The sequence below is a fragment of the Lepidochelys olivacea genome (genome assembly GCF_965140295.1).
Source record: "Lepidochelys olivacea isolate rLepOli2 genome assembly, chromosome: 1".
In the NCBI taxonomy this organism is placed as follows: domain Eukaryota; kingdom Metazoa; phylum Chordata; order Testudines; family Cheloniidae; genus Lepidochelys; species Lepidochelys olivacea.
The window spans coordinates 15,001-288,123 of record NC_140411.1 but is presented as its reverse complement, the minus strand read 5'-3'; the positions used below and the strand labels follow the sequence as shown (position 1 = coordinate 288,123).

The window sequence follows — 273,123 nt, the reverse complement described above, 5'->3', positions numbered from 1 at the left end:
GTGCCCCCTCCAACAACTCTGCTCCCACCCCCATCTCTGCACACCCTCCCCTATTACTGTTCTCTCTCCTCCCTGCCCACATTCCCCTCATCTCTCCCATCTCCTCCTGGCTGCTGGATCTGTTCTGTTGGAGGTAGGATGCAAAGTCCTGCTCAGTGGTGGGTGGTGGAGCAGGGGTCGGGAGAGGGGAGTAGGGTGTGGAGCAGGGTGCGGGAGCAGTGAGGGGGTGGGGGTGACAGGCAGGGGCAGGGAGAAAGTTTGAGGTAAGCCTGCCCTTGCACTCCCCCCTTTCCTGCATATCTCCAGGGAACTGTAGCTGCCCTCACTGAAGGTCAAGTGGTCGGAACATGTGGGAGGGCTGGGAGGCAGGACTCCTGGGTTCCATCCCTGGGCGGGGTGGGGGGAGGGATGTTCAGGGCTTAGAGCAGGGGGGCTGGGAGGCAGGACTCCTGGGTTCCATCCCTGGGCGGGGTGGGGGGAGGGATGTTCAGGGCTTAGAGCAGGGGGGCTGGGAGGCAGGACTCCTGGGTTCCATCCCTGGGCGGGGTGGGGGAAGGGATGTTCAGGGCTTAGAGCAGGGGGGCTGGGAGGCAGGACTCCTGGGTTCCATCCCTGGGTGGGGTGGGGGGAGGGATGTTCAGGGCTTAGAGCAGGAGGGCTGGGAGGCAGGACTCCTGGGTTCCATCCCTGGGTGGGGTGGGGGAAGGGATGTTCAGGGCTTAGAGCAGGGGGGCTGGAAGGCAGGACTCCTGGGTTCCATCTCGGGGTGGGGGTGTGTAGTGGTTAGAGCAGGGCCAGGAGGAGGGTGGGGGACGCTGGAGGGGAGGACTAGACTGTGTGGGAAAGTGCTGGGCCTGGCAGTGGTGGATCAATGCATTGTATGGGCTCAGGGCTGCAGGGGCTTCATGTCAAGCCTGAGCTCTCCTTTTGCTCCAGCTGGGAGAGCCCTGAATCACAAAGGGGTCTGGCCAGGAGGGGCGGGGCCAAGCTGCTAGCGTGCAGAGCCCCGGCCCCACTGGAGCATGGTGCCCGGCTGGACCCCCCTGCAGATGCCTGCGGGATGAGGTGGGCGGGGGGAGCTGCCCTCCACTGGTTCCCGGGATAAATATTTACGAAGCTGTTCTAGCAGTAACCCAAACAGCCCTGGTCCCTGGCTGTGAGAGGCTGCAGCTGCTGCTGCACTCCTGTGGGTGGGGCGGCACCAGCCAGGGCTTTGGGGGAAAGACAGTCTGGGGAGTGCAGAGCCTGGGGGGTTGCTGGGGGCGGAGGGCTGTGCCCATCAGGGCCTGGCAAGGAGACACTCGGCGGGGATTGCATCGAGAAGGGGCCTAGCTGGGAGATGTTAGGTGGGGTCTGCACCCTGCTGCATGGGGAGTGGTGTCCATGGGGCAGGCCTGCCTGTGAAGAGCCGTGTGCTCAGCAGCCCACGCACTGACCAGACCATGATGGTGCAGAGATAGGGATTGGGGCCTTGCCAGCACTGCATGGGGGTCCGTGGGCTGAGACCCAGACCCCGTTAAGCCCAGCTGTGGGATGTGGAGGGCAGGCAGGCTCTGAGCACGAGTGAAACGTTCCCATGGGCAGCACTCGGGGCCAGGACAGTGGCTGATGTGTCCAAGAGGAGCCAGGCTGATAGGCAAATAGCCAGTTGGGATTCCAGTGACAAAGGCTGCTTCTGCCAGGGCCGGTGTGTGTCTGTCTGCTGCTGCCCCCACTCACACCCATGCGCGGCCAGGCACGCCCGCAGGGACAGCTGCAGAGGCCGCTGCATGGCCCAGGGAGCCCATTAAGGGACAGCGGCTTCCCAGGCTTTAGCCAGGCAGGGTCAGGACACAGGAGGGCACAGGGCTAGGACCCCTCTAACCTGCAGAGGCACCGTTTTCTGCAGGATGCAGTCCCTGCATGCAAAGAGCACAAGCCCTGCAGCTCCCCCCACAGCCCAGGGCGTTGCGGCGGATGAGACTGTTGATGGGCTGGGGTCAGAGTTAAGGGTGGCTGGGAGACTTGGACTGAATATTTAAAGCGTGTTCCCAGGCGAAGACACTGTGTCTGCTTCACCCTGACCCCAAACCTGCAAGCGCAGCCCAGCAGGGGGTGTTGAATGCCCTTGATAGTGCGGGCTAGCGGTGACAGCAGGAGCCTGCTGGACTCTGTTCCTGGCTCTGGGTGGGGAGTGGGGTCTAGTGAAAGCAGCAGGGAGTGGGGACCAGGACTCCTGGGTTCTCTCCCTGGCTCTGGCAGGAGAGTGGGGTTTAGTGGGGGGGGGAGGCTGGGAACCAGGACTCCTGGGTTCTATCCCTGGCTCTGGGTGGGGAGCGGTGTCTAGTGAAACAGCAGGGAGTGGGGGCCAGGACTCCTGGGTTCTATCTCTGGCTCTGGGAGGGGAGCGTAAGAACTAGGTAGCATCTTGCCTTAGCAATGTTACAGCTCTGCTAGCGAGTGGATCAGAGGCTGCAAACTGGGGTGGGAAAGGAGTGAGGGGAATGGCTAGTGGTCCTGCTCTGCTCCTCCACAGCTCGTCCCCTCCCAAAGCGTGGCACTGAGCTGTGACCCTAGCTGCTCCGGTCACTTCCCTGTGTCGGCCAGAGCAGAATCCAACGTCTGGAACAGCCTAGTGTTGGGAAACCCCCCGATCACCACACCCAGCCAGCCCCCTCTGCACTCCTGGGCCAGAGCCATGGCACCAGCGACACCCTGGGCCAGAGCAGGAAGCAGCTGATGCTGTCCCATCCCGGTGATGGTGGTGCAGGCCACTGGGATCGCAGACAGGGCTTTGGCAGCTGGATTGAGGGGCATTGCCAAACCGGGGAGCTGAAAGCCCACCCCGCAGTCTGCACATCTGCCCAGCTCCCTGCAGCGCCCCCGGCTGAGTGTGAGGGGCATGGCACAGATGTGAGCAGCCTGTTCCAAAGCCTTGTGCAGGGAGGGGTATGACAGGCCCCTGCCAGGAAGCCACAGAGCAGGGCAGGTTCCTGTGGCCCGGCACTGGGGAGGGGGGTTGATCTGGCAAACAGCGCTGCTGTGGCTGAGGAGATGATTTCTGGGAAGCAGTGTGTGGCCTTGGAACCAGCCCTCACCAAGTGTAGGGGGAAACTCATATCAGGGGCCATAGGGAATTAGCTTGTTGGCTAATCAGGGAGCTCTTCCTGGCAGCGTTGGAGCCAGTTGTCACCAAGAGCTCAGAGGTTCTCACCTGCACCGGAGGGGCCACCTACATCCCCTGCGGCTCCAGCCCCCTGTGGTGCCGGCCAGCATCCCATGCCCAGCACCATGCCAGCTTGTGTCCCACATCCCCTGCCGTGCCAGCCTGGGTCCTGTCTCCCTTGTGATGCCAGCCTGGGACCCACACCCCCTGCCGTGCCAGCCTGGGTCCTGGGTCCCTTGTGATGCCAGCTTGTGTCCCCCACCCCTTCCATGCCAGCCTGGGTCCTGTGCCCCTTGTGATACCAGCCTGGGTCCTGTCTCCCTTGTTATGCCAGCCTGGGACCCACACCCCCTGCCGTGCCAGCCTGGGTCCTGTCTCCCTTGTTATGCCAGCCTGGGACCCACACCCCCTGCCGTGCCAGCCTGGGTCCTGGGTCCCTTGTGATGCCAGTTTGTGTCCCCCACCCCTTCCATGCCAGCCTGGGTCCTGGGTCCCTTGTGATGCCAGTTTGTGTCCCCCACCCCTTCCATGCCAGCCTGGGTCCTGTGCCCCTTGTGATACCAGCCTGGGTCCCACACCCCCTGCCATGCCAGCCTGGGTCCTGTGCCCCTTATGATGCCAGCCTGGGCCCCACACCCCCTGCTGTGCCAGCCTGGGTCCTGTGCCCCTTGTGATGCCAGCCTAGGCTCCACACCCCCTGTTGTGCCAGCCTGGGTCCTGTGCCCCTTGTGATGCCAGCCTGGGCCCCACATCCCCTGCTGTGCCAGCCTGGGTCCTGTGCCCCTTGTGATGCCAGCCTGGTCCCACACCCCCTGCCGTGCCAGCCTAGCTCCCACACACCCTGAAATGCGCTCTGTAGCTGGAATCCAGATGCCAGTCTATAATTTGCCCAGGTTTATGTGGCTACCTTCAATCCAAAGCCCCCAGAGGTACCTGTGGGGGTCCCAGTTAATTTTGTCTAATTGGACCTATTGGAGGTGGGCAAAGGATTTCTTAAAGGTGTCAGGGTAAATGGCAAAATGTGCACAGGGTGAAGGGACTCAGGGGCCCAGATCCTGGTGGCCAGGAATGATATGATTAAGGAATCTGATCTGCTCCCAGGAGAGAAAGTAAAGCTCCTTTCCTTAGGGGAATTCAAGCCCACCTTGCCTTTAGCTTGCATGGAACTAGAGCGGGACAGTTTAAAAGGTATTTTGAAGAGGGGGTATTTCATGACGTAAGCAGGGTCTGCATGAGCTCTCCCCTGACATCTAGTGATGAGCTGGGGGAGACGACTTCAGGAAGTGACCTTGTTTCCATGGGCACGCCCACCTTGCCTAGGTGCGCAGTGTGGTGGGGCTGCTTTGCCCAAGTATCACTTGTGGTGGGTGTTGGATTGCAAGTCACTTTGTTATTGGGGGCAGGGGTAATAAAGGGTGTTATCCTGAGCAGAGCTGTGCTTGGCATGCCCCAATTGAGGGGTGTCCTGGAGTCCCCGGGCGATGCTCTGGTACTGCTCCCCATGAAGCCAGTCAGGACTCTGGGGAAGTCTCCTTTTGGGGAGCAGCCTGTCTTCAGGACACACAGCTCACACAGCTTCCGCCTTCCTGGGTCTGACCTGGGAGCATTCAGCCTCCTCTGCCCCTCCGTGCGCTTCCCCCAGTGAGTCCACCCAGGTGGGGTCTTGGGGAAGCCAAAGGGTCCTGCCCCCCAACTCCGCAGTCAGACGTGACTCTCAGCCAGCCAGGAAAACAGAGGGTTTATTAGACGACAGGAACATGGTCTAAACCAGAGCTTGCAGGTGCAGAGAACAGGACCCCTCAGCTGGGTCCATTTTGGGGGGCAGTGAGCCAGACAACCAGGTCTGCCCTTCACTTCTCGTCCCCAGCCAGCCCCAAACTCACTTACCCTCCAGCCCCTCCTCCTCTGGGCTTTCCCCTTTCCCGGGCCAGGAGGTCACCTGATTCCTTTATTCTCCAGCCCTTTAGCTCTCACCTTGCGGGGGGAAGGGCCAGGCCATCAGTGGCCAGGAAACAGGGTGTCGGCCATTCTCTGTGTCCAGACCCTTGCACACACCTGCCCTCCAGGTGCAATGATCATACACCCTTACCCCACCACCTAGATACTTAAGAACTGCCTAGGGGAAACTGAGGCAGCCCCACACTATTCAGAGGAAACATTAAGAACAGTCCCACTTCGTCACAAGGGGTTTACCCTCAACTGAACTGCACTTGAGCCAGGTCTGTGTTGTATTGTTAAGAGAAACCCCTAAATATTGAACCCAACCTTTGTCACTGCTGACTCCACCTGGCAGAAGGGTTACAATAAAATACCTGCAGCTGTATTGGTGGGGAATTCTATTGTTTTGCTGTCCAGGACTGTTAATTTTGTGACCCACAGCAAGAGGGAGAGTGTCCCGGGGCCCCAGACACACACCCTGCCGAGGGGGAGGCAGCTGAACGCAGAGGTGAAACCCCCATACACTTAGCAGCAGAATTGCAATATGGCCACAGGGCAGTGGGGTGAGGAGCTGGCCCCCTTACCTGAGGCAGCCCTTCAGTGCAAGCAAAAGCCAAGCAGAGTTTGCTGTGGACAAAGTGAAGACAGTTCTCTGGGTTGCATAAGGGAGGATATCGTTAGTAATGCCTCAGACAGACAAAACGGGGAGGCTCTTTATGGTGGAGGGCAGAATACACAGGGAAGCCCCAGCTGGGAAAAACAGGTGCCCCAGGGAACCCTACAGTTAGTAAATATTGCCCACTAAACACTGTGGGGAGCTACTGCTACTAGCCCATGACTGCCTGCTTGCTGGCCACCTGGGAAGGAGAGAACTTCTGGGAGTCTGCAGAAAAGCTTTCCAGCTGTCCAGAATGATGTAAAGGAGTACTGCAAAACTAGTGGCACCTTAGAGACTAACCAATTTATTTGAGCATGAGCTTTCGTGAGCTACAGCTCACTTCATCGGATGCATTCAGAGGTAGAAAGAGTTTCTTTAATAAAAGTAACCTAGCATCAGTCTGAGAAACCAGCACACATGGTATTCATAAACATAAAAGCATGAGCAAGAACACCCCCCCCGCCCCCGAGTACATCCTTTGCTTCAGGTTCTTAAGTCCAACACCCAAGTCCCTGTAGTGTGCCCCCTCCAACACGCCACTCACAGTTGTTGTGCCTGGTCAGTGCAGACCCAGGGGTCATAAGTACAGCTGCGTGAGTTCTCCTCCCACCGCAAGTGTGTGTGTGTGTAGGGTAAACACCACCATGCTTGCTCCTGCCAACCGCTCCCACCAGCTGCCCCATCTCTTCGTGATTTTAGCTCTGTGCAGGAAACACAGTCATGCCACAAGTGATTTCAGCTCTCAGGGATTTCCAGCTCTGTGCAGGTAGGGCAGAAACACAGTCCTACCACAAGTGGTTTTAGCTCTGATTAAGCAATTAAAATAACAAAAGAGACTCCTAATAAAGCCCATTTAGCTCTAGTCTTTGAACAGTGGGGAAATAGGTTAAACTAGCCTACAGAATAGGCCTTGAGCCAGAGCAGCCTCCTGGCTACTAACCCTGCCCCTATATCTCTTACTTTGACAGGGCACTGACATTCAAGCCCCTGCTTAATGAGGTTCTTTCAACTGAGAGTGGCCCCCCTCATTTGGGACAGGTTAAGCACAGTCCTGTTTTCCTGTATTCCTAAAATAATTACAACATTAGTAACCATATTTCACTACCCCTGCATTCAGTACTAAGGTCATTTGTGCCCAGCACCAGCCAAAGTTGATCCTTTGACATAGACATATCTGATGAATATGTAAACAGAGCAGGAGCAAACTGTATTTACATAAACATGCCCATAGTCTCTTCCGCTCCCAGCTAGCTGTCAGGGAAGCATTCATTCAGACCCTGCTTACACCTGGGCAGATCATAAGACTCACATGGGAAATGTGCTGAAGTGACTCAGAGATGCAAGTCTGACAGTCAAATTGTCAAATGTAAGATTTCTAGATTCCAAGGCCAGAAGGGATGGACCGTTGTGATCATCTAGTCTGACCTCCTGTACAACATCGGCCAGAGAACATCCCCAAATAATTATTAGAGCAGAGCTGTTAGGAAAACATCTAATTGTGATTTTAAAATAGTCAATGATGGAGAATCCACCACGACCCCTGCGTAAATTGTTCCCATGGTTAATTACCTCACCGTTAAAAAATTAGGCTTTCTTTCCAGTCTGAATTTCTCTAGCTTCAACTTCCAGACACTAGGTCATGTCAGACTTTTCTCTGCTAGATTGAAGAGCCAATTACTAAATATTTGTTCCCCCTGTAGTTACTGATAGACTGCGATCAAGTCATCCCTTAGCCTCTCTTTGTTAAGCTAACTACATTGAGCTCCTTGAATCTGTCACTATCAGGCAGGTTTTCTAATCCTTAATTATTCTCATGGCTCTTCTCTGAACCCTCTCCAGTTTGTCACCATCCTTTTTGAACTGTGGGCACCAGAACCGAACACAGAATTCCAGCAGTGCTTACACCAGTACCATATATAGAAGTAAAATAACCTCTCTCCTCCCACTTGAGATGTCTCTGTTTATGTGTCCCAGAATTACATTAGCTTTTTTGGCCACAGCGTCGCACTGGGAGCTCATGTTCAGCTGATTATCCACCATGATGCCGAATCTTTTTCACAGTCACTGCTTCCCAAGATAGAGTCCCCCAGCCTGTAAGAAAGGCCTGCATTCCTTATTTCCAGATGCATACATTTACATTTATCTGTATTAAAATGCATATCATTTGCTTGCGCCCTGTTTACCAAGTGATCCACATTGATCAGTATCAGTGCTCCAAGACATATTGAAAATCAACATTAATGGTCCAGTGAGTTCATCAGCCAGCTCTTTTCAAACTCTTGAATACAAGTTATCTGGACCTGCTGATTTAAAAATGCCTAACAAGATTAGTTTCAGTTTAACATCATCCAGAGATACTAGTGAAATGGAAAAAATGATATGAGACTATATCATTTATTTTTCTCCAAATACAAACATGAATATTTATTGAACACATCTGCCTTTTCTGTATTATTATTGATAATCCTACCATTCCCATCTAGTAGTGGACCAGTACCATTGTCAGGATTCATTTTGTCCCTAATATAGTTAAAAATCTCCTTCTTATTGTCCTTCCTGCAGGTTTGTGGAGGATTTCAGCACCATTTGGCCGCTGTAACGGACCTTTACAAACAGTCGGACCTGATAAAGTGGCAGGGACTGAGGCATCTCAGGAAGGCTTTGATGATGTCAAGAGAATTCTGTCAGGAAAGCTGGTTCTGTGTAGTCCAAACTGGTACAAAATGTTTGGAGTGGGCGTGGACGCATCCAACACAGGATTGGGAGTGGTGCTGATGCAAGCAGGGGAAGGTAATGAGAAGCATCCCACTGACTTTCTGAGCTAAAAATGAACCCCCAGGGAATGGAATTATTCCATTTTAGAACATGAATGGACTGTCGGACAACTGAGGCCCTGCTGTGCAGCGGGATGGTCAGGGTTCTGGCTGACCACTCCCCAGAACAAAGGACACCAACTCTCAGTACACTGATGTACAGTCTGACCTGTTTGTACAGGACGTTGACCTTTGTCCCATCACCTGAGCTCGGGTGACCTGGTAAATAATCATTTATGTATTAGAAAGAGTTATGAGCGTTGCTAAATTAGTGCAAAGGCAAGAAAGAGCCAGTGCAAGTAGGAGTAAGCAAAGACACTTAACGATTGCTTCAGCATAGGCTTTCAGTGAGCCTGAGGCCTAGCAGTTACCTTGAAGCCTAGTAGTAGTAGTATAGCTAGCATAAAAGGCCACATTCCCTGGCTGGGCCGGGAAGAGGCTTCAGGAGCCAACCGTATTTCCGTGAACACACCTACTCTGCGTAGGTATCTAGCAGACAGAGCAGCGTTGCTTTAGCTGGTGTTGGGTCACAGATCACTTTAGTACCAAATGCAGGAGTATGAAATGCTGTTATCAATGTTGTTGATTTATTGTATGAGTAAAGGGGGGCAGAACTGTGCTTAACCTGTCCCAAATGAGGGGGTCACCCTCAGCTGAAAGGACCTTGTTAAGCCAGGGACTTGAAAGCCAGAGCCCGGTGACAGTAAGAGGGATGGGGACAAGGGTTCCAGCTACGAGATGCGCCCAGTCCATGGTCTGGTTTAACCTGTTTCTCCCCACGGTTCAAAGACACAGCTAAATAAGCTTTATTAGGAGCCTTTTTGTTATTGTAAAGGTTCAAAGGGAACTGAGGCCGGTTGTGGTGGGGCATGTTTCTGCCCAGTCTGCTCAGCGCTAAAAATCATAGAATCATAGAATATCAGGGTTGGAAGGGACCTCAGGAGGTCATCTAGTCCAACCCCCTGCTCAAAGCAGGACCCATCCCCAATTAAATCATCCCAGCCAGGGCTTTGTCAAGCCTGATCTTAAAAACTCCTAAGGAAGGAGATTCCACCACCTCCCTAGGCAACACATTCCAGTGTTTCACCACCCTCCTAGTGAAAAAGTTTTTCCTAATATCCAACCTAAACCTCCCCCACTGCAACTTGAGACCATTACTCTTTGTCCTGTCCTCTTCCACCACGGAGAATAGTCTAGAACCATCCTCTCTGGAACCACCTCTCAGGTAGTTGAAAGCAGCTATCAAATCCCCCCTCATTCTTCTCTTCCGCAGTCTAAACAATCCCAGTTTCCTCAGCCTCTCCTCATAAGTCATGTGTTCCAGACCCCTAATCATTTTTGTTGCCCTTCGCTGGACTCTTTCCAATTTATCCACATCCTTCTTGTAGTGTGGGGCCCAAAACTGGACACAGTACTCCAGATGAGGCCTCACCAATGTCGAATAGAGGGGAACGATCACGTCCCTCGATCTGCTGGCAATGCCCCTACTTATACATCCCAAAATGCCATTGGCCTTCTTGGCAACAAGGGCACACTGCTGACTCATATCCAGCTTCTCGTCCACTGTCACCCCTAGGTCCTTTTCCGCAGAACTGCTGCCTAGCCATTCGGTCCCTAGTCTGTAGCTGCGCATTGGGTTCTTCTGTCCTAAGTGCAGGACCCTGCACTTATCCTTATTGAACCTCATCAGATTTCTTTTGGCACAATCCTCCAATTTGTCTAGGTCCCTCTGTATCCTATCCCTCCCCTCCAGCGTATCTACCACTCCTCCCAGTTTAGTATCATCCGCAAATTTGCTGAGAGTGCAATCCATACCATCCTCCAGATCATTTATGAAGATATTGAACAAAACTGGCCCCAGGACCAACCCCTGGGGCTCTCCACTTGACACCGGCTGCCAACTAGACATGGAGCCATTGATCACTACCCGTTGAGCCCGACAATCTAGCCAGCTTTCTACCCACCTTATAGTGCATTCATCCAGCCCATACTTCCTTAACTTGCTGACAGGAATACTGTGGGAGACCATGTCAAAAGCTTTGCTAAAGTCAAGATACAATACATCCACTGCTTTCCCTTCATCTACAGAACCAGTAATCTCATCATAGAAGGCGATTAGATTAGTCAGGCATGACCTTCCCTTGGTGAATCCATGCTGACTGTTCCTGATCACTTTCCTCTCATGTAAGTGCTTCAGGATTGATTCTTTGAGGACCTGCTCCATGATTTTTCCGGGGACTGAGGTGAGGCTGACTGGCCTGTAGTTCCCAGGATCCTCCTTCTTCCCTTTTTTAAAGATTGGCTCTACATTAGCCTTTTTCCAGTCATCCGGGACTTCCCCCGTTCGCCACGAGTTTTCAAAGATAATGGCCAATGGCTCTGCAATCACAGCTGCCAGTTCCTTTAGCTCTCTCGGATGCAACTTGTCCGGCCCCATGGACTTGTGCACGTCCAGCTTTTCTAAATAGTCCCTAACCACCTCTTTCTCCACAGAGGGCTGGCCATCTATTCCCCATGTTGTGATGCCCAGCGCAGCAGTCTGGGAGCTGACCTTGTTCGTGAAGACAGAGGCAAAAAAAGCATTGAGTACATTAGCTTTTTCCACATCCTCTGTCACTTGGTTGCCTCCCTCATTCAGTAAGGGGCCCACACTTTCCTTGACTTTCTTCTTGTTGCTAACATACCTGAAGAAACCCTTCTTGTTACTCTTAACATCTCTTGCTAGCTGCAGCTCCAGGTGTGATTTGGCCCTCCTGATATCATTCCTACATGCCCGAGCAATATTTTTATACTCTTCCCTGGTCATAAGTCCAACCTTCCACTTCTTGTAAGCTTCTTTTTTATGCTTAAGGTCCGCTAGGATTTCACCGTTAAGCCAAGCTGGTCGCCTGCCATATTTACTATTCTTTCTACACATCGGGATGGTTTGTCCCTGTAACCTCAACAGGGATTCCTTGAAATACAGCCAGCTCTCCTGGACTCCTTTCCCCTTAATGTTAATCCCCCAGGGGATCCTACCCATCCGTCCCCTGAGGGAGTCAAAGTCTGCTTTAAGAGACTGACCGGCAGACCGGCAGAGGTCACAGCAGAGAGGCGACTGGCAGGTAACCAGTGGAACAAGTGGCTGGTGAGGGAGCCAGCCAGAGCAAGTGCTCAAATGGCAGAGCAAGCCAGGTGCCATCTTCCCCGGGTGGGAGGGGAACTCACATGGATGCACCACTGAATCCTGGGTCCTCACTGACCCAGGACAACCACTGTGAGTGGGGTGCAGTGGAGGGAGAAGGGAGGGGCACAGTAAAGGAACGGTTGGTTGTAGAACTTGGGAACACGAGGCGGAAGGCTGTGCCCCATGCACTCTGGGTGTGGGTGTCCTGCTCACAGTGTTGTGTGTCTGAATCCTGCTTGTGGCATTTTCCCTAATTAACGCTGGGTGACTTCCCTCCTTTCATTAAAATTTTCTTTGCTACATTCAGACTCTGTGCTTGTGAGAGGGGAAGTATTTCCTCTCAGAGGCACCCAGGGGGTGGGAAGTAATTGTCCCAGGTTACTGGGTGGGTTCTGTGTTGAATTGTTCAAGAGGAACCCCTAGGTAGTGACCCTGTCCCTAGTTGCTGCCGGCTCCACCTGGCAGAAGGGTTACATTTTGGGGGCTCATCCAGGATCTCTGGGTCAGTACCTTTTGCAAGCACATCTTGAGAGATCCACTATGTTGGAAAAACAATTGTGTTTATATTTTGGCAAAATCATAGTTTGTATAATGGCAAATATGTCAGGTTTGTTGGGTCCTGACTTAGAAGCCCCTAGCCTGGGGACTGCAGCCTTGGCCAATGAGTGGGCAAAAGCACTGGGACAAGCACTGGAAAAGGTTGTGTTGTCCCATGCTACGTCAAGCTCCTATCATAAGTTAAGGTTATTTGCTGGGGCTCCAATCCTAATACCTGGGGAGGAGGAGTTTGAACCCTGGTTGGAACATACCACTGAACTGCTGCAGGAGTGGGCCATACCAGATGCTGAGAAGTGAAGATGTCTAGTAGAGAGCCTCAGGGACCCCCACATTAGATGTGATTTGCACCCTGAAGCTCACTAACCCTGGGGACAGTGTGAAGGACTGCCTGGAGGCCCTCAATCACACCTTTGGGAGCATAGAGGGCTCTGAGGACATTTATTGTAAGTTCCTTAATTCCTGACACCAAAGGGATGAGAAGGTTTCAGCCTTTCATACAGAAGCTAGAGAGGCTACTTCAGAGAGCTGTCCAGAGGGGAGCAGTGACTGCTGAGCAGATGGATCAGACCAGACCAGATCAGATTGTAAGAGGAACTCAATATCAGAGCCTGATTCTACTTCATCTCCAGTTAAGAGAATGACAGGAATGTCCCCCTAGTTCCTCCCCACTGATAAAAGAGGTCAGAGAGGAGGAAGAAAGGCAGGCTGCCAGTGAGTTTTGGGAAGCCCAATCATCTGGGCCAGCCAGCACAGCACCCCTGCCGACAGCCAGTATACTGATGCTGAGAGCCAGAGAGGCACTTGCTGTGATGAAGTGGGACTGTTTTTAATGTTTTCTCTGAATATTGTGGGGTGCCTCAGTTTCCCCTAGGCAGTTCTTAAGTATCTAGGTGGTGGGAGCAGGGTGTATGATTGTTGCACAGCCCTAGAGGGCAGGTGTGTCTAGGGGTCTGGACACAGAGAATGGCCAACACCCTGTTTCCTGGCAACTGATGGCCTGGGTCCTTCCCCACTCCGAAGTGAGAGCTAAAGGTTTGGAGAACAAAGGAATCAGGTGACCTCCTGGCCCAGGGAAAGGGACAAAGCCGAGAGGAGGAGGGGCTGGAGAGGGTTTTCAGTTTCGGGCTGGGTGGTCGAATGCAGGGAACCCCAAGGCTGGGGTCTAAGCTCCCTGCCCCCCAGAAGGACTTGACTGATGGGTCCTGGTTGTACCCATAAGCTCTGTTTTAGACTGTGTTCCTATTGTCCAATAAACCTTCCGTTTTACTGGCTGGCTGAGAGTCACGGTGAATCCCAGGAAGAGGGGTGCAGGGCCCGGACTCCCCCACACTTTGTGATACTTGCCCAACAAGGGCAGGCCCTGACAGAAAAGACAGATGAGCTGCAAAGCACCATTGATCGGAGTAAGACTGCCAGGCCTCTGGCTGTGGCAATGGAGAATTCAGCATTTAGAGCCACAGTCCCACCCAGGCAAAGGGGGAAAGGACAATTCTTCTGCTACCAATGTGGTCAGGATGGGCACGGTGCTGCCAAGTGCCGTAATGAAGAAAATCCCTCCTTAGTGTAGGGAAAACTGAGGACCAGCTGGGAGGGCTGGGGGAACTGCCGGAGGGTCTGGGGATGGGGGCCACCCAGACCCACAGGACTTGCGGGCTCCCCGAGAAGAGACTGTCCAGCTGGGATCCCCCCCAGGACTGATAGGGCCTCGAGCAGAGGTCACGGTGAGGATTAAAGGGGCCGAGTGTAAAGCAGGGCTCGACACTGGATCTCAGGTGACTATTATATTTCAGTCATTCCACCAGCACACGCTTAGACACCTGCCTATACAGCCACTGACTGGCCTTGGTCTGTGTGGCCTCAGCATGGAGGAAGATCCCTACCAAGAGCATGTCAAAAATGCCCGTGTCTCCCACCCCCTGCCGTGGCAGTCCATGTCCCCCACCCCTGCCATTCCAACCCGTGTTTCCCGCCCCCTGCCATTCCAACCTGTGTTCCCCACCCCTGCCGTGTCAGCCCGTGTCCCCCGCCCCCTGCTGTGCCAGCCCGTGTCCTCTGCTCTCTGCCATTCCAACCCGTCTCCCATGCCCCCTGCCATGCCAGCCCATGTCCGCCGCCCGCTGCCATTCCAACCCATGTTTGTGACGAAGCGGGACTGTTCTTAATGTTTCCTCTGAATACTGTGTGAGTGCCTCAGTTTCCCCTCAGCAGTTCTTAAGTATCTAGGGGGTGGGGTAAGGGCGTATGATCGTTGCAGAGCCCTAGAGGGCAGGTGTGTGCAGGGGTCTGGACACAGAGAATGGCCAACACCCTGTTTCCTGGCAACTGATGGCCTGGGCCCTTCCCCCCTGCAAGGTGAGAGCTAAAGGGTTGGAGAACAAAGGAATCAGGTGACATCCTGGCCCGGGAAAGGGACAAAGCCCAGAGGAGGAGGGGCTGGAGGGAGTCAGTTTGGGGCTGGCTGGGACATGGAGTGAAGTGCAGACATGGTTGTCTGGCTCACTGCCCCCCAAAATGGACCCAGCTGAGGGGTCCTGTTCTCTGCACCTACAAGCTCTGGGTTAGACCATGTTCCTGTCATCTAATAAACCTTCTGTTTTACTGGCTGGCTGAGAGTCACGTCTGACTGCGGAGTTGGGGGGCAGGACCCTCTGGCTTCCCCAGGAGCCCGCCTGGGTGGACTCGCTGGGGGAAGCGCATGGAGGGGTAGAGGAGGCTAAATGCTCCGAGGTCAGACCAAGGAAGGTGGAAGCTGTGTGAGCTGTGTGTCCTGGAGACAGGCTGCTCACAGGAAGGAGACTTCCCAGAGTCCTGACTGGCTTCATGGGGAGCAGTTCCAGATTATCGCCCAGAGACTCTGTGACAGTGTTCCCCACCCCCTGCAGTGCCAGCCCGTGTCCCCCACCCTCTGCCGTGCAGGCCCGTGTGTCAGCCCGTGTCCCCCGCCCCGTGCCATTCCAAACCATGTTCCCCGCCCCCTGTGGTACCAACCTGTTTCCCCCATCCCCTGCTGTGCCAGTCCGTGTCCCCCGCCTCCTGGGGTACCAGCCCGTGTTCCCCGCCCCCTGCCATCCCAACCCGTGTCCCCTGCTGTGCCAGCTGGTGTCTCCCATCCCCTGCTATGCCAGCCCATGTCCCCTGCCCTATGCTGTGCCAGCCCGTGTCCCTTGCCCTTTGTCATGCCAGCCCGTGTCCCCCCCTGCCATTCCAACCCATGTTCCCCACCCCTGTGGTACCAGCCTGTGTCCCCCATTTCCTGCTATTCCAGCCCATATGCCCCACCCCCTGCAGTGCCAGCATCTGTCCCCTGCCCCCTGCCGTGCCAACCCGTGTCCCCCTCCCCCTGCCATTCCAGCCCATGTTGCCCACCCCCTGCGGTGCCAGCCCATGTCATAGAATCATAGAATAACAGAGTTGGAAGGGACCTCTGGAGGCCATCTAGTCCACCCCCTGCCCAGAGAAGGACCAATCCCAACTAAATCATCCCAGCCAGGGCTTTGTCAAGTCTGACCTTAAAAACTTCTAAGGAAGGAGATTCCACCACCTCCCTAGGTAACGCCTTCCAAGTGACCACCCTCCTAGTGAAAAAGTTTTTCCTAATATCCAACCTAAACCTCCCCCACTGCAACTTGAGACCATTACTCCTTGTCCTGTCATCTGCTATCACTGAGAATAGTCTAGATCCATCCTCTTTGGATCCACCTTTCAGGTAGTTGAAAGCAGCTATCAAATCCCCCCTCATTCTTCTCTTCCGTAGACTAAACAATCCCAGTTCCTTCAGCCTCTCCTCATAACTCATGTGTTCCAGTCCCCTAATCATTTTTGTTGCCCTTCGCTGGACTCTCTCCAATTTCTCCACATCCTTCTTGTAGTGTGGGGCCCAAAACTGGACACTGTACTCCAGATGAGGCCTCACCAATGTCGAATAGAGGGGAACGATCACGTCCCTCGATCTGCTGGCAATGCCCCTACTTATACATCCCAAAAATGCCATTGGCCTTCTTGGCAACAAGGGCACACTGCTGACTCATATCCAGCTTCTCGTCCACTGTCACCCCTAGGTCCTTTTCCGCAGAACTGCTGCCTAGCCATTCGGTCCCGAGTCTGTAGCTGTGCATTGGGTTCTTCCGTCCTAAGTGTAGGACCCTGCACTTATCCTTATTGAACCTCATCAGATTTCTTTTGGCCCAATCCTCCAATTTGTCTAGGTCCCTCTGAATCCTATCCCTACCCCCCCAGCATATCTACCACTCCTCCCAGTTTAGTGTCATCCGCAAACTTGCTGAGGGTGCAATCTACACCATCCTCCAGATCATTAATGAAGATATTGAACAAAACCGGCCCAGGACCGACCCTTGGGGCACTCCGCCAAATACCGGCTGCCAACTAGACATGGAGTCATTGATCACTACCCGTTGAGCCCAACAATCTAGCCAACTTTCTACCCACCTTGTAGTGCATCCATCCAGCCCATACTTCTTTAACTTGCTGACAAGAATAGTGTGGGAGACCGTGTCAAAACCTTTGCTAAAGCCGAGGAATAACATGTCCACTGCTTTCCCTTCATCCACAGAACCAGTTATCTCATCACAGAAGGCAATTAGATTAGTCAGGCATGACTTTCCCTTGGTGAATCCATGCTGACTGTTCCTGATCACTTTCCTCTCGTCTAAGTGCTTCAGAGTTGATTCCTTGAGGACATGCTCCATGATTTTTCCGGGGACTTGAGGTGAGGCTGACCGGCCTGTAGTTCCCAGGATCCTCCTTCTTCCCTTTTTTAAAGATGGGCACTACATTAGCCTTTTTCCAATCTTCCGGGACTTCCCCCGATCGCCATGAGTTTTCAAAGATAATGGCCAATGGCTCTGCAATCACATCCGCCAATTCCTTTAGCACTCTCGGATGCAACTCGTCTGGCCCCATGGACTTGTGCACGTCCAGTTTTTCTAAATAGTCTTGAACCACTTCTTCCTTCACAGAGGGCTGACCACCTCCTTCCCATGCTGTGCTGCCCAGTGCAGTAGTCTGGGAGCTGACCTTGTTCGTGAAGACAGAGGCAAAAAAAGCATTGAGTACATTAGCTTTTTCCACATCCTCTGTCACTGGGTTGCCTCCCTCATTTAGTAAGGGGACCACACTTTCCTTGGCTTTCTTCTTATTGCCAACATACCTGAAGAAACCCTTCTTGTTACTCTTAACATCCCTCGCTAGCTGCAACTCCAGGTGTGATTTAGCCTTCCTGATTCCATTCCTACATGCCCGAGCAATATTTATATACTCATCCCTGGTCATTTGTCCAATCTTCTACTTCTTGTAAGCCTCTTTTTTTGTGTTTAAGATCAGCAAGGATTTCACTGTTAAGCCAAGCTGGTCGCCTGCCATATTTACTATTCTTTCTACACATCGGGATGGTTTGTCCCTGTAACCTCATAGAATCATAGAATCATAGAATATCAGGGTTGGAAGGGACCCCAGAAGGTCATCTAGTCCAACCCCCTGCTCAAAGCAGGACCAATTCCCAGTTAAATCATCCCAGCCAGGGCTTTGTCAAGCCTGACCTTAAAAACCTCTAAAGAAGGAGATTCTACCACCTCCCTAGGTAACGCATTCCAGTGTTTCACCACCCTCTTAGTGAAAAAGTTTTTCCTAATATCCAATCTAAACCTCCCCCACTGCAACTTGAGACCATTACTCCTCGTTCTGTCATCTGCTACCATTGAGAACAGTCTAGAGCCATCCTCTTTGGAACCCCCTTTCAGGTAGTTGAAAGCAGCTATCAAATCCCCCCTCATTCTTCTCTTCTGCAGGCTAAACAATCCCAGCTCCCTCAGCCTCTCCTCATAACTCATGTGTTCCAGTCCCCTAATCATTTTTGTTGCCCTTCGCTGGACTCTCTCCAATTTATCCACATCCTTCTTGAAGTGTGGGGCCCAAAACTGGACACAGTACTCCAGATGAGGCCTCACCAATGTCGAATAGAGGGGAACGATCACGTCCCTCGATCTGCTCGCTATGCCCCTACTTATACATCCCAAAATGCCATTGGCCTTCTTGGCAACAAGGGCACACTGCTGACTCATATCCAGCTTCTCGTCCACTGTCACCCCTAGGTCCTTTTCTGCAGAACTGCTGCCTAGCCATTCGGTCCCTAGTCTGTAGCTGTGCATTGGGTTCTTCCGTCCTAAGTGCAGGACCCTGCACTTATCCTTATTGAACCTCATCAGATTCCTTTTGGCCCAATCCTCCAATTTGTCTAGGTCCTTCTGTATCCTATCCCTCCCCTCCAGCGTATCTACCACTCCTCCCAGTTTAGTATCATCCGCATATTTGCTGAGAGTGCAATCCACACCATCCTCCAGATCATTTATGAAGATATTGAATAAAACCGGCCCCAGGACCGACCCCTGGGGCACTCCACTTGATACCGGCTGCCAACTAGACATGGAGCCATTGATCACTACCCGTTGAGCCCGACAATTTAGCCAGCTTTCTACCCACCTTATAGTGCATTCATCCAGCCCATACTTCCTTAACTTGCTGACAAGAATACTATGGGAGACCGTGTCAAAAGCTTTGCTAAAGTCAAGAAACAATACATCCACTGCTTTCCCTTCATCCACAGAACCAGTAATCTCATCATAAAAGGCGATTAGATTAGTCAGGCATGACCTTCCCTTGGTGAATCCATGCTGGCTGTTCCTGATCACTTTCCTCTCATGCAAGTGCTTCAGGATTGATTCTTTGAGGACCTGCTCCATGATTTTTCCAGGGACTGAGGTGAGGCTGACTGGCCTGTAGTTCCCAGGATCTTCCTTCTTCCCTTTTTTAAAGATTGGCACTACATTAGCCTTTTTCCAGTCATCCGGGACTTCCCCGGTTCGCCACGAGTTTTCAAAGATAATGGCCAGTGGCTCTGCAATCACAGCCGCCAATTCCTTCAGCACTCTCGGATGCAACTCGTCCGGCCCCATGGACTTGTGCACGTCCAGCTTTTCTAAATAGTCCCTAACCGCCTCTATCTCCACAGAGGGCTGGCCATCTCTTCCGCATTTTGTGATGCCCAGCGCAGCAGTCTGGGAGCTGACCTTGTTAGTGAAAACAGAGGCAAAAAAAGCATTGAGTACATTAGCTTTTTCCACATCCTCTGTCACTAGGTTGCCTCCCTCATTCAGTAAGGGGCCCACACATTCCTTGGCTTTCTTCTTGTTGCCAACATACCTGAAGAAACCCTTCTTGTTACTCTTGACATCTCTGGCTAGCTGCAGCTCCAGGTGCGATTTGGCCCTCCTGATAACATTCCTACATGCCCGAGCAATATTTTTATACTCTTCCCTGGTCATATGTCCAACCTTCCACTTCTTGTAAGCTTCTTTTTTATGTTTAAGATCCGCTAGGATTTCACCATTAAGCCAAGTTGGTCGCCTGCCATATTTACTATTCTTTCGACTCATCGGGATGGTTTGTCCCTGTAACCTCAACAGGGATTCCTTGAAATACAGCCAGCTCTCCTGGACTCCTTTCCCCTTCAAGTTAGTCCCCCAGGGGATCCTGGCCATCCGTTCCCTGAGGGAGTCGAAGTCTGCTTTCCTGAAGTCCAGGGTCCGTATCCTGCTGCTTACCTTTGTTCCCTGCGTCAGGATCCTGAACTCAACCAACTCATGGTCACTGCCTCCCAGATTCCCATCCACTTTTGCTTCCCCCACTAATTCTACCCGGTTTGTGAGCAGCAGGTCAAGAAAAGCACCCCCCCTAGTTGGCTCCTCTAGCACTTGCGCCAGGAAATTGTCCCCTACGCTTTCCAAAAACTTCCTGGATTGTCTATGCACCGCTGTATTGCTCCCCCAGCAGATATCAGGAAAATTAAAGTCACCCATGAGAATCAGGGCATGCGATCTAGTAGCTTCCGTGAGCTGCCGGAAGAAAGCCTCATCCACCTCATCCCCCTGGTCCGGTGGTCTATAGCAGACTCCCACCACTACATCACTCTTGTTGCACACACTTCTAAACTTAATCCAGAGACACTCAGGTTTTTCTGCAGTTTCGTACCGGAGCTCTGAGCAGTCATACTGCTCCCTTACGTACAGTGCTACTCCCCCACCTTTTCTGCCCTGCCTGTCCTTCCTGAACAGTTTATAACCATCCATGACAGTACTCCAGTCATGTGAGTTATCCCACCAAGTCTCTGTTATTCCGATCACGTCATAGTTCCTTGACATCACCAGGACCTCCAGTTCTCCCTGCTTGTTTCCAAGGCTTTGTGCATTTGTATATAAGCACTTGAGATAACCTGTTGATCGCCCCTCATTGCCAGTATGAGGCAGGAGCCCTCCCCTCACAGACATTCCTGCCTGTGCTTCCTCCCGGTATCCCGCTTTCCCACTTACCTCAGGGCTTTGGTCTCCTTCCCCCGGTGAACCTAGTTTAAAGCCCTCCTCACTAGGTTAGCCAGCCTGCTGGCAAAGATGCTCTTCCCTCTCTTCGTAAGATGGAGCCCGTCTCTGCCCAGCACTCCTCCTTCATGGAACACCATCCCATGGTCAAAGAAACCAAAGCCTTCTCTCCGACACCATCTGCGTAGCCATTCGTTGACTTCCACGATTTGACGCTCCCTACCTAGGCCTTTTCCTTCCACGGGGAGGATGGACGAGAACACCACTTGCGCCTCCAGCTCCTTTATTCTTCTTCCTAGAGCCACATAGTCCGCAGTGATCCGCTCAAGGTCATTCTTGGCAGTATCATTGGTGCCCACGTGGAGAAGCAGGAAGGGGTAGCGATCCGAGGGCTTGATGAGTCTCGGCAGTCTCTCCGTCACATCACGAATCTTAGCCCCTGGCAAGCAGCAGACTTCTCGGTTTTCCCGGTCAGGGCGGCAGATAGATGACTCAGTCCCCCGGAGGAGAGAGTCCCCGACCACCACCACCCGCCTTCTCCTCTTGGGGGTGGTGGTCGTGGAACCCCCAACCTCAGGACAGCGCATCTCATGCCTTCCAACCAGCGGAGTCTCCTTCTGCTTTCTCGCCCCAGACATATCATCTGGTCCACTCTCCGCAACGATACCTGTGGAGAGAACATGAAAGCGGTTAGTTACCTGTGTCTGTGTTACTGGAACCCGGACATTCCGCTTACCTCTTCTGAAGGTCACATGTTGCCAAGCTTCTTCACTGGTCTCTTGGCTCCTCTGTGCAATAAGGATTCTTTAAAATGCAGCCAGCTCTCCTGGATTCCTTTCCCCCTCATAAAGAAAAGGAGGACTTGTGGCACCTTAGAGACTAACCAATTTATTAGAGCATAAGCTTTCGTGAGCTACACCTCACTTCCTCCCCTCTCACATGCTCCTGCTCGTGCTTCCTCCTGGTATCCCGCTTTCCCACTTACCTCAGGGCTTTGGTCTCCTTCCCCCGGTGAACCTAGTTTAAAGCCCTCCTCACTAGGTTAGCCAGCCTGCTTGCGAAGATGCTGTTCCCTCTCTTCGTTAGGTAGAGCCCGTCTCTGCCTAGCACTCCTCCTTCTTGGAACACCATCCCATGGTCAAAGAGTCCAAAGCCTTCTCTCCGACACCACCTGCGTAGCCATTCGTTGACTTCCATGATTCGACGGTCTCTACCCAGGCCTTTTCCTTCCACGGGGAGGATGGACGAGAACACCACTTGCACCTCAAACTCCTTTATCCTTCTTCCCAGAGCCACGTAGTCCGCAGTGATCTGCTCAAGGTCATTCTTGGCAGTATCATTGGTGCCCACGTGGAAAAGCAGGAAGGGGTAGCGGTCCGAGGGCTTGATGAGTCTCGGCAGACTCCAATCAGCGGAGTCTCCTTCTGTTCCCTTCCCCCAGACGTATCATCTGGGCCACTCCCCGCAATGGTACCTGTGGAGAGAACATGAAAACGGTTACTTACCTGTGTCCGCGTTGCTGGTACATGGACGTTCCCCCTTCTTCTTCTGGAGGTCACATGTTGCCAGATTTCTTCACCGTCATCCTGTCCATGCTGCGCAGCCTGCTCTGAATCTTCAGAACCTTGTGCCTGTAGAAGCATATCCTGACATCTGTCCAGGAAATCTTCAGGTTCTCTTATGGCTTATGCAATGCAGGGTCGATACCTGTTGCTCCAGACCTTGAACCTTCTCTTCCAATATGGAGACCAGCTTGCACTTTGTACAGACAAAGTCACTTCTGTCCTGTGGAAGAAAGACAAACATGGCACATCCAGTGCAGGTCACAACAGTTGAACACTCCCCATCCATATTACCTTCCTCAGGAGATACAATAATTACTCAGAGAAGTCGTTAGGGTGTAAGCCACAGTGGGCTCACTCCAGGCAAACTCCCAGGCAAACTCCTGCTGTTTGCTGCTCTGCTGTCCCCCTCTCTGTGCCCCAGCCCCTGCGGTGCCAGCCCGTGTTCCCCCACCCCCTGCTGTGCCAGCCCGTGTTTGCCCCTCTGCCGTGCCATCCTGTGTCCCCCGTCCCCTGCCATTCCAACCCATATCCCCTACTCCCTGCCATGCCAGTGAGTATCCCCTGCCCCTTGCCATGCCAGCCCGTGTTACCCGCCCCCTGCTATTACAGCCCATGTTCCCTTCCCCCTGTGGTACCAGCTGTGACGATGTGACTCAGCAGGGAGGGGGGAGTGTTGACCTAGGAATGTGCCCTGGGGATGGGAGACCTGAGAGCCTGTCACCTGAGCCAGGAGGGGGAGGGGGGGGTGACACCTCTGCCCAGGAATGTGAAGACAGGCTGCAGGAGGGGGCCTGCTGGGTGGGTTTAGTTTCAGTTTGGGGCTGGGTGGAGGAACACAGGGAACCCCAGGGCTGGGGTCTAAGCTCCCTGCTCCCCCAGAAGGACGTGATTGAGGGGTCCTGGGTGTACCCACAAGCTCTGTTGTGGACTGTGTTCCTGTTGTCCCATAAACCTTCTGTTTTACTGGCTGGCTGAGAGTCTCAGTGAATCCCAGGAAGAGGGGTGTAGGGCCTGGACTCCCGCACACTCTGTGACAACTGGTGGTAGGAGTGGGATGTACTGCACCCCGTGAACGGCGCTTCCTGCAGTAAGTGACTGGGGAACAGTAAAACGAAGGGGGATTGACGGGGACCAGGCGTGCTGAAGATTCAGAGAGAGAGACGGTTTCAGGGGGTGGTTAACCCCTGGAAGCGTGTGACCAGAGAGAAAGACTTTTGCAGTAACAGGGTCCCCCGGGGGATTGCAGTGAGCGGTCCCGGGGCGGAGGAGTCTGCAGCTCGACCCTGGCAAAGAGGTGGTGACCTCAAGAAGGACTGGCACACTAGGGGCTTTTCCTGGAAACCGTAGAAAGCTGCCCGGCCTGCGAGTGGCCAGCAGGGAGATGTACGCTAAACGCCTTAAGAGCGACCTGGTGGAGCTGTGCAGGCAGAGGGGGCTGCGCATCGGGAGGTCCACCAAGGAACAGCTGATTGCCCAGTTGGAGGAGAGGGATCGCTTGGATGACCCGATCCCTGTCCCTGAGGGAAGCCCCCCGGCGGACGCAGCGTGGGCCCTGGGGCCTGACCGGGCTGGGAGGGGTCAGACTGCTGCCGAGGACATCCCGAGACCCTTCCTATCTAGGCCTGGGGGAGGGGTTGGGGAAGCCCAGCGAATACCGAGGGCACCCTGATCCCGGCAGCCAGCAGGGGATCCTCCCGACGGAGCTCCCCATCCCTGGAGCGGATGCGGCTGGAATGGGAGCGGGAGATGAAAATGAGGGAGCTGGAGGATCATGAAAAACAACGTCAACATGAGGAGAAACAACGTCAACATGAGCAGGAGGAGAAGGAGAAACAACGTCAACATGAGCAGGAGGAGAAGGAGAGGGAGCGTCAGGAGAAGGAGAAACAAAGACAGCATGAACTGGAGCTGGCCAGGCTGAGGAGCAGTGGGGCCCCGGCTGTGGTGAGTGCGGGGGGACCCAAGACTGCAAGGAACTTGGATAAGTGCTTCCTGGCCCAGCGGAAGGAGGGGGAGGACATAGATAGCTTCCTGACGGCCTTTGAGAATGCCTGTGAGCTGCACAGGGTTGACCCTGCGGACAGGCTCCAGTTCCTCACCCCCTTACTGGACCCCAAAGCCGTGGAGGTGTACAGCCGAATGACAGGGGCGGAGGCAGGGGACTATGAACTATTCAAACAGGCCCTGCTCCGTGAGTTTGGGCTGACCCCCGAGATGTGCCAGAGAAGGTTCCGGAGTCAGCGTAAAACGCGTGAGGTCACCTACCTACAACTGGCCAACCGGATGCAGGTGTATGCCCGCAAGTGGACAGCTGGGGTCCGAGCTAAAGAGGACCTGCTTGACCTAATCGTACTGGAGCAACTGTATGATCAGTGCCCTTCCGACCTGAGGCTGTGGTTGGTGGACAAAAAGCTCGAGAACCCCCAGCACGCAGGGCAGCTGGCCGACGAGTTTGTGAACAGTCGGTCAGGGGGTAGCAGGGAGGAATCCCAAAAGAACAGGCCCCCCGCGATGCAGAGAGAGAGTGACCATGGGGCCTCCCACCGGGGAAATAGGGAGAATGCCCTCCAAAGGGGAACGCCTGGCGTCGGGCCCCTCCGACCCGCTCGAGGGGACCAACGTGACCTGAGCTGCTATCACTGTGGCCAGAGAGGCCACGTACGGACCCAGTGCCCCGGGCTCAGGGACAGACTGAGCAGACCCAACCTACCCAGGGTTAACTGGGTAGGGACTCAGCTGGACGAGGGGCAGACGACCCAGGCAAGGGGGGCTACCAGTTTACCACCTGCCCCGGAGGGAAGAGTACCCCAGGCCAGCTCCGCCAGAGGGCTGGAGGCTCTGGACTCAGGGTGCTCAGTTTACAGGGTGGGCGCGGGGCTGTCCCTCCGGAGAGAGTGCCTTGTTCCCCTGGAGGTGGATGGGAGGAAGGTCAACGGGCGCGGAGGTGATGCTGGCCCGGCCCGAGGTGGTGGCCCCAGATCGCGTGGTGCCCAACACCTACCTGACCCTGACAGGGGTGGGCGGGACCCCATTTAAGGTGCCCGTGGCAAGGGTACACCTGAAATGGGGGGCCAAGGAGGGCCCCAAGAATGTGGGGGTGCACCACCATTTGCCCACTGAAGTTTTGATGGGGGGAGACCTAGAGGACTGGCCAAGCAAGCCCCAGACCGCCCTGGTTGTGACCCGTAGCCAGAGCCGGCGAGGGGCACTGCGCCCTGACCTCGGGGAGGGTACCACACCGGAGGTGCAGGACCCTACCCTGGTGGGGAGGGAGCGCTGAGGGGCACGGCTCAGAGAGGCGGAGGCCTCAGACCTGGCCACTGAGGGGGAACCGGGCCCCATCCCTTCTCCAGCCGCTGAGTTCCAGGCCGAGTTGAGGAAAGACCCCTCCTTGTGGAAGCTCAGGGACCTGGCCGACCTCAGGGTGGTACGGACCATGAGGAGAGGCTGCCAGGAGAGGTTCCTGTGGGAGAAGGGGTTCCTGTACCGAGAATGGGCTCCCACAAGGGAAGTAGAGTCCTGTGGGATCAGGAGGCAGCTGGTGGTCCCCCAGAAGTATCGCCGCAAGCTACTGTACCTGGCCCATGACATCCCCCTCGCAGGGCACCAGGGAATCCGGCGCACCCGGCAGAGGTTGCTACAGAACTTTTACTGGCCCGGGGTCTTTACCACGGTCCGGCAGTATTGCCGATCCTGTGACCCCTGTCAGAGGGTGGGGAAGGCCTTTCCAAAAGGTGGCCATGGACATCGTGGGGCCTCTCAGCAAGACGACCCAGTCGGGGAAGAAATACATTCTGGGGGTGGTAGATTTTGCCACCCGCTACCCCGAGGCAGTGCCCTTAGCTTCCATTGAAGCAGACACCGTGGCAAACGTGCTCCTGACCATTTTCAGCCGAGTGGGGTTCCCCAAGGAAGTCTTGACAGACCAAGGCTCCAACTTCATGTCGGCCCTGCTCCGGTGCTTGTGGGAGAAATGTGGGGTCCGGCACGACTGGGCCTCAGCTTATCACCCCCAGTCCAATGGGCTGGTGGAGAGGTTTAACGGGACACTAAAGATGATGCTGAAAACCTTTATGAACCAGCACCCGCAGGACTGGGACAAGTACTTACCTCACCTGCTGTTCGCGTACAGGGAGGTGCCCCAGGAATCTACCGGATTTTCGCCTTTCAAACTGTTATATGGCAGGAGGGTGAGGGGCCCCCTGGACCTGATGAGAGACGAATGGGAGGGGAAGGCCACTCCCGATGGAGAGTCAGTGGTGGAGTATGTCCTGATCTTCCGAGAGAGACTGGCTGAACTCATGGGCCTGGCCAGGGAGAATCTGGCCAGAGCCCAGAGGAAGCAGAAGGTCTGGTATGACCGCACGGCGCGGGCCCGTGCCTACGCCACCGGGGATCAGGTGATGGTTCTCATCCCCGTGAGAAAGAACAAACTACAGGCCACCTGGGAGGGCCCTTCCAAGGTCATCAAGCAGCTCAATGAGGTAAACTATGTGGTGGAGCTGTCGAACCGGGCTCACCACCGCTGGGTGTACCATGTGAATATGATGAAGCCATATTATGCCAGGGGGAATGTGGTGTTGGCCGTGTGTGGACAGTGGGAGGAGCAGGGAGATGACCCTTTAGTAGATCTATTCCCTGGGACCGGAGCTGATTCCCCCCTGGAAACAATTCCCCTCTCGGATCAGCTAACCCCTGCCCAGCAAGCTGAGGTCAGGGGGGTGCTGCATCCGTACCGACAGCTGTTTTCCAACCAGCCTGGACGCCCTAATCTGACTGTCCACTGGATGCAGACAGGGTCGCACCCGCCGATAAGATGCTCCCCCTTCCGAGTCACAGGGAAAACTGCTCAGGACCTGGAAAGAGAGGTCCGGGACATGCTGGCTTTGGGGGTGATCCAGCCATTGGCCAGCGCTTCGGCCTCGCCGGTGGTGCTGGTCCCCAAAAAGGATGGGTCGGTCCGGATCTGTGTGGACTATCGGAAGCTCAATGCCATCACTGTATCTGATGCCTACCCCATGCCCAGGCCGGACGAGCTCCTAGACAAGCTGGGAGGAGCTCAATACCTTACCACCATGGACCTTACATAGGGCTACTGGAAAGTGCCGCTGGATGCAGCTGCTCAGCTGAAATCAGCCTTTATCACCCCTCTGGGGCCCTATGAGTTCCTGACCCTGCCTTTTGGCCTCAAGGGAGCGCCGGCCACCTTCCAGCGCCTAGTGGACCAGCTCTTGAGGGGGATGGAGAGTTTTGCCGTGGCGTATATTGATGACATCTATGTCTTTAGCCAGACCTGGGAGGACCACGTGTCCCAGGTTAGACAAGTGCTGGACCGACTCCAGGGGGCTGGGCTGACTGTAAAAGCGGAGAAGTGCAAGGTGGGGATGGTGGAAGTATCTTACCTGGGCCATCAGGTGGGGAGCGGCCACCTAAAGCTGGAACCAGCCAAGGTGGAGGTGATCAGAGACTGGCCCGCTCCCCACACCAAAAAGCAGGTCCAAGCCTTTATTGGGATGGCCGGATACTACCGAAGATTTGTGCCCCACTTTAGCGCCATAGCCACCCCCATCACTGAGCTATGCAAGAATGGGAAGCCAGACAAGGTGGTCTGGACCGAGCAGTGCCAGGAGGCTTTCCGGGCGCTGAAGGAGGCTCTGGTCAGTGGCCCAGTTCTGGCAAACCCAGACTTTGACAAGCCCTTTCTGGTGTTCACCGACGCCTCCGACACGGGACTGAGGGCGGTGTTAATGCAGGAGGATGAAAAGGGGGAGAGACACCCCATCGTGTACCTGAGCAAGAAGTTGCTACCCCGGGAGCAACACTACGTGGCCATCGAGAAGGAGTGCCTGGCCATGGTGTGGGCCCTCAAGAAACTAGAGCCCTATCTCTTCGGGCGACACTTCACCGTGTACACCGACCACTCTCCCCTGACCTGGCTGCACCAGATGAAAGGAGCCAACGCCAAACTCCTGAGATGGAGCCTGCTCCTGCAGGATTATGACATGGATGTGGTCCACGTGAAGGGAAGGGCCAACATGATAGCGGATGCGCTGTCCCGGAGAGGGGGCCCCGAACTTCCCCAGGTCACTGGTCACAGTGACCCCGCTCAGTTCAGTCTCGAAGGGGGGAGAGATGTGACGATGTGAGGCAGCAGGGAGTGGGGAGTGTTGACCTGGGAATGTGCCCTGGGGAGGGGAGACCTGAGAGCCTGTCACCTGAGACAGGAGGGGGAGGGGGAGGTAACACCTCTGCCCAGGAATGTGAACAGAGGCTGCAGGAGGGGGCCTGCTGGGGGGGTTTAGTTCCAGTTTGGGGCTGGGTGGAGGAACGCAGGGAACCCCAGGGCTGGGGTCTAAGCTCCCTGCTCCCCCAGAAGGACGTGATTGAGGGGTCCTGGTTGTACCCACAAGCTCTGTTGTGGACTGTGTTCCTGTTGTCCAATAAACCTTCTGTTTTACTGGCTGGCTGAGAGTCTCCGTGAATCCCTGGAAGAGGGGGGCAGGGCCTGGGCTCCCCCACACTCCGTGACACCAGCCCGTGTCCCCCATCCCCTGCTGTGACAGCCCACGTCCCCTGCCCCTGCCATTCCAACCCGTGTCCTCTGCTCCCTGCCATTCCAACCCATGCTCCCCGTCCGCTGCTGTGCCAGCCGGTGTCCCCCGCCCCCCGCGGTGCCAGCCCATGTCCCCTGCCCCCTGCGGTGCCAGCCCGTGTCCCCCGCCTGCTGCCGTGCCAGCCCTTGTCCCCCACCCCTGCGGTGCCAGCCCGTGTCCCCCGCCCCCCGTGGTGCCAGCCCATGTCCCCCGCCCCCCGCGGTGCCAGCCCGTGTCCCCCACCCCCCGCGGTGCCAGCCCGTGTCCCCCGCCCCCCGCGGTGCCAGCCCGTGTCCCCCGCCCCCCGCGGTGCCAGCCCGTGTCTCCCGCCCCCCGCGGTGCCAGCCCGTGTCCCCCGCCCGCTGCCGTGCCAGCCCGTGTCCCCCGCCCCCCGCGGTGCCAGCCCGTGTCCCCCACCCCCCGCGGTGCCAGTCCGTGTCCCCCACCCCCCGCGGTGCCAGCCTGTGTCCCCCATCCCCCGCGGTGCCAGCCCGTGTCCCCCGCCCCCCGTGGTGCCAGCCCGTGTCCCCCGCCCCCCACGGTGCCAGCCCGTGTCCCCCGCCCCCCGCGGTGCCAGCCCGTGTCCCCCGCCCCCCGCGGTGCCAGCCCGTGTCCCCCGCCCCCCGCGGTGCCAGCCCGTTTCCCCCACCCCCTGCGGTGCCAGCCCGTGTCCCCCGCCCGCTGCCGTGCCAGCCCGTGTCCCCCACCCCCCGCGGTGCCAGCCCGTGTCCCCCACCCCCCGCGGTGCCAGCCCGTGTCCCCCATCCCCCGCGGTGCCAGTCCGTGTCCCCCACCCCCCGCGGTGCCAGCCTGTGTCCCCCATCCCCCGCGGTGCCAGCCCGTGTCCCCCATCCCCCGCGGTGCCAGCCCATGTCACCCGCCCCCCGCAGTGCCAGCCCGTGTCCCACGCCCCCTGCGGTGCCAGCCCATGTCCCACGCTCCCTGCGGTGCCAGCAAGCATCCCTGCTGTAGGAGCCACTGCAGGTTGGGGAGGGAAGAATTGGGCCCCTTCAGCCCGGAGCCCGAGGAGCTGCTGCTTCCCCGTGATTTCCTGCAGGGGCCAGAGGTGTTTGGGGAAATGGTCTTTGAGTCCCCCAGCTGGTCACACAGCTCCCTGCTCCCTGGTGGCTGCCCCATGGCTTGGCTCACCACCGCCCCCGTCCCCAGCTCAGCCAAGCTCCCTCTGGTTTGGCCTGCTCTGGGGTTCCTGCTCTAGCCAATGGCCCGTGGGGAAGTTACTGGCCAGGGAGACCCCTGCTCTGTTCCTGGCTCTGTGCAGACTTTGCCTGGCCTGGCGAATTCCTTCCCCTCTGTGAGTGCAGCCCCTTGCAATGCGGCAGCTGCTTGGGCTCCTGCCAGCCGGGGTGGGGCGGCTGCAGGGGGGGACAGGCGGGGATGGGACATGCGTCCCATTCAGCCCTTGGAGCCTCTGCAGGCTGTGCTCCCCGGGGAGCCGTGACAGAGCTGGGCAGGGGCGGGAGGGACCCTGGTGGCAGGAGGTGGGGAGGACGAAGGGGCTGGAGCGTGACGAAGGGCTGTGGGGCTGGACTGAGGCATAGGCACCGACTTCCACTGTTCCTGGTGAGTGCTCGACCCCACCCCTGCCCCTGCACTGCCCTCGCCCTGCCCCCATTCCACCCCTTCCCCAAAGCCCCCGCCCCTGCCCCGCCTCTTTCCCTGAGCATGACATGTCCCTGGAAAGTCCTAAGCACCACCAAATAGCTGTCTGGCGACAGGAGGTGCTGGGAGGTAGGAGGAGGAGTGGGGAGGTGGCGTGCTCGAGGAGTGGGGGGGGGGTGAGGGGAGCTTGGCTGCCCCACTAATTTTTCCCCGTGGGTGCTCCAGCCCTGGAGTCGACACCTATGGCCTGAGGTGCATATTGTGGGGATAGTTAGGGGCCATGACTCTGGGAGCCCAAGGCAGCAGCTGGTGTCCCTGGGCAGGGGTTGTGCAGCTGGCGTGGGTGGCTGTGACGTTCCCCTGGTGTTATCTGGACCGGTGATCTGCTAGGTCACTCCAAACCTCAACTCTGCGAGCCAGCCTTACCTTGCTCTGCTGTGAGAACCCCCACTCCCGGGTTGGTCATGCTCAGCCTCTGGCGTGTAAGCTGCTCCCAGCTATGTGAGTGAGCACTTTTAGCCAGCCACTGCTTGGATTGTGCAACTGAATGACACTAGCCAGTATCTCTGGTCCCAGACACAACCCTAGGAACCTCCCTCTTGCAGTGTCCAGTTATGCTCGCTGGGTGCTGGGGGCCCAGCCCATAACAGGTCACTCCCGAGGCACTGGTTCCAGAACTGGAGCATAAACTAACCCTGCCCATCTGTGATAGCTGGCTCAGGCAGGGTGAGCAGCTCCTGCGTGAGGGACGACCCAGAGCTCAGGGCCTGGGCGAGACGTGGGGAACAGACTGTCAGGAAGAAGCTGGCCATAGGCATACAGGGGCAAGGTCAGGGCCTGGGGAACAGGCCGTGGGGAGGGAGGCAGACCTGGGCAAGAGACATGATTGAACCAACTGGGCAAGTCATCCCCAGGCCCATTCTACCAGTCACAGGGTCAGGAGCCCAGCCCGAACCATCTCTAGGCCCAGAGTTGGGGGGACAATGCTGAGCTGGCCCATCCCACCATTCACCTGGCCAGGGCATTGGGGTGCTGCAGAACTCACCCTCCTGTACACACTGCATGGAGCCAGGACAGCCACAGGGCCTGCCGCAGTTGTCATAACCATACAGCTAAGGGTAGCCTGGAATTCCTCCTTACCTGTAAGGGTTAAGAAGCTCAGATAACCTGGTTGGCACCTAACCAAAAGGACCAATGTGGAAAGAAGATACTTTCAAATCTTGGAGTGGGGGAAGGCTTTGTTTTGTGTGTTCTCTTGGGAAACAGAGAAGCATCAGGTCAGAAAACTCCTCCTATAAACCATCCTAAAAGTTTCTCATATTACAAAAATTGTAAGTAAAAGCCAGGCAAGGAGTGTTAGGTTATCTTTTCTTCTGCTTGTGAATTTTTCCTTTGCTGGAGGGAGGTTTAGTCCTGTTTTTTGTAACTTTGAAACTAAGCCTAGAGGAAGTTCTGTTGTGTTTTTGAATCTTTTGTTACCCTGTACAGTTATTTTCCATTCTGATTTTACAGAGGTGATTTTTACCTTTTTTTTAAAATAAAATCCTTCTTTTAAGAACCAGATTTCTCTATTTCTCTATCCCCAGGTGTTTGGGTCTGTGATCACTTTGTAACCAATTGGTTAGGATATTATTATCAAGCCTCCGCTTTGGGGGATATTTTGGGGGAATAGGAACGCCAAGTGGTCCTTTCCCTGATTCTTTGTTAAATCACTTGGTGGTGGCAGCGTACCCTCCAAGGGCAAAGAATTTGTGTGTTGGGGAAGTTTTAACCTAAGCTGGTAGAAATAAGCTTGGGGGGGTCTTTCATGTGGGTCCCCACATCTGTACCCTAGAGTTCAGAGTGGAGAGGGAACCCTGACAGCAGTCATGGACACACGAAGCCCCAGCTACTGCCTAAAGACCCTGCCCTTCCCTGCTCCCAGTGGGACCCACACAGCTCAGCCTAGCAGAGAGAGAAAGCAGCCGGTTTCCCCCTCCCACACTGGGCTGCAGGAGTGACACCTCCACGGACCTCTGCCCTTCCCGCCATGAGGCTTCCCAGGGACGGCAGGAGGCTGCCCCACTGCCTATGGCAGTGACTTGCCCTCAGTGGGCGGCTCCATGCATTACAGTATGCCCAGCAGGGAGAGGGGCCAATGTGCCAGCCACAGGGAACCCCCCGGCCCTGTCTCCATCAAGCCACATCAATGAACATGGGGCAGGGCTGGGATCTCCCCTACCTTCTTGGCCTTGTTTCCCTGCAGCTGCAGAGGGCTGAGGGCCTCATGGGCAGCAGCTTGGGGCACAGCAGATCAGTGCCCTGCACAGTCCAAGGGCCCCTGTTCTAGGCAGGCCAGGCTCAATATGGCACCAGCTGCTCGGGACAGAAGAGGGGCCGGACCAGGAAGAAGGTGCTGACCCAAGAGGGGTGGCCAGCAGCAAGCCAGAGGCCACCTCTGCAGCCTAGGCCTGTGGAGTCAGCTTGCTGGGCTCAGTGGAGCCCACCCCTGTCGTACAAGCTTAGTAAAGGTGCTGAGACTCCTGCAGGCCAAAGACTTGCCAATCAACAGCATGGAGACAGCCACTTTTGATTTAAAGGTGGAGAAAACCTGCTACAAATTCCACTCCCAGCCCCTTCCCAGCAGGGGGGCGGTGCAAGGCGCTGGCTGTGGGATGAGCTCCTGGTTACTCCAGTCCCAGCCATGCTGGGGACTGCAAACAGGGGAGTCTGAGTGAGGGCGAAGGAGATCCCCCTGCTGAACAAACAAGGTGTGAATACTAACCTTGGGGTGAGTGAGTTTATTTGGCTCTTTCTGTTTTTCTTTTTCTTTCAGATTATTTTAGTCACAAGGTCAATTGGGATTGTGTGTTTGGGGCCATTTTGAGCAGCTGTTCCTTTGATCATCGTTGATCAGCCTCAATCAGCCTTGTGATCACCTTCCCCCTCTGTGATTAACGACAGGGGTAGGGCTGACCTAGGAGGGAAGGACTTAAAAGCCAGTGTCTAAGCGACCAAGGGGAGCTAGCAAAACAGGGGACTGTGAAGGAGGGAGTTTGAGAGGGAGTTGTAATATAGTCGCTATGGTTAGGAAGGGCCCCATCACCAGTGCCAACGCTGCTCCTGTCTCCTCCACCTGCGCCTGTATCCAGACAGACAACCTAACCATGGACGCCTCTACCCAGATCCTGGTGTGGACTTGCAGAGATTGTGGCCTGCAATTCCCACTCTCGGAAAGCCAGGCTGGGGGGACCATCCAGTGCAAAAGGGGCCTGCTGGTGGAATCTCTCAGGAAGCAGATGGGAGAGCTACAGGAGGAGGTGGCTAGGCTGAGGAGCATCTGTGCACAGGAGGAATTTCTCAAGAGTATTCACATGGAGACATCCAAGGCTGAGGAAGCTATTCAGTTACCGAGGATTGCTGTCACACCACTGGGGGAAGAGGATATGGCTCTGTCACAGGGAGGACACTGGCTGCTGGTTACTTCAGGCAGCTGACAGTGCTCCACCCCTACTCCCAACCCACCCACCATGGTGATGGAGAACTGTTATGCTGCCCTGGCAATGAGTGATGAGGAATCGCCCCTGGAGGAGGAGGAGGAGAAGCCGTGTACCCTCAAGGCTGGGAGGATCACAGCCACCACTCCCAGGAGGAAACTTAGGGTAGTGGTGGTTGGTGACTCTCTTCTGAGGGGGACAGAAGCACCCATCTGTCACCTTGACATGGCATCCCGGGAGGTATGCTGCCCGCCAGGAGCCTGTATCCGAGACATTATGGAGGGATTGTCAAGGATCATCCAGCCCTCTGACTACTACCCCATGCTGCGGAAAAGGACCTAGGGGTGACAGTGGACGAGAAGCTGGATATGAGTCAGCAGTGTGCCCTTGTTGCCAAGAAGGCCAATGGCATTTTGGGATGTATAAGTAGGGGCATAGCGAGCAGATCGAGGGACGTGATCGTTCCCCTCTATTCGACATTGGTGAGGCCTCATCTGGAGTACTGTGTCCAGTTTTGGGCCCCACACTTCAAGAAGGATGTGGATAAATTGGAGAGAGTCCAGCGAAGGGCAACAAAAATGATTAGGGGACTGGAACACATGAGTTATGAGGAGAGGCTGAGGGAGCTGGGATTGTTTAGTCTGCAGAAGAGAAGAATGAGGGGGGATTTGATAGCTGCTTTCAACTACCTGAAAGGGGGTTCCAAAGAGGATGGCTCTAGACTGTTCTCAATGGTAGCAGATGACAGAACGAGGAGTAATGGTCTCAAGTTGCAGTGGGGGAGGTTTAGATTGGATATTAGGAAAAACCTTTTCACTAAGAGGGTGGTGAAACACTGGAATGCGTTACCTAGGGAGGTGGTAGAATCTCCTTCCTTAGAGGTTTTTAAGGTCAGGCTTGACAAAGCCCTGGCTGGGATGATTTAACTGGGAATTGGTCCTGCTTTGAGCAGGGGGTTGGACTAGATGACCTTCTGGGGTCCCTTCCAACCCTGATATTCTATGATTCTATGATTCTATGCTGCTCATCCATGTGGGCAGTAATGATACTGCGAGGTCTGACCCATAGCAGATCAGAAATGACTACAGGGCTCTGGGAGTAAGGCTGAGGGAGTTTGGAGCACAGGTGGTGGTCTCTTCAGTCCTTCCAGTCAAGATTAGGGGCCTTGGCAAGGTTAGAGCCATCTTGGAGGTGAATACCTCTCTGCAAGGATGGTGTCGCCAGGAGGGCTTCAGCTTCCTTGACCACTGGATGCTGTTCCAGGAAGAAGGACTGTTAAGCAGAGATAGGGTTCACCTATCGAGGAAGGGGACGTCTCTAGGTAAGGATAAAAGGGGTAAAACCAAGGGCGATGTCATGGTAGGGTCCACTACAGACCAGCTAACTGGGAAGAAGAGGTGGATGAGGCTTTTTTTTAAACAACTAACAAAATCATCCGAAGCCCAGGACTTGGTAACGATGGGGGACGTCAACTCCCCAGCCATCTGTTGGGAAAATAACACAGCAGGGCACCGATTATCCAACAAGTTCTTGCAATTGTATTGGAGACCATTTTTTTATTTCAGAAGGGGGAGAAAGCTACTAGGGGGGAGGCTGTTCTAGATTTGATTTTGACAGATAGGGAGGAACTGGTTGAGAATTTGAAAGTGGAAGGCAACTTGGGGGAAAGCGATCATGAAATGGTAGAGTTCATGATTCTAAGGAATGGTAGGAGGGAGAACAGCACAATAAAGACAATGGATTTCAAGAAGGCAGACTTTAGCAAACTCAGGGAGTTGGTAGGTAAAATCCCATGGGAAGCAAGTCTAAGGGTATGTCTACACTAAGAAATTAGGTTGAATTTATAGAAGTCAAATTTTTAGAAAGTGATTTTATACAGTCGATTGTGTGTGTCCCCACTTAAAACCATTAAGACCATTAAGTCGGCAGAGTGCAACCACAGTACCGAGGCTAGCATCAACTTCCTGAGAGTTGCACTGTGGGTAGCTATCCCACAGTTCCTGCAGTCTCCACTGCCCATTGGAATTCTGGGTTGAGATCCCAATGCCTGATGGGGCAAAAATCATTGTTGCGGGTGGTTCTGGGTATGTCGTCAGGCCCTCATTCCCTCCCTCCCTCCATGAAAGCAATGGCAGACAATCGTTTCGTGCCTTTTTTCATGGGTTACCCATGCAGACACCATAAAACAACTGAAGACAGTTGGGGAAAAACAGGGGAAAAACAACTGAAGGCAGTAGGCAGTTTTTCAAAGAGACATTATTAAGGGCACAAGACAAAACTATCCCACTGCATAGGAAAGATAGGAAGTATGGCAGGAGACCACACTGGCTTAACCAGGAGATCTTCAATGATCTAAAACTCAAAAAAGAGTCCAACAAAAAGTAGAAACGTGGTCAAATTACAAAGGATGAATATAAACAAATAACACAAGTATGTAAGGACAAAATTAGAAAAGCCAAGGCACAAAACAAGATCAAACTAGCTAGGGACATAAAAGGAAACAAGAAAACATTCTACAAATACATTAGAAGCAAGAGGAAGACCAAGGACAGAGGAGGTCCATTACTCAATGAGGGGGGAAAGACAATAACAGAAAAAGTGGAAATGGCAGAGGTGCTAAATGACTTTTTTGTTTTGGCTTTCACCAAGAAGGTTGGTGGTGATTGGACGTCTAACATAGTGAATGCCAGTGAAAATGAGATAGGATCAGAGTCTAAAATAGGGAAAAAAGAAATAAAAAATTACTTAGACAAGTTAGATGTCCTCAAATCACCAAGGCCTGATGAAATACATCCTAGAATACTCAAGGAGCTGATTGAGGAGATATCTGAGCCATTAACAATTATCTTTGAAATATCATGGAAGACGGGAGACATTCAAGAAGACTGGAAAAGGGCAAATCTAATGCCCATCTCTAAAAAGGGAAATAAGGACAACCCAGGGAATTACAGACCAGTCAGCTTAACTTCCGTACCTGGAAAGATAATGGAGCAAATAATTAAGCAATCAGTTTGCAAACTCTGAGAAGATAATAAGCTGATAAATAACAATCAGCATGGATTTGCCAAGAACAAATCATGTAAAACCAACGTGATAGCTTTCTTTGACAAAATAACAAGCCTTGTTGGTAGGGGGGAAGCGGTAGACATGGTATATCTCGACTTTAGTAAGGCTTTTGATACTGTCTCGCATGACCTTCTCATAAACAAACTCGGGAAATACTTAGGAAGGAACAATCAGTTGCACACACACAAAATGGGAAATGACTGCCTAGGAAGGAGTACTGTGGAAAGGGATCTGGGGGTCATAGTGGATCACAAGCTAAATATTCCAGTTCTGGGTACCACATTTCAGGAATGATTCGCGAAAGTCATGAGAAGAGCAACAAAAATGATTAAAGGTCTAGAAAATATGACCTATGAGGGAAGACTGAAAAAATTGGGTTTGTTTAGTCTGGGGAAGAGAAGACTGAGAGGGGACATGATAACAGTTTTCAAGTACATAAAAGGTTGTTACTAGGAGGAGGGAGAAAAATTGTTCTACTTGACCTCTGAGAATAGGACAAGAAGCAATGGGCTTAAATTGCAGCAAAGGAGGTTTAGTTTGGACATTAGGAAAAACTTCCTAACTGTCAGGGTGGTTAAGCACTGGAATAAACTGCCCAGGGAGGTTGTGGAATCTCCATCATTGGGGATTTTAAAGAGCAGGTTAGACAAACACCTGTCAGGGATGGTCTCAATAATACTTACTTCTGCCTTGAGTGCAGGGGACTGGAATAGATGACCTCTCAAGGTCCCTTCCAGTTCTATGATTCTATGCTCAGAAGGGGGTGCTGCAAGGAGTGGTGCAGGGTGATGGCTGTGGGATGAGCTCCTGGCTACTCCAGCCCCAGTTATGCCTAGCAGGGAGTTGTCTGGTGAAAGGAGTATTCCTGGGGGGATTCTGTGCCCATGCAGGGGTGCAGAATTCATGTGGTCTGCATTTTCCTGTGCCCCTCACACAGAAAAATGCAAAAGAAATCTGCTGGGGGACATGCACCACTTCCCCAGCAGCCTGGGCAGCGGGTCTGTTCCAGCGGGCATCAGGCAGCCTCAGAGACAAGGGATGGGGGCTGCTGGGCATGCGTTACTGTGTGATTATTGCCGGGGGAGGGGGGGCACAGGGCGGTGCTGGGCCTATGTAGGCATGAGGCAGGCAAGAGGCACAAATGAAGCAGCCTGCTTGAGTTAATTGATCTCATTCTCTGAGGCACAAATGTAGCACCCTGACTGTGTAGTAAAGTTGTTAAAGTTGCTGTTGATAGTGAATTGATCTCATTCTCTGAGGCAGAAATGTAGCAGCCTGCCTACTACTGTTAGTTAAGGGTTTCCATTCTCAGTCAATTCCCCCAGGAGCATAAAACCTGTGAAAATTTTAAGGCCCCTACATTGCCAGAGTGATGTAAAAGAGCCTTATTATAAATGACAGTAAGGGAATCCGCAGCTGGGAAGATCTAGGTGCTTTCTCACTTATTTCCTGTGTCAAAGTGGCACAATGGGGTTAGATTACAGCTCAGGATTTATTAAATTTACCCATTTAAAAAAAAAGACTTTGAGAGCAAATAAAACATTGACTAAGCAGTCAATAAAATGTCAGGACAATCAGAACCAAGCACTTCCCAAAGTACCCCGCCGGGTCCATGACAATTATTAGCAAACCTGTATGACTTTCATGTGTGAAAGTCTTAGCAATCTAAAATGCCATTTTACTTTTGTGTGTGTGTGTGTGTGCTGTTTGGTGTTCTGTAATGTAATTTAAATGAAAATCCAGGATTATAACTGGAAGGCAGGGTATTAGTTACCAAGCGTTTGTAATTTCACTTTCATGTGTTTAGGAAATGCTGAATACTTATTGTGACTTTTTTCTGTATTGTAGTTTAAATAAATTACCAAAACAATTGAAACTGGTGTGATTATATTGCATCATTTTGACAAATAAAATATGCAGAATTTTGAATTTTTTGGCGCAGAATCCCCCCAGGAGTAAAGGCGGAAACGTGTAATTTCTGATTTACCCTGGTAATTTAGCCTCCGGTATCTTAATCAGGAGATGGTCTGAGGCATAAATTCCAGCAGTACAGGGACCCCTAGCACCCTGATTGGGCACTGGGGGTCGGCATTGACTGGGAAGGGCGAATGCCCCCTACTGTCCCCTGCAACACAGTGTTCCCTAGTGGCATGCTAGGGCATTGGGGTCAGCACTCATGGGGCAGGGCCTCCTACTGAGCCCCCCACCCCATGCCCTGAAACACTGGGGTCCCCTGGGACTTTGTTTCAGGTACTGCCTGGGGAGGAGCGGTTATAGCAGTTTCCAACCACCGGCACAGCCTCAGCCATGAAACCTCCTGGAGAGTCTCAGTCTGAGCCTTCCTACACCACGCGGGTGCGCCTCGTATTCAGCTGGCCTGCTGGTGCGGGGGAGGAAGATTGGAGCCAGAGGTGAGCACAGCTTGACACTGTTGCACACGCACACAGACACATGGATAAGGGGCACGCGCACATGCAAACACAGACACATAGAGGCATATGAGCTGCTGTGTGCGTAGACACACCTGCAGGTGAGTGTACACTCATATACATGCACATACACACTCACAATATACACTCCCCCATAAGCGTATGCACGTCTGCACACCCTGCACCTGCATGCAGAGATGTGTGCATACACAGATGAGGGCACACCCACCTACTCAAGCCTGTGCACACTCACACTGATTTGCCCCCCCCCCAATAAGCAGATGAACACACAGAGGTGAGTGCGCGTGCACCACCTGCAATGTGTCAAGCCTGCTGCTCTCAGTCTGTGCTGCGGGAGAAGGTAACGCGGGGTCCAGGGGAGGGGGCCTGTCCTCTCCCAGTGTGACAGGACCCTGCCCAGCCCCATCCCTTGTGAGGGAGAAAGGCCAGAGCGAGGCTTCAGCTTCAGGGCCTAGTGGGCAGCCAGCTGGGTGCCTTGCTCAGATTGACCCTGGCAGCGTCCAGGCCCCCCTTCACAATTGAAACCAGAGATGCCCCTTCCCCACCTGCCTGTGGATGGCAAAAGTGTGGGGGCCTGGGCCCCCTCCTCCCCCCAGTGGCCAGCCACATTTGCTGTCTTTCAGCCCAGGGTCTGTCTCAGCTGCCAGGCAGGCAATGCCTTCTAGACCTCCCCATGGGCATCGGGTGCCAGGGGTCTCGCTCCCGTAACTAGTAGTGGTCCCTGTTTCTCACTGGGCCTTTGGCTCGTTGCTGTGCCCTTGGCTTGGCCACTGAGACTGGCTTTCTTTTGTGCTGCGGCAGGAAGCCGGGCTCACCCCATCGGTTCTGCCTACAGCATTGAGGGTGGCACATCTCTGTACAAACACATGTGGTTTATTAAGGCATTTCTTTGAGAAATTGGCACTTGGGTCCGGGCCATGCTGGAGCAGCCCGGGGTCATGGGCAGGCGAGCAGGGCCCAATACATGCAGTTCAGCGCGGACACGATACAAAAGGCTACAAACAAAGTAGAAAACAGAACCGCTTAGTACAAAGTGTAAAAATAAATAACTGGAGCCACAGCTCCTGATGTGGTCAGCTGCACAGCCCCCATACTGTGTTCAGCGGTGCCCTTTCATGTCCACCCCCCCCATACTGCGCTCAGCGGTGCCTGTTTGTGTCCATCCCCCCCCATACTGAGCTCAGTGGTGCCCGTTCGTGTCCATCCCCCCCATACTGCGCCCAGCAGTGCCTGTTTGTGTCCATCCCCCCCATACTGCGCTCAGCGGTGCCCGTTCGTGTCCATCCCCCCCATACTGCGCCCAGCAGTGCCTGTTTGTGTCCATCCCCCCCCATACTGCGCTCAGCGGTGCCCGTTTATGTCCACCCCCCCCCCATACTGCGCTCAGCGGTGCCCGTTCGTGTCCATCCCCCCCATACTGCGCCCAGGGGTGCCCTTTCATGTCCACCCCCCCATATACTGCGCCCAGCAGTGCCCTTTCATGTCCACCCCCCCATATACTGCGCCCAGCAGTGCCCGTTCATGTCCATCCCCCCATACTGCGCCCAGCAGTGCCCGTTCGTGTCCATCCTCCCTATACTGCGCCCAGCAGTGCATATTCGTGTCCATCCCCCCCATACTGCACCCAGGGGTGCCCTTTCATGTCCACCCCCCCATATACTGCGCCCAGCAGTGCCCGTTCGTGTCCATCCCCCCATACTGCGCCCAGCAGTGCCTGTTCGTGTCCATCCTCCCCATACTGCACCCAGCAGTGCCCGTTCGTGTCCATCCTCCCCATACCGCGCTCAGCAGTGTCCGTTCGTGTCCATCCCCCCCATACTGCGCCCAGCAGTGCCCGTTCGTGTCCATCCCCCCCATACTGCGCCCAGCGGTGCCCGTTCGTGTCCATCCCCCCCACCATATGGCGCTCAGCAGCAGTGCAAGTACATGCCTATCCCCCCCTGCATACTACGCTCAGTGGTGCATGTATGTGTCCTCCCCCCCCGACCCCCAGCAATGCTGCAATCAGCAGCAGTGCACATACCTGTCCATTCCTGCCCCATACTGCACTCAGGGGTGCATATATGCGTCTGTTCCCCACCCCCATATTGCCATCAGCGATGCAGGTGTGTCGTCCCCCCCATATTGGGAGTCGTGCTACAACTATCCATGTCCTCGCCTTGACACACATTGGGGCTAGTGTGAGGGACCCAGCGGTCACTGGGGAGACGGATCTCTTGGGCAGGAGCCCCTTGGAGCCTGTTACCTGCTTTAGGGAGGACAAGACCTTCAGATCCCAGCGGGAGGGGCACAGGGATACCCTAGTCCTGGGCTGGGCAGAGAATTCTCTGGGCCACTGCCCCTGTCCACTCCTGCTGCCCCAGGAACACAGCCCAGCCCTGCCTGCGACAGGGGATCACGTGGCAGGGCCCCAGCTCTGGGGCTGTAGCCCCTTAGTTCTGCTGCGGCCAGGGGAGCATTGCACCTTAGCAAGTGCCCTGCACTGCGGCTTCTGTTCCGTCTTCCCAGGGGACCTCAACCCCTGCCACAGGCTCTCCCCATGTCACCGCACCCCCTCTGGGCCACCCCCCATGTCACCGCAGCCCCCCCAGGTCACTACCCTGCCCCTTGGTTCCTACCCCCCATGTCACCAGCCCCTCTGGGCTTTCCCCCCCATGTCACCACCAACCCCAGGCTCTCCCCACCCCCGGGTACTCCTGCATGTCCCTGTCCCAGGATAAGTGAGGGTGCTAGAGAACCACACTTGGGCTGAAATGCCCAACGAGCACTGGGAAAAGCAGCTCAAGGTGACTGAGCTGAGCTGATGGAGGGGGCTGGGCACAGATGGGCGGGGCCAAAGTGGGGGCAGCTGAGCGCAGAGAGGTGGGGGGCAGGACTGATGGAGGGAGGGGGCAGGGCTGAGCCACAAAATTCCAGCATGAAACTTTCACAATCAAACCACAGCTGGGGGAAGGGGCACTCTATCCCCTGCTGTTATATACCCACCTGTCCCCAGCCACACCCAGTCCCCTGCTGCACCCTCCCCCAACCACACCCACCAAGTCACACCTTAGGTGGCTGCACCCTCCCCCCGCAACAGCCTGTTCACATCTGCTGCACCCTGCGCTGCTCTGTCCCCGCCTCACCCTGTCAGCCCAGCATCTGATTGCTTTGTGCGCCCAGGTGCTAGCCCTCCTGCCGGGTTATTGCTGCAGCCTGGTGGATGGAAGCGAACAGACAGATGTAGCCCCCCAAACGTAGCTGGGCAGGATGGAGAGCCTCTGTCATCCCCTCAGGGGTCCTGGACCCGGCCTTGGTACTGTGCATGGTGCTGGATGGCAGGGGAGCATGCTGCCTGTCTGTCGCAGCGTGTGTCCAATTCCAGTTGGTGCAGCCCCATAGCCCAGGCTTGTGCAAGACACAGGGTTGTGCAAGACATTCTGGTGCCAGGGCTGAGCATGTGAGAGTGACACTGGGGCACCAAGATGGGCTGCAGTGAGACACGGGTGGCAGCAGGAGGGTGGGGACTATGGGAGCATGTACCCGTGCCATGCTCACAGCACCACATGGAGGGGAGATGAGCAGCCACAACCAATTGTCCACCCCTCCCACAGGGGAATATGGGGCTCCTACAGTGGAGGCCCTGGATCCAGGGACCCCAGCCCAAGGCAGATGGGCAGGGGGTGTCTTTCAACTGCACAGACCCCCCCTCCGGTGCGGGAGGGGGCATCGTGGCTGCACAGACCCCCTCTGCCCCCACCCCTCCACCAGCAGGGCATTGCAGCAGCACAGGCCCTTACCTGGATAAGGCATCATGGCTGCACAGACCCACCCTGGCTGGGGAAGGGGTCCTCATGGCTGCACAGACCTGCCCCTGCTTGGAGAAGGGGTCCTCATGGCTGCACAGACCTGCCCCTGCCTGGGGAAGGGGTCCTCATGGCTGCACAGACCCACCCTGGCTGGGGAAGGGGTCCTCATGGCTGCACAGACCTGCCCCTGCCTGGGAAAGGGGGCACTGTGGCTGCACAGACTGGGGGGCGGCGGGCTCTTTTGGATGCTGTCTTGCGGCCGAAAGAGAAAGTGCAGCAACACACCCAGGTGGGGCTTACAGCTGCTGAAAGCCCCAGGTGCGGTCCATGCTGTCTCCATCTGCCCTGTCCCTCCAGGGGCCACAGGACCGGCTCAGTCATGGGAGGGGCCCAAGCGTGTCTCTGGCCCTGGTACAGGTGATGCCCAAGGGGTGAAGTGGCTGGGAATCAGGGCATGCCCATGGAACAGGCGTGGTTCTGTGGCAGCCCTCAGGGTCTCTGGCCCTCCTAAAGCTGCTTCCTCTATGCAGCTTGTCTCAGCAGCAAAAAACAGAATCAATGAGCTGGAAAGCTCCTGGTGTGGATGATCTGTGGGGAACCAGATCTGCCCCCCGGAGCCAGACGAGCCTGCAGGGAATGGAATTCCTTCCCTGAGTCTGGATGGGGTGGCAGGGAACAGGATCCCCCCTGGGGTCTCGATGGGTCTACAGGGAACAGGATCCCCTGCCCTGGGGACTGGATGGGGCAGCAGGGAACAGGATTCCCTCCCTCCTTCCCCCTGGCAAGACTGCAGGGAACAGGATCTGTTCCCCACTGTGTCTGGAGGGGTTTGTGGGAATAGGACCCTCCACCCTGTGTTAGGCCAGACCTGCGGTGTAGGGTATCTCATCCCCCAGATCCCCCTGTGTCCTGTTTCCCTGCCCTGTATCCAGATTTCCCCCCATTCTGGGGCTGGACAGGCCTGCAGGGAATGGGATTTCTCCTGGGTCTTGGTAGGTCTACAGGGAACAGGATCAGCCCTCACCGATGGGCCTACAAGTTGGAGGTGATGGGGAGTGGGAGACAGCCAGCTCAGTGTGGCGGAGTGAGCTCTGTCCATGTGCATGGCATGATGTCTGGTATGCTGGCCCATGCTCCCCCCACCCCTTTGGAATGTGTCCCCACCCCAGAAACCTTCACCCAGCGCTTTCCCGGCCTCTAGCTCACAGTCCGGCCCCCCAAACTAAATCCCAGGCAGGTACAGCTGCTGCCACTCCCGGCTGGGCAGCTTGGCCCACAGGACTGGAGGAATGAGGTCACGAGCGGCCATGGCCATCACAGGGGTGGCGAGGACACCACTTCGCCCCCCGCCCCCACCACTCAGGGCAAACAGTACCATGAGAGAGCAGGTCTAACACCAGCACCAGAACCGGCAGCCATTTGAGGCAGTGGGACCAGCACCACCGCAAGCAACCTATCGGGGCGCTGAAATTAGTAGTGGAACTGGCAGCCCATGTGGAGCGACTGGAACCAGAAGCAGCAACCTGCTGGGGTCTGAGAATGAAGCAGCCTGTGGGGGTGGCAGATCCAGCTCTTCCGCCCCCGCCGCACCTGGAGGCTGCAGAGAATAGCAGGAGGGGCTGAGAGTCCATGGGAGCCTGGCTAAATCCTGAGCTCAGCTTCCTCAGGGAGCTCCAGCGAGTGCTCGGCGCTGATGACAGAGGCTGAGGGCCCCTGGGAGACACCAAAAGGCGACACCACGGGGGAGCGGGCAGCCAGCGGGGACAGCGAGGGCGAGAAGCTGGGCGACATGGCCGAGGAGGAGATGGACCCCTCGTGGCTGATGGGTGAGCGGCGCAGGGAAGACAGGTGCGGGAAGGTCCTGCCCACTGCTGGCTTGGGGGGCACTGACTTGGCCCCGGGATGGGCCACCGAGGTGATAAGGGGCGGCGGATCAATGCGGGGCTTGGGCTCTGCCTTGGGCTTGGCTTGGAAGGGCTTGCGCAGGGAGCTCTCATCCTTGAGCCGGGCGATCTCGGTGAAGACACTGGCCAGGGGCTGGAACTGGGGGCACCAGTTCAGCAGGTAATCCCAGTTGTAGCTGCCACGGAGCTCCTCCTCACTAGCCACAACAGCGGTGAGGGAGCCCTCCACAGAGGGCTTGCCATCCTCGGGGAAGGTGTAGTCCTTGGGGTGGGAGGAGACGCTCAGGCCGCAGCCCACGCCCAGGAAGGTGCTACTGCCCCCTTCGTCGCGGTACAGCTGGGGCGGCTGCCCAGGCAGCAGCAGGCTGGAGCCCTTCTTGGTCTTGAACCACTGGGCGCTCTCCAGAGTGGTGGGCTCACAGGAGATGTCAGAGAGCTGGTCGGCGTCCTGCTGGATGCCCGAGTCGGGACCGCGGGCTGAGATGTGCTCCTGCATGGAGGAGGTGACGCTGGCCACACGTGGGTATTCGTTAATCATCCGGATCTCATCGTCCTCGGCTGCCTCGGCTGAGCCACGCCCGCTGGAGTGGGAGGGGTCCAGGGAGCCACCCCGCGGGTAGGGTCCGGCTGACTCACTGCCATAGCCTGGCAGGGCCTGGTGGTAGATGCGGTCACTGCCGGGAAGCACTGGCTCCTCATGGCCTAGCTTCTGCAAGGAGCCACTCTGCATGCGGTTGAGCTGCGAGTCCTGCTCTGGCTTCTTGTGTCCCTGTTGGTGCCGGGAGCGGACCAGCACCAGGACGATGGCCACGGCGGCCAGCACCACCACCACGCCCAGGGAGGCAGCTACAGCTACTACCAGCAGCAAGTTGAGGTCCGGAGCCAGGCCGAAGGAGGTGTGGGTGATGTCGATGGAGACCTGAGCAGAGGCCGAGCGGGAGGAAGGCAGGGGGCTGCGGGCCTGCACCTCCAGGCTCATCTCTCGTGGCTCCCGCTTGGGGCGCCCTGCTGGCTCTGGCTGGCTGTCCACGCGCAGGTAGATGGTGCCGGTGGTCTGGTTGACCCCGAAGTATGGTGAGGGCTTAGCTAAAGAGTAGAGCACCACGCCGTCCACACCCTCGTCCTCGTCAGTGGCCAACACCCGGCCAATGCTCTGGCCCTTGTGGGCACCCTCAGGCACCTCGAAGCTGAAGTCAGGGCTCAGGAAGACAGGACTGTACTCATCCTCGCCGGTCACCAGCACCCGCACGGTGACGGTGGCTGAGGCGTTGCCAGCGTCTGTGGCCTGCACCAGCAGCTGGAAGGTCTTGGCGCGCTCGTAGTCAAAGGCGAGACGGGAGCGTAGCTCCCCGGAAGAGCGGTTAATGAAGAAGACATCCCTGCCCTCAGGGGCTCCCAGCTCCCCCACTGCCTGCTCCAGCACAGCGTAGTGCAGCTCTCCGAAAGCCCCGGTGTCGGCGTCGATAGCATGCAGAGTGGTGACCAGGGTGCCTGGCGGCAGATTCTCCTGCACGCTCGTGCTCAGCATCTCCACCGGGAAGTAGGGTGTGTTGTCATTGACGTCCTTCACTTCAATGGTGATGGGCACCAGCGTGAAATGCCCGCCGGGGCCGTCAGACGCCTGCACCACCAGGCTGTGCAGGGCCTGGGTCTCTCGGTCTAGGGGCTGTGCCAGGCGCAGGGCGCCTGTGGCCTCATGCAGCTGGAAGAGCCCGCACTGATCCCCGGAGCTGATGCTGTAGTGCACCTGGCCATAGGGGCCCGAGTCGGCGTCGTGGGCTGCCAGCCGCAGCAGCTCGGTGCCCGGGGGGGTGCTCTCGCTCACGGCCGTGCGGTACTCGGCCCGGGCAAAGACGGGCGGGTTGTCGTTGACATCCAGCACAGTGACTAGCACTGGCAAGGTGGTGCTGCGCTGCGGCACACCCCGGTCCGAGGCTGCCACTGTCAAATTGTAAACGGGGGTGGCTTCGAAGTCTAGCGCCTCCACCAGCACCACGGCTCCCTGCGTGCGCAGGTGCCCCCGAGACCAGCCCACGTGGCTCTCCACCTGGAAGGCATTGCCACTGTTGCCACTGACGATGGTGTAGTCAAAGCCGGCGTTCTCCCGGGACAGGTCAGCGTCACCTGCCTCTAGCGTCAGCACGGTGGTGCCCGGGTGCAGGTCCTCAGGGACACAGGCATTGTAATGCGCCTGCTGAAAGGTGGGGCTGTGGTCATTCACGTCCAGCACCTGGATCTGCACTGTGGTCCAGGCCGAGAGGCTGGGAGAGCCATGGTCACACACCTCCACCACCAGGTCCAGCGTGGGCTGGTTTGCATCCAGCTCCACCTGGCGGGAGGTGAACAGCGTTCCTGTGTGAGGACAGAGTAGTCAGTCAGTGCAGCCCTGGGCAGGGGCGCAGAGCCTGCCAGGCACCAATGGGTGAGCATAGGGGTGGGGAGAGTGTTGGGAGTGGGGGAAGGTGGGGCCAGAAGCAACCCCCACCCCCTGGGGTGAGAAGAGTCAGGGGACTTATTAACCTCAAGGCAAAATAGGGAGGCCAGACCCACTCCCACTGGTGATGGGGGTCACCGCTGGGGGGAAGTCAGACAGCTCCAGGCTGTGGGGCCCTGAAAGAGATATCGCTGTCCCCAGGAAGCCAGTTAACAGCTCCCTGTTGCTGGCATGGGATGGAGCTGCTTCTCCCAGGCACAGCAGCACCTTCCCACCTACCGTTGCTGGGGTTGATGGAGACATCAGAGCTGGGCACAGCCAGGCGATAGGTGAGCTCCCCATTGCTGCCAGAGTCCCTGTCCGTGGCACTGACGGTGAGGATGGTGCTGCCTGCCGGCGTGTGCTCCAGCAATGCCACCTGAGAGGAAAGCAAAGCCCAGAACCGTCAGACTCCTAGGAATCATAGGACTGGAAGGGACCTCGAGAGGTCATCTAGTCCAGTCCCTGCACTCATGGCTGGACTACGTATTGTCTAGAAGACCATCCCTGACAGGTGTTTGTCTAACCTGCTCTTAAAAATCTCCAATGCTGGAGATTCCACAACCTCCCTAGGCCATTTATTCCAGTCCTTAACCACCCTGACAGTTAGGAAGTTTTTCCTACTGTCCAAACTAAACCGCCCTTGCTGCAATTTAAGCCCTCTTGTCCTATCCTCAGAGGTTAAAAAGAACTATTTTTCTCCCTCCTCCTTGTAATAATCTTTTACATACTTGAAAACTGTTATTATGTCCCCTCTCAGGCTTCTCCTGGGGCTCACCCCGGAGCTCTGGCAATGGCTCCCAGTTTGGCGGGGGAGTCACAGGCAGGGTGTGCCTGCCCTAGAAGTATCAGGCTCTGGAGAGAGGCGGGCACACCAGGCTGTGCAGCCCCACTTCTCTGATCCAGGAGTGGGGAACAGCAGGCTAGACGGGCACATTGGCTTGATCTGGCTAGAGTGCAGGGTGTTAGCATGTAAGACCAGAAGGGTCCAACAGATCATTGTGTCTGACCAGGCCATTTACTGCTGTCATGAGCCCAGTAACCTGTGAGTGACTGAACCCCCGAAGGCACATGCAGCGTGGAGCCACAGCCATTAATGAGGTTGATCAACGTAGCATTCCTGGGACCCAGCCCACAGTACGTTCGCTGCAACTGGGCTGGCCACGTGGTGAATTTACCAGACCAGCTGCCCATCCTGCTGCTGCTCACCATGACAAGGATCACAATGCCACTCCCTACATTTGGTCTCCCTGTACCGCCATCATGACGGGGTGGCCAGGCCCAATTTGAGGGATTAGCATTGCAGCACTGCCATAGTCAGCAGGCCCTGAGTAGCAGCAGGATGAGCAACCAATCCTGGTAGATCCACAGCATGGCCAGCCGAGCCATGGCAAGAGTATTGTACGGCTGGGTGTTGTTATTCATAAGAAGGTAAGGGCCCATAAGAGAATAGTGCCTATGGTCCACTGATGGGTTAATCCAGCCTTGGGCATCAAGGGATGGAGAATCTATCACTTCCCCTGGTACTTGGTTCCCATGGTTAATGCCTCTCACGGTTAACGATATGCACCTTATTAACACATACTCTGGTAGAGAAAGGGGATGAAAAATACAAGAAATGCTGAACAAACTGGACTGTCTAAACAGAAGGCGTGGTATGATAATCATACTTGGAAGCACTTCCCTGACATGAAATTTGCTTCTGCAGTTATGTCTCTTAATACACAATCTATGGCAGGGGTCTCAAACTCAATTTACCTTAGGGCCAGTGCCAGTCCTCAAATCCTCCCAGTGAGCCAAAAATGTCACTGAAGATGGTGTTCACACCACGTCCCAGCCCGTTCCCACCCTTTTCCCTTGCTTCCTTGGCCTCATGCGGCGCCAGCTGACCCTGCCTCCATGGCTGACTCTGCCTGACAACTTATGATGCTGCCTCCACCGGCTGACTCCGCCCAGCAACTAGTGATGGTATCTCTGTCCCTCTCTCCCCAGCCAATGGGGCTGTGGGGGGCAGCGCTTGTAGCAGACAGCAGGCAGGGTGGCTGCATAGGTCTCTCCTCTGTGGCTTCCCCAGCAACAGCAGGGATAGGGAACTGCCCATTGCCAAGTGCAACCCCTGGGAGGGTCCCAGGAGCAGCAGGATGGAGCAACGTTAGGGGGAGGGACATGTGAATCTCTCCTGCCTGCTCCCCTCCCTCCCCCCCACAGTCGATAGACATGAGGGCCAGATGAAAGAACTTTTTAAAAAGTTTCCGTGGGCCGCAGATGGCCCGCAGACCGGGACTTTGAGACCCCTGATCTATGGGTTGAGACCAAGAATTTGGTACTCATAGTAAATCCTTTAAAAATGTGTAACATGCATGATTTTTGGAAGAAACTTTGGTCCAGGCTAGGAGTGGTAACACGGACGTCCTGTAAGAATGCTGCTTCTCAGCTAGTACCTGTAAACAGGCTTAGAGCTTGGCACAGCAGAGAAAGCATAACCAATCTAGACTGCTGTGTGGAAGGGGAAACTGAGTCACACCTCCTCATGGTGTTGGTGGCTAAATGCCAAAACACCTACACTCTAGAAGATATTAATATCTACATTATGTTAACCATGCTGCACAATAAAAGGCTTTCAGGCAACTTGGAAAAAGGAACCTAGAACTTTGTGAAAACATCTGTGGGTAACAATACAATTTTTGGTAACACTAAGAAATTAAATAATTAAGCCCTAAAGCGGCAAAGAGTCCTGTGGCACCTTATAGACTAACAGACGTCTGTTAGTCTATAAGGTGCCACAGGACTCTTTGCCTCTTTTACAGATCCAGACTAACACGCGTACCCCTCTGATACTTAAGCCCTAAAGAGAATTTTAGGCACACTGCCTTCACATTAGTCAGTAACTAAACCTCTGGCAGTAATCTAAGGGGGGAGGTGTAACACTACACCCCATATTATTCACAGAAATATTGTTATGATATGAATATGGCATAACTAAGATACGTTTTATGCAATGTACATCATGTGAGATATCATTGGAAAGATTTACTGAATATGATTATCCAATTTGTATGCATGTATCATGTCTGTATCTGAAGTTAGAAATATTGACTGTGTAATAATTACAGCTGTGTTTTCACCTGGGGAACATCCCACCAGACAGTATGCAAACAGCCTGGATGGACCATTAAGAAGGACAATAGGACTTTGAAGATACTAATCTCCCTCCTTCCTGAGAAGTTTCCTGGGATGCTGATTTGACACTGCAGGGTCAGGTGATCGTCTCACCTGGTACTAGACCCCATCTTGGACATCTAGTGTTTTTCCATTAAGAGGGAGTGGAAGTCAAACTGGGAAACAAAGGGTTCCCGTCATATGCAACTCCTATTTAAGGCTGGGAAGTGAGTTAATCTTGGCTCTTCTCCACTGCCTCCCTGCCCAAAAAGGAAAACTGCTGAAAACACCTGAAGAAACAAAGGAACTAAATGGGCAGGGGCTGAGCCCAGGCGAGAGTAAATGTCATGATCTTACACTGTATAGATCTCTATACAGTGCAAGACAATAAAATTTTGGGTTACACTCCAGAGGGTGTTTGCACCTGAGTGCTAGGCAATTCCCTGAGCTGAGTCTTCCTACACAGAGCTGATTGCAGATTCTGTGATTCTACAGCTAGGTGTGTCCCTACCTGTGTGTGTGTATGAATGTAGGACAGGGTGAGGGAGCCCAGGCTGGTGGAACGGGCGGGCTCAGTGGGACCCCTATACATCAGGTCCAACCCATCATGGAAGGCTGTTAGGATGAACCGGGGAACAGAGGGCCTTGTGAGAGAGACTGGAAGAGCTTTGCTTGTTAGCCTGGCAACACCAAGGCTGAGCGGGGATTCTGACTGCTTTCTCTAAATACACTGTAGGGGTAAATCCCAGGGAGAGAAGAGCTGTGGGTGCTAAAGGACAATGCTGACACAAGAACCAATGGGGACAAACTGGCCAGGAGCAAACTCAGGCTGGGAATCAGAAGGTTTCTAACCACCAGAGTGGGGATGGCTTGGAGCAGCCTCCCAATAAGAGTAGGGGATGCAAACAACTCAACTCGCTTTAAAACGGACCTGGATAAGTTTGTGAACAGGAATATAGAAAGAGCCTGCCTGAGCCTGCCTGGGCTAGCCGAGGAATGGACAAGATGACTCAGGAGGTCCCGTCCAGTCCTCGGTTCTTATAAGGCAGGTTTTCCAGTCCTTTAGTCGTTCTTGTCGCTCTTTTGTGAATCCTCCCACATTGTTCAACATTCTTGTTGAATTGTGGGCACCAGAACTGGACTCGGGATTCCAACAGTGGCCACACCAGTGCCAATGGAGGTAAAATAACCTCTCTGCTCCAGAGTTTCCTGTGTACACATCCAGGGATTGCATTAGCCCTTTGTCCCAGCATCACACTGGGAGATCACGCTGAGCTGCTTCTCCACTGTGACCCCGAGATGCCAGTTTTCAGGATACATGCCCCATACTGTCAATATGCCCTGCAGGTCTGGGCCTTTGGTGCAGCGCACCAGTCTGTCACAGATGGGCCCATTGGCTGGATCCAAGGAGGCAGAGAAATACCAGTGGGTTTACCGGGAGAGATGGGCCATAGACAGAGGTTAATGCCATTGACCCAGGCAAATCTCTCTACCCTGACCCAGAGGGCACCTGGGAGTGGCCCAGGCACATGCAGGTGAAGGTCCCAATGTTCCATGGGGGCCAGTGTAGTAGAACTGGGCAATACCTAGTAGAGGGCTCTACGGTGTTTGTTTGTGTCTGTCTGTCTGTGGGGGGTGCTGGGGAGTGATGCTGGGCGGTACCTGGTGAGGCTCTGGGGTGTGTGTCCCTGTGGCAGGGGGACTAGGACAGTGCCCTGGGCGGTACCTGGTGCAGGCTCTGGGGTGTGTATCCCTGTGGCGGGGTGCGAGGACAGTGCTCGGGGCGGTACCTGGTGCAGGCTCTGGGGTGTGTGTCCCTGTGGCGGGGTGCGAGGACAGTGCTCGGGGCGGTACCTGGTGCAGGCTCTGGGGTGTGTGTCCCTGTGGCAGGGGGACTAGGACAGTGCTCGGGGCGGTACCTGGTGCAGGCTCTGGGGTGTGTGTCCCTGTGGCGGGGGGGCTAGGACAGTGCTCGGGGCGGTACCTGGTGCAGGCTCTGGGGTGTGTGTCCCTGTGGCAGGGGGACTAGGACAGTGCCCTGGGCGGTACCTGGTGCAGGCTCTGGGGTGTGTGTCCCTGTGGCGGGGGTGCTAGGACAGTGCTCGGGGCGGTACCTGGTGCAGGCTCTGGGGTGTGTGTCCCTGTGGCAGGGGGACTAGGACAGTGCCCTGGGTGGTACCTGGTGCAGGCTCTGGGGTGTGTGTCCCTGTGGCAGGTGCACGAGGACAGAGCTCGGGGCGGTACCTGGTGCAGGCTCTGGGGTGTGTGTCCCTGTGACAGGGGGACTAGGACAGTGCTCGGGGCGGTACCTGGTGCAGACTCTGGGGTGTGTGTCCCTGTGGCGGGGGGGCTAGGACAGTGCCCTGGGCGGTACCTGGTGCAGGCTCTGGGGTGTGTGTCCCTGTGGCAGGGGGACTAGGACAGTGCTCGGGGTGGTATCTGGTGCAGGCTCTGGGGTGTGTGTCCCTGTGGCGGGGGTGCGAGGACAGTGCCCTGGGCGGTACCTGGTGCAGGCTCTGGGGTGTGTGTCCCTGTGGCAGGGGGACTAGGACAGTGCTCGGGGTGGTATCTGGTGCAGGCTCTGGGGTGTGTGTCCCTGTGGCGGGGGGACTAGGACAGTGCTCGGGGCGGTACCTGGTGCAGGCTCTGGGGGGTGTGTCCCTGTGGCAGGGGGACTAGGACAGTGCCCTGGGCGGTACCTGGTGCAGGCTCTGGGGTGTGTGTCCCTGTGGCGGGGGTGCTAGGACAGTGCTCGGGGCGGTACCTGGTGCAGGCTCTGGGGTGTGTGTCCCTGTGGCAGGGGGGCTAGGACAGTGCCCTGGGCGGTACCTGGTGCAGGCTCTGGGGTGTGTGTCCCTGTGGCGGGGGGGCTAGGACAGTGCCCTGGGTGGTACCTGGTGCAGGCTCTGGGGTGTGTGTCCCTGTGGCGGGGGCACGAGGACAGTGCTCAGGGCGGTACCTGGTGCAGGCTCTGGGGTGTGTGTCCCTGTGGCGGGGGGGCTAGGACAGTGCCCTGGGCGGTACCTGGTGCACGCTCTGGGGTGTGTGTCCCTGTGGCGGGGGTGCTAGGACAGTGCTCGGGGCGGAACCTGGTGCAGGCTCTGGGGTGTGTGTCCCTATGGCAGGGGGACTAGGACAGTGCTCGGGGCGGTACCTGGTGCAGGCTCTGGGGTGTGTGTCCCTGTGGCAGGGGTGCGAGGACAGTGCTCGGGGCGGTACCTGGTGCAGGCTCTGGGGTGTGTGTCCCTGTGGCAGGGGGACTAGGACAGTGCTCGGGGCGGTACCTGGTGCAGGCTCTGGGGTGTGTGTCCCTGTGGCAGGGGTGCGAGGACAGTGCTCGGGGCGGTACCTGGTGCAGGCTCTGGGGTGTGTGTCCCTGTGGCAGGGGGACTAGGACAGTGCTCGGGGTGGTACCTGGTGCAGGCTCTGGGGTGTGTGTCCCTGTGGCGGGGGGGCTAGGACAGTGTCCTGGGTGGTACCTGGTGCAGGCTCTGGGGTGTGTGTCCCTGTGGCAGGGGGACTAGGACAGTGCTCGGAGCGGTACCTGATGCAGGCTCTGGGGTGTGTGTCTCTGTGGCAGGGGGACTAGGACAGTGCCCTGGGCGGTACCTGGTGCAGGCTCTGGGGTGTGTGTCCCTGTGGCAGGGGTGCGAGGACAGTGCTCGGGGCGGTACCTGATGCAGGCTCTGGGGTGTGTGTCACTGTGGCAGGGGGACTAGGACAGTGCTCGGGGCGGTACCTGGTGCAGGCTCTGGGGTGTGTGTCCCTGTGGCAGGGGGACTAGGACAGTGCCCTGGGTGGTACCTGGTGCAGGCTCTGGGGTGTGTGTCCCTGTGGCAGGGGGACTAGGACAGTGCTCGGGGTGGTACCTGGTGCAGGCTCTGGGGTGTGTGTCCCTGTGGCGGGGGGGCTAGGACAGTGTCCTGGGTGGTACCTGGTGCAGGCTCTGGGGTGTGTGTCCCTGTGGCAGGGGGACTAGGACAGTGCCCTGGGCGGTACCTGGTGCAGGCTCTGGGGTGTGTGTCCCTGTGGCGGGGTGCGAGGACAGTGCCCTGGGCGGTACCTGGTGCAGGCTCTGGGGTGTGTGTCCTTGTGGCAGGGGGACTAGGACAGTGCTTGGGGCGGTACCTGGTGCAGGCTCTGGGGTGTGTGTCCCTGTGGCGGGGGGGCTAGGACAGTGCTCGGGGTGGTACCTGGTGCAGGCTCTGGGGTGTGTGTCCCTGTGGCAGGGGGACTAGGACAGTGCTCGGGGTGGTACCTGGTGCAGGCTCTGGGGTGTGTGTCCCTGTGGCGGGGGGGCTAGGACAGTGTCCTGGGTGGTACCTGGTGCAGGCTCTGGGGTGTGTGTCCCTGTGGCAGGGGGACTAGGACAGTGCCCTGGGTGGTACCTGGTGCAGGCTCTGGGGTGTGTGTCCCTGTGGCAGGTGCACGAGGACAGAGCTCGGGGCGGTACCTGGTGCAGGCTCTGGGGTGTGTGTCCCTGTGACAGGGGGACTAGGACAGTGCTCGGGGCGGTACCTGGTGCAGACTCTGGGGTGTGTGTCCCTGTGGCGGGGGGGCTAGGACAGTGCCCTGGGCGGTACCTGGTGCAGGCTCTGGGGTGTGTGTCCCTGTGGCAGGGGGACTAGGACAGTGCTCGGGGTGGTATCTGGTGCAGGCTCTGGGGTGTGTGTCCCTGTGGCGGGGGTGCGAGGACAGTGCCCTGGGCGGTACCTGGTGCAGGCTCTGGGGTGTGTGTCCCTGTGGCAGGGGGACTAGGACAGTGCTCGGGGTGGTATCTGGTGCAGGCTCTGGGGTGTGTGTCCCTGTGGCGGGGGGACTAGGACAGTGCTCGGGGCGGTACCTGGTGCAGGCTCTGGGGGGTGTGTCCCTGTGGCAGGGGGACTAGGACAGTGCCCTGGGCGGTACCTGGTGCAGGCTCTGGGGTGTGTGTCCCTGTGGCGGGGGTGCTAGGACAGTGCTCGGGGCGGTACCTGGTGCAGGCTCTGGGGTGTGTGTCCCTGTGGCAGGGGGGCTAGGACAGTGCCCTGGGCGGTACCTGGTGCAGGCTCTGGGGTGTGTGTCCCTGTGGCGGGGGGGCTAGGACAGTGCCCTGGGTGGTACCTGGTGCAGGCTCTGGGGTGTGTGTCCCTGTGGCGGGGGCGCGAGGACAGTGCTCAGGGCGGTACCTGGTGCAGGCTCTGGGGTGTGTGTCCCTGTGGCGGGGGGGCTAGGACAGTGCCCTGGGCGGTACCTGGTGCACGCTCTGGGGTGTGTGTCCCTGTGGCGGGGGTGCTAGGACAGTGCTCGGGGCGGAACCTGGTGCAGGCTCTGGGGTGTGTGTCCCTATGGCAGGGGGACTAGGACAGTGCTCGGGGCGGTACCTGGTGCAGGCTCTGGGGTGTGTGTCCCTGTGGCAGGGGTGCGAGGACAGTGCTCGGGGCGGTACCTGGTGCAGGCTCTGGGGTGTGTGTCCCTGTGGCAGGGGGACTAGGACAGTGCTCGGGGCGGTACCTGGTGCAGGCTCTGGGGTGTGTGTCCCTGTGGCAGGGGTGCGAGGACAGTGCTCGGGGCGGTACCTGGTGCAGGCTCTGGGGTGTGTGTCCCTGTGGCGGGGGGGCTAGGACAGTGCTCGGGGCGGTACCTGGTGCAGGCTCTGGGGTGTGTGTCCCTGTGGCAGGAGGACTAGGACAGTGCTCGGGGTGGTACCTGGTGCAGGCTCTGGGGTGTGTGTCCCTGTGGCAGGGGGACTAGGACAGTGCCCTGGGTGGTACCTGGTGCAGGCTCTGGGGTGTGTGTCCCTGTGGCAGGGGGACTAGGACAGTGCCCTGGGCGGTACCTGGTGCAGGCTCTGGGGTGTGTGTCCTTGTGGCAGGGGGACTAGGACAGTGCTCGGGGCGGTACCTGGTGCAGGCTCTGGGATGTGTGTCCCTGTGGCAGGGGTGCGAGGACAGTGCTCGCGGTGGTACCTGGTGCAGGCTCTGGGATGTGTGTCCCTGTGGCGGGGGTGCAAGTACAGTGCTCGGGGTGGTACCTGGTGCAGGCTCTGGGGTGTGTGTCCCTGTGGCAGGGGTGCGAGGACAGTGCTCGCGGTGGTACCTGGTGCAGGCTCTGGGGTGTGTGTCCCTGTGGCGGGGTGCGAGGACAGTGCTCGGGGTGGTACCTGGTGCAGGCTCTGGCGTGTGTGTCCCTGTGGCAGGGGGACTAGGACAGTGCCCTGGGTGGTACCTGGTGCAGGCTCTGGGGCGCATGTCCTAGAAGCAGGTGCAATAGTGCAGTGTTCGGCACAGTACCTGGTAGAGGCCCTGGCTGAAGATGGGTGCGTTGTCGTTGATGTCTTCCACAATGACTGTGAGGTTGGCCTCGGTCTCGTGCCGGGAGTCAGAGGAGCGGATGGTCAGGACGTAGTGGCTGCACTGCTCGTAGTCCAGTGGTGCTGTCAGGGCGATGCGGCCTCCATAGCGCAGGATGCTGAAGGTTCCTGCTGTGCCTCCATCCGGCACCAGCGTGTAGGAGAGTGCTGGGCCTGAGTCCACGTCGTTCCCTGTCACCTGGGTGATCTCAGTGCCCAGCAGGGTGTCTGCAGGAGGGGTGCCATGTCAGCAGCCCACAGGCTCAGTGCTGGGAGTCCTGCCCCTAGCCAAAAGTGCTGGGAGGGAACCACTGAGGCATGGCTTTTTGTGCGGGGGACAGGAACCGAGCTCAGCACTGAGCCAGAAGGGGATGCTATGTTACCTGTAGTCTATAGGGAAAGGGTCAGAGGGAGCTCCAGCAGGGAGAAGCCAGGGCTGACATGGGGTTAAGTGGCAGCGGATGGGGGCTGGAGTGGGAGGGCAGGGGGCTCCTGTGAGGGGAGCTGGGGCTGGTGAGGGGGCAGGCATTGATGGAAGGGTAGCCAGGGCTGGTGTGGGGAGCAGGGGGTTCCAGAAGGGGTGAGTTGGGCGGGCGGGAAAAGAGGTGTGGGGCTTTAGCTGTGGGGCACCAGGACTGGCAGGGGAAGCAGGGTGAGGGAAACCTGGGGCTGGCTGACAGGAGGGCACCACTTTGGGATGCGGCCTTCAGCCACCCATGACCAGCCCCTCTCCAGCGAGAGGGCTACAGCCACAGCCCAGGCCAGAGGCTCTGCAGGAAAGTGTCTCTGGTGCCCCCAGGGCTGTGCGAGGTGCTGCCCTGTCTTGTCCAACAGCACCCAGCCAGTACCCTGCAGAAGGGGCACTCTGGGCTGCGACTCTGTGGTTAAGCTCCACGTCTATGGTTAGAGTCCTCCAGCAGTCTCTCTAGAGACCTTGACTGGAACAGCACCCTGAGGCAATGGGACAAGGAGTTGAGGATTCATGTAAATTAGTCTTTACATATTAATTGATATGCAAATCTCAGGATTGCACAGGTAGCAGGGTTTGAGCCCCTACCGTGCTTGCCTCCATGTTACCCTACCCCCACCCTGTGCCCCACTTACTCTCGGGCACCCGCACCTCCCAGGGCAGGGGGATGGTGGGGCTGTTATCATTGATGTCCATCACCACCACGGTCAGCGTGGCTGAGCCAATGAGAGGCGGGTTCCCTCTGTCCATCGCTGTCACCACTAGCCTGCGGGGCAGAGACAAAGCCGCAGGATCAGCATCGTCCAGGACCCTGTGCACCTGCATGCACACTGGAAGAGGATGCATGGAACCCCAGGTGTTTGGGTCCTCAGAGTGTGGGGAGTGCTAGGGGATGGGGGGAGGGATAGCTCAGTGGTTTGAGCATTAGCCTGCTAAACCCAGGGTAGTGAGTTCAATCCTTGAGGGGGCCATTTAGAAATCTGGGGCAAAAACTGGGGATTGGTCCTGCTTTGAGCGGTTGGACTAGATGACCTCCTGAGGTCCCTTCCAACCCTAATATTTTATGATTCCATGATGCACAGAGCCCCAGGTGTGTGGGCTGGGTGCTCAGAGTGAGGGGAGTGTTAGTGGAGGCATGGAGCTGTGGGTGGGGGGGTGCCCAGTACACTTGGGCTGTGAGACAGGAGGATGAGTGTCCAGAGTGAATAGGCTAGAGGGGTGCATCATGCCCTGAGTGTGTGGGCTGTGGGAGTGTGATGTTATTGACATAATCTGGGAATGTATAGATCATTGTGGCAACCAAGGTCCTGTAGTGGCACCAAATCTTGCATAAAGGGGGTCAAATGAGGTGTCTAACACAAGGTGATGGTTTTCTGATTAGGATTATGCTGTCTATATGTGTGTATCATTTTTGTAGTTAAAAGTTATGAATATTGGCCTATTCTGTCTGTATTTCAAATTTAGGCTATGCTTCTGGGTGACACCCCAGACAAGTTGGTGTCAACTCTGCTCAGCCTGCTGGATGGCCCATTAAGGACCATCAGCGACACAACTGACCCATTGAGAGAAGGCAGACACACCTTGTGACTCAGCAAGGCATGCAGGGACCTGCCTATGGACAGAACTCTGAGGTGTTTCCAGGCCATGGGATGGGCAGCTTGTCCTTGGGACAAAGAAAGCAGAGACCACATGGCGAGAAAATATAAAAAGCTGCTGCAGCTCCTCCATCTGGTCTTCAGTTCTGCTTCTGACCTCTGGAGAAACTTTGCTACACTGAAGCTGTGAACCAAGGACTGAAAGATCCATCCCAGCTTGGAATATACTCCAGAGACTTGATTTGAACCTGCAGTTTATTCTATCATTGCTACAAGCCTGAACCAAGAACTTTGCCATAACTGTATGTAATTGATTCCATTTAACCAATTCTAGCTCTCATCTCTATCTTCTTCCTTTTATGAATAAACCTTTAAGATTTTAGATTAGAAAGGATTGGCAACAGCGTGATTTGTGGGTAAGATCTGATTTGTATATTGACCTGGGTCTGGGGCTTGGTCCTTTGGGATCAAGAGAACCTTTTTTCTTTTACTGGGGTTGTCATAAATATAAAGGGAAGGGTAAACCCCTTTGAAATCCCTCCTGGCCAGGGGAAAGCTCCTCTCACCTGTAAAGGGTTAAGAAGCTAAAGGTAACCTCGCTGGCACCTGACCAAAATGACCAATGAGGAGACAAGATACTTTCAAAAGCTGGGAGGAGGGAGAGAAACAAAGGGTCTGTGTCTGTCTGTATGCTGGTTTCTGCCAGGGATAGACCAGGAATGGAGCCTTAGAACTTTTAGTAAGTAATCTAGCTAGGTATGTGTTAGATTATGATTTCTTTAAATGGCTGAGAAAAGAATTGTGCTGAATAGAATAACTATTTCTGTCTGTGTATCTTTTTTGTAACTTAAGGTTTTGCCTAGAGGGGTTCTCTATGTTTTTGAATCTAATTACCCTGTAAGATATCTACCATCCTGATTTTACAGGGGGGATTTCTTTATTTCTATTTACTTCTATTTTTTATTAAAAGTCTTCTTGTAAAACACTGAATGCTTTTTCATTGTTCTCAGATCCAAGGGTTTGGGTCTGTGGTCACCTATGCAAATTGGTGAGGCTTTTTATCCAACATTTCCCAGGAAAGGGGGGGTGCAGGTGTTGGGAGGATTGTTCATTGTTCTTAAGATCCAAGGGTCTGGGTCTGTAGTCACCTAGGCAAATTGGTGAGGCTTTTTACCAAACCTTGTCCAGGAAGTGGGGTGCAAGGTTTTGGGAAGTATTTTGGGGGGAAGGATGCGTCCAAACAGCTCTTCCCCAGTAACTAGTATTAGTTTGGTGGTGGTAGCGGCCAGTCCAAGGATAACGGGTGTAATATTTTGTACCTTGGGGAAGTTTTGACCTAAGCTGGTAAAGATAAGCTTAGGAGGTTTTTCATGCAGGTCCCCACATCTGTACCCTAGAGTTCAGAGTGGGGGAGGAACCTTGACAGGGGTATTGGTTTTCATAACCATTCATCCTCATAACGAGTGGCACTGGTGGGGATACTGGGAAACTAGAGTGTCTAAGGGAATGGCTTGTGTGACTTGTGGTTAGCCAGTGGGGTAAAACCAAAGTCCTATCTGTCTGGCTGGTTGGGTTTGCTTTGATGTGCACAGAAACCCCAGCCTTGGGCTGTAACTGCCCTGCTTTAAGCAGTTTGTCCTGAATTGGCACTCTCAGTTGGGTCCCACCAGAACCAGTATCGTTACAGGGGGAAATGGGGGCATGGTGCCCAGAGGGCGTGGGCTGTGGGGAGGTGCGTGGTGCCCAGAGGGCATGGGCTGTGGGGAGGTGTATGGTGCCCAGTTTGTGTGGGCTGTAGGGGGTCGTAGCATGGTGCCCAGAGGTTGTGGGCTGTGGGGGGTCGTAGCATGGTGCCCAGAGGTTGTGGGCTGTGGGGGGTCGTAGCATGGTGCCCAGAGGGCGAGGGCTGTGGGGAATTGCATGGTGCCCAGTTTATGTGGTCTGTAGGAGGGCGTTGCATGGGGCCCAGAGGACATGGGTTGTGTGGGGTCGTTCCATTGTGTCTGGTTTGTGTGGGCTGTGGGGGGGGTCTTTGCATTGTGCCCATAGGACGTGGGTTGTGGGGAGGCTCTGTGTGTGGTGCCCAGAGTATATGAGCTGTGAGGGGGCCACGATGCCCAGAGTTTGTGGGCTGTAGGGCAGGCATGATGACCAGTTCGTGGTCTGTGGAAGGGGAGGTTACATACTGCCCAGCGGGTGTGGGAGAGGTAGATATATATGGGGATTGGGCACGTGGTGCACAGAGAGCTTGGGATGGGGCAGCATGGTGCCCAGTGGGAACGGTGCTCAGAGTGTGTAGCTTGGCAAGAGGGTTGGGGGATGCCCAGAGTGTTCAGGCTAGGCAGATGTGTGGTGCCTGGACATTCGTTCTTTCTGCCAGCCCCAAATACAAGTGAGAGTCACAGAGTTTATGGCCAGAAGGGTCTGTCAGAACTTGTCTGAACGGCTGCATAACACACGCTAGCGATGCCCACCCAGGTCTCTGTGTATGGAGCCCAGTGACTTGAGTCAGCTAAATTTTGCTAATGCAGCCAATGTGGATCTGAAGTCACTAAGAGATGGAGAATTTCCCACTTCTCCCTAATCGCATCCCTGGGATACACGGCGCCTTATTCCATTTGGCTGGCTTTCACGCACCGGGTCTGTGGCCAGATCTCCCTGTCCAGAATGGCTGCAGTGGTGATGGTCCCCATCTGGGCATCAATGTGGTACAGGCCATTCATGGGCAGCGACTGGTTGATGGCGTAGGTCACCTGACCATTTGCACCCTGATCTGGGTCGTCAGCCAGAACCTGCAAAACAACACATGGGATTCAGTGTGCTGGCTCAGACCCACGAGCCACCCCAGCCCCGACCTTATGCTTCTGGCTCAGACCCACAGGCTGTTCCAGCCCTGGTCTCATGCATCCGGCTCAGACCCACGGGCTGCTCCAGCCCCAATCTCATGCTTCCAGCTCAAAGCCACAGGCCACTCCGGCCCCAATCTCATGCTTCCGGCTCAGACGCACGGGCCACTCTGACCCCGCTCTCATGCTTTGAGCTCTGACCCACAGGCTGTTTCAGCCCCGATCTCACACTTCCGGCTCAGACCCTCGGGCCATTCCGGACCCGATCAGATGCTTCCGGCTCAGACCCTTGGGCCATTCCGGCCCCAATCTGATGCTTCCGGCTCAGACTCTCGGGCTACCCACAGGCCACCCACTCCGGCCCCGATATCATGCTTCCGGCTCAGACCCACAGGCCGTTTCTGCTCGGACCTCACGCTTCCGGCTCAGACCCACGGGCCATTCCAGCCCTGATCTCACGCTTGCGGCTCAGACCCATGGACTGTTCCAGCCCCAATTTACACCCCCCAGATCAGAGCAATGGGCCAGTCTGGCCCCAATTTACTCTCCCCACCTCAGATCAATGAGACCATCTAACCCCTGTTTACACCCCTCTGGTCAGACCAATAAGCCCATCCAACCCTGACCTATGCCCCCTTCATCAGACCAATGGGCCCATCCAGATTCAATACCCCCCAATCAGCCCAATGGGCCCATCCAGCCCTGATTTTCCCCTCCTCGATCAGCCCAATGGGCCCATCCAGCCCTAATTCCCTCCCACCGATCTAACCAATGGGTCCATCCAGCCCAATTCATACCCCCCAGGCAGACCAATGGGCTCATACAGCCCCAATTCCCCCCCCCAATCAGACCAATGGGCCCATCCATCTCTGATACCCCTCCAAGCAGAGCAATGAACCCATCCAGCCCCAATTCCTGCCCCTGATCACACCAATGGGCTCATCCAGCCCCAATTTCCCCCCACCCCCAATCAGCCCACTGGGCCCACCTGGCTCTGTTCCACCCCCCTGGCCAGACCAATGGGCCCATCCAACCCTGACCCAACCCTGACCCTCCCCTCAATCAGACCAGTGGGCCCATCCAATCCTGATTCCACACCACCACCCGGATCAGACCAATGGGCCCATCCAGCCCCGATTCCCCCCCACCATTAGACCAATGGGCCTATCCAGCCCAGTGCCCTCCCCTTCCCGTCCACAGGCCCCTTGGACTCATCATGTGTGAGGCTCCCATCGCCCCATCCTGGGGCTCCCCCGCCCCCGGTGGTACCTGTATGACGGGGGAGTCGTAGCTCTGTGACTCCCAGATAAAGGCCACATAGTTCTGCAGCTGGAAGCGTGGCAAGTTGTCGTTCACATCCTGCAGGTTGAGGTTCACTGCCATGAAGCCAAAGGAGGCGGCAGTCTCTGCTTGAACCACAAGGCGCAGCCGAGGGCTTGACTCGAAGTCCAGGCTGCTGGAGTCCTGCACTGAGATGGCACCTAGGAGAGGACGGGGTAAGCCAGTGCATGGAGTCCCAGGGTCACCAAGCTGACTAAGATGGTGCGCAGGCCCATGCATGAGCACATACACCCTTACATATACATCTCCACGCACCCACATATCTATCCAGCTATCTGTGGCACATCTGTGACCCTAGAACTGCAGTGCTGGTCACTTCACAATTGTTACTGCATTTCTCCTCACACTCCTGTGCAGCAGGGCAGAGCTGCTAACCCCCTATACAGTCGCACAGGGAGTTTGGGGGAAGCCTAGGAATTGCTGCCATCTTCAGCCTAGATGTCAAGATCAAAGACATCACAACCCAACCAACGTCCTGCACAGACTGTCACCTCATTAAGGTAGTGGTCACTGCTTTGCCAGGAAACAAAACAGACCTATGATCCTGATTCAGCTGCAAAGACTCAGGGACTCTACTAAATTTCAAAGACAACTAAAGGACAGCAGCACTCCACCCACAGGATGAGGACCTGGTGAATTGTTACCATTCCACACTAGCCTCAACCAGCAACATATTGACCCCAAAGAGCCTCTTCCTCTCCACACCGCTTTCCTTGGTTTGCTGACACCTTGAGCCAGATGAAGAGAGTGGGGCAGAAATTTAATTGCCAAAGCAGAAAACAAAGACTGATGCAGACAGGATGAAACATAACATGTCTCCAAGCCTATGGCAAGAGACCCTTCCTATGAGCTCCATTAAAGCTGACAAATCCCACCCCGAGGAGCTATTCAGGGTGGTAAACTGCTTCAGCAATTCTGGGTGGCTACAACCTGCATCTGAACCCAGCACCAAGTGCTGCAAAGGACTATATTCTACTGCGCTGAAAGATCATGCATAGTCAAGAAGGCTTCTCAGACAGCCTGGATCCACCCTGCCTGCACTCACCATCCAACAGCCTGCCTGAAATCCTGGAGTCCAGTATATTTACTCTCTTTCACCAGCCATAAATGGCAGGGGTCTGGTGCACAAGTCTTGAGTCAAGACTCCTTTGGAGTGTCCAGAACTTCTTGAGGAGTAATGAGCAACTGATGCCACTGATGACTGTAATGGCCAATGACTCATTCAGAGAATTTTTTCCTTCCTCCTCTGAACACGCAACAGTGTGACCAACACTGACATTACCTGGATATGTTGGTTATAACCATCTATCACTTGGTGTCGAATCTCCCATTCCTTAGCAAGCTCACAGAGAAAAGTTAGCCAAAGGACAACTACAAGCTCATCTAACTCCTCCCCATAGAAGGAAAAGGCCTGGGTAGAGACTGTCGAATTGTGGAAGTCAATGAATGGCTACGCAGGTGGTGTCAGAGAGAAGGCTTTGGAGTCTTTGACCATGGGATGGTGTTTCAAGAAGGAAGAGTGCTAGGCAGAGATGGGCTCCACCTAACAAAGAGAGGGAAGAGAATCTTCGCAAGCAGGCTGGCTAACCTAGTGGGGAGGGCTTTAAACTAGGCTCACCCGGGGAAGGAGACCAAAGCCCTGAGGTAAGTGGGGACGTGGGATACCGGGAGGAAGCACGAGCAGGAAAATGCGAAAGGGGAGGGTTTCTGCCTCATACTAAGAAAGCAGGACAAACAGCAAGTTATCTCAAGTGCCTATACACAAATGCAAGAAGCCTGGGAAACAAGCAGGGAGAACTGGAAGTCCTGGCACAGTCAAGGAATTATGATGTGATTGGAATAACAGAGACTTGGTGGGATAATTCACATGACTGGAGTACTGTCATGGATGGATATAAGCTGTTCAGGAAGGACAGGAAGGGCAGAAAAGGTGGGGGAGTTTGACTGCTCAGAGCTCAAGAATGAAACTGCAGAAAAACCGGAGAGTCTCCGGATTAAGTTTAGAAGTGTGATCAACAAGGGTGATGTCGTGGTGGGAGTCTGCTATAGACCACTGGACCAGGAAGATGAGGTGGACGAGGCTTTCTTCCGGCAACTCACGGAAGTTACTAGATCGCAAGCCCTGGTTCTCATGGGGGACTTCAAACACCCTGATATCTGCTGGGAGAGCAATACAGCGATGCACAGAAAATCCAGGAAGTTTTTGGAAAGTGTAGAGGACAATTTCCTGGTGCAAGTGCTGGAGGAACCAACTAGGGGCAGAGCTCTTCTTGACCTGCTGCTCACAAACCGGGAAACAATTAGTAGGGGAAGCAAACGTGGATGGGAACCTGGGAGGCAGTGACCATGAGATCATCAAGTTCAGGGTCCTGACACAGGGAAGAAAGGAGAGCAGCAGAATGCGGACCCTGGACTTCAGAAAAGCAGACTTTGACTCCCTCAGTGAGCTGATGGGCAGGATCCCCTGGGAGAATAACATGAGGGGGAAAGGAGTCCAGGAGAGCTGGCTGTATTTTAAAGAATCCTTATTGAGGTTACAGGGACAAACCATCCCGATGTGTAAAAAGAATAGTAAATATGGCAGGCGACCAGCTTGGCTTAACAGTGAAATCCTTGCTATTCTTAAACACAGAAAAGAAGCTTACAAGAAGTGGAAGATTGGACAAATGACCAGGGAAGAGTATAAAAATATTACTCGGGGATGCAGGAGTGAAATCAGGAAGGCCAAATCACACCTGGAGTTGCAGCTAGCAAGAGATGTTAAGACTAACAAGAAGAGTTTCTTCAGGTATGTTAGCAACAAGAAGAAAGCCAAGGAAAGTGTGGGCCCCTTACTGAATGAGGGAGGCAACCTAGTGACAGAGGATGTGGAAAAAGCTAATGTACTCAATGCTTTTTTTGCCTCTGCCTTCACGAACAAGGTCAGCTCCCAGACTGCTGCACTGGGCAGCACAGCATGGGGAGGAGGTGACCAGCCCTCTGTGAAGAAGTGGTTTGGGACTATTTAGAAAACCTGGATGAGCACAAGTCCATTGGGCTGGATGCGCTGCATCCGAGAGTGCTAAAGGAGTTGGTGGATGTGATTGCAGAGCCATTTGCCATTATCTTTGAAAACTCATGGCGATTGGGGGAGGTCCCGGACAACTGGAAAAAGGCTAATGTAGTGCCCATTTTTAAAAAAGGGAAGAAGGAGGATCCTGGGAACTACAGGCCAGTCAGCCTCACCTCAGTCCCCGGAAAAATCATGGACCAGGTCCTCAAGGAATCAATTCTGAAGCACTTACAGGAGAGGAAAGTGATCAGGAACAGTCAGCATGGATTCACCAAAGGCAAGTCATGCCTGACTAATCTAATTGCCTTCTATGATGAGATTACTGGCTCTGTGGATGAGGGGAAAGCAGTGGATGTGTTGTTCCTTGACTTTAGCAAAGCTTTTGACATGGTGTCCCACAGTATTCTTGTCAGCAAGTTAAAGACGTATGGGCTGGATGAATGGACGATAAGGTGGGTAGAAAGTTGGCTAGATTGTCAGGCTCAACGGGTAGTGATCAATGGCTCCATGTCTAGTTGGCAGCCGGTATCAAGTGGAGTGCCCCAAGGGTCGGTCCTGGGGCCGGTTTTGTTCAATATCTTCATTAATGATCTGGAGGATGGTGTGGATTGCAAACTTGCTCAGGGTGCAGAGGACACTAAACTGGGAGGAGAGGTAGATACGCTGGAGGGGAGGGATAGGATACAGAGGGACCTACACAAATTAGAGGATTGGGCCAAAAGAAATCTGAGATTCAACAAGGACAAGTGCACAATCCTGCACTTAGGACAGAAGAATCCCATGCACCGCAACAGACTAGGGACGAAATGGCTAGGCAGCAGTTCTGCAGAAAAGGACCTAGGGGTTACAGTGGACGAGAAGCTGGATATGAGTCACCAGTGTGCCCTTGTTGCCAAGAAGGCTAATGGCATTTTGGGATGTATAAGTAGGGGCATTGCCAACAAATTGAGGGACGTGATCGTTCCCCTCTCTTCGACATTGGTGAGGCCTCATAGAATCACAGAATATCAGGTTTGGAAGGGACCTCAGGAGATCATCTAGTCCAACCCCCTGCTCAAAGCAGGACCAATTCCCAGTTAAATCATCCCAGCCAGGGCTTTGTCAAGCCTGACCTTAAAAATATCTAAGGAAGGAGATTCCACCACCTCCCTAGGTAACGCATTCCAGTGCTTCACCACCCTCCTAGTGAAAAAGTTTTTCCTAATATCCAACCTAAACCTCTCCCACTGCAACTTGAGACCATTACTCCTTGTTCTGTCATCAGCTACCACTGAGAACAGTTTAGATCCATCCTCTTTGGAACCCCCTTTCAGGTAGTTGAAAGCAGCTATCAAATCCCCCCTCATTCTTCTCTTCCGCAGACTAAACAATCCCAGTTTGGATTGGGGTGCAGTCCTGGAGGTAGTGCGGTTCTTCAGTGTCCAGTGATGGTCTCACTGATCTCGTATAGGGGTAATATCACCTCCTTGCTACTTCTGGATACTACCCTGCTTATCCAGACCCCCAGGGTGGTGTCTGCCCTCTCAGCTAGAGCACCTGTCTGGGAGCTCATGTTCGGCTGGATTCCATCAGGACTTTTCACTGGCTTGTCTAAATAAACACTAAATCAGGAACACAATCCCCGATAATGTCACGGCTAACCTGGTGGCTGAACTTTGTGACTTTGTCCTCACCCATAACTATTTCACATTTGGGGACAATGTATACCTTCAAATCAGCGGCACTGCTATGCGTACCTGTATGGCCCCACAGTATGCCAACATTTTTATGGCTGACTTAGAACAACGCTTCCTCAGCTCCTGTCCCCTAACGCCCCTACTCTACTTGTGCTACATTGATGGCATCTTCATCATCTGGACCCATGGAAAAGAAGCCCTTGAGGAATTCCACCAGGATTTCAACAATTTCCATCCCACCATCAACCTCAGCCTGGACCAGTCCTCACAAGAGATCCACTTCCTGGACACTACAGTGCTAATAAGTGATTGTCACATAAACACCACCCTGTACCAGAAACCTACTGACCGCTATTCCTACCTACATGCCTCCAGCTTTCATCCAGACCACACCACAAGATCCATTGTCTACAGCCAAGCTCTACGATACAACCGCATTTGCTCCAACCCATCAGACAAAGACAAACGCCTACTAGATCTCTATCAAGCATTCTTACAACTACAACACCCACCTGGTGAAGTGAAGAAACAGATTGACAGAGCCAGAAAAGTACCCAGAAGTCACCTACTACAGGACAGGCCCAACGAAGAAAGTAACAGAACGCCACTAACCGTCACCTTCAGCCCCCAACTAGAACCTCTCCAACGCATCATCAAGGATCTACAACCTATCCTGAAGGACGACCCATCACTCTCACAGATCTTGGGAGACAAGCCAGTTCTTGCTTACAGACAGGCCCCCAGCCTGAAGCAAATACTCACCAGCAACTACACACTACACAACAAAAACACAACAAAGCCCGTTGCCAACTGTGTCCACATATCTATTCAGGGGACACCATCATAGGGCCTAATCACATCAGCCACACTTTCAAAGGCTCATTCATCTCCACATCTACCAATGTGATATATGCCATCATGTGCCAGCAATGCCCCTCTGCCCTATACATTGGCGAAACCGGACAGTCTCTACATAAAAGAATAAATGGACAGAAATCAGACGTCAAGAATTATAACATTCAAAAACCAGTCGGAGAACACTTCAATCTCTCTGGTCACTCAGTTACAGACCTAAAAGTTGCAATATTACAACAAAAAAACTTCAAAAACAGACTCTAACAAGAGACTGCTGAATTGGAATTAATTTGCAAACTGACACTATTAAATTCGGCTTGAATAAAAACTGGGAGCGGATGGGTCATTACACAAAGTAAAACTATTTCCCCATGTTTATTTCCCCCCCCTGCTGTTCCTCACATGTTCTTGTCAACTGCTGGAAATGGCCCACCTTGATTATCATTACAAAAGGTTTTTTTTCTCTCCTGCTGGTAATAGCTCACCTTACCTGATCACTCTCATTACAGTGTGTATGGTAACACCCATTGTTTCATGTTCTCTGTGTACATAAAATCTCCCTACTGTATTTTCCACAGCATGCATCCGATGAAGTGAGCTGTAGCTCACAAAAGCTTATGCTCAAATAAATTTGTTAGTCTCTAAGATGCCACAAGTACTCCTTTTCTGAATCTACCCCGCACTAGCCTGCTACACACTACCCATTCCCTAATGCACTTTGTTCTACTCCCGTTTTACAGCAGGGTTAATCAAAGAGCACAAGAGAACGTTTAGTGCGCAGCAGCAGAGTCCACATGGACACTTAGTGCGCAGCAGGCTAGTGCAGGATAGGTGTACACTCCAGCTTGCCACGATTCACATCAGATATGCTCACCATCACTGCTTTGCATCCTTTATGCCTAGAAGGATGACCGAGTATTGGCTGCATTAAATAACGTTGTGCAAATAAGCTCACCTTACTAGTGATCCAAGTCGCTCTGTAGCACTGACCTGTCCCCACCATTATTTACCACTCCACCAATTTTTGTGTTGCCTGCCTATTCTCTCAGCAGTTACTTTGTATTTTCTTCCAGAAATGGAGGAATGATGAAGATATTGAATAGCACTGGGCTGTGAACAGATACTTGCAGAACCCCACTACAAACATCTCTCTGGATGAGGAGTCCCTGCTTACCATTACTTTTAAGATTTCTCCGCTAGCCTGTTTGAATCTATTTCATATGGGCTACGTTGGGATTGTGTCTGATAAAGAATTAGCACGAATGCTGTGTGGGATGAAGTCAGCTGCTGCACAGAAGGCCTTGTCTCCTGGCCTAGGGGTTTCCAGCTGGAGTGGGCCAGGCAGATGTGCAGGCAAGCAGGCAGGCCTACACAAAGACAGGGCCTTGGGGAGCCCTGCAGATCACTCCATTTACGCTTCTCCATAAGGGTGCAGTACCACTCCTGTGTTCCCTCCTTCTCCCCGTACCTGAGCTGGGCTGGATGCGGAAAGCATTCTTTTCATTGCCACTCACGATGCTGTAGGTGATGTGTCCCGAGGAGCCCCCTGCGTGCATGGCCTGGATGCTCACCACCACGGTGCCTTGGAGGAGAGTGAATACAGCATAAGTGTCACAGTGACACCCCCAGAAAGAGGGGAAGTGATGAAGAGAGTCGGGAGAGAACGTAGGTGTGTGCGTGTATGAACAAAACCACATGGCTCCTGGGGGACGCTGGCAAATCCTTGAGACAACCCCGGGGACTGCCACTGTCATCTGGAGAGAGATTGAGTGGGTTAGAGTGTATGTGTGGGGGTGCCTGGGAGCCAGGACGACTGGGTTCTATCCCTGCCTCTGGGGGCAGGGGAGCAGAGGATAGTGGGTAAGGTGAGAGGCGGAAGCCTGGGTTACGTCCTTGGCTCACTGTGATCAGTCTGTATGTCTGAGCCACCCCTGGAGCCCCAATGACCCCCCCGCCATGCTCCCAACTGATGCCCTCGGCACTGCCTCCTTGGAACCCACTTTAACCCTACTAACCCTGTGACACTACGCCCCATATTCTTCATAGAGATACTGTTATGATATGAATATGGGATAACTAAGATGTGTTTCATGCAAGATGGGTCATGTGAGATATCATTAGAAAGGTTATGATTTACTGAATGTGATTATCCTATTTGTATGCATGTGTCATGTCTGTATCTGAAGTTAGGAATATTGACTATGAATCAATTGCAAAAGTGTTTGCACCTTGGGAACACCCACCAGACAAAATGCAATCAGTCTGGCGGGTTAGTCTATAAACCATTAGGGAGAACAGGTCTTTGAAGATGCTAATCTCCCACCTTCCTGGGATGCTGCTTTGACACTGCAGGATCATGTGATCATGTCACCTGGTACTGGACATCATCTTGGACTGCTGGTATTTTTCCACTAGTAGGGGGTGGGGATCAAACTGGGAAACAAAGGATTCCGGCCACATGTATATCCTATTTAAGGCTGGGGAGTGAGTTAATCAGGGTCTATTCTTCACTGAATCCCCACCCAAGATGATTGCTAAAACACCTGAAACTGAACTGGGGAAGAACGGACCCAGGCTAGAAGGTGTCTGGCCTGTGAAAGGAATATCTGGAATTCTAAGCTGCAAGCAAAAGAAGTTTGTTTGCAAGAACCTCTGCAACCTGCTTAAAACAACATTTAGAGTGAGAAATTACTACTTGTAGCCAGTTTCTTCAGTGTATTAAGCTTAGTTTGTGTGTTTGCTTTATTTGCTCAGTAATCTACTTTGATCTGTTTGCTATCCCTTACTCTGAAACTTGCTATCCCTTATAATCACTTAAAATCTATCCTTTCTAGTTAATAAACTTGTTTTGTTTTCTAAAACCCAGTCTGTACAATTCATAACTGGGGGAGGGAGGGGAGCTGTGCATATCTTCCTCCACATTGAGGGAGGGAGCGAATTTCCAGGAGCAGCGCAAGACAATACAATTTTGGGTTTACACTCCAGAGGGGGTGTGCACTTGACTGCTGGGCAATCCCCGAGCTGAGTCTTCCCATGCAGAGCTGATCGCAGTGTCTGTGTCTTTTTGCAGCTGGGTGTGGTCCTACCTGTGTGTGTGCTAGAGAAGGCTTGAGGGCCTGGCACCAGTGGCGCAGCTAGGGGGGAGCGGGGCAGCGGCCGCTCTGCCACTGAGCACAAAGCGGCGCCTTGTCAATGTCGTGGGGCCTTTTAAATTTTCTCCCGTTGAGGGAACAGGGGGAGCGATCCAAAAAAAAGGCGCCATCCACTGCAGCACTTTTACTCACTTGGCGGCGCTCCGGGTCTTTGGCAGCACCTTGGTGGCGGGACCTTCAGTGCCGCCGAAGACACCCGGAGTGAGTGAGGGTCCGCCCCTGGAGCGGGTGACGCCTTTTTTTTGGATCGCTCCCCCTGTTCCCTCCACCCAGCTACGCGGCTGCCTGGCACTGCAGGACAGGGTGAGGGAATCCAGGCTGGTGGAACAGGCACGTTCAGTGGGACCCCAGCACATCAAGTGGCACCCCAAAGTGGGGGTAACCCGTCACAAACCCCCCTCTGACCCTACTGTTGCCCCAGTTATGTCCCTAGAGCTCCACTGAGCTGCCTGGGACATCTGTGCTCCAACAACCCAAATCTGCCCCTAGCATCCTATTACCCTCCCTGCACAGATTGGAATGGAGGCCTAGAGACTGTGCTGCAGAATGTCGCTGTGGCCTGGTTCATGGGACTTGCCTAAGATCACATGGGAATCCTATAACCAAGCAGGGAACTGAAACCAGGTCTCCCAAGTCCAAGGCTAGTGTGCTAACCTATGTCCCTGTCCCCAGTCCCCCACTGTTCCCAGTTATCCTGGTGTCCTGTGTCCCTTCCCCAAGTACCCCAGTGCCCCATGCCCTGTCCCCAGAATCTCACTCTTTCCAGCTACCCCAGAGCCCTGTGACCCTGCACCCAGTCCTCCTTGTTCCCAATTACCCTATGTCCCCCTCCCAGAAGCCTGTGCCCCACTTCTAGAACTCTGCTGTTTCCTCTTGCCCCATGTGCCCCTAGCACCCTGCAGTTCCTCAATACTGATGCCTGTTAGTGTGCCAGACCACCCTCCCCAGGGGTCTCACTCTTCCTTCAGGGTTAGCCATGCGGCCTCACAACCTCCTTAGACTGGACCTCTGGGGCTGCAGCACTCCTACTTCACACCGTAAGCTCTGTTCAGCAAGTCTCACTGAGACAGACTCCTGGTAGAGACTTGTCCACTCTGCAGAGATTAATGCACCTCACCAAGCGCTTGCACTCACACCCAAACAGCATTGTCACAGCAATTGGATTTATTAGTCAGTGGCACACAGCACAGGAAGCCCTTAGATAAGCCCAGAGAAATGAAGGTTAAAGCACATACTATCCTGGTCAGCCCAGCGCCCAGCCAAGCTGTAGTGAACCCCTTTGTTCAAGTTGTGTGTGTCTCTCCATCTGACCTCCTTCGTCAGACTCCAGGTGAGAGACGCTTAAGTTCAGTTGACACCTGAGGCTCACAGGAAAAGGTTTTGGGTGTAAAAGACTCAGGGTACGACATATATGGTTGCCACCGCCCTGCTGGGAGAATCTCTCCACTAATGGGATAAGGTCAGTGGTGAGCTGGAGCCGGTTTGCTCCGGTTCAGTAGAACCACTTGTTCGCACCGGTTTGTACTGGTTCGCTAGAACCACTTGTTAAATTTAGAAGACCTTTTAGAGCCGGCTGTCCCGTGAGGGACAACCAACTCTAAAAAGGGCTTCTAAATTTAACAACCAGCCAAAAGCGGCGCCTTAGGTGCCAACTCCGTGGGTATTCTGGGGCTGGAGCACCCACGGGGAAAATTTGGTGGGTGCAGAGCACCCACTGGCAGCTCCCCGCCCTGCGCCCAGCCCCAGCTCACCTCTGCTCCGCCTCCACCTCCTCCCCTGAACGCGCCACCCCGCTCTGCTTCTCTGCCCCCCCCCCCGGCTTCCTGCAAATCAGCAGTTCGCACGGGAAGCCTGGGAGGGCTCAGAAGCAGGCGGCGGCTTTGCGCTCAGGCCGAGGGTGGCGGAGGTGAGCTGGGGTGGGGAGTGGTTCCCCTGTGCGCCCCCCCCACCCCGGGGTTACCTGCTGCGGTGTGGGCGGCCCTCCCCGCGCCCCCCCACCCCAGCTCACCTCTGCTCCGCCTCCATTTCCCTATGCCTGAGCGCGAAGCCGCCGCTTGCTTCTCAACTCCCCCCCTCACCGGCTTCCAGTGCAAACAGCTGATTGGCAGGAAGCGGGGGTTGGGGCGGAGAAGCAGAGCGGGGCGGCACGTTCAGGGGAGGAGGTGGAGTGGAGGTGTGGTGAGCTGGGGCAGGGAGCTGCTGGTGGGTGCTCTGCACCCACCAAATATTCCCCATGGGTGCTCCAGCCCCGGAGCACCCATGGAGTCGGCACTTAAAGCGCCACTTTTGATGTGATCAGTGGCGGGAGCGGCCGCTCCCTCTGCTCCCCCCCAGCTATGCTCCCCCGCCCCTAGGAGCCAGAGGGACCTGCCAGATGCTTCCTTGGAGCTGCCCCAGGTAAGCACTGCCGGGACTCCCCACCTTGCAGGCTGGTTGGCAGATGAATTTGTCGACAGAAGGCCCGGGTATGAAAAGAAATCCAAAGGGATTGGCCCAGATCTGGGACCTGGTGGTTACACAGGGGTGCTCCAGAAGTGGGACATGAGCAAATCCAAACCAGGGTGACAGCTGATGTGGTAGCCCTCTCCATGTGAGCTCAGGCCCTGAAATGTAATGTTTGTTGGAAAACAGGGCATAGGTGGGCAAAACTGCCAAGGGTTAATGAAACAGTAGCCAAACGAAGGGTTAACTTGGGGCAAGCCCAGCTGGAAGGAAGGCCAGATCCTCAGGTTGCCAGGGCTGACAGTGTACCTGTGGCTCGGGGGGAGGAGGCCTCCAGGTCAGCCCATCTATAGGGTGTGATGTTCAGGCCTCTGCTGTCAACCCACACGACCCAGTGAATCCAACTCACAGGGTGTGCACCGGGCAGCCATCACCATATCATCCCCAGAGAGGTGGATGGGAGGAGGGCCCAGGGGTACCAGGACACAGGTGCTGAGGTGACTCTGGCATGGCCCGATGTGGCAGAGAGGTGGATGGGAGGAGGGCCCAGGGGTACCAGGACACAGGTGCTGAGGTGACTCTGGCATGGCCCAATGTGGTGGCCCTGGATCAGTTTGTGCCCATTGACTAGCTGGCGATGAGGAGGGGTGTTCAGATACAGTGAGGTGCTGTAGTGAAGATATCCCTGAAATAGGGGTGCCAAGGAAGGGCACAAAGAGGCTGGGGCTCAGGATCATCTACCAGTGAAGGTGCTGATGGCAAATGATCTGGATGATGGCCGGATGGTGCAGAGAGCATCCTGGTTCTTTCCAGAGCCAAAGAGCACTACCCTGACCCAGGGTCCTGGACTACCAAGCATGGGGCTAATCAGCCTCCACTTTGGGGGAATATGCTACCTGGGATGGGGCTGAGCCTGAGACTTTGTCCTGAGGTGGGGAACTAAACTGGGGGGAGAGGTAGATACGCTTGAGGGTAGGGATAGGATACAGAGGGACCTACACAAATTAGAGGATTGGGCCAAAAGAAATCTGATGAGGTTCAACAAGGACAAGTGCAGAGTCCTGCACTTAGGATGGAAGAATCCGATACAGCCCTACAGACTAGGGACCAAATGGCTAAGCAGCAGTTCTGCCAAAAAGGATCTAGGGGTTACAGTGGACGAGAAGCTGGATATGAGTCAACAGTGTGCCATTGTTGCCAAGAAGGCCAATGGCATTTTGGGATGTATAAGTAGGGGCACTGCCAGCAGATCGAGGGATGTGATCGTTCCCCTCTCTTCGACATTGGTGAGGCCTCATCTGGAGTACTGTGTCCAGTTTTGGGCCCCACACTACAAGAGGGATGTGGAAAAATTGGAAAACGTCCAGCGGAGGGCAACAAAAATGATTAGGGGACTGGAATACATGACTTATGAGGAGAGGCTGAGGGAACTGGGATTGTTTAGTCTGCGGAAGAGAAGAATGAAGGGGGATTTGATAGCTGCTTTCATTTACCTGAAAGGGGGTTCCAAAGAGGATGGCTCTAGACTGTTCTCAGTGGTACCAGATGACAGAACAAGGAGTAATGGTCTCAAGTTGCAGTGGGGGAGATTTAGGTTGATTATTAGGAAAAACTTTTTCACTAGGATAGTGGTGAAGCACTGGAACGGGTTACCTAGGGAGGTGGTGGAATCTCCTTCCTTAGAGGTTTTTAAGGTCAGGCTTGAAAAAGACCTGGCTGGGATGATTTAGTTGGGGATTGGTCCTGCTTTGAGCAGGGGGTTGGACTAGATGACCTCCTGAGGTCCCTTCCAACCCTGATAGTCTATGATTCTATTAACATAGAACCATGGGATTAGAAGGGACTACAAGGGTCATCTAGGGTCATCACTGTCTAGGAGGTTAGACTAGAAACCGAGGCACAGCTGTGACTCCAAAGGTTGCTGTGACTCCAGCCCCTAACAGCAAAGAGGGACAGGTCACACTCACTACCCAGGAGTTGAATTTCAGACTGAACTGCAGAAGGATTCCCTCCTTGGAGAAGCTGAGGGCCACAGCTGACCACAGCACTGTAAAATCCCTTAAGGAGTACGGCAGGGACACATTCCAGTGGGAGAAAAGATTCCTGTACCAGGAATCAGTTCCCACTGGGAAAATTGAACCTTGCGGGGATCAGGAGGCAGCTGTTGATTCCCCAGAGGTACCACTGCAAACTATTGTACCTGGTCCACGATATCCTCTCAGGACATCAGGGGACATAGCACACCCAGCAAAGGCTACTGGCCTGGAGTCTTTGACACAGTCAAATAGTACTGCAGGTCCTGTGACCCCTGCCAGAGGATGGGGTTAAGTATAAAGCAGTGCTGAGATCATTGCCCATCATAAGGGAACCTTTTCAGAAGGTGGCGATAGTGGGGACCCTTAGCAAGGCAACCCGGGCAGAGAAGAAATACATTCTGATTGTGGTTGATTGCGCTACCCGCCACCCAGGGGCAGTGGCTCTGTCCTCCATTGAGGCAGACACGCTGCTGACTATCTTCAGCAGAGTGGGGTTCACCCGGGAGGTCTTTACAGACCAGGGGTCCAATGTCATGTCAGCTTGTGGGAGAAACTGGGGGTCCAGCACACCTGGGCCTCTTCTCATCACCCTCAGTCCAACAGGCTGGTGGCGATGTTTAATAGGATCCTGAAGATAGTGTTGAGGACTTTTATGGACCAGCATCAGCAGGACTCGGATAAGTGTTTGCTGTTTGCTTATAGGGAAGTGCCCCAGAAATCTACAGGGATCTCCCTTTTTGAATTGCTGTGTGGGAGGAGAGTGAGGGGACCACTGGACATGATAAGGGATGAGTGGGAGTAGAAGGCCTCCCTCGAAGGGCAACTGGTGGAGGACTATGTGCTGTCCTTTTGGGAAAGGCTCACTGACCACTCCGCTCTGACGTGCTGCATGAAATGAAAGGGTTTAATGCCAAACTTCTAAGCTGGAGTTTGACCCTCCAAGATTATGATATTGAAGTGATTCATGTTAATCGGAGTGAAAATGGTATAGCTGATACCTTGCCATGAAACCGGGAACCTGAACTTCCCCAGTGCAGGCAGAAGGCAAAGCGCAGGGCAGGCTCGAATGGGGAAGGGACGTGCAGTGGCAATTTTTGGTAATATTTTTATGAATTCTATGTGTGCCTCAGTTTATCCTGTATGCTGCATTGTTACCCAGTGGGGTGGAAAAGGAATGCTTCCAGGGCAGGCTAACAGACATAGGTGTGGGCATCAGCTGATGGTCTGGGCCTTGACCCCCATACCAGTGGAAGAGTTAAGACAATGGAAAACCCAGTCACCAAGACATGGACAACTAGAAAACAATGACCCAGAGGGAGATGGATTTCCCCACCTCCCAACAGGGAAGCTGAGTAACATTCCTGGACTCAAGAACAAAGGACAGGAAGGTGTGAGCTGGCGGGGAGAAGAATTGGCTTCTGGAAGGAGTTGCGGCTCTCACCTGGAGTCTAAACGTGAAGTCAGATGGAAAGACACACAAAACTTGAACAATGGGACTCACTCCAGCATGGCTGGGCTCTGGGATGACCAGGATGGCCTGTGCTTTCCCCTTCAGTTCTATGGGCTAACGTCAGGGCTTCTGGTGCTGTGCGCCACTGACTAATGAACCTGACTGTTTTGACAACGCTGTGTGTGTGTCATGGCAATGCTGGGTGAGGTGCACTGATCCCTGCAGAGTGCACATACTCTATCCGGAGTCTGTCTCACTTGGACTCACTGCACAGAGCTCACAGTGTGAAGAGGAGTGCTGAAGTCTCAGAGCTCCAGTGTGAAGCAGTGGTGAGGCCATGTGGCACATCCTGCAGGAAGAGTGAGACCCCTTGGCGGTCTGGCACATTCCTCCTAGAGATGGTTCCAAAGCTAGGGGTGTAGCACTGATCCTGGGAATCCATGGCACCCCATGCAATACCCCTAGTGCCCCACTTTCCTCTGTTTCCCCCAGTCTCCCTGTCCGAGCACCCTGCTGTACCCAGTTACTTCCACTGCCCCACTCCAGATTTTGCTGCTCCCCAGTGTCCCTGGTGCCCCACTGTTCCCCAGTTCCCTTGGCACCCAGTTCCCATCCCCAGCTCCCAGCCGTTCCCTGTTATCCCTGGCACGCAGTTCCCATCCCCAGCTCCCGGCCGTTCCCTGCTACCCTTGGCACCCAGCTCCCATCCCCGGCTCCCGGTTGTTCTCTGTTACCCCTGGCGCCCAGTTCCCATACCCAGAGCCCGGCCCTTCCCTGTTACCCCTGGCACCCAGTTCCCTCCCCGGCTCCCGGCCGTTCCCTGATACCCCTGGCACCCAGCTCCCATCCCTGGCTCCCGGTCGTTCTCTGTTACCCCTGCAACCCAGTTCCCATCCCCAGCTCCCAGCTGTTCCCTGTTACCCTGGCACACAGCTCCCATCCCCAGAGCCCAGCCCTTCCCTGTTACCCCTGGCACCCAGTTCCCTCCCCGGCTCCCGGCTGTTCCCTGCTACCCTTGGCACCCAGCTCCCATCCCCGGCTCCCGGCCGTTCCCTGTTATCCCTGGCACCCAGTTCCCATCCCCAGCTCCCAGCCGTTCCCTGTTATCCCTGGCACCCAGTGCCTATCCCTAGATCCTGGCCGTTTCCTGCCCAGCCCCGCACTGTTCACCCTGTGCCCTGTCTGGCTGGTGGCACTACCTGTGGCGGCATTCTCAGGTATGGCTACGTCTCTGGTGCTGCGGGGGAAGCGCACGCCCTGGTAGCTCTCTTCCTGCAGGTAGATCACCACCACGCCAGTGGAGGAGAGGGCTGGTTGGCCCAAGTCGGTGGCCAGGATGAAAAGGGTGCGCTGGCGCTGGCTGAGAGAGCCTAGGGGCTGCAGCAACTGGATGGCGCCAGTGTAGGAATTGATGGCGAAGCTGGGGTTGTGTGTGGCAAACCGGTACAGAATGGAGGCGTTGGCACCCGCGTCTTTGTCCTCAGCCCGCATAGTGGCCACCACCTGCTTAGGTGGCGTGTGGCGGGAGAGATTGACGGAGAGTGGGCTGTACAGGAAGGCAGGTGCATGGTCGTTGATGTCCCGCACGACGACTGTGACACGCACGACCGCGCTCTTGGGCTCCCAGGGTGCCGAGTCCACGGCTTTGGCCAGGAAGCTGTAAATCGGGCGGCGCTCACGATCCAAGGCCTGGGCACTGGTGATGAGCCCGCTCTGTGGTTCCACCTGGAACATGCCCAGCGACTCATTGCCCAGGTAGTAGGAGACCTGCCCATTGGTGCCCTCATCTGGGTCCAGTGCCACCAGCTGCAGGACCAGTGCCCCAACAGCCAGGTCCTCAGGCACCTCCACAGTGTAGGCTGCCTGCGCAAAGTGCGGTGCATTGTCATTGAGGTCCAGCACCCGCACATTCAGAGACATGGTGGCACTGCGCTGGGGTGTGCCGTGGTCTCGTGCCACCACAGTCAGACGGTAAGAGGCCACCAGCTCTCGGTCCAGGCTGCGCGAGGTGGAGAACACACCAGAAGCAGGGTCCAGGCTGAAATCCTGGGCAGGGTCTCCATCTGGGAGAGAAGAGATGGGAATGAGAGAACCTCCCTGATATGGCCTGGGAGCTGGGGTGGGGGGGGTAATGGGAGCAAGGAACCCTCCCGATATGGCTCAGAGGGGGAGTGGGAGCAAGTGACATTTCCTGATACTGCCCAGTGGGAGGGGGATGGGAATGATGGACCTTCCCTGATATGGCCCCTGTAGTTCTGCAGACAGACCCCTGCAGGCAGGGAGCCATGGTGCAAACAGGATGGGGTCTCTCCCCTCTGAATTGCACAGAAAATGGCCCACAACTGGCACCACCTCAGTGGCAAACACTACCCCAGTGCAGAGTAGAAGTGGCAAACCCAAACAGCATGTACAGTGTAGCCCCATCCCAGCATGCCCCACAACCACTCTTCCTGCCATCGAACAGCACTCAACTAGCCCCCAAGAGCCCCAAGAACGAGGCACCAGAACCAGCCATAGCTTGAGGGCTTTGACCTGGCCCAGATGACTGGTGCTGCAGAGACCTCACCACAGAGCTGTGTGCAAACCTCAGCCCGACCCCCCCGATACAGATTCAGCAGGAACAGATAGGAGAGGACCGGGAAGGCCCCAGGAGGAGCAACTGCAGCCAGTGTTCACAACCCTGGAGGCACACTCTACTGAGGTCCTCGGAGGGGCAGCAGTCAAGAGCCATGCCTTGCCTGGCACAGAACCAAGCCAGTGTGGATTGTACCCCATGCCGCAGGGGCTGCAGCACACATGGCAGATGGGGGATTGCTGCTCATGCCAATGGTCTCAGCGAAGGACCCCCATGTGGGAGCTGGGGTCAGAAGGGGGAGCACCAGCACAGCGTGAGCCATGTGCCCGGTGGCCCTCACCCATCACATGGTATTCCAGACGCCCATTCTCGCCCGCATCCAAGTCTGTGGCCCGCAGAGTGTAGAGCACCACGCGGCTCTGGTTCTCGGGCACCTCCAAGGAGCAGGACTCGCTCTCGAAGCGCGGGGCATGGTCGTTTTCATCTCCCACCAAGATCCGCACTGTCACTTTGGCCAGGTTGGGGGGCAGGCCACCATCCTGGGCATAGACTGTGGGAAGAGAGGGAGGGGGTCCTGGAGACCCTAGGTGCCACCCATAGGACCACACCCACCGCCTGCAAGGAGCAGCTCCACCATGGCCCATCTCCCCCAGCCCGCACCCTGTGCCCAATCTGGGTCCCTCCACTCTCCTGTCCCCTTCCCTTCCTGCCTCACCCACCCAACACTCTTACATCAAAACCTGAACATTCCCCACTCCCTTTCTTTGCCCCACACAATACACCTCCTTCCTCCAGCAAACATGCTGATGTCCATGCCAGCTGGGAGCACAGCTGGACCCCCTCCCATCTCCTCCCCTTAGTCCCTGCTACCCTCACTGCCACTCTCCACTTCCCATACAGCACCTTCCCCACCCAAGCCCAACCCCCAGGTCTGGCCATACCTGTTAGCATGTGCTGCTCCCGCCTCTCCCGGTCCAGGGAGCGCATGGTGGTGACAAGCCCAGTCTGTGGGTGGATGGAGAAGGGACTCCCAGAGAGGCCCCCATATGACACATGCCCATTGGCCCCTGCAAAAGAGAAACCTCTGGTCTGAAGGGGTAAGTGCAGACAGCTCCTGCAATGGTCCCAGGACCAGGCCCTCTTTCCACTTGCCTGTCCCAGGCCTCTGCACCCACTGTGCCTCCTCCCACCCGCCCCAGGCCATGCTCCCTTCCCTTTCCCCACAAGGGAGCAGTGTGGGGGCTGGGTGGGGAAAGACCCCTAGAGGCAGGAGGGAAGGGGCAGAAGTGGAGATGTCAGGAAGGCTGAGGAAAGGAGACAGCTGTGGCCAGGCTAAGGGGACCTGGGCAGGCTGGGGGTCAGTTGGAGGAGAGGGTGGGGAGGGACTGCTGCTTGGTGACAGTCCCTCAGGGCCAGGCCACACTGTGGGGACGACGGCAATTGTGACATGGATCTGTGTGGGTCTAGTGTGACAGGGCTCCAATCTCCGATGCCCCTCAATGCTCAGGGACTGGCTCTCTCATCTCCTGCAGGTAAGGCGCCCAACCCTGGGGCTCCCTGGATACTGCCTTGGCAGATGAGGAGCAGGGGAAGGCCTGTGGTGATCACGTATTCTTCAGCCCCTGGGCCAATGCCTTTGGCGCAGCTTTGACCCAGCCAACCTCCCTCCCCGAGGGCCACCTGTTCCAGCCCCAAGGCTCTCACCCAGGTCGCAGTCTGTGGCCAGCAGCTGCAGCACGGGGCTGCCTGCTGGCAGATTCTCCATGACACTGGCCTCATACTCAGCCTTCTCGAAGGCAGGTGCCTCATCATTAACGTCCAGCACCAGCACTGTCAGCAGCTGCGTGGACGAGCGGCGCGGGAAGCCGTGGTCCATGGCCACCACTGTCAGGTTGTGCTGGGATATCTCCTCCCGGTTCAGAGTCCGCACAATGGAGAGGGCACCTGGGGAGACACCAGGACAGACTGAGCCTGGGACAGAGGAGTCACAGGGAGCTGGGCTGAGCCAGGGTCACTGAGGTCAGGCTCCATGCTTGGTGCCCCGCAGCACTACAAACCCCACACCTTGGGCTGCGGAGCTGCGCCCAGCTCTCCCTGCACACGCTGGCACCTGCCTGCTTCTGTCCCTCATGCTGTGGCCAGGCACCTCCTCCCGCCTGGGCCCAGTGGGAATCTCTTACCCACTCCAGGCTGGGTCAGGAATCTACTGTCACCACTGCCCCCATCCTCCCACTGGGTCCCCATGCCTCCCCGATGCTCCTTATCCATTGTGTCTACCTGTCTTCCCATCCCCCACATCTGTCACCTCTTCCCCTTCGCCCCCTGTGTCCCCTCCCCCACATCCATCACCTCTTCCCCTTCGCCCCCTGTGTCTCCCGTGTCCCCTCCCCCACATCCATCACCTCTTCGCCTTCACCCCCTGTGTCTCCTGTGTCCCCTCCCCCACATCCATCACCCCTTTTCCTTCCCCCCTTGTATTTCCCATATCCCCTCCCACCCCCCACATCAGCCACCTCTTCCCCTTCACTTCTTGTGTCTCCCATGTCCCTTGCCCTCCTCTCCCCCACAGCCCCAGCATCTCCCTGCAGCCCCACAGGCCCCTTACCTGTGCTGGGGTTGAGGTGGAATCGGCCCTCGGCGTTGCCTGCCTGCAGGGTGTAGCTCACCCGTCCATTTTCGCCCAGGTCCCCATCCCACGCCACCACATGCAGCACCATGAAGCCAGTGGGCTGGTCCTCCATGACGCTAACGGTGGCTGGTGAGAGAAAGACGGGCGTGTTGTCGTTCTCGTCTGTCACAAAGACGCGGGCAGTGACGGCAGCGGAGCGGCGCTGGCTGACGTTGAGGGCCTGGTCTGTGGCCTCCACCACCAGCAGAAAGGAGGGGGCAGCCTCGCGGTCCAGCCCCTGCTGGAGGCTCAGCAGCCCAGAGTGGGCATCCAGCTGGAAGTGGGAGCCGGGGGGCTCCTGGTGCAGCAGCCTGTAGCACACCTGGCTGTTGGGGCCAGCACCGTCTCCATCTGGGGCCTGGAAGGTGAAGATGGAGGCACCGATCTGGGTGTTCTCGGGCACCACAATAGTGATGGGGTCCTCGGGGAAGGCAGGCGCCTGGTCATTACAGTCCTGCACATGGATCTGCACCAGCACCAGCCGGCTGGCAGGGTAGCCGCGCTGTGTGTCCTCGGCGCTGACATGCAGCATGTGCTGTGCCCCCAACTCATAGTCCAGCTCCCGTGCCGTGTAGATCTCCCCCGTCACGCTGTCCACCACAAAGGTGCCGTCTCCACCTCCCCCCAGCAGGGTGTAAGTCAGATGCCCCTGTGCAGAGGCCTCAGGCGGCGCCACCGAGCCAATCACTGAGCCAGGTCTGACCCCTTCCACCGGGTGCAGTGTAAGCACAGTGGCATCTGGCTGTGGCAGCACCCGGGAGGATGGCAGTACCTGCAGGTGAAGAGAGAGGGGAAGGGGGAGTGAAAGTCTGAAGTGGGACCTGTGGGGTTGGAAGAGGTGAGGTGAGAGGGGGAAGTATGGGGCAGCAGTGGGGATGTGAGGCAGGAGGGGGAGCTGTGGGGCAGTAGTGGGGGTGTAAGGCGGGAGGAGAGAGCTGTAGTGTAGCAGTGGGGAAGTGGGGTGGCAGGGGGGACCTGTGGGGCAGTAGTGGGGATGTGTTGCCTCACTCCTTTACTGGGTCCCAAAGCCATTGACACCTATAGCCAACTGAACAGAACTGACACTGGGAGCTACAAACAGTTCAAAAGAGCCTTATTGCTTAGGTTTGAGCTAACAATGAAGGCAGAAATAATCAATTATTTTTGTCCAGGTGAAAGATTTTGTGGTCTGTTCAAAAGCGTCTGGCAGGCTGGATTTGGCCAGCAATCTGCCTATTGCCTACCGTGGCCTAAGACCTATAGGAAAAGGTTTTGGCATGTGCAGTAGAACAAAAGGCTGGCACCCTGACAGGTGAGTACTCCCACAGGTGGAGTAACGGAGCTGGTGTCACTACCCTGGAATCTTTGTAAGACCTGATCAGGTTAGAACTTTATATGAAATATGTCCCTCTGATCCTAAAATGTGATTAGTATATTGAGCACCTAAGAAAATCCACATAATGTGGGCTGAGTGGTGGATCAGTCTGTGGGCAGTACGTCCAGATATGGAAGTTAGTTAAACAGAAATTAAAAGGTGCAGTGCCAAAAGTGAAATCCCTGCAAGCTGCATGGAGACTTTTTAAAGACATCATAAGAGAGATTCAACTTAAATGTATGCACCAAATTAAAAAATACAGTAAGAGAACCAAAAAAGTGCCATGGTGGCTAAACAACAAGGTAAAAGAAGCAGATACAGGCAAAAAGGAATCCTTTAAAAAGTGGAAGTTAAATCCTAGCGAGGAAAATAGAAAGGAGCATAAACTCCGGCAAATGAAGTGTAAAAATATAATTAGTTAGTTAGTTAGTACCTGTGACAGGATACCTGGAGTGCAGCGTGGGACTGTGGGACCTCTGTGCCCCCTTAACTCTCCAGCCTGGGCTGTCTCTCACAATGCTTTGCTAGTGACAAGCAGCAAACCCCTCCAGGCGCTGTGATCACTCAGCAACAGCAGGTGGAGCCCCTCAGCCAGCTAGATCGCATGAATGCTCCCAGAGCCGGTCATGAATCACTCAGAGAAAGGCACCAGCCAAATTCCCCCAGCTCCCAGCCTTATACCTCAGGAATATACTGTCTTGTACTGCTCAAGATGAGCAGTACAAATTTATTAATTGGTTCACCACTTCATCAATGGAAAGTGGATATACACTCGCCTTTGTAAAACCTGAGCAAATTTACCAAACACTTCAGGCAAACTCACTGGCAAAGATAAATAGTAAAACAAATGTATTGACTACAAATCATAGAATCATAGAATCATAGAATATCAGGGTTGGAAGGGACCCCAGAAGGTCATCTAGTCCAACCCCCTGCTCAAAGCAGGACCAATTCCCAGTTAAATCATCCCAGCCAGGGCTTTGTCAAGCCTGACCTTAAAAACCTCTAAGGAAGGAGATTCTACCACCTCCCTAGGTAACGCATTCCAGTGTTTCACCACCCTCTTAGTGAAAAAGTTTTTCCTAATATCCAACCTAGACCTCCCCCACTGCAACTTGAGACCATTACTCCTCGTTCTGTCATCTGCTACCATTGAGAACAGTTTAGAGCCATCCTCTTTGGAACCCCCTTTCAGGTAGTTGAAAGCAGCTATCAAATCCCCCCTCATTCTTCTCTTCTGCAGGCTAAACAATCCCAGCTCCCTCAGCCTCTCCTCATAAGTCATGTGTTCCAGACCCCTAATCATTTTTGTTGCCCTTCGCTGGACTCTCCAATTTATCCACATCCTTCTTATAGTGTGGGGCCCAAAACTGGACACAGTACTCCAGATGAGGCCTCACCAATGTCGAATAGAGGGGAACGATCACGTCCCTCGATCTGCTGGCAATGCCCCTACTTATACATCCCAAAATGCCATTGGCCTTCTTGGCAACAAGGGCACACTGCTGACTCATATCCAGCTTCTCGTCCACTGTCACCCCTAGGTCCTTTTCCGCAGAACTGCTGCCTAGCCATTCGGTCCCTAGTCTGTAGCTGTGCATTGGGTTCTTCCGTCCTAAGTGCAGAACCCTGCACTTATCCTTATTGAACCTCATCAGATTTCTTTTGGCCCAATCCTCCAATTTGTCTAGGTCCCTCTGTATCCTATCCCTCCCCTCCAGCGTATCTACCACTCCTCCCAGTTTAGTATCATCCGCAAATTTGCTGAGAGTGCAATCCACACCATCCTCCAGATCATTTATGAAGACATTGAACAAAACCGGCCCCAGGACCGACCCTTGGGGCACTCCACTTGATACCGGCTGCCAACTAGACATGGAGCCATTGATCACTACCCGTTGAGCCCGACAATCTAGCCAGCTTTCTACCCACCTTATAGTGCATTCATCCAGCCCATACTTCCTTAACTTGCTGACAAGAATACTGTGGGAGACCGTGTCAAAAGCTTTGCTAAAGTCAAGAAACAATACATCCACTGCTTTCCCTTCATCCACAGAACCAGTAATCTCATCAAAATGATAGATTTTAAGTGGTTATAAGTGATAGACAAAATGTCAGAGTTAGTTACCAAAAGAAAATAAATTAAAAGCATGCAGTCTAAACTCTCAACCCTATTAGACTGGGCAACATCTAGATTAAGCAGTTTTTCTCACCCTACTGGATATTGCAGTCCTTAATATACAGGTTTGTCCCTTAAATCTGGGCCAGTCTCCTCTGTTGGAATCTTCAATCTTTTGAGTGTCTTTGTTGCTTGCAGCATAGGTGGGGGCAGGAGAAAGGTGAAGTATTGGCCCCCTGTGTTCTGGTTTACACCTTTAGTCCATGTGCTTGGAGAACACAAGTCCAGGCATGTCTGGAGGGCATTGCTGAGTCCCCAGGCAAGGTTGAGCACTTCCCCTTGTATGGCCTTATGCAGGTGAGTCACTGAATTGTAGCTCCCTTGATGGACAATGGCTGTTGATGGTGGTTTGACACCTACCTGGGCGTTGGTTACTTTTTGTTGGCATTGTCTCTGGAGAGCTAGCATTTGGTCACTTCCCAAACCCACAGCATATTTTAGTTACAACCATACAACACAATTCTCATAACTTCATATGCATTAATTATATACATATTTACACAGAACAAAAACAACAAGGAGTCCTTGTGGCACCTTAGAGACTAACAAATTTATTTGGGCATAAGCTTTCGTGGGCTAGAACCCACTTCATCAGATGCATGGAGTGGAAAGTACAGGAGCAGGTATATATACATAGTACATGAAAAGATGGGAGTTGCCTTACCAAGTGGCGGGGGGCAGTCTAATGAGACAACTCAATTAACAGTTGAATACCAAGGGAGGAAAAATCACTTTTGTAGTGGTAATGAGGGTGGCCCATTTCAAACAGTTGATAAGAAGGTGTGAGTAACAGTAGGGGGAAATTAGTAAGGGGAAATTAATTTTTGTAATGACCCATCCACTCCCAGTCTTTATTCAGGCCTAATTTGATGATGTCCAGTTTGCAAATTAATTCCAGGTCTGCAGTTTCACTTTGGAGTCTGTTTTTGAAGTTTTTTTGTTGAAGAATTGTGACTTTTAAGTCTGTTATTGAGTGACCAGGGAGACTGAAGTGTTCTCCTACTGGTTTTTGAATGTTATAATTCCTGATGTCAGATTTGTGTCCATTTATTCTTTTGCGTAGAGCCTGTCTGGTTTGGCCAATGTACATGGCATAGGGGCATTGCTGACACATGATGGCATATATCACATTGGTAGATATGCAGGTGAACGAGCTCCTGATGGCGTGGCTGATGTGATTAGGTCCTATGATGGTGTCCCTTGAATAGATATGCAAACAGAGTTGGCACTGGGGTTTGTTGCAGGGTTAGGTTCCTGGGTTAGTGTTTTTGTTGTGTGGTGTGTAGCTGCTGGTGAGTATTTGCTTCAGGTTGGGGGGCTGTCTGTAAGTGAGGACTGGCCTGTCTCCCAAGGTCTGTGAGAGTGATGGGTCGTCCTTCAGGATAGGTTGTAGATCCTTGATGATGCATTGGAGAGGTTTTAGTTGGGGGCTGAAGGTGATGGCTAGTGGCGTTCTGTTATTTTCTTTGTTGGGCCTGTCTTGTAGTAGGTGACTTCTGGGTACCTTTCTGGCTCTGTCAATCTGTTTCTTCACTTCACCAGGTGGATATTATAGTTTTAAGAATGCTTGATAGAGATTCTGTAGGTGTTTGTCTCTGTCTGAGGGAGTGTCTCTTTGAAAAACCACCAACTGTCTTTGGTTGTTTTTCCCCTTAGACTTGCTTCCCTAGGGGATTTAGTTGTTTAAAAAAAGCCTCATCTGCCCCTTCTTCCCGGTTAGGTGGTCTGTAGTGGACCCCAACCATGACACCATCCTTGTTTTTTTACCCCTTTTATCCTTACCCAGAGCCTCTCAACAAGTCTGTCTCCTATTTCTGTCTCAACCTCAGTCCAAGTGCGTCCATTTTTAATGTATAAGGCAACACCTCCTCCCTTTTTTCCCTGCCTGTTCTTCCTGAGTAAGCTATACCGTTGTCGATCTAATGCCTCTTGGCATGTCTTTTGTTGTACGCCGTATTACCCAGTAAGCATTGTTCTATTATATTTCGTAGAGTGAAGAGCTGGTCTGTGCATCCACACTCTTTCCGAAAACTGGATTGCTCTTTTCTGAGAATGCTCAGTTTGATTTTGAAAGGGAAAGAGATGTGATAAAATGGGATTTTTTTGTAATATTTTTATGATACCTATGTGTGCCTCAGTTTCTCTCTGGACTTTGTGTTACCACTTGGGGTGGGGTGCAGAAGTGTTAACACTGCTCCTGGGACACTGTAGGAGACACAAGTCTGGGTGACACCTTGTGGTCTGGTTGGAATAAAAGGTCATTAATTAACTAGTTGAAACCGACCCAGAATAATAGCAGGTCCAGAGAGACAACAGGACGTCCCAGTGACTGAACCCTGGCAAGCGAAGGACGTGAACTAAATTGGAGAACAAAGAGGAAAAGGGACCTGGGATAAGAGCTACTCTTTGGAGGCACTAAGAAGCTCTCCCCTGGGTGGACAGAAAGGAGAGCATGGATGCATAGGCACTGACTCCACGTGGGTGCTCCGGGGCTGGAGGTGTGGTGGGGGTGGAGCCTCAGGGAGGGGGCAGAGTGGGGGTGAGAAGAGGTGGAGAGAGGGTGGGGCCTTGGGAGATGGGGTGGAGTGGGGGTGGGGCCTTGGGGTGGAGCACCCCCAGGGAAAGCTGAAAGTTGGCACCTGTGCTGGGATGGAATCCATTACAGCTTGGCTGACACATGGCTCTGGCTTGGCCAGGATGGACTATGACTTAACTTTTGCCTCTCTGTGCTATTCCAAGGACGGTCACATTCTGTAGGCCAGGTGACTTATAACTTGTTTCCTTGTTTGCAAAGGCTGTGTTTGCAGAGGCTGTGTCGCTGTAAATACTCACTGAAAGCATTGCATTCTCAAAGGGAGCAGTACCAGCCTCCCACAGGGGCCTGGCTTGGCTGGATTCGCTGCAGGCAGCCACATGTGACCAGATGTGTACTAGAATGTGGATGATGGCCACATGGCAGCAAGCCAGGAAGCTGTGGGGCGGGGGGAGGTGAACTGGAACAAGGATGATGGCCACAGAGCAGGGGCGCAGAGGGTTTGGGAGCTGCAAACTGAAATGCGGGGGGGGGGGGGGGAGTGGCACTATATGTGAAAGAAAATGTAGAATGAAATGAAGTAAAAATCTTAAACGAATCCACGTGTTCCAAAGAATTTCTATGGATAGTAATTCCAGGCTCTAATAAGAATATAACAGTAGGGATCTATTATTGATCACCTGACCAGGACAGTGATAGTGACAATGAAATGCTAAGGGAGATTAGAGAGGCTATCAACATAAAGAACTCAATAATAGTGGGGGATTTCAATTATCCCCATATGGACTGGGTACATGTCACCTCAGGACGAAATACAGAGACAAAATGTCTCGATACTTTAAATGACGGCTTCTTGGAGCAGCTGGTACAGGAACCCACCAGGGGAGAGGCAACTCTTGATCTAGTCCTGAGTGGAGCGCAGGATCTGGTCCAAGAGGGAACTATAACAGGACCACTTGGAAATAGTGACCATAATATAATAACATTTAACATTCCTGTGGTGGGAAGAACACCTCAACAGCCCAGCATTGTGGCATTTAATTTCAGAAAGGGGAACTGTGCAAAAATGAGGAGGTTAGTTAAACAGAAATTAAAAGGTACAGTGACTAGAGTGAAACCCCTGCAAGCTGCATGGACACTTTTCAAAGACACCATAATAGAGTCTCAACTTAAATGTATACCCCAAATTAAAAAACACAGTAAAAACTAAAAAAGAGCCACCGTGGCTTAAGAACCTGTAAAAGAGGCAGTGAGAGATAAAAAGGCATCTTTTAAAAAGTGGAAGTCAATTTCTAGTGAGGTAAATAGAAAGGAGCATAAACACTGCCAAATTAAATGTAAAAATGTAGTAAGAAAAGCCAAAAAGGAGTTTGAAGAACAGCTAGCCAAAAACTCAAAAGATAATAACAAAACGTTTAAGTACATTAGAAGCCCGAAGCCTGCTAAACAACCAGTGGAGCCCCTGGACAATCGAAAAGACGATAAAGTCATCACAGAGAAACTAAATGAATTCTTTGCTTCAGTCTTCACGGGCTGTGGATGTTATGGAGATTCCCAAACCTGAGCCATCTTTTGTAGGCTACAAATCTGAGGAATTGTCACAGATTGAAGTGTCACTAGAGGAGGTTTTGGAATTAATTGAGAAACTTAACAGTAACAAGTCACCAGGACCAGATGGCATTCACCCAAGAGTTCTGAAAGAACTCAAATGTGAAATTGCGGAACTACTAACTATGGTTTGTAACCTGTCCTTTAAATTAGCTACTGTACCCAATGACTGGAAGATAGCTAATGTAATGCCAATATTTAAGAAGGGCTCTAGAGGTGATCCTGGCAATTACAGGCCGTTAAGTCTAACATCAGTACCGGGCAAACTAGTTGAAACCATAGTAAAGAATAAAATTGTCAGACACATAGAAGAACATAAATTGTTGCGCAAAAGTCAACATGGCTTCTGTAAAGGGAGATCATGTCTTACTAATCTATTAGAGTTCTTTGAGGGGGGTCAACAAACACATGGACAAGGGGGATCCAGTGGACATAGTGTACTTAGATTTCCAGAAAGCCTTTGACAAGGTCCCTCACCAAAGGTTCTTATGTAAATTAAGTTGTCATGGGATAAGATGGAAGATCATTTCATGGATTGAGAACTGGATAAAAGACAGGGAACAAAGAGTTGGAATAAATGGTAAATTTTCAGACTGGAGAGGGGTAACTAGTGGTGTTCCCCAAGGGTCAGTCCGAGGACCAATCCTATTCAACTTATTCATAAATGATCTGGAGAAAGGGGTAAACAGTGAGGTGGCAAAGTTTGCAGAAGATACTAAACTGCTCAAGATAGTTAAGTCCAAAGCAGACTGTGAAGAACTTCAAAAAAATCTCACAAAACTAAGTGATTGGGCAACAAAATGGCAAATGAAATTTAATGTGGATAAATGTAAAGTAATGCACATTGGAAAAAATAACCTCAACTATACATACAATATGATGGGGGCTAATTTAGCTACAAATAATCAGGAGAAAGATCTTGGAGTCATCGTGGATAGTTTTCTGAAGACATTTACGCAGAGTGCAGTGGCAGTCAAAAAAGCAAACAGGATGTTAGGAATCATTAAAAAAGGGATAGAGAATAAGACAGAGAATATCTTATTACCCTTATATAAATCCATGGTATGCCCACATCTTGAATACTGCGTACAGATGTGGTCTCCTCAACTCAAAAAAGATATACTGGCATTAGAAAAGGTTCAGAAAAGGGCAACTAAAATGATTAGGGATTTGGAACAGGTCCCATATGAGGAGAGATTAAAGAGGCTAGGACTTTTCAGTTTGGAAAAGAGGAGACTAAGGGGGGATATGATGGAGGTATATAAAATCATGAGTGGTGTGGAGAAAGTGAATAAGGAAAAGTTATGTACTTGTTCCCATAATATAAGAACGAGGGGCCACCAAATGAAATTAATGGGCAGCAGGTTTAAAAAAAATAAAAGGAAGCTCTTCTTCACATAGTGCACAGTCAACCTGTGGAACTCCTTGCCTGAGGAAGTTGTGAAGGCTTGGACTGTAACAGAGTTTAAAAGAGAACTGGATAAATTCATGGAGGTTAAATCCATTAATGGCTATTAGCCAGGATGGGTAAGGAATGGTGTCCCTAAGGAATGGTGTCCCTAGCCCCTGTTTGTCAGAGGGTGGAGATGGACGGCAGGAGAGAGATCACTTGATCATTACCTGTTAGGGTCACTTCCTCTGGGGCACCTGGCATTGGCCACTGTCAGCAGACAGGATACTGGGCTGGATGGACCTTTGGTCTGACCCAGTATGGCCATTCTTATGTTCTTATGTTAATGTGGATGATGGCCATGGGGCAGGGTGGGATAGGGCTGCAAAACAGAATGTGGATGATAGCTATGTGGCAGGGGAGCAGAGGGTTGAGGGACTGTGAACTGGAATGCAGATGATGGCCACATGGCAGTGGAGCAGGGAGCTGGGGTGCTGCACACCAGAACACAGATGATAGCTATGGGGCAAGAGGGTGAGAAGTTGGGGGACTGCAAGATGGACCACAGATGATGACTATAGAGCAGGGAGACTAAAATCCAGAATGGGATGATGGCCTGTGGCAGGGGGGCTATGAACTGAATGCACCCCATAGTTCACATCATACACACCATAGTCATAATCTTTGTAAAAAATATGCCTAGTGAGGTATCATTTGAAAACTAATAACTTGCTGGTCAATAACAGCACAGTGAAATGGGTGTAGCAACATCATATGTAAAGGTATAAACATAAGCTTAAATTATAATTGAGATACGTTTACTAGACAAGTCTGGGGAGGGGGTAAGCCTGTTCCTCAAAGACAAAGGACAAGTCAATGTCTCTAGCTAGGTGTCATCGAAGTTGGCAAGTGGGTGTTCTTTGGCAGTGAAGCGGGGCATGAACAGATTATGATGAAGCGGGACTGTTCTTAATGTTTAATGGAGCAGTCCAAGGGACGGAGGAGTCTGCAGCTCGACCCTGGCAAAGAGGGGGTGACCTCGAGAAGGGCTGGCACACTAGGGGTTCTCCCTGGAAATGGTGGGGAGCTAAGAGCGCACAGGCCTGTGAGTCCACAACAACTTGGGAAGAGCGGAGTGATGGTCTGTCACTCTCTGCTTAAGAAGGACATTGTAACCCTGTGCAGAAAGAGAGGGTTGAGCATTGGGAAGTTCACCAAAGCACAGTTAATCGTGCAGCTGGAGGACGATGACCGCTCTAAGGAACAGATTCCTGACCCAAACAGGATCTGGGAGCAGCTGGAGTGGTAGCCAGGCATCCCCAAGACTCCTATCCCCGACCAGAAGAGGGTCTTCACGATCGGGTTTGCCATCAGGGGATTGGAGACGGACGGGATTGGAGCTGAGTCCGAAAGAGCAAGAGGACTGTGAGAGACAGCGAGAGCCCAAGAAAGAGCTGCAGAAGCAGCAGCAGCAGAAACTGGCGGTGGTAGAGCGGAGAAGCATAGGGGACCTCCCAGGGGTGAGTGGGGATAGATCCCAGGGTGCCAGTTCGCAGGGAACCTCGAGACTAAATTGCTGCCCCTGGTTAAGGAGGGGGGGATGTGGATGCCACCTCACTGCCTTTGAGCAGGCTGGCGATTTGAACCAGGGGGACCCTGCGGAAAAGCCCCGGTGTCTAGCTCCCTTGCTGGGTCCCAAGGCCATAGACTCCGCCAGCCAGATGGGTGGGGAGGTGGACAGGCTCCCACTCCTGACCCCAACCTATATGTCTGGGTGGTGTATCCTGGGGTCAGGCCCCTCAGACCTCCAGTGGGAGCGAAAGGTGATGGTCAATGGGGAGACATTCCTGGGGTGGCGAGATCCTGGGACAGAGGGAACTGTTGTCAGGCCCCCGGTGGTGCAGCCTCAGAGGCTGAGGGGCTGTGTGAGGGTCCCAGGGATGAAGCCCATCACCCTGCCTATGGCCCAGATTCCTGTGCAGACCCAGGAGAGGTGGGGCTGGCTGGTCGTTGGGGTTCTCCAGGATATCGGCTGTGAGACCCTGTTGGGGAGTGACTGTGTCTCTTTGGGACAGGATCCAGGCTCTACTCCTGTAACGGCCAAGGGTTTGAATTTGAATCCAGGGGACCAATCAGCGGAGAGGGAAATGGTCAGTGAAAATGCAGATGACCTGGCTGGCAGCAGGGAGGAGCTGCTAGACTTAGGCTGCCTGCCTGCCTGTAAGCAGACCCCTGGGGCTGGGTGGGACAGAGAGATGCTCCCCGCCCCCTTGCACACTGGAGAGGGGACTCACACTGGCTCTGATGCAGTGAGGAAAGCAGTGAACTTGCTGCCTACCCCCACTGAGACAGCAAGGGCAGCGCTGAGCACAGTGGGAGCGGAGACCCCAGCTGAGTGCGGGGAGACACAGGCAGGACAGGGGATCTGTGGGGAGTGGTAAGATGCTTGGTAAGGGAAGTTTGGATGAGCCTAGGCAGCCTTGTGAGCTGATGGCTTTGTCTAGTCAGCAGCGTGGGAAGGCGAGGAGAGTGGAAGATGAGTGTCCCTGTACCTTACCTGTTACCTGGGTGGAGAATTGTGACAGGGAAGGAAACGTGCCTGTGTCTGTCAGGGGTATTGACTTGCCTATGGAGGGAGCTACCCCGGTCTCCAAGCAGTTGTCTGTGAACAGCCCTGTGTGCTGGGACCAGGGGAATGAGATCCCAAGCTGGGTGTCTGGGAAAGGAGAAGGTGTGTCTGGCTCTTCTTTGTCTGTGGAGCAGACAGAAGGGGCCTTTCAGCCTGTGACGGTTGAGAATAGTGCAGTTGTCTCAGAGTTGGTCTGGATTCAGCTAAAGCCCAGGAAGGGAAGGGCCTTAAGTTTGTGTCTGCTCGGGAGAATGGCCCTGTAACTAGGTCGCAGCCAGTTAGTGTCTATGCAAAATCCCAGAGCCCAGACAATTCTGGTGCTTGTATTTTGCCTGTTGCTAGTGTGTTGTTGGGAAAGGATGTAGCAACTCTGTCTAATCAGAGTGAGATCCTAGCCAGGGCACAAGGAGAGCAGAAAGGTGATTTGATTGTGTTACCTACTGAGGGTGTGGAAACCTGTAGCAAGAAGGAAAAGATTCCTGAACTTGTGTGTGGCAAAGGGAAGGAGAATGCTTCTAACCTTTTATCTAGGAAGTCTGTAAGTTTGCCTGAAAGGGGATTGTGTAGGAATCTGCCTGATGGGCCAGAGGTAATTCTGGATGTAAGTGAGACCCAGAAAGAGTCTGTTGTTGCTCAGGAAAGTGTTCCTCTAGAGCAAGCCCTAGGTAAAGAGGGTAAGAGCAGAATTTCTGTGAAGGGTGAATTGTTGCATAGAAAAGCCCCTAGGGAAAGGAATCCTCATGGTAGTCTTTGCAAGCAATTTACTGCAACTGAAGGGTGTGAAAGTGATTTAATCAAGAAAAAAGAAAAGGAGGACTTGTGGCACCTTAGAGACTAACCAATTTATTAGAGCATAAGCTTTCGTGAGCTACAGCTCACTTCCTCAGATGCATATCGTGGAAACTGCAGCAGGCTTTATATATACACAGAGAATATGAAACAATACCTATTCCCACCCCACTGTCCTGCTGGTAATAGCTTATCTAAAGTGATTTCCAGCACAAATCCAGGTTTTCTCACCCTCCACCCCCCCACACAAATTCACTCTCCTGCTGGTGATAGCCCATCCAAAGTGACAACTCTTTACACAATGTGCATGACAATCAAGCTGGGCTATTTCCTGCATAAATCCAGGTTCTCACATCCCCCCACCCCCATACACACACAAACTCACTCTCCTGCTGGTAATAGCTCATCCAAACTGACCACTCTTCAAGTTAAAATCCAAGTTAAACCAGAACATCTGGGGGGGGGGGTAGGAAAAAACAAGAGGAAACAGGCTACCTTGCATAATGACTTAGCCACTCCAAGTCTCTATTTAAGCCTAAATTAATAGTATCCAATTTGCAAATGAATTCCAATTCAGCAGTTTCTCGCTGGAGTCTGGATTTGAAGTTTTTTTGTTTTAAGATAGCGACCTTCATGTCTGTGATCGCGTGACCAGAGAGATTGAAGTGTTCTCCGACTGGTTTATGAATGTTACAATTCTTGACATCTGATTTGTGTCCATTTATTCTTTTACGTAGAGACTGTCCAGTTTGACCAATGTACATGGCAGAGGGGCATTGCTGGCACATGATGGCATATATCACATTGGTGGATGTGCAGGTGAACGAGCCTCTGATAGTGTGGCTGATGTTATTAGGCCCTGTGATGGTGTCCCCTGAATAGATATGTGGGCACAGTTGGCAACGGGCTTTGTTGCAAGGATAAGTTCCTGGGTTAGTGGTTCTGTTGTGTGGTATGTGGTTGTTGGTGAGTATTTGCTTCAGGTTGCGGGGCTGTCTGTAGGCAAGGACTGGCCTGTCTCCCAAGATTTGTGAGAGTGTTGGGTCATCCTTTAGGATAGGTTGTAGATCCTTAATAATGCGTTGGAGGGGTTTTAGTTGGGGGCTGAAGGTGACGGCTAGTGGCGTTCTGTTATTTTCTTTGTTAGGCCTGTCCTGTAGTAGGTAACTTCTGGGAACTCTTCTGGCTCTATCAATCTGTTTCTTTACTTCTGCAGGTGGGTATTGTAGTTGTAAGAAAGCTTGACAGAGATCTTGTAGGTGTTTGTCTCTGTCTGAGGGGTTGGAGCAAATGCGGTTGTATCGCAGAGCTTGGCTGTAGACGATGGATCGTGTGGTGTGGTCAGGGTGAAAGCTGGAGGCATGCAGGTAGGAATAGCGGTCAGTAGGTTTCCGGTATAGGGTGGTGTTTATGTGACCATTGTTTATTAGCACTGTAGTGTCCAGGAAGTGGATCTCTTGTGTGGACTGGACCAGGCTGAGGTTGGTGGTGGGATGGAAATTGTTGAAATCATGGTGGAATTCCTCAAGGGCTTCTTTTCCATGGGTCCAGATGATGAAGATGTCATCAATATAGCGCAAGTAGAGTAGGGGCTTTAGGGGACGAGAGCTGAGGAAGCGTTGTTCTAAATCAGCCATAAAAATGTTGGCATACTGTGGGGCCATGCGGGTACCCATAGCAGTGCCGCTGATCTGAAGGTATACTTTGTCCTTACCCATAACTACTTCACATTTGGGGACAATGTATACCTTCAGATCAGCGGCACTGCTATGGGTACCCGCATGGCCCCACAGTATGCCAACATTTTTATGGCTGATTTAGAACAACGCTTCCTCAGCTCTTGTCCCCTAAAGCCCCTACTCTACTTGCGCTATATTGATGACATCTTCATCATCTGGACCCATGGAAAAGAAGCCCTTGAGGAATTCCACCATGATTTCAACAATTTCCATCCCACCACCAACCTCAGCCTGGTCCAGTCCACACAAGAGATCCACTTCCTGGACACTACAGTGCTAATAAACAATGGTCACATAAACACCACCCTATACCGGAAACCTACTGACCGCTATTCCTACCTGCATGCCTCCAGCTTTCACCCTGACCACACCACACGATCCATCGTCTACAGCCAAGCTCTGCGATACAACCGCATTTGCTCCAACCCCTCAGACAGAGACAAACACCTACAAGATCTCTGTCAAGCTTTCTTACAACTACAATACCCACCTGCAGAAGTAAAGAAACAGATTGATAGAGCCAGAAGAGTTCCCAGAAGTTACCTACTACAGGACAGGCCTAACAAAGAAAATAACAGAACGCCACTAGCCGTCACCTTCAGCCCCCAACTAAAACCCCTCCAACGCATTATTAAGGATCTACAACCTATCCTAAAGGATGACCCAACACTCTCACAAATCTTGGGAGACAGGCCAGTCCTTGCCTACAGACAGCCCCGCAACCTGAAGCAAATACTCACCAACAACCACATACCACACAACAGAACCACTAACCCAGGAACTTATCCTTGCAACAAAGCCCGTTGCCAACTGTGCCCACATATCTATTCAGGGGACACCGTCACAGGGCCTAATAACATCAGCCACACTATCAGAGGCTCGTTCACCTGCACATCCACCAATGTGATATATGCCATCATGTGCCAGCAATGCCCCTCTGCCATGTACATTGGTCAAACTGGACAGTCTCTACGTAAAAGAATAAATGGACACAAATCAGATGTCAAGAATTGTAACATTCATAAACCAGTCGGAGAACACTTCAATCTCTCTGGTCACGCGATCACAGACATGAAGGTCGCTATCTTAAAACAAAAAAACTTCAAATCCAGACTCCAGCGAGAAACTGCTGAATTGGAATTCATTTGCAAATTGGATACTATTAATTTAGGCTTAAATAGAGACTTGGAGTGGCTAAGTCATTATGCAAGGTAGCCTGTTTCCTCTTGTTTTTTCCTACCCCCCCCCCCAGATGTTCTGGTTTAACTTGGATTTTAACTTGAAGAGTGGTCAGTTTGGATGAGCTATTACCAGCAGGAGAGTGAGTTTGTGTGTGTATGGGGGTGGGGGGATGTGAGAACCTGGATTTATGCAGGAAATAGCCCAGCTTGATTGTCATGCACATTGTGTAAAGAGTTGTCACTTTGGATGGGCTATCACCAGCAGGAGAGTGAATTTGTGTGGGGGGGTGGAGGGTGAGAAAACCTGGATTTGTGCTGGAAATCACTTTAGATAAGCTATTACCAGCAGGACAGTGGGGTGGGAATAGGTATTGTTTCATATTCTCTGTGTATATATAAAGCCTGCTGCAGTTTCCACGATATGCATCTGAGGAAGTGAGCTGTAGCTCACGAAAGCTTATGCTCTAATAAATTGGTTAGTCTCTAAGGTGCCACAAGTCCTCCTTTTCTTTTTGCGAATACAGACTAACACGGCTGCTACTCTGAAACTTAATCAAGAAAGTTTCAGTTCCTAACAGCCAGAAATTTTCCGTTGTGAATGAAGCCACTGACTTTCCTGTTGAAAGATCCAGTGTGGATAGCTTTGAGAAGGTCTCAGATGGAGTGAGAGCTGTTAAGAAAGGTATACCGTCCTATAACCAAGTGGCTGTGTTTGGCCAGCTTGTTGGGGAGACAAGGTTGTTGAGAAAGGAATGTCTCCATATTAGTTCTGTAAGTGAACAGTATGTGGCCCAGGTCAAGATGGGGGCCCTTAACCAAGAGAGCCCGAATTGCAGCCCTCCAGACTGGAGCGCTGGGAGAAGACCCGATCCCAGTTTGACCCCAGGGGTTTTGGGGTGGCAAAAGTGCACCGGCCGCATAAACCTTCCCATATGCAGCATGCGAGTGCTATCAACCACCCCCGACCTAAGGGAGGGCGTGAAACTGCAAGGGACTGGTGTAACTCCCACCAAGGAATGGGAGAGATGCTGGGGCATCCATGGGAACGTTGGTGGGTTCGAACTTCCCCAGGTCACTGGCTAAAGTGACCTGCTCAGTTCGGTCTCAAATGGGGGAGAGATGTGATGAAGCGGGACTGTTCTTAATGTTTCCTCTGAATAGTGTGGGGGTGCCTCAGTTTTCCCTAGGCAGTTCTTAAGTACCTAGGGGGTGGGATAAGGGTGTATGATCGTTGCAGAGCCCTAGAGGGCAGGGGTGTGCAGGGGTCTGGACACAGAGAATGGCCAACACCCTGTTTCCTGGCCACTGATGGCCTGGGCCCTTCCCCCCTGCAAGGTGAGAGCTAAAGGGTTGGAGAACAAATGAATCAGGTGACCTCCTGGCCCAGAAAGGGACAAAGCCCAAAGGAGGAGGGGCTGGAGGGGGAGGCAGTTTGGGGGTGGCTGGGGACATGGATTGAAGTGCAGACGTGGTTGTCTGGCTCACTGTGCCCTAAAATGGACCCAGTTGAGGGGTCCTGTTCTCTGCACCTACAAGCTCTGTTTTAGACCATGTTCCTGTCATCTAATAAACCTCTGTTTTACTGGCTGGCTGAGAGTCACGTCTGACTGTGAAGTTGGGGTGCAAGACCCTCTGGCTTCCCCAGGACCCTCCTTGGGCGGACTCGCTGGGAGAAGTGCACAGAGGGGCAGAGCGGATGCTGAATGCTCCGAGGCCAGACCCAGGAAGGTGGAAGCTGTGTGAGCTGTGTGTCCTGAAAACAGTCTGCTCACAGAAAGGAGACTTCCCCAGAGTCCTGACTAGCTTCGTAGGGAGCAGTTCCAGAGCATCGCCCGGGGACTCCATGACACAGACCAATCTGCGTCTTAGCAAAAAACAACATGAAACGTTTTTCACCATGGAGTCATGTCTCCATCCTCACAGCTGGAAGAAACTTTATCCAGGTGTAACCCTCAGGAAAATGCATTTCAAAGGGTGACAGGACTATAAAAACGAGGGGCAAAACCACCCTGAGGTTTGTTCTTTCTTTCTCACCCTATCTCTCTCTCACACATGAAGACAAAGGAACCAGCCTTTGGATTTTGTGAGGAGTTCTGACCTCAGAATTTGATCGTCCCTGTTGCTGGGAAGGTAAGGATTTTACCTTGAACCAAGTCTAGTTTGTTACATTTTAGTTACTAGAAACCTTTTTATCTTTATTTCTCTTGTAACCATTTCTGACTTTAATGTCTTATACTAGTACTCACTTAAAATCTCTCTTTGTAGTTAAAAATGCTTATTTTATTCTTTAAATCAAACCATTTGGGAACTCCAGTTAAAAAACAAACTGTTGCATATTGACCTCTTATAAGGGCAGCAAACCAGGAGGAGGCTGGACAGTGCAGAACACATGCTTTTGGGAAAATGCATGATTGGGAGTGTGTTGGGGTCACACTGCAAATGGTAACCAAGGCTGGTGGAAACCAGAGTGTGACTGGAGTGTGCTGACAGGTTGCAGCTACACACAAATACTCAGGGTGTCATGCAGGCTGTTTGTGAGGGGTCCAGCTTGGGAGCTCCCACAGCAAAGCATTGTGAGGCACCCAAGGTAGCAGGGCTGGTAGTGACAAAACCCCTTACTGGTCTGGACTGCACCCTAGAATGTGATAGAAGGGCTGCAAAACAGACCGTGGATGATGGCCCCATTGGGTTGGGAGGCTCTGAACTGGAATGCAGATGATGGCCATGGAGGATGGTACAAAGGGCCCTGTGAACCAGAACATGGATGATAGCCATGTGGCAGGGAGGTGGGAAGCTGGGAGACTGTGAAGTGGAAGATGGATGATGGCTGTGTGGCAGGGAGGTGGGAGGTTAGGGGGCTGTAAACTGGAACATGGACAATGGTTACATAGCAGAGGGGGTAGGGGGTTGGGGGACTGTGAACCGGAACACAGTTGATGGCTGCGGGATTAGGGGCTGTGTACTGGAACAAAGATGATGGCAGTGGTGTGGAGGGTTGGGGGTGTGTGTACCAGAACTTGGATGGTGGCTGTGGGTGGCAGGGTTTGGGGGGGCTGTGCAATATCCCACCTAGATTGTCTTTGTTCTGAGTGGGCTACAAACTCCACCGAGAACTGCACTTTTGTAGTCTTCTTACACTATATTTTATTGAAAAGTGTTCTGTGTTTTGAAAATGACATTGCAGTAATACACTGTGACAAAGTTCCTGCTCTACCTTGGTGGGTCTTGAGCTTACTGGCAGATTTGCTCGCCTTGGAGCTTCACGGCAGCCCTCAGCTTGGCCGTTTTTCTGAACCCACAGTCCAGGTTGACTCCTCCTGTGTCTGACCAGGAGTTGGGAGGATTGGGGGGAACCCGGGCCCGCCCTCTATTCCGGGTTCCAGCCCACGGCCCTGTGGAATGCAGCTGTCTAGAATGCCTTCTGGAACAGCTCTGTGACAGCTACAACTCCCTGGGCTACTTCCCCATGGCCTCCTCCCAACACCTTCTTTATCCTCACCATAGGACCTTCCTCCTGGTGTCTGATAATGCTTGTACACCTCAGTCCTCCAACAGTCCGCGTTCTCTCTCTCAGCTCCTAGTGCCTCTTGCTCCCAGCTCCTCACACGCACACCACAAACTGAAGTGAGCTCCTTTTTAAAACCCAGCTGCCCTGATTAGCCTGCCTTAATTGATTCCAGCAGCTTCTTGATTGGCTGCAGGTGTTCTAATCAGCCTGTCTTAATTGTCTCCCGAAGGTTCCTGATTGTTCTGGAACCTTCCCTGTTACTTTACTCAGGGAAAAGGGACCTACTTAGCCTGTGGCTAATATATCTGCCTTCTATTACTCTCCTATAGCCATCTGGCCCGACCCTGTCACATATCCCCGCCCTCTGCTCAACACTACGGGGTTGGGCCACTTGGGACGTCAGGCAGTGTACTCGTGACAAGCCATCTGTATTGCCATGGTGGCTTCCAGCCTGGTGTTGTATGGTGAATTGGAAAGGTTGTAGGGACAGGAACCATCTGGTCACCCTTGCGTTCTTCTCTTTATTTCACTGCATCCACTGAAGGGGTGCATGGTCGGTCACAAGGGTAAACTGTCATCCCCAGAAGGTAATAACGTAGTGTGTCCATGGCCCATTTCACAGCAAGGCACTCTCTTTCAACCATGGCATACTTCTGTTCTCTTGGGAGGAGTTTCTTGCTGAGGTAGAGGATTGGGTGTTCTTCGTCTCCGACCATCTGCGATAGGACAGCTCCCAATCCTACTTCAGATGCATCTCTTTGTAAAATGAATTTTTTGTTGAAGTCTGGGGCTATAAGCACGGGGTTACTGCAGAGGGCTGTCTGTAGATCCATGAATGCTTTCTCTGCGGCATCTGTCCACTTCATCATGTCTGGACCCCGGGGTTTTATCAGGTCTGTCAGGGGACTCGCTCTGGTAGCAAAATGGGGAATAAATCGTCGGTAGTACCCAACCACACCCAGGAATGCCCGGACTTGCTTTTTCCAATTCGGCCAGGGCCAATTTTGGATAGCCTCTAGTTTGTTTAGTTGGGGCTTGACCATGCCCCTTCTGACAATGTAGCCAAGGTATTTAGCCTCGGCTAGCCCTATAGCACACTTGGCTGGGTTGGCTGTGAGGCCAGCCTGTCTTAGCATGTCCAGAACTGTTTCCACCTTTCCTAAGTGGGTTTCCCAGTCGGGGGTGTGAATAATCACATCATCCAGGTATGCTGCTGCATAACTGGTATGGGGCCGTAGGAGCTTGTCCATAAGACGCTGGAAGGTGGCAGGTGCCCCACAGAATCATAGAATCATAGAATATCAGGGTTGGAAGGGACCTCAGGAGGTCATCTAGTCCAACCCCCTGCTCAAAGCAGGACCAATCCCCAATTAAATCATCCCAGCCAGGGCTTTGTCAAGCCTGACCTTAAAAACTTCTAAGGAAGGAGATTCCACCACCTCCCTAGGTAATGCATTCCAGTGTTTCACCACCCTCCTAGTGAAAAAGTTTTTCCTAATATCCAACCTAAACCTCCCCCACTGCAACTTGAGACCATTACTCCTTGTTCTGTCATCTGCTACCACTGAGAACAGTCTAGATCCATCCTCTTTGGAACCCCCTTTCAGGTAGTTGAAAGCAGCTATCAAATCCCCCCTCATTCTTCTCTTCCGTAGACTAAACATCCCCAGTTCCCTCAGCCTCTCCTCATAAGTCATATGTTCCAGTCCCCTAATCATTTTTGTTGCCCTCCGCTGGACGTTTTCCAATTTTTACACATCCTTCTTGTAGTGTGGGGCCCAAAACTGGACACAGTACTCCAGATGAGGCCTCACCAGTGTTGAATAGAGGGGAACGATCACATCCCTCGATCTGCTGGCAATGCCCCTACTTATACATTTCAAAATGCCATTGGCCTTCTTGGCAACAAGGGCACACTGTTGACTCATATCCAGCTTCTCGTCCACTGTAACCCCTAGGTCCTTTTCTGCAGAACTGCTGCCTAGCCATTCGGTCCCTAGTCTGTAGCGCTGTATGAGATTCTTCCGTCCTAAGTGCAGGACTCTGCACTTGTCCTTGTTGAACCTCATCAGATTTCTTTTGGCCATTCCTCCAATTTGTCTAGGTCCCTCTGTATCCTATCCCTACCCTCCAGCGTATCTACCTCTCCTCCTAGTTTAGTGTCATCTGCAAACTTGTTGAGGGTGCAATCCACACCATCCTCCAGATCATTTATGAAGATATTGAACAAAACCAGCCCAAGGACCGACCCTTGGGGCACTCCACTTGATACCGGCTGCCAACTAGACATGGAGCCATTGATCACAACCCGTTGAGCCCGACAATCTAGCCAGCTTTCTATCCACCTTATAGTCCATTCATCCAGCCCATACTTCTTTAACTTGCTGGCAAGAATACTGTGGGACACCATGTCAAAAGCTTTGCTAAAGTCAAGGAACAACATGTCCACTGCTTTCCCTTCATCCACAGAGCCAGTTATCTCATCATAGAAGGCAATTAGATTAGTGACTTGCCCTTGGTGAATCCATGCTGACTGTTCCTGATCACTTTCCTCTCATGCAAGTGCTTCAGGATTGATTCTTTGAGGACCTGCTCCATGATTTTTCCAGGGACTGAGGTGAGGCTGACTGGCCTGTAGGTCCCAGGATCCTCCTTCTTCCATTTTTTAAAGATGGGCATTACATTAGCCTTTTTCCAGTCGTCCGGGACCTCCCCCGATTGCCATGAGTTTTCAAAGATAATGGCCAATAGCTCTGTAATCACATCCGCCAACTCCTTTAGCACTCTCGGATGCAACGCTTCCGGCCCCATGGACTTGTGCACATCCAGCTTTTCTAAATAGTCCTGAACCACTTCTTTCTCCACAGAGGGCTGGTCACCTCCTCCGCATGCTGTGCTGCCCAATGCAGTAGTCTGGGAGCTGACCTTGTTCGTGAAGACAGAGGCAAAAAAAGCATTGAGTACATTAGCTTTTTCCACATCCTCTGTCTCTAGGTTGCCTCTCTCATTCAGTAAGGGGCCCACACTTCCCTTGACTTTCTTCTTGTTGCTAACATACCTGAAGAAACTCTTCTTGTTACTCTTAACATCTCTTGCTAGCTGCACCTCCAGGTGTCATTTGGCCTTCTTGATTTCACTCCTGCATGCCCGAGCAATATTTTTATACTCATTCCCGGTCATTCGTCCAATCTTCCACTTCTTGTAAGCTTCTTTTTTGTATTTAAGATCAGCAAGGATTTCACTGTTAAGCCATGCTTGTCGTCTGCCATATTTACTATTCTTTCTACACAAAAGATGCAGTCCAAAAGGAAGAATAGTATATTGAAACAGACCCTCTGGGGTAGAGAATGCCATCTTTTCTTTCGCATCTTTGGCAAGGGGAATCTGCCAGTATCCCTTTGTTAAATCAAGGGTGGTCAAAAATCGGGCATTGCCCAGGCGGTCAACTAACTCATCGATACTGGGTATGGGATATGCATCGAATTTGGATATCTCATTCAGCCGGCGAAAGTCATTACAAAACCTAGTGGTGCCATCAGGTTTGGGCACCAACACAATCAGGCTTGACCACTGACGGTGGGACTCTTCGATGACTCCCAGCTCCAACATCCTTTTTACCTCTGCCTTGATCTCCTCCCTTTTTGCTGCTGGGACCTGATAGGGCCTTAAAGTTACCTTTGCCCCAGGGTCTGTGAAAATGTGGTGATATGCTTCGGTGGTCCGGCCTGGTTTGGTTGAAAACACGTCCTGGTATCGGTTCTTCATCTCAGTTACCTCCTTCTTCTGGTTTGGTGTCAGATCAGTGGATATCCTGATCTGCTCATGCATATTATTTCCCTGGATCGGGGTCTCTTGGGCCACTACACACACCTCTCGTTGGTGCCAAGGCTTTAAGAGGTTAATGTGATAAATTTGTTCTTGTTTCCAGTGTCCTGGCTGCCGCACCTTGTAGGTTACTTCTCCCATGGGTTCAACAAACTCATAGGGCCCCTGCCATTGGGCCAAAAGCTGGCTTTCTGCCTTGGGTACCAATACCATCACCCGATCCCTGGTTGGAACTGTTGGACTTTTGCCTGGTGATTGTAATGGGTTCGCTGGGCCTCCTGCGCCTTTTCCAAATGTTCCCGTACAATAGGGGTGACCCGGGCTATCCATTCTCGCATCTGCAACACATGGTCAATTATATTTCTCCCCTCATTGGGTTCCTCTTCCCAGATTTCTTTTGCAATATCTAGTATGCCATGGGGGTGGCGTCCGTATAATATTCAAAGGGGGAAAACCCAGCTGAGGCCTGACGTACCTCCCGGATTGCAAACATAAGATAAGGTAGTAGGGTGTCCCAATCCTTCCCGTCTCGACTTACCACTTTCCTTATCATTGCCTTGAGGGTTCGGTTAAACCTTTCTACCAGCCCATCGGTCTGCGGATGATAGACTGAAGTTGTCAGGATAGGTATATGTAGCATTGAATAGAGGTCCTTCATTAGCTTTGACATAAATGGGATACCTTGGTCTGTTAATATCTCCTTTGGTAGCCTCACTAGGGCAAAGATCCCCACCAACTCTTTAGCTATCGTTTTAGAGGCCGTGTTCCGCAGGAGGACGGCTTCTGGATAGCGAGTAGCATAATCCAGAACAACAAGTATATATTGGTAACCCTGGGCTGTCTTCTCCCAGGGTCCCACTAGATCCATGGCTATTCGCTCGAAGGGGACCTCTATGATGAGAAGGGGTACTAAAGGTGCCCTCAAGTGGGAACGGGGACTGTGCAGCTGACACTCCGGGCAGGATGCACAGTACCTCTGCACTTCTTCATGTACTCCGGGCCAGAAGAATCGTTGCAGGACCCATGCCAGGGTCTTCTCTACCCCCAAATGCCCCCCAAAAAGATGACTGTAGGCCAGACTTAATACAGTATTCTGGTGTTTTTGAGGTACTAGGATCTGCTGTACCTTCTGCCCCTGTACTGGTGCAACCTGGTATAAGAGATTCTTCTTCATTATGAAGTAAGGTCCTGGTGCCTGGGTTTTCCCTTCCATGGGGACCCCATCTATTTCGGTCACCTCCTTCCTAATGTTGCTGTACCTTAGGTCTTCAGCCTGGTCCTGTCCAAAATTTCCTCTCCCAAAGCTAATCTGCCCGAGATCTAGGGGGCCAGTCTCTGTTGCCTCTACTGGTTCAGAGGCGTTAGGGTGTGGGTCAGACTCGGGTGCTTCTCCCTCCTGGGTGGCCTCCTTTTCAGCTGCTCGGGTCTGCCTACCTACGAAAGCGACCCTCTGGCTTTGGGACAGTATTCGGGTTCCCAAGGCCTTAGCTGCCCTTCTTTCCGTTTTCATCTTTCTACACTGTCTGGGAGTGGAAAACAAATCCGGGGATATTTCAGAGAAGGTTGGGGGTTGACAGTCTACTGTGGATGTCTCACTACTTTCAGGGCTTCTCCCTTTCTCCAATTCCCCTACCAGGAGTAAGTCTCCAAACGCTGGGAAGTCCCTCCCAATGAGCACTGGGTATGGGAGTTTAGGGACTACACCTGCTGCTACCTCAGTAGTGTTCCCCTGAATCTCGATTTTTACTGGGATGGTGGGGTAATAACCAACTGTCCCATGGACGCATGTTATCCCCGTACTCTTAGCCCACGGCTGCTGACTACGCTTCATGAGCTTCGAGCTTCTCCAAGACAAGCGTGATAGCACTCCCCGAATCAACCAGTGCTGTGGTCTCTACCCCATTTAGCTTCACTGGTCTAGTGTACATATGTGGGGTTAATGAGACCCCCACAAGGTGTATTAGGGAGCATGGGTCTACCCAGTTCCCCAGGTTACACTGAATAGACTCCTCGGCATTGGGACACTGTGCAGCTATGTGTCCCCACTCCCTGCAGGTGTAACATCTGTATGGAGCCCTAGGCATTCCCCAGTTTCTTGGTATGGGTAATCTAACATCACAATCCTCTTCACCCTCAGTGCTCCGACTCTTTGTGGCTTCTGGTGGGCCTTCAGCCCCTCTCTTTTTCCACCTGGGCTCTCCTGGTGACCCAGTCACCCAAGCTCTAGGGCTTGGTGCTGCTAGTTTAACCCGGGGTGCTTCTTCCTTAACTGGTCGGGTCAGCTCCCTCGCCGTCCTTTGCCTTTCTACCAGCGCGAGAACCTCGTCGTAGGTGCAGGGTTTGTTCTGGCTTATCCAGGCACGAAGGTCTGGCGGTAGTCCTCTCAAGTACCGGTCGATGACCAGAACCTCTAGTATCTCCTCCGGACTCTGGGACTCAGTTTGTAACCACTTTTGTGCGAGATGGATGAGGTCATACAATTGGGACCACGGGGTTTTGTTTTCCTGGTACCTCCACTCATGATATCACTGGGCCCGCACTGCGGTCGTTACCCCAGATCTGGCCAGGATCTCTGCTTTCAGCTGGGGGTAGTCTGCCGCAGCCTCTTCAGGCAAATCATAGTAGGCCTTCTGGGCCTCCACACACAGGAATGGAGCGAGGATGCCAGACCACTGTTCTCGGGACCAAGCCTCCCACAGGGCTGTCCTCTCAAAGGCCAGGAGGTATGCCTCTACATCATCCTCCTGCGTCATTTTCTGCAGCCAATTGCTGGCCTGCATGATCTGCGTACCATCATGGCCGCGGTTCAGCTCTGTAAGGGCCTTTATGTGGTTTACCAATTCCCGCAACATAGCTCACTCTTGAGCAGCCTGGTCCATCAGCAGGCAATTAGTCTCTTGCTGCAGCTGCAGTGCCTCCTGCTGTGCGGCTGCCTGGACACGAGTAGTCTCCTGCTGGGCAGCCGTGGCTTGTATCAGTGCCCGCACTACCTCCTCCATCGTGGTGAGAAAAATAAAAATAGACCCTCTTCCCCCTTTTTTTTTTTTCTTCCTTCCAAACACCCTCCTTCTTCCGCTGCGCTGTGGACACCAGATCCCACTTCCGACACAAGTTGTGACAAAGTTCCTGCTCTACTTTGGTGGGTCTTGTGCTTATTGGTGGATTTGCTCGCCTTGGAGCTTCACAGCAGCCCTCAGCTTGGCCGTTTTTCTGAACCCACAGTCCAGGTTGACTCCTCCTGTGTCTGACCAGAAGTTGGGAGGATTTGGGAGGGTTTGGGAGGATTGGGGGTTTGGGAGGATTTTCTCACTCTCAGCTCCTAGTGCCTCTTGCTCCCAGCTCCTCACACGCACACCACAAACTGAAGTGGGCTCCTTTTTAAAACCCAGGTGCCCTGATTAGCCTGCCTTAATTGATTCTAGCAGCTTCTTGATTGGCTGCAGGTGTTCTAATCAGCCTGTCTTAATTGTCTCCCGAAGGTTCCTGATTGTTCTGGAACCTTCCCTGTTACTTTACTCAGGGAAAAGGGACCTACTTAGCCTGTGGCTAATATATCTGCCTTCTATTACTCTCCTATAGCCATCTGGCCCGACCCTGTCACAACACACACACCCACACACACACACAGGGACACACCAGCCCACATAGCTGTGGGTTGGGAACCTATTAACTGTGCCACTGCAGCATTTCAAGTGTAGATAAGCCCTTGGACTATGCTTTAACCTTCATTTCTCCGTGCAAAGAGCAGGTTTCTTACCTGTAACTGGAGGTTCTTCGAGATGTGTGGTTCCTAGCTGTAGTCCACTGTGAGTTACGCATGCACACAATGAGCCCAGAGTTGGACAATTTGAAAGTAATGTCCGTTCGTCTGCCCATGTGTCCTGGCTTGCCCTTGCCTCTGACTGAGGGGATAAAGGGAGGGGCGAATCAACTGCCTTTTCAGTTCCTTCTCCACCATGCATCAAGAAGATCTGAAGCACAGGGGAAGGAGGGCAGGACTCGAATACAGCTAGGGACCACACATCTCAAAGAACCTCTCGTTACAGGTAAGTAGCCTCCTTTTCTTCTTTGAGTGATGGTCCCTAGTGTACTCCACTGTGTGTGACTCACAAGCAGTACCTAAGTAGAGGGAGGGTGCGAGGATGAAGATGATAGGGTTGAGCAGAGAACCACAGTACCAAAGGAGGCATCAGCAGCAGAGTCCTGCACCAGGGCATAATGCCTTGGAAACTTGTCAGTGGAACTCCATGTGGCTGCTTTACAGATGACCAGGAGGGATATGTCCTGAGGAGATGCTATGGTCACTGCTTGAGCTCTGGTGGAATGAGCTCTTACTCTGTGTGGGGTGGGAGGTTTGAGAGCTGATAGCAGAAGAGAATGCAGCCCCGATATCCATTTGGAAATTCTCTGGGTGGAGATGGCAAGTCCTCTGCCTGTTTCTGCTATAGTAACAAACAAACTTCAGGACTTCCTGATTGCCTTTGTTCTCTGCAGGTAAAAGGCCAAGGCTCATCAAACACCGGAGGAGTGGAGCCTATGTTCTCTGCAGACATGTGCAGTTTCAAAAAGAACACAGGTAAGTGAATGGATTGATTAAAGTGAAATCCAAAACTACTTTAGGGATAACTTTGGGGTGTAGGTGCAACAAAACTTTATCTTTATGGAATACAGTGTATGGAGGGTCTGCTCCTAGTTTGACAGCCCTTCTCACTGACATGATAGCTTCAAGAAAGGCAACCTTCACTGGACAGAGGGACATGGAGCAAGTAGCTAAATGGCTCAAAGGGGGACCCTCATTCATACTGAAAGAATGAGATTCAGGTCCCATTGGGGCGCAATCCTCTGAGGGGGTGGGAAAGTTCTTATCAAGTCTTTTCAGAATCTATGGTTCGAAGGTGTGTGAAAATGGAGTAGCCTTCAGCAGGTAGATGGTATGTACCAGTTGCCTCTTAGTGGACTTGTAGGGAGCTGAGGGATAGACGTGAGGTCTTCAAAGATAGGATATAGTCCAAGATGAGGGGAAGAGCTGCAGTTTGTGGTTTCTTTGCTGGGTCCAGGATGAGAAGCACGTCCATTTAGCTAGGTAACATTTTCTAAGAGAGTCCTTTGATTTAATTGGGGATTGGTCCTGCTTTTGAGCAGGGGGTGGGACTAGATGACCTCCTGAGGTCCCTTCCAACCCTGATCTTCTATCATTCTATGATTCTTTCTGCTATTGGAGAGATGTCTCGAAGTGCTGAGGAGCAGGCACATTCTAGGGATTATGCCCATCCAACTACCACACCCTGAGGTGGAGCAGTCATTGACGGGGGGATTTGATCTTGCCATTGCACTGTGCCAGGAGATCAGGGAATGTCGGGAGGGAAATCAGTGGGCGAGATAACATGCATAGGAGGTGGGGGACCAGAAAGGGGCAATCAGGATGACCTTCACCCTGTCCTGTCAGATCTTATGTAGCACTCGTAGCAGGAGCAGCAGTGGAGCGAAGACATAGCGGAACTGGTCTGACCAAGTAAGCTGGAGTGCATCGCTCTTGGGAGCAGTAGTCTTGGGCGCCTCTGGAGCAATATGTGGTGGGAGGTAAATAGATCTCTGGCTGGGGTTCCCCATAGAGTGAAAATGTCAAGCAGCACCATGACATGAAGTTCCCACTCGTGATCATCGTGATCATTGTGATCATTGGGGGGAGGGATAGCTCAGTGGTTTGAGCATTGGCCTGCTAAACCCAGGGTTGTGAGTTCAATCCTTGAGGGGGCCATTTAGGGATCAGGGGCTAAAATCGGGGATTGGTCTGGCTTTGAGCAGGGGGTTGGACTAGATGACCTCCTGAGGTCCCTTCCAACCCTGATATTCTATGATTCTATGTAGTGTCTGCTGAGGCTGTGGATAGGGTGATCTGACTGCTGATAGCCCAGTTCCAGAGACTGACTGTTTCTGCACACAGGCAGGTGGATCTCACTCCCCCTACTCGTTGATGTAGAAAACAGTCCTAGTGTTGTCTGACAGTATCAGGACATGGTGAGAGCAAATGAGTGGAAGAAATAATTTGCACACCTGCCTTACTGCCTGTACTTCCAGGTTACTGATGTACATTCTGGACTCTAGACAAGTGCATACTCCTGTGTGGTTGTCCATGTGGGAGCCCCATAGGGATGCTTCCATAATTATGGTTTTGTCTGGAGAAGAGGGGACAAAGGGGACCCCATGGATACATGATGAGGATGGGTCCACCAAAGGAGGGAGGGCAGTACCTTGGTTGGAATTGTTAGTGTAAGGTTCATGGAGTGATGGCTTGAGGTGTATACCGACTGTAGCCATGCTTGAAGGCAACGAAGGTAGAATCTTGCAAATGCAGTGATGTAAGTGCACAAGGCCATGTGGCTGACCGGGACAGACATGTTTTGACTGTTATCCAAAGTGAGTTTTGATTTCGTTCATGAGTGTACCTGCCCATAGACAGGTTCCACAGCTAGTGGTGATAGAATTCAAGGTTGCTCCAACAAAGTCCAAAGATATCATGGGAGTAAGAAAGGATTTTGAAACGTTGATTCTGACTCCCAGTTGAGAGAGGAGGTGAAGCACCATAGAGGTTGACACGGCGAGATTTGGTGGCAAGAAGACAGTCATTGAGGTACGGAAAGACAAGGAAGCCATGATGTCTGACGTGAGCTGTCACCACTGAAAATACCTTGGTAAAGACTCTGGGAACAGTTGCTATCCTGAAGGGGAGTACTCTGTATTGAAAACAGTTGGACCCCACAGTAAATCTGAGAAATCATCTGTGGGCAGGGTGAATATCAATGTGAAAGTAAGTATCCTTCATATCGAGAGATATGAATCACATGCCCTTTTCTAAAAATGGAATTATTGCTGCCAACGTGACATTGTAAAATTTGAGTTTGCGAATGAAGAAGTTGAGGTGGTGGAGGTCAAGGATTGGAGGGCTGGGACAAGCTCAGTACACAGATCCAGGAATGTGGCCTTGAGCATCCGGAAGTTCTGCAGCCACTGCTTATCATCCCAAACCTGCATTACGATGTGATCCCATCCGTCATGCTTGTTTCTCAGGCCCAGAAATGGTATTCCACCATCTGCAGCTGCGCCGTGAGCACCAACAACGATCTGGAATTTGTTCTTGCTATGTCCCACAGCAATCTGTCCTCCAAGGCATCGTCATGTTCCCTCCCCACTCATTCAGTTCTTCTTGCAGCTCTGCAAATACTCTAGAATCATGCGCACTGTCTTGCAATGCTCATGACAATAGTGCAGAGCTGTGCAGGCTCCATGCTTCTGTCAGAGATGACAGACAGTGAGCGAGGAGGGCTATACAGGTTTGTGGGATTTTGAAAAAAGGTGCAAAAATTGTGGTATACAGATAACGTTACTGGATGAAGTCAGTTGCTGTGATGGAGTAGGGAGTGGGGAGGATTGACCTGGGAATGTTGGGTGGGAGTTTTACTGGGACTGTCTGCATTGGGGATGGGATATCAGGGTGTGACTTCACTTGAAGGATGATACCTGAGCATGTAACCTGAGCCCAGGATGGGGGTTGGGGCCAGGTGACACCTTTGCCTGGGAAACTGGACAAAGGCTGGAGGAAGAGCCGGGGGGAGGCTGGGCGAGACAGCTGGAGGGGGTTTCAGTTTGGAGCTGACTGGGGAAATGGAGGGAGGCCCAGATGGGGCTCTGGGCTCCCTGCCCCCCAAGACGGACCTGACTGAAGGGTCCTATTCTCTGTGCCTACAAGCTCTGTTTTAGACTATGTTCCTGTCATCTAATTCAGTGGCTCTCAAAGCCAGTCCGCCGCTTGTTCAGGGAAAGCCCCTGCCGAGCAGGACTGGTTTGTTTACCTGCTGCGCGGGCCAAGGGACGTGCTGTCCGCCCTTCCCGCAGCCCCCATTGGCCTAGAACGGCGAACTGCGGCCAGTGGGACCCGCGATCGGCCGAACCTGCGAATGCAGCAGGTAAACAAACCAGTCCGACCCACCAAGGGTTTTCCCTGAACAAGCAGCGGACCGGCTTTGAGAACCACTGGTCTAATAAACCTTCTGTGTTACTGGCTGAGAGTCACAGTGAATCACAGGAAGTGGGGGGTGCAGGGCCCTGACTCCCCCACACTCTGTGACAGTTGCAAAATGGGAAGTTGAACCCATGCTCCCGCTCACCCCGCACAACTCATTTTGACCCATCATGCATTGCCAAACTTCCCAAAAGACAATGTGTTGGACGGTGGCAAGTTGCACAGTGGGATACCTACCAATGGTGCATCACACTCTGCAATAATACGCGCTCTGCCAACACAAGAAGCCAAGCACACACGCGGAAAGCGATGTACTAATCGCAGCGGCTATATGCCAATGTAACTTGAGTCAGCATAACTTTGTAGTATAGACATGGCCTAACCATGGTAGAATCAAAACAAGGAAAGCTATGTTCACTGACAGGGGAAAGGAAGCCCACCAGAAGGGAGGAACAGCATGAGGTCAGCTTGCTCGTGGACGCAGCAAGCTGAACACACAGAAGGACTTCCTGCCTCCTGAAGAAAGGTCATTAAACTTTGGGAGATATAAACAAGGACAGAAAGCCATTTTAGGCACCCATCACAAGACAGACACAAGGAAGAAGAGTTCTCACGAGCTGAGAAAGATCGGTCCTTCATCCAAGGTGGGCCTGAAATCTCTGGGAACTGAATACAGAGGACAAATCTGCTTCGGCAAAGATTGTACCTTTCTAGATTAAATTTGAGATTTTTAGAAGCGTATTTTGTTTTGGTTTTACTTGTAATTCTTTCTATCTTCATTCCTTATACTTGAACTCATTTAGTCCTATGTGTATTTTGTTAATACATTTATTTCATTTTTACCATAACCCAACTCAGTGCTGAGTTTAAAGGGCAGGGTGTATTTACACTCAGTCAAGTTAATAAGTTGCAATGTGTTCTGTGTTTGTAGAGGAACAAACCAACCATATATGTCTCTCAACTGTCCAGGAGCGGGCTGGACATTGCAGAGCACGCATCTTTGGGGAAATTCAGGGCTGGGAGTGTGTTGGGGTCACCTTGTTGGTTGTAACCCAGGCTGGTGGAAGTTAGCATGAGGCTGCAGGACTGTAGACAGGCTCCTGGGCTCAGAGCTGCTGAACCAGGGCTGTCTAGCACACAGACACTCATCAGGGTGTGACCTGCATGCTGCTAGGCTACTTATGTGGGAGCTACAACACCAAAGCTTTGTGAGGTACCCAGGGTTACAGGGCAGGTGGTGACATAGTTCCCATTGGTCTGGATTTGTACCCCAGGGTGTGACAGGTCCCTGTACCAGGATTCAGATGATGGCTGTGGGGTCGGGGGGTGGGACTTGGAGGGCTCAGGAACCTGGATGCAGATGGTGGGCATGGGGAAGGAGGCAGGGGTTAGGGCCCTCCCCCCCATGTACCTGGATGTGGATGACGGCCCTGGGGGGCAGGGTTGGGGGTCCCATGTACCTGGATGTGGATGACGGTCGTGGGGGTGGTGGGTCTGTGGGCCTCAAGTACCAGGATGTGGATGACAGCCCAGGAGGGGCAGGTTTGGGGGGGCCCATGTACGTGGAGGTGGATGACAGCCCTGGGGGGGGGCAGGTTTGGGGGGCCCAGGTACCTGGATGCGGACAGTGGCTGCTGTGCTGCAGGGCACTGTGCCTCGGTCACTGGCCGTCACAGTGAAGATGTACTCGGCCCGGTCGGTTCGGCGCAGCACGGTGGCTGTACGCAGCTCCCCCGTGGCCGTATGCAGCGTGAAGCGCTCGGCCCAAGCCCCTGTGGAGAGAAGGGGAGATGCTGCTGCATGGGTCAGAGCAGGTTAGACATGGTGTGGAGCAGGCTTGGGGAATGCTGGGAGTGTGCGTGTGTGTTTGTGGGGAGGTCAGGACCATAGTCCTAGGCAAATGACTGGAGGTGATGGTGCCATACCGCTTTCCCCCTTTCCCCCATTACCTGTTAGTGAGTAGAAGATGGTCCCATTCTCAGCCTCGTCTGGGTCCTTGGCCTGAAGGGAGGTGACCAGCAGCCCTGAGGGCTTCTCCTCCAGCACCTGTCACACAGAGAGGGGAGCTGGAGATAGTATAACAGCCAGCACCCAGGTCCCGCATCACAGAACCCATAATCCTCCCAGCACAGCCACCTCCACAGCAGACCCCATGCCCCCCATTCCACCACACAGCCCCACTAATGCTGGAACTAGGGATGTGGCAGCACCCCCTGGCTTTAAGGGGCTTCCATCATATGCAGGGTTTACAGTTTGCGTACAGTTTGGCTCCATATCTAGTTGGCAGCCGGTATCAAGTGGAGTACCCCAAGGGTCGGTCCTGGGGCCGGTTTTGTTCAATATCTTCATAAATGATCTGGAGGATGGTGTGGATTGCACTCTCAGCAAATTTGCGGATGATACTAAACTGGGAGGAGTGGTAGATACGCTGGAGGGGAGGGATAGGATACAGAAAGACCTAGACAAATTGGAGGATTGGGCCAAAAGAAATCTGATGAGGTTCAATAAGGATAAGTGCAGGGTCCTGCACTTAGGACGGAAGAACCCAATGCACAGCTACAGACTAGGGACCGAATGGCTCGGCAGCAGTTCTGCGGAAAAGGACCTAGGGGTGACAGTGGACGAGAAGCTGGATATGAGTCAGCAGTGTGCCCTTGTTGCCAAGAAGGCCAATGGCATTTTGGGATGTATAAGTAGGGGCATAGCGAGCAGATCGAGGGAAGTGATCGTTCCCCTCTATTCGACATTGGTGAGGCCTCATCTGGAGTACTGTGTCCAGTTTTGGGCCCCACACTTCAAGAAGGATGTGGATAAATTGGAGAGAGTCCAGCGAAGGGCAACAAAAATGATTAGGGGACTGGAACACATGAGTTATGAGGAGAGGCTGAGGGAGCTGGGATTGTTTAGCCTGCAGAAGAGAAGAATGAGGGGGGATTTGATAGCTGCTTTCAACTACCTGAAAGGGGGTTCCAAAGAGGATGGCTCTAGACTGTTCTCAATGGTAGCAGATGACAGAACGAGGAGTAATGGTCTCAAGTTGCAGTGGGGGAGGTTTAGGTTGGATATTAGGAAAAACTTTTTCACTAAGAGGGTGGTGAAACACTGGAATGCGTTACTTAGGGAGGTGGTAGAATCTCCTTCCTTAGAGGTTTTTAAGGTCAGGCTTGACAAAGCCCTGGCTGGGATGATTTAACTGGGAATTGGTCCTGCTTTGAGCAGGGGGTTGGACTAGATGACCTTCTGGGGTCCCTTCCAACCCTGATATTCTATGATTCTATGATTCTATGGTTCAATGGCTCTCAGCACCTGCACTATACAAATTGTTTCAGCATCGCTGCTCAAGACCCTCCAAGCACAAATATCCCCCTCACCAGCATAGATCCTATATTCCTCATTCCACTACACACCCCCACAGATCCTCCAGCACACAGATCCCATAATCCTCCCGGCACAGACCCCCACATCCCTCCAGCACAGACCTCACAACACTCCACACTCCTCCCAGCACAGGCCCCCGTAATCCCCACCCTACAGCACAAACCTCAGAACCAACTGTCTTCCTAAGCAAGGCCCGGTAGTGATAACCAGGCCTACAAATGTACCTTAATTGTGAGTTCAACTTAGTAAAGACTGAGTGAAACTTTATAAAGTGCCACAATAACCTATAACAACAAATGTTGATGGGAAAAGAGACAGAAAGCCTGAATATGTCCGTACAGAAAGGGTGTCACTGATACCACTCAAGGTTTGTGTCAAGATTATGACTGATATATAGGAGGAGCAGAGGACTGGAAATCAATGAATCAAAACTTGTTGTGTCAGAAATTAGGGCTATTGGTGGACAAAATGATGAGAGGATGGACTATTACACCCAATACCGCTTTCTGGGGTTCTTAAAAATAAAAGACTTCAGGGAAAAGACAGCAGAAGAAGCCACAGTCTGCCAACAACTGCTGCAGTGAACTTCATCATCATGATAGATTTCATGATTCTAAAGAAAGGAAGGAGTGAGAGCAGCAGATTTTAACAAACTCAGAGAATTGGTAGGAGCTCTTTAATTATCTGAAAATCAAAAAGAAATCCTACAAAAAGTAGAAACATGGACTAATTGCTAAGGAGGAGTACAAAAGAGTAGCACAAGCAGGTAGGGACAAAATCAGAAAATCTAAGGCACAAAATGAGTAACACCTAACAAAGGATATCAAAAGGCAGCAAGAAGAGTGTCTTTAAACGCATCAGGAGCAAGAAAAAGACAAAGGTAAGTATAGGTCTTCTGTTCAGTGGGGAAGGAGAGCTAATAACTGATGACATCAAGAAAGCTGAGGTGTTTAGTGAAGACTGAAGTGAAATAGGCATTAAAGACATTAATTGTGACCAGATACTCAACACAATCAATATTAACAAGGGGGAAGGAACACAAGTCAAAATATGGAAAGAACAGGTGACAGTATATGTAGATAAGTTAGAATTATTCAAAGTAATCAAGGCCTGATCAAATTTATCTTAGGCCTTGTCTACACTGCCTCTTTACAATGCTGCAACTGTCTCGCTCAGGGGTGTGAAAAAACACCCCCCTGAGCGCTGCAAGATTCAGCGCTGTAAAGTGGCAGTGTAGACAGTGGCAGGTAGCTACTCCCCTTCTGGGGGTGGTTTTTTTATAGCTCCCGGTCCAGGCTGCTCCCAGTCCAGTGCTGTGACTAAACAGCCTCGTTAAAGTGCCTTTGCTGGTGAAGACATGCCTTTAGAGTACTTAAGGAATTAGCTCCCTCCTCCTCCTCCCCACACTGTCTCCTCCCCCCACCCCAACCTGCACAGGGGCTCTCTCCTCCTCCCCACACCCAACCTGCACAGGGGCTCTCTACTCCCCCATCAAGAGCTCTTGGCCCCCACAACCTGCACTGGGAGCTCTGCCCCCCAATCTGTACTGAGGGCTCTGGACCCCACAACTTGCACATGAAGCTCCCACCCTCACAACTTGCAGTGGAAGTGCCTGCCTGCCCCCCTCACCTGCACCAGGAGCTCCCGCCCGCCCAGCACATGAAGGAAAGCTGGCACATTGTCATTCTCATCCAACACGGTGACATAGACGGTGCCCGTGACGCTGCGTGGTGGCGTCCCCCCATCCTGCACGATCACCAGCAGCTGATAGCTTGACTGCTGCTCCCGGTCCAGGCTGCGCTTGGCAGTGAGCTCTCCTACCAGGGAGAAGCAAGGACACAGCTCAGCTCCCAGAGAGCCAGCTCCCAAGGGAGACTCCCAGCAGGGAGACAACTCCAGATGGGGAACTGTCTACCATGGGAAGAGAGGAGCCCCAGCGTGCGAGGCAGGACAGAGCCCAGGGGAATGGACTGTGGGCAGAGAGATAGCCCTGGACTAGGGGGATGGAGTCACAGTCCTTGGGAATGGGCTGGGAGGAAGGAGGGGGGGAAGAGAGCCTGCCCGAAGGAGCAGGCCATGGAGAGGGAGGTGGCCGTGGGATGGTGGGGACAGGACAAGGGCCCATGGGGAAAGGGCAGTGGGAAGGGAGCCAGCTGGGGTTGGTGGAACACAGTTAGAGCTGCTCTCTGAAATTGCATAAGGGTCCCCTATTGCACCCCACTTAGCCATGGCCCCTTGTGCCAGCCATCAAGGACCACGATGCGAGGCAGATGCCAGGTCAGGGCAGGAGAGCTAACGCTGATGACAAGAGAGCCACGCCAGCTGCATCAGGCCCTCCTCTGGGGTGTGACCTCTAACCTCCCATGAGACGGGGTGACACCGACCCACCTCCTGTGAGACGGTGACACCGACCCACCTATGGGGTGTGACCCCTAATGCCCTGACCCTCGTCTGGGGTGTGAGCTCTAACTTCCTGTGAGACAGGGTGACACCGACACACCTCCTGAGGTGTGACCCCCCCCCCCGACAACGCATCCTTGTGCATACGCCCTTTCACGACCCCTGGGCCCATTATATATCCCTCTTGACAAGCTTCCTTAAATCTCAGCACCTGTGTTCCGGCTGGGCCCTGCTGACCTGAGCACCGGGCTCTGGGCTGGGCGGGTGGAAAGCGGGACCACCCCACCAGTCATATCTGCAGCTGCAGTAGCTCAGTGATGGGCCTGGCTTTGCCTGAAGGGCTGCTGGCACCACCCGTGCCATGAGAGCTCTGTGGGAGGGATGGCAATCCCAGACAAAGCACTCCGCTGTGGGATGGCTCTGGTATCTCTCAGACCCAGGAGTTAGACGAGGTAGCATGATGCTACCCTCACCTCCCTCCTTGAAGCACAGCACCCCCTAGTGCCATGTTGGGGCCAGCACTGCTCTACCCTCACAGTCACCCCCTGCTGAGCTTCACAGGCCCCTCCATGCCCACTCGGATCTCGGTGGGCTCTCTCTCGCCCATGCGGTCTCTCACCAGACTGCATGTGAATGAGGAAGTTGGGGTCATGCTGGAGGAGGCGGTAGGTGAGGCGGCTGTTCTGCCCTGTGTCCCGGTCACTGGCTGTCACCCTGCCCACCCTGCTGCCTGGTGGCTGGTTCTCGGGAATGGTGAAGAAGTAGCGCTCCTCGCTGAGCCGGGGGCTGTTGTCATTCTCGTCAGTGATGCTGACCCGCACTGTGCTGGTGCCCGTCTTCCTGGCCTCGCTGCTGGTGCTGCCTGCCCCTGCAGATGCTAGCACTGTCAGCATGTACAGGTCCCGCGTCTCCCGGTCCAATGCACTCTTGACGTAGAGCCAGCCGCTCTCGGGCACGATGGCAAAGCTAGCGGCGTCGCCATCGGCACGCAGGTGGTAAGTGAGGGGCGTGGCACCAGCATCCCGGCCCAGGGCCCGCACCTGCAGGAAGCGAGTGGAGACAGGCGTGCCCTCCCGCACCTCCACACGGTAGGTGAGTGTGTCAAAGATGGGCCCGTGGTCGTGCTCTGCCTGTACGTGCACCAGCAGGGTGAAAGTGGCACTGAGCTGGGGCACACCGCTGTCCCGGGCCACTATGGCTAGGCCATAGGCGGCACTGGCTTCGTACTGCAATGCCCCCACCAGACGCACTGTCCCAGAGGAGCGCTCCACGCTGAAGATGCCGTCCCCACCTGACACCAGCTCAAAATGCACCTGCCCGTTGGAACCACTGTCACGATCCTCTGCCTGCAACGTGTAGACAGTGGCCCCCACCTCTGTGGCCTCTGGCAGCAGGATAGAGTCAGAAGGGGCCAGGAAGGCTGGTGCATTGTCATTCACGTCTGACACAGAAATCTTCACCTGTGTGTTGCTGTAGGCAGGCGGCGAGCCGCTCCGGGCCTGCACGTCCAGAACCAGAACCGCCTGGACCTCATGGTCGATAGGGAGGTTGGTGCGGAGCTGTCCCAAGCTGGAGTCAATGAAGAAATAACCATGGGGATCTCCCGAGGAGATGGAATAAAAGATGTCATCAGAGTGACCTGGGGACAAGGGAATACAGAGCAAGGACAGTGAGAGAAGCACTCTGCTCACTCCCCCAGCCTGCCCCAGCAAGGGGAGCCATGGGGGAGGGCAGGCCACTAGTTGTGGGGGGTGATTCCACCAGGAGGCACCATGGGGGAGGGCAGGGCACTGGCTATGGGAGCGAGCTCCCAGCAGGGGGTTCCATGGGGAAGGGCAGGTCACAGCTATGAGGGGAGCTCCCAGCAGGAGGCACCATGGGGGAGGGCAGGCCGCTAGCTATGGGGGAGATACCAGCAGGAGGCACCATGGGAAGTGGGGCAGGAGCGTGGGACCCCTGAAATGGAAACATGGGCCCAACGTGGTTTTGGGGCTGCGATGGGCCCATACCTGGGGGGTTATGGGCCCGGACGGCCCCAACACTCGCCCCCTGCTGCGTATTCTCAGGCACTGTGAAGAAGTACTGTGCCTGCTCAAAGACAGGGGGCGAGACTGTGCCAGCCACGATGCTGATGTTCACTTGGGCGTTGGGTTGGGCTGACAGGCCCCCCCCATCCCGTGCTGAGATCACCAGCTGCACCAGCGTGTTGGCTTTGCCACTCAGGGACCATGAGAGGGACACAACACCTGGAAGAGAAAGAAACTGATAGGGGAAGCGCTACAGGATTGAACACTGTGTCCCCCTCCCCCAGCAAGAAATGCACCTCCCCTCCCTGCTCTAGGGATGTAGAAACAAGCCACGTGCCTGGGAATAACCAAGGGAGAGAGATGCCAACCCCAGAGATTGGCTCCAGAGGTCAGAGGGGGAAGGAAGGGAGATGGGGGCTACATCTGGGAGCAAGGAGGGGCAGCCCCTCTCTACAGGGGTCTGAGGAGACCCTACTCCCTTCCCCTTCCCTCCCCTCCCCCTGTATTCGGCCTCGACCCATCTGTCCTAGAAAGGCCAAAAGAGGCTGGAGGGGGAGAGTGAACCTGGCCCCGTTTACATCAGCACTAGCTGTGGGGAGATCAGTCCGCTGATCCTGAGGGGATGGAGGGGTGTGACATTATTAACATAATCTGAAACTGTATAGATCACTGTTGCAACCACTGTTATATATTTGCAGCAAATATTGTGCAAAGGTTGTCGTGTGAGGTGTCTACGGGAAGGTTAGGATCGGCTGGTTATAATTATGCTATGTGTATATGTGTATCAGTTTTGTAGTTGAAGTTATGAATATTGGCTCTACACTGTCTGTATTTCAAACTTATGCTATGCTTCTGGGTGACACCCCAGACAAGTTGGTGTCAACTCTGCCTAGCCTGTTTGATGGCCCATTAAGGACCATCAGTTATACAATTGACCTGTTGAGAGAAGGCAGACACACCTTGTGACTCAGCAAGGTATGCAGGGACCTGCCTATTGGACAGAACTCTAAGGTTTTTCTATGCCATGTGCTGGATAGAAACAAAGAAAGCGAAGACCACATGGCAAGAGACTATAAAAGGGTGATGTCTCATCTTCATCTTGTCTTCAGTCCTGCTTCTTGCCTCTGGAGGAACCTTGCTACAAACTGAAGCTCTGAACAAAGGACTGAATGACCCATCCCAGCTTTGGATGTACTCCAGAGACTTGATTTGAACCTGCAATTTAATCCATCACTGCTACAAGCCTGAACCAAGAACTTTGACATTACTGTATGTAATTGATTCCATTAACCAATTCATATGCTCATCTATATCTTTTTCCTTTTATGAATAAAACTTGTGGTAATACAGGGAAACTGGAGCGTCTAAGGGAATTGCTTGTGTGACCTTTTCGGTTTTGCCCACTGGCTAACGATGTCTTCTCTGTTTGGCTGGTTTGATTTGCCTTGGTGTGCAAAGGAACCCCAGCTTTGGGCTGTAACTGCCCTGCTTTAAGCAATTTGTCCTGAATTGGCACTGAGTTGTGTCCCACCAAAGCCAGCATCTGCCCTTGGTGGTACACTTCTGAGAGGACCAATTCAGGACAAATTGCTTAAAGCAGGGCAGTTACAGCCCAAAGCTGGGGTTCCTTTGCACACCAAGGCAAACCAAATCAGCCAAACAGAGAAGACATTGTTAGCCACTGGGCAAAACCGAAAAGTCACAAAAGCAATTCCCTTAGACACTCCAGTTTCCCAGTATCACCACCAGTGCCACTAGTTATGGGGATGAATGGTTATGAAAACCAAGACTCCAGTAAAAGAAAAAGGTTCTCCTAATACCAAAGGACCAAGCACAAGACCCAGGTCAATATACAAATCAGATCTTACCCACAAATCACGCTGTTGCCAATCCTTTCGAATCTAAAATCTAAAGGTTTATTCATAAAAGGAAAAAGATATAGATGAGCGCTAGAATTGGTTAAATGGAATCAATTACATACAGTATGTGACGAAGCGGGACTGTTCTTAATGTTTCCTCTGAATATTGTGGGGGTGCCTCAGTTTTCCCTATGCAGTTCTTAAGTATCTAGGTGGGGGATAAGGGGGTATGATCATTGCAGAGCCCTAGAGGGCAGGGGTGTGCAGGGGTCTGGACACAGAGAATGGCCAACACCCTGTTTCATGGAGCAGGTCCTCAAGGAATCAATCCTGAAGCACTTACATGAGAGGAAAGTGATCAGGAACAGTCAGCATGGATTCACCAAGGGAAGGTCATGCCTGACTAATCTAATCGCCTTCTATGATGAGATTACTGGTTCTGTGGATGAAGGGAAAGCAGTGGATGTATTGTTTCTTGACTTTAGCAAAGCTTTTGACACGGTCTCCCACAGTATTCTTGTCAGCAAGTTAAAGAAGTATGGGCTGGATGAATGCACTATAAGGTGGGTAGAAAGTTGGCTAGATTGTCAGGCTCAACAGGTAGTGATCAATGGCTCCATGTCTAGTTGGCAGCCGGTGTCAAGTGGAGTGCCCCAGGGGCCGGTCCTGGGGCCGGTTTTGTTCAATATCTTCATAAATGATCTGGAGGATGGTGTGGATTGCACTCTCAGCAAATTTGCGGATGATACTAAACTGGGAGGAGTGGTAGATACGCTGGAGGGGAGGGATAGGATACAGAGGGACCTAGACAAATTGGAGGATTGGGCCAAAAGAAATCTGATGAGGTTCAATAAGGATAAGTGCAGGGTCCTGCACTTAGGACGGAAGAACCCAATGCACAGCTACAGACTAGGGACCGAATGGCTAGGCAGCAGTTCTGCGGAAAAGGACCTAGGGGTGACAGTGGACGAGAAGCTGGATATGAGTCAGCAGTGTGCCCTTGTTGCCAAGAAGGCCAATGGCATTTTGGGATGTATAAGTAGGGGCATAGCGAGCAGATCGAGGGACGTGATCGTCCCCCTCTATTTGACATTGGTGAGGCCTCATCTGGAGTACTGTGTCCAGTTTTGGGCCCCACACTACAAGAAGGATGTGGATAAATTGGAAAGAGTCCAGCGAAGGGCAACAAAAATGATTAGGGGTCTGGAACACATGACTTATGAGGAGAGGCTGAGGGACCTGGGATTGTTTAGTCTGCGGAAGAGAAGAATGAGGGGGATTTGATAGCTGCTTTGAACTACCTGAGGGGCGGTTTCAGAGAGGATGGTTCTAGACTATTCTCAGTGGTGGAAGAGGACAGGACAAGGAGTAATGGTCTCAAGTTGCAGTGGGGGAGGTTTAGGTTGGATATTAGGAAAAACTTTTTCACTAAGAGGGTGGTGAAACACTGGAATGCGTTGCCTAGGGAGGTGGTGGAATCTCCTTCCTTAGAGTAACAGCCATGTTAGTCTGTATTCGCAAAAAGAAAAGGAGGACTTGTGGCACCTTAGAGACTAACCAATTTATTTGAGCATGAGCTTTCGTGAGCTACAGCTCACTTCATCGGATGCATCTCAAAGCTCATGCTCAAATAAATTGGTTAGTCTCTAAGGTGCCACAAGTACTCCTTTTCTTTTTCCTTCCTTAGAAGTTTTTAAGGTCAGGCTTGACAAAGCCCTGGCTGGGATGATTTAATTGGGGATGGGTCCTGCTTTTGAGCAGGGGGTTGGACTAGATGACCTCCTGAGGTCCCTTCCAACCCTGATATTCTATGATTCTATGATTCCTGGCAACTGATGGCCTCGCCCTTCCCCCCTGCAAGGTGAGAGCTAAAGGTTTGGAGAACAAAGGAATCAGGTGACATCCTGGCCCGGGAAAGGGACAAAGCCCAGAGGAGGAGGGGCTGGAGGGGAAGGCAGTTTGGGGCTGGCTGGGCACATGAAGTGAAGTGCAGACATGGTTGTCTGGCTCACTGCCCCACAAAATGGACTCAGCTGAGGGGTCCTGTTCTCTGCACCTACAAGCTCTGGATTAGACCATGTTCCTGTTGTCTAATAAACCTTCTGTTTTACTGGCTGGCTGAAAGTCACGTCTGACTGTGAAGTTGGGGTGCAGGGACCTCTGGCTTCCCCAGGAGCCCGCCTGGGTGGACTCGCTGGGGGTGTCACGGAGTGTGGGGGAGTCCAGGCCCTGCACCCCTCTTCCTGGGATTCACTGAGACTCTCAGCCAGCCAGTAAAACAGAAGGTTTATTGAACAACAGGAACACAGTCCAAAACAGAGCTTGTGGGGTACAACCAGGACCCCTCAGTCAAGTCCTTCTGGGGGGCAGGGAGCTTAGACCCCAGCCCTGGGGTTCTCTGTGTTCCTCCACCCAGCCCCAAACTGAAACTAAACCCACCCAGCAGGTTCCCTTCTGCGGCCTCTCTTCACATTCCTGGGCAGAGGTGTCACCTCCCTCTCCCCCTCCTGGCTCAGGGGACAGGCTCTCAGGTCTCCCATCCCCAGGGCACATTCCCAGGTCAACACTCCCCCCTCCCTGCTGTGTCACATCGTCACAGGGGGAAGTGCACGGAGGGGCAGAGGATGCTGAATGCTTCGAGGTCAGACCCAGGAAGGTGGAAGTTGTGTGAGCTGTGTGTCCTGAAGACAGTCTGCTCACAGAAAGGAGACTTCCCCAGAGTCCTGCCTGGCTTCGCAGGGAGCAGTTCCAGAGCATCGCCCAGGGACTCCGTGACACCGTAATGTCAAAGTTCTTGGTTCAGGCTTGTAGCAGTGATGGATTAAATTGCAGGTTCAAATCAAGTCTCTGGAGTACATCCACAGCTGGGAGGGATCATTCAGTCCTTTGTTCAGAGCTTCAGTTTGTAGCAAAGTTCCTCCAGAGGCAAGAAGCAGAATTGAAGACAAGATGGAGATGAGACATCACCCTTTTATAGTCTCTTGCCACGTGGTCTTCGCTTTCTTTGTCCCAAGGACACGCTATCCAGCACATGGCATAGAAAAACCTTAGAGTTCTGTCCAATAGGCAGGTCTCCGCATACCTTGCTGAGTCACAAGGTGTGTCTGCCTTCTCTCAACAGGTCAATTGTATAACTGATGGTCCTTAATGGGCCATCAAACAGGCTAGGCAAAGTTGACACCAACTTGTCTGGGGTGTCACCCAGAAGCATAGCATAAGTTTGAAATACAGACAGTATAGAGCCAATATTCATAACTTCAACTACAAAACTGATACACATATACACAACATAATTATAACCAGCCGATCCTAACCTTCCCGTAGACACCTCACACGACAACCTTTGCACAATATTTGCTGCAAATATATAACAGTGGGTGCAACAGTGATCTACATGGTTACAGATTATGTTAATAATGTCACAAGGGGAGAGGGGTGGAGTTCAGGCTAGAAAGGGCCCGGGACCTGGCCATGGGTGGAGGGGGGGGTGCTGAGGGCCCTGGGGAATGGGCCATGGGTATCGAGCCTTTCTGGGCCCAATCAATGTGGTCAGGAATGCAGGGAATAGGGTTGCCAGGCATCCGGTTTTCAACTGGAATGCCTGGTCGAAAATGGACTCTGGCAGCTCAGGTCGGCGCCGCTGACTGGGCCATTAAAAGTCCTGTTGGTTGTGCAGCAGGGGCCTAGGGCTAAGGCAGGCTCACTGCCTGCCCTAGCTCCATGCGGCTCCTGGAAGCAGCCGCCAGGTCCTTGCAGCCCCATGGCGAATGGGCAGCCAAGGAGGCTCTGTGTGCTACCCCTGCCCCAGTGCTGGCTCTGCAGCTCTCATTGGTCAGGAACTGTGACCAATAGGAGCTGCGGGAGCAGTGCCTGTAGGCACAAGGGGAGCCTAGGGGCCACAGGGGCCTGGCGGCCACTTCCTGAGAGCTGCAGTAATCACTGCTGCGACCCTGCATCCCGAACTCCCTCCTGCACCCAAACTGTCTCCCAGAGTCTGCACCCTCCCAACATCCCAACACCCTGCTCCAGCCCTGAGCCCCCTCCTGTACCCCAAACCCCTCATCCCTGGCCCCACCCCAGAGCCCACACCCCCAGCCCTCACCCCCGCCCTGCACCCTTGGCCAAGCAGGGAGGGGAGGGATAGTGGAAACAGGGGAGGGGGAAGACTGAGGAGAGAGGTGGGTGGTGGGGCTGCCCTTCTGTGGAGCTGATGAGCATGCTGTACAGTAACACTGACAGGTGTCACATCCCCCCATACCCTCTGTCTGCGGCTGACTGAGCATCACCCTGGGGAAGCTCCCTTCCCCCCACCCATCCCCAAACCTGGCCAGGACGCCAAGGGCTCTTACCTGTGTCCTTGTGCAGAGAGAAGAGAGGGGGCGAGTTCCCTGAGACAATGTGGTACGTCACCTTCCCGTGGGGGCCCTCGTCCTTGTCGTGGGCCATGACACGCAGCACGGCAGTGCCCGGCATGCTCTGTGTACTGATGCTGGCTGCGTACTCCAGTGGGTAGAATGCCGGACGGTTATCGTTCACATCCTCCAGGAAAACCTTCACGTACACCATGGAGTTCAGACCGCCCTGGAGGAGGACAGGACCAGGCATAACTCTGCCCAGGGCTGGGCTGCTGGGAGGCCCTCATTGCCCTGGGAGGATGGGATGACAGGGATAACCTTCTGAATAGTACTAGGCTGGGGGCATAACTCCCTCCTCCACCCAATTGCTCACTCCCCGTTTGCCCATCCCCCGTTTTCCCCATCACTCAGCACCCCCCAGGGCCCAGCAGCCCCTGCCCCATTGCTCACATCCCCCAGGGCCTAGCTGCCCCTGCACCATTGCTTAGTTCCATCCCACCTTTCCCCATCGTCCCATGACCTCCTTCCTTCATTACTCAGCCTCCTTCCCCATTGGCCCATCCCCCATCACACAGCCCTTTCCCCCAGGGCCCATCCTGCTTTCATCAGTGCTCACCCCATCGACAGCAGTGACAGTGAAGTCATAGGCAGTGGCCCCCTCGTCGCGGTCCAGGCCCTGCACCGTGCACAGCTGCCCAGTGTGCTCATCAATGCTGAACTGTGTGGGGACAACGCTGCCGATGCCAGAGCCGATGGAGTAGGAGAGGGAGCCGAAGGGACCACTGTCTGCATCCGTGGCTGTGATCTGGTGGAAAGGCTCTATGTCAGTGGGAGCAGCAGTGGGGCTGGAGCCCAGCAGCCAGCCCCAGCTCCTCCGGCCATCCCCAGGGCAGCTCAAGACCTTCTGCCCTAGGAGGCAGGATGGCAGCAGTTAGTGGGCTAAGCTAGGACTCAGGAAGCCCGGGTCCAATTCCATGCACCACCAAAGTCTGTCTGTGTGACCACAGGCGAATGACAGCTTCTCTGGGCTGCTGTTCCTGTCTATACAGTGGGGATGCTGCACAGGGGGTCGGGAGGGTAAACACTTTACAGATACTGAGGCACTCAGATATTCCACCTAGGATAGGTAAATTGATACCCCCCCCCAGTAGGTGATCAGAGCAGCTACTCTGCTCAGTGCAGTGTTCTTCAAGGGATGGTGGGAGCACTTCCCGCCTTGCAAACTGGAGGCAGGGGGCTCAGACAGAGGTGCTCTCCCCTTGCAGTCAGTGCTCGCACTTGGGGTGCTGCAGGAAGTGGGGTGGGGACTCAGTAACGGGAATTTCTGCCCTCAGTCGGAGCTGGCCCCACTGCAGCAATAAGGGTTGCTGTGCTGCTGGAGGTGCCATGGGTCAGGCCGTTACTACTCATGTTCTCAGATTAGACGCTGTTTCTGTGCCCATCATTGTGCTGTCCAGGGCCCAGATGGTCTTGGGACTTGCCCCAGGAAAGGCCACTGGGCAGAGAGGCTGAGCTCCACAGATTTACCCCAGTGCCCTTTCCCAAGCCCAGCCTGAGGGATGCGAGCCTGTCCCACAGTGCTGAACAGGCTGGCACTCACCTGCTGCTCTCCCCACCATTCTCAGCCTTTTCATGGAGCCTGTGTTTCCCAGGACCCTCCTTCCCCCTCAGCCAGCCTCATCAGCATGCACCCTCTCCTGGGAATGGGAAAGGAAACCAGAGATGCTGCAGGGCTAGCAGCTAGCCCGGCCTTGCTCCTCACCTTCCACTGAGCAGCCAGCACCTCCCACTGCCCTCTCCCGCTGGACATTCCCCTGCAGCACTGCTGGGGGGCCTGGTGCTGCAGCCGGGGCCCAGAGGTCCTCTTCTTGGTCTCTTTGCAAGTGACCCAACTTCAAGAGGGACAGAAGAGTCAGCCTTATTCTGAGCACCCCACTGTGCTCTCTGGGACATAGGGGCTGGAAACATCCCTCCAGCACCTCAGGATCCCATCCTGCTGTCAGGGCCCCAAGTGCCAGCACTCCCAAACCTCTGGCCAGGGCTGCAGTGAGGAGCCGGCTGTTACAGGCTTAAGGGACAGGCTGAGCTGCAGGCCAGCACACCCTGCCCACCTGCTCCCAGCTGGGCTACAGCACAACTTCCAGAAAGACTCCTTGGCGCTGAGCTTCTCTGTGGCAGGGACAGGAGAGGAGGCCTGGCCCTGCCAACTGCTGGGCCCGGAAAGAAAGCGAAGGGGCAGGGGGAGCCAGCATTGCCAGAGCATCAGGGGCACCTGGGGGTTCAGACCCTGCTCCTTGAACCCAAGGCTCCTGCCCATTATCCTGGGCTCTCCTTTGTGTGGGAAGGCTTCTCCAAGATCCCTCCAGTTCCCTGCAGTTCCAGGTCAGCCACTAATAGCTCCTTTCCCCAGAACATCCCCTCCGGGGGACGCTGCCCAGGGCTCATCCCCTGCTGAGAGCTCAGAGGGGAGAACACACCCCGGAAAAGGAGGCAGCTGGGACAGGCCCGGGTGAAGTGAAGTTCACGCTCCATTGCTGCAGCTCCTGCCCACACTGGGGCTGCGGCCTCAGCTCCCGTGAGCAAGCAGCACAGGAACATAGACGAGCGCCAGGGAAAGGGCCCAGCTGGGAGCTGCAAACAGCTCTTAGGAGCCTCCTAACCTGGGTCACACGTCAGCCCCTCAGGCAGCACAGGCCCCAGCAGCAATTTCACCACTTGCCTATCCTGCTGGGAGGTTAAGACTAGAGTAAGAGGGAGCCCCCGCCCAGCACTCTTGCCCCACTCCCTACAGAGCTGCATGCTGACCCCTCCCACCAGCCACAGCTCCCACCCCACTCCCTACAGTGCCCCCTGCTGCACCCTCCCTCCAGAACCTGAGTTCCTGCCCTACTCCCACCACCTCTCCTGCCATTCACCCTAGAACACATCTTGGTGGGAGAGGAGGGGATTGGAGTATCCAGGAGCTCCCACAACGGCCAGCACTCCTGCCTGACTCCCTACAGGCCCCCCTACTGAGAGAGGCTTGCACTGGAGTAGTCAAGCACTTCCCCACATTGTGAGCCTGGTTCCTTGGCGCCATGTGTGCATTTCATAGGGAACTCATTCCCTCCCATCTTACTCCCCTTGCCCCTCCAGCTGCTGGAAGTAGTCCCATGTAACAGGATCCCCTTCTCCTGCCACCAGCTACAGAATCCATGCAGCTGCGGGCAACATGAGCTCTGGAGCAGCCACCCATCTTCTTCCCACTTTCCACTCCTTTTTTTCCTGTTTCTCCACTCCCTTGCTCTTTTGTTTTCTCCATCCTGGAGACTGGAGGGACTGGACATAAAGCAAGGAGCTCCTGGAGCAAAGCAGCTCCCAGCAGCAGGCATGCACAGAGTATGGCAGGTTGGGTGAGGGACATGGGGGACGAGTGGACAGAGCACAGCAGGCTGTGAGAAGGGGTGACATGGCCAGTTGGATTTGGGGAGATTACACAGCACGCTGATGTGTTGGACAGAGGGTGTGAGGTCCAGCTGCTTCAGTGGGGGCAAAAGTGAGGCACAGTATGAGCCAGTCTGAGCACTTGTGTCACCTGGAGAATCCCACCCTGTGACTCCTGCATCCAGCCCAGAATGCCTGGCTGAGCCAGAACAAGTCTTTTAGCAAAACTATCCACTAGCCATTTACTGATTTTAAGTGAGGGAGAATCCATCATGCCCCAGGACGAGCTGTCTAAGGTTAATTACCCTCACTGATGAAAACCTTCAGCTGATTTCCAGTCTGAATTTGTCTGGCTTCAGCTCTCAGCCACTGCACCTTGTTCAGCCTTTGTATGGGAGCTTAAAGAGCTGCCTGCTCTCAGAAATCTCTTCCCCATGCATGTATTTGTAGACTGTGATCAAGTCACCTCTAAATAGACTGAGCTCCTTTAGGGCTTGGCTACACTTACATTTTATAGCGCTCTAACTTGCTGACGCAGGGATGTGAAAAATCACCCCCCTGAGCATGTGAAAAATCACCCCCCTGAGCGCAGCAAGTCAGAGCACTTTAAAGCACTAGTGTAAACAAGCTCCAAGGCTGGGAGCTAATCCCCTCTTGGAGGTGGATTACCGTTGGGAGAGCTCTCTCCCAGCACACTCGCACTTCAAAGTGCTGCCTCGGGACCGCTCCTGCGACAGCGCTTTGAAGTTTCCAGTGTAGCCATGCCCTTTAAGGGTCTTTCACTATAAGGCAGGTTTTCCAGACTTCAGCTGCTCATTCTTGTATTTCTTTTCTGGAGCCCAGAACAGCTTATGCTCTAATAAATTGGTTAGTCTCTAAGGTGCCACAAGTCCTCCTTTTCTTTTTGTCTCACTCATGACACCTGTAGAGGTCATACCATCTACCTACCCCTACTCAATATTCACCCGCTTGTTAAAGTGAGGGAGTAGCACCATAATAGCACATGTTGAGAGTTGCTTACTGTTAACAGCCAAGTTTTCTAAGTGCTATAAAATCCACATGCTGACTCAGACTGCTTGTAAAGTGCTCTGCCTCAGTGGGGTTCCGGGGTGTGCCAGTGAGCCGAATTTGGGGCTGTTTACCAAGGGGTTCCCGACATAGAACAGCCCTTAGAAAATCACGTGATATCAACATGTTAGGGTTTTAATTGTTAATATTCAAAATGCTTTAAAACCCACATGCACAGGGAGGTTGTCTTGACAACTGGTACGTTGCAGCATGAAAGCAGATTTTGTGGTGCAAACTGGTCATTTCATCAACAGTTTCAGATATACAGCCCCTCCCCCAAAATGAGCTGCTTATAATTTTCAAAATGCATATGTAAATTGCCTTAAACTGTGGTGCCATATCAGGAGCTGGAGTAGAGCTTGCGGTGCAAATGTGGAGTCATTTGAGCAGGGGTTCCCAAGAAACAGCCACTAACAAAATGAGCTTCTTTTAAGTTTCAAAGTGCTCTAAAAGCCACATGCATAGGGAGAAGAGGAGGACTTGTGGCCCCTTAGAGACTAACCCATTTATTTGAGCATGAACTTTCGTGAGCTACAACTCACTACTGTGGAAAAACATCCGATGAAGTGAGCTGTAGCTCACGAAAGCTCATGCTCAAATAAATGGGTGAGTCTCTAAGGGGCCACAAGTCCTCCTCTTCTTTTTGCAAATACAGACGAACACGGCTGTTACTCTGAAACCATGCATAGGGAGCTGTTGGTATTCCACAACAGAAACTGGGGTAGACTGTGAGGGGGTTAGGAAGAAAATGGGTCAGTTCACACCTCTCAGAGCTCAGGTGTCATTTCCATGGGATGGTCTCAGGTTTGTGCAGAATCCCTTCCCCGTTAGCCCCCAAAGGGGAGTAGAGCATCTGCAGTGTGCCTCCCCTCCCTCTTGGGCCTCCAGCTGATAAATGTACCCCTCACAGCCCCTTGGTTACCACTTTCCCTCTGCACAGCCACTCCAGCCCTACTGGGGCCAGGGATGACCAGGTGGAGGGCAGAGCTGCTAGCCAAGAGGTGGTGCAGTATGCCCACAAAGTCCCCTCATTCCTACACTTCACAGATGCCCCTTAACACAGAGTAAGGGTAACTGGTGGGGCCTCGTGCCCTTCCAGCATAATACAGCTTGGCACACATCCAGTGGATTAAATGCTATCTAAATGAGCAATCATAGCACACAGGACTGGATCGCTGTGTCCAGAGTCCTGCTATTACAGGTAACTCCATCATATAATCCTGTTCATAAATTTATCAAGCTGTATTTTAAAATTAGTTAGGTTGTTTGCCCCTGCTACTCCTACTGGGAGGTTGTTCCAGAACTGTGGTCCTCTGGTGGTTAGAAACCTTCTTCTAATTTCCAGCCTAAATGTATTCATGCCAGTTTATACTCATCCTCATAGAGTGTGTGGGTTTCCAGTGGGGTCCTGAAGGGATTGGTTCTTGGCCCTATGGTATTTAACATTTTTCTCAGAAAAATGGAAGAAAGTGTCGTCATTATTGTTACATTTGCAGCAGATGACACAAAGATTGGGGGAGTGGTAAATAATGAAGAGGACTGGTCACTAATAAAGAGCAATCTGGATTACTTGGTAACCTGAGTGCAGGCAAACAATATGTTTTTTAATACAGACAAATGTAAGGTCATACATCTAGCAATAAGGAATGCAGGCCATACTTACAGGATGGGGGAAGTTATGCTGGGTAGCACTGACTCTGAAAAACATTTGGGGGTCCTGATGGATAATCAGTGACCACAACAAGTTCCCAGTGCAATGCTATGGCTGAAAGGGCTAAGATGAGCTTTGGCTGTATAAACAGCAGGATCCGGCTGTATAAACAGGGGATTATCACATTACCTACATAGGAAACAAAAGATTCTAGCACATGGGAAAGTGTTCTCTAGTATATTATTGAACCAAATCAAACTGGTTATAGGTGAAAAAGCGTAATAAGCAAGCAGGATTTGGACTGAAAGGATTGTGTGTAGATCACATCTTTACCTGGAGATGATTGACTAAGAAATGGCTCACCTACCAGAGAAGATTAGTCTTGAACTTCATAGATTTCAAGCTTTCAGCTGCATTCATAGAATCACTATGGAAGTTCTTGCAATAATATGGGCTTCCTAGAAAGATAGTGCCACTGGTCAAGATGTTACAGAAAGTTTCAGAATACTGTGTAAGGACAGTAAGTGGAGAATGGATTAGTTTGATATCATCACTGGAGTAGAGCCGGGTTGCATTTTATCGCTTCTTCTTTTTTGCACTGTGGTAGATTACATGATGTGAAGAGTAACATCAGAGGAAGATACAAGAGTTTGTGGAGTAGAGGAAATATCTGACTTTGCAGATGACATTATTCTGTTGGATACAGGTGACAATGCTATGAAAAAGACTACTATCAATGTCATATGTGAGGATGCTACAGTAGGATTCAAAATCAGTCAAAAGAAAATGAAAGTCATGGTCATTGAAAGAGGAGTCAGCAATGATGGTACATATGTAACTGATGGGGAAGACTACAAACACATTAATCAGGCCATATTGTAGGAGGGGGAGATTTTTTGGAGCTCAGAGCCCAGTAACATGCCTGGACCACTGCCCACAGTTGTTATGCTGGGACAGAGTGGGAATGTTCTTAATGTTTTGTCTGAATACTGCATGTGTTTCCCCTATGTGTTATTCAAGTATCTAGGTGGTGGGACAAGGCTGTGTGATCCTTGCAGAGACCCCTGTGACTGCCATCTGGCTGCCTGGGCACAGACAATTGCTGACAGTCTGTAGCCTGGCAACTGATGGTTGGGGCCCATTCTCTGCAAGAATCAGCTGGAGGTGTTGGAGAACAAAGTAAGAGATGGAGGTTGGGTGTTCTGTTTGCTTGGGAAAGAGACAAAGGAAGGAGGAGAGCAGGTGTGCATGACTGAAGCTTGGCTGCTGGAAGCTGGTCAGTCTCCTGGCTGGAACTTGGGGGGAGAGCCCGGGGGAAGCCTTGTGGGAAGAGCTCTCCCCCACCCCCAAGATGGACTTTGCTGTAACTTCCTGATTTCTGTGCTAACAAGATCTGTTCTATGCTGTGTTCTAGACAACTAATCAACCATTCTGTTTTACCTCGCTGGCTCAGCGTCACTGCTAACTATGAAGTTTGGGGTACGTGACCCCATTGGAGGTGCGTAAGGCTTCACCAGATGTCCTATCCAGGTTGACTCACTGTGGGGAGCTCCTGGTATGGAACAGAGGTGCTGAACGGTCCAAGGTCAGACCCAAGGAGGCACTGAAGCCAAGGAGTCTTGCCCTAGTGAGAGTGTGCCCTGGGGGGGAGTCACACTACAGAGGGTCCTGTCTGACTTCATTCAGAGCGGTTCCAGAGCACCCAGCCTGTGCACTCCGTGACATATGCTCGTCACTGAAAGGAGCTAGAATGAACATTTCTGAAGCCTTAGCATAACTAATAGACCAGGAGGGGAGGGGAAGTGAGTGACCACAAGGAGTAAACATGACCCTCTGCTCTCCTGACTTGAGCTTTTGCTGGAGCATGCGGTTTTGCAAGATGGAAAGTCTGGCAATAGTTAAATATTGCTATGTGAAATACAGCTGGTTAACTGATAGAAAATTCCTTGCTTGATAGGCTGGAAAACTACAGGTTGGAAAACTCCACACTTAACTTAGCTTCTGCTCAGCAGTTATTGTTTTTTGATGAACAAGCTGTGTAATACTAACAAATTGGATATAAAAAGAGGAAGAAATCTGAGACTGGTGGACACTTGAAGGCTTTGACACCTCTCAGGTTCCTCTGCAGATGGAAGGCTAGCCACTACACGTCTACAGTTATTCACTCAAGACCTCCTCAAGACCCTGAGTAAATATTAATCTGAGGGTAATTTGGGGTGTTTAATTAACCTGTTGCAGATGTAAATGCTTGAGACTAAATAAAGTGTTAAGTGAAAGCACTCTTGTATTACACTGCTTGTGTCAACCATCTATTGGTCAGACAGCTGTGTCCCCATTGATTTATTTCCTGCCACCGCCTCGCCAAGAGTAAAAGTTACTAAGGGCTTTGGGTTCAGAAACTCCGGATAACAATATAGCTTGGAAGCACTGTCAGTGCTGATGGACAATTCCATAAGGAGATGAAAGCAAGAATTGGGAAGGCAAGTGGAGCTTTTTCAAGACTGGAAAATATTCGAAAAATAAGGAGGTTCACACACGAACCACGAAAGTTATACCTGTACAATGTTATTGTGATACCCACATTGTAGTATGTTTCTGAAACTTGGCAAACGCTAGAAGCCTGCAACAGGAAATTTAACACATTTCATCAGAGATGCTCGCAGAGAATATTTCATGTCCACTGGTGGGAAAAATGTGGGTATCACAATAACAAGAGCCAGAGTGAGACCGTGTGTCTGTGGGCAGGCTGCAGGTGTCAAGGAATTGAAACATAGTGGCACAGCACGAAGGCCCTAAGTTACAGGCCAGACAATGACAGAACCCCTTATTGGTCTGAGAGGACCCCAAAATGTCACAAAAACCATTGGGAAAGATGTCATTGTCTTGGAAACCAACTATAATGGAGAAAGAAATGTGGCATTAACCAGACAGAGGTGGAAACAATGGGTTGCTTCATGTGTCAAAAGGCACAAAAGCATCTAATCTAATCTAGCAGTCAAAGGCCTAACACGATCCAACGGCTGGAATTTGAAGTTAGACAAATACAGATTGGAAATAAGGCACAAACTTTTAACAGGTTTCCACGATATGCATCTGAGGAAGTGAGCTGTAGCTCACGAAAGGTTATGCTCTAATAAATTGGTTAGTCTCTAAGGTGCCACAAGTACTCCTTTTCTTTAAACTTTTAACAGTGAGGATAATTAACCAGGGGTGTGGCGGGGTGCATAGTAAAATCGCTGCACAGGGGCTGCTGGATCTTGGAGGGCAGGAACTGTGGGCTGCTGGGGTCTCCACCAGCTAGTGACCCCATCTCTGCCCCTTCAGGCAGGACAACGAGAGCCTCCTGCAGATGCCGCCCCCCCAACATGCTGGGGCCTCTAACTAAGGGCACGGGGGGAGGCCACCCTGGTGCAGCAGAGCCTAAATGGAGGGATGGGAGGATGAGGGCAGGGGGGCAGCTCCAGCAGGGTCAAGAGTGAGGGAAGGAGACAGACTGGAGCAGGGGGAGGAGAGAGGCATGGGGGCCAGGGCAGGACTGTGGGGACAAACACATCCAGCCTCCTCCACTCTCCTGCCCAAGGTCCCTTGAACAGGGCTCATGCTAGCTGTGTGCTCACAAGTGGCTCAGGGCTTGACAATAGCTGCTAAGGGCTGGGAGGTAGTGCAGCAGCATCTCTAGGGAAAAGGCTTCTCTGAACTCTCCAAGCCCCTGCCCACTTCTTCCTTGGGCACTTCCCCCAAACCTCTCAGCTCTCCCTGCAAAGTCGGCACAAAGCAGGATCCTTCCTGGTGGCCATGGGGCCAAGCTGGGGGAATGCGAGGCATTTGGGAGGGGCTGCAGCAGCAGAGCCCCCTAATCCCCATTAATCCTGCACAGGGAGAGGGACCCGGGATTAGCTGGACGAGCCTCAGATTCCCACATTCCAGCAGGCAGGGCCCTGGATCAGGGTGACAGCTCACATGGCACTCACCCTTCCCCACTCCCACCCCACCATGCAGCAGGTGCCCTGACATAGCTGAGTCCCCACAGGCCAAGGTCCCAAGCCCCTTGGGGTTCCCTCTGGTGCAATATGTACAGAGTGCTCCCCTGCCTCCAGTGCACCCATTACAAAATCAAATATATTGGAGAATAAGTCGGAGACTGTCCTCATGCTCCAGAATCAACGGAGCACCCCAAGCACCCCTCTGGGTCTGCTCCCGTTACCCTCCTCTGCACCGCTCTGGGTCTGTTCCCGTTACCCTCCCCTGCACCGCTCTGGGTCTGCTCCCTCTACCCTCCCCTGCACCGTTCTGGGTCTGCTTCTGTTACCCTTCCCTGCACCCCTGTGGGTCTGCTCCCCTCTCTGCCACTGGTACCATGCTGAGTCTGCTCCCCCCACACACCCCGGCATCCCACTGGGTCTGCTCCTCTCTCCACCCTATCACCTAGCTGGCTCTGCCCCACCTTCCCCACCTCCAGCACAGCACTGGGTCTGCTTACCCCTCCTCCTAACACTGCCCTGGGTCTGCTCTCCCCTTCCCTCCTCTGGCACTGTGCTGGTACTGTGCCCTCTCCCCCAGCCCCCAATCTAGGACAGGCGACAGCACAGATGGGAATGATCAGAGTTTGGAGAGATTCCTGCCCAGGAAGCAAGTGACCGGGCCATGCGAGTTAGTGCCAGAGGGGATGGGATGGAGGGAGAGAAAATACTGACTAGAATAGTGTCTAACTGGGGCACGTCCTATGTCACCCTAACCGCCACGCAGGAATGGGGGTGGAGAGGTCACTGACACTGGCAGGGACCAAATTTATGCTCGGGCAAAGGAAATGTTTCTAACCCCGGTGCATAACTGGCCTGTGGAACTCACTGCCACCAGGTCCCCCTGGGCCAGGAGCTGAGCAGGAGCCAGGAATGTCCTGGCATCTCAGTGGCTAACACATCCTGGCATTACATTATGGAACCACAGTATCAGTTACAGTTGACGGCAGTGCCTGCCTGTCAGGTGCTGGGCACTTGTTAACCAATGACCCCGTTCCCTACCACTAGATCTCAGAGTTTGTCCCTAAGTCCTCCTGCCACAGGAGAGAGCCCACCCCAGCTGAGGATTTGGGGCAAGTTATCTTCCTGGGGTGTGACGATGTGACTCAGTAGGGAGGGGGGAGTGTTGACCTGGGAATGTGCCCTGGGGATGGGAGACCTGAGAACCTGTCACCTGAGCCAGGAGGGGGAGGGGGAGGTGACACCTCTGCCCAGGAATGTGAACAGGGGCTGCAGCAGGGAACCTGCTGGGTGAGTTTAGTTTCAGTTTGGGGCTGGGTGGAGGAACACAGGGAACCCCAGGGCTGGGGTCTAAGCTCCCTGCTCCCCCAGAAGGACGTGATTGAGGGGTCCTGGTTGTACCCACAAGCTCTGTTTTTGGACTGTGTTCCTGTTGTCCAATAAACCTTCTGTTTTACTGGCTGGCTGAGAGTCTCAGTGGATCCCAGGAAGAGGGGTGCAGGGCCTGGACTCCCCCACACTCCGTGACAACTGGTGGCAGCGGTGGGATCTACTGCACCCCGTGAACGGCGCTTCCTGCAGTAAGTGACTGGGGAGCAGTAAAACGAAGGGGAATTGACGGGGACCAGGCGTGCTGAAGATTCAGAGAGAGACGGTTTCGGGGGGCGGTTAACCCCTGGGAATGTGTGACCAGAGAGAAAGACTTTTGCAGTAACAGGGTCCCCCAGGGGATTGCAGCGAGCGGTCCCAGGGGCGGAGGAATCTGCAGCTCGACCCTGGCAAAGAGGTGGTGACCTCGAGAAGGACTGGCACACGAGGGGCTTTTCCTGGAAACTGTGGGAAGCTGCCCGGCCTGCGAGGGGCCAGCAGGGAGATGTACGCTAAACGCCTGAAGAGCGACCTGGTGGAGCTGTGCAGGCAGAGGGGGCTGCGCATCGGGAGGTCCACCAAGGAACAGCTGATTGCCCAGCTGGAGGAGAGGGATCGCTTGGATGACCCGATCCCTGTCCCTGAGGGAAGCCGCCCGGCAGACGCAGCGTGGGCCCTGGGGCCTGACCGGGCTGGGAGGGGTCAGACTGCTGCTGAGGACATCCCGAGACCCTTCCTACCTATGTCCGGGGGAGGGGTTGGGGGAAGCCCAGCGAATACCGAGGGCACCCTGACCCCGGCACCCAGCAGGGGATCCTCCCGGCGGAGCTCCCCATCCCTGGAGCGGAGGCGGCTGGAATGGGAGAGGGAGATGAAAATGAGGGAGCTGGAGGATCATGAAAAACAACGTCAACATGAGCAGGAGGAGAAGGAGAAACAACGTCAACATGAGCGAACAACGTCAACATGAGCAGGAGGAGAAGGAGAGGGAGCGTCAGGAGAAGGAGAGGGAGCGTCAGGAGAAGGAGAAACAAAGACAGCATGAACTGGAGCTGGCCAGGCTGAGGAGCAGTGGGGCCCCGGCTGCGGCTGCGGTGAGTGCGGGGGGACCCAAGACTGCAAGGAACTTTGATAAGTGCTTCCTGGCCCAGCGGAAGGAGGGGGAGGACATAGATAGCTTCCTGACGGCCTTTGAGAATGCCTGTGAGCTGCACAGGGTTGACCCTGCAGACAGGCTCCAGTTCCTCACCCCCTTACTGGACCCCAAAGCCGTGAAGGTGTACAGCCGAATGACAGGGGCGGAGGCAGGGGACTATGAACTGTTCAAGCAGGCCCTGCTCCGTGAGTTTGGGCTGACCCCCGAGATGTACCGGAGAAGGTTCCGGAGTCAGCGTAAAACGCCTGAGGTCACCTACCTACAACTGGCCAACCGGATGCAGGGGTATGCCCGCAAGTGGACAGCTGGGGCCCGAGCTAAAGAGGACCTGCTGGACCTAATCGTACTGGAGCAACTGTATGAACAGTGCCCGTCCGACCTGAGGCTGTGGCTGGTGGACAAAAAGCTCGAGAACCCCCAGCACGCAGGGCAGCTGGCCGACGAGTTTGTGAACAGTCGGTCAGGGGGTAGCCGGGAGGAGTCCCAAAAGAACAGACCCCCCCCGATGCAGAGAGAGAGTCACCAGGGGGCCTCCCAGCGGGGAAATAGGGAGAACCCCCTCCCAAGGGGAACGCCTGGTGTCGGGCCCCTCTGACCCGCTCGAGGGGACCAACGTGACCTGAGCTGCTATCACTGTGGCCAGAGAGGCCACGTACGGTCCCAGTGCCCCGGGCTCAGGGACAAACTGAGCAGACCCAACCTACCCAGCGTTAACTGGGTAGGGACCCAGCTGGACGAGGGGCAGACGACCCAGGAAAGGGGGCCTACCAGTTTACCACCTGCCCCGGAGGGAAGAGTACCCCAGGCCAGCTCCACCAGAGGGCTGGAGGCTCTGGACTCAGGGTGCTCAGTTTACAGGGTGGGCGCGGGGCTGTCCCTCCGGAGAGAGTGCCTTGTTCCCCTGGAGGTGGATGGGAGGAAGGTCAATGGATACTGGGATACGGGCGCGGAGGTGACGCTGGCCCGGCCCGAGGTGGTGGCCCCAGATCGGGTGGTGCCCAACACCTATCTGACCCTGACAGGGGTGGGCGGGACCCCATTTAAGGTGCCCGTGGCAAGGGTACACCTGAAATGGGGGGCCAAGGAGGGCCCCAAGGATGTGGGGGTACACCACCATTTGCCCACTGAAGTTTTGATGGGGGGAGACCTAGAGGACTGGCCAAGCAAGCCCCAGACCGCCCTGGTTGTGACGCGTAGCCAGAGCCGGCGAGGGGCACTGCGCCCTGACCTCGGGGAGGGTATCACACCAGAGGCGCAGGACCCTACCCTGGTGGGGAGGGAGGGCCGAGGGGCACGGCTCAGAGAGGCGGAGGCCTCGGACCTGGCCAGCGAGAGGGAACCGGGCCCCATCCCTTCCCCAGCCGCTGAGTTCCAGGCCGAGTTGAGGAAAGATCCCTCCTTGCGGAAGCTCAGGGACCTGGCCGACCTCAGTGTGGGACGGACCATGAGGAGAGGCTGCCAGGAGAGGTTCCTGTGGGAGAAGGGGTTCCTGTACCGAGAATGGGCTCCCACAAGGGAAGTAGAGTCCTGTGGGATCAGGAGGCAGCTGGTGGTCCCCCAGAAGTATCGCCGCAGGCTCCTGTACCTGGCCCATGACATCCCCCTCGCAGGGCACCAGGGAATCCGGCGCACCCGGCAGAGGTTGCTACAGAACTTTTACTGGCCCGGGGTCTTTACCACGGTCCGGCAGTATTGCCGATCCTGTGACCCTTGTCAGAGGGTGGGGAAGGCCCGGGACAAGGGGAAAGCGGCTTTGAGACCTTTGCCCATCATAGAGGAGCCTTTCCAGAAGGTGGCCATGGACATCGTGGGGCCTCTCAGCAAGACGACCCGGTCGGGGAAGAAATACATTCTGGTGGTGGTAGATTTTGCCACCCGCTACCCCGAGGCAGTGCCCTTAGCTTCCATTGAAGCAGACACCGTGGCCGATGCGCTCCTGACCATTTTCAGCCGAGTGGGGTTCCCCAAGGAAGTCTTGACAGACCAAGGCTCCAACTTCATGTCGGCCCTGCTCCGGTGCTTGTGGGAGAAATGTGGGGTCCGGCACGACTGGGCCTCAGCGTATCACCCCCAGTCCAATGGGCTGGTGGAGAGGTTCAATGGGACGCTAAAGATGATGCTGAGAACCTTTATGCACCAGCACCCGCAGGATTGGGACAAGTACTTACCTCACCTGCTGTTCGCGTACAGGGAGGTGCCCCAGGAGTCTACCGGATTTTCGCCTTTCGAACTGTTATATGGAAGGAGGGTGAGGGGCCCCCTGGACCTGATGAGAGACGAGTGGGAGGGGAAGGCCACTCCCGATGGAGAGTCAGTGGTGGAGTATGTCCTGATCTTCCGAGAGAGACTGGCTGAACTCATGGGCCTGGCCAGGGAGAATCTGGCCAGAGCCCAGAGGAAGCAGAAGGTCTGGTATGACCGCACGGCACGGGCCCGTGCCTACGCCACCGGGGATCAGGTGATGGTTCTCATCCCAGTGAGAAAGAACAAACTACAGGCCGCCTGGGAGGGCCCTTTCAAGGTCGTCAAGCAGCTCAATGAGGTAAACTATGTGGTGGAGCTGTCAAACCGGGCGCACCACCGCCGGGTGTACCATGTGAATATGATGAAGCCATATTATGCCAGGGGGAATGTGGTGTTGGCCGTGTGTGGACAGTGGGAAGAGCAGGGAGATGACCCTTTAGTAGATCTATTCCCTGGGACCAGAGCTGGTTTCCCCCTGGAAACAATTCCCCTCTCGGATCAGCTAACCCCTGCCCAGCAAGCTGAGGTCAGGGAGGTGCTGCATCCGTACCGACAGCTGTTTTCCAACCAGCCTGGACGCACTAATCTGACTGTCCACCGGGTGCAGACAGGGTCGCACCCGCCGATAAGATGCTCCCCCTTCCGAGTCACAGGGAAAACTGCTCAGGACCTGGAAAGAGAGGTCCGGGACATGCTGGCTTTGGGGGTGATCCAGCCATCTGCCAGCCCTTGGGCCTCGCCGGTGGTGCTGGTCCCCAAAAAGGACGGGTCGGTCCGGTTCTGTGTGGACTATCGGAAGCTCAATGCCATCACTGTATCTGATGCCTACCCCATGCCCAGGCCGGACGAGCTCCTAGACAAGCTGGGAGGAGCTCGGTACCTTACCACCATGGACCTTACAAAGGGCTACTGGCAAGTGCCGCTGGATGCAGATGCCCGACTGAAATCGGCCTTTATCACCCCTCTGGGGCTCTATGAGTTCCTGACCCTGCCTTTCGGCCTCAAGGGAGCACCGGCCACCTTCCAGCGCCTGGTGGACCAGCTCCTGAGGGGGATGGAGAGTTTTGCCGTGGCGTATATTGATGACATCTGTGTCTTTAGCCAGACCTGGGAGGACCACGTGTCCCAGGTTAGACAAGTGCTGGACCGACTCCAGGGGGCTGGGCTGACTGTAAAAGCGGAGAAGTGCAAGGTGGGGATGGCGGAAGTATCTTACCTGGGCCATCGGGTGGGGAGCGGCCGCCTAAAGCCGGAACCAGCCAAGGTGGAGGTGATCAGAGACTGGCCCGCTCCCCACACCAAAAAGCAGGTCCAAGCCTTTATTGGGATGGCAGGATACTACCGAAGATTTGTGCCCCACTTTAGCGCCATCGCCACCCCCATCACGGAGCTATGCAAGAAGGGGAAGCCAGACAAGGTGGTCTGGACCGAGCAGTGCCAGGTGGCTTTCCGGGCGCTGAAGAAGGCTCTGGTCAGTGGCCCAGTTCTGGCAAACCCAGACTTTGACAAGCCCTTTGTGGTATTCACCGACGCCTCAGACACGGGACTGGGGGCGGTGTTAATGCAGGAGGATGAAAAGGGGGAGAGACACCCCATCGTGTACCTGAGCAAGAAGTTGCTACCCCGGGAGCAACACTACGCGGCCATCGAGAAGGAGTGCCTGGCCATGGTGTGGGCCCTCAAGAAACTAGAACCCTATCTCTTCGGGCGGCACTTCACCGTCTACACCGACCACTCTCCCCTGACCTGGCTGCACCAGATGAAAGGAGCCAACGCCAAACTCCTGAGATGGAGCCTGCTCCTGCAGGATTACGACATGGACGTGGTCCACGTGAAGGGAAGTGCCAACCTGATAGCGGATGCGCTGTCCCGGAGAGGGGGCCCCGAACTTCCCCAGGTCACTGGTCAGCGTGACCCCGCTCAGTTCAGTCTCAAAGGGGGGAGAGATGTGACAATGTGACTCAGCAGGGAGGGGGGAGTGTTGACCTGGGAATGTGCCCTGGGGATGGGAGACCTGAGAACCTGTCACCTGAGCCAGGAGGGGGAGGGGGAGGTGACACCTCTGCCCAGGAATGTGAACAGGGGCTGCAGCAGGGAACCTGCTGGGTGAGTTTAGTTTCAGTTTGGGGCTGGGTGGAGGAACACAGGGAACCCCAGGGCTGGGGTCTAAGCTCCCTGCTCCCCCAGAAGGACGTGATTGAGGGGTCCTGGTTGTACCCACAAGCTCTGTTTTTGGACTGTGTTCCTGTTGTCCAATAAACCTTCTGTTTTACTGGCTGGCTGAGAGTCTCAGTGGATCCCAGGAAGAGGGGTGCAGGGCCTGGACTCCCCCACACTCCGTGACATGGGGTAACCCCTGAAAGCACTGACCCCCCATTTCATTTCTATAGGGTGAATTTGGCCCTGACTGCCCATAGGGGGAGTGTCTTGCAATTTCAGAGTGCTGCCAACTCCTATTTTATCACAAACCCTGTGAGGTTTGGATTATTTTGAGCTTCTTTTTATCTCAGAATCATTGGGACGTAGGGGCAGGGCAGGGCCACTAATCTCTTTATGTCCTCCTACAGGAGTGGACGGAGGCACAGGCCACATACATGGCTTTGACAGACTCTGCTAGTCAAAAACACTTCAGCCCCATGCACATGTGCACCCACGTTGGGAACCACACTGACTACAACACCTCAAAGAACCACAACTACTGCAGGGTAAAGAACTGTTCCTTCCAACCAGGAGACTGAGAGAACAGCTCTTAAAATGAAAGTTCAGATTCTGTAACATCTGGATTCGTCACAAAGGCCACAAATGTGCACCATTTGGGTCAGGCAGAACCCACCCGGCAGCCCTGGCCCCTGTCCTGAATGACAGCTACCACTACATCACAAAATCTCTAAAACCAACAACTGTGAACAGCTTTTATGTGCCTGCTGGAATTGCTCCACTGGATATTAGGAGAGTGGACACAAACAAAATAGAATGATTACAACAGGTTGGCGATACCAGACATCCGCTCTATGGCCACACAGCAGCCATATCACAGAGAAGCATCCTAACTGGAACAGAACTGCTTACAGAATCATCAGTGGCTACATAACTGGAAATGTGGTGCACGCAGTCTGAAAACAAGGATGTCAAATGGCACACTGACATTGCCAAATGCCTTCCACAGGTACAGAGAACGACTGGTCAACCTGGAGATGTTTAAAATCACCTCTGAACAAGAGCTGGAAGGCCAAAAGTCCATATGCGGAAGTGGGACTATTCCAAAGACCTAGGCACGTGACTGTGGTAAAACACATACCATGGAACATCTGTTGGTCTGCCAGCTCCTGGAGGAACCGTGCAACACAGACGATCTCACCAGAATTCCAGACCAGACATAGGATGTGCCCAATACTGGAAAAAAACCTGATTGAGGTGGAAGGACATAAGAAGAAGCCACACTAGTCTGTCTGCAGTCTCTGATGGAGCCACACCCAAATGCTCCAGAGGAAGGTGGTGTTGCCAATCTGAAGCATTCAAATAGTATGAGATTGGCCTGTTCTTTTTAAAAAATGTAATTTAAAAACAATCTGCTTTCTGGCTTTTTTAGCCTTTGTGGAAGCCACAGCCACCCACCCATCCACATGGCAAGTGAAATTAAATGTTGGGAATTGCAAAGCAATTAACATTGGAAGAACAATATCAACCCCCTCATACACATATAGGGGCCTAAATTAACTATGAGTTCAAGGAAGGGAGCTGGGTACAACTGTAGGCAGTGCAACAGAGACCTCTGCTCAATGCCCAGCTGCAGGCAAAACAGAAAACAAGGTATATGAATGCATAAAGGATGGGATGAGAATAATACAGAGATTATTCTAATGCCCCTCTGTATCAATAAATGGTGCAGCCCCATCTGGACACTGTGCAGGATTAAAAGAAAAGGAGTACTTGTGGCACCTTAGAGACTAACCAATTTATTTGAGCATGAGCTTTCGTGAGCTACAGCTCACTTCATCCGATGAAGTGAGCTGTAGCTCACAAAAGCTCATGCTCAAATAAATTGGTTAGTCTCTAAGGTGCCACAAGTACTCCTTTTCTTTTTGCGAATACAGACTAACACGGCTGTTACTCTGAAACCTGTGCAGGATTAGTTCCCCATCTCACACAGGACAGTGCAGAGCCAGAGGGTGTCCATGTGTAAAGCTGTGTAAGGTAATCTGAGCAATAAGGCTTTGGAGCTTACTGCCTCTCTTTGCTGATGTAATAAGTTGGTGTACCGAGTGCTCAGACAGTGGTTCTGTATGTTTTAGAACAAGGGTGGCCAACCTGAGCCTGAGAAGGAGCCAGAATTTACCAATGTACATTGCCAAAGAGCCACTGTAATATGTCAGCACCCCCCCACATCAGCTCTGCCCACCCGCTCCCAGCACCTCCCATCCACTGGCAGCCCCGCTGATCAGCGCCTCCCCCTCCCTCCCCACACCTCCCAATCAGCTGTTTCGTGGCGTGAAGGAGGCTCTGGGGGAGAGGGGGAGAAGCGAGGGCACGGCAGGCTCAGGGGAGGGCGTGGGAAGGGGTGGAGTGGGGGCAGGGCCTGTGGCAGAGCCAGGGGCTGAGCAGTAGCACCCCCTGGCACATTGGAAAGTTGGTGCCTGTAGCTCCAGCCCCAGAGTCAGTGCCTGTACAAGGAGCTGCACATTAACTTCTGAAGAGTCGCATGTGGCTTTGGAGTCCCAGCTTGGCCATCCCTGTTTTAGAAAGACAACATTGTGGTCCCAAGTGGGAGTTGAGTCTCTGACTGGAGGGCATGATGAAAGCCCTTGAGGAATTTTGATGTCATAGGGTATGAGCAGACTGTGTATGACTGTATCAAGGTGTGACACACAGATATCTCAGCAAGGTGGACCTTAAGGGTATTAAATGACAACTGTACATGTTTCAGGACCATCATATAGTCCAACATCTTCCATATCAGGGACTCTGCTGGGTCATTGTCATTCTGAGCTACCCATATGCCCAATCAAGGAAGAAGGCCACACTGGGACGTGAAGGCAGTATGGGGACGTGAAGGAAGCTATAAAATATTACACACACACGCACATAACAAATGGAGAAAGGGGAAGCTGACAACAATGAATATAGATTAGAAGTTAGAAATTGCAGAAAATTGATAAGGGTAGCAAAAGGACACAAGGAGAAAGCTATGGCCAGCAGAGTTAAGGACAATAAGAAGGAGGTTTTAAAAAAATATATTAGGAACAAAAAAATCCTAACAATGGTATTGGTTCATTATTAGATGAAAATGGTAGAATTATCAATAATAATGCAGAAAAGGCAGAAGTGTTCAATACATATTTCTCTTCTCTATTTGGGGAAAAAACAGCTGATATAGTCATATCAAATGATAAAACTTGTCAGCAAGCGGCTATATTTCCAGTGAAGTCCCACAAGGACTGGTTCTTGGCCCTACACTAGTTAACATTTTTATCAATGACCTGGAAGAAATCATAAAATCATCAATGATAAAGTTTGCAGGTGACACCAAAATTGGGGGAGGTGTAAATAATGAAGAGATCACTGATAGAAAGCGATGTATTGCTTGGTAATCTGGATGCAAGAAAACAATATGCATTTTAATAAGGCTAAATGTAAATGTAAATATTTAGGAACAAAGACTGTAGATCATACTTACAGGATGCGGGATTCTATTCTGGGAAGCAGTGTCGATGCTAAAGCCAAAAGAGCTAATGCAATCCTGTGATGCATAAACAGGGGAATCTTGAATAGGAGGAGAAAGGTTATTATACCTCTATATTTGGCACTGGTGCGATCCCTGCTGGAATACTGTGTTCAGTTCTGGTGCTCACAATTCAAGAATGATGTTGGAGAGGGTTCAGAGAAGAGCCACAATAATGATTTAAGGATTAGGATGAACAGGGGAATCTTGAATAGGAGGAGAGAGGTTATTATACCTCTATATTTGGAGTAATGGTCTCAAGTTGCAGTGGGGGAGGTTTAGGTTGGATATTAGGAAAAACTTTTTCACTAGGAGGGTGGTGAAGCACTGGAATGGGTTACCTAGGGAGGTGGTGGAATCTCCTTTCTTTGAGGTTTTTAAGGTCAGGCTTGACAAAGCCCTGGCTGGGATGATTTAGTTGGGGATTGGTCCTGCTTTGAGCAGGGGGTTGGACTAGATGACCTCCTGAGGTCCCTTCCAACCGATATTCTATGATTCTATGACTAGATCACAGTCTATTAGTACCTACATGAGAAACAAATATTTAATAATGGGCTCTTCAGTCTAGCAGAGAAAGCTCTAACAAGATCCAATGGCTAGTTGAAACTAGACAAATTCAGACTGGAAATAAGGCATAAATTTTTAATGGTGAAAGTAATTAACCATTGGAACAATTTGCCAAGGGTTGTGGTGGATTCTCCATCTCTCACAATTTTTAAATCAAGATTGGATGTTTTTCTACAAGATCTGCTTTAGGAATTATTTTGGGGAAGTCCTACAGCCTGTGTTATACAGACTAGATGATCACAATGGTCTCTTCTGGCCCTGAAATCTATGAATCTGAGTCACTGATAAAAATGTTAAATAGCGAAGGGCCAAGAACCGATCCCTGTGGGACCCTACGAGAAACACACTGCCCAATGCTGACTCTCCATTTACAATGACATGTTGTGACCTACCAGTTAACCAGCTTTTAATCCATTCCATGTGTACAGGCAGTGGGGTGGGGGCTAAGCAGGGGAGCACTCTCTTCTGGCAGAAAGCACTGGTGTGCAGTGCTAGGGATAAAGTTGCCAACTCTCCAGGATTATCCTGGAGTCTCCAGGAATTAAAGATTAATTTTTAATGAAAGATTATGAAAACTCCAGGAATGCATCCAATCGAAATTGGCAACCTTATCTAGGGGGCGCTGCACTGCAGAGCGTGGGGGTGATGGGCTCAGTATGGGTCATTCTCCCCTCTCAGTAAGTGCAGGTCCTTATGCCCCAATGCAGTCCTACCATCTTTTACATGAGACATAAAACTGACCCTTCAGCTCCCAAGACAAGATGTGAATCCAGGTGTCCTGGTCAAATCTAAACAGAGAGAGTTCAAGTTCCCCTGGTAGTTTCCATTGTGTAAATGATTCCTGCCTTCCAGTCCCAAGCTGCAGAGCAGTGCGGCTGTACAGTTAACCATGTGTCTCCCAAAAAGGGTGGCTCTGTGCAGGTATGCAGAGCTGGTGAGGCCTTGGAGCTGAAAGTGTCCTGGTCGGAGCAAACTGCCCCCACTCTGGGACAGGGGAGTGACTCCTTGGTTTATTTCCACCTCTGAAGTGACTGAGCTACCTGTCCTGGTGGGGGCAGAGTTGAAGTTGCCAGCACTGAGTCTGTCACAGTGACACCCTTTCACCCACACAGGCCTCCGCAATGGAGAGCTGAGCACATGAATAATGGAGCAGCCAAGACAGGCACTGAATAGACCCTTCTGCAGAGCCGAGCATCCCACACCTGGGACTCAGATTTCACAGCAAAGTGCTGACACTGATCTGGCAGCATAGGTCTATCTGTGCCTGAGGCGCACATCAGGGGCCCACGACGTTTCAGCCCTCGAACCCCATGCTCTGAGGCACTGGGGTCAGCAGTGACCGTGAAGGGAGAGTGCTCCCAACTGAGCCTCCACACTGCAGCACAAACCCCCTAATGCTGTGCTGGGGCACTGGGTCCGGCACTGACTGCCAGGAAAGAGCACCCCCTAGAGAGCCCCCACCATGCAGCTTCTGGGTCATTTCTGGAAGTTTCCCATTCAAGCTGTTATCCAGCCTGACCCTGCTGAAGCTGGGGTTTGAGAGTCTTTCATCATGAACTGCTGTGGCTAACACCGGGCACAGAGCTGACTAGCAAACCAGAGGCTGGTGAGGGAGCTGTCTGCTGGGGAGAGGAAGAGGATGAGATTCTTGGAGACCCCTAGCTCTGTGTCAGGATAGGGGGAGCAGTCCTGTTCATCTCTGCCCTGGCTGTGCAGCAGGAAGTGGAGCCGGGGGCCAGGCAGGGGGAGATGTGGCTCAGGTTTTACATCCTGTCAGGATTAGAAACAAAGAAAACCTGTACTAAATCCAGGGAAAGCACCCAGCGCTGAGCAGATACAGGGAGGGAGAGGGTGCAGGGCACCATGGGGTCCCTATCCCCCCAAAAGTGCTGAGCAGGGACAGGGAGGGGGATTCATGGGGATAGGAGGGTGCCCATTTCCCCCCCAGGACTGGGAAGGTACAATGGGGGAGCAGGGCACTGTATGCGGGGGTCCCTTTGTCAATGTGTCAGATGCAGTGAGGGAGCCTACTTGTTTCCAGAAACCCATTTGGAGAGCACGAGAGCCCCAAAACATCAGCACCACCCCAAGCTCCCCAAACCTCAGTGTTGGTGCCACTCCCACCCCCAGAAAACAAGTGCAACCCCTGGTGCAGGGGATGAATTGGGGCAGAGACTGGACATGTCAGGGAGGGGGGCGTGTCACCCTGTGCCCCTCTCAGGCTGGCTCCACCTTTCGAGGCTGTCCTCCCTGTCACCAGCAGGCCCAGCCTGCAGGCAGGGAGCCCAGCTGGAACTCTGCCCCAGCTGAGTCTCTGCTGTGCACATGTTATGCTGTGGCTTGGCAAACATCTGGCTCTGGGCTCCCGCCCCTCCGAGTGACGGCTCTTGGTGGGAGAGGCGGGGAGGCTGGCGCCAGTGTGGTCAGCGATCCCACGCACAGCTCCTTCTGCCTGATTGCATGCCAGGCACTCTGCCCTCCCCAGCCCTGGCACAGCTGCTGACCAGCTAAATGCAGCCTGGGAGTGGCCACTGCTTCTATTTCAGGAGTGGATTGTTTCTAGCTCCTGGCTACTACAGTGGGCTGTAGTGTGCTTGAGCCTTTGGGGAGGGAGAAGGGTCAGGGATCAGCCCCTGGAGCATCCTGCACATGCGGCTGGGGTGAGGGGTCAGGTCCCAAGGCAGCATAGAGCATGGCCATCTGCACAGCCACTACACAGACTCACAGCTCTCATTCCCCACAGCCCCAGGCAGCAGCAGTGCACACACACAGGGACTTCTAACTGGCAAGTCTGACAGGTTCTAGGCCCCCAGGCACAGCTAATCCAGAGCCAGCAGGCAGAAGGATCCATGAAGCATTACCCATTCTCATAGGGAGGGGCAAGGAATGGTGAGCAGCTTGGGACATCTAGGGGCTGGATCCAGGCAGAAACAGCTCAGGCGACGGACAGAGACAGGAGTACAGTATCCTGGCAGCTGAGCTGAGCCAGTGCCAAGTGAGTTGCAAAGTGCCTGAAGGGCCAAGAAACTGATCACAGGTGCAGTGCTAAGGGGCAGAGTGTCTGGCACTGCAAGCTCCATGGGGCACTAGAATGCTCAGCACAAAGTGAAGAAGGGATGGACCCTGCCCCAGGAGCCCCAGACAGACAATGGGGAGGGGTGGAAGCAAGTTCTTTATGGACACCACAAAAAGGATAGGGATTCAGGAGGGAAGCAAATGTGGAATGAATGTGGAGGTGAGCAGCACCACTCAGGATGGGCACTGAGAGCCTGTGGTCTCTCATGGGCAGGCAGGGGTTGGGGCCTGGTGGGTGTCTGCGAAGTGGGCCTGGCAGGTATGGAAATCCATGAATAGGGGCAATGTGGGGGAGCCGTGGAGACCACGGAGTGCGAAGCTGACATGAGTGGCTCAGGCTGGCACCACTGGCAGAGCAGCAGGTTGAAGAGGGAGTTGGGAGGGGACAGCAGTGGGGATGCTGTATGGGGCAGGGGCATTGCGGTGTCATGGGGCTGGAGAGGAGGAGCACAGTGATTGAGCTGGAAGTGGTGAGGAATGCATGGGGCCAGGCGATGAGGACTCAAAGAGGATGTCTAGGTTATGAGCCTGAATGATGGAGAGGGTGGGAACAGGTAGGTGTTGCTGAAAATGACTGAGAATTGTTCAGGGGATTGGGGCTGGGCTTTTGCTATGCAGAGGTGAGGATGAAATGCCCAGGAGACATTAGCAGCAGGCCACAAAGCAGAATCTGAAACATCAGAACAGAGATGGGAGTCATTGTGGGGGGATGAGTATTGAGGCCCCCGGCAGAGAACAGAGGGAGGATCCACCAACAAGGGGGACAGAGAGATAACAGGGGAGCCAAGAAGGGGTGGTGCAGGAAGCCTGAGAGGAGGGAGAAGAGACTTAGAGAGGAAAAGGCCATGAGAGGTCTTGGTGAGAGCGCTCTGGTGAAATGAAGGGGGAGGGTCCAGCAAGGGGGAAGCAGCCACACACTCCATGGGGTGAGGGGAGTGCACAAGGGGATGGGGAGGGCAGCAGGGGTTGGGGTGGGAAAGGGGAATATATGAGGAGGCATGGAACGTAGAAGGGGGCATAGTGGGGGTAGAGGAGGAAAGTATGGGAGCATGTGAGGGGGCTGAGGACTTGGGTGAGAGAGTGCAGGGAGTGGGTGAGGGAGCTGGAAGTTAGGATGTGTGAGGGGAGTGTTGGGGGGAGCACGGGAGAGCAGCTGTGGGAATACATGGGGGCAGAGGGCTGTGCTATGTTGGGGGAAGGAAATGTGTGAGGAGGAGGTAGGGCAGGAAGGCAGTGGGGGTTGGGGAGGGGAGTGTTTGAGGGGAAGGGGAGTGTGTCAGGGGGTTGGGGTGGGAGAATTTGGAGGGGGAAGTGTGTGATAGGGCTGGGGGTTGGATGTGGGAAGGGACCATATGGGAAAGTGTGGGAGGGCAATGGGGGTTGGGATGGGGGAATGTATGTGGGGGGCTGTATGAGGGAGACAGGAGGAGAACATGTAAGGGGGTGGAGGAGGGTAATTTATGAGGGGAGAAGAGTGTGAGGGACATGGGGAGGGGAGTGTCTGAGGGGATGGGGAGCTTGTCAAAGGGGTTGGGATGGGGGAGGGAAGGGAATATATGAGGGGTGGGGAGTGTGTGAGGAGGAGGGGAATGTATGAACAGGACAGGAAGGGAGGTGTGAGAGAGCTGGGGATGGGGTGGAGGTGGTGTGGGGAGGGAAGAGGAGCGTGTGAGGGGACTAGGGATGGGGCGGGGAGCATGTGAGGGGGTTGGGGATTGAGTGGGGGGAGGGAGCATAGTAGGGGGAGGGGAGAGGAGCGTGTGAGGGGGCTGGGGCCTCTCCGCTGCAGTGGAAAAGCTGCTGCAGCTCCAGGGGAAATGCTACTTGAATTAATCATGGCGCTGGCTGCCGTGCCAAGCCCAGGAGGAGGTTGCTGGCAAGGGGAGGAAATAACTTTCACAGGAATTTGGAACAAACGTGGCTCTTCTGGCTGTAACAGCAACATTCACCTCCCTCACAACTCTCCTCCCCCATGTACCATCACAGCCCCTTCCCCTCCTCCCATGGACCTTCCTGGCCCCCATACATCCCTCCACCTACTTTCCTTTTTTCCCAGCACATCCCCCTCCCACCACCTGCCTCTCCTCTAATCACCACACTCTTCTCTCGCTCTTCCACATCTCCCCATCCATTCCCAGGAATTGCCCCACTAGGTCCCTCAGAAGGAGTCTGCAGCACAGAGCTCTGAAAATGGGATCACTTCCAAACCCCTTCTCCCATGGAAAACTTTGTGCACCATAATTTTCTCCCACCTGCCCCCATTGCTATCTCCAACAGAACAGTTTGCACACCATTATTATCCCCCTCCCCCCTCCCACTGTCCAGGGAATAGTCTGTGCACTATTATTATTATTAGATGCAAAACCCAAAAAACTCATCTCCTCATGTGCCTCCCTAGGACTTTCACACGTCATCTCTAGTCCACCCTACACATCTGGTCATAGCCTGTACCTGATCTTGGACATATATCAAGACAGAGGACATTAGACCCTGGCTGCTGTCTTGGACAATCAACCCATTAAGGCAGTGGCCAGAGACCTTCCAGCAACAAAAAAGACCAATAATCCATATTCAACCACAAAGAGTCATGGATTTCAACCATTTCCAAAGCTTGCTAAAGGACAACAGCATGCACTCACAACACAAGGAGTCAAGCACCTGGTGAACCTATTCTACACTGGCCTTGACTGCTGACAAGCTGGTCCCCAAACAGCCCCTTGCTCCCCATTGCTCACACAGATCTCCTTGGTTTTCTGACATCCTGCACTGGATGAAGACAGAGGTGCAACAACAGGCAGAAAACAAAGGCCATTGGCCAACAAAGGATCAAACATAAATTCCTCAAAGTCTATGCTGAGGCTTTATTACTGGCCAAGAGAACCTGTCTATCAGCCTCCATTGAGACTGCCAAATTCATCCCCAAGGAGCAATCTAGGGTGGTAAACTGCTTCATCAATCTTTGGTGCCTAGAGTCTGCATCAGAGCTGAGCAACAAGCGCCACAAAAAACTACCACACACATTCAGGAAATTCTCAAAATGCCCGAATCTGCCCAGCCTGCACCCACCAGCTAACAGCCCCCCTGCAGAATTCAGTACTATCAAGACATCCAAGGGAATACACTAAAATGGTTTGAGCCCTCCCTGGAGGGATACACCCAAAGAGTTGTGATGGGAGACTGCACCTCCACCACTAGACCTCTCACCTGCGGGGATCCACAAGAATCAACTGATATTTTCTCTGATCATCCTTTCCTTTTCATCCTCTACATGCAACCACTAAGTGGTCAGACACCATGGACTCAAGCATCAGCAATATGCAGGTGACACACAGCTTTACCTACCCTTCACCACATGCTACCACCAACGTGACACAGAGGTTGGATGAAATAAACTCATGAATTAAAGATAACTGGCTGAAACTGAACCCAAGCATGATAAAGGTGATACTGGTGGGAAAAGGAAAGTATTCTGATGCATTTGAAGCTATGGTGCAGTCTCCTTTGATTGAAAGTTCATATCCACAATTGGCTAATTCAGTCTGTAGTCTAGGAGAACGCTTGGATTCCTCGCTGAGCTCTCGCATCGCAATGGTAGTGAATAATGCTTTCTACCATCTCTGGTTGGCTAGGAGACTGGCATCTTTGCCAGCAGGCTGGCTAACCTAGTGAGGAGGGCTTTAAACTAGGTTCACCGGGGGAAGAAGACCAAAGCCCTGAGGTAAGTGGGAAAGTGGGATACCGGGAGGAAGCACAGGCAGGAATGTCTGTGAGGGGAGGGCTCCTGCCTCATACTGGGAATGAGGGGCGATCAACAGGTTATCTCAGGTGCTTATATACAAATGCACAAAGCCTTGGAAACAAGCAGGGAGAACTGGAGGTCCTGGTGATGTCAAGGAACTATGACGTGATCGGAATAACAGAGACTTGGTGGGATAACTCACATGACTGGAGTACTGTCATGGATGGTTATAAACTGTTCAGGAAGGACAGGCAGGGCAGAAAAGGTGGGGGAGTAGCACTGTATGTAAGGGAGCAGTATGACTGCTCAGAGCTCCGGTACGAAACTGCAGAAAAACCTGAGTGTCTCTGGATTAAGTTTAGAAGTGTGTGCAACAAGAGTGATGTAGTGGTAGGAGTCTGCTATAGACCACCGGACCAGGGGGATGAGGTAGATGAGGCTTTCTTCCGGCAGCTCACAGAAGCTACTAGATCGCATGCCCTGATTCTCATGGGTGACTTTAATTTTCCTGATATCTGCTGGGAGAGCAATACAGCGGTGCATAGACAATCCAGGAAGTTTTTGGAAAGCGTAGGGGACAATTTCCTGGCGCAAGTGCTAGAGGAGCCAACTAGGGGGGGCGCTTTTCTTGACCTGCTGCTCACAAACCGGGTAGAATTAGTGGGGGAAGCAAAAGTGGATGGGAATCTGGGAGGCAGTGACCATGAGTTGGTTGAGTTCAGGATCCTGACGCAGGGAAGAAAGGTAAGCAGCAGGATACGGACCCTGGACTTCAGGAAAGCAGACTTCGACTCCCTCAGGGAACGGATGGCCAGGATCCCCTGGGGGACTAACTTGAAGGGGAAAGGAGTCCAGGAGAGCTGGCTGTATTTCAAGGAATCCCTGTTGAGGTTACAGGGACAAACCATCCCGATGAGTCGAAAGAATAGTAAATATGGCAGGCGACCAGCTTGGCTTAATGGTGAAATCCTTGCGGATCTTAAACATAAAAAAGAAGCTTACAAGAAGTGGAAGGTTGGACTTATGACCAGGGAAGAGTATAAAAATATTGCTCGGGCATGTAGGAATGATATCAGGAGGGCCAAATTGCACCTGGAGCTGCAGCTAGCCAGAGATGTCAAGAGTAACAAGAAGGGTTTCTTCAGGTATGTTGGCAACAAGAAGAAAGCAAAGGAATGTGTGGGCCCCTTACTGAATGAGGGAGGCAACCTAGTGACAGAGGATGTGGAAAAAGCTAATGTACTCAATGCTTTTTTTGCCTCTGTCTTCACTAACAAGGTCAGCTCCCAGACTGCTGCGCTGGGCATCACAAAATGGGGAAGAGATGGCCAGCCCTCTGTGGAGATAGAGGTGGTTAGGGACTATTTAGAAAAGCTGGACGTGCACAAGTCCATGGGGCCGGATGAGTTGCATCCGAGAGTGCTGAAGGAATTGGCGGCTGTGATTGCAGAGCCATTGGCCATTGTCTTTGAAAACTCGTGGCGAACCAGGGAAGTCCCGGATGACTGGAAAAAGGCTAATGTAGTGCCAATCTTTAAAAAAGGGAAGAAGGAGGATCCTGGGAACTACAGGCCAGTCAGCCTCACTTCAGTCCCTGGAAAAATCATGGAGCAGGTCCTCAAAGAATCAATCCTGAAGCACTTGCATGAGAGGAAAGTGATCAGGAACAGCCAGCATGGATTCACCAAGGGAAGGTCATGCCTGACTAATCTAATCGCCTTTTATGATGAGATTACTGGTTCTGTGGATGAAGGGAAAGCAGTGGATGTATTGTTTCTTGACTTTAGCAAAGCTTTTGATACGGTCTCCCACAGTATTCTTGTCAGCAAGTTAAGGAAGTATGGGCTGGATGAATGCACTACAAGGTGGGTAGAAAGCTGGCTAGATTGTCGGGCTCAACGGGTAGTGATCAATGGCTCCATATCTAGTTGGCAGCCAGTATCAAGTGGAGTGCCCCAAGGGTCGGTCCTGGGGCCAGTTTTGTTCAATATCTTCATAAATGATCTGGAGGATGGTGTGGATTGCACTCTCAGCAAATTTGCGGATGATACTAAACTGGGAGGAGTGGTAGATACGCTGGAGGGGAGGGATAGGATACAGAGGGACCTAGACAAATTGGAGGATTGGGCCAAAAGAAATCTGATGAGGTTTAATAAGGATAAGTGCAGGGTCCTGCACTTAGGACGGAAGAACCCAATGCACGCTACAGACTAGGGACCGAATGGCTCGGCAGCAGTTCTGCAGAAAAGGACCTAGGGGTGACAGTGGACGAGAAGCTGGATATGAGTCATCAGTGTGCCCTTGTTGCCAAGAAGGCCAATGGCATTTTGGGATGTATAAGTAGGGGCATAGCGAGCAGATCGAGGGACGTGATCGTTCCCCTCTATTCGACATTGGTGAGGCCTCATCTGGAGTACTGTGTCCAGTTTTGGGCCCCACACTTCAAGAAGGATGTGGATAAATTGGAAAGAGTCCAGCGAAGGGCAACAAAAATGATTAGGGGTCTAGAACACATGACTTATGAGGAGAGGCTGAGGGAGCTGGGATTGTTTAGCCTGCAGAAGAGAAGAATGAGGGGGGATTTGATAGCTGCTTTCAACTACCTGAAAGGGGGTTCCAAAGAGGATGGCTCTAGACTGTTCTCAATGGTAGCAGATGACAGAATGAGGAGTAATGGTCTCAAGTTGCAGTGGGGGAGGTTTAGATTGGATATTAGGAAAAACTTTTTCACTAAGAGGGTGGTGAAACACTGGAATGCGTTACCTAGGGAGGTGGTAGAATCTCCTTCCTTAGAGGTTTTTAAGGTCAGGCTTGACAAAGCCCTGGCTGGGATGATTTAACTGGGAATTGGTCCTGCTTCGAGCAGGGGGTTGGACTAGATGACCTTCTGGGGTCCCTTCCAACCCTGATATTCTATGATTCTATGATCCCATCCTGACAGCCAAAGACCTGGACTCAGTTATTCATGCCTTCATCACCTCTCAGCTGGACTACAACGATGTTATATACCTCAGCATGAAACCTTCAGCACTTAGGAAACTCCAGCTAATACAGAAAGCTGCAGAATGGCTCTTCAACAACACAAGCTATGGTAAGAAACATCACACCTGTCCCTGCTCTCTACAATGGCTTCTCCTAGCATTTTGAATAAATTTCAAGGTCTCAGTTCTTATCTTCAAAGTGCTCTATGACCTGGGCCCAGGATACCTAAAAGACCATCTGAAGTTCTAGGATGAAGACAGTGGTTGGCTGTTTGCTCCTCTGGAACAATGGAACTCTCAACAATAAGAGTGAAGCTTACCTGTGCAAAAGACAGAAACTTCTCCAGGCGCAGCATGAGACTGTGGAACGAACTCACCCAGGAACTAAGAACCATCACAAATCTCACCACTTTCCCCTCCAACTGCAGAGCATGTCTTTGATCCTACCTTCTCTAATACAAACACATAGTAACATCTATATTTATTTAAAAACATAATTTAAAAAACATACCTAAACAAGACACTTCACTGCACACACTTTTCCAGCTGGTGAGAGGATGAGAGAACAAACAACACATGACAGATGTGTGGTCATGTTGCTTAATGCACTACTGGAAGGCACTCAAATACTACGTCATGGGTGCAGTACGAAAACCTACACAGAATAGAATAGAATGGAATAGAATCCACTCCATCACTATCTTCAGTGGAACAGTCCATGCACCATTATTTACCACCCCCCATCACTCTCTTCAATGGAACAGTCTCTGTACTATAGTACGTAAGGAGCTCTGGGTCTGACTGTGAGCTGCTAAGGCAGGCATGGCTGTTGGGGCACCACCATCCCATTGTGCAGCAATGGCGGTGGGTAATGCCTTCACTCGCCTCTGCTCACATGTCTTCAGCCAAAAGTGAACTGCAGTGGTTGAGAGCGGCTGAGTGGCTGTGCAAACTATCTGCATTGTGCCCCTCCAGGGCCTGGACAACTCCCTGAGCTTCTCAGACTCAGTTCCTCTTCAGTGGGTCTCAGATACACTCCCCCAGGCTCTGCTGGGCTCAGATGCCTTTGCTGCAGTTCAACTATTTGCCATAATCTCTTGGTCTGGTTTCGTCTCTCCAGGGCTCAGATATTTAATATAATTTTTTGATGAAATCACGAGTTTGGTTGATAAAGGTAACTCTATTGACACAACAGACTTAGACTTCTGCAAGGCACTTCAGTACCATGTGATCTTCTGATCCAAATATTAGTTCAGTTCACTGACAAATGGATTAAAAACTGGCAAACAGATCACAAAAAGTAATGGTATGGATCTGTTCTCAGACCAATGCTATTCAATATCTTTTATCAATGATTTGGTAGAAAATATGAAATCACTGTTGGATATCACTTGGCAAATTCAGCTCATTTGAACAAAACGTGTTTTAATATAGCCAAATGCAAGGTGGAACATAGGTCACAGTTAAAGGGAGGGAGACTGTATTTTTGGAAAGCAGCGACATTAAAAATGACTCGGTGATCATGGTGAAAACCAGCTGCACATGAGTTCCCAGCAGGATATTGTATCTAACAAGGCTAATGGGATCCTTGGGTGTATGACCAGGGGACTACACAATAGGAGTAGGGAGGTGGTGTTACCTCTGTATACAGCATTGGTGAGACCATTATTCGAATGGTTTGAGGCCTGAACCCCCTGACATATAGCAAGAGACTTAGGAAACTCAATCTATATAGATTATCCAACAGAAGGTGAAGGCCAAGCTGGTGTGCTGAAACCAGTCAAGTTGGCCAAAACTGTCTCATTGTTTCCTTCTTCTCCCGTCAGTTTGTATCCACCAGTCGCCTTTTGTCTTATACTTAGATTGTGAGCTCTTTGGGGCAGGGGCTATCTTTTGGCTCTGTGTTTTCACTGGGGCTCCCTGGCAATACAGCAATACAAATAATAAATAATAATAAGATAACTCAATCACGGTCTAGAAGTATCTACATGGCGAGGAGATTTCTGAGAGAACATGGCTCTTTATCTCACACACAAAGGCACAATGAGATCCAACGGCTGGGAGCTGTAGCTAGATAAATTCAGACTGGAAATAAGATGCAGATTTTTAACAGTGCAGGGAATGAACCACTGCAACAACTTACCCAGGGATGTGGCGGATTCTCCGTCATTCAGAATCTGTAAATGGAGACAGGGTGCCTTTCTGAAAGACCCATTCTAGCTCAGCCAGACGTTCTGGGCTGGACACAGGAGTTATTTAGTGGGATTCTTTGGCCTGGACTCTGCAGGAGGTCTGACTGGATCATGAGGCACTAAAAGCTATGGATTTGTGCCCCCTGGGCTCTGCTCAGTTCTTCAGGCCTGGCTTCCCCTTGCTGGGGCCCAGTGCCGAGCCTAGTTGCCTGCCAGGCTCCTTTCCCATCCTCTCACGTTTCCCGGCTCAGAGGAAGCAGCAGCAGATGTGTGAGCTGTTTGCTTTGTGCTGTGACCACGTGGGAGTTACCTGCACTCGGCCCAGACCCGCTGTTTCCAAACGAAACATGAGGACTGAGCCAAAGGCCCGAAATCCAGCCAAACCCTCAGCCACTTTGGCCTGCTTGGACAGCTCCCGCCACTTGCATGATTCACAGGAGAAGAGCCTCCAGCTGCAATCCCATTACACAGGGAGTGGAGGCTGCTGCCCAGGGCCTGCTCCAGCCCCTAAGAGTCACAGCTGCCCTCCCTCCAGGGCAGGTGTGGAGTCTGCGGAAGTTCAGCCAGAGACAAGAGGGGCCTTCAGAGGCAATGTTCCTGATTCCCAGGCCCCGCACCAGCAAACCAGGCTCCCCCTCCTCCCTCACTCTGAGGCAGGGACTCTCCTGCTCCCTTCCCCCTTTTCCCCTTGCTGCTCCCAACAGGCACAGAACTCCAGTCCCTTCTCCCGCAATTGCATTTCCAGAACCCGGCTCCGCCTTTCCCCCACAACTCGTGAACCAAACAGAAAAGTGCTGAGAGAGGCATCCCTTCAGGGGTACGGGCCGGGGAGGGGTGACTGCTGTGTGACACCAGCCCCCATGGCTCACCCTACTACAGCATTGCAGACTCAGCCCCAGTGCTCACCTTCCCACACCGCTGGGCCCCTCCACTCACCTTCCCCCCACTGCCTCAGAGCCACCCCTCCCCCGCACCACTCACCCTTCCCCGCACTGCTTCAGAGCCACCCTCCCCCACACCGCTCACCTTCCCCCCACTGCCTCAGAGCCACCCCTCCCCCACACCGCTCACCTTCCCCCCACTGCCTCAGAGCCACCCCTCCCCCGCACCACTCACCTTCCCCGCACTGCTTCAGAGCCACCCCTCCCCCACACCGCTCACCTTCCCCCCACTGCCTCAGAGCCACCCCTCCCCCACACCGCTCACCTTCCCCCCACTGCCTCAGAGCCACCCCTCCCCCGCACCACTCACCTTCCCCGCACTGCTTCAGAGCCACCCCTCCCCCACACCGCTAACCTTCTCCCCACTGCCTCAGAGCCACCCCTAACCCCCCACCGCTCACCTTCCCGCAACCGCCTCAGAGCCACCCCTCCCCCGCACCGCTAATCTTCACCCTACTGACTCAGAGCCACACTTAACCCACCACCGCTCACCTTCCCCCAACCGCCTCAGAGCCCCCCTAATCCCCCACCGCTCACCTTCCCGCCACTGCCTCAGAGCCACCCCTCCCCCACACCGCTAACCTTCACCCCACTGCCTCAGAACCACCCCTCCCCCACACCAGTCACCTTTCCCCCACTGCCTCAAAGCCACCCCTAACCCTCCTCCGCTCACCTTCCCCCCACTGCCTCAGAGCCCCCCCTCTACCCCCCTCCACTCACCTTCCCCCCACTGCCTCAGAGCCACCCCTCCCCCACACCACTCACCATCCCGCCACTGCCTCAGAGCCACCCCTCCCCCACACCGCTAACCTTCTCCCCACTGCCTCAGAGCCACCCCTCCCCCGCACCACTCACCTTCCCCCCACTGCCTCTGAGCCACCCCTCCCCCACACCACTCACCTTCCCGCCACTGCCTCAGAGCCACCCCTCCCCCACACCGCTAACCTTCTCCCCACTGCCTCAGAGCCACCCCTAACCCTCCTCCGCTCACCTTCCCCCCACTGCCTCAGAGCCCCCCCTCTACCCCCCTCCACTCACCTTCCCCCCACTGCCTCAGAGCCACCCCTCTACCCCCCTCCACTCACCTTCCCCCCACTGCCTCAGAGCCACCCCTCCCCCACACCACTCACCTTCCCGCCACTGCCTCAGAGCCACCCCTCCCCCACACCGCTAACCTTCTCCCCACTGCCTCAGAACCACCCCTCCCCACACCAGTCACCTTCCCCCCACTGCCTCTGAGCCACCCCTCCCCCGCACCACTCACCTTCCCGCCACTGCCTCAGAGCCACCCCTAACCCTCCTCCGCTCACCTTCCCCCCACTGCCTCTGAGCCACCCCTCCCCCACACCGCTAACCTTCTCCCCACTGCCTCAGAGCCACCCCTCCCCCGCACCACTCACCTTCCCCCCACTGCCTCTGAGCCACCCCTCCCCCGCACCACTCACCTTCCCGCCACTGCCTCAGAGCCACCCCTAACCCTCCTCCGCTCACCTTCCCCCCACTGCCTCAGAGCCCCCCCTCAGCCCCCTCCGCTCACCTTCCCCCCACTGCCTCAGAGCCACCCCTCTATCCCCCTCCACTCACCTTCCCCCCACTGCCTCAGAGCCACCCCTCCCCCACACCACTCACCTTCCCGCCACTGCCTCAGAGCCACCCTTCCCCCACACCACTCACCTTCCCCCCACTGCCTCAGAGCCACCCCTCCCCCACACCAGTCACCTTCCCCCCACTGCCTCAGAGCCACCCCTATCCCCCCTCCACTCACCTTCCCCCCACTGCCTCAGAGCCACCCCTCCCCCACACCACTCACCTTCCCGCCACTGCCTCAGAGCCACCCCTCACCCCCCACCCCTCACCTTCCCCCCACTGCCTCAGAGCCACCCCTCCCCCACACCACTCACCTTACCCCCACTGCCTCAGAGCCATCCCTCCCCCACACCTGTCACTTTCCCCCCACTGCCTCAGAGCCACCCCTCCCCCACACCACTCACCTTCCCGCCACTGCCTCAGAGCCACCCCTCACCCCCCACCACTCACCTTCCCCCCCACTGCCTCAGAGCCACCCCTCCCCCACACCACTCACCTTACCCCCACTGCCTCAGAGCCATCCCTCCCCCACACCTGTCACTTTCCCCCCACTGCCTCAGAGCCACCTCTTGCCCCCAATAACTCAATTTCCCCACCGTGCCCCCACTCATCCCTTGCTCATGTCAGACAGACACCCCGCACACTAGCTCCCCAGGCATTTCCCCCTGCATGGACTTGCCATCTTATGGAGCAAACCCCTTCCCTCTGCCCATCTCTGCTCCTGACCCCGAAGCTGCCCCCCTGCATCTCTCATCCTGACTGCACCTGCAGATCTCATCCTCCCTTCACCCCGGGCCTCTCCTTTCTCTCCCAGCTGGCTACGGGCACCCAAAGCAGCAGCATCCCATCTCCAGCATGCTCTGTCTCTGGCAGAATCCCAGGGGTTTGTGAGGGATTTGGATGGTACTGAGCATTGACGCTGGCTCCTAGGTTATTGTTAGGGAGGAACCACTGTTCAGTGATGAGGGCAGGGGACTGAGAGTCTGGATTCCCGAGTTCTTTTCCCAGCTCTGAACAGACCAACTTTGACAGACTGAAGAAGTTCCACGTATCTCAAAGCCACTAAATCACACACTTTCACAGAAATCAGATCTCAGTCGGGGTCTGTGTGGCACCCAGCACAAGGGGGCCCCTGATCTCAGTCACAGGCTCTAAATGCCACTGTAATACTGTTACTGATAATATTACCCACCCCAGACCCTGCTGCCTATCCCACACAAGGCGGGGGACTCCACTCTGACCCATACACCCACTAGTCCCTGACCCCTTCCCCTTCCAGGTCAGTCCCCCACCCCCCCAACTCATCCATCCCAGGCCCTGATTCCTCTCCCATTGCCCCCCATCTCCTCTGCCCTCCACGCCCCTCCTTCTGCCCACATACAATATCCCCCACCCTTGGCCTTGATCACTCTTCAGCCTGACCATCCAACTGCTCTGAACCCCAGGCCTCTCCCGCTGCCTGGCCACCTCCTACCCTCCACGCCACGCCTCTCCCCATGCCTGGCTACCCTCAGCCCCTCCGCCTGCCTGGCTACCCTCCACTCTAAGCCTCTCCCCCTGCCTGGCCACCCCCAGCCCAGCCATCCCCACCCTGCACCCCAGGGTGTCCCCCATTTGTCCGGCTGTCCCCCCACCTGTAGGAAGCAGGTCCCAGCGGGTGTGTTCTCCTTCAGGGATATATTGTAGAAGTTGCTCCTGAACACAGGCTCATTATCGTTGATGTCCTGCAGGGCCACGTGCACCACGGCCGTGGAGGAGAGGACAGGTGTCCCTCTGTCCGTGGCCAGCACCGTCAGCTGGGGCTGAGGGTCCTTCTCATAATCCAGGGAGGCAGCAGTGGTGATGATGCCTGTGGCTGGGTCAACGGTGAACCAGTTGGAGTGGGTGTCCTGACTGTGTAGGATGCTGTACCGTACCTCCCCATTGGGACCCTGGTCCTTGTCACGGGCTGTCACCTGCAGGACAAAGCTGCCTGGGTACACCACCTCAGGGATGCTCTGCTTGTATTCCTGCTGGTCAAAGAGTGGTGGGTTGTCATTGACATCCATCACCTGCAGCACAAAGGCCGACTCTGCCCGCAGCGGAGGGGTCCCTGAGTCAGTGGCCGTCACCCGCAGGTCATAGGAGTCTCTCTCCTCCCGATCCAGCAGCTGGTCCACACAGATCAAGTAGATAATATTGTCCTTGGTGGTGAGGGCAAATTTGCCATCTCCCCCCTCCAGGGAGACATTGACATTGGAATACTCACCATAGTCGGGGTCCGAGACAGAGATGCGTGCCACGTACTGGCCGGGCTGGGCACCCTCGGAGATCTGTGGCGAGCCGTCCTCGCTCAGGAAGATGATGGTCATAGTGGGCTGGTTGTCATTGTAGTCGCGCACGTGGATGGTGACAAAGGCTGTGGTGACTTCTGGGTGCATAGCCTTGTCCCGGGCCTGCACAACCAGCTCATGCACCTTCCTCATCTCATAGTCCAGCCCCTTGTTGAGCTTGATGACACCCGTCCTGGAGTCGATGGTGAAGTACTGATCAGGGTCACTCTGCCGACGGTTGATCTCATACACCACAGCCCCGTTGTCACCCTCATCTGCATCGGAGGCAAAGACCTGCAGGATGCTGCTGCCTGGCTTCAAGTTCTCAGAGATGAGGGTGTGGTAGCGGCTCTGGTTGAAGGCAGGTGCATTGTCGTTGATGTCCTGTATGGCCACATCCAAACTCATCTGAGTGCTCCGGGGAGGGGAGCCGCCATCATAGGCCTCCAGCAGCAGGGAATACGACGAGCAGTTCTCCCGGTCCAGGACGTTGCTTACCACCAGGTCCAAGTACAGGACGCCACTGGGGCCCCTGCGGGTCTCCAGGCGGAAGGCTTGGCCCGCATTCTCCCCTTTGAGCACATAACCCTGGGTGTTCAGCAGGCCACTGTCAGCATCGAAGGCTGGGTCCAGGGGGAACCTGCTGCCAATGTGGGTGTGCTCTGGGATTTGAAAGGTGCGGTGGTGCTTGGGGAATACTGGTGCATGGTCATTGATGTCATTCACCTGGACATTCACCTCCACTGTGATGCCCTCAGGGGTGACAGCAATGAAACTGTAACGGTCCCGGCTCTCTCGGTCCAGCACACGGGCTGTTTTGATGATGCCTGTGTTCTCATCTATCTCCAGGTCCGTGGTGACACCGCTGCCCTCCTGTGCAGAGATGAAGTACATGTAGGCAGTGGTGCCGGGGGGCAGTCCAGCACTGATGTCCCCGATGATGGTGCCAGCTGGCTGCTCCTCATCTATCTGTAAATCCAGGGTGCCCAGCACAGTAGAGCCCTGCCCTGGCCTTAGGCCCCCAAGTAGCAGCAGCTGCAGCAGCAACTGGGCTGATCTTTTCAGGCACCCCATCACTAACAAATCCCTGAGGCCCTGGGGACGGAGGTGAAGGTTGGCTCAGTCTCCTTTTCAGTGTGTGCTCCTTAATCCTGCAAGGAATGCAGATCAGAGGAGGCTGGTCAGGAGGGGAGCAGCAAGCAAAGGACAGGAAAAGCATAAGGGGGAGGGGAGCCCTGCCAGGTACCCCCAGCCTCCTCCCTCTGATTCCTTTCCCTCTAGCAGGAAACCTATGAGACAAAGAGGTCGTTACACAAAATTAGACCCAGAGGAGAAAGAGTAAAACCAGGGCAATACAGAGGAGCAGAAACATTTGCTGGTGCCTGAGGAGAAGGCCTGGGGCTCCCTCTGGGGCTGCATGTCCAGCTCCAGACAGGCTACAGAGCTAACAAGAAGTTCAGGCTTGTACTATACACTATAACGGACCATTCCCATTGCAGCTTGTGCTCTTCCCAAGAGCCATCCCGGCTCTGCAGCAGGGTCACAAAGAAGCTGAGTGCTGGTCAGGACTCCTGGGTTCTATTCCCAGCGCTGACCCTGACCTTCAGCAGGCTTTTCCCTTGTCTGTGTCCCAATATCCCCCTCTGTAAATGAATATAGATGGGTCAGCTCTGTCAGGCTGGGTCTGCCCTACGCTCTGGAAGGGTTCCAGAGGGGCTGGTGCCCAGGACTGCAGGTTGCCAGGGCACTGAGCAATGTCATCATTACCAGGTTTGGTCCCTCAGCTCTCACATGCCAATGACCTGGGGAGCACATGGTATGAGCCTGCGAGAGATGTTGACAGGCCCTCTCAGGGCACTCCCCTGGGGGAAAAGAGGTTAGGTGTGAAAAATGGGGGATCCAAACCTGATATCAACTGGAAGGTGCCAGTGTGCAGCCGAGCTGGATAGGGCCTCATGCCCCAGTGGCCAATAAATCAGCAGGGCTCTACCACCCAGCAGGCATCTACCATTTAGAGATTGCCCAGCTTAAAACCTGGTCCCTCTGGAGCAGAAGTGGCCCATCATTTTAGCCTGGCACAGATTTGGGATGCCCCTGAGTGGACACTGTGCCAGGATGGTAACAGCAGAGTGGGAATGTGGCAGCTGGCTGTAAGTCCCACAGCTGCCCTGGCTTTCCGTGCATTTTCTCCCTGTCCCACATACCCTCTGCTGCTTGCACTCCTCCTTTGTCTCCTTCTCCCTGCTTCTTGGCTCTCTGGCTCCTTTGCTCCATCCCCTTCACTCCCCCTACTGCAGCTTCAGCTCACTGCAGCGGTGGGCGAGGGATGGGCAAAGGAGGAGTGGCTGTGATGCTGCTACACCGAGAGCCTGAGGGCTGCCTGGCCCCCTGGGCATGGCTCACACGCCCCAGGAGCAGGCAGGGCAACTTAACAGTCAGGAAGCTCATCAAGGCGCACAAGCCCCAGTGCCGCTCTTAGCCCCCGGTGAAGCAGGGCTTAGTGGTCTGCAGGGATGGCGTCAGCATGAGCTCATACTTGGACTCTCTTGAAAGCATTTGCTGTGGGTCCCATAACCACACTCAGGAGTTGCTCATGTCAGACATGGGGCGGCAGGAACTTCACTGCGTTCAGGGATGGAGATGGGTGGGGGCTGCTGGCTTCCAGCTGGCGATAAACTAGTGTGTGACTGGGGAGATGGATGTGACTGGACCGGCTGAAGCACCCCATAGCAGTATTAAGCCTTTCCAGGGGCACAGAGAGTCAGGACTCCTGGGTTCTATTCCCAGCTCCAGAAGTGGATCTGCCTTAATACAAATAGCTTCCCTGTAAGCTGCAACAATTGCTAACATGGAAAGCGATCTTAGGTAAACATTTTCTATACGTGCAGTTTCTTTAAACACAGACCAACATTTGGACCCATAGAGGAGCAGCCGGTGCCCCGGGACTCCATGCTTCTCTATGGACCATGGTTTAGTAACCACTGCTCTAGGGTCCCGGCTCCTGGGGCTCGATCGTCTCCCAGCAGGATACAAGAAGTCAGTGGGACTTACTCATATCCTGGCACTGGCTTCAAGTTGGACTTATGCCACTGAGTCACTGAAGGGCCTTGAAAAATCACCTCACTTCCCCCTGCTAAAGCAGTGATAATGATACTTACCCAGATTGGGGGTGGTTCAGTGGGTTCTGTGTGTGGATGGGGCAACAATTTCTGGCAGTTGAGACAGGCTAGACCCTTGGCCTGTAATAAGTCTCAAGTGACCCAACCTTGGCTTGCTGGGGCCCATGCTGAGCCAGGCTAAGAACAAATGGGAGGTGGGGAATCTCGGGTTTAGGCCTTTGGCTGAGGCTAGGCAGGTGGGGAGCAGAGGGTCTGTCCCATGGAAGTCAAAGGAGAGAGAGGGAGCTGGAGCGTGACAGCGGGACCAAGGCTCAATGCTGTTGTGATATAAACAGAAGTGGGTAAACTAACCTAAACTAAACTCCATATTTCCCAAAGGAGACATGGATAAACTCATTATCCATGTGTGCTCTGAACTACCATGCTGAAAGGGCTGGGTTTGCACAGGAGAGCAAATCCCATTAGTGCCAGGAGGGCAGCAAACCTAGGAAGGTGCTGGGTGAATTTGGAGGGTGACTGGGGAAGGAATGAAGCTGAGGGGTATCGAGGGCAGCTGGGTGTGTGTGGAGTGTGTGCAGACTCGTATCTCCCGTCTCATGTGTGCCCTGGTAGGGTTGGGGACTGGGAGGTTCAGGCCTGTTCCCCCTCCCCACACCAGGAGGCCCGGCTGTTGGATCTCCCTGCTTGCCCTGGGCAGAGGTTGGGAGCAGGCTGTTCAAGGCGCGGGCAGACCCGCATCCTGATGAGCCTCACAGGCTCAGGCCAGTGGGGAAGGCTGCGGTGACCTCAGTGGATGCAGAGTCACCAAATCCCAACAGCTGCTTCCAATTAGCAGATAGCTCAGTGCAAGGGGCTGGCGCGGCTGGTCCAAGCCCTGCCTGTGTAATGTGAGCCAGGCTGCCTCGCTCGCTTGCTCACTCCCCTCCCTTCCCGAGGCACTGAGCTCCCTATAAAACCAATGGCAGACTCAGCCACCCTGCAGAAAGCCATTAGCCAGCAGCACCCCCCACCATGCCACACCAGGATTCCAGACCACAGAGCTGGGGGCGGGGAGCGGGGGCGTGGAGAGGGAAAGAGGCAGGGGAGATGATGGGGCTTTAGCAAGGTTTGTGTTCTGGATTAAAATGCACTGGGTTCCCTCCAGCAACTGCACCTCCAGCTTCACTCATGTCCTTGGGCCTCCAATACCCGGCACAGGGCTGGCATACCAGAGGTACTGGGAGATCCAGGCCCAGGGGAAGGAGAGGCAGGTTATTGATGAGCAGGGGAAGGAAACAGCAGGAAAACAGAGAGCACATGCAACTGTCCATCCAGCTACAGAATTTCCTGTCTCCTGGCATGTCTAGGGGTACGTCTACACTGGACCTGAAGTGTAATTTCCAGCCCGGGTAGCCATACCCGCACTAGCTCTGATTGAGCTAGCATGCTAAAACCTGTAGCTGCAGGAGGACAGGCTAACCCCATGAAGATGTACACAGGATTTCAGACAGGATCCTGCTTCAGATAACTAGCCCGTCCTGTGCCATCAGTGCACCACTTCTATTCTTAGCATGCTAGAATTTTGATTAGCACTAGAGTGAGTGTGTCCACCCATGCTGGAAATTATTTGCCCAGCTTCAGTGTAGATTTACCCAAAGTGCCATCTACTAGGCATGGTGAATTAGGCGCCAATGACCCCTACTGGAAGGACAGTGAAGGGAGTGGCACAGAGGGTATGACCAAGCAGCATAGGCACAGTCAAAGACAATGCAAATAGTGCTAATGCTGCATGCTGGCTCCATAGAAATACACTCACAGTATACACAGCACTGGTGAGACCTCCCCTGGAATACGGTGTGCAGTTCTGGTCTCCCATGTTTAAGAAAGATGAATTCAAATTGGAACAGGTGCAAAGGGCTACTAGGATGATCCGAGGAATGGAAAACCCACTGTACGAGAGGAGACTCAAAGAGCTTGGCCTGTTTAGCCTAACCAATAGAAGGCTGAGGGGAGATACGATTGCTGTCTATATATACGCATCAGAGGGATAAATACAAGGGAGGGAGAGGAGTTATTTAAGTTAAGTGCCAATGTGGACACAAGAACAAATGGATACAAATTGGCCATCAACAAGTTTACGCTCAAAATTAGGCAAAGGTTTCTAACCATCAGAGGAGTGAAGTTCTGGAGCCGCCTCCCAAGGGGAGCAAAAACACCTAACTGGCTTCAAGACTGAGCTTGATAAATTTGTAGAGGGGATGGTATGATGGGACTGCGTACAATGGCATGTGTCCGATCGGTGACTGCTAGTAGCAAAACTCCCCAACTGCTGGAGACGGGACACTAGATGGGGGGGTGGGGGGGAGGACTCTGAGTGACTACAGAGAATTCTTTTCCAGGTATCTCCTGGTGGGTCTTGCCCACTGACTAGATGATCATGATGGTCAGTCCTGGCCTTAAAGTCTATGAGGTCCCTATATGTGTAAAAATATTATTGAGCCCTAGTCTTCACGCAGACTACCCTATACCCACAACTTCAAACCGCTAGCCTTCAAAGCCAGACAAAGCCCATCAATGACCGGCAGTGGTTCTGCCTCCCAACCCCTACCCAGCTGGTGCACAGCTGCCCCCCCCGCCCCATATTCTCCACTTCCCCTTCCAACCCCTGTCCATCTCCTCCTGCTCTGCAGCATGACCCCATATCCACTGCTCCCCTTTCCAACCCTACCCAGCTCCCCCATGGCCTGTACCCTGACACCCTCTCTTACACTCCTCCTTCCAGGCCCTACGTGGCTCCCCCATGGCCTGCAGCCTGACCTTTCTCCACCGCTCCCCCTTCCAGCCCCTCCTCGGCTCCTCCTGGCCTGCAGCATGACCCCATCTCCCTACCATTACTATGTACATTGGTGCCCTCCTCCCCCATTCCCTTACCAGCAGTCTGGGTCTGCCAATGCCTTGAGCAAAGGCTGGCTCTGGAGCAGCCAGATCAACATCCACCCGTACTCCAGACCCTCTCAGATAGTGTACCACAGCCTTGTCATGCACACAACACACTCCCAGCTGGCGCGCACACACACAGCCCTCTCTCTCTCAAACACACACATACAACGTCACTCTCACACGCACAATACACTCCCACCTGGCTCACACACACACACACTGTGTGTCTTTCTCTCTGTCTCACACACACACACGTCTCTCTCTCACACACAAACTACACTCAGTGGGTGCGCACACACACAGACATACGCACACATACAATACGCTCAGTGGGCACACACACACAGGCACACACACACAATGTCTGTAACACACACAATACACTCAGTGGGCGTGTGCACGCACACACACAATGCACTCACAGCTGGCACACACAGTGTCTAGCACACACGGCCAGCAGAAACACACTCACAGTCTCTCCCACACCCTCTCTGCCCACGCAGCCTGCGCAGCCAAAGCACCCGAGTGGCCTGACACGTTCCCGGAGCGTGGCCAAAGCCAGACCCTGGGACCCTCTGGACCCGCTGCCCCTCCAGACACAGCATGTGCAACCCCCCCCTTGCGGGCACCCCCCTTCCAGGCTCCGCACCCCATTGTCTCGCACTGCCGAGCAGAACAAAGCGCTCGGTTTCCCCAGCAAGAATTTAGCGGAGGGGCCGTGACCGTGTAAACGGGGCGGGCCGGGAACCCCGTTCTTACCCCCCACCCCGGAAAGGAGCGGCGCCCAACAGCCTCTGGGCTCCGGAGCGGGTACCTGGGCCATGGGAGGGATGCGGAGCAGAGGCCGAGAATGGGGAAGGGACTGCGGGGACGCGGCTGGGGCCCGCGGGAGCCCGCTCCAGTCCCCGTGCCAGGAGAGCACAAAGCGGCCATCCCCGCTGTGTCTGGGCGCCGCCCCGTGAGCGGCGCCAAGCCGGGGGGAGGAAGAAGGGGGGCGCGGGACTGGGAGCCGGAGGGGTGGGTGCGGGGCGGGGAGCCGGGGGCGGGGAGCCTGGGGATGGCGCAGGGTCGGGGGAACCGGGGGGGGCGGGGACGGGGAGCCGAGGGGGGAGGCACAGGGGCTGAGGGGGGCGCGGGACGGTGAGTCGGAGGGGTGGGTGCGGGGCGGGGAGCCGGGGGCGGGGAGCCTGGGGATGGCGCAGGGTCGGGGGAACCGGGGGGGGCGGGGACGGGGAGCCGAGGGGGGAGGCACAGGGGCTGAGGGGGGCGCGGGACGGTGAGTCGGAGCGGGGGGTGCGCGGACGGGGAGCCGCAGGGTCCGGGAGCCCGGGGGGGGCGGGGACGGGGAGCCGCAGGGTCGGGCGAGCCGGGGGGGCGGGGGCGGGGAGCCGAGGGGGGAGGCGCAGGGTCGGGGGAAAGGGGGTCCGGCCCCAGCGCTCAGCACTTACGCCCGTCGGGCTCCGCGGCGCAGTCACGGCCCCGCAGCCGGCCCCGCACAGCGCCCCTGCGGAGCCGGGCACCGACTCCCCATCGCGGCTGCCGAGCGCCGGTGCCCGCTGCAGGGATCTTCGCTGCCTCCGTCCTCGAGCTCCGCTGGCTGCTCGGGAGCCGGGGACGCAGGGTCCGCACTGGGCTGGGAGCGCAGGCTCCTGCTGCAACCCGATCCGGCGGCCCCCTCCCCGCCCCTCACCGCCCCGCTCCCTCCTTCCTCTCCACCCCCCCTCCCCAGGCTGCACGATTCATCGCGCCACCGGGAGCAGGGCCAGGGGAAAGAGGGAGCCGCGCACAGCTGGGCTGGGGGCTGCCTGCCGGAGGGGGAGGGAGGGGCCGGGGAGCAGAGAAGGGACAGCGTGAGGGGAGCGACGGGAGGAAGACAAGAAAGGACAGCGAGAGGAGGGGGCTGGGCGGGGAGGGGGGAGCAGAGACGGGACAGTGAGGGGAGGGGGCAGGGAGGGGGAGCAGAGACGGGATAGTGAGAGGAGGGGTGAGGGGGGAGCAGAGACGGGATAGTGAGGGGCGGGGGCAGGGAGGAGGAGCAGAGAAGGGATAGTGAGGGGAAGGGGGCAGAGAGGGGGGAGCAGAGACGGGATAGTGAGGGGAAGGGGGCAGAGAGGGGGGAGCAGAGACGGGATAGTGACGGGAGGGGAAAGGGGCAGAGAGGGGGGAGCAGAGATGGGATAGTGAGGGGTGATGGCAGGGAGGGGGGAGCAGAGACGGGATAGTGAGGGGAGGGGGATGGGGCAGGTTGGGGGAGCAGACATGGGATAGTGACGGGAGGGGGCAGGGGCGCAGAGACAGGATAGTGATGGGAGAGGGCAGGGTAGGGACGGGGAGCAGAGACGGGATAGTGAGGGGAGGGGCACGGAGCGGGGACCACAGACGGGATAGTGACAGGAGGGGTGGGGGGAGCAGAGATGGGATAGTGAGGGGAGGGGATGAGGCAGGGAGGGGGAGCAGAGACGGGATAGTGAGGGGAAGGAGAGGGGGCGGGGGGCAGAGACGAGAAAGTGAGAGGAGGGGTGAGGCGGGGGGAGCAGATATGGGATAGTGAGGGGAGGGGGCAGAGGGCAGGGAGAAGGAGCAGAGATGGGACAGTGAGGGGATGGGGCAGGGAGGGGGAGCAGAGATGGGACGGTGAGGGGAGGGGGCAGGGAGGGGGACAGAGACGGGATAGTGATGGGAGGGGGCAGGGTAGGGAGGGGAGCAGAGATGGGATAGTTAAGGGAGGGGGCAGGGAGGGGGGCAGAAAGGGGATAGTGAGGGGAGGGGCATGGAGGGGGGAGCAGAGACGGGAGAGTGAGGAGAGGGAGAGGGGGCAGGGGGGAGCAAAGACGGGATAGTGAGGGGATGGGGGAGCAGAGACGGGATAGTGAGGGGAGGGGGATGGGGGCAGGGAGGGGGAGCAGAGACGGGATAGTGAGGGAAGGGGACAGGGAGGGGGGCAGAGACGGGATAGTGAGGGGAGGGGGCAGGGAGGAGGAGCAGAGATGGGATACTGAGGGGATGGGGCAGGGAGGGGGGAGCAGAGACGGGACAGTGAGGGGAGGAGGCAGGGAGGGGGGAGCAGAGACGAGACAGTGAGGGGAGGAAGAGGGGGCAGGGAGGGGGGTGCAGAGACGGGATAGTGAGGGGATGGGGAAGGGGGGAGCAGAGACGGGACAGTGAGGAGAGGGGGCAGGGAGGGGGGCAGAGACGGGATAGTGAGGGGGATGTGCAGGGAGGGGGGAACGAGATGGGATAGTGAGAGGAGGGGGCAGGGAGGGGGGCAGAGACAGGATAGTGATGGGAGGTGGCAGGGTAGGGAGGGGGAGCAGAGACGGGATAGTTACGGAAGGGGGCAGGGAGGGGGGCAGAGACAGGATAGTGATGGGAGGTGGCAGGGTAGGGAGGGGGAGCAGAGACGGGATAGTTACGGGAGGGGGCAGGGAGGGGGGCAGAAATGGGATAGTGAGGGGCGGAGCATGGAGGGGGGAATAGAGACGGGATAGTGAGGGAAGGGAGAGGGGGCAGGGGGGAGCAAAGACGGGATAGTGAGGGGAGGGGGGAGCAGAGACGGGATATGGAGGGGATGGGGCAGGGAGTGGGAGCAGAGACGGGATAGTGAGGGGAGGGGGATGGGACAGGGAGGAGAAGCAGAGATGGGACAGTGAGGGGATGGGGCAGGGAGGGGGAGCAGAGATGGGATAGTGAGGGGAGGGGGCAGGGAGGGGGACAGAGATGGGATAGTGATGGGAGGGGGCAGGGTAGAGAGGGGAGCAGAGACGGGATAGTTAAGGGAGGGGGCAGGGAGGAGGAGCAGAGATGGGATAGTGAGGGGATGGGGAAGGGGGGGAGCAGAGACGGGACAGTGAGGGGAGGGGGCAGGGAGGGAGAGCAGAGACGGGATAGTGAGGGAAGGGGACAGGGAGGGGGGAGCAGAGACGAGACAGTGAGGGGAGGGGGCAGGGAGGGGGGCAGAGACGGGACAGTGAGGGGAGGGGGCAGGGAGGGGGGCAGAGACAGGATAGTGATGGGAGGTGGCAGGGTAGAGAGGGGGAGCAGAGACGGGATAGTTAGGGGAGGGGGCAGGGAGGGGGGCAGAAATGGGATAGTGAGGGGTGGGGCATGGAGGGAGGAGCAGAGACGGGATAGTGAGGGGATGGGGAAGGGAGGAGGGAGCAGAGATGGGATAGGGAGGGGATGGGGCAGGGAGGAGGGGCAGAGATGGGATACTGAGTGGATGGGGCAGGGAGCGGGGAGCAGAGACAGGATAGGGAGGGGATGGGGAAGGAAGGAAGGAGCAGAGATGGGATAGGGAGGGGATGGGGCAGGGAGTGGGGAGCAGAGACGGGATGGGGAGGGGAGGGGAGGGACAGGGGAGAATGTGCATTGTGAGCAGGCTGTGCTGAGTGGGGTTGTGCCCTCTCTCTCCCCAGTAAAATGCCCTTTTTCTGAGCAGAGCCCTGGAGGTCTGAGTCTCCTGCAGCCTAGAATTGCCGGGGCCAATCTCAGAGTTTCAGGCCCCTGCTCTTGTGAACTGTTACCGTCCCTACAGCTGTGAAGGCCACTGGGGTGGGGGGTGGGGGTGGGGAGGGATGGGGAGTTACTTGCTCCCTTGGGCCCAGCGTGGGAGTAACTTGGGTCCGTGATCCCTGGCCACAGGGTGCTGCTGCTGGCCCGATGGCCCCAAGCTGAGGCGGGCAATGCGGATAGCGGCTGCCTGGAGTGGGCCTGGCTGGGCAGATGCCCTTCTCGTAGGTTGTGTCTACAGTCCTGAGAGAAAGCAAGCCACAGCCGGGGACCCTGCCCAACTTTCCCAGCTGGAGGCCAGGACTGAGCTGGTTCCCCCTCAGCATCATTTGTCAGTAATCTTTGAGCCTCTTAACACCACAGTGGATAAAGGGGACCTGCCTTTTGTATCTGGACTTTCAGAAAGGATGTGGGGGAGGGGCTGCACTGCCCCTCACATCCTGCCCCCTGGCAGGGCACTGGGGGGGGGGGGGCTGCATTGCCTCTCATGTCCTGCCCCCTGGCAAGGCACTGAGGTGTGGGGGCTGCCCTGCCCCTCACGTTCTGCCCCCAATGGGGCACTGTGGCCAGGTGCCACGCTGCCCTTCATGACCTAGGGGGAAGGGCCTGACCTGTTACTATTTCCTGGTAGATGGAATTTGGCACTTGAATTGGGGTTTGGTGTAACCAGTCAGGAGACCCAGCTGAGTCCCTTGGGTGTCAGGCTCCTGCCCACCATCACCTCTTATGCTGGCATCTCTGGTGGTGAAGTCACAAACAGGAAATCCTGCCAGGATGTGCTTGGGCCCCGATTCCGGATGTTCCCAGCCATCAGCAACTTCCTGCATCCAGATGGAGGTTAAAAATAAGTGAAGAAATCAGGCACCTGCTAGGCCTATGAGAGTCCCGGAGCTCCAGGGAGAGGGGGCAGGATTCCCCGCAATGGGAATGAACTGTCTGGGTAGCAGCACTCCACTCCTGGTGAGACTGCCTCAGCACTAAGGTCACACCATTTACCCATGTCCCTGCAATGTTGCTTGGGTGATGGGAACTGGTACCTTGGCTTTGTAGAATAGAAGCTATGTTTGCACATTGCTGCGAGGACAGGTTTGGACAAGGCTCTCCAAAGGTTAGTGCAGGCATGGAGCCGACCATCTGGCTGCTTCTCCTCTGTTGGCCCTCATGAATGACCACACAGTGTTCCTGCTGATGGGCGCCTCCTGCATGTTCCCATCCTTCGGGTTTTGATCAGGCCCAAACTGAAGCCCTGAGTGCAAGGCCCATCGTAGGGCTGTGTGAGATTGTCTGCTGCAGGGGCGGGGGAGAGATGGAGGAGGATATGGTTTCTGTTAATTTGTTTACAAGAATGTTTACAATCATGGAAACTCTGTATGGCTCTGACAGCCCCTTTGGAGACAGCTGGATTGAGCAACAGCATCTGCATCACACTGATGCTGCAGATCCCCTGCAGAGAGGGTTCTTTGACCTGCCCCCTCCCTTCCATTCTCAGCTAGTCCTTCTCCTGGGGCCCACGACAGGATCGATCCCTATGGTCTATTTCCTAGGACTCTGCCCTGTCCAGTCCTAACCATTCTGAGCAGGGGAGCTTCCACCCCATGCTCTGGAAGACAATTCCCTGCCTAATATCTCACTCAACAAATAATGTGACCAGCCTCTGCATCTCCACAGCCTGAGGTGTCCGTGATGGCCCTGTTCATTCTGATTCACCTATCCCAGCCCTCGGTTCCCACCTGCCAACTCTGCCAAGGCCCCTCAGTTCCAACTAGCAGCGCGCTTGCTATCCCTGTCCTGGGCGCCGAACACAGCTCACTTGGTGTTACAGGACCACCTAGAGGCCAAGGCGCCAGTGTGCTAGGCGCTGTACAAACACAACAATAAGACAGTATCTGCCCCAGAGTTTATGAGCTAAGGTCAAGACAAGAGGCAGCAGGTGGATAAAAGAAACAGATGGGAAGCACCAGGCAACTGTGAGCCGGTTGTGATGTTCAGTAGTGGTTTGTGTTCACAACACAGCAGCTGCCTGACCATTGCCAAGTGTTTACAAAACACCACAGCATAAGTGGGTTTTAAGGGGAGATTTAAAAGGAGAATAATGTAGTGGCCTTGTAGATTATTACACGGAGCTACTTCCACGTATAACAGGTAGTATGGGAAAATACACAAGGCTGCTAGTTGGAAAAATTGACAAATTACCTCAATCCACTTGATATAATTTTCTGAGGAGATCACAGTTTGTTTGGTAAAGGTAATTGTGTTGACATAACAGTCTTCTGTAAGGCATGAGATGTAGTCCCATACAACATTCTGATTAAAAATTAGTTTTATACAATATATTTGTAGCCCATATTTAATGGCTTTTAAATTGGTTAATTGTTCTACAGTAGCTTTCACTGATCAGAAAGCAAATATGAAATCATTACACAGGGAATCCTGAGCAGAAGTGGGGAGGTGATATTACCTCTGTATACTGCTCTTGGTGAAACCGGCACTGGACAGTGTCCAGGTTTGGTGACCACGCTTTACAAAGAATGTTGAAAAATTGGAAAGGGTCAAACTTGCCTCACAGTGAGAAGCTAAAGGAGATCAATCTATTTATTTTAACAAGGAAAAGGTTAAGCAGTGAATTGATCATGGTCTGCAAATACCTACATGGGGAGAAGATTTCTGATCATAGACAGTTCTTTACTTTCACAGACTTAGGCAGAAAAATTCCAACAGGAAATAAGAGGCAACTGTATAGCAGGGAAGGGAATGAACTATTAAAAAAACTCAAGCAGGGGTGTGGTGTATTTGCTGTCACTGGGCAGCTGCAAATAGAGACTGGGCATCTGGTTGTAAAAGATTTGCACTAGCTCAGGCAGAAGTTGTTGTGCTGGATGCAGTAGTCACAGGGTGACCTGCTCTGGCCTGTGTTATTCAGATGGTCAGACTAGCTCATAATAGGCCCTTCTGGCCTTAACATCAACTAATCTCTTTATCTGGGAATCCCAGTGTGAAGGACCTGCTGTTATTTGGGGATTCTCCCAATTAGACTGAAGAACTGTGTCAAACTGTGAAGTGAATAAGGGGGAAACCAACAAACACCTTCTAATCTGGGAACGAAGACAGGATTGAAACCTACATTTCTAGCAGTGATTAAAGTGTGTGTGTGCTGGGCAGGGGGGAAGGGGGGGCAAGGGAGCAGATGCACGGAAAAAAATTCAGTCAAGCCAAGTTGCTGAGGGGTGCTCTTTAAGCGCTATTTTACCAAAGCTGCTGCTCCCAAATTATAATAGCCCTCCTACCACAATTTTCAGATCATAAGAACATAACCTAAGAACACAAGAATGGCCATAAGGGGTCAGACCAATGGTCCATCTAGCCCAGTGTCCTGTCTCCCGACAGTGGCCAGTGCTAGGTGCTTTAGAGGGAATGAAAAGAACAGGCCAATCAGTGAGTGATCCATGCCATCATCCAGCCCCAGCATCTGGCAGTCAGAGGCCTAGGGACACCCAGGGTATGGGGCTGGGGCTTGGTTAATAGTCAATAGATGGGTCCCAAATGGGTCTCTGTAGACGCGCGCACACACACACACACACACGTGCATGCTGGGTCACAGACATATTTTTTTTTAAAATGGGGAAGATTACTTAGGAGGTGCACATTTTTAGTACCCTGGGGGAAAACATCCTGATTGGCTGCTTTCCCCATGTTACCCTCTTCCTGGGGAAGAGCAGCCAATCACTGATCAGGGCTGCTGCTGGGGGCAGCAGGCAGAGCTCTTCCTGCATCCCTCAGGAGCCCTCACCATTCTCCGAGGATGAGTTAAACATTCTCAAAGTGCTCACAGCTGCTCCCCTCTCTCCCCTGCTGCTCCTCTGCTCTGTGCCCCTCCACCCCTGGGTTCCTCCTTGCACACTAAGCCTGGGAAGGGGAGAGGGGGATGGAGGTCTCCTTAGCTGCAGGAAGAACAGAGGGGAGGCTGGAGGCAGGGGCAAGAACTGATGTGAGGGCAAAGTGATGGAGGCGGGGGCAGAATTGATTTGGGGGTTGTGGGGTGAACCAGTTGCTGGACAGGGGAGATGGGCTAATGTGTGAGTGATAATAGACACCTCTCGTGCCACAGACACACCCTTTTTTTCCAGCCCACTTTAAGAATGGCCCTTAACCCCCATCTCTTCTTAGTTCTTGTCCTGGCTGCCTCTTCTAACCTCCTCCTCCGGAGTCTCTTCCTCCATGCTTCTGCAGCACAGCGACCTCACTTGGCAGGGATTACCCGGCAGTACATGCCTCGTTCTGATAGGTGCCTCTTAGAAAGCTGCTCACTTAGGCCTGGACTTCCTCCCTTGTAGCGAACAGTCTCCTTCTGTTCCCCTGGAAATCAGCTGGGAGGAAGCAAGATGGGGAGGTGGTTTCCGAAATGCTGTGGATTGTGATTACAGACTTCATCTCAAACTCCATTGGGGGTGGGGAGAGCAGGAATGGCTGCCTGGGGGACTTGAGTTATTTTGGTGCAAGTTGAACATGTGCCTTTGATCAACACTGCTCATGGACAGATGCAAACCTGGTGGCGAGGGGCTTGCTGGCGTTTTGTAAAGGGAAGCAAACAATTTGGGGAATGTCTCTTCTCAAGGAACAAGCTGGTTGCTTTGGAGGATCCGGAGCTTTCTAAATATAGAGAGGGGATTATTTCAGAATGGAAAATGTTTGTTCAGGAAGGAAAGGCTCTGAGATCAGCCGACTTGAAACTCACCCACATGCTGTTGACTCCAACAGACCTCTCCAGCTTGGGAGCAGGGACCGGGGTGTGGAGACTGCAGGGAGGAGGAAAATCTCCAGGCATTACCCATTAGTGCCTGAATTTGTTCTCATGCAGTAGCCTTCTCTCAGTTCTGGGCTAGCATTTAGGGACAGGTTTCAGAGTGGTAGATGTGTTAGTGTGTATCAGCAAAAAGAACGAGGAGTACTTGTGGCACCTTAGAGACTAACAAATTTATTTGAGCATAAGCTTTCATGGGCTAAAACCCACTTCATCAGATGCAGGCAGTGGAAAATACAGTAGAAAGAAATATATATATATATATATATATACACAGAGAACATGAAAAAATGGGTGTTGCCATACACACTATAACGAGAGTGATCAATTAAGGTGAGTTATTATCAGCAGGAGAAAAAAACCTTTTGTAGTGATAATCAGGATGGCCCATTTCCAACAGTTGATAAGAAAGTGTGAGTAACAGTGGCAGGGTAGGAAATAAGCATGGGGAAGTAAGTTTACTTTGTGTAATGACCCATCCACTCCCAGTCTTTATTCAAGCCTAATTTAATGGTGTCCAGTTTGCAAATTAATTCCAATTCAGCAGTCTCTCATTGAAGTTTGTTTCTGAAGTTTTTCTGTTGTAATATTGCGACTTTTAGGTCTGTAATTGAGTGACCAGGGAGATTGAATTGTTCTCCAACTGGTTTTTGAATGTTATAATTCTTGACATCTGATTTGTGTCCATTTATTCTTTTACACAGAGACTGTCTGATTTGGCCAATGTACATGGCATAGGGGCATTGCTGGCACATGATGGCATATATCACATTGGTAGATGTGCAGGTGAACGAGCCTCTGATAGTGTGGCTGATGTGATTAGGTCCTATGATGGTGTCCCCTGAGAAGATGTGTGGACAGAGTTGGCAACAGGCTTTGTTGGAAGGATAGGTTCCTGGATTAGTGTTTTTGTGTGGTGTGTGGTTGCTGGTGAGTATTTGCTTCAGGTTGGGGGCCTGTCTGTAAGCAAGGACTGGCCTGTGTCCCAAGTGAGAGTGATGGGTCATACTTCAGGATAGGTTGTAGATCCTGGATGATGTGTTGGAGAGGTTTTAGTTGGGGGCTGAAGGTGACGGCTAGTGGTGTTCCGTTACTTTCTTTGTTGGGCCTGTCCTGTAGTAGGTGACTTCCGCATACTCTTCTGGCTCTGTCAATCTGTTTCTTCACTTCAGCAGGTGGGTATTGTAGTTGTAAGAACGCTTGATAGAGATCTTGTAGGTGTTTGTCTCTGTCTGAGGGGTTGGAGCAAATGCAGTTGTATCGTAGAGCTTGGCTCTAGAGAATGGATCATGTGGTGTGGTCTGGATTAAAACTGGAGGCATGTAGGTAGGAATAGCGGTCAGTAGGTTTCCGGTATAGGGTGGTGTTTATGTGACCATTGCTTATTAGCACTGTAGTATCCAGGAAATGGATCTCTTGTGTGGACTGGTCCAGCTGAGGTTGATGGTGTGATGGAATTTGTTGAAATCATGGTGGAATTCCTCAAGGGCTTCTTTTCCATGGGTCCAGATGATGAAGATGTCATCAATGTAGCGCAAGTAGAGTAGGGGCATTAGGGGACGAGAGCTGAGGAAGTGTTGTTCTAAGTCAGACATAAAAATGTTGGCATACTGTGGGGCCATGCGGGTACCCATTGCAGTGCCGCTATGAGAACATTTTTTCATGTTTTCTGTGTACATACACCTCTACGCCGATATAACGCAGGTTCGCATACAACGTGGTAAAGCTCTGACATGCTGCTCTGAGCAGAGTGTTAAGGGTGCCGGGCCGGGCTGGGGCCGAGGAGTTGGATAAGGGGCAGAGGGTCTCGGGGCAGTCAGGGGCTCCCTCCCCTCCAGAGTCTGGGAGGCAGGAGCTGTGGGGGGGCACTTTTGGGGGCCCCGCAGTTCCAGAGTGGCCCGGGGCATTAGCAGGGGGCCGGGAACAGCCCGCTCCACTTCCCTCGCCCCGGCCCTGGACGTGTCGCTCGGTGGAGGGGATTTGGGGGAAGGGATTCCCCGGCACTCACTGGCAGCGGCAGAAGCTGAGCAGCCCGGCCCCAGCCCGCTGTACTCCACCAGCGCCCAGCCTCGGCGCTCCGCTTCCTGCTGCCGGTGTGTGCGGGATCTTTCCCCAACCCGCCAGCGACATGGCTGGGGCCGCGGCAAGGAAAGCGGAGAGGGCTGGGGCCGCGTCGCACCACTTACCACCACCGGTGAGTGCGGGGGGCGTCCTTTCCCCAACCCCTGCACTCACCGGCGGCGGGAAGCGGAGCGCCGCGGCTGGGACGTGGCAGGATGAAGCGGGCTGGGGCCACGTTGCTCCGCTTCCTGCTGCTGCTGGTGAGTGCCTGTCAGGGGGCGGGGGGTGTGGATAGAGGTCGGAGCAGTCAGGGGACAGGGAGCAGGTCAGGAAACGGTCAGGGGGCAGTCAGGGAACAAGGAACGGGGGGGGGGGGCAAAGCAAGTTTGATATAATGCAGTCTCACCTATAATGTGGTGAGATTTTTTTGTCTCCCGAGGACCGCATTATATCGGGGTAGAGGTGTATATATATCTTCCAACTGTATTTTCCACTGCATGCATCCGATGAAGTGAGTTTTAGCCTACAAAAGCTTATGCTCAAATAAATTTGTTAGTCTCTAAGGTGCCATTTAGGGACAGGTTTCTGAAGCAGAGACACATGTGGGGCCTGGTGAGTCCTCCTGGGAGAGAAGGAAGAAGAAAAAAAAACAACCCAAACCCTGAATCATAAGGTTCCTCTTGGTTTTAAATCACAGACAACTGGGTTCTATCTACCACGCTTCACACATGCTGAGTACTAAATCATGCCGAATATCCCCAGCAAGCACCCCCACCCCTACACACACAGGTGAACAAATGGCATCAGTCAACATAGTAACAGTGTACATACACACTGCCACAAACACAGTACTCTCTAGCAATACTGCAGCAAAAGAGAGAGAGAGAGAGACACACACACACACACACACACAAACGGATAACCTGGTATGAAATCGCTCCATCTAGTGGCAATTTTTATTTAAACAGTTTACAAAAAGAAAAGGAGTACTTGTGGCACCTTAGAGACTAACAAATTTATTTGAGCATAAGCTTTCAAGAGCTACAGCTCACTTACTGTAGCTCACAAAAGCTTATGCTCAAATAAATTTGTTAGTCTCTAAGGTGCCACAAGTCCTCCTTTTCTTTTTACCGATACAGACTAACACGGCTGCTACTCTGAAACAGTTTACAAAGTAATTACTAGTATGATTATTTATTATCTGTATTGTGCATTATCTGTATCACCAGGAGCCCTAGTCACAGACCAGGACCCCACTGGGCTAAACTTATTGTTACATTTTCATTAATTACAAGAGGCAAAACCACTTGTTAATATGTAGTCAAAGTTGCTGTGTTGCCTGTAACGTGCAGTTTAGTGACCTCAGCACTGTGCTGCTGAACTATGGGTAAATATCCAAACTCGCAGCCCCCCAAAGCCCACAAAGATGCACACGTAAGCCACTCCATTGCATTTCTCAGAACCTCGCATGCTGAATCACAGCCCCCTTCCCACCTGCAAGGTCAGATATAGCCCCCTGATACCTGCTCCTCACTTCGCCCCTCCCTGCCTTCCAGACACGGCCCTCAGGTACCTGTCCCAACTGCCATGCCTGGAAGCTGCCTTGCCAGATACATCCCATTCCAGACAGTTTCAAGCCAGTTTCTATGGGCTATTACTGACATTGGAGAAGGGCAGTTTATCTGCAGAAGAGTCACATCAGTGATTTCTAGAGGTCTGAGCCGTGAACCTGATAAGAACAGTCATACTGAGTCAGACCAATGGTCCACCTAGCTCAGTATCCTGCCTTCTGACAGTGGCCAGTGCCACATGCTTTGGAGGGTGTCATAAATATAAAAGGAAGGGTATACACCTTTAAATCCCTCCTGGCCAGAGGTAAAACCCTTTCACCTGTTAAGAAGCTAGGATAATCTCACTGGCACCTGACCAAAATGACCAATGAGGAGACAAGATACTTTAAAAGCTGGAGGGGGGAAGAAACAAAGGTTCTCTCTGTCTGTGTGTTGTCTTTTGCTAGGACCAGAGCAGGAATGCAGGTCAGAACTCCTGTAAAGGGTTAATAAGCAATCTAGTTAGATATGTGTTAGATTCTGCTTTGTTTAAATGGCTGATAAAATAAGTTGTGCTGGATGGAATGTATATTCTGGTTTTTGTGTCTTTTTGTAACTTAAGGTTTTGCCTAGAGGGATTCTCTATGTTTTGAATCTGATTACCCTGTAAGGTATTTACCATCCTGATTTTACAGAGGTGATTCTTTTACTTTTTCTTCAATTAAAATTCTTCTTTTAAGAACCTGATTGCTTTTTCATTGTTCTTAAGATAAAAGGGTTTGGGTCTGTGTTCACCTATGCAAAATGGTGAGGATTTTTATCAAGCCTTCCCCAGGAAAGGGGGTGTAGGGTTTGGGAGGATTCTGGGGGGAAAGACATTTCCAAGCATGCTCTTTCCCTGTTATATATTTGTTAGACGCTTGGTGGTGGCAGCAATAAAGTCCAGGGGCAAAAGGTAAAATAGTTTGTACCTTGGGGAAGTTTTACCTTAAGCTGGTAAAAATAAGCTTAGGGAGGTTTTCATGCAGGGCCCCACATCTGTACCCTAGAGTTCAGAGTGGGGAAGGAACCTTGACATGGTGGCAGAGTGGTGGGATTAACCTGAAATCAGTTTGAGATCAGTTTGAGATTTTTTTTGAACCAGAAGCACAGATTTTAAAAAAGGACATTTTTCCCCCCTTTGGGCTGCTAGAAAGCAGGTTTTAAGCTGAAAGCAGTTAGTTTTTTTGTCTCTGCTTGGGGGCCACAGCAGAGACAAAAGGGAATTGTCTTTTGTGAGCTGGAGTTTTCTCTACCTAAAGGCAGGGTAGTTAACCTCCTGCAGGGAAATTCACAAGTCTTCACAGACCTGAAGTTCTTTTTTAGCTAAGAGCAACTACAGGGGTTTTCTCTCTATTTGCCTGGAGACAAAGGTGTTAGTTTTTGGGGGTTTTTTAAGGATTTTTCTGTAGGCTGACAATCACTATCAGAGAACATCAGGATCCGGTTACAGCATAACCTATATATATATATATATATTTTTGAAAAGCCAAGTTTTTTTTGTTTGTTTTATTTCTAACTCTCAGGTGTAAAGTTAGTTAAAAACAGAGAGGCAACATGACAGAAATCCAGGCACAACACAAACTGGAGTTAACCAGACTGGAGGCAGCAAAAGAGGCAGAAAAAGCCCTAGAGGCTGCCCACAGGAGAGCTATGGAGGCAAGGGGGAAAGAACTGGAGGAGAAGGAAAAAGAGAGGAAGCATACACTGGAGATGGAGAAGGTAAGGGCTGAGCAGAATCTACTGGATAACCCTAACAATCCTTCCCCAACAATCCACAAATGGGACCGACTATGTCCACAGTATAATGAATCCAGTGATATTGCTGAATATTTTCTCACCTTTGAGATACTGTGCACTCTCCATAAAATTCCTGAAGCTCACAAGATGACCACATTGCTCGCAAAATTGTCTGGAAGAACTCTGGACATATTCAATAAGATGCCTATTGATGAGGCTTCTGACTATAATAAGTTCAAGGACTTGGTTTTAAAGCAATTTCAAATTACATCTGAAACATACAGAGTAAAATTTCAAACCCTCAAGAGGGGGCCTGGACTAAGTAATGTGGCTTATCTAAACCAGATGAAGGATCTGTTAAATGGGTCCAAGGAAGGGGTGTCACTAGCTTTAACGGAATGTGTAATTTGATAGCTCAGGAGCAATTCCTGAATATGTCCAAGGAGGAAATAAAACAGTGTTTATGGGATAATGAAATGGACTCAGCAGAAAGTCTTGCTTCTTATGCTGATCGATACGAGCAATCCCAGACTGCCAGAGAGGCAGGGCAAGCTGGAACAAAATGGGTGGAGAGAGGAACAACCCTGGTCGCAGTTGGAGTGGATACCAGAAGGGACACCCTCAGACCACACCCTACTACCGGGGGCAGCCCAAGGCCCCAACTACACACCAAGGAATACTCCAGACACTTTATTGTCCTTCCACACTGTTCTCCAGCAACCCATCTTGCCCCAGTGACCCGTCAGCTGGACAATGTTTTAAATGTAACGAGCTGGGGCATGTGAAGGCCAACTGCCCCAAGAACCCCAACAGATTACAGTACATTGCACCAGAATCACACCAGAGGTCCTCAGACCCAGACACCTCCCAGATACCTTTGGAGCAGAGGGAAACTGTGAGTGTGGGCAGGAAGAAGGTCACCGCGTGGAGGGACACCGGAGCACAAGTGTCAGCTATCCATGCTTCCTTAGTGGACCCCAATTTAATCGACCCAGAGATCCAAGTGACAATTCAACCCTTCAAGTCTAACTCTTTCAATTTGCCTACAGCCAAGTTGCCTGTCCAGTACAAGGGCTGGTCAGGAACGTGGACTTTTGCAGTCTATGATGATTATCCTATCCCCATGCTGTTGCGGGAGGACTTGGCCAATCATGTGAAGCTCCCAAGAGGGTGGGAATGGTCACCTGCAGCCAGGCTAAGCAAGCCGTCACGCCTACCTCTGTTCCGGAAATACCAGGACCCGGTCAGAGGTAATGGAACCATACCCCACGCCAGCGTCTGTAACAGCAGCAGTGGATCCAGTCCCAGAGACCCAGACAAAGCCAGTCCTAGAACTGGAACCGGCAGAACAACTAGCACCAGACCCATTGTCAACACTGAATCCAGTATTTGCAACCCCAACACCAGAGGGCCCCACCGAACCTGAACCGGCAACAGCCGATAACCCTACACAAGAGGCTCAGCCGGAGCCTGAACCCCAATATAGTGCACCAGCGGAGAGCGGTTCACAGTCAACGGAAACAGCCCCATCCCCTACATCGCTTCCAGAGGGACCAAGCCTAGGTCCACAATCCAATGAGGAACTGATGTCTCCAGCATCAAGGGAACAGTTCCAGATCGAACAGGAAGCAGATGAAAGCCTCCAGAGAGCTTGGATGGTGGCACGGAGCAACCCACTGCCTCTCAGCTCTTCTAATCGATCCAGGTTTGTTGCAGAAAGGGGACTTTTATACAAGGAAACTCTTTCTGGTGGACACCAGGAAGACTGGCATCCTCAAAGACTGGTGTTGGTAGTTCCAACTAAGTACCGGGTCAAGCTCTTGAGCTTGGCCCATGATCATCCTAGTGGCCATGCTGGGGTGAATAGGACCAAAGACCATTTGGGGAAATCATTCCACTGGGAGGGAATGGGCAAGGATGTTTCTACCTATGTCCGGTCTTGTGAGGTATTCCAAAGAGTGGGAAAACCCCCAGACCAGGTCAAAGCCCCTCTCTAGCCACTCCCCATCATTGGGGTTCCATTTCAGCAAGTAGCTGTGGATATTCTGGGTCCTTTCCCGAAAAAGACACCCAGAGGAAAGCAGTACATCCTGACTTTCATGGACTTTGCCACCCGATGGCCGGAAGCAGTAGCTCTAAGCAACACCAGGGCTAAAAGTGTGTGCCAGGCACTAACAGACATTTTTGCTAGGGTAGGTTGGCCCTCCAACATCCTCACAGATGCAGGAACTAATTTCCTGGCAGGAACTATGGCAAGCCTTTGGGAAGTTCATGGGGTGAATCACTTGGTTGCCACCCCTTACCATCATCAAACAAATGGCATGGTGGAGAAGTTTAATGGAACTTTGGGGGCCATGATACATAAATTTGTAAATGAGCACTCCAATGATTGGGACCTAGTGTTGCAGCAGTTGCTCTTTGCCTACAGAGCTGTACCACATACCAGTTTAGGGTTTTCACCGTTTGAACTTGTATATGGCCGTGAGGTTAAGGGGCCATTACAGTTGGTGAAGCAGCAATGGGAGGGGTTTACACCTTCTCCAGGAACGAACATTCTGGACTTTGTAACCAACCTACAAAACACCCTCTGAACCTCTTTAGTCCTTGCTAAAGAAAACCTACAGGATGCTCAAAAAGAGCAAAAAGCCTGGTATGATAAACATGCCAGTGAGCGTTCCTTCAAAATAGGGGACCAAGTCATGGTCTTAAAGGCACTCCAGGGTCATAAAATGGAAGCGTCATGGGAATGGCCATTCACAGTCCAGAAGTGCCTGGGAGCTGTTAATTATCTCATAGCCTTCCCCACCTCCAACCGAAAGCCTAAGGTGTACCATATTAATTCTCTAAAGCCCTTTTATTCCAGAGAATTAAAGGTTTGTCAGTTTACAGCCCAGGGAGGAGATGATGCTGAGTGGCCTGAAGGTGTCTACTACAAAGGGAAAAGTGCTGGTGGCATGGAAGAAGTGAACCTCTCCATGACCCTTGGGCGTATGCAGAGACAGCAGATCAAGGAGCTGTGCACTAGCTATGCGACTGACTGAACGGGCATACCACTCCATTGACACAGGTAATGCTCACCCAATTAAAGTCCAACCTTACCGGGTGTCTCCTCAAGCTAAAACTGCTATAGAACAGGAGATCCTGGATATGTTACAGATGGGTGTAATCCGCCCCTCTGAAAGTGCATGGGCCTCTCCAGTGGTTCTAGTTCCCAAACCAGATGGGGAGATACATTTTTGCGTGGACTACTGTGAGCTAAATGCTGTAACTCGCCCAGACAACTATCCAATGCCACGCACAGATGAACTATTAGAGAAACTGGGACGGGCCCAGTTCATCTCTACCTTGGACTAGATGAATCCGCCAAGGAAAGGTCAGCCTGCACCACACATGTCGGGCTGTATGAATTTAATGTACTCCCTTTCGGGCTGCGAAATGCACCCGCCACCTTCCAAAGACTTTTAGATGGTCTCCTTGCGGGATTAGGAGAATCTACAGTCACCTACCTTGACAATGTGACCATCTTTTCGGATTCCTGGGCAGAAAACCTGGAACATCTACAAAAAGTCTTCGAGTGCATAAGGGAGGCAGGACTAACTGTTAAGGCTAAGAAGTGTCAAAAAGGTCTAAACAGAGTGACTTACCTTGGCAACCAGGTGGGTTAAGGAACTATCAACCCCCTACAGGCAAAAGTGAATGCTATCCAAAAGTGGCCTGTCCCAAAGTCAAAGAAACAGGTCCAATCCTTCTTAAGCTTGGCCGTGTATTACAGACGATTTGTACCGCAATACAGCCAAATTGCCACCCCACTGACAGACCTAACCAAAAAGAAACAGCCAAATGCCATTCAGTGGACCAAAGAGTGTCAGAAGGCCTTTAACCAGCTTAAAGTGACACTCATGTCTGACCCTGTGCTAAGGGCCCCAGACTTTAACAAACCGTTCCTTGTAATCACAGATGCGTCCGAGCGTGGTGTGGGAGCAGTTTTAATGCAGGAAGGACCGGATCAAGAATTCCACCCTGAAGTGTTTCTCAGCAAGAAGCTGTCTGAGAGGGAAAGCAACTGGTCAGTCAATGAAAAAGAATGTTACGCCATTGTCTACACTGTGGAAAAGCTACGCCCATATAAGTCAGCAGTGTGCCCTTGTTGCCAAGAAGGCCAATGGCATTTTGGGATGTATAAGTAGGGGCATAGTGAGCAGATCGAGGGACGTGATTGTCCCCCTCTATTTGACATTGGTGAGGCCTCATCTGGAGTACTGTGTCCAGTTCTGGGCCCCACACTACAAGAAGGATGTGGATAAATTGGAAAGAGTCCAGCGAAGGGCAACAAAAATGATTAGGGGTCTGGAACACATGACTTATGAGGAGAGGCTGAGGGAACTGGGATTGTTTAGTCTGCAGAAGAGAAGAATGAGGGGGGATTTGATAGCTGCTTTCAACTACCTGAGAGGTGGTTCCAGAGAGGATGGTTCTAGACTATTCTCAGTGGTGGAAGAGGACAGGACAAGGAGTAATGGTCTCAAGTTGCAGTGGGGGAGGTTTAGGTTGGATATTAGGAAAAACTTTTTCACTAGGAGGGTGGTGAAACACTGGAATGCGTTGCCTAGGGAGGTGGTGGAATCTCCTTCCTTAGAAGTTTTTAAGGTCAGGCTTGACAAAGCCCTGGCTGGGATGATTTAATTGGGGATTGGTCCTGCTTTTGAGCAGGGGATTGGACTAGATGACCTCCTGAGGTCCCTTCCAACCCTGATATTCTATGATATGTTTGGGGACGGCGTTTCCACCTGCAAACCGACCATGCTGCACTACAGTGGCTTCATACCGCCACGGGAAATAACAAACTTATTCAGTGGAGTTTAGCTTTCCAAGATTTTGATTTCGACATCCAACACATCTCAGGAGCTTCTAACAAAGTGGCTGATGCACTCTCCCGTGAAAGTTTCCCAGAATCAACTGGTTAAAATCGTCCTTGAGATGTGGAAAATATTGTTAATCTTTATATACTTGGTAGTATATTTATAGGTGCATGTGTCTTATTAACTCTGTTTTCTCCTAGAGCTCCAGGAAGAAATCACAGCCAGCGTTTCACCCTATCTGTGATTGGGGGAGGCGTGTCATAAATATAAAGGGAAGGGTAAACACCTTTAAATCCCTCCTGGCCAGAGGGAAAAACCCTTTCATCTGTAAAGGGTTAAGAAGCTAGGATAACCTCGCTGGCACCTGATCAAAATGACCAATGAGGAGACAAGATACTTGAAAAGCTGGAGGGGGGGGAGAAACAAAGGTTCTCTCTGTCTGTGTGTTGTCTTTTGCCGGGACCAGAGCAGGAATGCAGGTCAGAACTCCTGTAAAGGGTTAATAAGCAATCTAGTTAGATATGCATTAGATTCTGTTTTGTTTAAAGAAAAGGAGGACTTGTGGCACCTTAGAGACTAACCGATTTATTAGAGCATAAGCTTTCGTGAGCTACAGCTCACTTCCTCAGATGCATATCGTGGAAACTGCAGCAGGCTTTATATATACACACAGAGAATATGAAACAATACCTATTCCCACCCCACTGTCCTGCTGGTAATAGCTTATCTAAAGTGATTTCCAGCACAAATCCAGGTTTTCTCACCCTCCACCCCCCCACACAAATTCACTCTCCTGCTGGTGATAGCCCATCCAAAGTGACAACTCCTTACACAATGTGCATGACAATCAAGCTGGGCTATTTCCTGGATTTATGCAGGAAATAGCCCAGCTTGATTGTCATGCACATTGTGTAAAGAGTTGTCACTTTGGATGGGCTATCACCAGCAGGAGAGTGAATTTGTGTGGGGGGGTGGAGGGTGAGAACCTGGATTTGTGCTGGAAATCACTTTAGATAAGCTATTACCAGCAGGACAGTGGGGTGGGAATAGGTATTGTTTCATATTCTCTGTGTATATATAAAGCCTGCTGCAGTTTCCACGATATGTATCTGAGGAAGTGAGCTGTAGCTCACGAAAGCTTATGCTCTAATAAATCGGTTAGTCTCTAAGGTGCCACAAGTCCTCCTTTTCTTTTTGCGAATACAGACTAACACGGCTGCTACTCTGAAACCTGTTTTGTTTAAATGGCTGATAAAATAAGTTGTGCTGAATGGAATGTATATTCCGGTTTCTGTTTTTTTGTAACTTAAGGTTTTGCCTAGAGAGATTCTCTATGTTTTGAATCTGATTACCCTGTAAGGTATTTACCATCCTGATTTTACAGAGGTGATTCTTTTACTTTTTCTTCAATTAAAATTCTTCTTTTAAAAACCTGATTGCTTTTTCATTGTTCTTAAGATCGAAGGGTTTGGGTCTGTGTTCACCTATGCAAACTGGTGAGGATTTTTATCAAGCCTTCCCCAGGGAAGGGGGTGTAGGGTTTGGGAGGATTCTGGGGGAAAGATCATAGAATCATAGAATATCAGGGTTGGAAGGGACCCCAGAAGGTCATCTAGTCCAATCCCCTGCTTGAAGCAGGACCAATTCCCAGTTAAATCATCCCAGCCAGGGCTTTGTCAAGCCTGACCTTAAAAACCTCTAAGGAAGGAGATTCTACCACCTCCCTAGGTAACGCATTCCAGTGTTTCACCACCCTCTTAGTGAAAAAGTTTTTCCTAATATCCAATCTAAACCTCCCCCACTGCAACTTGAGACCATCACTCCTCGTTCTGTCATCTGCTAATCCTAACCTCCTAAGATGTTGCCAAGCGTGCTCTCTCCCTGTTATATATTTGTTAGACGCTTGGTGGTGGCAGCAATAAAGTCCAGGGGCAAAAGGTAAAATAGTTTGTACCTTGGGGAAGTTTTACCCTAAGCTGGTAAAAATAAGCTTAGGGGGTTTTTCATGCAGGTCCCCACATCTGTACTCTAGAGTTCAGAGTGGGGAAGGAACTTTGACAGAGGGAATAAACAACACAGAACAATTTTCAGTGATCCATTCCTGGCAGTTAGAGGTTTAGGGACACCCAGAGCATGAGGTTGTGTCCCTGACCATTTTGGGTAATAGCTATTTATAGCCCTATCCTCCATGAACTTATCTAATTTTTTCTTGAACCCAGTTACACTTTTGGCCTTCACAACATTCCCTGGCAATGAGTTCCACAGGTTGATGGTGTGTTGGTTGAAGAAATGCTTAGTTTTAAACCCGCTGCCTATTAATTTAATCAGGTGTCCTCTGGTTCCTGTATTATATGCAGGGGTAAAAATCACTCCCCCTTCCCGTGCAGGATTTAGTGGACCTATGGCAGATCCCCGCTTAGTTGTCTCTTTTCTAAACTGAATAGTCCCAGTCTTTTAAATCTGTCCTCATATGGAAGCTGTTCCATACCCCTAATCATTTTGTTGCCCTTCCCTGCATCTTTTCCAATTCTAATATATCTTTTTTCAAATTGGGTGACTAGAACTTCACGCAACATTCAATTTGTGATGTACCATGGATTTATAGAGTGGCATTATATTTTCTGTCTTATTATCTATCATGTTTATAATGGTTCCTAACATTCTGTTCGCTTTTTTCACTGCCACGGCACACTGAGCAGACATTTTCAGAGAACTATCTAAGATGACACCAAGATCTCTTTCCTGCATGGTAATAGCTAATTTAGATCCCATCATTTTTGTATATATATATTTGGGGGTGTGTGTGTGTGTGTGTGTATGTATGTATGTGTATATGTATATATATACACAACGGGTAGTGATCAATGGCTCCATGTCTAGTTGGCAGTCGGTATCAAGCAGAGTGCCCCATGGGTCAGTCCTGGGGCCGGTTTTGTTCAATATCTTCATTAATGAGCTGGAGGATGGCGTGGGTTGGACCCTGAGCAAGTTTGCAGATGACACTAAACTAGGAGGAGTAATAGATATGCTGGAAGGTAGGGGTAGGATACAGAGGGACCTAGACAAATTAGAGGATTGGGCCAAAAGAAATCTGATGAGGTTCAAGAAGGACAAGCAGAGTCCTGCACTTAGGACAGAAGAATCCCATGCACCGCTACAAACTAGGGACTGAGTGGCTAGGTAGCAGTTCTGCAGAAAAGTACCTAGGGGTTATAGTGGAAGAGAAGCTGGATATGAGCCAACAGTGTGCCCTTGTTGACAAGAAGGCTAACAGCATTTTGGGCTGTATAAGTAGGAGCACTGCCAGCAGATCAAGGGACGTGATCGTTACCCTCTATTCGGCATTGGTGAGGCCTCATCTGGAGTAGTGTGTCCAGTTTTGGGCCCCACACTACAAGAAGGTTGTGGAAAAATTGGAAAATGTCCAGCGGAGGGCAACAAAAATGATTAGAGGACTGGAACACCTGACTTATGAGGAGAGGCTGAGGGAACTGGGATTGTTTAGTCTGCAGAAGAGAAGAATGAGGGGGGATTTGATAGCTGCTTTCAACTACCTGAAAGGGGGTTCCAAAGAGAATGGATCTAGACTGTTCTCCGTGGTAGCAGATGACAGAACGAGGAGTAATGGTCTCAAGTTGCATGGGGGAGATTTAGGTTGGATATTAGGAAAAACTTTTTCACTTGGAGGGTGGTGAAGCAGTGGAATGTGTTACCTAGGGAGGTGGTGAAATCTCCTTCCTTAGAGGTTTTTTAAGGTCAGGCTTGACAAAGCCCTGGCTGGGATGATTTAGTTGGGGATTGGTCCTGCTTTGAGCAGGGGGTTGGACTAGATGACCTCCTGAGGTCCCTTCCAACCCTGATAGTCTATGATTCTATGATTATGTTTTCCAATATGCATTATTTTGCACTTATCAATGCTGAATTTCATCAGCCATTTTGTTGCCCAGTCACTTAATATTGTGATCTTTGTAATATTTCACAGTCAACTGTGGACTTGAGTCATTTTGTATTATCTGTAAGGTTTGCTAACTCACTGTTCATCCCCTTTTCTAGATCATTTATGAATATGTTGAACAGCACAGGTCCCAGTACAGATCCTTGGGGGATCCCCTCTATTTACCCCTCTCCATTGTGAAAACTGCTCATTTATTACTTCCCTTTGTTACCTATCTTTTAACAAATTAACAAATTAAAGTACAGGCTGTTCCTGAAGCCTTTTCTTTCATCTCACCACTAGTTGTCAGGGGAGAACTCATTCAAACTCTGCTTACAGGGGCAAAAAGTCACCCAGTTGTGACAGCTCCCAGATACCATCTCCCAGCTGCTGGCCAAGGATTCCCTGTACCAGGACAATCCCTGGCTGCTCTAAATTAAACCAGGGGAGACCCCAGAACAGATCAGGATTAGGGAACACAAAGGTGGTTTAAGGCATCCTACCACTTGAGCTGTCCTGTGTGCTTGGTCACTGCAGCAGAGGATGGGGGCTATGGATATTACATAGATTTTTAAGGCCAGAGGTGACCACTATGATGATATCATAACATTCTGTTTTTATACTGATTTTTATACTTCCCTCATCACCATAGTATCTGATCACATTCTAGCAGTGTGTCTCATAAACAAACTAGGGAAATATAGTCTAGAGGGAGCTACTATAAAGTGGGTGCGTAACTGGTTGGAAAAAGTAGTTATCAGTGGTTCACAATCATGCTGGGAAGGGCATATTGAGTGGGTTCTTTGGGATTGGTCCTGGGTCTGGTTCTGTTCAATATCTTCATCAATGATTAGATAATGGCATAGAGAGTACACTTATAAAGCTTTCGGATGATACCAAGCTGGGAGGGGTTGCAAGTGCTTTGGAGGATGGGATTAAAATTCAAAATGATCTGACAAACTGAAGAAATGGCCTGAAATAAATAGGATGAAATTCAGCAAGGACAAATGCAAAGTACTCCATTTAGGAAGGAGCAATCAGTTGCACACATACGAAATAGGAAATGGTTACCTAGGAAGGAGTAGTGTGGAAAGGGATCTGTGGGTCATGGTGGATCACAAGCTAAACATGAGTCAACAGTAGAACACTATTGCAAAACCAAAAAAAGAACATTCTGGGATGTATTAGCATCACTGTTGCAAGCAAGACACAAGAAGTAATTCTTCCACTCTGCACTGAGAAGGCCTCAACTGGAGTAGTGTATCCAGTGCTGGGTGCCACATTTCAGGAAAGATGTGGACATAAGAATGGCCACATTGGGTCAGACCAAAGGTCCATCTAGCCCAGTATCCTGTCTACTGACACTGGCCAATGCCAGGTGCCCCAGTGGAAATGAATAGAACAAGTAATCACCAAGTGATCCATTCCCTGTCACTCATTCCCAGCTTCTGGCAAACAGAGGCTAGGGACACCATCCCTGTCTATCCTGGCTAATAGCCATTGATGGACCTATCCTTCATTAACTTATCTAATTCATTTTTGAACCCCGTTTTAGTCTTGGCCTTCACAACATCCTCTGGTAAGGAGTTCCACAGATTGACTGTGCGTTGTGTAAAAAAAAAAATACTTCGTTTATTTTAAACCTGATGCCTATTAATTTCATTTGGTGACCCCCTAGTTCTTGTGTTATGAGAAGGAGTAAATAACACTTCCTTATTTACTTTCTTGACACCAGTTATGATTTTATAGACCTCTATTATATCCTCCCTTAGTCATCTCTTTTCCAAGCTGAAAAGTCCAAGTCTTATTAATCTCTTCTCATACAGAAGGTGTTCCATACCCTAATCATTTTTGTTGACCTTTCTTTTCCAATTCCAATATCTTTTTTGAGATGGAGTGATCACATCTGTATGCAGTATTCAAGATGTTGGCATGCCATGGATTTATAGAGAGGCAATATGATATTTTCTGTCTTGTTATCTATCCCTTTCTTAATGATTCCTAACATTGTGTTAGCTTTTTTGACTGACGCTGCACATTGAGTGGATGTTTTCAGAAAGCTATCCACAATGACTCCAAGATCTCTTTCTTGAGTGGTAACAGCCAATTTAGTCCCCATCATTTTGTATGTATACTGGGATTATGTTTTCCAATGTGCATTTCTTTGATTTATCAACATTGAATTTCATCTTCCATTTTGTTGTCCAGTCACCCAGTTTTGAGAGACCCTCTGTAGCTCTTTGCAGTCTGCCTGGGACTTAACTATCTTGAGCAATTTTGTATCATCTGCAAATTTTGCCACCTCACTGTTTACCCTTTGTTTCAGAACACTTATGAATATATTGAATAGGACTGAGCACAGTACAGACCCCTGGGGACACCACTATTTACCTCTCTCCATTCTGAAAACTGACCATTTATTCCTACCCTTTGTTTCCTGTCTTTTACCCAGTGACATATGAGGGTGGCAGCCTGGAAGTGCTGTTCGACCAGCTTGCTCGGGCGTGCTCTATTCCAGTGCGGTACCTGTGACATATGAGGATGGCAGCTTCAAAGTGCTGCTTGGCCCAGCCCACTGAGTCCAGAGACATATAAGGGGTCTGCTTGAAAGTGCTGCTTGATCCGGTCCACTCTGACTTCCTCTGTTAATTGTGTGTGTGTGTGTTCATAGAATCATAGAATATCAGGGTTGGAAGGGACCCCAGAAGGTCATCTAGTCCAACCCCCTGCTCAAAGCAGGACCAATTCCCAGTTAAATCATCCCAGCCAGGGCTTTGTCAAGCCTGACCTTAAAAACCTCTAAGGAAGGAGATTCTACCACCTCCCTAGGTAACGCATTCCAGTGTTTCACCACCCTCCTAGTGAAAAAGTTTTTCCTAATATCCAATCTAAACCTCCCCCACTGCAACTTGAGACCATTACTCCTCGTTCTGTCATCTGCTACCATTGAGAACAGTCTAGAGCCATCCTCTTTGGAACCCTCTTTCAGGTAGTTGAAAGCAGCTATCAAATCCCCCCTCATTCTTCTCTTCTGCAGACTAAGCAATTCCAGCTCCCTCAGCCTCTCCTCATAAGTCATGTGTTCTAGACCCCTAATAATTTTTGTTGCCCTTCGCTGGACTCTCTCCAACTTATCCACATCCTTCTTGTAGTGTGGGGCCCAAAACTGGACACAGTACTCCAGATGAGGCCTCACCAATGTCGAATAGAGGGGAACGATCACGTCCCTCGATCTGCTTGCTATGCCCCTACTTATACATCCCAAAATGCCATTGGCCTTCTTGGCAACAAGGGCACACTGCTGACTCATATCCAGCTTCTCGTCCACTGTCACCCCTAGGTCCTTTTCCGCAGAACTGCTGCCTAGCCATTCGATACCTAGTCTGTAGCGGTGCATTGGATTCTTCCGTCCTAAGTGCAGGACCCTGCACTTATCCTTCTTGAACCTCATCAGATTTCTTTTGGCCCAATCCTGCAATTTGTCTAGGTCCTTCTGTATCCTATCCCTCCCCTCCAGCGTATCTACCACTCCTCCCAGTTTAGTATCATCTGCAAATTTGCTGAGAGTGCAATCTACATCATCCTCCAGATCATTTATGAAGATATTGAACAAAACTGGCCCCAGGACCGACCCCTGGGGCACTCCACTTGACACCGGCTGCCAACTAGACATGGAGCCATTGATCACTACCCGTTGAGCCCGACAATCTAGCCAGCTTTCTACCCACCTTATAGTGCATTCATCCAGCCCGTACTTCCTTAACTTGCTGACAAGAATACTGTGGGAGATCGTGTCAAAAGCTTTGCTAAAGTCAAGAAACAATACATTCACTGCTTTCCCTTCATCCACAGAACCAGTAATCTCATCATTCTTTGAGGACCTGCTCCATGATTTTTCCAGGGACTGAGGTGAGGCTGACTGGCCTGTAGTTCCCAGGATCCTCCTTCTTCCCTTTTTTAAAGATTGGCACTACATTAGCCTTTTTCCAGTCATCCGGGACTTCCCCCGTTCGCCACGAGTTTTCAAAGATAATGGCCAATGGCTCTGCAATCACAGCCGCCAATTCCTTCAGCACTCTTGGATGCAACTCGTCCGGCCCCATGGACTTGTGCACGTCCAGCTTTTCTAAATAGTCCCTAACCACCTCTTTCTCCACAGAGGGCTGGCCATCTCTTCCCCATTTTGTGATGCCCAGCGCAGCAGTCTGGGAGCTGACCTTGTTAGTGAAGACAGAGGCAAAAAAAGCATTGAGTACATTAGCTTTTTCCACATCCTCCGTCGCTAGGTTGCCTCCCTCATTCAGTAAGGGGCCCACACTTTCCTTGGCTTTCTTCTTGTTGCCAACATACCTGAAGAAACCCTTCTTGTTACTCTTGACATCTCTTGCTAGCTGCAGCTCCAGGTGCGATTTGGGCCTCCTGATATCATTCCTACATGCCCGAGCAATATTTTTATCCTCTTCCCTGGTCATATGTCCAACCTTCCACTTCTTGTAAGCTTCTTTTTTACGTTTAAGATCCGCTAGGATTTCACTGTTAAGCCAAGCTGGTCGCCTGCCATATTTACTATTCTTTCGACTCATCGGGATGGTTTGTCCCTGTAACCTCAACAGGGATTCCTTGAAATACAGCCAGCTCTCCTGGACTCCTTTCCCCTTCATGTTAGTCCCCCAGGGGATCCTGGCCATCCATTCCCTGAGGGAGTCAAAGTCTGCTTTCCTGAAGTCCAGGGTCCGTATCCTGCTGCTTACCTTTCTTCCCTGCGTCAGGATCCTGAACTCAACCAACCTCCCAGATTCCTGTCCACTTTTGCTTCCCCCACTAATTCTACCCGGTTTGTGAGCAGCAGGTCAAGAAAAGCTCCCCCCCCTAGTTGGCTCCTCTAGCACTTGCACCAGGAAATTGTCCCCTATGCTTTCCAAAAACTTCCTGGATTTTCTGTGCATCGCTGTATTGCTCTCCCAGCAGATATCAGGAAGATTAAAGTCACCCATGAGAACCAGGGCGTGCGATCTAGTAGCTTCTGCGAGTTGCCGGAAGAAAGCCTCATCCACCTCATCCCCCTGGTCCGGTGGTCTATAGCAGACTCCCACCACTACATCACCCTTGTTGCTCACACTTCTAAACTTAATCCAGAGACACTCAGGTTTTTCTGCAGTTTCGTACCAGAGCTCTGAGCAGTCATACTGCTCCCTTACATACAGTGCTACTCCCCCACCTTTTCTGCCCTTCCTGTCCTTCCTGAACAGCTTATATCCATCCATGACAGTACTCCAGTCATGTGAGTTATCCCACCAAGTCTCTGTTATTCCAATCACGTCATAATTCCTTGACATCACCAGGACCTTCAATTCTCCCTGCTTGTTTCCAAGGCTTTGTGCATTCGTATATAAACCCGTTTTGTTCAATATCTTCATAAATGATCTGGAGGATGGTGTGGATTGCACCCTCAGCAAGCTTGCAGACGACATTAAACTGGGAGGACAGGTAGATATGCTGGAGGGTAGGGATTGGGTACAGAGAGACCTAGACAAATTGGAGAATTGGGCCAAAAGAAATCTCATGAGGTTCAACAAGGGCAAGTGCAGAGTCCTGCACTTAGGAGGGAAGAATCCCATGCACCACTACAGACTAGGGACCAAATGGCTTGGCAGCAGTTCTGCAGAAAAGGACCTAAGGCTTACAGTGGACAAGAAGCTGGATATGAGTCAACCGTGTGCCCTTGTTGCCAAGAAGGCCAATGGCATTTTGGGATGTATAAGTACGGGGAGATCGAGGGACGTGATCGTTCCCCTCTATTTGACATTGGTGAGGCCTCATCTGGAGTACTGTGTCCAGTTTTGGGCCCCACACTACAAGAAGGATGTGGAAAAATTGGAGAGAGTCCAGCGGAGGGCAACAAAAGTGATTGGGGGACTGGAACACATGAGTTATGAGGAGAGGCTGAGGGAACTGGGGATGTTTAGTCTTCAAAAGAGAAGAATGAGGCGGGTTTGATAGCTGCTTTCAACTACTTGAAAGGGGGTTCCAAAGAGGATGGTTCTAGCCTGTTCTCTGTGGTAGCAGATGACAGAACAAGGAGTAATGGTCTCAAGTTGCAGTGGGGGAGATTTAGGTTGGATATTAGGAAAAACTTTTTCACCAGGATAGTGGTGAAGCACTGGAATGGCACTCTAACTTTTTGCCTATCACTTAAAATCTATCTTTGTAGTTAATAAATGTGTTTGCTTATTCTACCTGAAGCAGTGCGTTTGGTTTGAAGGGTGTCAGAGACTCCCTGTGGGATAACAAGCCTGGTGCATATCAATTTCTTTGTTAAACTGACGAACTCATGTAAGCTTGCAGCATCCAGCAGGCATAACTGGACAGTGCAAGATGGAGATTCCTAGGGTTGTGTCTGGGGCCGGAGATATTGGCTAGTGTCATTCGGTTGCACAATCCACGGAGCAGCTTACACGCTAGAGGCTGTGTGTGAACAGCCCAGGAGTGGGGGTTGTCATAGCACAGCAGGGGAAAGCTGGCTTCCAGAGTCAAGGACTGGAGTGACCTATCAGATCACTGATCCAGATAACACCAGGGGAACATCACAGAAGCAAAGGGAAGCCACAAGAATGGTCATATGACCCTCCCTAATAGTATGTTTTGGGTGCCCAGGGCAGCTAGTAGAGAGGTAAATCACTGTGAGGCAGGGGGTGGGGCTGGGGCAGATCCGGCTGGTAGTTCCTACCCTGCACTGGGCTCAGCAGCTAGTCCCAGCTGGGCTCGGGAGGATGGGTCTTCCTCTTCCCCTGCATGGCATCTGGGTCCAGGTCAGACCCAGCCCCAGATTTCTCCCCCAGCTGCAGGAAGCTCTGCAAACTCCCCCACTCCCACACCACTGCTCCTCAGCTGCAGGGGGAGGGAATCACTGTATAGGAAGCTGCTGCCCCATCTGCCCAACCCCCATGCATCCAGACCACTTGTCATCCAGACCCTCCCCCCAAGCCTCATCCCCCTGCACTGAGAACGCCCCCAATGAACCCCACTCCACCTGCATCACCCTGATGAGCCACACGCTCTTGGATCCCCTCACCACTGAGCCCCACTCCCCCAGCATCTGGACCTCCACACACTTAGACTCCCCTGCTGAGCTCTATTCTTCCCCCGAGCCCTGTCCACTGCGCCCCAACCACCTTCAGCTAGACTGCCCTGCAGAGTCCCATTGTCATTGCACCCAGAATCCCCCAATAAGCCCCTGTGCATCCAAATGCCCCCCACATCCAGCTCCCCCACTGAGCCACCCACCCCAGACTGCCCCACGCAGAACCCTCTCAACCCACACCTGGACTCCCCCACACTCAGATCCCGCCTTGCTGAGCCTGCCGCCCACACCTGGTGCACGTGGCACGGAGGGCAGGGCCCTGGGGTGTCTCTGGGCAGGCTGGGTGCAGCCCCATCGCTGAGTCGCGTCCTGGGGGCAGCTGCAGGGCGATCGCCCACCTCGGTGCAGCCGGGGCCTGGGCTCCGGAGGCCAGGCTGCAGCCTCCACATTTACTTGACAATTAAAACTTGCAGAATTTTGCAAAATTTTAAAATATTGTGCACAGACCCTTTGAGGGCTTGGCCCAGGACGCCCCGGGGGGTCAACGCTCGCCGCCCTGCCCCCGGCCACCCCTCAGCACTCGGGGCGGCAGCGGAGCCCGGTTTGGGGCCATGACCGGACCACCGCGAGACTCGCTAGCGGGGGGCACGCCCCGATTCCCCCCCAGCCCACTTCATGGAGCAGCCGTGAGCCCCGCCCTTTCCGCCACCCGCGACCAGAGAGTCGGACCAATACCCTCCTCCTGTGGCGGCCGGCCCCAGGCGGGCCGCTCTATCCGCCCCGGAGGCTGAGCTCCTGGGCGCCGCCGGAAGCCGCTCTCTATGGTCTCAGGCGGGCCACTCTACCCAGCGGGAGGTTTCTCACTGCTCAGACTCGGTCCGGCCGGCGCTGCTGTGCGGGCGCCGGTTGCCCTGTGGCCGCGGGATGGGGCGGAGCCGGAGCCGGAGCGCGCGGCGCGCAGCGCGGGACCAGGCGGTAGGTGAGCGCGTGGCCTTGGCTGCGCCCGGGCAGACCCGTCCCTGGGGGCGCTGCCGAGCCCGCTGCCGCCCGCCGGCCCGCGCCTCCCGCCCTGCTCCGTGGCCGCGCGGGCCCAGGGCCCGGCACCCAGGGCTGGCCTCGACCTTCTCGGCCGCGCCGCGGTGCGGCCTGGAGCTCGCTGGGGCGCGCGGCTGAGCGAGCCCGGCCGTTTCCTGACCGGCCAGCGGGCTCCTGGCGCCGGCCGGGGCGGGGCGGGGCCGCGCCGGGGACACGCCCCCCCAACGGGCGCGAAGTGTCAGCGAACCGGGGCCGCAGCCGCTGCCGGAGTCTTAGACCTGACCCAGCGCAAGGGAAGTGGCCTCGGCCGACAGCCTCCCCAAGCTAGCGACCTTGGCGCTACAAACAGCCTGTCAGAACCGGCAACGGCTCCCCCGAGCCCCCGGCACGCACCCCTGCCTCCCCCCGGACCTGGCAAGGCCCACAGCGCCCCCCCGCCCCGGACCAGCGCCCCCCGCCCCGCAGCCCCCTCCGCGGCCGGCTTGGCCTGCTGGTCCCCCACCTGCCCCCCAAAGCCTAGCCCAGCACCCAGAGCCCGCCCAGCCAGACACGCAGCCCCCCTTAACCTCCCTCCGCCTTCTCCTCCTTCCCCCAGCCCTGCTGGGCACACAGCACCGCCCCCCTCCGTCTTCTCCCGCCGGCACACAGCACGCCCGCCCCCCTCCGTCTTCTCCCCCCAGCCCTGCTCGGCCCACAGCACCGCCCCCCTCCGTCTTCTCCCGCCGGCACACAGCACCGCCCCCCTCCGCCTTCTCCTCCTCCCCCCAGCCCTGCTGGGCACACAGCACCGCCCCCCTCCGTCTTCTCCCCGGCCCACAGCACCGCCCCCCTCCGTCTTCTCCTCCCCCCAGCCCTGCTGGGCCCACAGCACCGCCCCCCTCCGTCTTCTCCCGCCGGCAGACAGCGCCCGCCCCCAGCCCTGCCTGGCACACAGCACCGCCCCCCTCCGTCTTCTCCCCCCAGCCCTGCTGGGCACACAGCACCGCCCCCCTCCGTCTTCTCCCCGGCACACAGCACCGCCCCCCTCCGTCTTCTCCCGCCGGCACACAGCACGCCCGCCCCCAGCCCTGCCTGGCACACAGCACCGCCCCCCTCCGTCTTCTCCCTCCAGCCCAGCTCGCCCGCGCCTCAGCCTGGCTGGCCCATGGCACCCTGCCCCCCGGCTCCAGAGCTTGGCATACAGCCTCCCCCGCAGCCCGGCCAGCCACGCCACACCGCCGCTCCCCCTGAGCCTCCAGCACCAGCAGGCCCCTGCTTGTCCCCCCTTCTCCCCCCACGGGCAGAGCTCCCCGGGCAGCACATGGAGTCCCCTCCCCGGCAGCCCGAGCCTTCCCCCTCGCCACGCCCCCACAGCCCAGGCACCCAGCGCTCCCTCGCCGCCGCCCGCCTCACCTCCTTGGGTCCGGGGGGGCTGGGGCTGGGCACAGGGCTGGCACCTGCAGGGGGGGAGCCCCCCCTCCACCCGGCCGCCTCTCACCTGCAAGCTCGTTGCCGCTCATCCCACCGGAGCCCTTTTTGGCGCCCCCAAATTTTGGCGCCCTAGGCAGTCTCCTACTTCACCTAGTGGTACACCGGCCCTGGGCTTTGTGCACACATGGGGATCAGACTGTTTCACCCCTTCAGGGCTATCAGTTAGTGCAGGGGTTCTCACAACAAAGTTCTGGAGGCCTCAGAGCGAGGACACCAACTCTTGCTGGTGGCCACTCAGACAATTTTTCCTAAAATTCTTAATTAACTTTAGGAAAAACAAATATGCATATACGTGTCCAAATATTCTAATTTATTTATGAAGGGTTTTTTTGCAGACTCAATAATAAAAATAATGTACAATTGTGTCTCTTCTTTACTGGCCCTAAACAAAATAGACACACAAATAAGATACTTTGCACATTCTTGTTTTTTGTTATTTCTTTTGCTTTTTGGTTGCTTTTTTCACAGCAGACTTACTAGCTAGCTTGGAGGCTGTGAAAACTGATATTAACAAATATAAATTTTCACAGCGGACTTACTCAGCTTTGCAAGCCAGGGGACAAATTAAACCCTGGATGGGGAAGTGAGCATGGAGGCAGCGGGGGCCAGGGGTAATGGGAGGCTGCATGGGAGTCCGGGGTGGCAGTGGGGACCACCGGCAATGTGTGTGGGAGTGAGCCCAGGGCTGGAGCTGGTGCCTGTGCGGCCAGGGACCCGAGACCACAGTCCCACTGGTGGTGGCCAGAGTTCCGGGGCCGGGAGAGACAGCAGGGGTCAGGGGCACTGAGGTGTGTGTGTGTGTGTGGTGAGTTCAGGGCCAGAACCCAAAGCTCCACGACCAGAGCCTGCTGCCTGCCACCCCAGCGCTGAAGCCCAAGCTTCACCATCCCAGGGAAGATGGGGAATTCACTGGCTGCTTGCTTCTCTGACATTTTGGCTCCAGACAGGGAGGAGGGAGGTGGCCCTGGGGGAGGATCCACTGCTTTGCCCCCCACCCCCCTCCCCTTCACTGCCTGGGAGGCTGTGGCTGCAAGAAAATCTCCTGGTGGCTGCATTTGAGAAATGGTGAGCTAGTGTATAGCACCCATTGCCATTTGGGAAAGCAGTATTTCAGATATTGAGGGTTAAATTAAGAACTCTGTCTCAGCTTGGAAGTAAACTGTTGCTCCAAAGAGAGTGAAAAGTGCACGTGCAGCATGACTGACTTCTGGAGAAATTTTGTGCCACTGCGCATCTGCAGAATTCATGTCCCTGGCAGATTTCTTTGCTTCTCCACAGAAAAAAGACTTCTGACGGGAAAGCAAAGAGAAGCCACAAGAGTGGTCACATGCCCCTCCCCAGCAGCGCGGGTGCCTTGGAGATGTAAATCACAGCAGGGCTGTGCGTGGAAGTGAGCGAGAGAGACTCTGTCCCTCTCGCTCACTATCGCAGTGTGCCTGGAGCTGAGGAGGGGCTGGGCTGGGCTGGGGACAGCCTGGCAGGTCCAGCTGCTAGTCTTGGCTGGGCTGGTTGGGGGAGGACAGGACTACCATGGGCTGCTCCTGTGGCCAGGTCAGAGCTGACCCCAAAAATCTCCCCTGGCTGCAGGAAGCTCCACACCCCCTCTGCTTCCTGCCCTCATTGCTCCCCAGCCACAGGGGAGGGTTCACGGTATGCAGAGCTGTCCCCCCCATGCATCTGGACTCCCTGTGCTCAGACCTAGCCATCTTCACCTGGACCCCCGCAGTCTCTCATTCCCCCTGCACCCAGAACCCCCCAACAAGCCCCTGTGCCTCCAGTTCCTCCCGCACACAGACCTCACATTAAGCCCCTCCAGACTTAGCTACTGCTGGGCTGACTCTGCTTGCCTCACACATGGATCGGAGGGCAAGGCTGGGTGTGCCTTTGAGACTCTGTCCCTCTTGCTCACTCTTGTCATGTCCCTGGCACAGAAAGACGGGGCCCTGAGGTTTTTCCTGTTTCATTGGTGGAGCCCGGGCTCTAGGACTCTGCAGGGTGGGAGGGTATCAGAGTTCCAACTTTAGTCCAAGCCCAGAAGTCTGCACAGCAACCTGAACTGCCCTGCAGCCTGAGCCCTGTGAGCCCGAGTTGGCTGGCATGGGCCAGCCACAGGCTTTTCTTTGCTTTGTCGCCATACCCTTAAAGTCTTCTGTGCTTGACATACATGGAAATATTAGTATTGCAATCTGTTCTGTGGAGCAGTATAGATGTGCTTGTAAGGAATCTGTTTGTCAAAAAACATTTCCTGAATCTTTTGTTGTCTGTACTGTTACAGACATGCTTGCTGACAGGTATTTTGAAATAAATTACCAAAATAATGAAAATGGCATGATTATATTGTGTTATTTTGACAAAATATGCAGGATTTTGCAGAATTTTTAATTGTTTGGCTCAGAATTCCCTCAGGAGTAGTGACTGGGGCTCTGGTGCAAGCTAGAGGGTTTACAGGAAGTCTGTTGTCGCAGTAACTGGGTGGGCTCAAGGTTACATTCTGTGGTTATGAACTATACGCACATTCTGTGAATTCAATTCCTACCCTTGGCAATTTTTAGGCCAGTGGCTCTCAACTTTTCCAGATTACTGTACCCCTTCCAGGAGTCTGATTTGTCTTGCATACCCCAAAGTTTCACCTCACTTAAAAACTGCTTGCTTACAAAATCGGACATAATAATACAAAAATGTCACAGCACACTATTACTGAAAAATTACTTGATTTCGAAGTTTTACCATATAATTAGAAAATAAATCAATTGGAATATAAATATTGTTACATTTCAGTGTATGGTATATAGAGCTTCATAAACAAGTCACTGTATGAAATTGTAGTTTGTACTGAATTTGCTAGTGTTTTTTATGTAGCCTGTTGTACAATTAGGCAACTATCTCAATGAATTAGCCATCATGGGGTGGGGCAAGAGCAGTAGATGCAGGATCCTGAGCAAGGTCTTGACTCCCTTTCTAGTACTGTTTTTATAGAAGAAGAGAGGAACTCTCTCTGCCTCTGATGCCTATGGCATAGGGTTACACTGTGGCACAAAGAGTTCATGCATCAGATTTGGATTGCATATTGGGCCACTGATGTTCTATTCTCCTGACCTCACATAAGCTGTTGGTGAGTCCCCATGACTGGTATGGTGGGAGGGGATAGTGCATCTGTGGGTACAGCAGAAGTGTGTAGTCTGTCAGTGCCCTAGCCCTGCTGCCAGGCAGCATGTTTCACTTGGGCATTGAGAAAAGGAGTACTTGTGGCACCTTAGAGACTAGTGCCACAAGTACTCCTTTTCTTTTTGCGAATACAGACTAACACGGCTGTTACTCTGAAAATTGGGCATTGAGGAAACTCACTGGGCCTGTGACTTTCCAAGGGATGGACTAACTTGCTTTCTAAAAAAGGAAAGGGCCTGAGCTGCCCTGTTTAGATCCAGCTGTTTCCTTGTGGCTACTCCTAGGTAGACATCAGCAGACTGAATGTGAGTGAGCAGTCCTTCTCCTTGTTCCCTGTTCAGATTCAGGGCACTAACGACAGCAGTATTGTCAGTAAATGCTCCACCGCTGCTCTTGGCTACATCCAGGATGGCTTCCTACAGTACTTCGTTACCAAGAGATGCAGACGAGCGCCGCTGATTCATTGGTGAGGAACGGGCTTTGGTTTGATTTGGTTCTTGCTATCCTTTGGGAGGGGCTACTGATACTTAGTGGCAGGGGGGATTGCTGTGATTGGTTTTATTTTGTGGGTAGAGCTTCCATTGGTCTCTATTGTCAGTAAATCATAGCCTGGCCTTTAGTCTTGGTCATTCTTTTTTTTAATAAGGGAAATGCACTGTCATGATTGAGCAGAAAGCTATGCTCAATGTTAAGAGGTAATCTTTCTGAGTGTTCTAAGATCCATGTATGCAGTGAGATTGTCCTAAACATTACTGTGCAATAACAGGGGCACAAGTATACATTAGGGTGCAATTTCAGTGCCATTTGGAAATGGAGCTCCTGAAATATAGGCTCCCGCCAAAGATGGGTTTTAAAATTTTCAGATGGTGTAACAGGGTTCCACTCACTGCAGGTGCACCTCCTTATGGCTAGGTTTGGGAATTAGCCCTTGCACCCATTTCACACCCCTTTCTATTGGTTGCTTGTGCTGTGGCCCCTCTCTCTCTCTGGGACTCAGGGTGCTCCTTCTTCATGACTCGTCCCTTTAGCCAAGTCACTGTATAGTCCTCCAGTTCTGAGGTAACGAAGTCCCACCGGACAAGTTGTCCTTAAGCTGTTTCAGGCAATATTCTGTTCCAGCTCCAGTTTGTTTGCCATTTTTGCAGTGGCTGGTAGGGGAACCTGGACCCATCTGCTACTGTGGTTCTAGCCCAGGGACCCTGTAACTAGCAACCTAGGTCTGCTAAGTCTCAGACCCTGTTGCTGTTTCTCTGGGCTCTTTCCTGCTCCACCTCTTTATCTCCTTGGCATATCTATGGGTTTACAACTGGAGCTTCTGCCCCTCTCTGTGGCTACTTCACCTTCTTAACCACTTGTCAAATTTCCTAGTCCAGGGCAGGATCCAAGGCTTATCCTGTCTCTGGATTTACTCCTTGACCTTGGCCAACTCTCTTTTCCTCTAGTGAGTGACTGCAGAAGTCATCCCTGTCACCCCTCCTTCTCTCACTTCCTGGCTTTATGCTTCTATCCCTGCTCCTTCCCTCAGCTGGGCTTCATCTGCCACTAGACCTTATCAGTGTCGGGTTCCCCTGCAGCATAGAAGGTTAATTGGTCCTTTCTGGCACACATTACCATGCTCAGGGCTCATGTGGTGTGGACACCCCATCACAGTTAAACTTTTTTTCCAAAGGTCTAGGGAAGAAGGCTATTAACTTTCATAAAATTTATATCACTGGATTGTCTGAGTTTAGAAATATTTCAAAACTTACAGCTCTATAAAACTTTAGCACCACTGCTTACAGGTAGTTTCCTTAGCAGCTCTTTTGTGATTTACTCATTTGAATCCTTAGGGGAACAGACACTGCTCCTTAAATCAAAGGATGAAGAGTTCAAATCCTCCTCTAGTGAGTTTTGTGTGCTATGCATGTTGCTCTCAGTCTTTCTTTTGCCTGGTATAGTAGAGGCTTATGTGGGAGGGTCTAGCTGTCATGGTGAAAATGACACCAGAGAGGATGGGATGGGAGTCCTGGTCAGGATGAATCAGTTCTGTGCCAGAAGAGGCCCACTGATTTCCAGCATTAGGCACAATTGACTGGATCTGAGCTGGGAGCTGGGAATAGGAATACCTGGTGCAGGCCACAGGCCCGTAATGCTGAGTCTAGGAGATGGGGGAGGAGAACACCAGTGGTAATGAATGGGCCATTTCACTTCAGAGGGACATCCTGGACATACTTCCCAACTGCTCAGCTACTAGCTCTGCCCTCCTCCTGGACCCTCCATGTCCTCAGTAGGCCTGGAGTGGCCTTGGGAAGGAAGGACAGTGGTAGCTGCCGGACTGTGAGAAGCACGTTTACCAACTGGAGACAGCAAAGGGGAAAGACAAATTAAACAAATTAGAGGATTGGGCCAAAATAAATCTGATGAGGTTCAATAAGGACAAGTGCAGAGTCCTGCACTTAGTATGGAAGAATCCCATGCTACAGATTAGGGACTGAATGGCTTGGCAGCAGTTCTGCAGAAAAGGACCTAGGGGTTACAGTGGACGAGAATCTGGGTATGAGTCAACAGTGTGCCCTTGTTGCCAAGAAGGCTAACTGCATTTTGGGCTGTGTAAGTAGGGGCGTTGCCAGCAGATTGAGGGACACGATCATTCCCCTCTGTTCAACATTGGTGAGGCCTCATCTGGTGTACTGTGTCCAGTTTTGGGTCCCACACTACAAGAGGGATGTGGAAAAATTGGAATGCATCCAGCGGAGGGCAACAAAAATTATTAGGGGACTGGAATACATGACTTCTGAAGAGAGGCTGAGGGAACTGGAATTATTTAGTCTGCAGAAGAGAAGAATGAGGGGGGATTTGATAGCTGCTTTCAACTACCTGAAAGGTGGTTCCAAAGGGGAAGGATCTAGACTGTTCTCAGTGGTTACAGAGCCTGAAAGGTGGTTCCAAAGGGGAAGGATCTAGACTGTTCTCAGTGGTTACAGAGGACAGAACAAGCAGTAATGGTCTCAAGTTGCAGTGTGGGAGATTTAGGTTGGATATTAGGAAAAACTTTTTCACTAGGAGGGTGGTTAAACACTGGAATGCGTTAGTTACCTAGGGAGGTGGTGGAATCTCTTTCCTTTGAGGTTTTTAAGGTCAGGCTTGACAAAGCCCTGGCTGGGGTGATTTAGTTAGGGATCGGTCCTGCTTTGAGCAGGGGGTTGGACTAGATGACCTCCCGAGGTCCCTTCCAACCCTGATATCCTATGATTCTATTAGAGGAATCAAGCTCCGGACTGCCTACTCCACTTCAGGGACTAGAGTAGCAGGAATGGTCTACGCATGCTGTTCTGCAGCACAGGGGAATCACAGAGGTGTGAAGTAGAGAGGAGGGAATGAGGTCTTTTGGGAAAGGAATGGGTTTTGAAAGAAGGGAGTGAAGTTCCCACGAGAAGGGGAGTGTGGTGTTTTTGAGTGAAAGGGGAAATCTGGATACAACAGTTGGATTTTATTTCCTAGGGGTTACTATGTCCGGGCCCGAGCTGTGGATCATTGTGTGCGAGAGTTTCTGCTACAGAGTCAAGGCCACCCCAGGAGACAGGTGAATTCTCTGGGGGAGGAGTGCAGGGCCTGAGCTCCCATTGTGGGTCTGGGGAGACCTCCTTGGTGTCTGTGGTCTGCATTAGTGGAGCATATCCCCTGTCATCCCTTCCCAGGAAGACACAGATGGGTATATAAGACTGGCACCATTAGTTGCCCACTTTTGTTCTTGGAGCCTGGGCAGAGGAGACAAAATCCTTGGGAGGGGGGCACTGTCTGTGTACATGTTCCTTCTACTGGGGGTTTGCCACGCTAGGCTAATGCCCCATGGATGTTGGCACCTACATACTCTGGTGCTTTGTGCCCTGCAAATAGCCAGGCTGCTGCTGGAGTTAAATAACATTCTCTCCCCTCCCCCCCGCAGATCCTTTCTTTTGGTGCTGGCTTTGACTCCCTGTATTTCCGCCTAAAGGCTGTGGGTCTTCTGAGTTGCACTGTGGTGTATGAGGTAGATTTCCCAAGTGTGGCAAGCCGGAAAGCTGCTCTGATCAAGGGTACGGAGAACCTGGCCATGGTCGTGGGAGGAGTTGGAGGCAGAGAATCAGGTATGACATTTCTGGCTGCAGCAGGCTAGCCAGAATGCAACTTACCTGTCATCTGATGCAGAGGCAGAGTATGTAGGAGGAGTTTCCACAAGGGATAGTGGGAATACACTGGTTGTAAGTTTCCTGGGCCTTTTGCAGATCATTCTTGACATTGTCCCTCTGTGGCCTATTAGTGATGGGAGTCTGTGGCATGGGTTTTCCCAGTCTCCTGCCCAGTGTTTCCTCTAATTTTTCCCACACATGTGTGAAATGAATTTTGTTATGTGGTGCACATAACAAAATTCATGTGGCAGGGGTTGGGTCGAGGGGTTTGGCGTGTGGGAGGGGGCTCAGGCTGGGGCAGAGGTTTGGGGTGTGGGGGGATGAGGACCCTGGCTGGGGGTGCAGGCTCTGAGGTGGGGCGAGGATGAGGGGCTCAGAGCTGGGGCAGAGGGGCAGAGTGGGGGGTATGGTCTCCAGCTGGGGATGCAGGCTCTGGGATGGTGCCAGGGATGAGGGGTTTGGGATGCAGGCTGCCCTGGGACTACAGGGGGAGAGAGGACTCCCCCCAGCTCTCTCTTCTCGCAGCAGCACCTGGACTGGGGCGGGAGAGGTGTTTCTCCCCCCGGCCGCAGCAGGTCCAGGCCAGGGCAGGTCCGGGGCTGGGGGAGGGGCGCTTCTCCCCACTGCAGCAGGTCCAGAACTGGGGGAGGGGTGCCTCTCCCCGCTGCAGCAGATCCGGGGCTGGGAACGGGGCACCTCTTCCTGCCGCAGCACGTCCGGGACTGGGCGCCTCTCTCTGCCACATCCCTGAGCGCCTGTGTGGCGCTTAATAGGCTGCTGCGCAGCTTAGAGGGAACTAAGCTTCTGCCCCCACATGCTGTCAGTGGGGGTGGGGACACTATTGAGAGTGGTCTGTCTTTCATGTGGGTGTTCCTGTCACTCCTGCTGCTGCCAGCGTATTAGCAAGGGGTCAGTGTTGTAATGAGGGTGTCTTGATTGTTTTCCCCCAGGAGCCATGACCTTTTCTGTGGAGGATTATAAATTGCTGGGAGTGGATTTATCTGAGCTGTCTAAGCTGGAGCAAGCCCTAAAGGAGGCAGGCCTGGACCCTGAGGTTCCCACCATGCTTTTAGCAGAAGTGGTGCTCGCTTACATGGAGATCAGCAGGTTGGTTGGCTCACTCTCTTCCCTGTAAGCTAGGTGCCTAAGTGGGTGCAGTGAGGACAGTATTAGTATGTGGAGAGGGTCTGAGAGTGGAAAGTCTGGTTCTGGAGACCTATATCTAGTGCCTTTTGGCTGTTCCCTGGGTGAATTGTGGAAGTCACTGGCAGCTACTTAGTTAGAGCTGCCATGGGGTAAATCCCTTCATTAAGTAGGTAATCTGCAGAACTACATCTCAAATGGGAATGGCTCTGGATCGTGGCAGCTCCTAGAGCCCTCTGGGCAGCTGGGGGAGGGCTCTTGCAGCTTCCCAGCACCAGATGCTTCTCTGCTCAGCACACTTCCCTCCAAACAGAAGAACCATCTCCATTGGCACCCTCTGTGGATCTGTAGAAAGGTTCCTGGTGCCTGTTCCCAGCTCTGCTGGGGCCACAGCCTTCTCAATTTCTCTCCTTTGCCTGTGGCTCTGATAGGTCAGATGCTTTGATCCAGTGGGCAGCTCAGCACTTCCCCTGTGCACAGTTTGTGGTCTATGAGCAGATGCACCCTGAGGACCCCTTTGGTCGCATCATGCAGCAGCACTTCAGCCGGCTGAACTCTGTGCTGCACACCCTGGCCCAGTATCCCAATTGTGAGGCGCAGAGGAGACGCTTTCTCCAGCGGGTAGGTGGTTATGGTCCTGGAGCAGGTGTGGGTTCTGAGCCATCTGGGAAAGAGCATAACTTCAGAAGGCAGGGATGATCCCACTGGGCTTTGGTGTGCATTGGTCAGAACCAGGCCAGGGATAAGAGGCACTATCCACTCCAGCAGCCACATGGCCTCCTCTCCCCATGCCCAGTCTCTTAGAGCACCTTCTCTTGTCTGACAGCTCTCTCCATGCTAGTACACTGCTTATTGTGGTGAAGCTGCATCCCTCAGAGGATCCCACAAGTTTAGGGCCTATTAGCTGGGGTACAATGAGTGTCGACTCTGAGCTAGTCACAGCAACATGCTCAGGATGGGGCATTTGCTGCAGTGTGAATCCTGGAGACAGGAGGTATGCCCCCACAATGGGGACTGAGCTGTCCATGTTCAGGCCAGCCAATTGTGTGGGAATCTGGCCAGCACTGCCAGTTTGAATATGTTTTAGAATTGGGAGCAGGTTGTGAGTCTGTCACTGGGGGAGTGAAGCCCCTGCTGTGAGGGAGTGGAGCGGGTTGTGGTTTTCTCCCTGAGGGAATGTGGGTCTCTGTTTTAGGGATGGGCCGAGTGCAGTATCATTGATATGAATGAGTTCTATGCCAGCTTTATCCCCGAAGATGAGCGACGGAGAGTGCAGGCTCTGGAGCCCTTTGATGAATATGAGGTAACTTTACCCCTTTTCTTTCTTACACCAGGGGCCTGGCTTTAAGGGGCTGTAGCTTCCCTGGTGGTCATGGGGCTGGCTGCAGAGGTGCTGCTGGGGATATAGGTGTTGCTGGGTAAACAGAAGAGGCCCTGGGAATCTGAGACCCAGTTAACACGGAGCCTGCAGGGAAGCTGCCCATGAAGCTGGGGTGGGCAGCAGACGTTCTGGCCTTTTAATATATTTTTCAGTGACTGCCTGCCTCCTGCTCCCACAGCTGGCTGCACAGGCCCCATCCCATGGGCAGAGTCAGACCCAGTTCCCTAAACTTCCCAGAAGTCAGTGCAGGCCCCAGTGCTGCAGCTTACTTCCTAAGTGGGCCTCTGCCCTAGCTTCAGTCTTCAAGTGGGCTCAAGACCAGACCTAAGGTAAAGTGCCCAGATTACAGCAGTGCAGTCTCTGCACCAGAGACAGGGAAAAGGAGAGCTTTTCTGGTGCATTGTTGGAGACTTTGGCATCATTTTTAATAGGGTCTGGGAATCTAACAGGTTAACCTTGTCTCCATCTGCTGTGGGCCTGCATCCCTTCCCCTACATCCCTCAGTGCCCCACTCCCCATCACCACTGCTGCAAAGATCTGAGTTTCTCTCTTCTGGCTTGTTGCAGGAATGGCACCTGAAATGTTCACATTACTTTATCCTGGCTGCATCGAAGGGGAAAGAGCTTGCCTGGACTCCTCTGTTCTCCAAGATGCCAGGTAAATATGAACTGACTCTCACTGGCACAGGCCTCTGAAAAGATCCAGGGGTATAGCCTTTCTCCAGAAAGAACACATGAGATTCTGCCATCTGAGTAGACCTCTCCAGCCTTCCTGCTAATGATGACTTTGCAATCTGTAGCTGTCATAAATATAGAGAGAAGGGTAGCATAAAATCCCTCCTTGGCAGCTGTACTAAATCGCTTTACCAGTAAGGGGTTAAGAAGCTCAAATAGCCTAGTTGGCTCCTGACCAGAAGGACCAATGAGAAAAGAAGATACTTTCAAATCTGGGTAGGGAGAGTTTGTTTGTGGCTCTCTTTGTTTGTTCCCTCTCTGGATGGAGGGAGAGACCAAGCAGGTACATCATCTCCTGAAAATATACCTGGAATGATCCATCTAAAATCGCAGAAATTGTAAGTAGGCAAGGAAATGCATTAGGTTATCTTTTGTTTTAGCTTGTGAATTTTCCTATGCTACAAAGGTAGTTTTATTCCTGTTTTTGTAATTGTGAAGCTGAGGCCAGAGGGGAGTCCTCTGTGTTTTAAATCTTTTTATTATCCTGTAAAGTTACCTTCCATCCTGATTTTGCAGGTGTGATTCTTTTACTTTTTTCTTTATAATAAAGTTCTTCTTTTAAGAACCTGATTGATTTTAGTGTCCTGAAGATAGAGGGTCTGGTCTGTACTCAAATTGTTAAGGCAATTAGTTGATATATTATTCTCAAGCCTCCCCAGGAAAGGGGGTGAAGGGGCTTGTGGTGATAGGGTTTCCAAGTGACCCTTCCCTGAATTTTTGTGTAATTCACTTGGTGGTAGCAGCAATACTGTCCAAGGACAAGGAAAGGAATTTGTGCCTTGGGGAAGTTTTTAACCTAAGCTGGTAGACTATAAGCTTAGGGGGTCTTTCATACGAGTCCCCACATCTGTACCCCAGAGTTCAGAGTGGCAGTAGCACTGAGGTCAGATTTGCACCCTGCGATGTTGGTGTCCTGGCTCAGTGTGACTGAGTGGTGAGAGCTTTTCATTCCTTCAGGTTGTTGCACTCTCCTAGTTTTGAGTTATTCTGGATGGTGGCTGCAACTCCTCCCTCCCATCCACTGCTCATTTGTGGCATTCTTTAGACTTCGTGTCTCTGATTTCCTCACTTCTGCCTCCCCACAAGGCCCTGTAGGCCATCCTGTTCTCTCTATTATATATAGCAGGCTTGGCCAAACCGCGGCTCATGAGCTGCATGTGGCTTTTTTACTGTTAAAATGTGGCTTGTGCAGCCCCCAGACCATTTTCTGCCTACTAGACTAGGGGTTGGGAGCTCGGGCTTCTGCCATGTGGCAGGGTGGTGGGGCTCAGGGCTTTAACCCCACGTTGGGGAGAGGCTCCTACGGGGCTGAAGGTCCGAGCTTCCCCCACCTCCTGAATCTGGTAGGCAGAGGAATGGTGCTCGGGCCTCCAGGAAATAATTCAAGAGAATTTAAACCCTGGTGAACCCAATAGCGTGAGAGTGAGACTGATAGAGAAATTTGCACATGTGCATTATACAAGGAAATTGCATCATTCTGTATTCAGATGTTGCGCTGTGTGGACCTTGTATGCTCATGATCTCCCTGCATCTGCAGAATACAGACTGTGTTTACTGTTCGTAAGTCGCATTTGAATAGTTTTAGATTTAAGTGTTAACCCTGTGTTAATTTCGTGGATGACAATTGTTAGAGGGCTTTCCCTTCACCATGCCACTTCCCTGGTTCTTGTCACGCAGACAGCAAGCAGCAAAAGACCAGAAGTCCGAAGTACAGACAACGCAATGTTTATTGGGGTTAATTTCCAGCAAGCATGATTCCAATTTCCCACCCGCTTCCTGTTTGACCCCAGTTTATATAGTAATATTCTCAGCTATACCTTAATCAATCATTTTACTGAAATTTAACTAACCAATCCTAACATATTGTAACATAATTCTCTCACCAATTATATCTCAGGTTTCAGAGTAGCAGCCGTGTTAGTCTGTATCTGCAAAAAGAAAAGGAGTAATTGTGGCGCCTTAGAGACTAACAAATTTATTTGAGCATAAGCTTTCATGAGCTACAGCTCACTTCATGCATCCGATGAAGTGAGCTGTAGCTCACGAAAGCTTATGCTCAAATAAATTTGTTAGTCTGTAAGGTGCCACCAGTACTCCTTTTCTTTTTGCAATTATATCTCACTACCTCAATTAACTTACACCTAGCAAAATTAATTATACAGCAGACAGAAACAATTAGAGAACCAGACAGATTCACAATAGAAAAGTGGGGGCCATAAAGATAAAACAATACAGAAATGAGTTTCACAACCATTGATAAGTGATTTCTTACCAGACAAGATGCTATCAAACTAAGTTTTCTTTAACCATCTTAAGATCTGTTGCTTTATCTGGTGGTGGTGGGCACTGTCAAGGTTCCTCCCCCACTCTGAACTCTAGGGTACAGATGTGGGGACCTGCATGAAAACCTCCTAAGCTTATCTTTACCAGCTTAGGTCAAAACTTCCCCAAGGTACAAAATATTCCACCCTTTGTCCTTGGATTGGCTGCTACCACCACCAAACAAATACTGGTTACTGGGGAAGAGCTGTTTGGAAACGTCTTTCCCCCCAAATACTACCCAAAACCTTGCACCCCACTTCCTGGACAAGGTTTGGTAAAAAGCCTCACCAATTTGCATAGGTGACCACTGACCCAAACCCTTGGATCTGAGAACAATGAAAAAGCATTCAGTTTTCTTACAAGAAGACTTTTAATAGAAATAGGAGTAAATAGAAGTAAAGAAATCCCCTCTGTAAAATCAGGATGGTAGATACCTTACAGGGTAATTAGATTCAAAACATAGAAAATCCCTCTAGGCAAAACCTTAAGTTACAAAAAAGATACACAGACAGAAATAGTCATTCTATTCAGCACAATTCTTTTCTCAGCCATTTAAAGAAATCATAATCTCTAGCATACCTAGCTAGATTACTTACTAAAAGTTCTAAGACTCCATTCCTGTTCTATCCCTGACAAAAGCAGCATATAGACAGACACACAGACCCTTTGTTTCTCTCCCTCCTCCCAGCTTTTGAAAGTATCTTGTCTCCTCATTGGTCATTTTGGTCAGGTGCAAGCAAGGTTACCTTTAGCTTCTTAACCCTTTACAGGTGAGAGGAGTTTTCCTCTGGCCAGGAGGGATTTTAAAGGGGTTTACCCTTCCCTTTATATTTATGACAGGCACTATCAGGAAAGGATCATCTTCCTAACAGCCCAATACCACCTTATTTCAATGTGACTGGTTTGGAATGTGAGGATGTGACCATACGCTTCCCAGCTTATGGCTACCCCTGCACAAGGCCTCAGACTATCTTGGTGAGAGAAGGCCCATACACAGGCGGATTTGTGATTTTGTTTCTTATATCTCTATAACTAGCTAAGTGATAAAAATATACCTAAGTTCTTAAAGTATAGGCCTTTACAGGCAGGCCTGAATATCTATTTTCTAACGACATCTTCAAAATGGTAAGAAATGAAAGTATGAAGAAGAAAACCAAAGTTTTAAGCCAGTATTGGAGGAAGATTTTGCATTCACTGTTAAAGATGGCAACCCCCTGTGCCTTATCTGCAATGCATTGCTCACTCACTACAAAGCAAGCAACTTGAAATGTCACTACGAAATGAATCACAATAACTTTTCATCTAAATACCTTCCTGAATCAGAATTAAGGAAAAACAAGCTAACCACATTAAAATTACGCCTAAACAGTCAACAAACACTACTTTTGGCATTCAGTAAGGAAGCTGACACAATGACTGAAGTTAATTTTGTTATGTCATGGAATATCGCTCGTGCTAAACATCCATATTGTGATGGAGAATTTAAGAAGAATATTGCAGAAGTGGTTGCAATTTTGGATGCAACTAACAAAAAAACTTCAACTAATAACGCAAATTTAAATTTTGCATCACACTATGGAGAGCCATATTTCCCAGATCAGTGCTGATGTTGCAAGCAAGCTGCAAAACAATCTAAAGAATTCTCTAGCATTCAGTCTAGTTGTTGAAAAATCCAGAGATATACAAGATAAACCACAACTAGCGATATTTGTTCGCTATGTTTCCGTGGATGTAATTTTGAAAGAAGAGATGTTGAACTCAGTGGCGCTAAAAGAAACAACCTGCAGTATTCACGTAAAGAATGCACTTGACAAAGCATTTACACATGCTGATATACAGCTGGATAAACTCGTCAGCATTGCAATGGATGGAGCACCTGTAATGGTGGGGAAAAAAAGTAGGCCTGATCATATTCTTGAAAAGCAATCCCAAATTTCTGGAGTTTTTCCCTGTTTATTGCATCATCCATCATGAACATCTCACAGGCAGATATTTCAAGTATGAAAATGGTCATAGAAATTGTCAGTTTCATCCACGTGAATGGGAAGACTCATCGACAGTTCAAAAATTTAATCAAAGAGCTGGATCTTGAAGAGAAACCTAACAACGTCTCTTTCTACTGTATTGTGGGGTGGTTATCAACCAGCAATGTCTTATATAGGCTTGTGGAATGTTGGAGCCTATTAATGCTTCCCTTGAAGAAAAGGAAAAGTCCTATCCACATCTGAAAGATGAGCAATGGATGTAGGATCTGATGTTTTTCACTGGTATTATGCAGCATCTGCGCAAACTCAACTTGGCATTCCAAGGGTAGGATAAGATTATTTCTGACCTTACTCAAACAGTCTTCAGCTTCTAGAACAAGTTAAAGCTTCTGCAGAGAGACATAGTTTCAAGACAGTTCAACCACTTTCCCCATCTCAAGAGTAGGGTAAACACATTCCCTGAATTCGAAGTAGAAGATCATAAACACGAGGAATACAGAGGTAAATTACAAGGTCTGCTTGATGATTTTGGGGGCAAGTTTGAAAACATGCAGAAGTTGAGATCCTGCTTCGCCTTTCTTATAAACCCATTCATGCTTGATGTGAACAACGATGGCTGTCCGATTCCCCAAAACCATGGTTACAGAAAGATCTACTGTAGAAATGGAACGATTGGAACTCCAGGAGGATCAGGCTCTAAAGCTGATGTGTAAGTCACAGTCTGCAATCATGTTCTAGAAGCTAGTGCCCAAAAGAAAGTAGACTAACTCAAGAAGACGAGTGTGCGACTCATTTTAGTTTTCAGCACAACATACTGCTGTGAATCGCTGTACTCCATGATGAAGTTTGTAAAATCGAAACCTCTGACCGAGTTCCTCCATACCACCTTGACATCATATCAACCAGATTTCCAAAGACTTATGACCAAGATGGAGACCCACAAGGACTCTAGGTCAAGCACTAATTCGCTGTGATTCAGTAAGTAGGATGTTAATATTTTAAATGCATGTATAAAGGTCGTGCATGTCTTCATAGAATATCAGGGTTGGAAGGGACCTCGGGAGGTCATCTAGTCCAACCCCCTGCTCAAAGCAGGACCGATCCCCAATTAAATCATCCCAGCCAGGGCTTTCTCAAGCCTGACCTTAAAAACTTCTAAGGAAGGAGATGCACCACCTCCCTAGGTAACGCATTCCAGTGTTTCACCACCCTCCTAGTGAAAAAGTTTTTCCTAATATCCAACCTAAATCTCCCCCGCTGCAACTTGAGACCATTACTCCTTGTTCTGTCATCTGCTACCACTGAGAACAGTCTAGAGCCATCCTCTTTGGAACCCCCTTTCAGGTAAATGAAAGCAGTTATCAAATCCCCCCTCATTCTTCTCTTCCGTAGACTAAACATCCCCAGTTCCCTCAGCCTCTCCTCATAAGTCATGTGTTCCAGTCCCCTAATCATTTTTGTTGCCCTCCGCTGGACTCTTTCCAATTTTTCCACCTCCTTCTTGTAGTGTGGGGCCCAAAACTGGACACAGTACTCCAGATGAGGCCTCACCAATGTCGAATAGAGGGGAACGATCACGTCCCTCGATCTGCTGGCAATGCCCGTACTTATACATCCCAAAATGCCATTGGCCTTCTTGGCAACAAGGGCACACTGTTGACTCATATCCAGCTTCTCGTCCACTGTAACCCCTAGGTCCTTTTCTGCAGAACTGCTGTCGAGCCATTCAGTCCGTAGTCTGTAGCAGTGTGAGGGATTCTTCCGTCCTAAGTGCAGGGCTCTGCACTTGTCGTTGTTGAACCTCATCAGATTTCTTTTGGCCCAATCCTCTAATTTGTCTAGGTCCCTCTGTATCCTCTAGCTGTCCTCCGAGTTTAGTGTCATCTGCAAACTTGCTGAGGGTGCAATCCACACCATCCTCCAGATCATTTATGAAGATATTGAACAAAACCGGCCCCAGGACCGACCCTTGGGGCACTCCACTTGATACCGGCTGCCAATTAGACATGGAGCCATTGATCACTACCCGTTGAGCCCGACAATCTAGCCAGCTTTCTATCCACCTTATAGTGCATTCATCCAGCCCATACTTCTTTAACTTGCTGGCAAGAATACTGTGGGACACCGTGTCAAAAGGTTTGCTAAAGTCAAGGAACAACACGTCCACTGGTTTCCCTTCATCCACAGAGCCAGTTATCTCGTCATAGAAGGCAATTAAATTAGTCAGGCATGACTTGCCCTTGGTGAATCCATGCTGACTGTTCCTGATCACTGTCCTCTCCTATAGGTGTTTCAGAATTGTTTCCTTGAGGACCTGCTCCATGATTTTTCCAGGGACTGAGGTGAGGCTGTCTGGCCTGTAGTTCCCAAGATCATCCTCCTTCCCTTTTTTAATGATGGGCACTACATTAGCCTTTTTCCAGTCATCCGGGACTTCCCTGGATCGCCATGAGTTTTCAAAGATAATGGCCAATGGCTCTGCAACGCATCCGGCCCCATGGACTTGTGCTCGTCCAGCTTTTCTAAATAGTCCAGAACCACTTCTTTCTCCACAGAGGGCGGTCACATCCTCCCCATGCTGTGCTTCCCAGTGCAGTAGTCTGGGAGCTGACCTTGTTTGTGAAGACAGAGGCAAAAAAAGCATTGACTACATTAGCTTTTTCCACATCCTCTGTCTCTAGGTTGCCTCCCTCATTCAGTAAGGGGCCCACACTTTCCTTGACTTTCTTCTTGTTGCTAACATACCTGAAGAAACCCTTCTTGTTACTCTTAACATCTCCTGCTAGCTGCAACTCCAGATGTGATTTGGCCTTCCTGATTTCACTCCTGCAAGCCCGAGCAATATTTTTATACTCATCCCTGGTCATTCATCCAATCTTCCACTTCTTGTAAGCTTCTTTTTTGTATTTAAGATCAGCAAGGATTTCACTGTTAAGCCATGCTTGTCGTCTGCCATATTTACTATTCTTTCTACACATCGGGATGTTTTGTCCCTGTAACCTCAATAAGGATTCTTTAAAATACAGCCAGCTCTCCTGGACTCCTTTCCCCCTCATGTTATTCTCCCAGGGGATCTTGCCTTTCAGTTCCCTGAGGGAGTCAAAGTCTGCTTTTCTGAAGTCCAGGGTCTGTATTCTATTGCTCTCCTTCCTTCCTTGTGTTAGGATCCTGAATTCGACCATTTCATGGTCACTGCCTCCCAGGTTCCCATCCACTTTTGCTTCCCCTACTAATTCTTTCCAGTTTGTGAGCAGCAGGTCAAGAGCTCTGCCCCTAGTTGGTTCCTCCAGCACTTGCACCAAGAAATTGTCCCCTACATTTTCCAAAAACTTCCTGGATTGCCTGTGCACCGCTGTATTGCTCTCCCAGCAGATATCAGGGTGATTGAAGTCTCCCATGAGAACCAGGGCCTGCGATCTAGTAACTTCTGCGAGTTGCCAGAAGAAAGCCTCATCCACCTCATCCCCCTGGTCTGGTGGTCTATAGTAGACTCCCACCACGATATCACCCTTGTTGCTCACACTTCTAAACTTAATCCAGAGACTCTCAGGTTTTTCTGCAGTTTCATACTTGAGCTCTGAGTAGTCATACTGCTCTCTTACATACAGTGCAACTCCCCCACCCTTCCTGTCCTTCCTGAACAGCTTATATCCATCCATGACAGTACTCCAGTCATGTGAGTTATCCTACCAAGTCTCTGTTATTCCAATCACATCATAATTCCTTGTCTGTGCCAGGACTTCCAGTTCTCCCTGCTTGTTTCCCAGGCTTCGTGCATTTGTATATAGGCACTTGAGGTAACCTGCTGATCGCCCCTCTTTCTCAGTATGAGGCAGGAGCCCTCCCCTCTCACGCGCTCCTGCTCGTGCTTCCTTTTGGTATCCCACTTACCTCAGGGCTTTGGTCTTCTTCCCCCGGTGAACCTAGTTTAAAGCCCACCTCACTAGGTTAGCCAGCCTGCTTGCGAAGATGCTATTCTCTCTCTTCGTTAGGTGGAGCCCGTCTCTGCCTAGCACTCCTCCTTCTTGGAACACCATCCCATGGTCAAAGAATCCAAAGCCTTCTCTCTAACACCACCTGCGTAGCCATTTGTTGACTTCCACGATTCGACGGTCTCTACCCAGGCCTTTTCCTTCCACGGGGAGGATGGACGAGAACACCACTTGCACCTCAGACTCCTTTATTCTTCTTCTCAGAGCCACGTAGTCCGCAGTGATCCGCTCAAGGTCATTCTTGGCAGTATCATTGGTGCCCACGTGAAGAAGCAGGAAGGGTTGACGATCTGAGGGCTTGATGAGTCTCGGCAGTCTCTCCGTCACATCGCGAATCTTAGCTCCTGATAAGCAGCAGACTTCTCGGTTTTCCCGGTTGGGGCGGCAGATAGATGACTCAGTCCCCCTGAGGAGAGAGTCCCCGACCACCACCACCCGCCTCCTTCTCTTGGGAGCAGTGGTCATGGAACCCCAACCCTAGGACAGTGCATCCCATGCCTAACAATCGGCGGAGTCTCCTTCTGCTCCCTTCCCTCAGATGTATCATCTGGTCCACTCTCCGCATTAGTACCTGTGGAGAGAACATGAAAACGGTTACTTACCTGTTTCTGCCCTGCTGGTACATGGACGTTCCCCTTTTTCTTCTGGAGGTCACATGATGCCAAATTTCTTCACCATCCTTCTGTCCCTGATGTGCAGCCTGCGCTGAATCTTCAGAACCTTGTGCCCATAGAAGCCTATCCTGACATCCGTCCAGGAAATCTTCAGTTTCTCTTATGCAACGCAGGGTCGATACCTGTTGCTCCAGACCTTGAACCTTCTCTTCCAGTATGGAGACCAGCTTGCACTTTGTACAGACAAAGTCGCATCTGTCTTGTGGAAGAAAGACAAACAGCACATCCAGTGCAGGTCACAACAGCTGAACACCCCCCATCCATATTACCTTCCTTCTATGAACTTCCTCAGGAATTGTAGTAATTACTCAGAGAATCCAGCAAGATGTAAGCCTCAGTGGGCTCTCCCCAGACGAACTCCCAGGCAAACTCCTTTTGTTAGCTGCTCAGCTGGTTCGCAACTGACTGGCTTTTTATGCAGTCAGGCCCACTTAAGGCTCACCTGGAACAAAGCACACCCAGTTCCCGCCCTTTTCAAACAACCAATCAAGCACACAGCACACAGTCACACTGTCCTCACAACAAACACTCAGATACTCACCAACACAGTCTCCTTAATGCAGCCCTTAGCATACCTCCTCTCAGGCAGATCCCAGGCAACCTCCTTTCATTAGCTGCTCTGCTGTTCGCTGCTCAGCTGGTTTGCAACGGATCAAGTGATCCGTCCCTGTTGTCCATTCACAGCTTCCTACAGTCAGAGGTTTAGGGACACCAGAGCATTGGGTTGGGTTCCTGACCATCTTGGCTAATATCCATTGATGGCCTTATCTTCCATGAATGTATCTAATTCTGTTTTAAACTCAGTTACACTTTTGGCCTTCACAACATCCCCTGGCAACATGTTCCACAGATTGACTGTGTGTTTTGTTAAGTAGTACTTCCTTTTGTTTGTTTTAAACATGGATTTGTATAGTGCCATTATGATATTTCCTGTCTTGTTATCTATCCCTTTCCGAATGAGTCCTCACACAGTTAGCTTTTTTGCCTGCTGCTGCACACTGAGCGGATATTTTCAGATAACTATCCACGATGACTCCAACATCTTTCTTGAGTTGCAACAGCTAATTTAGACCCATCATTTTGTATGTATAGTTGGGATTATGTTTTCTAATATGCATTACTTTGCATTTATCAACACTGAATTTCATCTGCCACTTTCTTGCCCAGTCAGTCAGTTTTGTGAGATCCTTTTGTGAGAGTCCACTGAATACAGCCGATGAAGTGAGCTGAAGCTCACGAAAGCTTATGCTCAAATAAATTGGTTAGTCTCTAAGGTGCCACAAGTACTCCTGTTCTTTTTGAGATCCTTTTGTAACTCTTCACAGTTGTCATAAACATACAGCTAAGGGTAGCATAAAATCCCTCCTTTACCTGTAAAGGGTTAAGAAGCTCAGATAAACTGGTTGGCACCTGACCAAAAGGACCAATAAGTGGAGACGATACTTTCAAATCTGTGGGGGAAGGTTTTTGTTTTGGGCTTGGGTGTTCTCTCTGGAGACAAAGAGGGAGACCAAGCAAGTAATCTAGCTCCTACTGAATGATACATCTAAACTTACAGAAACAGTAAGTAATAGCAAGGAAATGCATTAGAGTATCTTTTGTTTTAGCTTGTGAATTTTCCCTGTGCTAAGAGGGAAGTTTATCCCTGTTTTTTGTAGCTTTGAAGTTTTGCCTAGAGGGGAATCCTCTGTGTTTTGAATTTGATTACCCTGTAAAATTACCTTACATCCTGATTTTACAGAGGTGCTTCTTTTACTTTTTTTCTTTATAATAAAGTTGTGTTTTTAAAAATCTGATTGGGGTTTTTAGTGTCCTAAAAACCCAAGGGTCTGGTCTGTGCTCATCTGGTTTACCTATTTGATTGGTATATTATTCTCAAGCCTCCCCAGGAAAGGGGGTGAAGGGACTTGGGGGGACATTTTAGGGAAACAGGATCTCCAAGTGGTCCTTTTCCTGAATCTTTGTCTAACTCACTTGGTGGTGGCAGCAGTACTCATCCAAGGAGAAGGAAGGATTTGTGCCTTGGGGAAGTTTTTAAGCTAAGCTGGTAGAAATAAGCTTAGGGGGTCTTTCATATGGGTCCCCACATCTGTACCCTAGAGTTCAGAGTGCGGAGGAAACCCTAACTACAGTCTGCTTTGAACTTAACTATTTTGAGTAATTTTGTATTGTCTGCAAAATTTTTGTATCTTCTATAAAGGACAAAGTACCCCAGATTCCAGCTCCCATGAAGTGAGGTTGGGGAGTGGGGCTCAGAACCCCAGAACCTAGCTTCCATGAGGGGGGACATGAAGGGGAGTCAGATCCTCCTGGATCCCCCCAGATATCTCAAATCATGGCGCGCGCACACAGCGGCAGGGCTCAGTCACCCCCAGGGAGCAGGAACCCCCAGATCTCAGCTAATGGCAAGGGATAGGGAGAGGGGCACAGATTCTCTGATCGTGACACCCACCCACACACACAGAAGGAGTGTAGGGCTGACAGGCACCTCTGCCCCTGTTCTCCCCCACCCCGGTTTCCCCCAGTCCCACTACCATCCACCTCCATTTATCCCTTTCCCCTCGATGCTGCTTCCAAACCCCTGTCACTTCTATTTCCCCTGCTCTTCCACCCCCTAAAATGCCCTTTCCTGCCAGCAAGCATTTGCATATCTAATTTTTTTTTAACAGACACCCTTTAATTACTAGTCCCAAAATTAAAAATACAACACAAAAAACCCCCAACCATGACCGGAAAAGATTTTAGCAATATACCTTCCAACCTTTTCTAAATTTTTGCACAAGGTGGAACTCAGACTGACACTGGCTGGGTCAGGTTCAAAGGACTATTGCTTATACCCGTGAGCTATCCAGCTGGTATGAAACTTTAAAGGCTAAACATCTTATTAATTTCTCTGTCTGTGCATGCTCCTGTAATCCATTAGGCATGTGAATAGGTGTATGAGCCTTATCTTGCCTGATGGAAGAAGCAAACTTTCAAATAAATTTTAATTTGATTTCCCCCAAGGGGCTGGTGCGTGTTATGCACTTTGTTGGGGAACCCTTGAACGTTTGAGACCCCTGGTGTGATGATCTGTGAACAAAAAACATTGCCAGAACATGTCAACTTTAAGAAAAGCAGGGTTTTTACTAGGGCTTGAATCTCGGAAACGCCTTGGTCAAATGGCCCCAAATTTGAATCACTGACTCTACCCTCCACTTTCATGAGGTATATCAAATTTCAATCTGATTAACCATAAAGATTCTAGAGCAATTAGAACAGTCAAGCTCATCGCCATAGGCAGGGCCGTCCCTAGGAGAGTTCGGGGCCCGGGGTGGAAGTGACGAATCCATCGCTTCCGGGAACGATTGTGCCAGCCAATCACACCGGCCCGGAGAGGTCTCCCCGATTCTCTGTACCCTAGGGACGGCTCTGGCCGTAGGATCTCATTGAGACCAAGGACTTAGCAGCATTCAGAAAGAGACTGGATACTGGGCTAGATGGACCACAGTTCTTGCACAATGTTATGTGAGTCATTCACTGTTGGGACACCTCCTTTTGGCTGACCCTGGGGATTATTGGCTTTTAGGTCAGATGCCCTCCTCACACTGCATCCCCCCCTCGCTCTCCAGGACTCGTGGAACTCCCTCTTCATGACTCAGGTGTCCAGCCAGGTTGCTCATAGTCCTCCTGCTTTATAGATCCCACTGAATCAGCTGTCCGTATGTTGTCCCAGGCAGTCTTCTGATTCAGTGACAGGTCCTTTGCCTTTTCCCAGTGGCTGGGAGGGGAACCTGGGCCCACCCATTACTCTGACTTCCAGCCCAGAAACCTTATATCCTATAACTATGGTCTGTTGGCTCCTTGACCCTGTTATTTCCTTGGACTCCTTCCTACTTCCCTCTCTATTTCCGCCCTACTCCCCCAGTTTATCATCCCAAACTTCCCCTCTTTGATTTTTTGCCAGACCCTGTAGCCCCAAACAAATCTCCCTTTTGCCAGGGAGTGACTGCAAGCTATTTCCTCTGTACCTCTTTCTTTTCTCAGTTTCATCCCTTTATACAGGCCCAACCTGCTCCTTCTGAGCTGATTTTCATCATCTATTAATTTTTAATTGATCCCTGGCTCCAGGTGCAGCATATAAGGTTAATTGAACTAATTTACCCTGCTCTGCCTATGATGGGGTGTCCTCCTGACACATACAGTATGGCATTGCTGTGTGTACAGCATCAGTTTTGTTCCCAAACTTTTGCTAATTCATAAATTTAGAGGGCAGAAGGGAGCGTTAGATCGTCTGATCTGACCTCCTGTATAACACAGGCCAGAAAATTTCAACAAGTTATTTCAGTATCAAGCACAAAAATCTTTTGTTTGACTAAAGCAACATCCAGAAAGGGATTAATCTGAGTTTGAAGATCACAAGAGATGCAGAATCCACTACCCCCTTGGTAGTTTGTTCCAATGGCTGGTGACCCTCACCATTAAAAATGATGTGTCTTATTTCTATTTGAATTTGCTTCATAACAGCTTGCAGTAATTGGTTCTTGTTCTATTTTCCCCTCGTGAAGGTACTTACATACTGTAATCAAGTCACCTCTCATTCCCTTTGATAAGTGGAAGAATTTGAGCTCTCACTTTTTTCTGGTTAGAGGGTAATCTCTGTTCTTGTGTGTGTCATGTATGGGGCACTGCTGCAAACAAACCCCTATACCTCAGTCTGATTCTCTTTGGATTGCAGCTTTCTCTGCTGATGACCCTCCCAGAGTTGCTGGTAGCATCTCTGCATCTGTGTGCACAATAGATTCTGAAATTGCTGGCCTGAGGCGGTATGGCCACCACTCTGTACTTATCAAACCACATGTGGTCCTCACTACTGGAGGCTTCGGGGAGCAGGATGGACGACACTGCCGCCTAAGAGATTTCCATGTCCTAATCAGACACGAAGACAACTGGCGAGTTGGAAGCGTGAGAATGGAAAAGCCTGGTAACACCTGGGGTGCGTTCTCCACCTAGGGTGGAGCACATGCAGAGATCTCTAATATTAATGGGGTAACCCCAGAGGGGGAGGGGGAAATTCGTACTGTACTATCAGTGCTCAGCAGTGAAGGGTAGAGGGGATTGAAGCCTTTGGTCTGGTAACCCTTAGTCTTCCTGAGAGGTATCAATCTGAATCTTGGTGTTCTCTCACTGCAGGTGGACGGTTGTTCCATACTGTGACGTGTGTTTCTGGAAGCCAGGCCCTGGCAGTGGGAGGGCGAATGTCCCCAACGAATGCAGATTTGGGGATCCTTTGGCTAAGGTTTCCTGAATCCATGACTGCCTCAGACCCAGATTGTGTTGTGGTGGAACTTGTGAGCCCACAGTCTGCTGAGGACCTAGCCTCATCGCGCTGGAGACATACTACAACCGAAGTGACATGCCAAGGTAAAAGGGCCCAAAAGAGAATTTCCTCAGTCAGTGGGGGAAGAATGCTTAGTTATGACAGGGAGATGGGCTGTACAAGTACCTGAGGATATAGAAATCCCCAGACACATGGGCTAGCCTTGTCCTGTTCATAGCTTTTGAGGCCAGAAGGAATAATTATGGTAATTTTGTCTGACCTGTATAATGCAGGCCGTATAATTTTATCTAGTGAATGTTACCAAGATGCAGATTCCTCCATCTCCCACAATAACTAAAAGTTGAACTAAAGCATATATTTCAGAAAGAGAGAGACAGTCTTGATATAGAGAGTCCAAATGTTGGAGAATCCATCACTTTCCTTGGTAGTTTGTTCCAATCACCTTCACTGTTAAAAGTTTGTGTCTTAATTCTATTTAAATCTGTCTGGCTTCAACTTCCAGTGATTGGTTCTTGTTCTGCCTTTCTCTGCTAGACTGACAAGCCATTCAGCACCTATTATTTTCTCCTGTCAAGGTTCCTCCCCCACTCTGAACGCTAGGGTACAGATGTGGGGACCTGCATGAAAACCTCCTAAACTTATCTTTACCAGCTTAGGTCAAAAAGTTCCCCAACGTACAAAATATTCCACCCTTTGTCCTTGGATTGGCCGCTACCACCACCAAACAAATACTGGTTACTGGGGAAGAGCTGTTTGGAAACGTCTTTCCCCCAAATACTTCCCAAAACCTTGCACCCCACTTTCTGGACAAGGTTTGGTAAAAAGCCTCACCAATTTGCCTAGGTGACTACAGACCCAGACCTTTGGATCTTAAGAACAATGAACAATCCTCCCAACACTTGCACCCCCCCCTTTCCTGGGAAATGTTGGATAAAAAGCCTCACCAATTTGCATAGGTGACCACAGACCCAAACCCTTGGATCTGAGAACAATGAAAAAGCATTCAGTTTTCTTACAAGAAGACTTTTAATAGAAATAGAAGTAAATAAATCACCTCTGTAAAATCAGGATGGTAGATACCTTACAGGGTAATTAAATTCAAAACATAGAGAATCCCTCTAGGCAAAAACTTAAGTTACAAAAAAGATACACAGACAGAAATAGTTATTCTATTCAGCACAATTCTTTTCTCAGCCATTTAAAGAAATCATAATCTAACACGTACCTAGCTAGATTACTTACTAAAAATTCTAAGACTCCATTCCTGGTCTATCCCTGGCAGAAACAGCATATAGACAGACAGAGACCCTTTGTTTCTCTCCCTCCTGCTAGCTTTTGAAAGTATCTTGTCTCCTCATTGGTCATTTTGGTCAGGTGCCAGCGAGGTTACCTTTAGCTTCTTAACCCTTTACAGGTGAGAGGAGTTTTTCCTCTGGCCAGGAGGGATTTCAAAGGGGTTTACCCTTCCCTTTATATTTATGACATCTCCCCATAAAGGTATCTATACAGTGTAATCAAGTAACCTCTCAAACTTGTTTTTGATAGAGAGCTCAGTCTGTTTATCTTAAGTCTCTCATTGTAAGGCACTTGTGCAGCCCTATGAATAATTTTTGTGATTCTTCTCTGCACCTGCTCCAGTTTTTCAACATCTTTTTTGAAATGTGGACACCAGTGTCACGCTGTCTTGAGCAGCTCACAACCGTGAGTGCCTTCTTCATGCAGCCGACGAACTGGGTCTTCACCCACGAAAGCTTATGCTCCAATACATCTGTTAGTCTATAAGGTGCCACAGGACTCTTCGCCACTTCTTCAGGGCAGACTATCAAAAGCAGAGCAGACACTCCAAACTAGGGGTATGTTATATAATTAGATATCACCAACCCGTTACCAAATGTGAACTCCTAAAGTGCTAAAATAGTCTTATAATGGAGTCACAGAAAGTCCCCTTAGACTGGCAGGGACAGTCTGTCTTGCCACAGAGACAAGCTGGGCTGTGTGATAAATGGTCACTTACACCAAAAATCACACAATATTCCAGGTTACACCCAGTCCTAAGATACCAGTCACTCACCCAGGTCAATTTTGCATCCTAGATCTCACACCAAAGACAACACTGGCAGCCAATTCTATAGTAAACTAACTAAAGGTTTATTAGCTAAGAAAAAGGAATGAGCGCTATTGAGAGGTTAAAGTAGGTAAAAAGTATGTACAGGTGAGTCATAGTCTATAACTCCAAATGGTAGCAGAAACGTAGTATCTGCCAGTTTCCCAACAGTCTCTCAGGGGTACCCAGAATAACTAGGGGGAATCTCAGTCTTCCCCTTCAGTTATTCTGCCCTGTTAGACTCCAGACTGTTCAGAGGGTGAAATTTTTTCCCTTGTATCCATACTTACAGCTTCTTCTTTCAGAAAACAAGTTGACTAGATCACTACCCACCTGGGTTCTTTCTTTGAGGGTTGAGAGAGAGGAATGCATTGAGAGTCTTTGATCATCCCACACAATCACTACTTGCCTTCAAATGCACAAAAATTAGCATTTTCCCATTAAAGTTCTTCATTTGTATTACTCAAGGCTTCTTACTCGTATTTAATTACACTGGTGTATACAATGTAAATGTTTGCTATGACATTCTAACAGGTGAGGCCGTTAGGCTAATGTGAACACCTGACTCTAATTAACCTGCAAAGAGTTAGGTGAGGTCTTTAAACTAATGTGAACACCTGACTCTAAGGCCCCTCTGATACTGTAAAAGAGCTCACTCCGGTCAGGCCGGGGGAAGGAAAAGGGAGCCAGAGGAAAGGAAGTGCGGCTGAAGGGCTGGGTAATGAAGACACCCTCAAACCACTGGAAGGAAAAGGGAGCCCTAAGGTAAGGGTGAAGAAGGCGTTAAGAAAGAGAAGTGGTAGAGCTGGGGGGACGTGGCCCAGGGAAGTGTAGCAGCTCTGGCGGTGAAAGGTTGGCTGCCAACAGTTGCTGCCACTATGGTCCCTGGGCTGGAACCCGGAGTAGAGGGCGGGCCCGGGTTCCCCCCAACCTGCCACTACAGAAGCACCTCTTGGGAGGAGAAGACAGGCCCCTGTCAGGACAGGAGGCTAAACTGTTCTTGAATAAGCCCATAGGGACAACAGAGACTGAGGGAGTTCTCTAACTAACCTCCTTGCTGGCTTAGGGTGAAAAGGGCTCAGTAGACTGTAACCCTGGCCCTAGAATCATAGAATATCAGGGTTGGAAGGGACCTCAGGAGGTCATCTAGTCCAACCCCCTGCTCAAAGCAGGACCAGTCCCCAACTAAATCATCCCAGCCAGGGCTTTGTCAAGCCTGACCTTAAAAACTTCTAAGGAAGGAGATTCCACCACCTCCCTAGGTAACGCATTCCAGTGTTTCACCACCCTCCTAGTGAAAAACCTAAACCTCCCCCACTGCAACTTGAAACCATTACTCCTCGTTCTGTCATCTGCTACCACTGAGAACAGTCTAGAGCCATCCTCTTTGGAACCCCTTTTCAGGTAGTTGAAAGCAGCTATCAAATCCCCCCTCATTCTTCTCTTCCACGGACTAAACAATCCCAGTTCCCTCAGCCTCTCCTCACAAGTCATGTGTTCCAGTCCCCTAATCATTTTTGTTGCCCTCCGCTGGACGTTTTCCAATTCTTCCACCTCTTTCTTGTAGTGTGGGGCCCAAAACTGGACACAGTACTCCACATGTGGCGTCACCAATGTTGAATAGAGGGGAGCGATCACTTCCCTCTATCTTCTGGCAATGCCCCTACTTACACATCCCAAAATGCCATTGGCCTTCTTGGCAACAAGGGCACACTGTTGACTCATATCCAGCTTTTGGTCCACTGTAACCCCTAGGTCCCTTTCTGCAGAACTGCTGCCTATCCATTCGGTCCCTAGTCTGTAGCGGTACATGGGATTCTTCCATCATAAGTGCAGGACTCTGCACTTGTCCTTATTGAACCTCATCAGATTTCTTTTTGGCCCAATCCCCTAGAGAGAAAAGGGCTTTGTGAAGGGTTGCAGTGAGCCTCTGAGGCTATCATAAACCGCCTGGAAGCGCGGGACCCACTGAGACAAAGTAGGAGCTTTGCCACAACTGGCGTCAAGCGTGGGATTAGGGTTTTTCCCCCCCCCCCCACCACAATGGAGGAGGTAGTGCGGGCACTGATACAAGCCACGGTGGCTCAGCAGGAGGCTACCCGTGTCTAGGCAGCCACCCAACAGGAGGCAGTACGGCTGCAGCAAGAGACTAATTGCCTGCTGATGGACCAGGCTGCTCAAGACCGGGCTATGTTGCAGAAACTGGTAAACCAGGTAAAGGCCCTTACAGAGCTGAACCGCGGCCATGATGGGATGCAGATCATATGGGCCATCAATTGGCTGTAGAAAATGACGCAGGAGGATAATGTAGAAGCATACCTCCTAGCCTTTGAGAGGGACCACAGAGCCTGGGGGAGTTCTCTCACCAACCTCCTTGCTGGCTTATGATGAAAAGGGCTCAGTAGACTGTAACCCCAGCCCTAGAGAGAGAAGGGCTCCGTGGAGGGTCACAGTGAGCCTCTGAGGCTAGCATAAACCGCCTGGAAGCGCGGGACCCATGGGGACAAGGTAGGAGCTCTGCCACAATGGTTAAGTCCCAGGAAGACTGCGAAGAGCTACAAAAGGATCTCTCGAAACTAGGTGACTGGGCAACAAAATGGCAGATGTAATTCAATGTTCATAAATGCAAAGTAATGCACATTGGAAAGCATTCCTTACAGTATTAAGCTAAACAGATTGAGCTAGACCAGGGATCTCAAACTCAAATAACTATGAGGGCCACATGAGGGCTAGTACATTGGTCCTAGAGCCGCATCACTGACACCTTTTCATATAAAGGTACAAAAGCCACCCACCCGCCCTGACTCCACCCCTACCATGAGGCCCTGCTTCTTCCCACCTCTTCCCTGCCCCCATTCCAACCTCTTCCCCAAATCCCCACCCCTGCCCCACCTCTTTTCTGCCTCCTCCCCTGTGTTACAAATTACACCTGGTAGGACACGCACACAACTGCTGCGAATTACACCTGGTAGGTCACACACAGTTCGAATCTAGGCTGAGGCACATAAACAAAGTCCACAACTGCAGAGTTTCCAAAAAACACCAAGTTTATTACGCTCAAGCGTGGTGCCCCCCTGCTAGCCAGGAGGGGACTCCGAATAATAAAAATAGAAGTAAATAGAAATAAAGAAATCCCCCCTGTAAAATCAGGATGGTAGATACCTTACAGGGTAATTAGATTCAAAACATAGAGAACCCCTCTAGGCAAAACCTTAAGTTACAAAAAAGATACACAGACAGAAATAGTTATTCTATTCAGCACAGTTCTTTTCCCAGCCATTTAAAGAAATCATAATCTAACACGTACCTAGCTAGATTACTTACTAAAAGTTCTAAGACTCCATTCCTGGTCTATCCCCGGCAAAGACAGAATATAGACAGACACACAGACCCTTTGTTTCTCTCCCTCCTCCCAGCTTTTGAAAGTATCTTGTCTCCTCATTGGTCATTTTGGTCAGGTGCCAGCGAGGTTACCTTTAGCTTCTTAACCCTTTACAGGTGAGAGGAGCTTTCCCCTGGCCAGGAGGGATTTCAAAGGGGTTTACCCTTCCCTTTATATTTATGACAGCAGCCCAGGTTTCAGTGGCCTCTACCTTATCAGTTAGGTAATTTACATTAAAACAAATGCTTTCCGGCTTGCTTTTGGATCCACAGGTTAAAGATTCTTACTTTAGAAAGGGCACAATAAACTTTACCAGACTTTTGATTGCCTTTTACTTTTAACTCCTGCTGTCAAACACACAGCGACCTGAAAAGGAAGACACCACCTTTTGTAGCCCCTTGGAGCCTAATAAGATATTAATTAAGTAGCACTGTATAATTGCATTTCTTTGGAAAAGGGCCCATTTTTTCCAAAATGGCTGCAAAGAAACCAAGAATTCTTTTTTTTTCCAGTATTTCACAAAGTTCAACTGCTTAATTCTTTCCAGCAACTACGGAGTTAACCTCTTACTTTCCTTTCTTAAATCACTTGCTTATTTCCCAAAACGACACCCAATTAACTTAGATTTTACCATTTCAAGTTTTATTCCGGGATTTACGTTTTCCATTTCTGTAATTATTTACTTCTCTTTTTTTACTATGACCTCCAAGTTTCCAACCTGTTTTCCAATCTCTCTATCTGTTGCCTGCCCACTTGGGCCCGATCCTGTTTTTTTCTCTGAACTGTCCCTTCCATGAGCACCAGCTTTGTTTTACTACCAAATTAACAAGGAGGGTGGGCTTCTTAACTAGCTGCCAACCTTCCTGGTCTCTTTTCTTAAATATTCTCACTTACAAGGGCTACCTGAGTCCTCCCCCCCAGGGGGCTTGTCACCTGGACAGAAAGCACAGCTAATTGGCAAGCAAGGAGGTGACGGGCATAAGTCAGAAAGCCAAAGGTAAGCCGGAGGAGGGGCAGAAGCGGGCATAGCACAGAGTGGGGCTGGAGACCCCTGAGATGAATAAGAAAAGGAGGAGGAAAGAGGACGTCCTTTCGCATGCGCATAAGCCCAGTTGTCCCATACATACCAATAATCCATCTGGGCTGGAGCTTTGTTTTCCAGCTCTTTCCTAAGTGCTGTTAATTTTTCCCCAACAAAGGAACCATCCGGTAGCCAGTCAAAAGGTGTTTGAGTTGTTAGTGCTGGCCACTCAACCTCGCACAAGATTACAGCTTTTTTTTTTTTTCTAACCCATGGGTACCAGAAATATTTCCCCAATTCTCGAGAATTTCAGCCAAAGGGGTCCCCTTACTTACACTCTGCCCAGAACCCATAATAGGCTACCAAAAGGACACCAAATGTACCACCTTATCGCCTAAGCGACGGCTCACACACCCCCCTCCTCGGAGTTCTCAAAGGTGAACTCACCCTGTGCCGAGGAGGAGTGTAGTCTCGCTTGTTGAGGCGAGCCTAGAGTCCCTTCGTGGTCGCCAAAACTGTTACGAATTACACCTGGTAGGACACGCACACAAATGCTACGAATTACACCTGGTAGGACACGCAAACAAATGCTACGAATTACACCTGGTAGGACACGCACAGTTCGAATCTAGGCTGAGGCACATAAACAAAGTCCACAACTGCAGAGTTTCCAAAAAACACCAAGTTTATTACGCTCAAGCGTGGTGCCCCCCTGCTAGCCAGGAGGGGACCCCGAATATAGATTATACAAAGGTTATATACTTTTTAGCAAAGCATGTTGCCCTCCTGCATCGGAAACCTTAGCCAATAAACAAACCCTTTTCTTATCTACCACCTATCCCAGCTTGGTGCATTCCTCATGCTAAACCAGTATGTTAATTACACAGCATGGTCCTAAAGCCATGCGTCAGTAACTTTTATTATCAGGATGGGAAGCCTCACATCAAAGGCCAGGAGATAGGGAGTTAGAGACTGACAAAAAACAGATACTGGGACTCAAGGCAGGCTGGAGACAAGGAGGAGGATTTTCACAGGGATGCAGTGTCTAAGGAACACTCCTCCTGGTGCATGATGTGCTTGCTTTTAGACAATGGTGGGCCCCAAACCAAAATGGAGTCACGTGCTAACTTTTCCTTAACACCTGAGCGCGCGGCTCCCTCCTCCCCCCTGGAAAGCGCTAAGTGCCACCAAACAGCTGTTTGGTGGCAGGAGGTGCCTGGGGGTAGGCAGAGGAGTGGGGATGTGGCACACTGGGGGAGGAAAAGGGGGGCGGTGGGGGAGGGGAGCTTGGCGGCTGCAGGAAATAAATCCAGAGACGCGGGGAGCTTGGTGGGCCACAGCAAATAACTCCGCGGGCCGTGTATTTGAGACCCCTGAGCTAGAGTCTACCAAAAAGAAGGTTAAGAGGTGACTTGATTACAGTTTGAGTACCTACACAGGAAACAAATATTTAATAATGGGCTTTTCAATCTAGCAGAGAAAAATGCAATATGATTCAATGGCTGGAAGTTGAAACTTGACAAATTCAGACAGTTAAGAAGGCATACATTTTTAAGGGTGCAAGTTGTTAATCATTGGAATAATTTACCAGGGTCATGGTGGATTCTCCATCACTGACAATTTTTAAATCAAGCTTGGCTGTTTTTCTAAAAGATCTACTCTAGGAATTATTTGGGGGAAAGTTCTCTGGCTTGTGCTATCTAGGTTATCAGACTAGATCACAATGGTCCCTTTTGACCTTTTAATCTATGAAAGTCTTTAGAGCAGTTTGGGGTTGCTTTTGCACACAGGGAAAAACTTTAAAAAGCACCAAGAGGTTTTTAAAAGGCTGGGGTTTTTCTACAAAAACTTGTTACAGTATCTTCATTTCATTCCTTTGTTTAAGGAATGAGGTCTGGGGGATATGCAGTGCCAGTTCTAATTCTGTTATTGCAGGCAGGGGCATATTGCTTCAGCTACGACCAGTCCTTTGTCAAAAGATTGCTGTGCCTCACAGTGACTTAGAATAAAAAAGGTTCCTGGCCCAAGTCCATAAAGGCGCTGGCATTAGAAAAACTGTCATTGGTTCAGGAAAATGCATTCATTTTAACATATTATGATGCATCTAAAGGAGGGGTGGCCAACCTGAGCCTGACAAGGAGCCAGAATTTATCAATGTACATTGCCAAAGAGCCACAGTAATATGTAAAAAGAAAAGGAGTACTTGTGTACACAAGTACTCCTTTTTGCGAATACAGACTAACACGGCTGCTACTCTGAAACCAGTAATATGTAATGATTATATATGTGTGTGTGTGTAGTGTGTGTGTGTGTGTGTGTATATATATATATATATATATATGTATATACATAATCATTATATAAGTTGATAATGTATATTTATTATACATTTATAATGTATAGTTAATGATAATAACAACAACTTAACCTCTAACTTAGTGGGATTTCTGGCAAGCTTTGCTTTAGATAATTCCCTTGAAGTTTGGTTTGTGTTCAGTTGTGCTAATACGCAGCAGTTCTCTTAAGTGGCTGTCTGTCAAAACGGGTCGGTGCTTGGATTTCACATGTCTGAGTGTCGAGAAAGCAGACTCACAAAGACAGGTCGAGGCAAACATCGAAATTAATTTCAGGGCTGCACCTCTGATGTTGGGGTATTTATCCTTTGGAACAGATTTCCAGAATGTAAGGGTCCCCTCTGTCTTCTGAACAGATTTCAATCTGTCATCTTCCAAAAGTTCTATTATTTTCATCTGGGATATTGCTTCATCAGTGACTAAAGGGGGCTTCAGACAATTGGCTTCAGTGTTAAAAGGATCAATCAGAAATCTGATTTGAGGTCTTTTCTGCTGCAAATCTGGGAATCTTTCCTCAAAACTGTCCTTAAGATCTTTAATCACGCTCGCATACCTAGTTGTGCTCAGTTTTAGGCATTCTCCTGCATCTTTTGATCTGGCTTGAAGTTGTGACATTGAGGGAAAGTGTGTCAGCTCTCCCTCAAGCATTTGTCTGTGAAACAACTGCGGTTTGTTCATGAACGCAAATACGCCTTGCACTAGATCAGACAGCAATCGGAATTTTTTATTGTAAGTTTACGTTTAGTTTATCCAAATGCACCAAATGCGAAGTCTAGAACCCCCCTTGGATTTGTAAACTTGTGTTGTATTCTGTGCTTCTCCTCCATAAACAATTTTACTGGTTCCAGAAGCTTGAAAAAACGGGAAATAACTTTACCTCTCGAGAGCCATCGAACTGCACAGTGAAATGGCAAATTGGCAGGGGAGTTGTCTTCATCCAGTTCTTCAATTAGATTTTGAAATAGTCTGTGATTGAGTGCATTTGAGAGAATGAATTTCACAATGTGTAAGACAGGTTTCATGATGTGATCAAATTTGAGATTTTTAGATACCAATTGCTCCCAATGTATAATACAGTGAAATGTCCAAAATTCGGGAAAGCTCTTGTCTGACTTACAAAGCCCTACTAATCCATTCGCAGATCCCCATATGGACAGAGCCCTGTCCGTTGCAATGGCAGTGAGTTTCTGTAAAGACAAGTGGCTGTTCGCAACTAACAACATCAGCGCCTCCCTTAGGGTATGTCCACGCTACGAAATTAGGTCAATTTTATAGAAGTTGGGTTTTTAGAAATCGTTTTTATATAGTTGATTGTGTGTGTCCCCACACAAAATGCTCTTAAGTGCATTAACTCAGCGGACTGCTTCCACAGTACTGAGGCTAGCGTCGACTTTCAGAGCGTTGCACTGTGGGTAGCTATCCCACAGTTCCTGCAGTCTCCGCCGCCCACTGGAATTCTGGGTTGAGATCCCAATGCCTAATGGGGCAAAAACATTGTCGTGGGTGGTTCTGGGTACATGTCGTCAGGCCCTCCCTCCGTGAAAGCAATGGCAGACAATCGTTTCACCCCTTTTTTCCTGAGTTACCTGTGCAGACGCCATACCACAGCAAGCATGGAGCCCACTCAGCTCACTGTCACCATATGTCTCCTGGGTGCTGGCAGACGTGGCACTGCATTGCTAGAAGAAGAAGCAGCTCATTGCCTTGTGGCAGCAGACAGTGCAATAGGCCTGATAACCATCGTCATCATGTCCGAGGTGCTCTTGGCCACCTCGGTAAGGTTGGTCAGGAGCGCCTGGGCAGACATGGGTGCAGGGACTAAAATAGGAGCGACTCGACTGGGACATTCTCTTGAGTCCTACCGGCAGTCATATTGCACCGTCTTCTGGCGAGCAGCCAGGAGATGAGGATGGCTAGCAGTCCTACTGCACCGTCTGCTGCCAGCCAAAGAAATAGACCAGATTTGTTTTGTATTCATTTGCTCCCCTCTCTCTCATAGAATCATAGAATATCAGGGTTGGAAGGGACCTCAGGAGGTCATCTAGTCCAACCCCCTGCTCAAAGCAGGACCAGTCCCCAACTAAATCATCCCAGCCAGGGCTTTGTCAAGCCTGACCTTAAAAACTTCTAAGGAAGGAGATTCCACCACCTCCCTAGGTAACGCATTCCAGTGTTTCACCACCCTCCTAGTGAAAAAGCTTTTCCTAATATCCAACCTAAACCTCCCCCACTGCAACTTGAGACCATTACCCCTTGTTCTGTCATCTGCTACCACTGAGAACAGTCTAGAGCCATCCTCTTTGGAACCCCCTTTCAGGTAGTTGAAAGCAGCTATCAAATCCCCCTCATTCTTCTCTTCCGTAGACTAAACAATCCCAGTTCCCTCAGCCTCTCCTCATAAGTCATGTGTTCCAGTCCCCTAATAATTTTTGTTGCCCTCCGCTGGACTCTTTCCAATTTTTCCACCTCCTTCTTGTAGTGTAGGGCCCAAAACTGGACACAGTACTCCAGATGAGGCCTCACCAATGTCGAACAGAGGGGAACAATCACGTCCCTCGATCTGCTGGCAGTGCCCCTACTTATACATCCCAAAATGCCGTTGGCCTTCTTGGCAACAAGGGCACACTGTTGACTCATATCCAGCTTCTCGTCCACTGTAACCCCTAGGTCCTTTTCTGCAGAACTGCTGCCGAGCCATTCGGTCCCTAGTTTGTAGTGGTGCATGGGATTCTTCCGTCCTAAGTGCAGGACTCTGCACTTGTCCTTGTTGAACCTCATCAGATTTCTTTTGGCCCAATCCTCTAATTTGTCTAGGGCCCTCTGTATCCTATCCCTACCCTCCAGCGTATCTACCTCTCCTCCCAGTTTATTGTCATCTGGAAACTTGCTGAGGGTGCAATCCACACCATCCTCCAGATCATTTATGAAGATATTGAACAAAATTGGCCCCAGGACCTACCCTTGGGGCACTTCACTTGATACCAGCCGCCAACTAGACATGGAGCCATTGATCACTACCCGTTGAGCCCGACAATCTAGCCAACTTTCTATCCACCTTATAGTTTCCCTCCCTCCCTCTGTGAAATCAATGGCTGACAATAGTTTTGGTGAGGTCTGTCAGGGGCACCTTGAAATTTGGAGTGGACAAATCTACTGTGGGGGCTGCTGTGATGCAAGTAGCCAACGCAATCAAACATCTGCTGATATCGAGGGTAGTGAGTCTGGGAAATGAGCAGGTCATAGTGGATGACTTAGCTGCAATGGAATTCCCTAACTGTGGTGGGGCCATAGACGGAACCCATATCCCTATCTTGGCCCCGGAGCACCAAGCCAGCGAGTACATAAACCACAAGGGGTACTTTTCAATAGTGCTGCAAGCACTGGTGGATCACAAGGGACATTTCACCAACATCAGCGTGGGATGGCCAGGAAAGGTACATAATGCTTGCATCTTCAGGAACTCTGGTCTGTTTCAAAAGCTGCAGGAAGGGACTTTCTTCCCAGACCAGAAAATAACCATTGGGGATGTTGAAATGCCTATAAGAAAAGGAGTACTTGTGGCACCTTTTAGAGACTAACAAATTTATTTGCGCATAAGCTTTTGTGAGCTACAGCTTTATCCTTGGGGACCCAGCCTACCCCTTAATGCCATGGCTCATGAAGCCGTACACAGGCAGCCTGGACGGTAGTCAGGAGCTGTTCAACTACAGGCTGAGCAAGTGCAGAATGGTGGTAGAATGTGCATTTGGACGTTTAAAAGCGCGCTGGTGCAGTTTACTGACTCGCTTAGACCTCAGCAAAACCAATATTCCCATTGTTATTACCGCTTGCTGTGCGCTCAGTAAGAGGAAGACGTTTATGGCGGGGTGGGAGGTTGAGGTAAATAGCCTAGCTGCTGGTTACGCGCAGCCAGACACCAGGGCGGTTAGAAGAGCACAGGAGGGCGCAGTGTGCATCAAAGAAGCTTTGAAAACCAGTTTCATGACTGGCCAAGCTACGGTGTGACAGTTCTGTTTGTTTCTCCTTGATGAAACCCCCACCTCCCCTTGGTTCACTCTACTTCCCTGTAAGCTAACCACCCTCCTCTCCCCCCTTCAATCACTGCTTGCAGAGGCAATAAAGTCATTGTTGCTTCACATTCATGCATTCTTTATTAATTCATCGCACAAATAGGGGGATAACTGCCAAGGTAGCCCGGGAGGGGTGGTGGAGGAGGGAAGCACCGGGTGGGGTGGTGGAGGCAAGGACAAGGCCACACAGCACTTCAAAACTTTAAAACTTATTGAATGCCAGCCTTCTGTTGCTCTGGGGTGGAGTGGCTGGGTGGCTGGAAGCCCCCCCCCACCGCGTTCTTGGGCATCTGGGTGAGGAGGCTATGGAACCTGGGGAGGAGGGCAGTTGGTTACACAGGGTCTGTAGCGGTGATCTGTGCTCCAGCTGCCTTTCCTGCAGCTCAGCCATACACTGGAGCATGTTAGTTTGATCCTCCAGCAGCCTCAGCATTGAATCCTGCCTCCTCTCATCACGCTGCTGCCACCTATCAGCTTCAGTCCTCTCTTCAGCCCGCCACCTCTCCTCCCGATCATTTTGTGCTTTCCTGCACTCTGACATTGTCTGCCTCCACACATTCGTCTGTGCTCTGTCAGTGTGGGAGGAGAGCATGAGGTCAGAGAACATTTCATTGCGAGTGCTTTTTTTTCGCCTTCTAATCTTTGCTAGCCTCGGGGAAGGAGAAGATCCTGTGATCCTTGAAACACATGCAGCTGGTGGAGAAAAAAAAAAGGGACAGTGGTATTTAAAAAGACACATTTTATAGAACAATGGGTACACTCTTTCATGGTAAACCTTGCTGTTAACATTACATACATAGCACATGTGCTTTTGTTACAAGGTTGCATTTTGCCTCCCCCCGCCGCGTGGCTAACCCCTCCCTCCTCCCCATGGCTAACAGCGGGGAACATTTCTGTTCAGCCACAGGCAAACAGCCCAGCAGGAACAGGCACCTCTGAATGTCCCCTTAAGAAAAGCACCTTGTTTCAACCAGGTGACCATGAATGATATCACTCTCCTGAGGATAACACAGAGAGATAAAGAACGGATGTTGTTTGAACGCCAGCAAACATACGCTGGAGTGCTTTGTTCTGCAATGATTCCCGACTACGTGCTACTGGCTTGGCGTGCTAAAGTGTCCTACCATGGTGGACGGAAAAATGCTGCCCTCCCCGGAAATCTTTTGCAAAGGCTTTGGGAATACATCTAGGAGAGCTTTATGGAGATGTCCCTGGAGGATTTCCACTCTATCCCAAGACACGTTAACAGACTTTTCCAGTAGCTGTACTGGCCGCGAATGCCAGGGCAAATTAATCATTAAACATGCTTGCTTTTAAGTCATGTATACTATTTAAAAAGGTACACTCACCAGAGGTCCCTTCTCAGCGTGGCGGGTCCGGGAGGCAGGCTTGGGTGGGTTCGGGGGGTACTGGCTCCAGGTCCAGGGTGAGAAACAGTTCCTGGCTGTCAGGAAAACCAGTTTCTCCGCTTGCTTGCTGTGAGCTATCTACAACCTCATCAACATCATCTTCCTTGTCCCCAGAACCTGCTTCCATGTTGCCTCCCTCTCCATTGACGGAGTCAAAGCACACGGTTGGGGTAGTGGTGGCTGAACCCCCTAAAATGGCATGCAGCTCATCACAGAAGTGGCATGTTTGGGGCTCTGACCCGGAGCGGCCGTTTGCCTCTCTGGTTTTCTGATAGGCTTGCTTCAGCTCCTTAAGTTTCACTTGTCACTGTTTCGGGTCTCTGTTATGGCCTCTGTCCTTCGTGCCCTGGGAGATTTTGACAAATGTTTTGGCATTTCGAAAACTGGAATGGAGTTCTGATAGCACGGATTCCTCTCCTCTCCCCGTACAGCGATCAGATCCTGTACCTCCCGTTCGGTCCATGCTGGAGCTCTTCTGCGATTCTGGGACTCCATTATGGTCACCTCTGCTGATGAGCTCTGCCCTCACTGCAGCTTGCAACACTGGCCAAACAGGAAATGAGATTCAAAAGTTCACTGGCCTTTTCCTGTCTACCTGGCCAGTGCATCTGAGTTGAGAGTGCTGTCCAGAGCGGTCACAATGGAGCACTCTGGGATAGCTCCCGGAGGCCAATACCATCAAATTGCATCCACGCTACCCCAAATTTGACCCGACAAGGCCGATTTCAGTGCTTATCCCCTTGTCGGGGGTGGAGTAAAGAAATCGATTTTAAGAGCCCATTAAGTCAAAAAAAAGGGCTTTGTCGTGTGGATGGGTGCAGAGTTAAATCGATTTAACGCTGCTAAATTCGACCTTAACTCCTAGTGTCGACTAGGGCTTAGATCTCGTCCATGAGTTCTGTCCTTTAGTGACACAATATTGACGAGTTCTTCCCTTACAACACAATCGTCAGACACAGTGCAGACAAATACCAATAATAAGGTTAATCCGATGCATGGCACAACTTATCCAAAGCGATGCTCAAATACTCACACTGCTGAAGTTGCAAGTGCAGTTGAGATGTGATGTCACTGTTCAGTTCAGAGATTCTGCGTTCTGTTGTGTGGCGTGAAAGCTGCAGGCTAGACATTTTCTTCTGTTGATTCTTGTTCTCTGGTGACAAGATTGAAATCACATCAGTGAGGCACATTTTTATAAGCTCTCCTTCAGAGTAGAGCTTTTTCGCATGGGCTATGTGCCAGGCCACATAATAGGGGGCTAACATTACAGTTTGCGATCGGCTGGCAAATCTGGTTAACAACTGGTCTCCTACATCTGTTTGTTTTTTCAAAGTTTTCAGTTTTAAAGTGCGGAGTTCAGAACCTTGTGGGAATTCTTGATCCATATGTGCATGGCTAGAAGTGAAATGATGCTGCAAGTTTGAAGATTTGAACTGAGAGATATGTCTGGCAAAGAAGACACATGGCCTTACCATTACGTTCATCGAAAAAGTACTTATTCTCCCATTCCTGTTGGAAGCCTTGATTTTTCATCTGTGTATTTTATTTTCTGTTTGCACTTGCTTTCCAGTGTTAGATGGTGTAAGAAAAATTTTGATTAAAAATTTCCACACCAGCTAGTCACCTTGTGCTTTATTCAAGTAGACACTGGTGCCAGCCAGGGGGTGCTGGACCCCTGGCTCTGTTCCAAGTCCCCATCCCCACCTCCACCCCACCTCTTCCCGACTCTCCCCCAAGTGAGCCGTGTCCTCGCTGCTCCCCTATGCCCCTGAGCCTCCTGCGCATCGCAAAACAGCTGATTGCGGTGGGCGGGGGAGACAGGGAGGGAGGGGTGAGGCTGCACACTGCATCCTTGCTCCTCTTCCCTCCCACCCAGAGCCTCCTGAATGCCGTGAAACAGCTGATCGCAGTGGGCAGGAGGCATGGGGGAGGGAGGAGGAGGTACTGATCAGGGGGGCCGTCAGCAGGTGAGAGGCACTGGGGGAGGGAGGGGGAGCTGATAGGACTGCAGGTGGGTGCTGAGCACTCTCCATTCTTTCCCCAGAGTTGGCTCCTAGCAGGAGCCGCATATTATCTTCTGAAGAGCTGCAGGTTGGCCACCCCTGAAAAGAATATCTTCTGATTGGCTCAGACAAGAGGCGTGGGTTAGGTTGACTATCCTGGAATTGCTGACATATGCCTAGAATCTCCCCCGAGCTGTCTAGTTCTACACCAGCTAGCAGGGACAGATTGAACAGACGCTAGTGGAATTGCTAGACAGTTGCAAGCTCTTTCAGAAGTCTGGAGTACAAAGCATTCAGTCTTGTGGATATCATTTAGGTCCCCCATGACAACTGCGTTGCAGTGATCCAGGCAGAAGATGCATCTGTTGCCTATGTGTCCTTTCATGATCCAGCTTCTCTGTTCAGCTGACTGTGTCTTCTTTCTAGGCCAGAAGTACTTGTTTATCTATGGGGGCCGCTCTGCTGTGCAGCCTGTCCTGGGAGACTGGTCTTTCCTGCATTTGGAAGAGTTCTCCTGCAGAAAGGTAAGTACCCCCAAGACCTTGAGGAATAATGTCTGCCCTAGTTCTGTGACTGGGCACTCCAGTACTGTGAGCCCATTTTAATATTCCAGTGTTGCTGTGAGTTGAGGCAGCAGAGTAGATTGATTTAAATCACAGATTTTAATCATGATTTTAAACGGCAAAGAAGATACTTTGATTTAAATAATCAATTTTAATCTTATTTTACATTTGTGTTTTTTAGTTATTTTCCTATAGAAAAGTTGATTCTCATTGTTGGTAAGCATTAAACCTTGTTATTTGCAACTGAATGTAGCATTTACCTTAAAAGTCAGTACTTCTCTGCTAACCAGGAGGATACACTACATCTGTACACATTTATTTAAGCAATTATATAACTTTACATGTATTCAGGCTCTTCTTTTTGACATTATTTTATGTTAGAAAATAGTGAATGACACTTATCTTATTTACTATATGATTTTCAGAAAAGGGCAACAAAAATGATTAGGTTGCTGGGTTAGATGGGTCTTTGGTCTTACCCAGTATGTCCATTCTTATGGTCCACCACAGCTCCTAGATCCTTCTCAGCACTGCTGCTGCCAAGCCCAGCATTATCCCCCATTCTGTATTTGTGCATTTGTTTTTTCTTTCCTAAGTGTAGCACCATACATTTGTCTTTGTTGAATTTCATTTTGTTGTCGATAGCCCAGTTCTCCAATTTATCAAGATCCCGCTGAATTTTAGTTCTATCCTCCAAAGTATCAGTGGCCCTCCTGCCACCGCCCAGCTTTGTGTCATCTGCATATTTGATCAGTACGTTCTCTATTCCTACATCCAGCTCTTTAATACAGATGTAAAATAACACTGGACCCAGAATAGATTCCTGTGGAACCCCACTTGAGACCTCCTTCCATTCTGACTTTATTCCGTTAATAGTTACTTGTTGTTTGCATTCGTTTAACCAATTATGTGTCCATTTAATGGTAGTTCTGCCTAGCCCATATTTCTCCAGTTTACCTATCAAAATATAATGTGGGACTGTCTCAAAAGTCTTGCTGAAGTCCAGTTATATGATCTGGAGGATGGTGTGGATTGCACTCTCAACAAATTTGCAGATGATACTAAACTAGGAGGAGTGGTAGATACGCTGGAGGGCAGGGATAGGAAACAGAGGGACCTAGACAAATTGGAGGATTGGGCCAAAAGAAATCTGATGAGGTTCAAGAAGGATAAGTGCAGGGTCCTGCACTTAGGACGGAAGAACCCAATGCACAGCTACAGACTAGGGACCGAATGGCTAGGCAGCAGTTCTGCGGAAAAGGACCTAGGGGTGACAGTGGATGAGAAGCTGGATATGAGTCAGCAGGGTGCCCTTGTTGCTAAGAAGGCCAATGGCATTTTGGGATGTATAAGTAGGGGCATAGCCAGCAGATCGAGGGATGTGATCGTTCCCCTCTATTCGACACTGGTGAGGCCTCATCTGGAGTACTGTGTCCCGTTTTGGGCCCCACACTACAAGAAGGATGTGGATAAATTGGAGAGAGTCCAGCGAAGGGCAACAAAAATGATTAGGGGACTGGAACACATGACTTATGAGGAGAGGCTGAGGGAGCTGGGATTGTTTAGTCTGCAGAAGAGAAGAATGAGGGGGGATTTGATAGCTGCTTTCAACTACCTGACAGGTGGTTCCAGAGAGGATGGTTCTAGACTATTCTCAGTGGTAGAAGAGGTCAGGACAAGGAGTAATGGTCTCAAGTTGCAGTGGGGGAGGTTTAGGCTGGATATTAGGAAAAACTTTTTCACTAGGAGGGTGGTGAAACACTGGAATGCGTTACCTAGGGAGGTGGTGGAATCTCCTTCCTTAGAAGTTTTTAAGGTCAGGCTTGACAAAGCCCTGACTGGGATGATTTAATTGGGGATTGGTCCTGCTTTGAGCAGGGGGTTGGACTAGATGACCTCCTGAGGTCCCTTCCAACCCTGATATTCTATGATTCTATGAGGGAACCCTGACATAGTGGCAGCATGGTGGGATAATTTTGAACCAGAAGCACGGAGTTAGAGCTGAAGCGCTTAGATCTGGAAAGGGCTAAGATGGATCTACCGGATAACCCTAACAATCCAGTATGATGAATCCAGTGATATATCTGAATATTTCATCACCTTTGAGAGACTGTGCAAACTCCGTGCAATTCCTGACGATCACAAGATGACCACATTGGTAGCAAAAATGACTGACAGAGCTCTGGACATATTCAACAAAATGCCTATTGAGGATGCTTCTGACTATGCTGGGCCTGCAAGGGCTGTGGGGGGAGATACCAGCGAAAGGAGGACACTCAGGCCTAAGAATAGTAAACTATGCTTTATTGAAGGAAGGACTTACGCTCCAATCTGCGCAGGGATCCCCTAGGACGCACGGAGGGGCTGCAGGGGGCTCTGGCCATTCGGGACAGCTGACCAGGCAGGACTCCACCTTGGGGGAGTCCTCTGCAGAGCTATATTCTCCGCGCTTATCTCGGGGTTACATGGGGTCAACAGCTGGTTACATTCTTATATATATATAATTTATACTTATTACATAAACTGACTCGTTTACAGGCAAAAATATGCTAAGCTATGCTACAATATCTTTTGGCAGGTTCTGTCGGACAAAGTTCATTGAAACTGACTGCCTCCTCCGCTTACATCCAGTCACATACTTAGTCCACCACTTAGCTCCTCGCCAATCTTCCGCAGTCTTGCCCCTACACTCCACCCCTTGGCAGACTGAGGTGTATTAGTTACTGCCACCAGCACACTTTGAGCGTGCGCACTGGTTTGGGGGTTGCCAGTCGGGCTAGGAGAGCGGAGGAAAAATTCACACAGCATTGAAGAATGACAAACACCCATACAAAATCCAGTAGTCCAATCAATAGCAGGAGTCTGATGCATCTCCCCCAGGCGCTGAGATCCGGAAGCCAGGAGGTTAGCCACCGCCAAGGGTCATCCCTTACAGAAGCCTCAGAGCCTACGTCATGTAACACCTTCAAGTGGTCCATCATATTATGAACGTGAGTCTCTACGCGCTTATCCTGATTTGAGTAAAAACAACAACTTTCTTTAATCAAGGCACAAATGCCGCCTTGAGCAGCTAATAAGTAGTCCAACGCCATACAATTCTGTAATACAACTTGCAACAAAGAAGCTACTTCTAATTGCAGGGCTTAGATTGCATCTATGGTATTATTCTCTATAATCTCCAATGTGGCTGAAATATTTACAATAGCCCGCTCCAGTTCGGCCACCCCTAGCCAGGGGAGGAAAGCGTGGACAAACTGATGGAAGCCCATGGGTCTCTGCACAATGGGGTTTGGGCGCCGTCATGGACGTGCCACCAATATGTAATTATGCATGGCATGAGCGTGCATGGTTTGCATTCCATACGTACAGGGGAGGAGCCGTCCCAATGTGCACTGTCCACACCATTGGTTGGGTAGGGTTTTATATGCCCAATGGCCACATAGCCAGTACAGCCCCGGCAATCCTGCTGTGGGGAGCCATGTGCTATCTGAGGCATTGCGACACCAACTATCGGAGCTTTGGTCACACTGAGACCAGTAATGTGCATGCGGGGTTTGCCCGCGCCTAATTGTGCTGAGGGGCGTTCTCCATACAGGGGCACTGGCATTGTAGGAATACAGAAAACCACGGGTATGTAGTCCTCACTCGCCCCAATGCCACCACCGTTGGCAGAGGCTGGTGCCATTGGTATAAATCAAATTGGTTTCGGAGGAACCGGAGCAATTGTCACTCAAGACCCATGGCTCTCCCGCCATCCACTCACTGTGCGTTTCCGGTGGGCCAGCAGTAACGTTAAACTGCCCCGTGTCTGGCAGGTATTCTGCTATCACTGCACACGAGGAACGGGGAAGTTTTCCGACGGGATGAGCGGCATCTGTCACCGCAGGCCGCTTAACACACCAATACACATCCCCCAGTATCACTACCAGTGTCCCTTGGCGCCAGTAAGGGGGTGTTTCATTATACTTAGGGAGAAAAGTGGTGTTGTTAAGGGCCCAGGATTCATTCCATGGCACTGCGGCCCATGGATGCCAGCGCTTGCCAATTGGGGGGCATGTGCGCAGTACCAACAGTCCGACTTGTTACCTGTTAGTGCCACTGACTGCATCCACTGGATGGCTGAGTTGTGGTGCCATGTGGCTTGGGCACCTATTGCAGCTAAAATCAGTTTGAGGATTATTCCGTAGAGAACACGCCGTAGGGCCATTGCCGGTGTCGGCCTTCGGGTGGCGCGACCAGGATGCTCCATGGACCCATCCAAACTGCAGTGCGGCGGTTATGGTTGACTGGAAGAAAGACACTTAGAGGGCACATAAATTGGGGTATCTTCTCCTCTTAGCAGTACAAGGTGAGTATCCCCAGGACCATCAACCAGGATTTTCCCTTCGAGCGGGTTATGTTTGGTGGGGTCGTGGACCCAAACTGCACGTCCAGTCGAGCCGAACCCTCCTGCTCGAGTGGTGGGTGCAAGCACATCCACCTCCTGGACATCAGGCAACCCAATGCGCTCGCAAATCAACTGCGCAATACATTCGCCTTGGGGGAGGGTTACTGCCTGCGGGCCATTGTGAACCAACAGCACCTTAACCTCCCTGGTATAGTCAGTGTCGATTACTCCTGCCGCAACATCTATGCCCTTAAGGGCCAGACTGCTGCGTGGGGCAATGCACCCATAATAGCCTTGCGGGAACCCTATGGCTAAGCCAGTACTTACAAGGTTCCGGCTATTGGGCTAAAGAGTGAGGCCCTCTTGAGGGACCCGCAGAATCGAGACCAGCACTTACCGGGGTGGCCCGAATGGGGAGGCGGGCTTGCAGGTGGAGGCGCTGCACTCGCAACACACGGGGCCACTCGACCTCCCTCTTGAATCTAGCTTACAGGGTGGAGCCATACAGAGGGCGGTCACTGAGCGCAGCCGTGGCCTGGTGGAGATTGACTCCACCCGGCCAGGGACTCAGTGGGACATAGTTTGTATAACTGTTCTTTAAGCAAGCCATTCACGCGTTCGATAAGCCCGGCGCCCTACGGGTGGTATGCGATGTGGAACATCCACACAATCTGCCGTCCCCTAGCCCATTCTCTTACTTCCATTCCCGTAAAATGGGTTCCCTGGTCACTTTGCACCTTGAGTGGGGATCCATAGTAGCAGATGAGTTCTTCCAACCCCTTTATAGTCTGCTCCTGTGTGGCGCTTGCGCATGGGTATACAAAGAGCAGACCTGAATATGTGTCTGCTGCAGTTAGTACGTATTTATGTTGCTGACTTTCAGGCAGCGGGCCGATGTAGTCCACCTGCCATACTTCCCCAGGTTTCTGACCTTGCTTCAGGTACCCCTTCTCTGTTTTTAAATGCTGTGGGGAGAGCCTGGCACACTGTGGGCAGTGCTGACTGGCATCCCGCTGCGTACCGATCATGGTCTGCAAGCCACAATTGGTGGCCCATTGCACTGCTTTTTCCCCTCCCAGATGACCACTCTTTTGATGTATCCACTCGGCCAGGCCGGGGGCAGCTACTACATAAACTGACTATGCCATCTACCTCTCTGTTGAACCGGGCCTCCTCTGATTCTCCTGTCAGGTGGGCGTCTACATGACGAATAGCAATGGGCCTCTGGCTACAGGCAAACCCAAAGGGGTTTGTCATGCACCTTCCAGCCAGCCTCATGCCAGACGGCCATCCACTGTGTCATGCCTTTGTAGACTGCCCAGCTATCCGTATACAGATACAGGGGCCCTGGGTTCTCTGTGATGGTCCTGAATGCTGCCCGTAGCTCAGCCCACTGGCTAGACAGGCCATGGCCAGTTTCGAACCGTATTTCCTCAAGGCAGGGATTATATGTGGCCACTCATCACCATCGTTCTGCCCCCCTGTACAAGGCCAATCCATCAGTAAACCACGCAACCTCTCATGGTTGTTTGGTTAAGGAGGTGTAGGGAGGGGCCTCCATACAGGGGGGCTGAGGCACTTTGAGGCACTTCGACTGGGGGAGCATAAGTGTGTTGGCCCTGGAGGGCAGTTCCTCAAAGGTGACAGCACCGAAAAGCCGTGCGTGTGCACTGATAATGCTTGCCTTGGTCATTTGCATATGCAACTGCAGGTAGTGTTTCCACTTCCATAGGGTCTGAGTCTGGGCTACCCCAGTCCGTGTGAGCGGGCTTTCATCCTGGACCCAACCCATAATTGGAAGCAGGGTACACACCTTTACAGGCTCTGCGCCCGTTATGGGCTCAGTTTGCTGCAGGGTCCACACTACTGCAACCAGCTGCTGTTCAAGGGGTGTACAACACTCAGCCGAGCCTCGCAGGGATTGCGACCAATAGCCTGTAGGCTCCTTTCGAGACGAAGATTGCTGCCACAGCCCCCAAAGCGCCACATGGTCAACGACCGTTAACTCAAGTTCAAAGGGGGTGCCTCGTCTGCCTGGGCTCAGCACTGCATGTAGGCTGAGAGCCTCTTTAGCCTGCTGAAATGCAGCATGCTGCTTGGCCCCCCAACTAAACGTGGCTTTCTTCCGGACTGTTGCTTGTATGGGCTGCAAGATCTTCCCTAGATGGGGAATAAATGTGCGCCAATACCCAAGGAGGCCCAGGAAAGTTTGGGCTTGGCTTATGCTAGTGGGCTCTGGGAAGTGGGTAATTGTTTCGATGGCTTTTTGGGGATCTTACTTTGGGGCACTGACCAAAGTATTCCCAAGAAGATCAACTCCTGGCTGGGCCCCTGGATTTTACTAGGGTTGACAGCCCATCCCCTGGCTGCCAGAGCCTGCAACACATTGTTCTTGGCCTTGGAGAGTGCCGCTTCATGGAGCCCGCTCAGCAGGACATCATCAATATAGTGCTCTAGTATCACTTCCTCTGGAAGAGTCACCTGCTCCCAGTCTCGACTAACCAACTGGTGGCAGATGATAGGGCTATGCTTGTAGCCCTGAGGCAGCACAGTGAACGTGTAATGCCGATCCTCCCATGTAAAGGCAAACTGATCCTGGCTCTGTGGAGCAATGGCAATGGAGAAGAAGGCATTTGCCAAGTCCACCACAACATGCCACTGCCCTACCCACGTTGCGAAGTGCTCCATGATGGAAACCATGTCGGGAACTGCCGCTGTCAGGATTGGGGTGACCCTATTCAGGTTGCGGTAGTCTACTGTCCTGCGCCAGGTTCCATCCTTTTTATGCACTGGCCAAATTGGGCTGTTAAATGCGCTCATGGTGGGGCGAATGATGTCCGCCTGGAGCAGACCTTTAACGGTAGCAGTTATTTCCTCGTATTGTGTCTCGACAACGGGTCGCAATTGTGGGTACCGTCCCCCTCCCCCGGGGACTCGTCCTCGCTCGTCTCCCAAATGTCCCCATCCCAGGTCTCTGGATCCCAGTCGCTTTTGCATACCAGTGCACGTACGGCAAGGGGACGCACGTCTTGCCATCCTGCCTTTCGCCGCCAGCGGTTCACAAGGTGAGCCGCCATAACTGTGCAGCGGTGCTCTAACCAATCGGTCCGTTCGGCCATACTGGTAATGACTTCTTGGGTTAGTGAATGGGCCTCGTTTTCTTGCTGCAAATCAGCCTCTAATCTTCCCATCCTCTGGCGCTGAACCAGCAGTGCCTTGTCCACTGTGCAGAGCGCAGTCAGGAAGACCCATCCCAGGTCCCCCGCCACTTTTCACTCCGTGGGTCCTACTTTGTCCAGCTGGAGCTTGGATATCAGTTCCTCCAGCCTAACTGGAGTAAAACCCCCAGCTCCTGCTCTAGCTCCAGCCATGCGACGGGGGCAACCAACCCCACCAGCTTGCGAGCCACCGGTGCCCACTGTCCTGTGGAGGGCCACCCGGAAATGCGACTCTCTCCCTCCCCCTTATCCTTCCTTCCCCAAAGAGGCATCCCTCCACTGGTATCCTGTTCGGGACGCCAATTGTGCCCACAAGGGCTGTGGGGGGAGATACCAGCGAAAGGAGGACACTCAGGCCTAAGAATAGTAAACTATGCTTTATTGAAGGAAGGAAGAACTTACGCTCCAATCTGCGCAGGGAGCCCCTAGGACGCGCAGAGGGGCTTCAGGGGACTCTGGCCATTCGGGACAGCTGACCAGGCAGGACTCCACCTTGGGGGAGTCCTCTGCGGAGCTATATTCTCCGCGCTTATCTCGGGGTTACATGAGGTCAACAGCTGGTTACATTCTTATATATATATAATTTATACTTATTACATAAACTGACTTGTTTACAGGCAAAAATATGCTAAGCTATGCTACAATATCTTTTGGCAGGTTCTGTCGGACAAAGTTCATTGAAACTGCCTGCATCCTCCGCTTACATCCAGTCACATACTTAGTCCACCACTTAGCTCCTCGCCAATCTTCGGCAACCTTGCCCCTACATATGGTAAATTTAAGGATATGGTTTCGAAACAATTTCAAATTACACCTGAACTTACAGAGTAAAATTTACAGCCCTTAACAGAGAGACTGGACAAAGTAATGTGGCTTATGTAAACCAGATGACGGATCTGTTAGATAAATGGGTCAAAGGAAGTGGTGTAACTAGCTTTGAAGGGACGTGTGATTTAGTTACACAGGAACAGTTCCTGACTGTGACCAATGATGATATAAAACAGTGTTTATGGAATAAGAAAATTATTATCCCATTCCCATGCTGCTGGGGGAAGACCTGGCCAATCATGTGAAGCTAGCCCAGAGGGTGGGAATGGTCACCCGCAGCCAGGCGAAGCAAACCTTCACACCTAGCTCTGTCCCTGAGCCTTCAACAAGGGCCCTGCTTGCGTTACCAGAGACCCAGACTGAGGTGGTGGAACCAGACTCCATGCCAATGTCTGCAACAGCAGTAGTGGATCCAGTTGCAGAGACCCAGCCAGAGCCAGGCCCAGAACTGGAACTGGCGGAGCAACCAGCACCAGAACCATTGCCAGCACTGAGTCCAGCGCTTGCAACCCTGTCTGCAACCCCAACACCAGAAAGCACCACCAAGGCCGCCCTGGCAGCAGCAGCAGCTAAACCTACACAAGCAGAATATGGACCCTGGACTTCGGGAAAGCAGACTTCTACTCCCTCAGGGAACTGATGGGTAGGATCTCCTGGGGGAATAACATGAGGGGGAAAGGAGTCCAGGAGAGCTGGCTGTATTTCAAAGAATCCCTGTTGAGGTTACAGGGACAAACCATCTCGATGTGTCGAAAGAATAGTAAATATGGTAGGCGACCAGCCTGGCTTAACAGTGAAATCCTTGCGGATCTTAAACATAAAAAAGAAGCTTACAAGAAGTGGAAGATTGGACAAATGACCAGGGAAGAATATAAAAATATTGCTCGGGCATGCAGGAATGAAATCAGAAGGGCCAAATCGCACCTGGAGCTGCAGCCACCAAGAGATGTTAAGAGTAACAAGAAGGGTTTCTTCAGGTATGTTGGCAACAAGAAGAAAGCCAAGGAAAGTGTGGGACCCTCACTGAATGAGGGAGGCAACCAAGTGACAGAGGATGTGGAAAAAGCTAATGTACTCAATGCTTTTTTTGCCTCTGTCTTCACGAACAAGGTCAGCTCCCAGACTGCTGCGCTGGGCAACACAGCATGGGGAGTAGGTGGCCAGCCCTCTGTGGAGAAAGAAGTGGTTCTGGACTATTTAGAAAAGCTGGACGTGCACAAGTCCATGAGGCCGGATGCATTGCATCCAAGAGTGCTAAAGGAGTTGGCGGCTGTGATTGCAGAGCCATTGGCCATTATCTTTGAAAACTCATGGCGATCGGGGGAGATCCCAGACGACTGGAAAAAGGCTAATGTAGTGCCCATCTTTAAAAAAGGGAAGAAGGAGGATCCTGGGAACTACAGGCCAGTCAGCCTCACCTCAGTCCCCGGAAAAATCATGGAGCAGGTCCTCAAGGAATCAATCCTGAAGTACTTACACAAGAGGAAAGTGATCAGGAACAGTCAGCATGGATTCACCAAGGGAAGGTCATGCCTGACTAATCTAATCACCTTCTATGATGAGATTACTGGTTCTGTGGATGAAGGGAAAACAGTGGATGTATTGTTTCTTGACTTTAGCAAAGCTTTTGACATGGTCTCCCACAGTATTCTTGCCAGCAAGTTAAAGAAGTATGGGCTGGATGAATGGAATATAAGGTGGGTAGAAAGTTGGCTAGATTGTCAGGCTCAACGGGTAGTGATCAATGGCTCCATGTCTAGTTGGCAGCCGGTATCAACTGGAGTGCCCCAGGGGTCGGTCCTGGGGCCGGTTTTGTTCAATATCTTCATAAATGATCTGGAGGATGGTGTGGATTGCACTCTCAGCAAATTTGCAGATGATACTAAACTAGGAGGAGTGGTAGATACGGTGGCAGGTAGGGATAGGATACAGAGGGACCTAGACAAATTGGAGGATTGGGCCAAAAGAAATCTGATGAGGTTCAACAAGGATAAGTGCAGGGTCCTGCACTTAGGACGGAAGAATCCAATGCACCGCTACAGACTAGGGACCGAATGGCTAGGCAGCAGTTCTGCGGAAAAGGACCTGGGGTGACAGTGGACAAGAAGCTGGATATGAGTCAACAGTGTGCCCTTGTTGCCAAGAAGGCCAGTGGCATTTTGGGATGTATAAGTAGGGGCATAGCCAGCAGATCGAGGGACATGATCGTTCCCCTCTATTCGACATTGGTGAGGCCTCATCTGGAGTACTGTGTCTGGTTTTGTGCCCCACACTACAAGAAGGATGTGGAAAAATTGGAAAATGTCCAGCGAAGGGCAACAAAAATGATTAGGGGTCTGGAACACATGACTTCTGAGGAGAGGCTGAGGGAACTGGGATTGTTTAGTCTGCAGAAGAGAAGAACGAGGGGGGATTTGATAGCTGCTTTCAACTACCTGAGAGGTGGTTCCAAAGAGGATGGTTCTAGACTATTCTCAGTGGTAGAAGATGACAGGACAAGGAGTAATGGTCTCAAGTTGCAGTGGGGGAAGTTTAGGTTGGATATTAGGAAAAACTTCTTCACTTGGAGGGTGGTGAAACACTGGAATGCGTTACCTAGGGAGGTGGTGGAATCTCCTTCCTTAGATATTTTTAAGGTCAGGCTTGACAAAGCCCTGGCTGGGATGACTTAGTTGGGGATCAGTCCTGCTTTGGGCAGGGGGTTGGACTAGATGACCTCCTGAGGTCCCTTCCAGCCCTGATATTCTATGATTCTAAGAGGCTCAGCCGGAGCCTGAACCCCAACCTAGTGCACCCTCGGAGAGCAGGTCACCATCCCCCGAACTAGCCCCATCCCCTGCATTGCTTCCCGAGGGACCAAGCCCAGGTCCACCATCCAGTGAGGAACTGAGGTCTGCAGCATCAAGGGAACAGTTCCAGGCCAAGCAGGAAGCAGATGAAAGCCTCCAAGGAGCTTGGACCGCGGCACGGAGCAACCCACCGCCTCTCAGCTCTTCTAATCCATCCCGGTTTGTGGTAGAAAGAGGACTTTTATACCAGGAAACTCTTGCTCGTGGACACCAGGAAGACTGGCATCCTCAAAGACAGTTGGTAGTTCCAACTAAGTACAGGGTAAAACTCTTGAGCTTAGTCCACAATCATCCTAAGGGCCATGGTGGGTGAACAGGACCAAAGACTATTTGGGGAGGTCATTCCACTGGGAGGGAATGGGCAAGGACATTTCTACCTATGTCCAGTCTTGTGAGTTGTGCCAAAGAGTGGGGAAAACCCCAAGACCAGGTCAAAGCCACTCCCCATCACTGAGGTTCCCTTTCAGTGAGTAGCTGTGGATATTCTGGGTCCTTTTCCAAAAAAGACACCCAGAGGAAAGCAGTACATCCTGACTTTCATGGATTTTGCCACCCAATGGCCGGAAGCAGTAGCTCTAAGCAACACCAGGGCTAAAAGTGTGTGCCAGGCATTAACAGACATTTTTGTCAGGGTAGGTTGGCCCTCTGACATCCTTATAGATTCGGGAGCTAATTTTCTGGCAGGGGCCATGAAAAGCCTGTGGGAAGCTTATGGGGTGAACCACTTGGTTGCCACTCCTTACCACCAACAAACAAATGGCCTGGAGGAGAAGTTTAATGGAACTTTGGGGGCCATGATTCGTAAATGAGCACTCCAATGATTGGGACCTAGTCTTGCAGCAGTTGCTTTTTGCGTACAAAGCTGTACCACTTGCCTGTTTAGGGTTTTCACCATTTGAACTTGTATATGGCCACGAGGTTAAGGAGCCATTACAGTTGGTAGGGGACCCGGTCATAGTCTGGAAGGCACTTCAGGCCCATAAGATGGAAGCATCGTGGGAACGGCCATTCACGGTCCAAGAGTGCCTGGGAGCTGTTAATTATCTCATAGCATCCCCCACCTCAAACCTAAAGCATACCGTGTTAATTTTCTAAAGCCCTTTTATTCCAGAGAATTAAAGGTTTGTCAGATTACAGCCCAGGGAGGAGATGATGCTGAGTGGCCTGAAGGTGTCTGCTACGAAGAAAAAAGTGACGGTGGCGTGGAAGAGGTGAACCTCTCCGTGACCCTTGGGATTATGCAGCAACAGCAGATCAAGAAGCTGTGCACTAGCTTCGCGCCGATGTTCTCACCCACCCCAGGACTGACTGAACGGGCATACCACTCCATTGACACAGGTAATTCTCGCCCAATTAGAGCCCAACCTTACCGGGTGTCTCCTCAAGCCAAAACTGCTATAGAACGGGAGATCCAGGACATGCTACAGATGGGTGTAATCCGCCCCTCTAACAGTGCATGGACATCTCCAGTGGTTCTAATTCCCAAACCAGATGGAGAGATACACTTTTGCGTGAACTACCATAAGCTAAATGCTGTAACTTGCCCAGACAACTATCCAATGCCACGCACAGATGAGCTATTGGAGAAACGGGGACGTGCTCAGTTCATCTCTATCTTAGACTTAACCAAGCGGTACTGGGCAAGTACAGCTGGATGAATCCACCAAGGAAAAGTGAGCCTTCATCACCCATGTAGGGCTGTATGAATTTAATGTGCTTCCTTTCGGTGAAAAATGCACCCTCCACTTTCCAAACACTGGTAGATGGTCTCCTAGCGGGATTGGGAAAATCTGCAGTTGCCTACCTTGATGATGTGGCCATCTTTTCTGATTCCTGGGCAGAACACCTGGAGCATCTGAAAAAAGTCTTCGAGCACATAAGGGAGGCATGACCAACTGTTAAGGCTAAAAAGTGTCAAATAGGCCTAAACAGAGTGACTTACCTTGGACACCAGGTGGGTCAAGGAAGTATCTACCCCCGTCAGGCCAAAGTGAATGCTATCCAAAAGTGGCCTGTCCCAAAGTCAAAGAAACATGTCCAATCCTTCTTAGGCTTGGCCGGGTATTACAGGCAATTTGTACCGCACTACAGCCAAATTGCCGCCCCACTGTTAGACCTAACCAAAAAGAAAGCCAAATGCAGTACAGTGGACTGAACGTTTAACCAACTTAAAGCGACACTCATGTCTGACCCTGTGCTAAGGGCCCCAGACTTTGACAAACCTTTCCTACTAACCACAGAAGCATCCAAGCGTGATGTGGGGGCAGTTTTAATGCAGGAAGGACTGGATCAAGAATTCCATCCTGTCGTGTTTCTCAGCAAAAAACTGTCTGAGAGGGAAAGCCACTGGTCAATCAGAGAAAAGGAATGTTACACCATTGTCTATGCTCTGGAAAAACTACTTCCGTACTTTTGGGGACGGCGTTTCCACCTGCAAACCAACCATGCTGCGCTACAGTGGCTTCATACCGCCAAGGGAAATAACAAAAAACTTATTCGGTGGAGTTTAGCTCTCCAAGATTTTGATTTTGAAATTCAACACATTTTAGGAGCTTCTAACAAAGTGGCTGATGCACTCTCCCATGAAAGTTTCCCAGAATCAACTGGTTAAAATTGTCCTTGAAATGTGGAAAATATTGTTAGTTTTTATATAATCAGTAGTGTCTCTAGAGGTGCATGTGTCTCATTAATTCTGTTTTCTCCTAGAGCTCTAGGAAGAATTCACAGCCAAGGTGGAGCAGGATGTCCAGCACTGTCTATGATTTGGGGGGCGTGTCATAAACATACAGCTAAGGGTAGCATAAAATCCCTCCTTTACCCGTAAAGAGTTAAGAAGCTCAGATAACCTGGTTGGCACCTGACCAAAAGGACCAATAAGGGGAGAAGATACTTTCAAATCAGCGGGGGAAGGTTTTTGTTTTGTGTTTCTTTGTGTTCTCTCCGGGTCAGCGAGGAAGCAGGGCAGGGAAAATACATCTCCTAAAGCCATACCTGAACTAAACATCTAAGATTACAAACTGTAAGAAATAGGAAGGAAATGCATTAGATAGTCTTTGTTCTAGCTTGTAAATTTTCCCTGTGCTATAGTAGTCTTCCAGCAGATCTCAGGAAAGTTAAAATCCCCCATTAATAAAAATTCATGTGTGTTAGCTAATCTGGTTACCAGCTTGTAGAATGACTCATCTACTTCCACTTCCTGATTTGGTGGTCTATAATAGACCACCACCATAATATGACTACTGTTCTTCTTTCACCCAGAGACTCTCAGTAGATCTGTCGCTCACTTACTCTTGGAAGTCGGAGCAAATGTATATATTTTTGATGTACAGCACAACTATATCCATCAATACTGGTACTCCATTCATGAGAGTTGTCCCACCAAGTCTCTGTAATGCCAGTGAAGTCGTAATTTTCTTTATATACCATGACTTCCAGTTCATCCTGCTTGTTCCCATTCTCCTTGCATTTGTATACAGCCATTGAAGATATTTCGCAGACTGCCTTCTTGCTTTACCCCTTACCTTTTTAATGCAGTTTTGATTTCTAGTCTCTTCTCCAGAAATAGTCCATTCCCCTTGTTGTCATTACTTAAGCCTGGATGTGCATTGGCCAGGTTTTTGTCACCATCTCCCATAGGACCTAGTTTAAAGCTCTCCTTCCCAGTATTTGATAGATGGAGCCCATCCCAGCATAGTAATCCTTAGTTAGTGTACCTGTAGCTCCTGTGGGGCTCTAGTACTGTGCTTTATCGACAATAAACCTGGCCTAGCGCCTTCGCCACTGAACCGAGCCTGTGGTCGATCTTATGAGTAACATTGTGGTCTGCTGATTGAACATGCCACTGTCTGCTAGTGCAGCTGACGCTGAAGCTTCAAGAACAGCAATACTGGCAGCAGTAACAACACTGCACCAGCAACAACATTCCACAGCACTAACAACAAGTTTTCTAGTCTTCAGGTCCTTCAAGATTTTGGAACCAGCAGTTTTTCATCCTCACCTTACTTTTATTCATAGATTGGAAGCAGAAAACAAGCTTTCCTGCTTTTTCAGCTTCCTAGCTGTTCTCAACTTTGAATGAACTATTTATTAAACTGAATTAGTTGAATAAACTGAAATAGAGAAAATTATTCTCTGTGCACCTACAGAAGAGGATACTGCTGTTAAAAGCTGGTTTGGCACTTCAGCAAACTCTGGTGCTCCAGGTGCTTAGCCAGTGACTTCCATCATTTGACTTTCTTTAAAACTCAGCAGCAAACACGTACTACTTGATTATTATTTTTATTTCCTTTGGATTGTTGTAATAGATTACCTTAAATTTAGACCTTAACATAGGTTTTAATAATTTCAGATTTAATTTTAAATAAGTATTTTTTTAAAGAAAAATAGTTAATATAAATTTTAAAAATCCAAATTTTTTATTTAAAAAAACAAAACCCCCATAGGCTTCTCTCCACCCTGTGAAGCAGCCATCCTGAACATGGAAACAGAAATGGGTACTGCTAGTGGCTGGGGGGAATTGTCCAGTTAGGTACAAACCTGGGATTCAGAAAACCAAGATTCAATCCCCTGCTCTGCCACAGACTGTGTGTGTGACCTTGGGCAACTCCTTTAGTCTCTCTGTATTTGAGTTCTCCGTCTGAACAATAGGGATAGTAGTATTTCTCTAAATTTCACATAGGTTAAGGCCAAAAAGGACATTAGATCATATAGGCTGATCTCCTGTATTCCACAGCATTTAATATGTAACCTATAACTTAAATCACCCTCTACCAGATGACCTGAGGATAGCCAATCTAACAGCAATTTTTTTAAAAAAGGGTCTAGGCAGGGCCTTTCCTGGCAGTTACAAGCTGGTAAACCCAACTTCAGTACAAGGCAAATTAGTTGAAACTATAGTGAAGAACAGAATTATCAGACACATAGATGAACATGATATGTTGGGGAAAAGTCAACATGGCTTTTTTAAAGGCAAATCATGTCTCACCAATCTATTAGAATTCTTTGAAGGTGTCAACCAGCATGTGATGGTGATCTAGTTGGAATATCGTATCTTGATTTTCGGAAAGCCTTTGACAAGATCTCACATAGAAGGCTCTTCAGCAAAGTAAGCTGTCATGGGATAAGAGGGAAGGTCCTCTCATGGATCAATAATGGGTTGAAAGACAGGGAAGGAATAAATTATCAGTTTTCATGGTGGAAAATGGTAAATAGTGGGATCTCAACATATTCATAAATGATCTGGAAAAGGGGGTAAACAGTGAGGCGGCAAAGTTGTCAAATGATGCTAAATTACTTAAGATAGTTAAGTCCAAAGCTGACTGCAAAGAGTTACAAAGGGATCTCACAAAACCTGGGTGACTGGGCAAGAAAATTGCAGATGAAAATCAGTATTGATAAGTGCAAAGTAATGCACATGGGAAAACATAATTCCAACTAAATATACAAAATGATGGGGTCTAAATGAGCTGTTACAACTAAAGAATGAAATTTTGGCATCATGAATAGTACTCTGAAAACATCAGCTTAGTGTGCAACAACAGTGAAAAAAGCTAACTGTGTTAGGAACCATTAGGAAAGAGATAGATGATAAGACAGAAAATATCATACTGCCACTATACAAATCCATGCTACACCCACACCTTGAATACTGAATGCAGTTCTGGTCTCGCCATCTCAAAAAAGATATATTGGAATTGAAAAAGGTACATAGAAGGGCAACAGAAATGAGTAAGGGTATGGAATAGCTTTCATATAAGGAGAGAGTAAAAAGACTGGGACTTTTCAGTTTAGGAAAGAGACAGTTAAGGAAGGATATGACAGAGGTCTATAACATCATGACTAGTGTGGAAAAAGTGAATAGGGAAGTATTATTTACCCCTTCACATAACAGAAAAACCAGGGGTCACCCAATGAAAATAATAGCCAGCAGCTTTAAAACAAACAAAAGGAAGTACTTCTCACACAACACGCAGTCACTCTGTGGAGCTTGTTGCCAGGGGATGTTGTGAAGGCCAAAAGTATAAATGGGTTTAAAAAAAGAATTAGATAAATTGATAGTGGATAGGACCATCAGTGGCTATTCGCCAAGAGGTCCAGAAGTGCAATCCCATGCTCCAGGTTCTCCCTAACCTCTAACTGCCAGAAGCTGGGACTGAAATACAGGGGGTGGATCACTCGATAATTGTCCTGTTCTGTGCATTCCTTCTGAAGCATCTGGCGCTGGCCACTATCAGAAGGAAGGATACTGGGCTAGATGGGCCACTGGTCTGACCCAGTATGGCCATTTTTATATTCTTGTGTATGGTGATTGGTAAACATGGTGTGGGGAAAGAGAACTCAAATATCACACTACTCATCACGAAGTGCACAGAGAACCAGCTAGTTATCACAAACATATTTCAGCAAACAACGAAGCACAGAACAACATGGATGCATCCCCACTCTTGTCATTGGCATTTAATTGACTCTGTCATTGTACACCAACAAGACCATCAGTATGTAAAAATCACCTGTACAATGTGGGGAGCATGCATGTGGTCTGATCATCGGCTTGTGAGATGTAAAATGACAGTGCTCCTCCAATTAAACCAGCGCAGATGTCGTCACTCTCCAGTACCCAAGCTCAGTGTGCACATAATGAAATCTGAGCTCACATGCTCCAGACTTGCTAAAAAATGTGAAGTTCTCACACTTTCTCAGTCAGACATAATGAACACTCGCTTTGCCTGGTCATCTTTTAAGGAAACAGCATTTGATGTATCTAAAGAAGTTCTCAGCTTCGTAAACAGTGAGCATCAGGACTGGTTTGACAAAAATGACACTGAGATAAAGCAACTCCTGACATCCATGCATGCATGCTCTTCTCCAGTTATGGATAAATAATAAAATCTCATCTATTAAAAAGATGGCTTATTCATGTATAAAGTGTAATTTGCAAACTATGTTTTGCCACAAAAGATAGCTGTTGAAAACATGAAAGCTGAGCAGCTTCAATCAGTGACAGACCAAAAGACTCCATATAGTTTTTTTGATGAGCTAAAACCATGTATGACCTTCACTCTAATGGTACCACTCCTATCTGGAATGCAGATGAGTCACTGCTGCTGGTCGATCGTGGAAAATATTCAGAAAACATTGGCTGAACACTTCAAAGAGGTGCTTAACTGCCCATCCACCATGTCAGCATCAGCTCTTGATGATCTTGAACAACTTCCACTTCAAGACCACCTCTCAATTCTGCTGAACATATCTGAAGAGTGGAAAGCTGTCAAGCAAATGCAAATGGCAAAGCAGATGATATTTCTTTGGAGATCTTCAAAAGGGCTGATCAGGGAATGGGCTGATCAGGGAATTCACTGACCTCTATCTATGGTTTTGGAAACAGGAGTCTGTGCCACAGGAACTTAAATGCCAACATTAAAACAAGGGTGATGTCAAGGTAGGGGTCTCCTACAGACCACCTAATCAGAAAGAAGAGGTGGATGAGGCTTAAACAGTGAACAAAATCATCCAAAGCACAGGACTTGGTGGTGATGGGGGACTTCAACTATCCAGACATCTGTTGGGAAAATAACATAGCAGGACACAGATTATCCAATAAATTCTTGGACTATATTGGAGACAATTTTTTATTTCAGAAGGTGGAGACAGGTACTCGGGGAGAGGCTGTTCTAGAATTGATTTTGACAATTAGGGAGGAACTGGTTGAGAATTTGAAAGTGGAAGGCAGCTTGAGTGAAAATGATCATGAAATTATAGAGTTCATGATTCTAGCGAATGGTAGGAGGGAGAACAGCAAAATAAAGACAATGGATTTTAAGAAGGCAGACTTTAGCAAACTCAGGGAGTTGGTAGGTAAGATCCCAAGGGAAGCAAGTCTAAGGGGAAAACCAATAGAGGCAGTTGGCAGTTTTTCAAAGAAAAATTATTAAGGGCACAAAAGGAAACTAGCCCACTGTGTGGGAAAGATAGGAAGGATGGCAAGAGACCACTCTGGCTTAACCAGGAGATCTTCAATGATCTAAAAATCAAGAGAGTCCTACAAAAAGTGGAAACGAGGAAAAATTAGGAAGGATGAATATAAACAAATAAAACAAGTATGTAGGGACAAAATTAGAAAGGCCAAGGCACAAAATGAGATCAAACTATCTGGAGACATAAAGGGTAACAAGAAAACATTCTACAAACGCATTAGAAGCAAGAGGAAGACCAAGGACAGAGCAGGCCCTTTACTGCTTGGGGGGGAAATAATAACAGAAAATGAGAAAATGGTAGAGGTGATGTTCCCCTGGTGTTATCTGGACCTATGTTCTGCTAGGTCACTCTAATCCTTGACTCGGAGCGACCATTACCTTGCTCTGTTGTGAGTACCCCCACTCCTGGGCTGTTCACACGCAGCCTCTGGCATGTAAGCTGTTTCTTGGATTGTGCAACTGAATGACACTAGCCAATATCTCCGGTCCCAGACACAATCCTAGGAACGTCTGTCTTGCAGTGTCCAGTTATACCCGCTGGATGCTGCAAGCTTATATGAGTTTGTCAGTTTAACAAATAAATTGATATGCACCAAGCTTGTTATCCCAAAGGGAGTCTCTGACACCTTCAAACCAAATGCACTGCTTCAGGTAGAATAAACAAACACATTTATTAACTACAAAGATAGATTTTAAGTGATTATAAGTCAAAGCACAACAAATCAGATTTGGTCAAATGAAATAAAAGCAAAAAGCATTCTAAACTGATCTTAACACCTTCAGTGCCCTAACAAACTTAGATGCTTCTTACCACAGGATGGCTGGTTGCCCTTAGTCAGGCTCTCCACTTTGATCAGTGCTTCAGTCGCTTGGTGGTGATGTCTGCAGATGGAGGTGGAAGAGAGAGGAAGAGCCTGGCAAACATCATTCCCTTTTATCATGTTCTTTATTCCCTCTTGGATTTGCCCCCCTTCAGGGTCAGGTGAGCATTACCTCATCGCAGTCCCACACTGACCAAGGAAAAGGGGGGTGACTCACTCGAGAATCCAACATATCCTGTGTTGCTGCCTAGGTCAGTGTCCTTTGTTCCTGTGAAGCTGGGCTGGGTTTGTCCAATACATGCCCTGATGAGGTAGGAACTGCCCCTCTGCTCTTGGAGAGTTTTGCCTGGGCTTCTTTTAAGCGATGAGGATACATTTTCAGCCACATAACTATATACAACCTATAACATTACTACAATGCTTAGTGCATCATGAGCCTTCTGAAGATACCCATAACAAACTTTGCATTGGATACCACACAATCATATTATAAGGATGAACATAGAGGTTTAGGGTGCTCCCCCAAGGTACAGAGCATCACACAGGTGTTGTCTAACCTGCTCTTAAAAACCTCCAGTAATGGAGATTTCACAACCTCCCTAGACAATTTATTCCAGTGCTTAACCACCCTGACAGTTAGGAAGTTTTTCCTAATGTCCAACCTAAACCACCCTTGCTGCAATGTAAGCCCATTGCTTCTTGTCCTATCCTAAGAGGTTAACAAGAACGATTTTTCTTCCTTCTCCTTGTAACAACTTTTTACATACTTGAAAACTGTTATGTCCCCTCTCAGTCTTCTCTTTTCCAGACTAAACAAACCCAGTTTTTTCAACCTTCCCTCACAAGTCATGTTTTCTAGATCTTTCATCATTTTTGTTGCTCTTCCCTGGACTCTCTCGAATTTGTCCACATCCTTCGTGAAACGTGGTGCCCGGAACTGGACACAATACTCCAATTGAGGCCAAATCAGAGCGGAGTACAGCAGAAGAATTACTTCTTGTGTCTTGCTTACAACACTCCTGCTAATACATCGCAGGATGACGTTCACTTTTTTTGTAACAGCGTTACACTGTAGACTCATATTTAGCTTGTTATCCACTATGATCCCCAAATCCCTTTCCGCAGTACTCCTTCCTAGGCAGTGATTTCCCATTTTGTAAATATGCAACTGATTGTTCCTTCCTAAGTGGAGTACTTTGCATTTGTCCTTATTGAATTTCATCCTGTTTACTTCAGACCATTTCTCCAGTTTGTCCAGATCATTTTGAATTCTAATGCTATCCTCCAAAGCACTTGCAACCCCTCCCAGCTTGGTATCATCTGCAAACTTCATAAGTGTACTCTCTATGCCATTATCTAAGTCATTGATGAAGATATTGAACAGAACCAGACCAAGAACTGATCCCTGCAGAAGCCCACTCATTATGCCCTTCAAGTATGACTGTGAACCATTGATAACTATTATCTGGGAACGGTTTTCCAACCAATTATGCACCTACCTTATAGCAGATCCCTCTAGGTTGTATTTCCCTAGTTTGTTTATGAGGTGGTCATGCAAGACCATATCAAAAGCCTTAGTTGAGAGGCTGATGAAGAGGTGTTACAAAGAGCTACGTTACCTCTCAGGGTTATGAGACGAAATATGCTAAAAATTGCGAGTTGCTCAGATACTCTGGTAATGGGGGCCTTATAAATGCTGTAGATAGATTAGAGAGAATCCTCCCTCCACTGGGGAGTTGGGCATGTCCTTTCCCAGGTTCACTTCACCTTCAGCCATACCCAATCTATCTCCAGTTCTCTCCTTGAGGGGAGAATGTCAGATCCCTGGGGGGTGAGAAAAGGAAAGATTAATCCTGCAAACGTTCTCCTTGTCCACTTCAGCTCTGGGCTCCTGATCCCCTGAACCTACAGCTCATTCTGTTCTGCTTGTCTAGATTCCTGTCGGGGGGCCAGTCCCTGAAGGCCGTCACTCTCACAGTGCCTGCAGCTGGAACGGGGGAGCACTCATTGCAGGGGGCCTGGGAGCAGCTGAGCAACCATTGAACTCAGTGCTCTTTCTGAGACCGACTGGGAGTGGCTTTCAGTGGCAGGGTGTAGAGACTCACCCTCCTTTCATCCCCAGGTTAGTGGTGATCCCATGGGACAATAAGCATGTGCCCTATCTCTCGCTCTCATCATCATTGGAGTTGTGTCTCTCTGAACTCTCTCCATAGATATTCACACACTGCCCATGTACATAATGGGAAACTCCTGCTTGTGGGGGGAGTATGGCTTCACTCTGCATCAGTACCTGGTGTGACTGTGATTGACCTGATGACAGGTTTCAGCTTGGATTATCAGATTGACACAGTAAGTACTGAAACAACCCCCTTTCCAGGAGGAATCTGTGTTCCACAAAGGGAGGAGAAGTCTCCTGGGCTCTGTTGATTGTCACTGACCAGGCCCCTGGAATAGAGAATACAGAAGGGGATAAATTGGGACCTGAATAGGATGCCGCTGCATCTGCCAGCTAGACTCAACCTGGCCAGAGGGGATGGAGATCTCAGCAGAGATGGGAATCTGGGGCTCAGCAAGGCCAAAAGGTGGGGAGCTGCCTTAGCCAAGACTAGAGGAGGGAGAGGCCAAGATGGGCCAGGCCATAGGAGTCACAGAGAGTCTGTGGGAGGAGAAGAGATCAGGGTCAAGGATACTGCCTTTGGGAAGCTGAATGAAGGGAGGAGACAGAGGGCTACAGCTGGGCTGGACTAGAGGAGGCTCCTCTTTCCTCAGAAAGGTCACTCGCTTCCATAAATAAACTTCTTTCAACAGCCTGGCCCCTGCCCCAGCTCTGCCCCCTACTCTTTCTCCTAGCAAAGAATTCTGAGTTCTTGGGCTGATCCACACACTCTGGGTCTCTGAGCACCCGGTCTCCCTCCAGCTCCCAGGCTTTGAGCACTTTGTCCATGCACCCCACCATCACCACTTCTTGTGCTCCCTCTTGGCCTCCATGCATCTCTCCAGTGCCTGTCTGGCCAGCTCGCCTGGAACAGACAGTGTACGTTTCCCACACAGGACTCTTGCTCTTTTCCAGGTGTCCCTGAATTGGCCATTAATGCTGCACAATCACAGCAGCATCTTCCTGCCGGACAAAAGAGAGCTGCTGCTCATTGGTGGTGGTGGGAACTGCTTCTCCTTCGGGACCCATCTCAACCTGCACCCCGTCTGTGTATGCCTCAGCAACATCCTGACCAGTCAGTGATGGGAGATAAACCAGGATAGAACCACAGAGCTGCGGCTTGGGAAGATGGTGCACTTACATACCACAGAGGCCAGGTGGCCCTGTGGCAGAAGTGGCTGTACTGCGGCCCAAGCTGGTGATGTGGTCCCACAAGGGATTGCCACCCAGAGCAGTAATCTGGCCTGATGGCAATGGGGAGGTCCAAGGACACAGAACAGCAACATGACCCTGGGGCAGTAGGGAAGTTGAAAAGTAGCTGAAGACCCAGAGAGGTGATGTGACAGCATGGTGGTCTGAGTGGTGGGAAAAGTGGCCGGCATTGCATACATGTATGTATCCTACTTTTTTTCTATTGTTCTCTCATTGTTTTACATAGTAAAATAAATAATCATCTCAAAACTGCTTTTTGTGATGGTGCCACAACCCCTCTGGATGAAATGAGGGAGCCGGCCTACTTCCCAGGTTATGCAGTAGAACCACAATTAGCCAGAGATTGTGTGTGTGGGGGGGGGGTTGTAGGGGGGCTGGGGGCAAAACATTTGTTTAGTGTGGGGAAGACACTAGGCAGACTCAGCCCTGCAGCTCATGCCTCACGTATCCTGATGCACTCTCATCCCATTATAGGCAGTTTCCCTGTTCCATCAAAGCAATCAGTCACCTCCACAGCTGTTGGGTAGGGTGATGCCAGAATCCCTGGAGATCTAGAAGAGAACATAAAAACAGCCACACTGGGTCAGACTAGCCCAGTATCCTGTCTTCCGATGCCAGGTGCCCCAGAGGGAATGAACAGAACAGGGAATCATCAAATGATCCATCCCGTTGCCCATTCCCAGCTTCTGGAAAACAGAGGCTAGGGGACACCATCCTTGCCCATCCTGGTTGATAACCATGAGCTTATCTAGTTCTTTTTTGAACCCTGTTATAGTCTTGGGCTTCACAACATCTTCTAGCAAAGAGTTCCACAGGTTGACGGTGCTTTATGTGAAGAAATATTTCCTTTTGTTTGTTTTAAATCTGCTCCCTATTAATTTCATTTGGTGACCCCTAGTTCTTCTGTTTTGAGAACAAGTAAATAATAGTTCCTTATTTACTTACTCCACACCAGTCATGATTTTATAGATCCCTATCATATCCCCACTTAGTTTTTTCTTTTCCAAATTGAAAAATCCAAATCTTATTAATCTCTCCTCATACAGAAGCAGTTCCATACGCTAATCATTTTTGTTGCCCTTTTCTGAACCTTTTCCAATTCCAATATATCTTTTTTGAGATGGGGAAACCACATCTGCATGCAGTATTCAAAATGTGGGTGTACCTTGGATTTATGTAGAGGCAATATGCTATTTTCCATCTTATTATCTATCCCTTTCTTAATAATTCCCAACATTCTGTTCAATTTTTTGACTGCCGCTGCACATTGAGTGGGGATGTTTTCAGAGAATTATCCACAATGATTCCAAGACCTCGTTCTTGAGAGGTAATAGCTAATTTAGACCCCATCATTTTATGTGTATAGTTGGGATTATGTTTTCCAGTGTGCATGACTTTGCATTTATCAACATTGAATGTCATCTGCCATTTTGATGCCCAGTCACCCAGTTTTGTGAGATCCTTTTGTAGCTCTTTGCAGTCTGCCTGGGACTTAACTATCTTGAGTAGTTTTCTGTCTGCAAATTTTGCCACCTGTTTACCCCTTTTTTCAGATCATTTGTTAATATGTTAAATAGTATTGGTCCCGGTACAGACCTCTAGGGGATACCCCTATTTACCTCTCTCTATTCTGAAAACTGACCATTTATTCCTACCCTTTGTTTCCTATCTTTTAACCAATTACTGAACTATGAGAGGACCTTCTCTCTTATCCCATGACATCTTACTTTGCTTAAGAGTCTTTGGTGAGGGACCTTGTCAAAGGCTTTTTGAAAATCTAAGTACACTCTATCCACTTGTTGTCAGATGTTCGGCTGTGCGTGTGTGTTCTCCTTGTGTGCTGTTCCAGCTCTGTGCAGATAGCTGGCACAGGAGACCTCGAGTGAGCCGCCCAATGACCACAAAATCCGTTAAGGTGCGAAGGCGCGCGGCTGGTTTATTGTCGATGAAGCACGGTAATAGCACCTGGCAGACTCTAAGACACGTATGCCCATGACAATGAACGCAGCTCAGTCAGTGGTGGGACTTTCCACTGCTCCCTAGGCTCTCCAAAGACACTCCATCTGAGATATATCTTTATACACAGATACAAACAAATTACGTATTGCCCCTGACGTATCATGGCCTTGTACCTGTTGATTTGATTAAAACATCTCTATTCATCATGCTGCCATCCTGACCTTATCCTTAAGATGTGTCAGTGAGTTCCTGTTAACTTTGGGGAATGTACTGGTATTGAGGTCTTCTGGTATCACCCTTCTGGAATGTGCTTGCATGAGTACTTTGTGCCTTGCATCTCTTAGGAATATGTGTTTCTGCAGAATCAACCCTGTTCTTGTCAGATTCTGTGAGCAGGGCCTGCCTCTTGCTCACAACTTAACTTTGCTTTATATTGTATCAGCAAAGGTTTGACTACTTTAGCTCAGGCCTCATACCAGGTCTCTGATGCATGGGCTTATGTTTCAGGACCTCTTCTTACTACACCACTGAATCCCCTTTGTCCACATTCTTGTTGACCCCTGGTTAGTTCTGCGATTTCGCATTTGAGTTCCTTCAGAACTCTTGGGTGAATACCATCTGGTCTTGGTGACTTATTACTGTTTAATTTATCAGTTTATTCCAAAACCTCCTCTAATGACACCTCAATCTGGGACAGTTCCTCAGATTTGTCACCTAAAAAGAAAAGCTCAGGTTTTGCAATCTCCCTGACATCCTCAGCCATGAAGACTGATGCAAAGAATTTAATTTCTCTGCAATGGCCTTATTGCCCTT

The 273,123-nt window shown here is 51.7% G+C and overlaps 2 protein-coding genes across 3 annotated transcripts; one reads left to right on the top strand and one right to left on the bottom strand.

The window, feature by feature from the left end:
- Positions 1-42,092: 42,092 nt before the first annotated feature.
- Positions 42,093-173,698, bottom strand: DCHS1 (dachsous cadherin-related 1). The gene is made up of 21 exons (XM_084635833.1): positions 173,511-173,698; positions 165,347-167,175; positions 128,638-128,826; positions 128,016-128,247; positions 121,790-122,026; positions 120,400-121,419; positions 119,010-119,197; positions 115,952-116,048; positions 115,617-115,774; positions 83,185-84,019; positions 82,284-82,523; positions 81,521-81,646; positions 80,920-81,129; positions 79,204-80,067; positions 70,393-70,506; positions 63,270-63,481; positions 61,792-61,946; positions 58,195-58,325; positions 57,032-57,318; positions 47,841-47,979; positions 42,093-47,479 (listed from the first exon to the last, which is right to left on the bottom strand). Exons 2-21 carry the CDS (start codon positions 167,096-167,098, stop codon positions 44,865-44,867), a joined length of 9,801 nt encoding a protein of 3,266 aa, XP_084491959.1. The 5' UTR covers positions 167,099-167,175; positions 173,511-173,698; the 3' UTR covers positions 42,093-44,864.
- Positions 173,699-203,361: 29,663 nt separating this feature from the next.
- LCMT2 (leucine carboxyl methyltransferase 2) lies at positions 203,362-270,594 on the top strand. Of its 2 annotated transcripts, XM_084611584.1 has the most exons (14): positions 203,362-203,608; positions 208,645-208,769; positions 211,784-211,865; positions 212,229-212,409; positions 213,402-213,558; positions 214,026-214,215; positions 214,790-214,897; positions 215,542-215,632; positions 229,400-229,657; positions 229,855-230,085; positions 246,772-246,869; positions 268,919-269,106; positions 269,198-269,333; positions 270,055-270,594. In XM_084611584.1, exons 1-14 carry the CDS (start codon positions 203,558-203,560, stop codon positions 270,220-270,222), a joined length of 2,064 nt encoding a protein of 687 aa, XP_084467710.1. In that variant the 5' UTR covers positions 203,362-203,557; the 3' UTR covers positions 270,223-270,594. The 2 variants fall into 2 exon arrangements, with proteins under 2 accessions (XP_084467710.1, XP_084467711.1); XM_084611585.1 differs by lacking the exons at positions 269,198-269,333; positions 270,055-270,594 and adding an exon at positions 249,789-249,898 and having other exon boundaries at positions 268,919-269,058.
- Positions 270,595-273,123: the final 2,529 nt, after the last annotated feature.

What these genes read in the sequence shown, in the direction of transcription:
- DCHS1 (XM_084635833.1), bottom strand. Translation starts at nt 167,098, where the DNA reads ATGGGGTGCCTGAAAAGATCAGCCCAGTTGCTGCTGCAGCTGCTGCTA. An exon ending in CCTCATTCACATGCAGTCTG is followed by an intron (nt 119,198 to 120,399) that starts GTGAGAGACCGC and finishes TCTCCCTGGTAG; the next exon opens with GAGAGCTCACTGCCAAGCGC. An exon ending in ACGACTCCCCCGTCATACAG is followed by an intron (nt 61,947 to 63,269) that starts GTACCACCGGGG and finishes GTTGTTTTGCAG; the next exon opens with GTTCTGGCTGACGACCCAGA.
- LCMT2 (XM_084611584.1), top strand. Translation starts at nt 203,558, where the DNA reads ATGGGGCGGAGCCGGAGCCGGAGCGCGCGGCGCGCAGCGCGGGACCAG. An exon ending in AAAGCCTGGTAACACCTGGG is followed by an intron (nt 229,658 to 229,854) that starts GTGCGTTCTCCA and finishes CTCTCACTGCAG; the next exon opens with GTGGACGGTTGTTCCATACT. An exon ending in AACCGAAGTGACATGCCAAG is followed by an intron (nt 230,086 to 246,771) that starts GTAAAAGGGCCC and finishes TCTTCTTTCTAG; the next exon opens with GCCAGAAGTACTTGTTTATC.